The sequence below is a fragment of the Ceratotherium simum genome, chromosome 18 (assembly GCF_057802395.1).
Source record: "Ceratotherium simum simum isolate JZ-2026a chromosome 18, ASM5780239v1, whole genome shotgun sequence".
Lineage (NCBI taxonomy): Eukaryota > Metazoa > Chordata > Mammalia > Perissodactyla > Rhinocerotidae > Ceratotherium > Ceratotherium simum.
Window position 1 is genome coordinate 1,786,286 of NC_141917.1, and position 288,358 is coordinate 2,074,643.

Genomic DNA, 288,358 nt, shown 5'->3' on the forward strand with positions numbered 1-288,358 from the left:
GGTCAAGCAATTCTGAAGTCTCCCTCCCAGAAATGACAGAGAAAAACAGCTCCATATCAGGTTTTCTGGGGAAAGTGCTATTTTTAAGATCAGTGCTGGTGTGGACGAAGCTTCCCAGACAGTGTGGCCCATTTTCCAGAGAAAAGTCATGTCCAGAAAGGGAGGGAGGGGTGCAGGTAGGGACAGAACGGACCCCGCCCGAGAGACTCAGAGAAGATTGGTTTATTTTGAAATGGTTGTGGTCAGCTTTGCAGGACCCGGTCCCTGTCCCTCAGGCAGCCCTCTCGACTGGACAGCAGGGGGAACGTGCACCGGGCAGGGGAGGCCCAGGACAGCATTTGTCTTTGGTAAAAGATTCAGTCACATGAGATCTGCCTGGAGTGACCAGCTTGTGCATGTTCCTGGAGTTTGACGGGTCAACACCATTTTTGCGCCAGTTTTTCCAGGAAGATAAAGTAACAAAATTAATAAGTAACAAAATCTAAGTTTCTTTCCTTTTAGCTCAAGAGGAGAGAATGAGGGAAACACCGTGTGAGAGAACAGCTCTTCATCCATCTGGGGTGAATCTATAAACCGTGGTGTTTACTGATTTCCAGGACACAGTGCATTCTTTGAGACAAGAGCAGAGAGTCAGGCACAAACTTTTTTTATTTGTAGATGTGTTGTGCCTCTTTTTCTTCACTCAGGGCAACCTGAGATTGAAAATATTTCTCTGTGTCACTCTGTGGACGGTTTTCACTATGAAGGGACCATTTCCCCGCCCATCCTCTCTCCAGCTCTGGAGCTGCTTTCCATCCTTGGGAACTGCTGAATACTCCCTGTGGTTGGACCTGTGGTCTAGGATCTTCATGTAAGATTAATGGGGAAGCAAACTGGAATTAGTATCCGGGTGGGCTGCTCCACGGAGCCGGCTTTTAATGGGCCCTCCACCTGTTCTTTACAATTATGCTTCCATTAGTTTCTGGATCCAGAGATCCTAAGGAAGACCTTTCCGTCCCTTCTCCCTTTTCTCCCTCATGCCCCCCTCGCCCCTCCAAAGGCAGCCCAAGAAAATGGTCCCATTCGCTGCGCCTCTCATTGACATGCCTACAGGAAATGATTACACATCATTACATCGCTTCAAACACAATTTCTAGCCTTTGTAAATCCCATCCCACTAGCGTGAGGGGTAATGGGAATTGTCTCCTCCACTTACACTCGCCCTCCCACTCTCTTCTCAACAATGGACCATTTATGTTTTCTCTTTGCAGGAAATAAAAAAAAAAAAAATCCTGTGTGAGATACGTAAAAATCAACTTAGCAGGTAATACAAAATAGGAAGAAAAATAACTCTTTACTGTCTTTACATGTGCTGGTCACAGAAAACTATTGAAAAAAAAATCTGTCCTAAACTCTCCAACCCCAACCAAATATGTGCAATTTGGGGAAACTTTTATTTAGGGTTTCTAGAAAGCGTCTCCGTTTCTGGAAAGCCCAGGCAGCCCGTGATGGGGGCCAGGATCCCCACCCTGGTTCACCTTCCTGGTGCCCGCCCTCCGGAGCAGCCTCCATTTTCCCCGTCACTGCCACTTGCGCCTGTGTGACTCTATCAAATAACCATTTGTCTTGAAGTCTTGTCTGAAATAATTTGAACTGCCAAATCCTGAAATGAATAGGTTTTGTTAACACAAAAGGCTAAGGGACTGGTTGGAAATTTTAAAGAGCTCCCCGTCCCCAGGTCTTAACGGATCATATTGTTTGGCTCCCAGGCACTCTTTGTCAGCGTCCTTCTGCCTCAGTGGGCGCGGGATGATGGATGGTCTGGCTGCTGGAGGAGGAGAGAAAGGCTGGCTGGCCGGGTCTGGGAATTGGCTAAGTACTTCTGGGCGCTTCGACCTCGTCGTGTCTCTCAGCGAGCCGGCCGCTGTGATTTATAAACGGGGGTGGTGATGGATGATCTTTTAAGTGGACAGGGCGGGCCAAAGCCTCGCCAATCGGAGCACTCAGACGGGACTCCCACTTGTAGCGAAGAGTAACAGCCTCTGCCCGTAGGCAGCCGAGGCTGCTCCTGGGCAGCGCACAACGTCCGAGTCTGGGGTCCACCCATTTTGCACATGGGTCCCCTGGCCCAGGGTCCTAGTCAGTGTCCGTGGTGGATGAAAACGAAAGATGAGTGTGTGAGGGAGGGGGTGCCTTTCTTGCACAATCAGAGGGCAGCTGTGGATGGGGCCCCAGACGGAGGCCAGGCCCACTCCTTGTCAGGGGCCTCCGTCCTGCCGTGCTAGAGGTCTTGCCATGGCCGTGGCTCTGGGAAATTTGCCCAGGATTTGCCCTTGCTTTGCGACCCCTGTGGCCCCTCTGAGGACCCTGGTCTGCTGCTGAGGAGCATCCGGCTGAGTTCCACCCCGAGTCCCTTGCCCACCCCTCCTCATCCTCTTGGCTTCCTTCCTTCTGAGCTGGAGCTGAAACGGCAAATGTGGGCCCACTGAGACCCACTGGATGGTGGCAGGAACTGGACACACACCCTCTGGGCCGAGCACCAGCTCCATCCAGGCCCTCCTCCCCTGGGCTCTCTCTTGCTCTGGGGACAGAGAAAGTGTGGGCACATCCACAGGGAGAGGGTGAGGCCTGGCCTCCACAGGAAGCAGGGCACCAGTGTTGGGGACGCTCTGCCTGGCGGTTTCAGTATTTGTCAAGATAATGATTACAATTGGAGTCAGCCTTGCTGCCGACTAATAGATGGAGGGGGGCGCTGCTGCGGAGGGTGAGCAGCAAACAGATCAATAGCAGAAAACAAACTTCTGCTGAGAAAAGAGCTTCCGCGTCTCCCCAGAGGGAGATTCCAAAATCACTTCAATCTGTTCTGAACTCCAGGGAAAACTTCAGTGTGTCTAAAGGAGGAAGAGGGTAGAGAAATCTCAAAGGCAGACTTTCCACACCTCAGTTATAATGAACTGAGCCATTTGCTCTGGGACTTGTAATGTCTTTCTCAAATGCCTTTTGTGAGGAACGGAGGTGCAACTAAGGAATTATCCTGCAGCTCGGGTATCTGTGGATAATTAGCATCCCCTCCGGCTAAGCGTTACTGCGGCCATTGCCTTTTGCAAAATGTAAAAGCGAAACCCCGGCCACTTTGCGCAGGGAGAGGTTTGAAGGGCGGGTTAGAAACTTCATGCCAGGATTCAACACCAAAGAAAGATGCTGGTGGAGACCTTGGGAAAAATATCACTTATGCAAATGTGTTTCTGTCCCGAGGATAAGAACAGAACTGGTGAACAGGAGGAGCCGTCCCCACTTACCGTCTCGTCCTTTTTCCCGCAGAGATGAATTTTCGTTTTCTGTCACTGGGTTATGAAGGCAACAGAGAGACTATTAGTTCAGAAGCATGTTTAATTCGTGGTTCCAACAGCCTACGATTGTCTTACTCTCCTTCTCTTGGACTGAGAAGGGGGGTCCTCCTGGCTGGCTCTAGCAATGGGGGTGCTTCTCTCTTCCCAGTTAGGGCTTTGATTGAACGTGTCTCCTCTGTGTTGTCTTTGTTTTCCCCCAGATTTTTAATTTAAAGCAGGTATTAATTTTATAATGGAAAAACTGATTTAAATTGTCAGTGAACTTCTCGTTGTTATTTCAGAAAGAAGGAAGGGGTTGGAAGATGAAGACAACAGTGTGTTGGCGGCATTTGGGCTGCCCTCCAGAAGGATCCTTGGGTTCTGAAAGAATTTAGAGGGTCCCCTACTTCTAGAAACTGTGGAAAGAGATGAAGCTTGGGGTCAAAATTACATGTCAAGTTCTATCTTCACACATCCTCACCATGTAAATTTGAGCAAGTGGCCAGGTGTTTCTGGGATAACAATCGCGATAACTAACGTTTCTCTGGCTCTTGCATCCCCCAGCACTGTTCTGAGCCCTGATGCACATAATTCTTCTTTAACCCTCATGACAACCGCAAGAGAGAGGCACTGTTCTGATAGGAGAGGAAACAGAGGCACAGAGAGCGCTAGCAATGTGCCAGAGGTCGCACAGCTATCAAGAGGCAGAGACTGGCAACCTGACTCCGTACATGAGCTCATGTGGATCTGCCCCGAGGTTGTTGTAAGAATTGATTAAGACAAGTAAGTGACCTGCCAAACGCAGGCTCCTTTCCTCACAGCCAGTCGGGTAGCCCAAAGAGCCTCAGTTAAGTTAGACAGCAGGTGACCCAGCAGTCCGCTAAGTGACGGTAATTTGAGGTGAAAATACTTCTGTCATCAAAGCTTCATGACGTGCCACTTGGATTTACCCGTGAAGTTCCACTTCATTCCTCCATGAATCGTGGTCCTTCAAGCAAATGAACACTCCGTGGCTTCTCGTGAGCAAATGATCTAGACCTCATCGGTTCCTCTAACCCGGGGTGCTGTCACACTTTCTGAGGAGCGATAGGCTGAATATAATACACAGCCAGTTCATCCTGCTGGCTCAACTTGGCTTTCTAAAGGTAAGTTAAATGAAAATACAAAACCTAAACCAAAAACCAGAAAAAGAAAACAAAACCAAAAACACAAAAACCACCCTGGATTTACGATTGGCCCACAGGACAAATTTGAATTTTCCTCACCACGCATAAATCACTCACAGCTGAAACTGCTTCTTTCAGCCTCTTCGAAACCATCAAATTGTAGACTCATTTGCTGTACCTAATGGGAAAAAGAAAACCGAGTCCACGTTGGGAGAACAAAGGCTGTCTTTATAACAAAAGTGTTGTACAACATAAAATGGTGCGGGTAATTGACTTTCTGGGGGAGATTATTTTGGGAGAGAGCAACGTTTATTTAGACCCCACATCTGCAGCAGATACCCCGTGCTTACAGAAACTGCTGAAGCATCTTTGAGAAGTTTATTTTGCTACGGGTTGTTTCATCTCCAACCAGTGGTAGTATTGATTTCCCTCAGTGGATTAATTATCAGAGGCCGTTTCAGACTTCCTTGAGATGGACGGAAGGAAAAATGATGTTTTCATTTCAGTGAAGCCTGTTGGCAATTGTGCTTGTGTTTCTCTGCAGCCCTGGAGACGACGAGTCAGAGCCGTGCCAGAGAAGGACCGTGCATGGGATTATTCATCTTATCTGTGGTCTCGAAGTCTTGGCATGGTCTGCGGACTCTGTAAAATGGCTTCCCGTGGTTCTCAGCTACTATTTGTAGAAGGAGCATTCAGCCCTAGGGAGAAAGGAAGAGAAATTATGGAACTGCACAGACGTGGACGTCTGGGTTATTTATGGTGCAACCGATGTTCTGACAGCGGGGAGATTTAGATTGCTAACCGAGACAGAGGGCTCTTACATGGGTGACGGGGCTTTGTGCCATAGGAGCTTGTTTAAAAGCCACCTAAGAGCACCAGGACGGCGAAAAGTTCTTTGAGAGTCACTTTGATAGACTCTGAGACTCTAGACAATAAGGACGAACAGAAGTCTTCAACACCACGTCTGTCCTGCCCCTCTTTTGTATGAGCTCTGTGAGCTGCCCAGTAACAGCAGTAATGCTTTACACTGGGACATCAACATTGACTTTCCACTACATCAAGGTGTTTCTCGTCTCCTTTTATCCACAGAACACCTCTGAGTGGCAGATAAAGCAGAGTTAGGAATTTATGCCATGTTTCCACCACTAAAAATCTGATGGAACAGGAGTTGGGGGAGAAGGCTGAGTTTTCAGGCAAGTCACAGGATTTTTTTCTGGTGTTCCATGGGGCCTGAGACATTTTCCAGGACAGCCTCACCATAGAGAGAATTTAAATGGAACTTTCAGAGGTCTTTTTCCTTTATTATCATCTTTATTTTTTTCTTAGTATAAATGTAATAAAATGTAACTGTAGACATGTCATTATGTTGTCAAATAGAAATCAGACAAAAGATGGAAATAAAAAATAATGTGTGTGTGTGTATATCTTACCCCCTAGATGTAATCACTGTTAATAATGATATGTTGTCTCTATTTTTTTCAGATGTACAATAGCAAAAAAGTAGCACTTTTTACATTGCTTTGTAAACGTTTTCCATTAGGGAAAAATACATTGAACTTATCCCCTATGATTTTTTATAACATAATTTCTCAAGGCTGCAAAGTGTGCCTGTTTCATTGTTTATTTTTCCTTAAGTCTCTTCCCTGAGTTGATGCGTTTAGGGTGTTTCCTGTTTTCTATTCAAACATCTTGCAGTGAATATTTCTAGAGCTTGTTCATGGCCGTCTTAGGATGCACCCGCAAGGGGTTGTCTGTTAGAGGCCCAGACGGTCCCCTGGCCAGCATGGGGAGCCCTGCATCCTCGGCCAGCCCAGGTGGGGCAGTTCCCTCTGCACCGGCGGGCGGGAGAAGCATGTGCTCTGCTCTCTGTTCTGATGTAGTTTCCAGTCCGAGTGTCACGAGTGGTGTGGACGGGCACTTTTCCATTATTAATGCCCATTAGGATTTGTTTAAAATTTTTTTCACGAGCTGACTTTTATTATTTACTTGCCTGGTTTTGCTGAGTCTTCCCGCTGTGTTTCAGAGACAAGTAACAAGGGCACAGCCTTTCCTGCCATTTGTGATGAAAGTGCTTTCCACAGTTTCATCTTTGCCTTTTAAACTTGTTTACTGCTTTTTTCCATGTGCTGTCCCATTTCATTTGTATTTAGTCAAACCCATCAAATTGATTTTTCAACAGTTTCCTCATTTGGTGACACGCTTAGAAATTTCTCCTCCATTCTAGGTTCATGTAAATCTTCGCGTGTATTTTTCTAGTATTTTACACCCTCGTGGGGTTACATTTAAAACTTTAAATTATCTGGAAAGAACTCTGATAGATGATACGTGATGTGGGTCCAGGCCCTGACAGATCTCTCCGTGGGCGTGGGCTGGAGGGCTGTGGTCTCTGTGAGGGGCTTCACGTAGGACCTGGGGGTGTGGGGGTCGATTCTTGTGCTGGGAACTCGTTGGTTGAATTGTTGTGACTTTACAGCAGTTCACTGTCCCAAAGGCCACCTTCATTACGCTTCCCAAAGTTTCCACAGCTCAACCTTTCAGAATCCATTCACCAGATTATCCAACACCTTCTATGCTGCTTACAGTTCTTAATGATTTTATTTTAAAAAATATTTCTGATTATTACTTTGTTACTGTTAATGTTATTTTATCTATTTGTTAGTGAGCTATTAATTACTTTGGCTCACGTTCCTAAGTTAGTCTAGAAGGGGATCGCATTTGGCTAGAAGGGGACCACGTTCGGACGGACTCTGCTCTGGGCCTTCTCTTGCCTCATTGGCGGCTGCTCCGGGCATCGGTGGCACTTTCTCTGACTAAGTTTCCGAAATCCAGGAAATCAGGGGCACAGCACAGACCGTTGGGCGTGCCGCCCAGGAACCTGCATTTCAAACACGCCTCCAGGTGCTTTGCAGGCAGGTGTTTGACAGATGACCTCAGGATTCCCTGTGTTTGTTTCCATTTAGTGAGAGCTCGCGGTTCTTCCCCGGCTCTGCGGCTCTGTGGGCGGCAGCGCAGAGCCTCCCCTCACAGGGGGCCGCCCTCTCCTTCTTGCAGACTCCTGCCTACCGGGCCTTCTGCCAGGCAAAGGAGGAACGGCGGCATGGTGGTGAAAGTGAATAAAACAGTGAAGCAGATACTAGAAATATTCTTTTAAATTCCTTTAGGAAGAACAGTTTTGTCTGTTAATCAATTTTATTAATTATTTAAACCGATAATTACCACTTCCTTCCTTCCCGACTGTTTTCCTGGTAGGGTAAACCCGTCCTGGTGCTACCGTGACTCGAGGCATTTAAAAGGATCCCAAGAAACAGAAAACAAGACAACTCGAAATCACAGAGGTCGTGGAGGATAAATGGTGTGGGAATCTCTCCATCTTTCTTCTTTGATCCTCGGAAAGTGGATGAGCTGGGCAGAGAACAACAGGAATGCGGGATTCAGCGCTCTGACTTGTGACCAAGAGAGAGCTGGTCCTGCCCGAGCAAGTCGAAACGGCTCATAGGGTGATGGGGGCCTTTGAATGTACGTTGAGTATTGCAGATGGAATTCTGGATAAAAACTCGAGTCAAAACATCAATGGCCAAGTTATCATTCGTCACTTGCTGGGAAAATGCCTGATTTATCCCTAAATCAGTGCCCGTCCTTTTCCCTCATCACAATTACTATGATTTGTAAGGCATACATCATATGATTTATTTAAAAGTAAATTTATTTCAAATAACCGGATTTGAATATGAATGAAATACACACTCAAATGTTTAAGCGAATGATTTAAATGATCGCTGTGCAGAAAGCTTGTGAGGCTTTCTAGCTACATGTACAGGCTTTGGAAAACACAAATGTCTTTCAAGTAGCTTCAAGCACGTGGAAGGGAAGAACCCAGTTTTTTCCTTTGAACTCCAGAGTGTGAACTCAGTGACGTTGAGGCCTGGCCAAGAGGAACCGTCCTAGTTTCTGGGCCCTGAATTCCTGCTTCCCCTCTCTTCCGCCCGGTGGAGGGCAGCCTCACTGCTTGGACGCAAGCTTTTGGTGGTCACTGAGGCTGTCTTGGCATGGTCAGCCTCCAGCTCCAGCCAGCCCAGGTGACCGCTCATTGTCCCATGTCCAACAGTGACCTCCTGGTGGGCTTCCCGTCCTGGGGGAGATGGTGAATTCCCCGCAGCCAACCATACTATCTTGTGTCCTTGTCCTGTCCCACAGCCTCAGCCCTGGGGTCAGGCCGGGCCCTGGCACGGTGAGGTTCTGCATGCGTCCGTGGAGCTGCTAGGCCTCACCAAACGAACTGATGGCAGCAGGAAGCCACTCTGCCTCCCCTGCCCCAGCCCACCAGTGGCTCCTGAAATTGGCAGTTAATCCTCTATTCCTTAGGGTCCTGGAATACGTCCAGATTCCTAAATTCCATATTGAAATGCGAAGGCCAGTGGAGGGAGGACCCAAATGGCCCCCTGACTGCAACAGGTGGGGTAGTGGGCCCACCCAGGGCAGGAAGGAGTCAGGGTTCAGGCTGGCTGGATGTGGCCCGCTGCCGGAGTGTAGGGATAATTACACGGGTATTTCCCCACAGGAAATGTGCAAGTTTACAGGTCCCTTTATCTCCCTGCCTCACCCTTTCTATCTCGCTTGGCCACCGTGGGGTCCAGCCCCCTGGGAAGGCCTTTGGAAGAAGAGGAGGATGAAGGAGGCAGTCGGCTCCTGCTCACACTCCATCCAGGTGACTTGCCCTGGAGCTGTAGGCTCTGCTCAGGGGCCAGACCCCTGAGCCCCTCGACCAGCTGTCACTGCCTCGGCGGGCCCACTGGGGCCTCATGACTTGCCTCTGCCTTTTCTTTGAGCTTGGCTTTGTGCCAGCCCCAGTCCCACAGCCCCGGGGCCCTCTGGCCCTGCGGAAGCTCTGGGTACCTTTGTCCACTCTCTGCCTCGGGGCTCCTCCCTCAGCAGATGACCCCTGTGTCTGGGCCTGAATTGGCTGCCCCTGCTGCGTGCTGTGCTGGCATCTGGAACCCCCCTCACAGGATGAGTTATGTGTGTGCTGGCCCTCCCTCACCGTATCCTCAGCCCCGGTGCTGGCTGGAGCGGGGTGGATGCTGCCAGGTAGGGATGTTGCTTCTGGCTGTGTCCAGATGGTCCAGCTCATCTGCCTGGTCTGATGGCCAGGGCAGGTTTGTGATCAGGTCAGACAGGCAGAAGGAAGTTGGAATGTTCACCTTGAGGTTTCATTTTACAAGCTCAATCCCAACATATATGTTATATCTCCTGTGAGCTTTATAAAGACAGGAGGGGTGGATGGGATGCACAGGGCACAGAGCAAACCCGAGGGAGCAAATGCCCTCGTGCTCCTTCTTGACAGGACGCTGCATGGGGGGCTGTTGTTCAGGCATGGGTGCAGGGCTGCTCTTCCCAATTTTATTAATAGTCTTCTCCCACTTTATTTAAACAGTTTTAATAGTCACTTGTGAATTCCGTATTTTGTTGCAATTATAAGACACAAATCATCTGTTTATCGTGCTCATGTAAGCCCTAGTGGCGGTCTGCCCTGGCTTCTGGATGCCCTTTAATTGCTGTTTGCGAGGGCTAATGAGCCCGCTGAGGAACAGAGAGATGCAGGAGATAATTTACAGTCCAGCTTCCCGGAGCCTGTGTATCCCTTGTAAACCACCCTGCCCAGGACTCTAATCACAACAAATTTCTCATTTCCTTGAAGCCCACAGTTTCCTGGTGCCCGCCCGTGAAGACAGGGCCAGCCTCACAGGCTTGTCCACCTCGACTCTCTGGGCCACCCTGAACAGGAGGAAAAGCAAGGGCCCTTCTCAGCCCTCACTGTGCCATCCAGCACCTGGTAAGTTGTCCCTCCCGCCAAATAACATAAGAGTGTGTAGACGGGAACTCCAGTTCCCAGTCCACTCAGCTCTGCAGCCGTGGACACCAGAGCTACCATGAGCAGGGCCTCCTCTGCTTGAACTTCTCACTGGAAACGGAACAGGGGCCTCCACACAAGCTTTCTGTGAAAAACATGATGAAACGGACTTTACAAAACCATCTAGAAACGTGAGCGTATGGGATCCATTACTGCGGGGGGTCCAATGAGATTTCCGTACCTCCAGTCTTCATTCCATTCAAGTTAGTTTCTACTTACTAGTACTCCATCTGAAAACCAGCTAAGATACGACTGTTCCACAGTTATCCAGAAGAGGCCCTTTAATCTTTCCCTCAAACCAAATTGTCCATGCTGGCTACTTCAGGATATCAAGAGGAAATCATGACAGCATTTACACTCAAAGCTTCTGAGTGCTTACGTTTATTATTTATTTAACCCTCAAAATGTCTCTATAAGATGAGCAGAGTCATTGCCTCTTTTACATTTGGGAAGCAGGGCACAGAGAGGGTGGGTCAATTTCCCAAGATCACACAGCTGTAAGGGCAGGTCTGAGAGCGCACAGCTCCCTCTCTCTGTGGTGGCAATCCCCCTCTTGCATTTCAACCTTCTTTCTGGCCTGGCTTATGAACCATCATCAAGTGCTGGGGTTCCCCTCGCTGTCCAATGCCTGTGCTGTTTTCAAAGTCTCTTCCTTTCTTTAAACCCTGTGTGGGTTTCCTGGGACTGATGTATATAGTTACCACAAACCAGGTGACTCACAACCACAGACGTGTATCCTCTCATGGTCTGGAGACCAAACGTCCGGAATCAAGGTGTCAGAGGGCACACCACCTGCAGGGGCTCCCGGGGGGGATCCTTGCTGCCTCTCCCAGCTCCTGGGGCTCCAGTGTCCCTGGGCTGGTGGCTGCGTCACTCCCGGCTCTGCCTCCATCTCCATGTGCCTTCTTCTCCCTGTGTCTCTCCTCCTCTTACAAGGTCACTTGTCGTCTGATTTAGGGCCCACGTGGATAATCCAGGACGACCCCATCTCACAGTCCTCAACTTATTCTGCAAAGACCGTTCTCCAAACAATGTCGCGTTCACAGACTCCTGGAGTTAGGACATGGGCATCTTGAGGGACCATTTAGCCCACGACAAACCCAAACAGCCAGCGGGGGCCGCATATGCGTTCACTTACTCAATAAGCAGTTCTCGAGGGTCTGCCCAGTCCCCGCACACTGCTGTGCAGCAAACACACAGGCGGGGAGGGTGGACGTGACTCCAGCCTGGTGTCCACCAGCCCAGGCTCGGCACCTCATCTGAGAGCGTCAGTTAAGGAATCCTGAAGGAGGCGTTGGCTACCACCCTCTTAGCTGGCCTCGGAACCATAAATCTGCCTGGGCTCCAGCTCGGAGGGGCTCCTGAAAGCAGGACCTGACCCTGGGGACATGAGCCCCCCCATTTAGGCAGCACCCACGTGTGGGGTGCCAGGCGCCATAGACACTATGGAGGGGGCTGGAACCCAGAGAAGGACACCGAGGTCCCAGAGTTGGCAAGGTGGCCCATCAGTGGATCCACTGGGAGGGGACTGGGCTGGGGGGGGGGCAAGGTCATGGTGGCCGAGAGTCAAGGACATCAAGTGAGCACAGAGGGATGGCCAGAAGGGCCTAGAAGTCAAGACTGCAAATGTGGAACAGTCCAGCTGGCCCCACCCACGGCATGCATGAGCGGCCCCTCCTGCAGGGGGACATTGTCCCCCTGGTGTCCTGTTTGATGTCCCTTCCCTAGACCTCTACGTGGCAAATGCATCTTAGTATTTTGCTTCTTCTAGTAACAGCCGTTGAACACATCTAGTTTCTCCTTTTAACTCAGCTCAGGGGTAACCTCACTCACCTTCTGCCTTGCAAACAGGACTCGTTTTTGGTTGAGGCACCCTGTGCCCAGCCTGAGGCAATGCACCACAGCTGGACTAGCTCAGTCATGACAATCCAGCTCCCTCTCAGCAAGCAGTGGATAAGTGGCCTAGACTCTGAGACCCAAAGCAAATTTGTGCCAGGGGTGGGAAGAAAGTTTCTGGTTCTCTGACGAAGGGGACAGGTAAAGCTGGTGAAGTGGGGTGATGCCTGGAGCTGCAGCATCTGTCTTGTGACCATGAAACAACAAGCAGGAGACAAGAGTCAACACAGGAGAATGGTGGATTATTAAAAAAATGGGCGAGTCTATGTGTGACAGCTATCTGTGGGCTGCACGTTAAGTGAAAAAATAATTGCTTCTTATTTAAGCGACTGTTGGGATTTTGTGACTTGCAGATGGGTAGATTCTTAACCAATACAGGTAAATTTTGTGCCCAATTACATTTGCTTTTTAAGAAACGTTTTTGTTATATTTACTTCTGCTTTTTCTCTTTATTACTTGAATGCCGTGTTTATTAAAAAATTCTAATTTTCCATTTTATGCCTTCTCTGCTTTAATTAATGCATGTGATATCAATCCTTTTGGAAATACATGTAAATAATTTTGATATTTATGTTATAAATTTGTATATGTTTGTTATATTTTATAAATTCATTTATATATTATAAATAGATGAATTTATGTGTTATACGTTTAGAACAGAGTTAGAATGTGAAATGATAATGTTGAGCATCTTTCCCACAGTTGTTTGTGAAGATAGGGGAGCAGAGGGTCCAGAGGCCCCCCAGGCACAGGACAGGAAATGGGAGAGGGTTTGGTAAAGCAGGTAGCAGGGATCAGTCAGCGAGCTGGGGGGAGTCTACACTGAAGGGAGCTCTATGGATGGAGCCAACACTGGCTGGGTAAGTACCAAGTGCCGGGGTGAAGCCCGTGCAGTTTTACAGAACAGAAGTGATGGTTTTCTCCTGGGGACCAGGTGTGGGATGGTGCCAATCTGATACATCACAGACAGCATCCTCCTGTCTCTCAAATGATAACAGGAAGCCGGGACCTTTAGCGTAGGGAACCCAGAGACCCCTACCCCAGTGCCTTACAGATTCCCAGGGTGTCCAGGGGGCCCGGCTGGAGTCCCACAGGACACCCCACCTGCCTTCTCCTCTTCCTCGCTCTCAAACACCGGTCAAAGAGGCTGCTCACCTCCGTTCCACCTGCAGGCTGATGCTGACGGGTGCCCCGGTGCCACATCATGAGGATACACAAGAGGGTGACATCTGTGCTGAGAGCAGTGCCGGGTGCAGGCCGTGTGGGTGGAGAGTGACAAAGGCTGTGACCTGGCATCCTTCCGTGTGCCTTTCCAATGAACGGCGTGGCCTCCCTCTTCCCACGTTCATCCCCTGCTGTTCTCCTCTGTTCGTGGTTTGCACACGCTCCCAGAGTGTGGAGGGGGCAGTTCTGTGTGAGGCAAGCCCGCGCAGAGCCCGGAGGAGAAGTGGGAACAACTTTGACTTCAGGTATCCTCAAGTGTCACGGGTGGGCTCAGCTCCCACTTCAGCAGTCTGTGCTCTCTCAAAGGTGTGTGTCCTGGAAAGAGCAGGATGGTTACATCCCACTACACAAAGTGACAGCGGCTCACAGCACACCCAGTCTGGCTGCAGGGCAGAATGTTGAAGCAGCTGCTGAAACTCAGACGCTCCTCGTATCCCAGAGGAGACCCCCCTCTGACGGGACAGGGGAAAAGAGCAGCACAAACCAGCACAACAGAAAGCTCTGGGGCTGTGAGCTTCCTTGTTCAATGAGGGGTCCCCCCACGCAGCATCACTGGGGGAAATGAACCCTGGTCTCTCTCTGAGGATGTGCATCAAAGAAACTCCTCTTCAATGGAGAAAAGTTGGTTCCCTGGGCCACTGGGATTCTTTTCATTGTAATCTGTGCAAGAGAAGCTTGGCAGTGGAGAGAATGGAGACTTGAGACTTTTGATACTCAAGGCACTTATACATATAATTAAAATATTAAAGTAGACACTTGTGCTCTAAATTAATTAGTATTTACTGTAATTAGTGATATGGTTTAATTATTGATGAGTAATAATGTGAATTCTTAAAGTCAACACTTCTTCTGGCCAGAGCTCTGGAAAGGCTGGCGCAGGTCGTAAGGCAGGAGGTGAGGACCAGCCCCGGGATGCAGGCTCAGAGCTGGGCTCGCACCAGCCACCTGGGTGCACACCCAGTCATTAGCCGTGTGGCCTTGAGGGTATTCCTTATGAAAATGCAGGCTCCAACCCACTCTGAGGATGGGTAAATACCCAAGCTGGTTCCACTCATCACTCACTTTGTGAACAAAGACTATTTGATGAGTGCCTGAGAAACGACTAGATTCCCAATGGCCTGGAGGTGGTCTGGGGGTGGGTGTCAGGAAATGGACAGGCCTGCAGAGGGATGGAGAGAGAGGCCTCACACCCCTTCCTGTCACTTCCAGCCCCATTAGTAGTTCTGGGAGACTCCAGACTGGAAGCTATCGGCAGGCAAGGCGCCCCCCTGTCTCATCCGAGAAAGCCATGGCTCTGGCTCCCAGACCCTCTCCTTTCTCTGTGTGTGACCTGGGCAAGCCCCTGACCTCCTCCAGGGGAGGAGACTAGGGGACGGAATACAGCTGGTCAGGCTGCAAGGCTTCGGGGGGACAACGTTGCTCAAGCGCCAATCACAGCCTGGCGCCGGCTGGACACCCCCAAACATCCACTCCCTTCTCCTCTCAAGAGTCAGGAGAATTCAAGTGGAAAGAGTGCTCTTCCAGGCCTAAGGGCTCCTGTGTTCTATTTGAATTTCAGATTAATTGTTTTCATCTTTTAAAAAATATAATTGACACCCAATAGGCTGCACATTTGTATCTAAAATACAATTTCACAAGTTTTGGCATAGTATGTGTCTGTGAAGCTATCCCTGTAATCATGGTAGTGAATTTGTCCATCACCCCAAATTCCTTTTCTGATCCCTCCCTCTTCTCCCAACCCCCACTCTGGTTGTTGGGCAATCATTGAACTGCTTACTGTCACATTAGATTAGTTTGCATTTTTTAGATTTTATAAAAAGGGAAATGTATGGTTCCTACTCTTCATTGTCTGGTTTATGTTTTTTACTCATCATAATTCTTTTGAGATTCCTCCACGTTGTTCTATGTTTCTGTAGTTTGTAACTCTTTATTGCTGACTAACATTCCATTGCATGGGTATACCAGTGTTTATCTATTCACTGATGGATTTTTGGGTTATTTCTGTTATTTAGCTATTACAAATAAAACAGCTATGAATATTCATGTTCCCATCTTTGCATACTTATGTTTTCATTTCTCTTGGGTAAACACCTAGAAATAGAATACTTCAAGACACAGTAGGTTCAGTTAGAATTTTTTAGGAAAATTCCCAGTTGGCTTCTAAAGTGGCTGCACCTCTTCACGTTCCCGCCAGAGGTGTGTGAGGGTCCCGACTGTTCTGCATCCTTGTCAGCACGTCGTATGGTTGGACCATTCCAGCGGGAACTCATTGTGGTTTTGTCTGGAGTTTACCTAATGACTGATGATGTTGACTATCTTTTCTTGGATTGTTTGTTATCCATATTTCTAGTTTAGTGAAATGTCTATTCAGATATTGCCCCCACCTTTAGTTGGAGTTGTCTTCCTACTATTGGCCTATAGGAGTTGTTTACATGTTCTAGACATAAGTCCTTTGTCAGATATATGTTTTGCGAATGTTTTTCTCTCAATTTGTGGCTTGACTTTTAGATTTTTGTCAGTTTTGAAGAGGAAATGTTTTTAATTTTGGTAAATCCAATTTACTGATGTTTTCTGTTTTATGGTTTGTGCATTTTGTGAAGCATTTAAGAAATATTTGCCAAACCTAAATACTAAATTTTTTTCCTATGTTTTCTTCAAGAAGTTTAAATTTTTAGCTCTTTCATTTCAAGGTAATTTTGTATATGATGTGAGGTCAGGAGAGAGGTCCATGTTTTGCAGATGGTTGTCCAAGTGTTCCAGCACAATTGTTGAAAATATTATCCTTTTTCAAAAACCAATTGATCTCACCTGTGTGGGTCTATTTTAGGATCGTCTATCCTGTTCTTGTTACATATTTGTCTACTTTTATGCAAATATCACATTGTGTTTATTACTATAACTTTTTTATAAATCCTGACTCCATAGTGACGGTACTTCAACTTTGTTCTTCTCTTTGAATGTTGTTTTGGCTATTTAAGGTCTGTTGTATTTCCATTTAATTTCAGAATCAGGTTGTTAAATTCTATCCAAAAAAAAAAAAAAAAAGCCTAGTGGGATTTTGGTTGGGATTGCATGGAATGTATAGATCAATGTGGAGAAAAATTGTTATCTTATCAAAATTGGACCTCCTGATCTGTGAACACAGGTGTACTTCTCTATTTATTTCCGTGATCTTTGATCTCTGTAAGCAATGTTTTATACCTTTTACTTGGCTTATAGTCCTGCACATCTTTTGTAAAATTTATCTCTAAGTATTTAATATATTTTTAATATTCTTGTAAATAGAATATTAATAGAATATTCTTGTTTTCTTTTTTATTTCATTTCCAATTATTCATTGCTAGTATATAGAAACATGATGGATTCTTCTATATTGACCTTGTATCCTGCATCTGTGCTAAAATTGCTCATTAATTCTAGTAGCTTTTTGTAAGTTCCATGGGATTTTCACATAGATGATTGTGTTATTTAAAAAATAAAGGCAGTTTTCTTTCTTTTCAATTTTGAAGACTTTGCCCCTTTTCTCTTTATATATTTTCACGTGTTAGTTATTGTACTGGCTGGACTCTCCAGGACAATGTTGGGCAGAACTGTTGAGAGCAGACACCCTGGTCTCCTGCCTGATCTTAGGGGGTGGAGATGTTCGTCGTTCATCATTAAGTGTGATATTAGCTGTGTTTTTGTTCTTCTTGTTGTTTGTGTATAGACAGCCTTTATCATGTTGGGGAAGTTTCTTTCTATTATTAGTTTGCTGAGAGTTTTTATCAAGAATGGACATTGGATTTTGTCAAATACATTTTCTTTATCTGTTAGGATGATCATATGAATTTTCTTTTTTAATTTGTTAATATGGTGAATGCATTGATTAATTTTGTAATTTTAAAATAATCTTGCATCTTGTGTTAAACTCCATTTGGTTATAACATATTATCATTTTTGCATTTATTGGATTTGATTTGTTAAAATTTTGATAAGGATCTGTGCATCTATATTCACAAGAGATATTGGTTTGTAGTTTTCTTATAAGGTCTTTTTGTCTGGTTTTGGTATCAGTGTAATGCTGGCCATAATAACTTGGGAATTATTGCCTCTTCTTCAGTTTTCTGGAAGAGTTTGTGTAGAATTGATATTTATTCCTTAAATGTTTGGAAAACTTATGAGGGAATCCACTTCTAGTTTTCCACGTGCAGAGGTTTTCAACTACAATTTCAACCTTTGTATTAGATGCAGAGCTGTTCGGGTTATTTATTTCTTTTTGAGTAAGATCCCATAGTCTGTTCTTTTAATAAATTTAATTTTTAATTTAAGTTGCCAAGTTTAAGGGCATTGAATTATTTGTATTATTCCTTTATTTTCCTTTTAATATCTGTGGAATCTATAGTGATGTCTCATTCCTGATAGTGCTAATTTGTGTCTTCTCTTTTTTTCCTGATCAGTATAGCTAGAAGCTTATCAATTTTATTGATTTTCTCAAAAAAAAAAAAAAAACTTTTGGTTTCTTAATTTTCTTTGTGCGTTTTTCTGTTCTTATCTTTATCTTTTCTTTTTGTTCTTACTTTAGGTTTAATTTGCTGTTTTTGCTAGTTTCATAAGGTAGAAGCAGAGGTTATTAATTATAAGACATTTCTTCTTTTCTAATATAGGTATTTTAGCATTATAAATAATAAATATCCCTCTTAGCACTGCTTAAACTGCACCCCCACATATTTTGATATGATGTGTTATGGTTTTCATTCAGTTCAAATATATTTTTCTTAAATTTTCCTTTACATATATATTTTTGGAAACACTTACTTTAAGTGTTTTATTTAACTTACAGATATTTAGGGATTTTCTGGATATTTTTTCTGTTATTGATTTTTAATTTAATTTCATGTGTTTAGAAAACATAATTTGTATGATTTGAATTCTTTCAAATTTGCTAAGACTCATGTTAACCAGAATATGGTGTATCTTGGCAAGCATTGTGTGTGCCCTTGAGTGTAATGTGTATGTGCAGTGTCCTGTAAGTACTGCATAGGTCCAATAACTTCATCGAGAGCTTTGAGTCTTCTGTGTTCTGACTGATTGTCTCTTTACGTGCTCTGTAAGTTATTAATGGGAAGGTGTTTAAATTTCTGACCATAATTGTGTATTTTTTCAAAAACTACAGAAAACTCCTTTACATTTATCAGTTTGTGCTTCATGTTATCAGATGCATAAATTTTTAAGATTTTTCATGGTTTCTTGATTGATTGATCCCTTTATTATGATGAAATGATCTTCTTTATCCCTGGTCATATTCTTTGCTCTAAAATGTACTTTGTCTGACATTAATATAACCAGCCCAGCTTTCTTTGATTAGTGCTAACATTATATATATTTTCCATTCTTTATGTTTCAAGTGGGTTTTTGAGATGGGATATTTGGATTTTGCTTTTTTACTTTTACATCCCAATCTGCTTTTTAATAGGGATATTCAGACTATTTATATTTAATGTGATTATTGATGTGTTTGGGTTTAAACATCCTCTTGCTATCTATTTATTTTTTATTTCATTAGTTCTTTGTTCCCTTTTCTCTCTTTTCCTACCTTGTTTTGAATTGTATATTATGATTTCATTTTATCTCCTTTCTTTAGTGGTGGCTCTAGGGATTATAGTTTAAATATTTAACTTATCGCTGTCTACCTTTAAGTAATGTTATACCACTTCATGTATAGCGTAAGAACCCTGTAAAAGTATATTTACAATTCTCTTGGCCTTGTGCTATTCTTGTCATAAGTTATATTTCTACATTTGTTATAAACACTTCAATATACTGTTGTTATTTTTCTCCAGTCAATTATCTTTTAAGAGATTTTTTAAAGTGTCACTTATATTTGTCTTTCATGATGCTCTTTATACCTTTCTTTTGTTCATGATTTCCATCTGGAGCTATTATCTTTCTTAAAAGTCACCCTTTAATATTTGTTGTATGCAAGTCTACTGGCTATAAATTTTTTTTCTGATTATGTGTCCCTGAAACATACTTTATTTTGCCTTCATTTTCGAAAGTTATTTTTCCTGAGTATATTTTTTGTTTTGTTTTGTGTTTTCTCCCAGAACTTTAAAGATGTTACTTCACTATCTTTTGCTTTGAATTGTTTTCAAAGAGAAATCTGCTTATATTTGTTCCATGTTCACACTCTGTATCTTTTTTCTGGCTAATTTTAAGGTTATTTTCTTTATAGCAATTTGATAACAAAGCACTCTGCCTTAGTTTTCTTCATGTTTCTGTGCTAGAGGTTTGTTGAGCTTTGTAATCTGTGGGCTTATTGTTTTCATCAACTTTAGAAGTTTTCACGTTACTTTTTCAAATATTTTTTCTCTCCCTCTACCTTCAGGATCTCAAATTACACATGTATTACGGTGTTTGAAGTTATGAAGCATAAAGAAGTTACTGGCGCTCTCAGTCTTTTCCTCTACGTGTTTAACTTTGGATAGTTTTTCTTCCTATTTCTTCAAGCTCATTAATCTTTTCTTCTGCATTGTCTAAACTGCTATTTCATCCAGTGTATATTTCATCTCAGATATTTTATTTTTGATACCTAGAAGTTTTATTGAAGTCTATTTTTATATCTTCCATGTATTTTCTTAAACTTTTAATCCTCTCCTTCTTGAACTTATAGAATATAATTATATTAATGCTTTAATGTCTTTGTTTACTAATGATATTCATTGTTTCATTTCTGGGTCTGTTTCTGTTGATTGATTTGTCCCTCATTATTGTTCATGTTTTCCTGCTTCTTTGTATGCCTGGTAATTTTTTACTGGATGTTAGACTTTGTAAATCTCTTTGTAACTCTCTGTAAAGAGTTGACATGATCTCTTTCGATAGTAGTCATGCTGTAGGACAAGGGGGATGATAGTGTAGCTGATAGACGTGTCTAGAGAAGCCTTAAGCACTCATGACACCCCGCATCTCTGCAGGTTACCTATGAGCTGAAGTGACTCATGATGAAAATGAGGAAGATGATGTGTGTGCTGGTGGCTGAGAACACCTGAGGCACAACTGACTATATCAGTACTAACCTCTGTCTGTTATTTACTCTTTTTTGCTGTTTCAGTGGTATGGAGCTTGAGTGGTTAAAAGCAGATTCTGGGGTATCCTGGAGCACTTTTTCTAACACTTTAAATCTTAATATTCTCTTTAGTAAAATAAAAATAATAATGATCTCTACCTTATAGGGATTTCAGGAAGATTAAAGAAGATAATACATGCAAAGTCTTTAGAACTGTGCCTGGTAAACAGTAAGTATACATGTGGTAAGAACCCCTGTATACTGGGTTCACAATTACTGTCACCACTATCATCACTACCATCATCATCACCACCATTATCACCATCGTCATCATCATTATCATCATTATTACCAACATTACCACCAACATGTCATTACTTTCATTATCACTGTTATCATCATTTCATCAAAATCATCATCACTATTATCACCATCACCATAATAACCACATTTATCATTGCTGTCACCATCATCACCATCAATGTCATAATCTTTATTATTACCATGATCATCACCATCACCATCATCATCAACGTCACCATCATCACCACAACCATCACCATCACCATCTTTATCACTACCACCATCAGCATCACTGTCAGCATCATCATCACCATCACCAACATCAGCATTTACTTACTCCTGAAAAGCTCTTCTTCCTGCTCTGGATATTTTCAGCACCTTTATTACCTTCTACAGAGGAACAATTGAGTTACATGGGCTTCCATCCAGGAGAGAAAACTTCATAAGCTGGGTGCTAAGTGAATCCTTCCGTTATGAAGAGTGAACAAAAACCTTGATTTCACTCTAAGAAATGACTTCTTCCTACAGACAGTACTAGTTACACATAGCCCCCTACTGTTTCTAATTCCACCCTTAAATTCATAGCTAAAAGTGATTCCACCAGCACCAAAGTGGAATGAATTTCAATTTCAATCATTTTATTGGCATGACAAGGTATACGAGAATTGCCAACGTTAATACATCAATCCCAGTGTCTCAGAGGTGGTCGTGGAGCACGTGTCTCTATTTCTTATTACTGTCTTTCCAAGTCAGTGTCAGGCTCCAGCTACTTTAAGGTTGTTCTTGCCAAATTTTAGGCTTATTTCAATTTTATGTTTTTTCTTCTTACATGTACTTTGACAAGATTTCTTCACCAGTTTCAAAAATTGGGGAAGAATATTTTCTACATTTCTGCATCTTATAGGGAAGAGTAAAAGCCATTTTCTGTCCAATTTAGTGCTTTCTTATGACAATTATTGAGTTATGTTCCAATTACTTTTTCTGGTTAGTGAGAGCAATAGCACAGAAGATAATCTTAGATTATTATTTTAATTATTGCATCTGTCAGGCAAAAATTAGACTGTTTGGGTTTAGTCAGAACTGGTCTATCATTAAATACTTAGGAAACATAATTTATACAGTTTAGTAGATACATAAGAACTATTCCAACAAATTTTTCACCACCCTGTCTTGAGATAAAATTATTGGTGTTGAGATGTGACAGTGCAGCCAACAATCTAATAGTACTTTGAGAATTTTTTATCATAGTATCAGGAAGCATGGCATTATCAATTTTGTTCTTTTTAAGTTTCTGTAGTGGTACATTGTCACGGTTAAGGAGGGATTCAGTCAGCATATGTATATATATATACACATATATATATATAACATGTATATATATAATATTTTGTATACTAATAAAATATTGTCTTTAAATCCTGATTTTTCTTTCTCTTATTTTTAATCCAACATAGGAGTGGTATAAATTCAAGAAATGCTCTGTATTTATAAATACCCATTCGTCCCTCCTGCTAGACCCCCTCCATACTTTCTTTAGAGGAAATGAATGTCAGATATATAGAAATGATGTGTTACAGGACCAGATTAGAAGCTTATGTGTTAGTTTAGATATATCCTGACCCAATTCCGGTGTTCTTAGCCCTATGGTATATTATTTTTTCAGTAAATTGAGGCTTTTCCAGTATTATCTAAAAAAGTAGTAGTTATTTTTTTCTGAAAAATTGTGCCTCAAAATGTTCTGAGTCACAAACCTCCACTGCTCTTCTCCTATGACATCACTGCCCCCCGCCTGGTGAGATTTTGTTTTGGAGAATATATTTCTTCAACTGTTTCCTAAGACTCTGTGTTTAACATTTTGCAATTGTTTCCTGGTGGTAAGATGCTTTGAGCAGGGTCTTCGTTTCAAATAGGTTTGCTTTTCCAAAGCCTGGAGATGCCCTACTCACTGTGTGCAAAAGAAAATGGATAGTGAAGCACTTCAATTAATGTGAATGTTATGAAATTTTAGCCATGGTTGATGGGCTCTGGTTAAGAATCAATCACTGTCTCTTAATTCTCTGATGGATCTGAGAATCTGTGAAATGAAACACCACCAAAGGTACTCATACAGGAAGAGCCAATGGGACAGGAAGGCTTTTGATTTATTGGGAGTCAGATAAGATCGGTCTGCTACAGCATCCTGAGGCTTTATGAGCCCATGATATGTGTGTAATGAAGGTTATTTCTGCACTCATAACACTTCATATGCCCGTCTGCACTCAATAATCACCCTACACTCTGAGGCTTGGATTGATAAACTTATTAATTATAAAGACTCCTTCTGCGGATGGGGGATGAGATGTGTTTCAGTGGCAAGATGTATTATGGGAGGGAGGTGAATCCATGCAAGCCCCTGCAGGAAGTAACAAGGCCCTTGCCAATTGCCTCTTGGGTGCAATTTTCTGAAGATTGGAAACTGGAAGTTCCATCTGGGACTTTAATAACTTGTAAGTTCTAAATAAAGTCAAATTTACAGTAACACTGAAATCTTGGTATGTCTTAACCTTCACTCAGGAATGATTCTAGTCCTTTTCCAGTGTCCTCAATAATTTTGTGAGGTGTCAGAGGCATCTCTTGGCCCACGAACCGGCTCTCCTCTTGGTCCTTGTTGCCTCGATCTGCCTGGGGTGCATCCCTTCCACCTGGGCTCTGCCTTGCTGAGCTGGACCTCTGGTTGGTGCCAGTCACCTGTCTTCTGAGCCTGGTTGCTGCTGAGAAGACGATGCTCCATTCATCCATTTGGTGCCTGGTTTGGGGTCCTGCCCGGGCTTCTTGGCCCCAAAGAGTCACAGGGCTGGGAGCGCCTGTTGTTTCAGTTCTTAGCTTGCCCAGCCAGGGTGGCGAGGTGGGGATGGGTTCCCTCTCCAGCTGCTCCTTGACACCTGGACCCACTGCCTGTCTCATGCTCAAAGCCAGCCCTCTTCTCATTTCCATCTGAGAGCTCTGTCTTTGGAGTCTAGTCTACATGGTTTCAAAGGGTTGCAAACATTTCTGATTATATTACTTTTTATAAAGCTTGTGGTTGAAATAATCAAAACTTTTTCAATGAATTGCTGCTAATCTAGGTCACTACTTTCCTGGGATCCAGAAGTTGGCTTTGTAAACCTTGACTATGCCGTGCATTTATCCCCACTAAATGTCACCTAGTTGGTTTTCAGTATATTTTTGAGCACGTCCTCTACGAGTGGTTCACTCAGTGATGAGCATTTTGAACAGGAGGAGGCAGAGGTGTTCCACTGGAAATGGGTGTTCAGCCTACAATATGGACCAGACCTCATCCCCAGCCAGGTGTGCCTCCACCTAACCACACGTTGTCTTATCTTCAAGCCTGCACATTCTTTGATGAGCTCAGTGGAGGACCTGGAAACTTACTGGGACAGGAAACAAGAAAACAATACCTTGTTCTGACGGCTTGAAGGGCACTCATGACCGTTGTCACTGGTGCTTTCCTATATTGAACCTAACTCAGGCCACAAAAGTGTTGAATGAGCCTTTGAACCTGGACAGTGTCCTATGTGGCCGTTTGTAGCCAGACCTAGCTACCAACAATACGTGCATTTCTAAACACGTGGGTCTTAAAGAAAGAGACACATTGTTCCAGAGTACGCTGTGCTAGAATAGCTCACCTCTGCCTGGCGATTTAGGGTCATGTGATAATATCACAAACATCAGCTCCCTAGTCCCATAATAACATCTTAGGGATGTGTGGTGCACGGACAGCATTTTAGAAAGTGGACATCACAGTGTCCTAAGGCTCAGTGATGAGTGTTCAGCAGGCCTCCAGATCCAGGGGTCCCGATCCCAGGTTGGCACAGCCCAGCCCAGGTATGTTCCCAGCTCCACATTCTGCTGCTGCTGTGGCCGCCTCACTAAGCGTGTGTGGCTCGAACACAGCTTCTCCCTTCGTCAGTTGAAACATCCTCAGAAGCCCCAGGGAGTTGGTGGCCACCTCGCCACCATCAAGCTGCTGCCTGGGAAAAGCACGTCAGAGTTGAGTCCCTTACCTTATCTTCCGCGCTGCCTTGTTACTGCAAGGCTGTGTTAGCGCCGCACACCTCCCAGCTGCTTTGACTGCTCTGACGCCACCTTCTCACGGTGGGAGATGGGCAGAGCTTTCCCACGGTAACGGACAGGCCCTGTCGATTAGGGATGACTTTCAATTTCCCTGCTTATAATCCTGTGGCTACTAAACATCAATAATTCCTGCTCTCTCTCCTTGTCCCTGAAGATTGATGGCGCACGTCATCTCTCATACGAAGACATTTAAATGAAAATCACACTTCCGTCTGCATCCCATTTTCCCTGCTGAGCGGGGGAAGCAACTCTATTAAATCAAATTATATGTGACTTTTAAAACTTCCCTTTCCAGCATTCAATTGAAAATCTGAGTCTTATCATAACACATTGCCTTTTTATGAATAAATTGACTTTACTTGGACCCTGGGGGTTTCCAGCCTCCTTTCCACATTAGGAGAGAGAGAGACCTGCTACCCGCGAGGCACAGAACGTGTGGGGAGCTGGCAGGAGGGAGTGAGTGCTCCTGGCCCTGCCCTGGCTGAGTTTGAGGGGACCAATGCCTGATCCAGTGACCTGTGACCACAGCTCCTCAGACTCTGGCTTATGCCCGAGTTTGGCCATGGCGCGTCTGTCAAATGCAGAGACGAGTCAGTGCATCTTGGGGCCCAATGTTCCGGATCACTAGCAGCTCTGGGTGGTGGTGATGCTGCAGGTTAGGGGGCAGGTGAGCCCGAGAGTGGCTGACGGCAGGTTTTGTGGGAGCATCTCCTCATCAGAGGCCCTGTGGCTGCCAGCAAGGGCGCATGTGCAGCCTGGGGAGGGTTACCAGGATTGCCGGACCACCCTCCCAGAACCGAGAGGGCCACGTGACGTTAATCCCCACCCACCAAAGCCACCAAGTCTACTCCTTCTGGGAAGATTCTAGAAGATGTCTTTAGTGACTGTGTCTGCGACTTTGAGTGCAGATTATCCAAGTCAAGGCTGGTGGAGGCTCAGTGTCGTTGTCATCTTTCCCTCTACCTGAAAGTGTGGCTGCATCTGGAAAGGAACCAGCTTGTGTCACTATCTCCTTGGTGCCAGATGTGATCCGAGCCCATGAGGGGAGGAAGGCACGTCGTCCTCACTTCACAGATGAGGAATCAGGGAGTTCCAGAAGCCAGGGTTCCCAGAACCTTTTGACTCTGGTACTTGCTGTCTATCTGCCACGCCACAAGGGGCCACGTCCCACATGCAGGAGGGCAGGGAAGGAAGTCCACTCCTGGGCGTGCTGACAGATGCACTCCGGATGTCTGCCTGTCTGTCTTTCTGTCGGTTCGTCTGTCTGTCTATTTTTTTACAAACCATAATGATGAGCCAAAATATTTTATTTCAGGGTACTAAATTATTCCTTGACTGGAAATATCAAGTATCTTAAGAAAACCTGGAAAAAGTATATATTTATGTGTACTCTATCTAAATGTAGATGTAGGTGTAAATATATATATAGATGTAGATGTAGAAGTAGGTGATACAGACATTAGATATAGTTGTATCTATATCATGAGTTATAGATACAAATATTGATATTATAGATACAGAAATAGATGATGTAGATGTGGATATAAATTTACATATGGATGCAGATAATCATAGATATACAGATACAGATGTAGATACAGATGTAGATGGAGACATAGATTAGATATAGGTTAAATATAGATGCAGATGATATATATAGATACAGATTAGATATAGATGATATAGATTAGATATAGATATAGATGATAGATAGAGATATAGATACAGATACAGATATACAATTGTAGATGTAAATGTAGATATATAGATTAGATATATATGTAGATGCAGGTTTACAAATGTAGATATAGAGTAGATGTAGATGTGGATATATAGATTAGACATAGGTGTGGATATATAGATTAGACATAGGTGTAGCTATATAGATTAGACATAGATGTAGAATATAGATTAGACATAGGTGTAGATATATAGATTAGACATAGGTGTAGATATATAGATTAGATATAGGTGTAGATATATAGATTGGATATAGATCTGGAGATGTAGATTAGATATAGATTAGATGCAGATGCAGATAGCCGTGTTCCTTTGCTGGCCTTGACAAGAGGAAGGCTGACCTCGTTAAGGGCACTTGACCTTGGAGACTTGGTGAGCACAGATGCTTAGCATCAAAGCAGACCCTCTGATTAAAGACAGGCCTAATCCCAACATTAGAGGCTATTTCTAGTAATTCTCAGGAGGGAAGGAGAGAAACAGTGTCGGGGAACAGAATCTTGATCCAGCCAGCGATGGAGCAATGAGCCAACACGGGTGATTAGCGCAGTGAATGGGAGCTGTGGTGATTTTACATTTTCCTAGACCTGGGGTCTGGGCTCCACTGGGGATTGGCAGAGGCGGTGTGGTTATAGGAAGGTGTGGGGGAGCTGCGGGAAACACCAAGAGAGTGGGGCTCTCTGGAGGGTGCCCTGGGGGAGCCGGAGCCAGGAGGTGAAGGAAGTGTGGAGTGAACAGATGGGTTCTAGGAGGCCCAGGGCATTCGGGGCCAAGAGGACCCAAGGAAGTGAAGCTCCCTAGAGAGATGGAGATGGCCAGGGCAGCCCAGGGCCAGAGGAGCTGGCCGAGGGATGCCCAGGGTGCTGCAGCCCCAGCTGGGCAGGCTCTGGCAGGCTGGACACGGCCACACCACTCAGCCCCACTCCACAGGGGAGCTCCCAAGGCTCAGAGGAGCTGAAGAGCCAGCCCGGGTCACACGACAGCGAGCGGACCTGCGCCCCACACACCTGCAGGCCCCACGCGGCCAGGAGTTCTGCTAGGTTAAGGGTGAGCCACACCCCTGTCGGTGCACAGTGAGGGGCTCTGGAGAGACCCAGAACATCTCCTCGGAGGACGGAAATGCTGAACAAACTCAGACACCCCAGAGGAAATTAACAAAAGTTAGAAAATTACAGAATTCAGCAAGTTCAGACAATGACAGCAGTGACCAGAGATTCTGAAAGGAACTGGATCAAGAGAAAACCTCACATTGAACATATAAAATTCTACCGAGATTACAAATGACCTTTTTTAGGGAGAATTACGTCAAAAGAAAAATAAAAGATTGTTTCTACTAATGAATCTCAACTTCATCCTAAGGTAGCATTTTGAAAATGAGTGTGAACCATCAGGTCCTCATAAACAAGATGGAAAGATCTCTTGCTACGAAAGTCATGGATATAAAAAGTCTGAAATAAATGCTTTCTTTCCTTCATTTGGTAATTGCATGTGTAATAGATAAACGCCTGCTATGGGGCAGGAACTGTCCGAGGTTCCAGGAACTGCAGTGAGTGGCTCAGAGGAGAGCCTGCCCTGCTGGGTTTTTACTATAGTGAGGGGTGGATGAGCAGAAAGCAGTGCACCCACACACACACACTCACAGTCACAAGCACACACATGCACATACACACACACTCACACACATGACACACCACACACACGCACACTGTCAGGGGTGATTGATAGAATTAAAACCAAAGCAGGGTGAAGGGGTGGAGTGAGGGGAGGCCCTGAGAGAGGGGGTTGTCGGGAAGCTGGTCTGAGCAAGCGTCTCGGGAGGGAGGTGCCATGAGGGACCTCGCAGGGCTGTGCCATCTCCAGGGCTGAGGCGGGTCGTGTCTGTGCTCCGGGAGCAGCAGGAGGCCATGTGGATGCAGCCGGAGAGGCCAGGTGGAGGGAGCAGATGAGCATGGAGAAGTGGGCAGGGGTGGGCCGCGGTGGTCGGGGGGCCGTGTAGGGACTCTGGTAATATTCCCAAGGGGAGGGGCAGCTCTCGAGCCTTGTGAGCTGGGAGAACAGCTCCCAGGGGTGGAGTAGGAGGCTGCTGTAACCCCAGGGAGACACTGGTGGTGTGGACAAGGGTGTCCCTGAGGGCTGTAAGACCTGCTTAGATTCCAGATCCTTCCGGAGGTTAAAGCTGACAGGCTGGCAGTGGACTGGATACGGGAAGTGAGGAAAGAGCAGTGCAGGATTACTGTGAGGTTCGGTCCCAAACGACCAGGCCAGCCATGGTTCCACATTGAGTGAGAGGTAAGGAGCCTGTCTTTCTGGTTCGGACTCCATAAGTCTGAGAAATATACCAGCATCCAAGGGGAGGCGAGGACTGGGCAGCCAGGTAAGAGCTCAGAGGAGAGGACGGGGCTGAAATATGAACGTGAGTGCCCTCCCGGGGCCATGGGAAAGTGGACAAGGGCACAGATGGACGAGTCACAGAAGGAAAAACGCAAAGGATTGAGAGAGACTTTTTCAATGTTCCCTCTTGTTGGAAAACAAAACTAAACAGAAAAAAAGAGGCTTACATATTTGTTTACTAAATGATCCAGGATAAACAAAATACTCCGTGCTGGAAAGAACACTCGTCGAGTGTTCCCTGAGATGCTCACGGGGAGAAATATGTCAGGGTAGGTAAAGGGGTTCTCACATTTCAACTTTGCCCCTAGATTTTCCCTTCTAGTCCTCTCAGTTGGGGAAAAGACTGAGAAACTCAGGAAAACATTTAGATAAAAAATGTCTATTGAACTGATATTTATGCTAGTGAGAGACTGAAATAACTTACATGTTGAACAATAAAAGATTGTTTAAAGAACGGTCTAGCCATAAGATGAGCTATTATAAGTTGGAATGATGCTATTCCATAGTATTTCATGACATTAAGAACTCTCCACAATATTAGTTGAAATAACACACATTTTAAAAATCAAATACACACATTTTTTGGGCAGAGAAAAAAGACTGGAAGGAAATATATTAACACGTTAAGAGCAGTCATTTCCAGTGGAGAATTTCAGGCTATAATTTTCCCCTTTCTCCCTCATCATGCTACTTGTTGTTGTTTTTCTTCTTTGCCTTAGTTGTATTTGTTGTTCTATTTTTCCTCTAGTGATCTGGAAGCTATCGTTTTATTTCAGTTCTTCTAGTGATTGCCCTTTGATGAGTAACATAAATATTTAAACTCATGATTTTTTGTTCTGTCTAGAGTGGGAACATGTATCTCATCCTTGAACATGACAAACAAGACTCTCAGACCCTCTACCGTTCCTAATTTGGAAGCCTTTTCTTTTAGATGGCGCCCGTTTTTACTGTACTTCAGTCATTATTTAGACACAATTACATGTTTTGTTGATTCTGTTGCTCACCAATGTTTTAAGTTCTGTGTATTTCCCTTTTTGAATACAATTTTCCTTTTAGAGGATTACATCCTAAAATAATATTCCAGAAGTCGTGATTATCCTAAGACATCCATTACTGTGTGTCAGACCACGCTGTAGACACCTGGGGAATGTAGGAGAACACAGACGACGGCTGTGGGCTTAGGTCCTCCTGAGCCCCCAAGTCCTGGGCGTGACTGCTGGTTGTCAAGATACGGCATTTATCACAAATTCTTTTTTTTTCTTTTTTTGTTGCAACACTTAAGACATCCCTCCACTGTCTTCTTAAATTTAGTGGCACATTGGGGAGCATCATGCCAATCTCATTTCTGTTTCTTTGCAGAAAGTCAAATATTTGTGTTTTTCTTTTCATCTTTAGAAGCTTTTAGAATTTTTCATTTATTCTTGGAAATCTGAGATTTCACCAGGTTGTGCCAAAGTATGAGTCTTCTGACAGATCTTTAAACCTAAATATGTCTTCTCTTCTGGAACTCTGAGAAGTTTTCTCACATCCATTCTCTTTCTAGAACTCCACTCTACTAGTTTCCACCTCTGGGTTTGGTCTGCTCACCCACCAATCCAACTCTGACTGCACTATCAAGTTATTTAGCCTCACATTTTGTTATTTGTTTCTTTTTCTGTTTTTATTTTTGGCTTTAGGGTAGGCTGTTGTTTCATGGGATGTCTGTTGGGGAGAACACTTACCTTTAGGAAGTTGTCTATTCTATATATTTTTGGTTTACAGTTTTCTCTCTTCTGATTTCTTCTCTATTTCCATTCTGTGCTTCTTTTAATTCCATTAATTTCTCAACAGAATGGTACTTTATCTTGTTTTCCATTTATGTAGTGGAATATACAAACATACCTGCTGTTATGGACTGAATGTTTGCGCCCCCACCCCAAATTCATGGAAGCCTTGACCCTAATGTGATGGTATTTGAGGATAGAGCCTTTGGGAGGTGATTAGGTTTAGATGATGTTGTAAGGATGGGGCCCTCGTGATGGGATCCGTGTCCTTATAAAAAGGAAGGAAATCAGAGATCTCCCTCTCCACTGTGAGGACACACCAAGAAGGCGGCTGTCTAAAAACTAGGAAGGGGATCTCACTGAACACTGAATTTGCCCACACCTTCATCTTGGGCTTCCTGCCTTAGAACCATGGGAAAGAAATGCTCGTTGTTTAAACCCCGGCCTTGGTACTTTGTAATAGCAGCCCGAACTGACTAAGACACACGCAAACCACTTTGAGGGATCAAGGTTTTACACATATGTCTTTGATAAATTACGGAGCCTCACAGAGCTAATGACTTAGGAAATAGCCAATTGTGGGGATATAATAGAGAAGAAAATGGGCCTGGAAATCATGGCTGGCCCACATGATATTGATTAGTGTATAACTGATCAGATGATTTGGAAGAAGTTGCAATAAGCAAGAAGTCAGCTATATAAAAAGTGAGGGCGCAGCAAGAACCCAGGCTAGAAAGTGAATTTATCTTCTTGGTAGGATTACAAGAAAGACTTGTGTCAAATATGGTGGATCCTAATTTTTAAAGATATATAAGAAAGCTTCTCATGATATTCTTGAGGACCAGGAGCAGTTAAACGATTATGTAAGATGATATTGGATGTAGGTGATAGCAAACTGAGTGAATTGCCATATTCAGGGAATATCAGTTTTTAAAATGTTTTTAAAATTTTTATTTTAATTTTTTCCCCAGGTTTATTGAGACATGATTGACATATAACATTGTGTATGTTTGAGGGACCACTGAACCAAGTGCTGATGGAGTTGGGGGGACCTTTCTCGTGTCACACCCTGTGTCCCATGGAAGGTTTCTGAATTATCAAATGTCACAGCTGCTGGGGGAGGGGCAGAGGTGCTGGTGGAGAGAGTTAAAATTTGAGTTGGTAAACTCAATACTTTAAAATGAATGAGAAGAAACCAACAAAATCAATTCCAGTAACAGCAAATGTTTGTCTTACCATTAGATTTCAAAATAGGATTTCAGTTAAAAACTGGGTTAGAAGAAGTCAGTTCCAGTGAAGGCATTCTGTTGATCATGATCTGAACACAAGCCAATGTCATGATGTGGTAAAAACATCATCCAAGTCATCGTAATGGGGTGTAACATGGAGATCAGGAAAGGAGGACAAACACGTGTCCTTTGACTACTTGAAATAAACTTGTGATTAAATAAATTCATCCATGCATTTCTTTTTCCCTGAAGAAAATGAAGGTGGTAATTTCATTCTGTTGCACAGAGAAGGAAGTTATAACTTGGGGTCACAAATAAAAATCTGTTTCTTTGGCAGAGTTGTTAGAGAAGAGACCATTGAGTTCTTTTGTTGTCCTGTGAGGTAAGAACACGCCTGTTCCCGCTCACGCTCGGCACCGCTGATGAAGAACCGTCAGACACTTGCCCTTGGCGCTGGGCCCCACAACAGGACTGGGAGATCTCACTCCAGTGGAGGCTGTGCCCGACTTTGTATCCACCTGTTCTGATGGGCACAGCTGTAGAAGGACTTGCACCCTCCCCAAATCCCACACCCTGATTTCTGGATAATGTGTTTCCACATCCTGACAACTGTCTCACTGTTACTTCTCACATGTGCCTGCAGAATCTGGAGGAGAAAGCAAACATTTGGGGTCAAGCAGGCTAGAGTCCATGTCTCATTTTCATCACAGACTAGCTCAGTGGCTGGTGGACATCTCAGAGCCTCTCCAGGCTGCCCCACCTAAATCTGAGAAATGAGAAGAATACAGCCCACATCATAGGATTGAGGGCTGGAGAGCAAGTTAGCACAATATCCAGAACATGGAATTTGATTGTAAAAATTGATTTCTTTTCCTCATCTCTTGTACTGAGGCCACTGTCTTCCAGGAGTTTCTCCCCTGCTCCTTCAGGCGGACCATTGGGGATTAAGTGCTCTTGCTGTGTAGACAGGCCTGCAGCTCAGAGAACGGCCTTTCTTCTCTCTTCCGGGGTATCCCTTATGCAACATTTCACCCCATTCTTCTCTTGCCCTCAGCCCGTCCTTAGAATCCAGTCTACAGTCTGTGACACCCCCACATTCCCCTTTTATACTCTCTGCTGGGTTCCTTGCTGTAAACTGAATTTGTGATTTGAAATAATCAATGAGAATATCTTCACATTTATAATGAGCATGAGTTGGTTTAGTATATTTCTAAGGTGCTTCCCCAAAAATCTATTTGTGTTCATCATTTGCCAGATAATCCACCAGTAATGACCCCATTGTCATGTGATCAATTATGTCTTGTCGTTAGCATGAGAAGCATAATCATATGATGAGAACACTGATGCCATGTAATGCGTCCTACAGAAATGATCGCACGCAACTCTGACATGCTGCGTGGCAATCAGGAGGTGGTGAACATGCTCACACCACCTCACGGCTGGATGCCGAGATTGGCTTTGTTTTCTATTCATAGGTGTAGGCTCATGCACCTAATTTCACTGATCTATCTTTAGAATTTAGCTCACTTTCTTTCCCACACGTTTTACATTTCTGTTAATTGTGTACAGTTTTACTTCACTGTCTTGTTGTTCAGTCGGAGTCACATCCTTGGCTTTATTTTGCTGGTAGTAAAGTTAAGGGTCGAGCTGTGTTTGTGAACTCCTGAGTCAGAGAATGGTGGAGCCCAGGGGCTTGGTTGCTGATGAGTGGACCTGTTTCCCTGGAGAGAAAAGGCTGCCGCTTAAACGTCAGGGCAGGTTTCCAGGGTCGTTCATGCGATTTAGGTGAGCTTCGAAGGCCAAAGACAAGCCCCGAGACAAGAGAACATTAAAATGTCCTCGAGTCGCTTGTGGATCCACACGAAGTGTGTCTTCCTCTTTGGGGAATTAGCAGGACAAAGGCCAACAGCAGACTGCCGCCTGCTCACACTGTCATGTGTGTGCTCTGGCCGTGGGCTAGGACCCGCGAGCCCCGTAGGGTGCCCTGGACATGGTACACTGTCCCCGGTGGTCAGGGTGCAAAAGCTGAGGTTCTACTGAGTCTTCCTTTTGGGTTAAACGACGGAAAGGAGCGTGTTTCAGTTGTGCGATGTTATTCCTATGTCTGTCAGGGGTCTCGCACTTTCAAAATGTGAGAGACAGCACTTGCAACACCAACAAAACCGAAGGCCTAACACAGTTGTCATTTAAACATCGACACAAATGAGGTGTGGATACACTGCCTCTTCCACACTTAAAATCCCCAAGGCTGATAATCATAGGGCACCTAGCATTTTCTATTGAAAAACATGTCTTTCCACTTGCTCACCTAAATTGTTATTCTAATTAATTGTTAATTTGGATCATTTCAGGGCTAAAGCATCCGTTTGAGTTAAATCATACAGCCTCTTCCCTCTTAACCTGACGAAGTCCAGGCAGCGTTACTGTAGAGCGAGCATCTTTAGCTCCCACGGCTGAGCGCACGGAGGTCTGACGTCTCTGCCTGCCATCGCTCTATTCACTAGCAGCTTTCTTCTCTCTGTTTATAGAGGTCAAATGTTTTAGTTCAAAAACTGTGACTTCTGGTACAAAGCCATGCTGAACAATTTGGACCCAGGATTCCCGACCCTGCTGCTTCATGGGAGCCGAAGGCCCTTTTCAGCAGGGCTTCCACTGGCTGCTTCTCCGACATGCTTCACTAAACCTAACAGCTCCCTATTACCAGCTACAATTTAGCATCTGAGCCAGAAGCTGGGTGAGAAAGGGGGAGAAAAGAGTGTAAATTATACGGAGTAGCAGGGAACAAAGGTTTTATTTCTCCTGAGCACAACCCTTTGATAGGAAAACGGGGGAGACAAACGTGTCGCTAATTTAATTAAGTGGTATGAGATTTCAGGGTCTACAGATGCCATTTAGAATGGGATTAATCAAGAGCAGGTGACGAAAATGAATAGTCACACACAATGTTGGTGTTTTTAACAATCCGACACAGTCGAATGGAATCAAGTGCTGTTCAAAACAGGACACAGTTTTGCTTGCTAATCCGAATCTACCTACCCTCCCCTTCACAATGCTCCGCTTGTTCTCAGGAGGAGAGACCTTTTCCTACTTTCTTGCTGTAATAAAGGTACCCAAACTAAGAGGAAGAAGGCGCTGGTCCATCACTGGATGCTGTTTATTCTCCTTTCTCTGCACCTTCTCTCCAGGAAAGAAGAGATGCCATCGGGGAATCTCAAAGCATCTTTCGAGCGACATGTTACATATCACATATGTCACAACTCAGTTCCACGGCTGAAGACAGGATGAGTTCCCCAACTGGTTATCGAGCGCCCACTGTGTGCTCGGGCAGCATGTAAGGTGGCCCTTCACTCGAAGAGCTAGGGTAAGAACCGAGCACCCGCCCAGAGCCCGCCTAAGGGGACATGTGACAGGGCTGTGTACACGGTAGAGGATAATGCCCATCTTACAACTCGCACTGAATGGACCCCAGGGATTTGCAGCTTGTGCCCAGAGGACACCCAGCCCTGCACTGTCTCTGGGGCCAACGCCACCATATACCTCACGCAGTCAACTGAAGAAGACTCAGAATTTCCAATGCCTTCGGGAGATGTGGCTCGCTTAACTTCCAGATCAATCCGCTGATGTGCATTTGTGTTTGGCGTATGAATCACTCATACATGAGTGAACCCTTCTCCAATGCCTGACTGTACTCAAAACATATTTTACAGGCTCTTAATTAAGAGTTTCAGCAGCATTCTGAAAATTCTAGTTCCATCATTCATTCTTTTACTTCATGTACTTTAGAGATGGCGAAAAAGGCATATTTTAGTTTCATCTGCCATCCACATTTTCAGAAATTCCGAGTTGGTGGAGACTAAGCTAGTGAGTTCTGCTCGGCAGGTCGACTGTGCTGTGAGCGATGTGGGTGGGTGTCCGTATTTCTCAGGCCCGACTGTCAGCTGGGTCTGCACGCATGGCACCGCCCTCTGGGGATCCTTCCCTGCAGTTAAAAAACAAAACAAGACAACAAACACAATCCTTTCTAAACCCCCGAGATCTGTAATGGTCTAGAATGATTTTCCTGGGGAAATGTCTCAAACTATTGAATATTTATTAAAAATATTTTTGGACTATCTAGAGATCTCGGGTGAACACTTTACTTCTCTCCTTCAGCACCACACACACTTAGAAGTTGGTTATATTATCTCCTAAGTCTGAAGAATGAACGTGATATCCAAAACGTTATTTGTTATTATTACTCTCTCAGTGAGCTTTTCAAGGCAGTGGAAGAAGAACGCTTTAAAGAACAATCTTTCTGGCAAAAACCACCGGGGTCACAAAACTTGTTTCAGAGCAGATTTGAGTAGCTAAACCTTCAAGGGCCTGAGACCCCCTGAGCATCCCACACACATCCTACTCTTGGAGCAGACAGTGGTCGAAGAGGCAGTGATTCTAGTTTTATTATTTCCTTTTATGCTCATGAAGAAGTGACAGAGGCCACTTTTTCCTCTTTTAAATAAGATTCGTGCTCAATGGTGTCAGCTTATTGCAAGGGCACACAGGAATGGCTTTTCTCTTTTATTCCATGAGCACAAAATGCCTCACTGACCTGCCAGCCTGTGTGGGGGCGGCCATGCCGGCAAAGGGGCTCTGAACAGGGCTGGAGCAGGACGGCCAAGCACACTTGGGTAATGAAGACCAGAGCCGAGCAATCTCTATCCGGCCAGCCAAACAGCGGCCCGCTCCTTCGTGCAACCTTCCATGAGACAGCCCTGCTCCCTGCATGGGACACAATTCTGACTCGAAGCTGGTGCATCCCAGGCACCAGAGGGGAGCCCAAGTCTGACCTTGCTTTCTTTGCAAGAGGATTCAAAGAGCGGCAGAAAAGTAGCAGAACTTGAATTTTACCTGTGTGTCTCCACAGTGAAATGTATAAAGTCTTAGCAGAGGAGGCTGGGCACTAGTCCCGGGCTCGCGGTTCTAGGCTGGTCTTCCACCCCATAGATGTGTCTTTGTCAAGGAAATCTAGGAATTGTAACAAAGCTGGCTTTGCTGTTGAGAGTCACAGAAGCAGACAGAATGGAAGTGAAGCCCTGATGTTGACTTTGCCTTTGGACCAGCCAGCACCCTCAAGGACTTTCGAAGAAGACGTGATGCACGGCCCGTGACCTGCGGAGCTGCTGGGGCAGATATGAGCACTTGGGCACGCCGCTTCTTGGCTGCAGGAGAGAAGGAGAGGGAAAACTTTGGGGGAACCGACTGACTAGGCTGATATAGATTTCCTCGGCGCACCATGGCGAGCAGAAATGCACACCTGTTTCCTTGCCGACTCACTCGGCACTCCTGCACATTCCACGGGAGCTGGAAGCAGCCAGCAGCAGGACTCGCCATCTCCCTGAAAGATCGCTGGGCGCTCACTGCAGACGGAAGAGGAGGCGTCACGTCAGCCTCCTGTGGGATTCAGGCGTGCCAGGGAACAGCCCTGGGAACCTCTGTCCATCTGTTTCCTCCTGGTCCTCTTGGGCTCCCAGCTGTCTGTCTGCAGGACTCACCTGTCGAAAACGCACAGCTAAGCCAGAACACCGTGAGCCCTTGGAGGTCTGCTAAGTAAAGCTGGTTTTAGCCACGTGGCTCTTGGTTTCTGGAACGAATCTTTACTTTTTTGAGCTGCACTTGAAGTTCCTTCTCCTAACTGGGCCCCATATTCGTTTTTCGTGGGTGAGATTTCCTTCTCATTAATTCCAGGTCTGTTTTCTTCTGATTCTTTTCCGGTTGGCAACGCTGGGAAGCAGAGAAGACCCGCGTTCAGACACCTCCTCACATTTACCCCGCAGACCGAGGAGGAATCACTCTGCCTCGCAGACTCTGCCTCCCTCACTTGGGAGAGGACTTGCTCAGGGCTTATAGTGCAGGGAGCACGTCCAGCATCAGTGATGGCGCCCAGGAGCCCCTCCAGGACCAGGAGGCCCTGTGTCCCACAGTCTCCCCAATGCCCTCTCCCTGTCAAGAATTGCCAGAAAGCATTGGAATCTTTAGATAGAGAAGGATCTGGAATGAAAGTTTAAAATATTTTGTTATAAACAATGTCTAGACTTGAAACCTATCAGGACTTTTTACAGATTTTCTCCATAATTTAAGACTCATTCTTTGGTAGATTTTTTGTTCTTGTTTTTAACAGACTTCAAATCCTTTTATTTTTCTGACCTTATGTTTGAGCTTGCAATTATAAACAAGTCGGAAAATTTTGCTTTACTTTAAACCAACATTCGCTAGCCAGTTTGCTTAGAAATAAGCCGTTGTTTGATTTCAAAATAGCCAGTGTAGATGATCTCAGGTCGTGTGAGATGTGGGTCTGGAATAGCCGTTAGCGTTTCTTTCATCCACCATCAGGCGCTCAGCAGAGCCAGGTGCCTCCCCCTCCTTCTGATAAGACACCCCTGCTAGAAGAGCCTCAGCACTTGCACAGGTGGCTCTGCTTTCCGGCTGGCGAGTGGACCCGTAGCCACCACACCATCCCTCAGGAGAGCAGGCTGCTGGGACAGACCGCTCAGTTCTTGGGTCCGCACACCCTCAGGGCGCAGCTGGGGTGCAGCTGGGGTGCATGGTGAACATCCTTGCCGGACGGCTTCTTCCACCCGGGGTTACGCTGACCAGTCTGACCAGGGCAGGCGGGTGGGGGAGGGGGTCGTTAGTGTGTACTTAAGGAATTAAGCCTAATTTTAATACTAATCAGTAAGACCAACACCCCAAATAAATCAGCCTCCTGCTTTTGATTATATATTTTGAAGAAACCCAATCTCCATCAGCAGAATGCTTGAAATAGAAAATACATCAATATACGTTCCATGATTTCATTTTCAAATTCCTCAAACTTGAGAGGTCAATGAGATCTCTGTTTAGCAAACAGAGAGAAGAGGGATGAGAATCGACAGGCAAGCCACTTGATAAAGTAAGTGCAATATTCTAAAGTATACAACATAACCACATCAAAAATATTTTTCATAGCTAGAGAAGAATATAAACTTATGTACAATCTCTTTCAAAATTATTAAAAACTGAAGTCTTAATGTGTTTTACATTAAAGTTCATTGCAAGACCATATATTAAACATTTGAGTTCATCTGTAGTTTGGGATTATTGAAACATTCCCTTCCTTCCGTTTCATGGAAAATTGAGAGTTGGCTAAACCGCCCCTAAGAGGAAAGAAAGAGGAAGAAAAGGGAAGATGCAGTATGGTATTAGTAGTAGATAATAACAACAATAAACAAATACATAGGGACAGAGATTGGATTGGTGGTTACCAGAGGGGAAGGGGGGAGGGAGGAGGGTGAAAGGGATAATTCGGTACATGTGTGTGGTGATGGGTTGTAATTAGTATTTTGGTGGTGAACATGATGTAGTCCATGCAGAAATAGAAGTACAATGATGTACACCTGAAATTTTTACAATGTTATAAACCAATGTTACTGCAATAAACAAAAAATTAAAAAAAAAAAAAAAAGAAAGAAAGCCGATCGATGCAGACAGATTTATATACAAGGATGTTCATGCAATCACTGTTTATAATAAAGTAAGTTTGGAAACAAATGTTAAAAAAAAAAAAAAAAAAAAAGAAGTCCTCAAACCAAATCACAGGAGGGGTGAAAGGCCATTAGCACAGAAGGAAAATAATTATAAATGCGTCCAGACGGGGAGTCTGTAACAGCCACCCTGCAAAATATAAAGGGAGAAATATAGGTTCTTAGAAAAACACAGAGTGTTAATGCTGGAGGGTGAGAATGAATAGGAACTTTTTTTATTAAACTAATATACCATTTGATTAAAAAGTGAGCTATGTAAGCTTTAATAAGATGAGAATGATGAAGTCAGTAAAAATATTCTTGAATTAGCTGAGTTAGTATTCTTTTTTCAAAATTGTTCAACAGGAAAAAACTCTAAGAAAATGTCTGGGAGATGATGGAGCCCCACAGATGTCGTCGACGTGGCTATGGGAGCAGGCTGGAGGTGCCCCGGAAAACAGGCGCTCTCAGGTGAGCAGGTTCCAGGGCACACAGGCCACCAGGTCCAGAACTGGTCCCCTGGGTCTCAAGTATTCCCAGCGCTTTCTTAGGAACTCGATGTTAAAAATTACAAAGCCGGATGATGAAAACATGTTACCATATGCACTCTGTGACACAAAGATCACTGGACACTAGACACGGAACAAACGAGAAAGGGATAAATGGATTCCGAGCCAAGAATCAACAGACAAGCTCTCGATGCTAAATGTGTAACCAGATTGCAGTGTGGAATAAGACAACTAAAACAAAAAGACTGCAGGGAGCCAGAGTTTTAAAATCGTATTATCTGGACTCGGAGAAGAGATTTAGTCTGTTCTTAAGCCAAATGTGTTTGTGACATTTTTTTCTTTCGCACAAATGCAAATTACTGAGGAATGTATTGATTTATACCTTGCCTAGATCCAAATTGGGATTTGACCCAACGGACAGATGAGCAGGGTGTAAGACAAGACAAAACCACCAGCAAAGAGGGGACTGGAAGGCGGGTCAGGGCTGGGGCAGCACAGATCTGAGCTTCCTCTCCACCAACTCAAGGGCGGATGTGGTCTCTTGTGAGGGGCCCGGGAGACGGCTCTGCAGCGGGCACTGCAGTGGGCTGGTGGGACTGACCGTCTCCTCCACCACATCTGTGGTCTCTGTGGAGATGTTCCTAGCGCAGGCATTCAGGAACGGGCTCCCAGCCAGACGCCTGCAGGGAGCTGCGAACACAGGAGAGAAACAGGGAGAGTCTGCTCTCCTGGCGCAGGGCTGAGATGGAGAAGGAGCCCCAGGTGGGCAGACGCTCTCCTGTGGGGACATGTGCTCAGAAGAGAAGGAAGGAAGCAGGGCTGGTGGGAAGCAATGGAGAGGTAGGAACTCGGGGTTTGGAGAGCACCTCAAGGAGAGGGGAGGTGGACTGGTGGCTGTCTGGGGAGCACCCTTCAGATGTGAGGGGACATGGCTGCAAAGGGCCAGGGGGAGCGAAGGGGATGGGGGAGTGAGACTCTGGAAGATGTAGCTGGAGAGGCGAGGGCGGGTCTGGGGACATGGAGGGACCCAGGCTTCTGATACTGAGTGACCCTCGGCCACTGGAGCAAGGAGAGACGTGCCCTGATGCACAGGGAAGGGTGGAGGACAGGCTGTAAGGGCAGAGCAGGGAAGCCCAGAGGAGGCTTGCGCTTGAATCCAAATTCGAGAGGATGGTGCCTTTGATTGGGGCATTGGCAGCGGGGATTGTGAGAAATGGCTGAATTCTGGTCGCTGTTTGACATTCTGAGTGGAGGTCTCTAGTTTTAAATCACAACCCACGGAGAGTTACTCAACCGAAGCCTGCTTCAAGGCTCTGCACCGTGGGACTCCAGCGGGCTGAGGCGTGTGCAAACGCAGTTATAGGGCGACTGAGCCATCGTTGCCCCAGCCAGACAAGGACTTTGTCAGAAGGGCCTTCTCTACTTTTGGACACAAAGTGCCTCTGATAAAAAAAAAAAAAAAAAAAAAAGATGAAAACGAAAAGAATAACATAAATTACATTAAATATCAAGCTGCCTTCCAATATTGTGTCCCTTTGTTCCCAAATGGAAAGTGAGGCCCTCGTAGCTGGCCCCATCGCCCTCTCTGAGCTGAACCGGGGTGGGCAGCATCCCCACGAGGAAAGATCCCACAGTGTGTTTCTCTGGGACGGTGCAGGCCCTGGGTGTGTGGGGATCTGCCAAGCACTCCTCGAGAACTTCGCTCGTAACCCCAGAAGTTGGTAAATTTGGTCACTGCCACCATACTTTGTCCAGTGCGTGCACTGTGGTCCCACTAATCCACACGGCATCGCAGACACAACCACGGCAGCCACAGGCCGAGGTGACCTGGCCGCTGGAACACTCATGCGGATAAAATGGGACTTTAACAATGTCTCGGGGTGAATGCGTGTTGTCCTTTTTTTTAAGTGTGTCACATGATCTCGCTGTGTGACATCGCCCATCTCCCTCCCGGCTTTGTTGGCCTCCATGCATGAATAATTTTCCCAGTGCTTGTTTTTGGCGGAGCCGAGAAAGAACGCATCGTGGGCGCACTCCCTTGTTGCTGGCTATCAGCATTCTGTTGGCCTGAGCCGCTTACAACAGTGTAGAGACCCCGGTGGCATGTGTTATAATATATGAGGCATTGTCCCCCTGAAGAACGCACGAAAGAAAGAACATTGTTCTACCAGGGAGCAATTCATCGGGTTTTTCCCAGAGACTCTTGGGTCAAGTTTTTAGAGGCCTATTTGATTTTCAAATTCCTCTTCTCCCCTCTTTCCTCTCAGCCAGCATAGTGTCCAAACTTGTCTACATTCACTGCCCATGTTTTGTGCATGGTAGATGTCCTTTAAAAAGAGTATCTCAAATAAGTCTTTATTCTTGTTTTGTTGGCTCTTATTCTGTGTTTTCATGAACTCTGGCCCCAGCCATGGCAACTGCAAGAAAAATGTTAACAGTGATTGACAGGATTAGAGAAGCAGGTTCCCGATCCGCATTTCAAACACTTTGGGAACAATGGTGTTTGGTGTGATTGAATTAATGAGATACCGCAGGCTGTCAAAAGACCGCGCATGCTTTACATAAACCTGATTATCTTTGCATGGCAGAAATGGGAAAGAAATCGAGGAGGGAGCCTGGTTTGGCTTTCACTGCCGCCTCCAGAGGAGCCTGGAAGGCCGGCCTTGCTGGAGGAGGGGCCTCCGGCCTCCGGCCTCCTCCCGCCTGCCCACTCAGCATACATCAGCCATGCTCTTTAACAAGTCTATTCAGGATCCCGGCTCCCAAACAGCCCTCTCTCCACCAGGCACCTCGGCAGGGTGTTCTGTTCCCTGGGAGCCATTGTTTCCCTGGAACTAAGCACACATTTCAACACTCAGACCTGAGCTGGGGGGACCGCCCCATCGCAGCCTCCATAAGGGACAGCGGTCACGACCGTGACACGGACACACGATCCGGTGCAGCCAGTGCAGGCTCTAAACTCCCGATGAGGACAGCGGGGGCCGTCTCTCCCGTGGTTGGCAAGCGGACTTGGTTGCTGAAAGCTTTGGCTGACGTCTCACGACTCCAGTGGGAAAGGAGGGTGAGCAGCTGAAACTACCTCAGCCCCTCACGGAGAAAGGAGCTGCTGTCTGGGGGAAAACGGCGGTGGAGAGAAGGGTGCATTTATGCAAAGGCCCAGTGTGAATTCAGGTGTCCTTCAGAGGAGGGGGGTGCATCACGCTCCTGCACCCACAGTAACCAGCTGCTCGGCCACGGCGGGTCCGAAGAGCTCGACCCAGTGACTGTCTCGCGGTCTTGGAAACATCTCTGCACCTCCTCAGATGTACTTACATTTTATGGGGACAAAAGCACCATCACAGTAACAAATAAGTGAGATAACACCGACAAACAACCGGGTGCACCCTCCCTCGGCCCCCAGCCCCTGGTCTCCAAGCACATTTGCTTCTGGTGGCTGCCAGGGTGATTCAGAGTGGCAGAACCAAATCACAGGGAGCCACGGCGACGGCAAGGCCACTCCGGCCTCCCTCCAGCAGATCACACATGACACCGACCAGACCAGGGGCGCCTGAACGCAGAGCTGCTTCTCCAGAGCCAGGGTGAACTTCAGCCCCACCCACCCACCCACCCACCTGTCGGTGGCATTTCTGCCGCCTGATTCAGGAATTTAGGGCAGCTTCTGCATTCACGAAGCAATTTCAGACACCTTGGTGGCCGGTGCTGGCATTCTGCCCACGAGTTAAAGTCCACAGATTAAGCACGCACACACAGAAGTATAGCAGTAGGTAAGATTTGTGTGGCCTGATGGCCCCGTCCCTCCTGGGCGAGCTCTTTCTGCTGCTGGATGCACGGTCACCTCAAGGAGGGGCTTGGCCCCCAAAGCACAGCTTTGGAGAAACATATTCTCTGGATTGCACATCAGCCCATGTGTGTGAAACTCCGCACCCCGCTCCCATTCAAGTCTAAGAGCAGATTAGAGATGCCTGATGCCTCTGGGGCCACAGAGCAGGGAGCAGGGCAGCACGGCCCGCGGCTCCGCCAGCAGGTGTCTCTGTTTCACACCATTGGGCACCAGCCACCATCTTCCCCGCACTGGCTGCATGCTGGTCACCTAACCTGCTGGGTGGGACATGGAAGGAGGTGCATGCTGGCTCTTTCTTGCCCAGAAGTGAGGACGGGCAATGCTGGGGTGGCAGAATATTTCTGGAGGAACCCAACTGCCCCACTCGAAAACACTAGAAAGTCCTGAACATGACCCCAAATTAACCTGGAAATGCTTCCCCTCCTCCAGGGGACAGAGACTCCGGAATTCCCCCACTGTCTCCTATCAGGAAAACTGCAAAGTGACAGCAGCAAAGCTGGAAAAGCAAAAGAAATAGATATTCCTAGGATTTTATAGTCATGTTTTCATCCGCTTGGTAAAGTCACATTCAACATGTATCGGAAGTCACATTCAACAGCCGCACGTCAGCTGTCCGTGGCTTACTCTATTCGGTGGTCCTTTCACATTCAGTTTAAAGTTTGTTGTTGTTGGTGGTATTTTAAGGAAAAGAGGTTTCTTTTTTATTGTAAATCATAAAGTTTGACAGTAGAAATTAAAAACAAATTTGTATAGTATTTAAGTTCTACTTCAAAATGTCACGCTCATGCAGGATAAAATGCACATTTGAATTTGCTTTTTACATCTTTACTTTGTTTTAGTGAAAATGCTCAGAAAAATCATTTCGCTTAAGACCAGAGGACACTGCTGTTGGTTACCATGATAGATTTGTGAATTGGGAGCCTGGCAAACAGGTTTGATGAGTTCACTTTGTGATCTCTTTGTGTTAAAGTTATTTTAGACATTTTCAGGCATTTGAGCACTGAAGAAACATGTCTGGCTCAAAGCAGAGCCTCAAAAACTCAGTGTTGTTGTTGAAACAATGAAGTTTTTAAAATCAGAACAGAAAATGTCCTGGAAACAAGAACTTTGCTCCAGTTTTATCAAATGAGTCTCTGTGAGGGTTTTCATAAATTTCGCTAATGTTTGGAGAGTGATTTAAAGTAATCACATTCCAATAAAATAATATTCATTACTAATCAACTCCTTGTTTTAAGAAAGGGTTCGAGGCAGCTTATTTCTGCAGAATTTTATGGCTTCATTTTAGATCATGTGCAAACTGAGACACAAATAATGTCCAGTGGGCACACAGAAGGCTTTAGAGGGAAAGAAATCCGTATTTGGACGAGGATCTCCTGAGATCCCATTTGCATTGCTTGGTTCTCCACATTGGAATTCCAATGCTGTTTACATATGGTGGTTCTCACCCCTCACACCAGACTCCCTTGGGTGTGTTACATTTTAGTTAAAAAAAATACTTTTGATGATTTTAAAACCTTTTAAATGGATATTTTGAAGACTTTTACAGACAAGTATGAGCTCTCTTGTGAGTTGAAGTGAAGGAACTAAGTGCCCAATGCTTCATTTCTCCCTGAGGAAAGCCTTCCTTAGGGCTGCTGTCTGCCACCTGCCTGTCCAGAGCCCCCTCCCCGTCCTTGCTGCTCTGTGCCCACCAGGAGCCTGAAGAGGCTGCCTCCCATTGGGTTTGGCCAGTGAGGAGGCAGAAGACTGGAGGCTGGAGGAGAGAGAGGCCAGTGTCTGTCGCTCACTGCAGGCTTACCCTGGCTGGCTGTGGTCTACTCTAAGGACCAAGGCACCTGTCTCGTGGGCCAGCTGCTCTCTCGCTGCTCTGGTGATGACTCTCTCTCCTCAGGCCTAGGAGTAGAAATGGAGCTACTTCGGGACCCGCATCCTAGCGTGGCATGACCTATCCCTGGTGGCGTCCCACCCATGCTCAACCTCTCATACACTCTCCCCACCGCCCCCCGGAGAAGGCCTTCTGCCGTCTGCCAGGGCACCATCTGACACCTCCTTCCTCTGTGGTCCTACTCCACCCTCGCAGAGACCCCTGCAGCAGTGGTCCCACAGGGTGGGGAGTTGGGCTGCTCAGCGCAGTTTCACCTGCCAGTGAAGTGTCTGTGGTGATGTCACTGCATCACCCCGCCAGTGTCCCCAGCCATGCTGTCTTCGCCGACCAAGCCCCAGGGCTTCCCACCTTCCCTGGCCCTCCTCCCCACGGAGGTACTTGAGGTGGCCTAGTGCTCACGTGTATCTTCACTTACCCGTCAACACTCAGATGGCAGACACATCCCTAGTGGCTTCCCAGCCCCATCCCCAGGCTCAGCCTGGACTCTGCCACGGAGATCAGGGCCAAGAAGGGGAGCAGGTGGGGCTTGTGCACAGTTCAGCTCAGACAGCGGCTTGGGTGGGGAACAAGGTGCTGGTTCAGATGCTCCAGAAGGGAGCCCAGCGAGACAGAAGTGAGCTCAGGATCCAGAGCCAGGATGTGTGCCCGAGGGAGGGTCTCTTGAGAGGTGCTCCAGGGTGGGGAGACCATGACCGCTGGGCCAGGCTCGTGCCCTCTGACTGCCATGCTCTGACTTCGAGGTGGCCACCGGAGGGGCTCTCTGTGTCATGTGAAAACTCCCGAGTCTTGGAGAGAAGGGTCAGGAGGTCATATTTTGGAGTTGAATGTCCCCACTGGGAAACGTGAGGTCACCATACCATCCCTCTCCCCAGATAGAGACACCGGGGGGAGGGCGGGGCCCGGGGGCACCACACGTCACAGTGTCTCCTGCTGCTCCAACAGGTTCAAGGCTGTGGAGGTAAACACGCGCAGAGACCAGGTGAGTAGACGGTGGATGCCAGGAAAAGGCTGAGCTGTACGCTGGCTGAAGGTCAGTTCCTGTCCCCTGGTTGATGAAAATTCTGCTTCCAGACTGAGAGAGAGAGCAGGTAAAAAGATGGTCTATTGCAAAGTAAAAAACAGCAGCAGAAGCAGCAGGCCAGCCAATTCTGCCTTCTTTCTCAAGGGTTGGAGCGCGTGCCCATGCAGCAGCCCCACAGCTGGGGCTTTGTGGACACATCTAGGAGAGGAACCCAGGCAGGGCATCAGGACACTACATGGCCCTGTGTTATACACAGACCTTCAGGGAGGCCCAGGAGGGTGTTGTCACAGCAACACAGCAAGCAGAGGAAACGCAGTGCGTTTCCCTCCTAAAGTAAGTCAACCTATCACTTTCCACAGTCACGAGTGTTTTGTTTCTGGTTGTGACAAGGAATAGCTGCTGATTTAAAAGAACTGGTTATTGTAGACAGGCAAGATAAAGTGGAATTGCTTTAAATTGTTGGCTAACAAAATTTTTTGTATGATCTGCTCCAAACACAGATACTTTCAAAGATCACTTCTAGGATTTCCTTTTGTTTTAGACTTTCTCCAAGAAGTGTGTTCTCTTTAATAATCCAAACACTGCTCTGTGATTGTCATATTGAAATAGTCCAGGCCAGAAAAGGATGTGATAACCCAGAGGGACCTCAGTTATCAGCTGAACAGAACAAGGATAAATCTTCTTCATTGGCCACCTTCATTCTCCTTTTAAAACTTCATAGCTTTGGTTTTAGGTCTCTTCTTCCCCTTGGGGAATGGAGCTGGAAATGAATTCTTTTCAACCTGGTTTTTGGAAGAACATCCTTTGAGCCATAGATTCAGTGTTTTTGAGCCACTGGAAATCACTGAAACATAGAATTATCACTAGCAAAACTGGGGCTGGGGGATCTGCCGTCAGTCCATCACCAGGGTGAGATGCTCTCCTGGATGGCAAGGTTCATGGGGATCAACACACCAAGCTGACTGCTGCTGTGGTGTTCCAGGCTCCTTATTTCGGAGGAGCATAAATATTCTTTTTAACCCTCACTAACACCTGTGATCCAAACACCTGTAGGAAGAGATAAGACCACTAAGGTCATGCACTTTGCTAGGATGAGGAGACTCCACTGCATTGTGAATCCCCCATTACTCAGAGTGACAGGCCACTGGCCAAGGATGCAGAGGATGCAAGGCGCTACCTGCCACTGCGGCTCCTGGTCTTGTCCCAGTAGGAGCACGGAACGGGCAGATCGGGTTTTCCAAACAGGGTCTTTGAAGACATTGAGGTTTTGTGTCTGGTGGGATAAAAGTATCGACCTGCGACCTCATGGTCTCTGGACATTCTTAAATAAAGCCGATGTTCAATTTCAGAGTCTTTCTTACAATATCTAGAAGCCGCTGTTCTCAGTCTCGGTCTGTCTAATAAAACCAGAGCAACTCTGTGCATTGGTCGAGGGTGGGAAGTGGAGAACTGAGCAGGGAGGGGTTAAGCGGCTGTGTTGCCTGCAATTTCTCAATCAGCCTCGGGAAGCCTCAGGTCAACTTTGCTCATAAAACTCTGCACAAATATTTCTTTTTCTATCAGAGGAATTCTAATTCTGCACACAGACCAGGGCCACTCAGATTATTACACATTATTAAAAATTAATTTTAAAAATGGTCTGGTTCTTGAAATGTGCTGTAGAGATGTGTGTCCAAGTTTGAAATTACAGCAGGAAAAGAATGAAAAGGAAATCTGTACATGGTATGGGCAAAAGAAACCCTGGAAATGGTTCCTTTCGTTTTGACAGTTGCTAGCCTCTGTTTTTGGTTATGCTCTCTTCACCATAATGGCTGAGTTACTACAACTGACCTTAAAATGCAACAATGACACAAACTTCCACCCACCGCCCGTCCCTCTGCAGTTGTCTGGGTGTGCTACATTTGCCCCCGGACAAAGTCCGGGACAGACAGCACGATGCCCTCACCCTGGACTGGACGACAGTTTACAGAGCCCTGTGGACACATCGTGCATACTGTTTCTCCAGCTTCCACAGGCGCTTGTTTTACATTTTCCCCAGAGGACGGCTTTGCATCCCACTGATAAAGAGCATGGATACCAAGCCCCGAGACTCGGCAGTGAAGAAAACAGTAAACAGAGCCACTCGTTCTTTTATCTCCTCTGCACTAGTTAAGTACAGTGAATTCTACTGAATGTGTGCACACGTGTGTGCTTGTATGTGCATTTGATATTCTCATTACTGCTTATTTAAGGGAATAAGAGATCCGTTCCCCTTAAACTCAATAAGAAATAGCTTCTGGTTGCTACACCTAAACCATCCCTGGATGCAACATAGAATTTAAAATAATAATGGCTTCCATCATAGGGCAGCCTCTTCTCCTCAGATGCCCCACACACAGTATCACATGAATTCCTCTGGAACATCCTATGGTCCAGGGGAGGTTAATACATGGCCCAACATTCAGAACCAATGGGAGGCGGGTTCAGCTGTTTGATGCCCGAAGCCCAGCTCCAGCAAGCTGTGACACTCACTGCTCCTTCTTGAAGAGGAAGCTGACTTTTCTGAAGGAGAGCAGGAACCCTTCTCAGAGTGGCGCCTCCTCCAGGTTGGGTAACGTTGATGCATCAGTTCTGGCTGGGGGTGAGTGCAGACTGAGTAGGGCGTAGAGACCAGGGGAGGGGCAGCCAGCGTTCGCACAGAGCAGATCTCTCCTGCACACCTCATCCTGCTGCACAGACCCGGGCAACCGCCTCTCCAGGAGCTTTCCTTAGACAGTGATTCTCTGGCGTCTCTGTGAGCAGGCAAGGGAGGTAGGGAGGTTGAACCCGAGTGCGCAAACCAAAACACCATCTTGTTAACAGGGTTATCAAGCACAAATCATCATCCTCAAATTTCAGTTAGAAAAATGGGGACACAGACATTGATCATCACCCTCATCCCCTCGTCTACTGTACTAACTTTCAGGGAGACCAGCCTTCCCGGCCCACATAGCGGGGCCAACTCTGCATCAGGTGGCCAGTGCAGTGGACCAATGTATTTTCTCACTGCCCTAAGTTACCTCTGGGTTGCATTTTTTACCCTGATGTCCAGTTTCTTTCTGGCCTGGAGATTTTGGTCTGAAAAGACACATTATTTACCTCTATGGAGAGAGGATTGTGAGATGTCGAGGGGTGAGTGGGTTTGGCTGTCCTTCGGAGGATGGTGGATATGTCTGGCTCTAGAATTTCTGAAGAAAATTACATGTCCAACAATGTGTTTAAGGAAGGGGAAATGGGCAATATTTCCTGGAACCGTTGTTTCCTCAGGGGAACGGTCACCATCCTCCTTTGTCCATGACCTCTACGGCACTAAGTACTGGTAATTTTCCCAAGAACACATCCTCCCAACTAAAAATAAACAGCCAACTTAGAAGGTAAGAGCCAACTTTCTAGTCCTGGCAGACAACACCCTGGGATCCACCTGGCACCTGGGCAAGGTCTCCCCAGCAGATCCATGGTTGCTTGGTGTCAACAGCTGCATTTCCCACCCTGGGCCCTTCAAATAGGGTCTTTTTGCTGATATGCTGGGTATTAGTCTGCTTGTGCTGCCATAACAACCACTCACTGGGCAGCTTGAACAACAAGCTGGAGGCTGAACGTCCAAGATCACGGTGTGGGCGGGGCTGGTTTCCCCTGAGTCCTCCCTCCTTGGCTTGTAGACGCCGTCTTCTCCCTGTGTCCTCACACGGTCGTCCCTCTGTGCACGTCTGTGTCCTGATCTCCTCTTCCTGTAAAGACACCAGTCCTACGAGATTAGAGTCCACCCAATGACCTCATTCTACCTTAATCACGTATTTAAAGGCCCCATCTGCAAATACAGTCACCTTCTAGGATGCTGAAGGTTAAGACCTCAACACAACAATTTTTAAGGGACATAATTCAGCCAATAACACTCTGGATAACTCCTTTTACAGGGCAGCTCTTTCTTACAGAGAAAATTATACACACAAGCCAGGCCCTGGGCCCTGTAACTCTCAAAGACTCAGAGAACCCAGGGCATCTCCTTCCACGTCTCCTGATTCTCCAGTCTTCTTCTTTCAGTCTACCATGGTCCAAGCGAGAACAGGACATTGTAGTTGTATGTTAGTCTGAGGTTAACAATGGGAGATGGAAGGAAGGAAGGGAGGGAGGGAGGGAGGGAGAAAAGAAGGGAAGGGGTGAGGGAGGAGGGAGAATTACTGAATATCCTTTAGCTGCCTTCACCATTCTAGGGGTTTTATGTTTGGATCTTATCTCACCCCAATAACAACACTGTCACTTAGGCAGTACTTTTATCACTTTCTAGACTAGAAAGCTGAACTTCAGAGAGGGAAGTTGAGAGGGTTTGGAGACGCTGTGCATAGATCCTGGGCCCACGGATCCTGGGCCGTGTTGGACCCGTCTCTAGAAGAAGGGCAGCCTGCCCACCCTGCGCACCATGGTTGTCTGTGAAGTGGCCTGGCAAGGCCCCTGCACGTAGGAGGCCCTGCCAGCACAGGGGTGAGATAACTAATACCAGCCCCTCCCAGGGAAAGTGGCTGGGTCCTAAAAGTGATCTTTGTCAAGGGTCATGTGCTTATGAAGATCACTACTGAGGGTAATCCACGAAACGTGCACTTGGCTTGAACAGGGGAGCCACAGCCTTATATCTCCTCACCACTGTCTCATCGACGCTGCCTCCCGCGCTTCAGGAGGTGGTTACATGGAGAATCCCGTGGTCATGGCTGACTCTGTGGATTAGTTTTAATTGGACCTTATGTCTGGCCAGGGTCTGAGAGTGGTGTGTGTATGAACTCTGGTGAGAGGATGCAAGGACTTCGGATGGTACATGGGGCCTGTCCCAGCTTGTGTGCCCAGGCCAGGCCTTCACCCCCAGGATCACCACACTTTAGGAACCACCTAGAATCTGGAGCTCCCTAGGAACTCATAGGCAAGGCAGCTCTGGGGCTGGAAATTGCTCTTTTTGCATTTCTAGAATGGATGGTGCCTCACATGCTCCCCAAAGGCATGGCCTGCGTTTAGTACAACTCAGCTGCTGCTCATATACGGTGTGCTATGACATTTAATTTCGAAATAAGAACGTGACTTGGACACAGAACTGCATTAAACATTCTGTAGCCAAACTTGCTGTATATGCAGAATTCCACCAGGAGAACAGAAGCCGGTGTGCACTCCTAGAGGGAAGGAAACTGGAGACTGAGGCGACCTTCGGGAAGCTGAGAGCCGTGGTCAGCAAAGCCACTACTAGGCCTTCAGCCAGCATCACCCCAGTGGGCAGTGTCCCAGAGCCTTCCTGGGAGCCGCTGCCACCCTGCAGAACTCTGGGAAGCTCCCACCAACCATCCTCTGCAGGTGGGCTTCCCAGGCCTCACCTGCATGCAGGTGCCCTTCTTTCCTGCCCCGCTCCTCGTTGTCTTCTATGACTGAGAGACGGCCTTGGAGATGGAGTGGCTACGTGAGCAGACGTCAGAGAATCCTGTACAGGATGCAGTCTGGTCTGGAACAAGCCGGGAGACTTCAGAACAGCGTTAGGCATGTTGAAAGCATCTCTGTTCTGCGGATTGTGGGTCCTCTCCTTCTAGGGATGCGACCACTGGCTGTTGTCACCTTGAGGTGTCAAGAGACCCTCCCACAGTTTCCTGAGCAAGCCCCCACCAGCTCCCTTTAGGTGTCTTCTCCCACATGCAGTCCTGAAGTTCTGTTTTTCTACATAGAATAGGTGGGGGCTTAGAGTGGGCTGTGCTTCTGGGTGTTGGCATTTTGAACGTACCAACTAAAAAGGTTTAAGCTTATTAATATCTAAATCTATTTCCAGTGACAAGTTGGAACCGAGTTATCTTTGGCCACCTTGGGAATCCAGGGGCACCAGTGCCTGAAAGAGTGGGGGCACAGCTGCTCGTCCCTGCTGACTGCTCTCCCCGAGGGCTGGGGCTTGTAGTGCCCGAGGGTTCAGGTTGTGGATGGTGAGCGGGGCCACCGCCTTCAGCAAGCCGGCCCCTCAGCTCCGTCCTCCTTCCGAGGGTCCTACCCGGTGACGCCTGTGCTGTGCAGGCCCGTGGCAGCCCCAGACTCCTCCCGCTGTCCTGCTTCCCTGCGCTCTCCCGGAACACAGTCCAGGCCCTCGGCTCCTGCTGCGGAGGGACGTGCCAGGGCCTGGCAGGCAGCTTCAGGGTGAACTCTCTGCAGTCACTGGAAGAAAGCAAACAGTCCAATCGGGTGCTGGGTGTGAAATGAATTTTCAATGTGTCGCTCACAGACGCTCATTGATTGTGGTCAATAAATAAAAACAGTCCCGACCTTTATCGTCGCAGGGAGTGATTGTTATCCGTGGGCCGGGCTGCGTGCTGCTGAGCGCCTCGTATGTGGCCTGCACCGGCAGGCCCATTAGCTTCGGCGTGCTGCTCTCACGGGGGCGCTATTACTCAGGGAGGGCTGATCAATATTTCATCTGCACAGCATCTTGACTGAGGGTGTCTGGGTCCACTGAGGGCCTGCTGATAATGATGCCTTTATTCAAGCCAGCTTGTAGGAACAAGGAGATAAAGAAAGAGGAGAGAATTATAGCATATGCTCATGAAAGTATAGAAAAGGTTATAAGCAGAAAACAAGAGGAAAGCTACAGAACGGGGGAAAATCGTAAAAGAAATCGCAGCGGTTTCTGAAGTCGCACGGAAAAGGAGAGGGGATGTTTTCACAGATTTTTCTTAGCATGCTAAAAACCTCAGTAAGCTTTAATCAATCTTTTGAAATTCATTCTCTTGTAAACGATTTATTTTATGAAGCTTTGAGGTTTAACAGCCAAGTGTTTTTCTTGTATTCTGAATATTTTTTAGTATTCTCCCTATAAATAAGAAGTCCTCGCTCTCCTTCCCCTAAACTCACCCCCATTTATTTTCTGCTAGACAAAACTCGAGGATCTGACTTCTTGACTGTTCCAATTTCCTAATTCAAATGTCCTCTTTCCCAGTGATTTCCATATGCTTTCTCTGAGGCCCCACCTTCAGCAGGAGCTGCGGAATTGGATGCCCAGCGAGTTTAGCACACTGCAGGGTGTGGACCTGAAACATCTACATTCACATCGCTGAAAGCACATGTAGGGTGATCTCATCTTGCAACAGCTATTGGGCTCTTTTCAAATAGTGTGTTTTCCCGTATTCATAGCGGATACATGCTGGGCACTGTCCTGACCACCACAAGGGGGGCGTTATTAGGATCCGCATTTACAGATTAGAACAGACACTGAGGCTGGGTGGCTTGCCCTGAGTCAGGGCACTGGTTTGCATCCTGATAGTCTGACTCTGGAACCCAGAGTCTTATAAAATCAGCCATGATCTCTAAGATCAACCGCGAGTAATTCCTAAGTCCCTCTCTGTTCGTGCACTTGATCACTTTATGGGTCTGGGCCCTCCCTGTCTCCTGAGTGGCCAGGCTCCTGGAGCGACAGTCTCCACGGTGTACAGGTCATGGCTCAAATGTCTCCCCTTTTGGTTAAGAGCCTACTGGTTTGGTTTTGCTTGATCTTGCTTTGGATCGTGGTGTATTGTGGCTGACGACAACCTGCAGAAAAGCACAAGAAGACGCTGGATGCCTGCTGTCCCCTCCTGGTGCCTGAGTCAGGGCATCAGTCCAAGATCCCCCAGATCAGTGCGTCTAACAGACACACTGCAGCTTTCCAAGGTGATTCTGAAAAGATAATGTAACCACCTCCTCTCCATATCAGGGAATCCTGCGTTTCCGAGCCTGTCCTTCAGGCGGCACCTAACATGCGGAGACCCCGTCTATCTGAAGAGAAGGCTTGGGCACCAGGGGGTGTCCCCTCTGTGACCCCACCGAGCAGCCTGTGCCGACAGTGATCGGGAAGGGCATGTGGGGGCAGGAAGGAGAACAGAGAACGGAGCTTGAGCTCATGTGAAAACCAATAATAAAGAAAAACAGAGGACTATAATGTGGATATTAACCAATCTTGGAGTGAGCCAGAATGTCCCATGTGAGAAAGCAATGGGAGAACACACTTGGATATGACTACATTAAAATTTAAAATATCTACTCTCGTAAAACAATTCAATATTAAAAGGCTGATGTCACCAATACAGAAATATATCTTTTAGCAAATGTGGCAGATAAAAGCTAATACATTTAATATAAGGAGTTCTCTTGTATACATTTAAAAACTAACAAAAAGTAATAGAAAATATGAGCCAAAAAATCAATAAGCAATTGGAAAAACAAAAAGGCCAAAAAGATGTTTTATCTCAATAGCAACTACAGACACGGTAACTTAAATAGGATACTGCACCTCACCCCTCAAGCTGATGAAAGAGGGTCACACGGCCCAGTGGATCCTCACCAAGGCTGGAGGACGGATGCTCACACACATGCAGGTGGAATGAAATAGCACAGACGTTTCTGGAGAGAAGCCTAGAAATACGATCAAGAACCTGAAAAACATGAAAATAATTTTACACATTGACTCTGATTCTAGGACTGTCCCACAAAGAAATAAATAGACATGGGAAGAGACTTTATTATAATAGATACGGGTAGAAATTTATTTAGTGTAGTTTTTTTTTTTTTTTTTAAAGATTTTATTTATTCAGTTTTTTCCCCCCAAAGCCCCAGTAGATAGTTGTATGTCATAGGTTCACATCCTTCTAGTTGCTGTACGTGGGACTCGGCCTCGCGTTGGACGGAGAAGTGGTGCCTCGGGGCGCTCCCGGGATCCGAACCCGGGCCGCCAGCATCAGAGCGCGCGCACCCAACCGCCAAGCCACGGAGCCGGCCCTATTTAGTGTAGTTTTAATAGCAAAAAGTTAAAAATTTTTAATGTCTGACAGTCCAGTGACATTCTTTGATTACTTTAATTGTGGTCTCAAACTACAGCGTGACTTTCATAATCTTAAACACTATGCAACAACATGGGATGACAATAATAATTTGCGATTAGATTAAACGCATGCAGCATAATCTCTACCGTGCTTTAAATATACAAATGCAATGTGTAGAAAATATCTCAGAGGGGGGCAGAATAACTCGGCCAAGGGGAGCTGAGCTTCAGTCTTGATGGCATGGTTTCCCGATTGGGGTACTTGGCAAAGTTACTTCATCTCCAAATCTCACTTTCTGCATGTAAAATGGGGATCAAAAATAGTAACTGCCTTAGAGAATTATGGGGAGGATTAAAGAGCTGAGTGCATAGCCCAAAGTCAAATTCTACAGTGGTCCAGATGCAAATATCTTCAGCTTTGTGGGCGGTGCAGCTCTGTCACAACTGGTCAGCTGTGCCGATGTAGCTCGAAGCCGCCACAGGCAATCCGTAAACAAACGTGGTGACTGCATGCCAATAAAACTTACTTATGGACGCTAAAATTTGAATTTCAACTAATTTTCACATGTCATGAAATATTCTCATTTTGACTTTTTTCAATCATTTAAAAATGTAAAGAACATTCTTAGCGTGAGGCTGTACGAAAACAAACACAGGCCGAATTTGGCTCAGGCACTATGATTTGTTGATCCTGACTTAGGATATTGCCTGGAATTTATAGTAGTTACTAAAATTATTATTTCATTGCTATCTGAAGAAAGGAGGAAAAGATAATAAACCTTGATATCCTCTAATCATAGTTGGTTTCTATTTTCTTCATTTTTCTCTAGATTTTCCAATTTTTGCTCAATTAAATGTCATGTTATCATTTTATAATTTTAAAAAGGTAAACTTTAAAATTAATGTAAAAGAACATCAAAATGCTTGGAAGTAAAGCAGACAAAGAGAACAACTGGTTTCCATGGACCCAGTCCATCTCAGCTTTGACGACACTAAGAGGTCTTTGAATGTATGGGAAACAGCTCAGAGACTAAAAGCAAATACCACAGGAGATGCAGCAAAGGAGCCGTGTTTCCTTCAGTGGCTGGAGGAAAAATATTTATTCTGCTGGTGGACCTTGTCACAGGAGAGCAGGAGGGGCTGGGAGCCCTTGAACCACATTTGCGATCTCAATAAAGTGTTGACATTTGTAGTCACCAAGGAGAAGTATCCTTGCTGGAGGATATGTGTTCCCGTATCAGGGAAGAATCAGGTTTGAGACGGAACCTATTTTCTGTTTGCTTGTTTCTGATTTAAAAGTCTGAATGTCCTAGTTTGAGCTTTCTTCTAGACTGGACCTACAAATAACAGAATCCGTAGTTCAAATGAACGGATACACTTGGTACATGTGTGCAGAGGCTCCTGCAGCCCTCCTCTGACAGGAGGGTACCGATCGTTTTTGTAAGCGTAGTTCAGAGAATAATTAAATTAGCCCCCCATTTCTTTTCTAATTTACTAAAAGAAATAGTCAGACAGTTCTGGGGAGATGGTGGCTGTGGTCGTGGAATAGCTTTTGAATCCCTCAATCTATGCATAAGAACAGGCAGGGTAATTAGACAGAAAAATAAAAACTTATGAGCAACTTTTGCACTAAAACTAGGGGACAAGGCAGCCCCATGAACCCAAAGAACGTGTGAATGAGGGGAACCCACAATGGCCACGAGACCTGCTGGGGGTTAGCTTCCCTGTGGAGGAAAGCAGAGGAAGCAACAGAGTGTCTATGAACCTGGAAAGAGGAAACCTACGGGACCCCACAGGTGTTCCTGGAGAGCCCCGTGGGCCGCCTTCAGCACAGCAGAGAAATGCTGGGAGGGGTCTGTGAGTGGGGAAGGCCGAGGTTTGCTGCAGAATTGGTCAAGCCCAGCCCCTCCGGGCTTCCTTGCAAGACAGGGCTCCTTCTGAGGAGAAACTGGCTTGATGAGATCCAAAGCGCAGCAGGACAGAGACCATGGAGGTGAAGGTGGGGGGCTCAGAGAAAGGGGGGCAGGGCAGGGAGTCAGGAAGCAGCAGCCAGCTCTGTACACCAGAGAAAAACAGCAGCGGAGGGAATTCCACGAAGATGGGAAAACTACCCTGAGCCACGCCACCTCCTCCAGCTCGGGGAAACTGAATTCACGTAAGAGTGAGCAGTAAAAAATCACGAAGCCCAAATCCCAAATAAAGCCTTAATAAGAGAAGGAGGAGGGAAAAAGTAACATCCTACAACGCAGACGCAAGAGCGGGCAGAGGTAAGCTCCAACACACTCGTTCAAAATAAGACAAAAGACACCAGGAAATGATAGCACGCCGGAAAAAACCAACATAAATCAGCATTTGGAACACACAGAAATGAGCTGAAAGAACCCAGGACGTGATTAGGAGAGCAAAGAATCAGAAATGAACAATAAACTAAAAGGAATGTAAAGATGAATAGACAAAACAAATAGAACATAGAAGCAAGAAAAGTTTCACAAATTAAAAAAGAGAGATAAAAGGATTTGAAAGTGACGAATACTGACATTAAGCAAAGAAAATTCAACATATAAATAATAGGTGTCCCTGGACAGAAAAACCAAAGTGAGCAGGAACAGAGGAAATGCTAAAAACTACAATTCAAGAAAACTTTCCTGAAAGTGAAAGACAAGAACGTGAAACTACGCGTGAAAGAGCCCAGCATGGCCAACATCACAACATGGTTTAGAAAATTTCCTGGATTTAACAAAGAAAGAGGGAAATCTCCTTTTGGGGTCCAGGCAGAAATAACAAGTGTTACAGGGAGAGAAAATCAAATCGTCATCACAGGCGTGCGTGGTGCTGTCCAAAGCAGGGAGGCAGGCGTCCTCGCTGTCCATCGGCATGGTACCGCAGTACCGTAAGGACCAGCACTTACTACCACCTGTAGAGCCTTTGTCTCCACAAGCTGTGCAGTGATTTCTCAAAATGCCGGTGGCCCGAAGCCAGCTGGGTCTTCTGCCCAAGCAGAAGGGGTGTCTTTTTGCCCTCGCGTGCTCTGGGGGGGATGTCATATGGGGGCATCTCTGTGTCACGATGAGTATGGAAAGGTGAGTGAGAACAGCTGACTCGATTGTTTTCATCCTCGAAGCCCACTCCCAACACTGAACCGAGCATGGGCACACAGGAGTGGCCTTGCTATTGTAACCACTGATGGGATAGTTAGAAGTTACGGGGTGAAATCACAAGAGGAACTTAAAATCTCCATTGGCTCCTTCACCGCTCAGAGCACTTAGTTCTTCCCCGGCCTCTGCATGAAAAGGCAGGTCCATCCCTCCTTTTCTGCTCAACCTTAATCTATGAAAAACTCTACAGTCCTCTGAAGTCTGTAACAGAGTGGCTGTTCAGTAACTAAAAGGAAAATCCAGTAATCCAGTCCCACTAAGAACAAAAGCTTGGGCTACAAGGGAGGGCAAGAATTCCACCTCCCCATCCCCTCCTTCCTGCAGCCCAGGGAGCCCTGCAGGGAGGTCTCCCTATGGAGGGGTGGTTATGGGGCTCCCTGCCCTCAGCTCAACCTCCACCTGCAGCTGCTGCTTGTAGGGCAGGAGCCTAGTGCAGAGATGGGCAAAGGTCAGGAAATGTCCTCTCATTGGCCCTGACACAGCTGACTTGGTGCTCCCGGTGCCCGGCAGGGTTTGAACCCGACCTTTTCTCTGTTGGGCACTAGGCTTCTTGGGCCAAACCTCACTTCGCCTCACCTGCTGGTCCCTCGGCCCAAGAAGAGTCTACCTCCAGGGGTTGCTTCCTCCCTCCTTAGCCCTCAGAGTTCTGTTCTGCTATCAGTCTCTTCTGCTCACCCCTGTCGGGGCCCCGCTGGATGAGCCCCCCCGTGCCTCATGGTGTGTGCAGTCCACACAGATCCCTGGACACAGCCAGGCACACAGTCCCTGAGTAGCATCTGTCCCTGCTCCACCATGAGAACAGCTCTCTGACCATGTCTCGTGTTGGTTAAATTTATCAGACGGGTGAGCCACTGTGTGCACGTCCCTCTAACACTGAGAACTTGAGGCAATGTATCAGGTTCCAGGACTGCTCATCGGGGCCTGTAGGACAGGCAGGAGAGGCCCCCCCTTTGACTGGGAGTGGTGGCCCCCATCAGGAATCTCCAATCATCCTCCACACAAATCCTGCTGTCTCTCTCCAAACCCTGGGTTCCTCTCTATCTTCCTGTGGGCCAGCACTGTAAGCCTTCACCTGTTGTGTTGCTGTTTGTTTTAAAGTCCTTTTAACTTCCTCCAAGATCTGTCCGCACCCCCAGACCACTTCGAAATTCCCTATCATATCTGATGCCCTAGTTGAAACTGCTAATCCAAATGCTGTTCCACACATTTGGAATTACTCTCTCCTGTTCACAACCAGCACCTCCCCTCCTGCCTTTGGGCTGAGTTCATTCCCCAGCTCCTCGGCCCCAGTGCAGTCAGGGCCTGGCCAAGCAGCCCCAGCGCTCTGCTGACGGCCACGGTGTGGCCATGCCCAGTGGGCAGGAGTGCCCCCAGGGGAGGCAGGGGACCGTCCGCGGTACTTGAAACCTGGAATGCATCATGTTTTAACACCCTCATCTCTTTTGGACAAAAATATTTTCTCATAATCATCAATTGAAATGAATAATAATGACCAGTTTAGAAGTGCAGGGAGCGAAAACTTCCCTTGAAAGTTTTACGTAATCCTGTCAGAAATACACACATCAATAAATCACTCAATATATAGTATATAAAAAGGAAAAGTAACACATTAATATTTTTTAATCGCATTGGTATTTTTTTGGAAAAGGGAAAACACACTCACGTATTAGTCTGAATCATAGTCAATAATATTCCCGTTTCTGTGATTTAGGCTTAACTTCTGCAAGTCTTTCAATGAAGTCATCAAGACTGATCTTTTCAGCATATTAACAGTTACTATGTGTGGCCACATGTGTTAGTCCATCCTCACTTCTAGTGGATCAAAGAACACCTATTAATTTTAATTTTTAAAACTCTCTTTCATGTGAAGCAACATATATAAAATAGTGAAGAAAAGTCTAAAATATGAGGATAAGTTTGGCAGAATTTCATTTAAAAATCATTTCTAATGCATTCTAGAAATCGCAATGCTGACTAGGACTTTGTTTTTCAGGATTGACACTAGCAGTTTACAAATATCTCTATAGTAGAATAATTTCTGCTAAAATATCTTCATCCGAAAAGGCATAAATTTCTCTGAAATTGGATAAAATTGTGGGAAATATTTTTCTGCAAGAAGCAGACTGAATGAGAGCAAATGCCGGCAGTGTCTGGTCGGTCACCTCAGAACAAGGGATGGAGATGCAGTGATTCAAGCTCTCTGTCCTCGTCTTTCCACTTCCTGTGCTGTCATTGTCACTTGGATCCACTGATTTGACACATAGGCACGTGGCCCCCAGTGGGCTCCAGACACGAGATTTCCCCAAATTGAGCTGAGGGTTCCCAACCCCATGAACTGACCCTCAGAACCAACACCTGACCAGGAGGCCACATGTGCCAACAGTGTGGCTGGGATTTCTCAAGATGAACCTTCCTCCACGTGGAACACGATGCTTATGGATGGGTAATACAGACGTGTCCATGTGAGGCTCACGTGCACATGACTAAGACCCGATGGTAATCAAAGCAATTGTTGAGAACTCAGACCGACCTGAGACTATTTCAGGGAAGGTTGTTTTATCACTGGCACTGTTTAGATTTATGCATGGTGAAAACTGAAATCCTGACTTTTGGGTTGTTTTATGGCTGTTTTTAAGTTCTCTACAGACAAGCATCTTATTTCCTGGCCCCCCGTGGCAGATCCATCACACCACCCAGCCCACCCTTGGCGGAACTTTTAAAGTTCAGGTAAACTAACGACCATTGAGTGCTTACTGGGTGCCAGGCACAATGCTTACCCGCCACTCTTAGGGAAGGACCCAGGTTAGTGGGGTCAATGCACGTGCCACCTTAATTTTGGTGCCAAAAGTGGAAATACAAGAAGGGTCCCCTACTGACCATCTCCAGACTGGGCTCAGCAAAAGAACGTGCCACAAGAAAAATGTGGAGGAGGGCACACTGATAATTTCATATTCTAATAAATTAGCGAAATTCTGAGTTAAAAACATATGGTTAGAGAAATAAGCCCTGTGCTCTCGCTGACTAAGAAGAAACTGGTGATTCAGAGAAAGGTCATGTCTGTGCAGCTGGAGCCGGCAGTGGTCTCCCCAGGGGCTCGGATGCAGCCATTTGGGAAATGGAGTACATTTTCCACAGTCTTATGGGAAAGTCTGAAGCTCCTTGGCACAGGAAACTAGGTTCAAAGTCATATTGGATAGAGGAATGTTTATTTCATGGGCAGGAATGGGGTGTTTTGAAAAAAAGTTCATATCTGTTGTGGTGAAACATGTTTGTTATAAAATGAATCTGAAGAAACTCATTGAGGAAAACTTGGAAAATAGGGAAAAATGACTCAAAATATCACTAGTAAGCTGTCACTGCAAGGATAACCAATCTCACCATTTGGCGTTTTCTATCAATCTGTGTGTCTTCCCTCACACCAAGATCAAATGGTTCTGCAACCGCTTCTAAGCAATTAGGGATCAGATAATTAGTAGAACGCAATCTAGGAGCATGTCTTACAGATGGACACCTTAGAATATCAGAGGTCACATGAATATCGAATGAACATCAAACGCTCATTCCTTTTTTTAGTTGAATTAAAACAAATAAATCAGGGACTGGTTTATGCAGATATTGTTCGCCGAGTTGAGGGTCTCTAGAGTGAAAACCACAAGATAGGGAGCAAGGACAGAACCTACCGTGAAGCTAGTGGTGACCAATGTCCTTTCTGCACACTCACGGGGCCATGTGGGTCGTGCGGGCAGGGCTCAGAGGGTCTGTCATAGCCCAGGTGAGTGGCCAGTTTGCCAGTCAAGGTTTCCCCATCTTGCAACATCCAGGCCATGGACAGCACCTTCATGCTGGGTCACCTTCTTAGTATTTTAGACACGAAGGCGAGGGGCTCACGTGTCCTCATCATCCCTGTTCCAGAAACCCAGTAGAAATGAAAGATGCAGTTACAGCTCATCATGAGGTTTTCCCTGTGAGTTCATGATTTAAAACACATCTAGTTAACACCAGGGTTTGTAAAATGTTCTACGGCCCCCATAAGTCAAGTATAAATTAAAAGCAAAGCAAAACCTGGTTCATAAAGAATTCAAGGCAGCGAACTGACGCGGTTTTCTGTTTTTTCAGCCTAGGATTTGCATGTTGTTGTCCTCTTCTTAATCATTGATCAGCAGAACAAGTGTAACTAGGCCTTTAATGGATTCCTGTTGTGCACACAACAGAGCAGTGAGGAGAGGTATATTCAGGAAAACACTTGGACGACACAAAGCCTGGCCTGGCATTCTGTGAGAGGGAAAAGTCAAGGACCCCAGTGCCCAGGCACTGTCATTGCCCTCGAGTAGGATTCCCTAATTTAACCTTCATCTTCCCTCACCGTGCAGAAGAATCAGTTCCTGGTTTTGTCTAAAGCAGGTGAACAAAATGTCTGTGGTGGAATCATTTCAGACTGACAATAATTAAAAATGATGAAACCCGTTTCCAGCGTCTCCGTGTCCTTCTGCCCGCAGCCCTCAGCACACAGTGGTAGTGAGCAGCACACAGCGAGTCTCGCTAGAATGCCGCAGGTGGACCCCTCCCAGGCGGACTCCTCCCCAGTAGACGGGTCATCAGGGCCTCAGGAGCTGTGCAATCCTGAAAGGCACGTCCACATGTGCTGTCTCCCTCATGTGCTGCTCAGAGCCCGGGGAACAGCAACACTTGATGCAGGCTCTGATGGATGGTGAGAGGTCCACTAACTCAGTCTCATGGCTGTGCCCAGGCATTCCTCGTCCCGCACGTTTGAAGACTGGGGGAGGTAGGAAGGGGTGAATGAGCGAGAGCCCCTGGCTGCAAGGAGCTGGGTCTGTGTCATCAGGGGTTGTCATTGCAAACACTGCAGCAGACTCTGAATAATTTAAGAGAAAAGAAAGGAACTTGCTAGGTAGGTCTGAGCTAGCACTCAGGTTGATCCAGAGGCTGGAGAAGGACGTCAAGACTCAGACAAGATGAAGTCACAGGTTTCACCAGCATGAGGACCCATTTGCCGGTTGGGCCACCAGGACCCCCCCACTTGGTTCTTGACTCAGGTGGGCCGCAGCAATTAGTGCCCGAGGGTCCTGGTGCCCGAGCCTCACCTCCCCAAGATACAGACTGGGAGCCGAGCACCTGGCTGAACACCTGTGTCACCTGCCTACACCTGGGGGAGGCCACCCCCACACACTCTGGCTCCTGTAATGTGGACGAAGGTCCGCCTTTCCCTGCCCTGCGATCGCCCCACGTGGGAAGGGGTTTAGGCTGCCCCCTGCACCCTGAGTAGCAGTTGTATCTTCTTTATAAAGCCCACTGATGCCCGATTTATTTACCTTACAGAGAACAACATGCAGACTCTGGTTTCCCGCCCAGCGTGCAAGGATCTTGGAAGTCCTCCCCCAAATCCTCACAATAAGACAAAAGCTGAACAAACTGAAAATGAACAACTCTTCTTAGATGCATCAAAGCAGTGAGGTCACAGGGCAAACTGCTGCCCCCACATTGGAGAGACAGACAGGCAGGTACAGAGAACCACAACCTGCCAGAGCAGAACCCCACGTCGGGACCAGCGCCGGGGAGGAAACCTGAACTGTGCTGTGGACGTGCAGAGGCTCGTGTGGATGGGCGGAGAGGAAGAAACTCCGGGAAGACCCAGTCACAGGGGCCCCACAATCTGTGAGTGTTCCCCTCAGAAGCTCCACAGTCCTCACAGTGAAGGTCAGAGAAAAATCCCCCGAAGCTTCCAGAAGCCAGAGGCGAAAAGGAACAATTTTGAAATACACCAGAGCACGCTATCCTTAACCAGGTCTGCCCTCAGGGGAAACTAGTTAACCAGAGCCTAACTTACTGGGTTTTATCAGAGCCTAACTGAGCTGGGGGAGGGAAACACCCAACCCCAGCCCACTCTAGCCATCCTGTCCCTGCTGAGGGAAGACGAAACAAATCAAGGACAACTGAGAAGCAGCTGGTGAAGGCTGCAGCCCAGGCACAGACTGCTGGAAGCCTGAGAGCAATCGAGGGTCTGAGAACACCCCGCCCCGCCCCCCACATCGGCAGGGCTCCTGTGAATAACTGGGTACAACAGAAAGAGCTGCAAGTGCAGACTTTCTCTAAGGGAGCAAGATTCTTCACTTCTCACTGATGTGAACTTCAGAATATCCAACGTTGGGCTCTGTCTGTGCATTTGTTTTTTAGTGAACAGTATTATTCAGTAATTTAATCAGAAAACTATCACAAGTGTTTAAATGTTCCGGATTTTACATCTTTCTCCCATTGTTCCCTGGATTAGAGGAAATATAAGTTACTTCCATTTCTCTGGGGACAATTCTGAACTGGTACTATAAAAAATATTATTTACGCTCTACCATTATCCTAGGAAAGGCTCTGCCCATTGCCCGTAAACGGCTAAAAGAGGTAGAATTATTTGCCTCTTTGCCAGAAGGCAAAACATAGTAAAATATATCTGGTTATTGACAGATTATTTTAGCATTGCTTAAGTCGTAGGTACACACGCACAATGTAAGTGACTTAATGACTTGTCGTTTGGAATCAATTCGTGGAACGGAGGGAGCACTGACCTGAAGCCGTCCCTGCTTTGGCGCTGGCCTCCCTGTGGGGGACCTGCCAACTGTGCCTCACTCAGCCTCCCACTGCCTTTGTTTTGTGAGAGGCATTTGTGGCTGAAAAATACCAAACGGAGGCTGACTCCGCAATCCCCGGCCTAGAATCCACCTTACGGGAGCTCACAGTGCGTGGATCACAGCGGGCTGCAAGCTGCACTTCCACGAGCCATTTCACCTGCTGAAGTCAAGAAACGGACTGACCCAGCGAGCACAGGCTGTGGGGCTGTGCCTCTGGTGGTGGGCCCTCGGCCCGGCTCCTGGCCGCCCCTGCCATGCTCATGTGGCACCTGTGCTCCAGGAGCACTGTAGGGGCCTCGGGGTGTGTCTGGAGACTGAGGACTCAGCTTCCAACCAGGACGCAGGGGTGCCCCCGATTCTAATGCACTCTGTAACCTTCTCGTCGGACACTTTCAGCTCCCATACCTGGCTCTCTACTCGGGGTACTTATTATCTTTATAAATTTGCAGAGTGGCAGATTATCTTTTCAGACCTATGTAACTGGGCAGATTTTCTAGGGTGAGGGCCAAGTATTTTCAGTGATTCCTATGCTCATGAAAGTTTGAGCTTCTATCTCCCAAAACTGCCCTGACATCTATTGAGGACATCTTAACTTCAGGCACGTCCACGTGCCAGATGTGACCAGCCACGGGCTCCCTGCAGTGGAGGGAGGGGTCGCATTGGCAACAGCGTCCCCGCTGGTTTCCTTTGCTCCCACTCTTAGTAGCTTCCGCCTTGGGCTCCAGGACCTCAGAGCCCCGCCGTCTTCCATGGTCTCTGTCGCCGTCTCTCTCTCCTGAACACAGGTAAACTTTCTTGAATCTACTGAATGTGAAATCTCAACTATATCCTATTTTTTCTGCTTCCTTGATCTGTCAATTATTGATGGCGGTCGTTGAAGTTTCCAACTATAATAGTGGATTTTTCCATTTCTCCTTTCATTTCTTTCAGTTTTGCCTTCTATATTTTGGCATTCTGTTTTTAAAGTGATTATTGATCTAATTAGTTGATCAAACATGATCAGCCATGTTTGTAACTGTTTTCTCTTCGTTGCCAAAGTTTTTTATTTCTGCCTTCTCTGGTTTTAATTGAGGATTTTGTATGATTCTATATTATCTTCTCTCTTAGTGTATTAATTAAACTTCTTTAAAAAAATTTAGTGGTTTTCGTAAAGTTCACACTATACATTTTAAACTAACCAAAGTCCCCCTACAAACCCCACTATTCTACTTCACGTGTAGTGCAGGAACCTTATGGCAGAGAATTCCCATTCCTCCTTCCCATACCCCCTGTGATGTCACTGTCATTCATTCCACTTATCCATATACTACAATCACCCAATACATTGTACCTTTATTTACTCCTTCTGTGACTCTCTTCTTTTACATAGATCCAAGTTTCTGATTTATATCATATTCCTTCTCCCTGAAGAATTTCTTTTATCACTTGATAAATTGTCTCATTTTTTGTTTGTCTGGAAAAGTGTTTATTTTTCCTTCACTTCTGAAGGTTAATTTCACTGGTTATAGAATTCTAGGTTGGTGGGTTTTTTCTTTTAACAATTTAAACATTCATCCACTTATATTTCACTCTTGATTTCATGATTTCTGAGGAGATGTGTGCTGTGATGCTTGCTCTTCTATAAGTGAGGTGCTTTTTCTTCCCCCTCAGGCTTCTGTCAAGATTTTCCTTGTCTTTGGTTTTCTACAGTTTGGATAATATGCATATGTGTAGTTGATGTCATTGTACTTATTCTCCTTCACGTTCTCTGAGCATCTCGGATCTGTGGTTTGGTGTCTGTCATTAACATAGGAAAATTTGTGGTTATTATTACTTCAAGTATTTTTTCCGTTCTGTTCTTTCTTCTTCTGGCACTCCAATGATATATATTATACCTTTAGAAAATTTCCCTCAGTTCTTGGATATTTTGGTTTTTGTTTTTACCATTATTTTTTCTCTTCGAATTTCAGTTTGGGAAGTTTCTATTGACCTGTCTTCAAGCTCACTGGTTCTTTCCTCAAATGTGTCAGTGTACTGATGAGCAACCAAGGGCAGTCTTCATTTCTGTGACAGTATTTTTTACTTGTAACATTTCTTTTTGAGTTTCTTTAGAATCTCCATCACTCTGCTTGCATTGTCCATTTGTTCTTGCATCCGAGCTCTTAAGTCATCATGAGTTGTTAGTTAACTTCCCTGTCTGATGATCCCATCATTCACGTCACATCTGAGTGGAGTCTGACACTTGCTTTGTCTTTTCAGACTGTTTTTTGCCTTTTATCATGCCTTGTAGTTTTTTTGTTTAAAGGCAGACCCATTGTATCAGATCTTGGGGAAAGAGGCCTCCATAGTGAGTGTTTTTGTCAATATGGTAGGAGTTGGTACTATTTGAAGTTTTCTCTAGCCGTGGGTACCGAGGACTTCACATTCTTCTCTTGTCCCTGTTTTTGTCCCCTCTTGACATTGGGCTTCCATGAGCTCCTTCTCAGAGAGAGTCTGTCTGTGGCTCCTTTAGCCGTAACCCACGGTGGTTGTGCTGGAACCGTGCTGGTGTGGGGTTGGACGTGAGGGAGAGAAGGGTCTTCCAGTGGGCTGGGGTCCCTCAGCTGTGATGCTTACAAGTGTTTCCTCTCATGTAGCTTCTTTTTCTCCTGTTGGTAGAGAAAGACCACTCGAGGGAGTGGGAGTGACAAGGGTACCCTCCCCTTGGCCTGGGACCAGGCTCTGGGGAAATGCTTTCCCTTTGTTACGTAGAAATCTCTGGGTATATGTCACAATGGCTGCTCTCCTCCTCTGCCTCCTCCCAGAGCCATGAGGCGATCTTTCTCAGGTCTTCACTCAGAGATCTTGGTGGAGTTCCTGAAAATACAGCCAACAAATGTGTGGGGGGCTGCTAAGACCACAGCCCCGAGGAGGTTCTCCCCCTCACATAGTTTATACTGAGCTCCCAGCAAGTCACCAAAATCGCCATGTCCTTGTTCCTACCAGTTTATGGCATCAGCAGCTTCTGCTCCAGGTAAGCAGATCCTGGATATATCTCTCTGATTTCTCCACCCCTCCAGATTTCAGGGTGGTGGTTTGCCCTGCAAACTCAGTTCTCTGACAGCTCCAAGGAAAGCCCTTGATTGTCAGGTTGTCCAGCATTTTCTTGCCATAAAGACAGGAGTGAAAACTGCCATGCTCCTTACGTGTCAGAGTAAATTTGGAATCTCCTCCACCCAGGGATTTTGGTTGTTTTCTGTGGGACAGTTGTACTATTTATCCATTACAAAAAGCAGAAACTTCTAGCCACACCACCTAATAAATATTAATACTAGGATATAGAATAAATATATTCCTTAGCCAAGAAAGGAAGAAATTCCATCTGCTGTGCATCACCATTCTTAAAAATATCTCTGGTTACTGTTCAGTGTTCAACTGTGAGACCCATCTGTTGAGGGGAACGTGCCTTCTGAGGGATGAATCTCAACATCGGTGTCTAACTCAGTGCCCGGATCCTGTACCAAGCGTGTACGGGAACTTCCCTCGTGCTTCCTTGAAGTCTCCATGCCTACAATGCCTAGTGAAAGTCCTCATACCCAGCCTCTGCTTCCTCACCACCTGTACTTCTTTACCATTACTCTGGGGGAGGGAAGCTTGATGAGGTTGTGGAGTTCACTGGAGGAGGAATGAATAGAAGTGTTTATTCAACAGAAATGGAAGGAAGGTTGTCAAATACTGATTTTCTTGGACATGGACCAATGTAGCTAATGAACACAATAGCGTCTTGTATTTGTGTATTATTTGTGCATTTAATGAGCATTTCTACTTGCTTTATGTCATTTGATTCTAAAACAACCTAACAAAACTGGAGGTTCTAACGTGACAGTGACCATGTGTTTTGCTCACTGATGTACACGCAGTCCTGCCACGATGTCTAGCACCCAGAGAGTAATTAACAGATATTAGTTTAAAGACAATCTGTTTAATAAATGAGGAAACTGAGCTACCTTAGGTGAACTCTTCATGAACACAGGTATGCACAGCTCCCTCTGCTCAGAGTGGGGATGTTCCTTCAGGAGCAACTGAGGCAACATGTACACCCTGAAAGGGGTGAGGAACCCCACTAATTACAGTCACTTTATAGCCCTTCCCAATGACTAGTGAAAATAAATATGGAGGCACACGGGGGATTGGGGGCATTTCTTGGCAAATAGGAACGCTTGCAACTATCCTGTCCTACCTGAGTGGAGTCTCATCACTTGTTTGAGAACAAGCTGCTTCCGGGGGTCTTGGTGGCCCTGAGCATGTGGGCAGGTGTGCTGTTCTGTGGGTGAGCCAAGGCTCCTTCTTGAACCACCTTCTATAATAGTGCACAGGAAAAATTGGTGACAAGTTCCCAGAGGAAGGTATCTTTGGAGCTAACACCATTTAGCTGTACTGTTGGCTGTAGATTCAGCTGGTGTGACTGTCATCACTGGCCCCAAGAGAGGAAAACTCTGGGAGACTCACAGTGACGGAGGGAAGCCAGTTGTGGGGTGCACTGGTTCAAAGAGAAGCAATCCCCCAGCCAAAGTGTTAACCTACCGTTAGCCGAGCCAAGATGGCGACGGTGGAAGGTGGTGAAACCCCCAAGCTGGTAGAAAGGCCACCATGACTCAAAGTCAGCCAGAACAGCAACCCTGACATGCAAAGTCGTCCTGAGAGGCTCCTGTGCCCATTCTGGTGTCCCATCACAAAGAGTCCCCACTGTGGCCTTGACTCTGCCCAGATCTTTGTGGAGTATTCGGGACAGATAATCTAAACAGGACTCCCATTTCACCAGAATGTGCCCATAAAGAACAAATTTTGGGAGTTCTGAAAGGAAACAGCATGGGACAATTCTAGCTATGCTAATGTGCACAATTCTCAGGGCCCAAAGACCTTAGAATTTCTTTTCTTGTTTTTTATTTATTTTTTTAACTTTTTATTTATTGCAGTAACATTGGTTTATAACATTGTATAAATTTCAGGTTTACATCATTATACTTCTATTTCTGCATAGATTACATCATGTTCACCACCCAAATACTAATTACAACCCATCACCACACACATGTGCCAAATTATCCCTTTCGCCCTCCTCTCTCCCCCCTTCCTCTCTTGTAACCACCAATCCAATCTCTGTCTCTATGTGTTTGTTTATTGTTGTTATTATATACTACTTAATGAAGGAAATCATATGGTATTTGACCTTCTCCCTCTGACTTATTTCACTTTGCCTAATACCCTTAATGTCCATCCATGTTGTCACAAATGGCTGGATTTCATCCTTTCTTATGACTGAGTAGCATTCCATTGTGTATATATACCACATCTTCTTTATCCATTCGTCCCTTGATGGGCACTGAGGCTGCTTCCAAGTCTTGGTTATTGTGAATAACGCTGCAAAGAACACAGGGGTGCATGTATCTTTACGCATTGGTGTTTTCAAGTTCTTTGGATAAATACCCATCAGTGGAATAGCTGGATCATATGGTAGTTCTATCCTTGATTCTTTGAGGAATCTCCATACTGTTTTCCATAGTGGCTGCACCAGTTTGCACTCCCACCAGCAGTGTATGAGAGTTCCCTTCTCTCCACATCCTCTCCAACACATGTTGTTTCCTGTCTTGTTAATTATAGCCATTCTGACGGGCGTGAGGTGATATCTCATTGTAGTTTTGATTTGCATTTCCCTGATAGTTAATGATTTTGAATATCTTTTCATGTGTCAGTTGGCCATCTGTATATCTTCTTTGGGGAAATGTCTGTTCAGGTCTTTTGCCCATTTTTTAATTGGGTTGTTAGTTTTTTTGTTGTTGAGATGCATGAGTTCTTTATATATTTTGTAGATTAGCCCCTTATCAGATGTATGGTTTGCAAATATCTTCTCCCAATTGTTAGGTTGTCTTTTCGTTTTGTTGATGGTTTCCTTTGCTGTGCAGAAGCATTTTAGTTTGATGTAGTCCCATTTGTTTATTTTTTCTATTGTTTCTCTTGCCCGGTCAGACATGGTCCTTGAAAGTATGTTGAAAAGACCTGTGTCTAAGAGCATACTGCCTATGTTTTCTTCTAGAAGTTTCATAGTTTCAGGTCCTACATTCAAGTCTTTAATTCATTTTGAGTTAATTTTTGTGTATGGTGTAAGGTAAGGGTCTACTTTCATTTTTTTTGCATATGGCTATCCAGTTTTCCCAACACCATTTGTTGAAGAGACTTTCTTTTCCCCATTGTATGTTTTTGGCTCCTTTGTCAAAGATTAGCTATACATAGATGTGTGGGTTTATTTCTGGGCTTTCGATTCTATTCCATTGATCTGTGTGTCTGTTTGTGTGCCAGTACCATGCTGTTTTGGTTACTATAGCTTTGTAGAATATCTTGAAATCAGGGAGTGTGATACCTCCAACTTTGTTCTTTTTTCTCAGGATTCCTTTAGCTATTTGGGGTCTTTTGTTGTTCCATATAAATTTTAGGATTCTTTGTTCTATTTCTGTGAAAAATGTTGTTGGAACTTTGATAGGGATTGCATTGAATCTATAGATTGCTTTAGGAAGTATGGACATCTTAACTATGTTAATTCTTCCAATCCAAGAGCACGGAATATCTTTCCATTTCTTTGTGTCTTCTTCAATTTCTTTCAGCAATGTTTTATAGTTTTCGGTATACAGATCTTTCACCTCTTTGGTTAAGTTTATTCCTAGGTATTTTATTCTTTTTGTTGCAATTGTAAATGGGATGGTATTCTTAATTTCTCTTTCTGCTACTTCGTTGTTAGTATATAGAAATGCAACTGATTTTTGTATGTCGATTTTGTATCCTGCAACTTTACCGTATTCGTTTATTACTTCTAAAAGTTTTCTGGTGGATTCTTTAGGGTTTTCTATATATAAAATCACGTCATCTGCAAATAGTGACAGCTTCACTTCTTCCTTTCCAATTTGGATCCCTTTTATTTCTTTTTCTTGCCTGATTGCTCTGGCTAGGACTTCCAGTACTATGTTAAATAGGAGTGGTCACAGTGGGCATCCTTGTCTGGTTCCTGTTCTTAGAGGGATAGCTTTCAGTCTTTCACCATTGAGGATGATATTAGCTGTGGGTTTGTCATATATGGCCTTTATTATGTTGAGGTACTTTCCTTCTATCCCCATTTTATTCAGAGTTTTTATCATAAATGGATGCTGTATCTTGTCAAATGCTTTCTCTGCATCTATTGAGATAATCATGTGATTTTTATTCTTCATTTTATTAATGTGGTGTATTACGTTGATTGATTTGCAAATGTTGAACCATCCCTGCATACCTGGAATAAATCCCACTCGATCATGGTGTATAATCTTTTTAACGTATCGTTGTATGCGATTTGCTAGTATTTTGTTGAGGATTTTTGCATCTATGTTCATCAGTGATATTGGCCCGTAATTTTCTTTTCTTGTGTTGTCCTTGTCTGGTTTTGGTATCAGGGTAATGTCGGCTTAGTAGAATGAGTTAGGGAGCTTCCCCGCCCTCCTCAATTTTTTGGAAGAGTTTGAGAAGGATAGGTATTAAGTCTTCTTTGAATGTTTGGTAGAATTCACCAGGGAAGCCGTCTGGTCCTGGACTTTTATTTTTGGGGAGGTTTGTGATTACTGTTTTGATCTCCTTACTGGTGATTGGTCTATTCAAATTCTCTACTTCTTCTTGATCCAGTTTTGGAAGGTTGTATGATTCTAAGAATTTATCCATTTCTTCCAGATTGTTGAATTGGTGGGCATATAGCTTTTCATAGTATTCTCTTATAATCTTTTGTATTTCTGAGGTGTCTGTTGTAATTTCTCCTCTTTCCTTTCTGATTTTACTTATTTGTGCCTTCTCTCTTTTTTTCTTGATGAGTCTAGCTAAAGGTTTGTCAATTTTGTTTATCTTTTCAAAGAACCAGCTCTTGGTTTTATTAATATTTTCTATTCATTTTTAGTCTCTATTTCATTTATTTCTGCTCTGATTTTTATTATTTGCCTTCTTCTACTGATTTTGGGCTTTGTTTGTTCTTCTTTTTCCAGTTCCTTTAGGTCCATTGTTAGATTGTTTATTTGAGATTTTTCTTGTTTGTTGAGATAGGCCTGTATTGCTATAAACTTCCCTCTTAGAACTGCTTTTGCTCTAGCCCATAAATTCTGGCATGTCATATTTTCATTTTCATTTGTCTCCAGGTATTTTTTGATTTCTTCTTTGATTTCTTCATTTACTCAGTCGTTGTTCAGTAGCATTTTGTTTAATCTCCACGTATTTGTGGCTTTTCTGATTTTCTTCCTGTAGTTGATTTCCAGTTTCATACAATTGTGGTCAGAAAAGATGCTTGGTATTATTTCAATCTTCTTAAATTTATGGAGACTCGTTTTGCGGCCTAATATGTGATCAATCCTGGAGGATGTTCCATGTGCATTTGAAAAGAACGTGTATTCTTCGGTTTTTGGATGGAATGCTCTGTATATATCTACCAGGTCCATCTGTTCTAGTGTGTCATTTAAGGCCAATGTTTCCTTATTGATCTTCTGTTTGGATGATCTATCCGTTGGTGTAAGTGGAGTGTTAAAGTCCCCTACTATTATTGTGTTACTGTCTATTTCTGTTTTTATGTCTGTTAATAATTGCTTTATATATTTAGGTGCACCTACATTGGGTGTATAGATATTTACAAGTGTTATATCCTCTTGTTGGATTGTTCCCTTGATCATTATGTAATGCCCTTCTTTGTCTATTTTTACAGTTTTTGTTTTAAAGTCTATTTTGTCTGATATGAGTATTGCTACCCCAGCTTTCTTTTCATTGCCATTTTCGTGGAGTATCTTTTTCCATCCCTTCACTTTCAGTTTGTGAGTGTCTTTAGGTCTGAAGTGTGTCTCTTGTATGCAGCATATATATGGGTCTTGTTTTTTTATCCAATCAGCCACCCTAGGCCTTTTAATTGGAGCATATAGTCCATTGACGTTTAAAGCAGCTATTGATAAGTATGTACTTACTACCATTTTTTAACTTTCTTCCTCAGTGTTTTCGTAATCTTTCTCTGGTCCTTTCTCCGTCTATACAGAATTGATGGTCTCTTTAGTTTGACCTCTGTCTGAAAGCTCTACTCTGTAACTCCCCTCCTGCCTCATTTTATGTTTTTGATATCATATCTAACCTCTTTTTTGTGCATTTGTATCCATTACCCTCTTATCATGGAAATAGATTTTTCCTATTTGTGGTCTTCTCTTTTCCCCTTAAATCAGTCCCTTTAACATTTCTTGTAGCACCGGTTTGTTGGTGACAAACTCCTTTAATTTTTGCTTGTCTAGGAAATTTTTGATCTCTCCTTCCATTTTGAATGATAATCTTCTGGGTAGAGTATTCTTGGCTGTAAGTTTTTTCCTTTTAGCACTTTAAATATATCATGCCACTCTCTTCTAGCCTGTAAGGTTTCTGCTGAGAAGTCAGCTGATAGCCTTATGTGGTTTCCTTTGTATGTAACTTGTCTTTCTCTGGCAGCTTTTAGGATTCTCTCTTTATCTTTAAGTCTAGACATTTTGATTATGATATGTCTTGGTGTGGGCCTCTTTGGGTTTATCTTGTTTGGGGCTCTCTGTGCTTCCTGTACCTGGATGTCTGCTTCCTTCCTTTGGTTAGGGAAGTTTTCACCTATTATTTCTTGAAATCGATTATCTGCCCCTTTGTCTCGCTCTTCTCCTTCCGGGACACCTATAACACAGATGTTAGTGCACTTGATGTTGTCCCAGAGGTCCCTTAGACTGTCCTCACTCTTTTTAATTCTTTTCTCTTTTACATGTTCAGCTTGGGTAATTTATTCTAGTCTTTCATCCAGCTCACAGATCTGTTCTTCTGTATCCTCTACTCTGCTTTTGAATCCCTCTAGCGAATTTTTCATTTCCAGTATCATATTCTTCATTTCTGATTGGTTCTTTTTTATATCTTCCATTTCTTTGTTGACATTCTCACTGAGTTGATCTATTCTTCTCCCCAGATCAGTGAGCGTCCTTAACACTCTTAGTTTGAACTCTCTGTCGGGTAGGTTGCTCATTTTTGTTTCACTTAGTTCCTTTTCTGGAGTTTTGTCCTGTTCCCTTACTTGGAATGTATTCCTTTGCCTCCTCATTTTGCCTCTTTCCCTGTGCTTGTGTCTATGTATTAGGTAGGTCAGCTACGTCTCCTGCTCTTGGATAGGTGACCTTATGTAAGTGATGGCTTAGGAGGCCTGCAGTGTGCTTCCCTCAGTTCTCAATGTTCCAGGGGTGACCCTTATGTGGGCTACGTGTGTCCTTCTGTTGTGGCCTGTTTGCTCTCTCTGTAGGCGCCCAGGTAGGCCGAGTTATGCTCCTGGTCAGCTGTTGTAATGTCCAGCTGTTTGTAGTCATTGTGGGCCCTTCAGTCTCTTTATCAGGTCTGGGGAACCCCAGCACAGTTGGCTGCAAGTTCTAATACCACATTTGTGTTGCAGTATTTCTTTTAAGTGAGTAGGCCCCCAGCATGGCAGGTTGTTAGGCTCAGGGGCTTACAATTGCTATAAGCCTCCAGCCTTTAGGTCTCTTGTCAGCTCTCTGAGGATTGCAGCTGGGTGGGGCTGGCCTCAGGCACAAGAGCACCCAATTGTTTCAGACTTTGGAAGGTGGGGCAAACCCCCTATGTGGGTCTTTGAGAAACACAAGTCTTCTGCAGCTGACAAGCCCTGCCACCCACAGGTCCACACACACAGTCAACATAGTCCTGCCCCGTGTGCACGCCCCGACCTCCTGAAGTGGACCCAGTCTCTCCATGGTGGGAGCCCCACACACTCCACCACTTCTCCACATTCTCCACCCACTCCTTGTGCACACCCTGCCCCACTTAAGTGGTCTCAGTTGCCAGGCTGCAGAGAATCCAGTCACCAATCTATGCAGGCCCACAAGTTGCCTGAGGGCTTGTTGTTGGGTGGGGCCAATCTCTAGGGTGGGCTGCCCGCCCAGCTGAGCAGGATTAAATTGGCACTCTAGTGGGTGGGGCAGACGTGGGCTAGCAGGCCCCAGGGAGAACTTCAATGGCATCTGTGTCAGCACGCCCACACCAGGCCACAACAATGGCTGCCGGCAATGTCCCAGTCCCTGGAGAGGTCTCACCTCTCACCGAGATGCACTCAGGGCCTATCAGGTGAGTCTCTTTTCACCAAAGCACTATGCACCTTTCTTTCTAGTGATTTTAGGATGCTTTCTGAAATGGGTGAGTTTGCGCACAGGCCCTTTAAGAGCTGGTTTTAATTTCTTTGTGAACCAGGTTTTCTGGGGGTACTCCCCAATGTTTTAGTAGCAGGCAAAGTCAGATATTATGCCACTGGTCTCGATTGTGCTGGGTCCACAAAATGCCTACAGTGGGGGTGCTCCCCGGCTCATGGCCTGGCGCCTCCAGGGAGGGCTGTGGACCTGTGGGCTGCTCCCGGGCGGCCCTGAAGCTGGCAGCTTCTGAAGGCAGCGTTTTTCCTCTCCAGAAGGGAGTTTCTGCCTCTTCCACGTCAATTAGGATTGTCCTTTGTTGCAGGAGTTCCTCTTATCCAGTTTTCAGTTCTGTCTCAGGGGTAATTTTTCCACGAGTAGTTGTAATTTGGCTGTGTCTGCAGGAGGAGGTGAGTTCAGAGCCTGCCTATGCCGCCATCTTGACTTTAAATGCCCTTAGAATTTCAACCCCAACATCAGTTCCTTGGGTTTCTTTTCAAAATAAGATCTCTTTTCACACACAGAGATTCACATTTTTAGGGAGTAACTGGTTTCAGCCTGCATGGTGGCTGCAAGAGGCTTCAAGGTGGAAACTGAAGCAGCCAAACTTGAGATATCATTGAAAACATCCCTGGGCACCGTTTTCTAACGACACGTCTGAAAGAGAATCACAGGGTGTCAACATCTGCCTGCAGATTCAAAGAAAACAGGACTGATTTTCCTTTAAATATTTAACAAACACATCATGATATTCTTGGACATAATCGAAGAGTCCCAAGTATACAATCAAGTTACCAAGATTTCATGTTATCCGAATTAATATTCTGAAAATAAAGTCTCCTTGTTAAAAAAAATGACAATAAGCAATCGACAACAAAACCAAAACCACCACATGCTCTTGACTTTCTGGTGAATGGTGTTTGAAACTGATCATCACGAAAACCTTGTACGCCCAGAGCAACACCCACTACCTAGTGAAACTTGAACTGGGGAGAAACAGAGAATATGAAGGTGACATCCAGATGCAGAGCTTTTATCGAGTTAGCCACTGCTGGGAACACGTTGGGAGGGAGCCAACTCAGAACTCAAGTGCGCCAACTCCCTGTGCAGCCCGGATCCCTGGATGGGTTGGCAGCTGGATCAAATGTCTCTGTGTACATGGGTCTGTTGTTGGCAGTTTCCCTCCCAACCTCCCTCCTCTCCTCCAGCCACAGTGATGTCTGCTCAGCCTTACACTTTTCTCTCTAAGGATGACATTTTGTGAATTCAGCTTCTGGGGGATCTTCCATGATGGGCAAGGGAGACATGTCCTGTGCCCGAGGATGGCTCCTCCTGGGGTGTCTGGGATGGAGGAGACCAGAGGCCCAGAGCTGGTAAAAGTCACCGCACATTTTCCTCTGGCTGGAGAAACGAAGTTTAAACGTCTGTGCCTTGCTTTCTTTTCATCTTGAAATTACTGTTGATGAGCTCACAGGAAATAAACCTCAGCAACGTGTGCAATAATTAGTAAAAAATAAATGTGTACTTAAGTATTAATGAAATGAATATTTAGCAGGTTATTTGGGATCTTTGTTATATCCTCAAGTCTTTAAAAATTAATGAGAGGTTTATTAAAACTTTAAACTATGACTCAGTAAAAGGGTTTTACAATGTACCTTTCTTCCTAAATTCAGAAGATAAGGGATTTGTGTTCTAAAGAGGCACAGGCCAATCAACAGAACAGAATGGACGTCCTGGACAGAGGCTGGGGCAGAATGACAACATCTAGCAGAATCTATTATCAGGCCAGGGTTTAGCCAGTGGTAGCGGAAAGCTCTCCAGCTCCTGTAAGCAAAGGATTCAGGACAGGGAATTAGGGCCCCAGAAGATCTAGGATGGGCCAGAGGACCCAGCTCTGACCTTGTCTTCAGAAACGAATCCAATCCCAGGTCCACACGGCAGAACCCGCCCCAGGGGAGCTGCCGTAAAGCAGGCTCTCAAGGAGACCCCCACAGCCTCCCTGCAGAGGGCCCCCGGGAGCCGCTGCCTCTGCCAGCACCTAGAAAAGGAGAAATCAGCTGCCAATGGGACGGAGGCTCGCGATGACCAGGCCTGAGGGTCTGCACCAAGGAGCCAACAGACCCCCCCACCCCCACCCCCCGCCGCAGCCTCACCGCCTCCACGTCTGAGTCAGCCCCGTCCAGGTCCTGCTCGGACGCGGCTGGTTGCCGAGTCCGGGAGAGGTCGCGGTGGAGGTCCGGACGCTGCGGCGCCGCCGTCCCCCCGAGGCTCCTGGAACAGCACCCCCAGTGCGTGACGCAGGACGGGCGCGAGAGGCGGGGAGCTCCCCAGCCGCGCTGAGCCGAGCAGCGGCCTTGAACCCCTCGCTGCTGCCACGCTCAGTTCACGGCCCGGCCCATGGCGCCTCGGGGGGCCGCGGCGGCGTCTTTCCATTCCGGGGGGAGAGGCAGCAGCCGCACCTCGGAGCCCGGCCTCGTCTGAGCCCGGCGCCGAGGGGCCACAGGTGAGCCCCTTCACCTGTCTGTGACTCCCCACCTGCTGATGAGCCGCAACAACGCCCGCCGTCCGCCGTCCCGTGAGAAGTGCGGCGCTCGCATGTGCCAGTCGCTCAAGCCCTGGGAGGCCAGGGGGACCACGGCGGGCCCTCCGCCCCGAGGAAGACCTCCCTGCAAGTCCCCGCTCTCCTTAGGACGGTCCGCAGGCCCCTCTGAAAACCCAAGACGCCCGGGCACACGGGACACGCGGTTCCTCATGCATTCGAACTGCTTCTCCCCGTCATCGTGAACAAGCCCCCAGATGCCTCCACGTTGACAGAAACACGCGCACACACACACACCCTCGTGCAGTTCACTTATACAAAAGCAGATTGTGCTCTGACGTGTGTGCATTTTTCTTTTCTTTTCTTTTTCTTCTTTTTTTTTTTGGCACAAAGGGTTTCCATCCATTTAAAAGCCAATAAACTGGGGGGGGGGGGGGCGGGGGGGGTCAGAAAGGGCACATTGTGTCTCCCTGAGCACAATAGCTGTATTTGAGGAAAGCCCTCTGTAGCATTTCTGTAGTTTGAAATGGTGTTAATCTGGTGTTAAATTATGGTGTTAAGTGGGTTTTAGGAGCTAAACAAATACTATTTTTTTATTTGAAAGGAAAATTATAGAGGCAACGTGTCAGTAACGTTGGTATAAAGACCTTCAGACGGGACTTTTGGTAAGACTTCTAGAAACATAAGGAGACCCCCGTTTTACTGGTTTTCTGTGTAAAAAAAAATAAGAAAGAAAGAACTGAAATAGGATGAAAAGTGGCATTCACGTCCGTAACCTTCAGCGTCCCCACTCACCTGGAGAGCCCCTCTACCCATAATGCACTAAGTGGATGATTAAAAAGAAATGGAGGCTTAACTGAGGGTGAGCGTGGGGTCCCCAGAGCCTGGCGGAGCATTGAACCGTGCGTCTACAGCTGTCTCCACACAAGCCCGACATTCTTTATTTATTTGTTATGAAATATTTATGGGTGTTATGAAAGGTTTAAAATAATGTGTCTGTGGCTCTCTCCCCTCTGTCTTCTGCCTCTGCCAGCACACTGTTTTCCAATGCATAAATAATTCCGGGCTCGGACAGTGGGGCCGCACATTTGGAGGGTGTAACTGCTGTATCACATTTTTTCTGCCTGAGAGAAAATATCATTCTTAGTAATTTTCTACACTTATACAATCGGCGTTGACAGTAAATAATTGATGTATGAATTTAGGACTAAACTCCAACACAATATGACTTTATGTCAAGGGTTACTCCCAGCAGATTTTGAGCTAAATCATCTTGCAAAATGGGTTCTTTCAGTGGGAGAAAAAAAGCTTTTTGAAATTATTTTAATGGAAAGCTGGGACCTTCGTGCAGCTCCTCTTTTGATGAGGTCTTGCTTTGCATGGCTGGTAATAAAACCCAGCAATCTACCCATTACGAGATTGGGAATGTTTCATTTGTGATCACAAATGGATTTTGTTTTTTTAAGACTGACACAAGCTGTTTTTCTTTGGTTCATCCTTTTTTCTTTTCTTTTTTTGTGTGCCTGTGTGTGATTGCGTTTGTGTGTGGTAGGCTGCCCTCTACTTTTCATCCTAGTATCTTCCGTAGAAAGTACAATTATGATTTAAATTACAAGCTGGAGGTATTTGCAACTTAAAGATATATAACTAGCAGAGAGGCTTCAGATAAAGGACCCACATTCCCTCCCATCCTGCAATTAAAATCCTTTCATCATGAAAAGAACCTGGTTACTCCAGACCAGGAGGGGACTAGAAGATGCAGGAGAGAGAAGCTTTCAGGAGATTGTTAGAAGAGAAACGCTTTATATCTTTAGAGCCTCAATTGAAGGCCAGATAAGAAGATCAAAGAAAACAAATGAGGTGACAGACCCAGAGTGAGATTCCCTGTTTATCTCACTGTACTCTGGAGGTGACAAGGTTTGGGGCCATTGAAAACCTTTTTTTAAGTCATTTCACTTTTGCTGAAACTAAGATACAAAGACTAGAGTTTAAAGCAAGGCCCTCCCACCTTTGAATAAATCTTATCTTGATAGTTATTTTCTCTAATATTTACAATTGCATAAAATTTTGTTTATTTTTAGACCCATTGTTTCCCTTACAAATATTTAGATTTGTCGTGTACTGAATTTAATTAACTTTATAGTATAAAGTGAGAGAGATGATAAAATTCAAAACCTCCTGAAGAAAGTCCTATAACCCAGGGGAGACCTGCCTTCAGTCGGAGGGGAAATGCCCATTTCCCGTGAGCCCCTCCTCCCGGCCTCCTCCTCTCGCGCCCACCTTTTCTCCCTGTGACGTGACGCTGGCTTTGAGGAAATACATGGCTCTGATTTCATTCCATAGGTGGCACTCATGTCTCTACGCACAAAGTTCTGAAGAAATTCCAGGCCAAAAATTGGTTTGTAAAAAGTCTTTGCTCTCAGAGAAGCTTATTGATTTATGGAAAACATAATACAGGTTTCTTTAAGAATAAATTTTAGATAAGCTTCCTTAACTAGGTTTATTTAATTTACACCTTTATTTATACGTGGGAGGTGAGTCATTTCAAGAGTGCTAACAAATGGGATTCATGTAACAGACACTAGGGACCAGACTCTTCAGTCCAAGGGTGCATGCACATGCCTGTCCAGAGCACGCATGTGTGCTCTGTGCACACGCATATTCTGTTTTCAGTGTTCACACCAGAGACAGCAGGAGTTCTGGGAAAAGCTCTTCTTAAAGTCGCCTGGCTAGACCCAGCTGGGGAAGGGCTCCTGGCTGCAGGGCTGGCCCACAGGCACAGTGACACAGGTGACATCTCAGTCTCAGACCTGGGACATTACCTGGAGAGGTCGCAGGTTCTTCCCTAACAGTTGAGCTCAGGAACATGGCCCCAAGAAAGCCCTGGACGAGGCAGAATTGTGGGGCATCGGCCCCATATTCCTGCCGGGACTTATGCCCGGGCTGGAGCGGCTGCCCCAGAGGTCCAGCTGCCCACTGAGGCTCTCGTCACAGGCAAGAAGAAGAAGGTCCAGATCCCAGTCATAGTGCCACACTGCTCCCTGACATGGAGACAAGGGGCTGGGAGGGAGGGAAGGCAGGAGTGGGAAGACAGGACAGGAGGGGAGGGCCCAAAGCCCACTCCTCTTTGAGCCCCACTGGGGCAGCCAGGGTGCCAGGCGAAGGCACTGCGCCCTCAGAGGCCAAGCATCCGCCTTCGAGGCCCCTGCTAGCAAGGTTTGCATTTCACTGAGAAATTGTTCCTGAATCTTGCTCTCCGATGCCACCTGTGAGGCACTCCAGATGCCGAGGCTGAGGTCTCCACACTCTCCTTGCTCTCTAGGGTGGCAGACACCACGCTGTGGAAGGAATGAAGGGCGCCAGTGTTTGGGCCAGACCTGTGGTGGGCCCAGCATGCTGTGACGGAGCCATGTCTAACACTCATGGGTCACACTGTGTGGTGGGGTGACGCTCCAGAGCTCGGCAGGAAAGTGACCTGCCAAGAGTCCAGCCAGCCAGTGGCAGGTGTGGCCAAGACTCCTGGGTTGTCTGAGTCCCGAGGCTGCGTGCTCACCACTGGCCACAAGCTGGACACATTAGCTTGGCCCGAACAGGAGGGACTGGAGTGGACAGCGGCCACCTCACCGGGTCTTATGTCTGGGCAGAAAGCAACAGCCTCATTTTAAGCATGACAGACTCACACCCTCCCTTAGATACCCTAGGCTCCATCGCCCCCATCATGTCTCCATCCTGGCTGCACCCTGAGAATAGCGAGTCCTGCCCCCTGACATAGGCCACCTGAATCTGCAAACCCCACGAGGGCTCGGTCCCTGACTGGTCTTTGCTTCCAACTTTCCTGGATACCCTGTGCTTTCTGGAACAACGGCCTTAACAGAATGGAAGCCTCACTGGCATGGTTTTCAGGCAAGGTTGGGGTGCAGGGCAGGTATTCAGGTGAGCAAGTCTGTGTGTTCTCCACCCCCTGAGCCCCTGCCTGACTACCAGCCACCCGGGGCTCTGCATCCTGCTGGGAGCCCTCGACACTCCTCCCAGACCAGGGCCCCAGGAGCTGGGCTTGGTCCTCAGCTGTTTCCTTCCCAGCACACCTGGGACATAGATAAGAGCCACTAGACAAAGTGGTGATGCTGGTGGTGTGGAGGGGTGTGTGTGTGTTTATGTGTTTGTGCATGCATGTACACACGTATGTATATATATACGTGTATATGTGAGTGTGTGTGTCGTGTGCACGTGTATATAATTGCTTGTGTAGTGTGTGTATGTAAATGCATGTGTGTGTGCATGTATCTGTATGTGAGTGCGTATATGTATGTATACGTGTATGTACATGTGTGTGTATGTGAGTGTGCATTTGGGTGTGTGGTGTGCAGGACTACAAGCTCGGGGGGAGGATGCTGCAGGGCACAGGGGACACACCGAGGGGAGTGAGTGGCTTCTGGGCTACACTCTGCTTTGCTGCACATCCTCCTGAGTGTTTTGGAGCTCTGGACCCTCTCGACTGGCACCCACAGGGACAGTGGGGATGGGCCCAGGTCTCAGCGATGCTCAGGGTTCCCATCACCGTGGTGAAGGCAGTCAGGAGGGCTGTTTGCTCAGGTTGTCACTGACACAGTGTCTCTTTCTCGTTTTTCTCCGCAGTGGTTGGTGTAGAAGTGGTGTAACGGGGCACACCGACGCTGTCACACCCAGGTGTCTGTTCTGTTCACAGGATGCTGGCTTGGAGTTGGTCAGGCTTGGGGCCAGGGCCAGCAGTGACACCTACCAGCCCACAGTCTCGGGCAAATCAGTCTCCCTGAGCCTTCGACCGGCTGTGAGCTCCCCAGGATGCCTAGGTGCGCCCCCCCGCCCCCGGCTGACCCTGTGGACAACACTAGGTCTACACCTGCTCCTGGTCCAGCATCGGCACAGACCTCACCCACTTGGAGGGCCTCCCTGACCAGGCTCTCTCCTTCCAAGCCCCATCCCTCTCTATCTCCTTGCTTTTTTGATAGAAACGGTGGTTATCTGAAGTAAGTATGCATTTACTTGTCTGATTTCTCCTCGAATATCCACTCACCCAGTAGAGCCCCTGCTCATCCGGGGGCATCACAGCTGCCTTTGCTCTCTGCTGTACGTCCACATCGTCAACCTGCATCCTACCACAGCCAGGGCGCAATTTACCGTCTGTGGGAATAAATCAGCAAAGGAATGAATACACGCCTGGAGGAAGTGGCTCCCTGTGCAGCGGACTCCGAGGACTTACTGCCTCTATCTGAGGACTGCCCTCACCTTCCAGCTTGCTGGCTACAGACGTTTCATAGTCTTTCTCCTTAAAGCCCTGTGGTCTATTAAAATGCACATATCCCCAGAAAATTACATCTTACGCAGGGTGGATGAATGTATGTCACTACATTTGGGCTAGTGGGGTCAGGAAGGGTGGGTGTCACCACTTACACAGAACAGGCAAGGGTTGCCCAGAGAGAGGAAGCCAACGGCAGGCTGAGGAGCGGGTGCCTATGGAGAGGCGGTGTGCAGGTTAGAGTCAGCATTGCCTGCGGGAGAGGGTCATATTTCCTCGACTTCTCCCAGCATTGAAATGTACTGAGAACAGGAGGCCTCCCCTCCAGTGGTCCGCAGAGCGCACGGCACAGTCACTGCCCACCTCCAACACTCACCTCCCAGAAGGGCGGTGGGGCAGGGGGCGCCCTATGGAACTGTACACACGGTGCCATCTGTGATCTACATCCGGGGGTCAGGGGTCCACCAGCAACATGTGGGCCACACTGTGAGAACCAGGATAGCCCGACAGCTCAGGGACAGATGGGGAGCCACCTGGCTGGTAGGGTTGGACTATCTCCCCCTCCAGGAGTGCCCTTCTCCCCCTCCAGGAGTGCCCTGCGGGAACTCAGACACATGTTCCAAGATCTTCCCAAGCCTGCGCCTTGGCATTGACCCCTGTCCTCAACTTCTCCAACAAGAAGAGAGAGTGAGCAGGGGTCTGATTCTTGAATTCCAGACTCACAACTGGTTTGAAGAAAGACCTTCCTCAAGGTCTCAGCAGGGAAATTTGGGAGAACATTTACTTCTTATCCTGGACTCTCTGCACCTTTGCTCCCTGAGGCTTGAGAGGTCAGGGGTTCCGTGAAATTTGTACTCCTTGGGATGTTTCTGGAGGCCATGTGATGCTCGCTCCTATCACATCACCGTGCTCCTGTTTCCACTCAGAAGCACATGGAGACGAGTTCGACAGGAGACCTGGAGCCGAGTGAACCACTGCTTTTCTTAAACAGGGGGAGGGCATTCTATGGGGCAGTGGGGAGCCTGTTTAGTATTTGCAGCAGACTGGGAGCATCCTGTGTGAATGTCGCAGTATATGGCAGATAGTGAACAGCTGCTCTGCAGAAGTCTCGACAAAGGAATCACGGAGCAGCAAGGCCTCAGAAGTCACTGAATGCCTCCCAACAAATTTCTTAAAAGTTTGATTGCTGCTGGACAGATGGAAGACTTTTAAATATAGCATTAAAGGGTTACATCTGAGGGAAAAATAATTAGCAGCATATAACACCAAGTTTTCAAACAGTAAATATACTCTTGCTTCCACAAGCTCGTACGTTGGTGACACTCTGCAGAAAGTAAGTAAACAGCCTCTGAGTGACCCTGCCCAGCTCCGGGCTGGAGCAGTCTCCTGGCAGATACCAGCTGGGGTTCTCATGGGTTGCACTCAGCCTAATTAACAAACGCAGGACCCGCCACATGATGGCCCGGCGCGCGCTCAGAAGGAGGCCACTTGGGACGACTGCGGAGCTGTGCCACAGCAAAGCTGCTATTTTTAATTCTTTGGAGAACCAATTCAAACAGAAAATGTAATTAAAAATTTGTAAATAGAACACCCGAAAGCGCTCCCTCTGGCGCCCGTATGCATATCTTTGATATTTGCTTAACAAATTATCAAGTAGCCGTTTCATAGGTAAAACATCTGAACTCCTACACCTTCACAGCTTTGCAGCCTGGGAAGCTGTCAATCATTTCCCTCCCTGAGCAGCACCCTTTGCTCAGGTTTTAATCTTTTTTTGCCCAGGTCTTGATCTTGATAATTTATGGGATGAGCCGGAATCTCCTGGAAAAGCAGTCCTTGTTCAAGTGTCCTGCTTTCTTGGCCTTGAGGCCTGGGGCCCTCCTGAAAGCACACTTTGTTGAGCTCCATGCTCTCAGGCTGATTTCCGGGGAGCAGCAGGGTCCCCCATGGGCAGTGGTTATAAAGCTTGCAGAGTTTATCACCGACAGAAGAGATAAGGTCAGATTAGGGTTCTGGTGGTCAGGGGCTAAAGGGATGAGGACCTCCCAGGCTATGTGGTGGCCTGAACTTTGGGTTTTGTAGAACTCTGTTTGTGGTGGTCATTTGTAGCTAGAAGGTGAGAGAAGAGCACCGGGGCCACCAATGGCCATTTCGAGCTCATCCTTCTGAAAGAGATTGTCACCATTCAGGGCCATACAAGCAGGTTCTCGCACATTGGTCTCTCACACACAGTGAGCAGGAAAACGTCAGTGGAGGAGACGTGGGAACAGCTTGAGTGTGTATGAGTGTGCGTGTGTGTTTGTGCATGTGCATGAGTGTGTGAGTACATGAGCGTGCATGAGTGTGCATGAGTGCGTGAGTGTCTGTGGCTGTGCCAGCGAGAGAGAATTTACTAACAGAAGCACAGTCTTGATCCTGACAGCTTTTCTGGAGCTGAGAGGACGTTGCAATGGGGACTCAGATGAGCGGCACGGATCTGTGACCTGCTCTCCGAGCCCCTGCTGGGGAGTGAGGCCTGGTTTTCCTGGTGCACTTGGCCAGGAGCTCCATCTGTTCTTGCTCAAAGCCATGGGGGTTGCTAAAGAGCCAAGCCCCAGGTGGGCCTGAGGATGAGACTGGACCCTCCAGCTCCTCAGGTGAACATCAGATCAGCTATGAGTGTTAAATTAAGTGGAAGCAATGGTTAAAAAAAGAATAAAATAAAACCAAAAACAAAACCACACTCTTCTCAGGCACTCCAGGCGCACAGTAGGTGCTCAGCAAATGCTTCCTTCCCCCTTCGCTGCGGGCTGGATTTTCCCCTTGTTTCTTTGCAGAGCACAGAGCAGCCCTGGGCTGGCCGGGAAACCTCCAGCACCTGGAAATCTGGAAGGTTCCCACAAAGGTGATGACAGTGAAGCTCCCTCAGGAGGGAGCGTGCTGGCGGGCAGGGTGTCTAAATGAGGTCTCCTTAGTACCAGCCTGACCCCAGTCAGAGGGACGAGCCAGAAGGCAGCTCAGGTCAGGGAAGAGCTGCAGGTGGTTCTACAGAGGCCAGCCGTGGTTCATGAGGAGACAGGCATTGTCTCCAGCTCCTCATTGCCCACATTTAGATCAGACCTTTTACAACCACGTTTTAGAGGAACATGTATGGATAAAATAGAAAAACATTCAGTATATTCTCAGTTGGATTTTTTCCTAACACTCATTTCTAAATGAACACAATCTACTCCAGAACTCTTTAATGTAATAAAAACATAGCTCAGGGTCAGTATGAAATTAATGATACAAATTCAAAGTATTAATGCCCAGTGGGATGAAACAACTTCAATGAAGAAATAATCAAACTCTGTAACGAGACCCGAATGGAAAGACACAGACGCATACGAACAATTCCAGCAGCAATCTGTTATGAAGGAAATTATGAAAACATGTATAAAATATTTATTTTTAATAAGATGGATGTCCTATTTCTTAAAACTAAAATAAGATTAGACTCAACTTATTATCAAAGCATAGCAATGATTGCAAATGCCACCTCTCCGTGTGGATGGAAAAGCTAATTTTATTATCTTAATTTGTACAGCTATGTTTCTTGTCTAGTTTGTTCTTTTCAAAGTTAAATAAGTAGCAATAAGAAAGCTTTAGGGTTTCATTTATATGAAGTGAAATCTATAGTATCAAACATCCAACTAGGAAATCTGACAGATCCAAGAATTGTGGGGCCAGAACAATTTTCTACGTCACAAGGCTCTTGAAGGGACGCCTCTAAGAGCAGTGGAAGCTTAAGAAGTGGGAGTGTGCAAGAACACCTATTGCGACGTGAAATGCATGAATCGCCATGTCACTTGCAGATGACACACTTCAAGAAATGGAAACTGACCATCTCGTGACCCTGGATGTGATTCGTTTGAAGGAGAATGAACACCAGTGTCACGGTTTGCAGAGCCCTGTCCTCAGGTCTGGTGTCAGGGACACAGCAGGCATATGGAAGGTGGCCCAGGCTGGTGAGTCACAGAGGCTGTCTTCAGGTCACTGGCGTTCATGGCTGTGAAGGGACACTCAGCTTCTCGGGGTCCTGGCCCAGGGAGTGGAAAAGGGCTGGGTCAGGCCAGAGACTCCTGGTCCCCATGGAAGCTCTCTGTGAACAACAGCCCCACGATGGAAGTGGACCAGTAGACCCAGGCAGAAGCTACAGCAGTGATCCAAGATGTGCCGAAGGGCATATTTAAAGTCCTTTACTGCAGAACAGTCTGTGATAATGAAATCTCTGAAAGAACGTAAATAGCTGACGTTAGAGGAGAGTTGAATATAACGTGTTCAGAAAGTCAGAGAGCAAGAAGCCAGGAAAGGTGTATTTTTGAGGATATTCAAATAAATGGCAAAAGTGGTAATTATATGCTGCTAAGTAAAAAAGGCAAAATAAACACAATAGATTCAATGTCTTGATTTGCTATAGAAATAGATTTATATAGAAAATATATGAATACAAGAGTACGTGTGTTTTATATTCACATAAATAGAAATGTGAAAACACACACACTCACACCTCAAAATGCTTGGTAGGAAAAGTCAATATAAACAGTTCACCTATGATTTGATTTTTATGTTTCTCTTTTTATCTTTTTCCTCAATGAATTTAGATTCATTCCATAATTTGAAAAATTATTTATCTGAATACATATGATGACAATGTTAAATGATGATGCAGATATGACAGCAAGATGGAGGGGGCCACCTTAGCACACTCAGGGCTCCACTGGTATTTTCACTTTTTAAAAATTCACAAATTTGATGGATAATAGTTGTTTCTTGATTGTTTATTTTTATTAACTCAATTCCGTATGAATCTGTGGTCGCTGTTCTCTTGAATAGATACTTCTCTGAGCTCTCTCTGCCCACACTGTGACTCTCTTCTCATGAGGTCTTAGTAATTTTTATCACTGATTTATAGGAGATTCTTTATCATATTTGCTGCAATACTTTTTCAGTGTGTCTACCACTTAGTTTTATTTTTTATATGTGCAAATATGTTAATTATTTATATAGTCAAATGTATCAATGAGCATTTATTTGCACATTTCTTCAAAAATTTGCATGTTTGAAAAGTCTTTTTGATCCAGAGATTGGTGACTCCATTTTTTCTAGTGCTTCATGTTTTTGCATTTTTTTTACATTTACCTTTAAACTGTCTTGTTATCATAATTACTAATGCCCCAGTTATTTGCAATAGCTGATGATCATGTATTAAATGCTACTATTCATATCCTGATGGGTGTATCTGTTTTCTTCATTTGTATATGTTGACATCAAAGCCGAACTTTAATAATAACTATAAGCTTAAAATATGTTTTACAGTCTTTTAGATTGAATAGTCCTTCTTTACAAAGAAAGAAGCAAAAGAGAGGAGAGAGGTAGGAAAGAGAAAAAAAAGAGAGAGGGAGGAAGAGAGGGAAAGCTATTAGTGGTTACTTTGTTATTTCAGATACATTTTTAGAAACATCGTGTCACATTTACTTCCAGAATGTTTCCCAGGCTAATTCCTTAAATTAAAACTGCGTATTTTCAATTTCTCCTTTGAACCAAACTCTTCTATATCCCTCAATTTATGAAAACAATTTCCTTCACGGGGGTCCTGCTTATTTCTTGATTTTATTTTTTGTTTGATAAATTGAACTACCTTTTTCCCATCATATATTCTAGATGATCATTGCAGTTTGACATAAAAGCCGTTGATCTGGTAAAATTACACACATATGTCTCCACCCAATGTTCAGCTACTTCATTTACTCCATTATTTTTAGTTGATTCTTTGATGTACTCAAACAAACAAACAAAAGTCAGAAGATCAGCAAATGATGATCATTTTATTTCCTGCTTTTCTGTCACTTTAGCTCTTTTTTCTGATTGCCATCGCTTCATGGTACTGCATCAGTCGTGATGTATTTAGTTAGCTCTTAAAGAATATAAGACACCACACGGAGTACTTCACGTGGTTTGTCTGATCTAATCCTCAGATTCTCCCAAAAGAAAGAAACAGACAAAACCCCACCACAATCACAGGGCTGATTGGTGGCAGAGGCGGAAGACAACTCCCACCTGGGGGAGTCAACACCTGGAGGTCACCTGGGTGCAGGAGGAGCAGGAGAGGGTGGGGGAGGGCCTGCCCTTCCTTGTATTTTAGCGGAGACAGTTGAGAGTTTTGCTGTTGATGATGTTGATTGTTGGGTTGAGACAAATATCTCTCATTGGGGATTAAATACAAGCTCTTTAATAGTGTTTTTTAAATTAATGACTAACTTTTAAATTAAATTATTATTATTTTACTAATTAAATATTACTAATTAATAATATTAATATATTACGATTATTGTAAATAATTAATATAGGAGGATGTTAATGAGTTTGCCATTTGAACATCTATTTATGTGACTATATGTTCTCCTGATACTTAACCTGTTAATGTGATAGAATATATTAATATACTGTTAAATTAAGCCACCTTCCTTGTTTTGATAAATCAATTTTGATTTGGTAGATTTGTTGAATCTGATTCATTAGTATTTCATGCAGTGATGTGTTGTTAAATATCTAGCTCTCTGAAAAATTATATGCATACATATACACATCAGTTTTTAAGTAAAGTTTACTGATATAAAGGATATGCAGCACATAATAAACAAATCTTAATAACATATGCAGCACTCAATTGTAAATGCCATGCGAGAATTGTTTCTGGGAAGGTTTTACTGGATTTGCTAAACTCCAGATTCTGTATCAAAACCATGGGTGCGAGACCGTCAGCTTCAGCATGGATGAAGTGAATGTTGGCTGGTATGCGTGGAACATCACTGATTTGTCCACGAGGTGAGCAACTTCTTTGCTGAATCAAATAGTTGTTTCCAAACGGTGGAAAAATCTTTCCTCAATTTCTTTTGCTATTCACAAAAAAATGGCTAAAGACGTGACAAACTGTAAATTTAATACACATTTTAAACTTTTTCTCCAATGATTTTCTAAGTCTAGACAGTCAACAAAACAAAACAATAAACCAAGACCCAATTTCTAGCATTTGCCAATTTCTGTGCTGCAAATACTCCCACGATGGCAGCCGATTTTAAGCTGCCAGCATGACTTCAGGGAGTGGGGAGCCAAGAAGAGATGTGCACTGGACCCCGTTATGCAGCCCTCCACCACAGGGGAACAAGAGGAGAGCACACGTCACAGTCAGGCAGTCAGGAAGGGGGAGAGTTTCAGTACTTCCTTGTCAAACATTATTTATTTAATTTTAAATTTACATAATTTAATCTTTAATAATGGCCATTTTTAACAACTGGCATGCGAAATTCCTGACACTCTCACGGCTGGATGGTATATAAAGTCACACATGAGCTCTCATGGCTGGATGGTATATAAAGTCACACACAAGCCGAGCTGTTTCTCTCACTCTTGCTCTCTCCCGTGTCAGGTTTTCATACCTAGACTTTTGTGATTTTCATGAATTGAATTGAATTGAGTATCTTTTCTGTGTGGTTTTTTTTTTTCAGATTTCTTGTAATTTATATGGTATTGGAATAAAATGCTTCTTCAAATTTTGATAGAGTTAGCCAATAGATCCACTTAGCCCCAAAAATGGTAAGGAAAAAACTCTTTGATAGATTTTTTTAGTTTCCTTCATCATTACTGATCACCTCAAGTTTCCTTCATCTTGAATTAATTGTGGCTTTTTTTATTTGCCAGAATATTATAAATTTTACTGATGTATTCAAATTCTTAATTAAAACACCCTTTCCTTATAATCTTTCACAGCATCCTGTAGGCTCTCCGACTTACCACCCCACCACACTTGACTCAGCTCTCGCCGCCTCCTCGTCCCCTGAACCAAGAATGTGCCTCCTCCTGAGAGCCACCTTCTCCCCAGGGCCCTTGCTGGCACAGCTAGCAGTGGTACAGAACTCGGTTTTATTTTAAACGCACAATGCTATGAGTTCTTCAGGAAAACATTTCTCTGGAGTTAACTGGACTCACCATCTGATTGGCTGTTCAGGTTCTCTAAGCAAAAAGAAAAGTCAAGAGACTAGCTCAGCTCCTGGGATCCACATCTGGTTGGTCTTCAGAGTGCATTCATTAATTCAGCATGTTAACCAACCTCCTTGTGTGTGCTGGAGCCATGTGGTGTTGCGTGGCCTGCCTGTGAGGGCCTTACGGCTGAGTGGGGGAGACAGTTGAGGAAATCTCCACACACCGATGGAAGCCGCCTGAGGGATGGCTGCAGACTGTGGGTGCTCCTTGAGGGCTGGGGGAAGGGAGTGTGTGAGCAGATGAGGGGCCTCAAGGAGGGGCTTGTCTCAACAGGTGGGGACCAAGGAAGGTTTCCTGAGGAAGGCGGTGAAGCTGGACCTGGGTAAAGAAGAGACCCGGGAGCTTTCCAGGAAGAAGGGACGGCAGGTGAGTGCAGGACCTTTGAGAGGCCAGGCAGACACGTGGAGAGTGGGCCGGGTGGGGGGAGGACTTTAGGGGACAGAGCCCTTCTCCGGAGCCCAACCCAACGTGGTTTCAAGATCATTCATTTATTATAGAAATTTTGGTGTCTTCAATGGTGCATTCAAAACCTGACTTTCAACAGAAATATTTGAATCCCTTTAATTCTTTGATACATATGTAGTGGGTTCTTCTAAACTGAGAGGTAACTATTAGTCACTTCAGACCAGTCAAACTGACTCTTCTTTGAAATGCTTCACTGCAGGAAGGTGCCAGGCGTCAGGGACTCTGTCCAGCAGCTCCCGATCGGCCATTTCACGTTACAGCCGCATCAACCTGCAGGTGGCTTCTGAGACCCATGCAGGTCGAGGCCTCCATAATTTTGCACATGTTGCTCCTTCCACCTCGCACGTCCTCTTCGATCCATCCCTGTCTGACAAACACCTGTTCCTCCTGGCCCCTCTCCCCCGCGGGGAAGGGCTTTCTGCTCCTGCATGCTCTGCCCTCCCGTTGCAAGCTGCATTCCACCTTTATCCCGGTCACTTACCTGCCGGGCCCCTGCACAGCCAGCCTCCCGGGAATGCTGGGACATATCTATGTGCGGGGCTCGGCACACAGCTCAGGAAACGTCTGTCTGTGATATTGAGAACGATGAGAACAACGTCTAGTTAATCAAACTAAAGGAAAAAAAATAGATAGCTTAAAAGCGTTTGCAAATTTCTTGGGCAATGAAATTAAATTATTCATACTCCTCTCTAACCTTTTCTAAATCCACTGATGATAGTTCTATTGCATCCCTGAGAGCATGAGTGGACTCTTAATATATATATTTTTAATCTAGAATCATTTATGTTATGCCAATTAACTTATTACTGAGAGAAGAGGGTAAAATTGTAGTTAAATTATGTATGGCCAGGGTGTGGCAAGGAGAAAGTCACATGAAGACGCTAGGATCTTAGTTTTTTTGTCTGTGAAACAGAATATTTTATCTTAATTTTGTGAACCAAGCACCACTTAAGAAAAGGGTGATGTTTATGAGAAACAGGAGAAAATCTCGAAAGTCTGAGCCTGGGAGGATGCAGCTGCCAGGAGCAGACTGCTTTCCCACCCCCAAGTGCACGATTCTCTCTGGGAAGCTTTCTCTGAAAATTTCAGCCCGTGTTTTTCCAAAAGGAGGCCGGCGTGCCTCTGACCCAGCAGTGGGGGTCTGGGCTCGTCCGCGGTTGTCCCCGTGTTGACCGTCAGTAGGAAGGGAGGGCATGTGCGCCCGGTGGCGTAACTGGCTTGTGGCTGTCATCGCTGACCCCCGTGGACAGACCTGTGTCCACAGAAGAGTGCTCAGGGCAAAGGATCCTGGGAGAAGCTGGAGATTAGTCTACACTGCTGGGCAAAGAGAAGTACAATCTGAAGCAATTATTTGAGTAATTCAAGGTTACTGGGTTTTATTCTAAGAGAATAGAGTTTATTCTGCATGAATTATGTGCACAATCATTTTCAATAAACATTTACCATTATTTATTACATAACTATATTGATATGTGTTAATCACTTTCTATAGTGAGTTTTTCTTAGGAAATAAAGATAGTGAGCAGACATTACAAGATGGTCGTTCCCGACTTTGCTGTGCAGAGCCCTGGGACGACATGGAGTGTCCCCAGAGGCCATTAGGGGTGCAGGGAGCGGGGAGAGCATCCTCTGTCAGCCAACAGGTGTGTCTGTCTTCTGACTGGGCAGGCGCAGCTTCCTCACTATAAGGTCTTTCTGTCAGTACAGGTCTTCCTGAAGGGGATGAGGGTGTGGTCAGAGTCAGCCCCGCTTCTTCCAGGCTCTGAGCCAGCCTCAAGCCCTTGGCCAGGAGGGGCTGGGGCTGCTGAGACAAAAGCTGAGAGATGGGGCATTTTACAGGGATTAACACCCCCAGGCCAGGCTCTGAACGTGTGTGCAGGCCCGGCTGGGGAAGCTCTGTACCTTGACCATCCAGGTGCCACAATGCATTTTCACCCCATAAAGGCTCTGAGCAGTCCTAAGAAAGTCTTCCAATAAAACCGATTAACTCAGAGTTTCCGAATGTATTGAACCACGTGACCCCTTTCTTCCCTAAAACACATGTGAAGACCCGCCCAGTTCAAACCAATGCTCCTCTCGGCTTGCATGCATAATAACAGCTGCACTCCCGGGCTCCGGGGCCTGTCTTGATGAGCAAATCCACGTGGAAATCGCTGAGTGCTTGGTTTTGCTTGATTAGAAAGCCCTTGTTCTTATGAATAGGTGTCATTTCAATGGAATTAGAACCACCAGCAATTCCTATGCTAGAGTCTAAAAGCTGCTCTCCCCGTGCCTCCTGCTCTCTCTACTGTCTCAGCCCCCCGAGAATCCAGCGTTTGGTGACCCAAACTTGTAAATAAATATTAGGCAAAAAGGGGGAAAGAAGCTGCCTTCCAGGAGAAGCTGTCCTGGGGGACAGACTGGAGAGGTGAGGGGCCAGAAGGACTTCCTGGTCCAAGGAGGGAGCAGGGATTTATATGCCTGCTGCCGGAGCTGGGCTGACAGCTAAGGCTGTGGTTTCCTGGAGTCGAGTTCATATTCCCGCCCCAGCCTGTGACCGCCAACGGGCCTGAGCCCTCCAGCCTCCCCTCGGCCCCACCTTGACAACACCTTCCTCATCTGTCTCTTCTTCCTCTGCCTTCTTTCTTTTCTTTTTTGGAAATAATATTTTGAACACCTTTTCCCTTAACCGAGGAAGCTGGAGATAGCTGTGTCCGTCTGGCCCCCATGCAGGGCTCCTGTTGGAGCCTCGGCTGCTCAGATAAGGACCAGAGGCCACGCTGGCTGCGCCTGGCTGCCAATCTGTAACGTTCCTGGCCATGATTAATCTGATAAATAATAAATATATCAATCTAGTCTTTTAGACAAGGACAAATTCTTACCAGCAGGGAGGCAGGAGGCCTCTTTTACAGCTGCCTACAGTGCTAGGATTAATTATTTAATGCTTAATTCTTCGGGAAATGAGAAAGTTTTGATTAATACTGTCCAGTGTCGTTTCTTGCTTGTTTGATATGTGTCAGATAATTTTTCCTTGGCAGTCACTCTGAAGAAGCCAGAGGCGACTGTCACGGGGATCAGACGCTGAATTTCTGGAGATTAATTGAAGTGAAAATTCAGAGAAAAACACCATAAGTGCCCGCCTGAGATAACCTTTCTCCGGCTAAATTTAGCTCCATCCAGGGGTGTCGGCCTCCCCATGTCCTGATGTAAAACACTTATTTTCAGTGCTGTGAAAAACCATGTTTGGTTTCCAGTTGATTTTTTCTAAAGCTCCCTCCAAGGTCTGCAGGACTGAAATGCCTGGTTGACGGGAGTTTCTTCGAGAATCCTATCTCCCGTAAACAGGAATGGTGGATCTCTAGCGTCGATGTCTATGATTCGAGCCCAGCGCTTCCAGTGAATTCGGGCTCAAACCCTCTCTGCAGGGTGTTTGAACTCAGTCCGAAGTTTGTTCTTCTTGATCTGAAATTTACTGTAATGAGTAACTTCCCGATCTTTTCATCTACTCTACACATTCATATTTCCAAGAGCGCTGATTCAAAGACACGACAATCAACCTTATTTCATGATACCCTGATTGACTTCAGTTCTAAACATGCCCATTTCCACCTAGTCTGAAATCGTCTCTTTACCGTTTCTTTTCTATCTTAATTTAGCTGCTATTAGATAAGATGACTCTCGCTCAGATGGGAGGGAAGAAGCACGTGAAATTTAAAGACATGTGTCCAGGATTCATTACAAGGACCAGTTTCCTGCAGGCTCTGACACTCATGTGCCTGCAAACTGGCCTGGGTAAGTCCACAAGGCAAGTTTTCCTCATTCTTTAAGTAAAAGCTTTCTTAAGACTCCTCCCTCTCTGATTCCCGAGGGTGAGAACGTTCTAGAACTTGAAGCACTCTGAACACTTCTTTGGGGTGCCTAGGTCTCACGCAAGCATCCCTCTGTTTCCTCCTGGGTCTTCAGCCACTGCTTTACCAGTGACTCGTAGCTGAGAGCTCCCAGAGACACGTCTGCCTGCTTCACCCCCACAGCCGTGTGACAGAGCACAGGCTTGAGATGCAATAATGACCCAAAACAGAGTGATCGCGCCGACACTGAGCTCTCTTCAGATGTTTACAGTGTTCTTTTTGAACAGTGGGAGGTAGATGAAATGGCTGTGTTTACCAGGCAAACTATACGTGCAAATCTGATCAAATTCACCCGTCAGCTTAGTTCTCCCGTCAGCAAATTCTGAAAAGTGAGAGCTGTACAATTTAACCAGCTTGTGTCAAACCCAGACTTGGAGTTTGAGCTCAAGCTTGAAAACTGGAATCTGGCGTCAGAGAGAAGCAGGTGGGGTGTGCGGTGGAGTTCAGAGGCCTTTGAATCCGCGCTGCTGGAAGTGAGGAAACAGTTTACAGTGAACCACATACAAAGTACGGAAAAACCACACACATAGAGCATTCCATTATTTTGTGTCTTTCTAATCTCCTGGGGACCTTAGAAGCCCACTATTGCACAGTAGTTCATTCTTAACAGGAGGAAGAGTTTCTAAGTTATCTTAGGTCTTTAAACTATTGCCCACCCGACGTGTATACCTGCGTGAACATTAGTACATTGACCAGAAAGGAAGGATCCCCAGGCTGACCAAGAAGGAACCCAAACGTCTCTCTCATGTCTCCCCGCAGCAAATATCTGCCATCTGACCTCACGTGCTCTCCCAGTTGGCAAGTATTTCCATTCACATCGTTTTCTTTCTGCTCAGTGCTGGGTAAGAGCCATCCATTTCACAGAGGAAGAGCTTTGACTCTGGAAGATCAGGTCAATTTCCCAAATTCAGGAAGTGGGGCTTCAACCCGGGCCTTCGGCTCCAATCCCACACATTTTCCGTTCCTTAGGAAAGCAAGGAGGAGCAGGAACCTGCGGGAACTGCTCTTCTGGACTCTAAGAGCTGGCAACAGATGCTTTCTTTCTTTGTTAACTTCATAAGCACGTGGGAATTTGATCAAAATGTGGACCTTCCCCCCAGAAGAAATGCTCACACCTGCGACTTGCTTCTACAATGTGCACTTAAACTGAGCAGAAGAAGAGGGAGCCCCTGAGCCTGTGCACCAGTGGATGGAACAAACCACCCACTGCTGAGGCTGCCCCTGCACACATCTTCTCTGGCCCCACTCTTGTGTCCGGGGCAGAGGACATGGGGGTGGCCCGTCTCCGTAACATTGTGTTGACTGTTCCTGCCCCATTCTTCCAGGGCCCCCCTACACTCAGCCCTTCTCCAGGTTTTCGCAGATCACCCAAGCCAGACTACTGTGGTGACCACAAGGAGTGGGAGCAGTGCAGACCTGGGGTCACCTGTGCCCGGATCCCGGCTGGGCCATGTGGGCCAAGCCACCCTGGCACCTCCTAGGGATGGTGGAGGTGAGATGACTCCCAGCTCCTGGGGCGGGCAGCATCCCCCTTTCCCTCACCCTCCGTGGGAGTCCACCCCATCAGCGTGGAGGCCCTGCCCTGCTGAGTCTCTGCAGCCACGTTACAGACAGCAGTGCCCAGTGGGCAGGGAGGGACTCCCTGTGTAGTCTGTGAGACCCCACCCACTGATCACCGGGGGTTTATTGAAATGAATCAAGCCTGCACACACTCGTCTGGAGTGGGGATGAAGTGTGCAGAGAGACCTCTTAGACACAGAAGATTCAGGAAGCCTGCTGCTATCACAGTATCTCCTGTATTTCAAACACAGTCATCAGCATCACCATCTTCATATGCATTTACCTCATGGCACAGTCCTCTGTCTCTGGGACATGGGCGAGCCTCATCCCCTCCAGTCTGAGTGCCTCTGGCCCCAGGACACGACCTGGGGGACAGAGTCCCAGCCTGCGGAAGACGCCCTGCCCAGCCCTGCAGCCCCTCTGAAGGGGAATTTGTTTAGGGAATTTGTATGTTCTGCTGCTTTCTTCTTGAACCTATTTGCATTTTAAATAATTAAAACATTAAAACTGAAAAATTTATAAATGAGAGCTGCTAAGAGAATCCTGCCTGGCAGACGATAGAAAAGAAATTATTACCCTGCTAGGTGTGCCTTAATGTCCTATCTGTCACTCTCCCCGAGGGGCATCACTGCCATGGCTGGGACCCGGGCAGCCCTCGGTGCACACACGCAACACAACAGCACACACACCCAGATACAACGGCACGTACACCCAGATACAACAGCACACACACAGCACAATAGCACACCCATACACCATATGCACAGATACAAGACAACAGCACATACACACAACATAATAGCATACACACACAACAGCACACAGACACAAGACAACAGTGCACACAAAGATACACAACACAACAGCACATGTCCACACACAACAGAATAGCATACACACACAACCCAACAGCATAAGACACACACACAACACAACAGTGCGCAGACACACACACACACATCACCAAGGACACACAATCACAATAACAAACACACACATAAACGACAGACACTCACACCAACACATCAAAGCAGGCACACACATCACCCAAAATAGTCAGCCACACATCACAACAGAGACACACATGTGTCACAGCAGTAAACACACACATCACCAAAGACACACGCGCGCGCGCGCGCAGACTGTTTCCCTCCTCACACGCGCTCGCCCGCACCCTCTCTCCACTCCGCCACTCCAGGACTCTGCTTGGGGAGGACTGATCTCTTTATGTGAGGAACCCACACAGCACCTCCTCAGGTCTCCATCACATGGGCCCCTCCCCCTGGTTACTTCTCCACTGAAAGTTCACTTGGAGGAAGGGGGGGAGGCAGGGTGGCAGGAGCCCGCGGGGGTGACAGCCGCTTGGTCCAGCGAGGCTTTGCCTGGTTGTAACAAGCGTGGGGACATCAGGAGCCACAAAAGCCGGGCTGGCCGCGTCATCAATCATGGCGCTGACAGTTGCCTTCAGTTTGTTTGTTCCACTCTGCATAATAAGTGATCGGATCAGGTTTAATTAGATATTGGGTAATCAATCATTGCCAACAAGGCAACTCAGCTTGGGATCTAGATGCTGCAAGGGGAAAGGGAAAAAAATAAACCCAGCAAATCTCATCTCGTGTGCATAAATCCCCCAGCACAGGAGCACACACCGTGGCGGGCGACTGCGGAGAGGTGCAGAGATGTCTGCCAGACGTGCGCCGGAGAAGAAGTCACATCTGGGCCGCCCGCCCCAGACAGCGCTTGGTGACATTTTACTTTGCTGCATAATTACTTTTCAATATAATATAATATGCAGACCTGAGGGACGACGGAAAAGCAATTAAATTATACACCAGCCCTTCCTCCTGCCGCCGTCCCGAGAAGTGACCAGAAGCTGTTGTTCAACACAGAACCACTTAGGATTGAGGTCTGACACCAGACGTGTGATAGGGCCTTTTCGAGGCCCACTGTTTAGTGCGGGAGCCTCAGAAGATCCCAGTTTGATGTTCTGTTGTCAACTCCAAGGCTCTCAGATTATGGCTGCCTGCTCCAGTATCAGCAGCCAGAGTTTCCCCACAGCTCAATAGATCTATGGAGATCACTGACCTGAACTGTGGGTGACTTGTTTATTTATTTTGAAAACTACATTGAACCTCAGGGATAGAAATAACAGGGAGCATCATTGCATTCATTATTTGGATGTCAAAGGTTATGTCAATTCTCATATGAATCTAATTAGACACAAAGGCGATTGCATCTATTATGAACTTGGAGACTCCGAGTGTTCATTGAGGGTCATTAGGCAGACCCCTGTGGACCTCGCTGAGCACTGCTCCAGTTCACCCCTAGTAACTTCTTTGTGTTATAAAATGGAAATATCCATCCTGATTATAATTCTGATTCCTGCTACACAAGAGGAATATATGTCTCCAGCTCCTGGGAGAGCAGGAGAGACCCCTTGACATCCTTTGAGAAATGAAGTGAGGAAGCATCCCCCTCTTTTCTCCTGTCCTCTTCACATTATAGACAATATTCTCCACTCATTGTAAGGCACCCATCCACTCACCTGGAAAGAGGACAGATGTGGGCGTGTCACAGGTAAGCCAACAATTCTGTGATTTGGTGGAAGTTCCTGAGTGGATGAGTACATGGATGGATGATGGATGGATGGTAGGTGGTGGATAGGTGAATGGATGGTAGATAGGTGGGGGGATAGATGTTGGATGGGTGGATGGATAGTGGATGGTTGCATGAATAGATGGATGGGTGGATGGGCAGATAGCTGGATGAGTGAATGGATGGATGGGTACATGGGTGAATGAGTAGGTGGGTGGGTGGATGGATGGATGAATAGATGGGGAGATGGATGGATGGCGGATGGATGGATGAATAGATGGATAGATGGTGAGTGAGTGAGCGGATGGATGAATGAATGGGTTGGTAGATGAATGAATAGATGAGTGGAGGGGTAGGTGGGTGGGTGGGTGGATGGATGAGTGGGTGGGTGTATGGGCAGTTGGGTGGGTGTGTGGGTGGGTAGATGAATGGGTGGATGGGTGGATGGATGGATGGGTGGGTGGATGAATGACCAATTGAAGTATAATTTTAGAATAATATCTGTTTTTCATATTTCAGATTCTAACCATTGTATGGAAAAAAGAAGATTGGATATACTTTATTGGGCAGTAAAACATAAAGCAAGTAGCAGTAAGTAACACCTGATGTATACACTGCAGACTCTAAAAATATGAGATCCCAGAGCCCAGATCAGGGTAGGTCAGCCTGATCACCAGTTTTGGGGTTTATGGTGTGTGCTCTCCCTTGTGAACACCTCTCCCCACCTCCCACTCCCTGGCAGGCAGTGTGATGCCTCTGCTCCCCTCCCTTCCTCTTAGGACCAAGAAGAGTCCCCAGGCCCTTGCAATGTATCCCGTTTCTCTGTGAGGTGCCCTGGGCTCTTGTCTCTGAGCAGGTATGCCTTCCACTGTGGTGGAAAGAAGGTGAATTGTAAATTAAGGGGTTTGCGAATGTGTTTTGCATGATGTGGTGAGGGTAGACCCTCCCTCTATGTGCAGAGCAGGGGTGTACTGGGATGTGGGGTACATGAGGCTTGGCTGCCCTTCCTGAAGGGGTGCTGGGGTAAGCCGGGTCAAGGGCCAGCAGACCCTGATGGGACTCATCTTCTAACCTGGAGATGTGAGTTCAGGGCTGGCTGGGCAACAAGGGCAGTGAGGGTAAGGGCAGGAGGATGCAGAATGGCCGGCTGACCCTCCGTGGGTGATGTGGGGAGCAGGCAGGGCCCGTTGGACAGGGCAGGTGGTCGTGTGGACCAGTGAGCGTCAGGCAGCCAGGGGCAGGCGCTGTGGTGGTGCAGTCTTTCCTGCGTGTGGAGAGCACGCTGTCTGCAATTGCCCTGCCCCGGCCCCTGTGCGTGTCCCTCTGACGCATTTGAGCACTAAAATGAAATCAGTAGCCCTGACAGTCTCTGCACACTTGTCCCCAGCCCCCAATTTACTTGTCTTTTGTGTTCCTTCTTGGCCACGTGGCTGAAGGATTTTTCCGTCAGTCTTCAAAGCTCCTTCCTGTTAATCCTGGATTAGCTCCGTGGCCCCTGTCTGTTTCCAAGCGCTCAGGTGCCTTTCCTCTCCTGTGCAGCGATGACAAAGGAAGAGTGGGCTGAGGATGCTCTGCAGTTTTACAGGGAATTACACAACCCCAGTGCATGTGCCCGGCTTGTACAATCCTTGACACATTCTGCCTTCTGCTCCTTTTGTTTCGTGTGTGTATTTAACAGGAAGAGACAGGCTGGAAATAAAGCGTGTCTGGAGGGAGGGAGGAACCGGCAGCTTTCGCTCCCACCTTGACTTTGTAGAGGGAGGGAGGGTTTCAAGGTCCCTCCTGAAGCTGGCCCCTCCTCTGCGCTTACCTCATATATTCCACATTCCACTCTGTTCCCAGGACGTGACCTGGTATGATGAGATAATGTTCCATTTGTTAAGGGAAAGAGCCCTAAATTGGGGTTAGCACAGAGATTAAATGGAGATTGAGAAGGTCAGCAGTTTAGGATGAAAGTTGCTCTGGGATGCCAGGACAGAGACTAAAGCTGCGCTCCTACCGCTGTTCCAACCCCTCCTCCGTGGAGTGAAGGAGCAGAGATTTCAAGTCCAAGGGTTCTGGGCACCCACACCTGATTCTCTGTGCATCTGCAGGTGGTGTCAGAAGATCACTGCTTAGTGACCTATTCTAGAGGCTGGCCTGGTCCCACCAGGTGGAGAGGCTGAGACTGTGACAGACTTTCCCCTTGGCAGAGCCAAGGGCTGGAGGGCTTGATGGGCAGGGAAGCTCCTGCTCTAAGACAGAGCTGTCCACAGCTTCTGTTTCAGTCCAAGGCAGACTCTGAGGATCTGAGACGGATCCCAGGAGAGGAGAGCAGATTGAGGAGCGTCCAGACGGCATGGGACCCCAGCCCTCAGGAAGCCCACCCCAGGTTTTCCCTTGAGCAGCAAGGGAGGCTGGCGCTCAGGACACAGGTCTCCCCACGGAGAGATGGGGCAGCTAGTACAGGCAAAGCCTACACAGGAGCAGAAGCATGGGGACCTGGGCTCAGAGCATGGCCAGATCAGTACAGAGGCAGCAGAAGGGCTAGTATGGGGCTCTGGGATGCAGGGGTCCCAGGCGCCCAGAGAGCTGGTGTGTAACACTGAGCCTGTAGGAGTCAGTGCCTGGTGAGCCTAGCCCATTGAGCCTGGGCCAAGGAGCGATGGAACTACACGTCACTGTACAGTCCTGAAAGACAGAGTGCAGCTCTGGCCCCTAGGCACTCCTTTGGCAGATGTCTCAGTGACCACGGTGGGGCCCTCTTTCTTGCTCTGCACCTGGCCCCCTCAGGGCGCTGACGAGTCATGGGCCCCACCACCTGCGGGAGAGGAGGCAGATCCATCAGGGCCTGGTGGGAGATGGCAGTACCTGGAGGATGGGTCAGGAACGTGGGACTGGAGGTGCCCTGACCCAGTGGGGATGGGGTTTTCCAAGCAAAAGGAAACATCTGCAGAGATGGGAGCTGAAGTTTCCTGTGCCCAGTGGAGGCAGCAGAGGCTGCAAAATCCAGTGTTATCTTCAGAGAGGCCTCGACTAGAGGAAGAAAGAAATGGTGGTCCCCAGACCAGCTGTGTGAAGAGCTGGTATGGGATCCCCTCCGCACACCCCCACCTGCCTGCAGTATTAGGTGGGTTCAGGGGTCAGATAACAGTGATGACATTATGCACTAATAATTACAAAGGGATTGATGATGCCATGTTGGAACTCACCAAGAACAAAAATCAATAGGGATAACTAGCTTTTTGAGCATGCAAGGGAATTTTTTGCAGGGATGGTTATGTCATTGCGTTAGGAGATAACAGTACTGGAAAGTACCCCTGACATTTACTGCTGCCTCTGTAGCCTCTGTGTCTTGTGTCTCCCCTCTGCTCCTCACCTGAGTGACTGCGGAGGAGAGAGTCAGAAGCATGGGGATGAGCTTCATTCCTTCATAGATCATCCAGGAAGGAAGGACTGATGGGGCCTTGGGGCTCCTAGGCACCCCCTTAGAGAGTTAACTGCATGTCGACATAGAAGCTTCAAGCTCTGCAACAGTCAGAGCCAGAGAAGGTGATTATTTACCAGTCCTCGATTTTGCCTTCACTTGAGTATTTTCAAAATGGCCCCAGGATCCAGGCTCATGGGCCACTCAAGGTGGTTAGGATGGAGGAGCCAGCATTCTTCCAGCCCTTGGAATCTGGAATCTATGCTCAATGAAGCCTCTGGCCCCCACAAGCAGGAGGAATCTGATGCAGGGCCTGGCTCTTTGGTGGGCCTGCGCGTCTGTGGGAATTTCATGCCATTGGGAGCATCACTTTCCTGCACCATCGACCAGCAAACCTCTAGGTCTTGGCAGCAGAATGGACATGTCATTGTAGAATGGATTAGGGAAGAAACAAGCATCCAAAGCACCAAATTTGTCCAATGAGGCAGTTTTACTTTATTATCTTGAAACAGTTTTAACCTAGGCTCAAAAAATTATGAAAACAAATTAAACTGGAGATGTGCATTATTGTAAAAATGTGTGTCTCTTTCCATCTCAGAGCTGACAGAAGGGATTGAATGGTATCATCGGGGCAAGGTGGGCAGGTGCTTCAGCGTCTGGGGTCTCTGATCCAGGGCTGGTTTGGGAATGTGAACCTCTTCAGCCCAAATGGTGTTCTTATCCACATGCAGCCCTTCATCCTCCGACAGATGCGGGTCATAGGGATTCACGTACTGGAAACAACTGGAAGGGAAGCCCAGCCTGCACTGTCTTTATCTGAAGACCTTGATTACGTTTATTATTCCTTCAAACACACAACTTGGTGAAATAAATGCCACTAAATAGTCATATACATATATATATATAATTTATGTGAACGTACGTTATATATTGTGTTGGTTAATTTACGTGTCAACTCGACTAGGCTAAGGGAAACCTAGACAGCTGGTAAAACCTTATTTCTGGGTGTGTCTGAAAGGGTGTGTCTGGAAGAAATTAGCGTTTGGATCACCAGACTGAGTAAAGACGATCACCCTCCCCAGTGTGGGTTGGCACCATCCAGTCCAATGAAGATCTAAATAGAACGAAAAGATGGAGGCAGGGAGAATTCGCTCTCTCTGCCTGAGTTGAGACATCCATCTTCTCCTGCCTGCTGACATGAGATTCTCAGGCCTACTGAGAACTGGGACTTACACCAGCTGCCCTCTGGTTCTCAGGCCTTTGGACTCAGAGTGAACCAGACCACCGGCTTTGCTGTGTCCCCAGCTTGCAGACAGCAAATTGTGGGGCTTCAGCCTCCAGAATCACGTGAGCCAATTCCCATAATAAATCTCCTCATATGTACATGTCCTATTGGTTCTGTGTTTCTGGTGAACCCTAACTAATACATATATGCATGTGTGTGTGCGTATGTGTGTATTATATACACGTGTGTGTGTAGTCACCTGCAGAGCTTAATATGTAAATTAATCTATGATCACTCTTTTATTTTAAATTTAAAAATTTAAAAAATTAAACTTTGTAGTTTGAGTTAATTGTAGATCGTGTGTAGTTTTAAGAACTAATGGAGATCCTATACACCTGTCACGGAGTCTCCCCAGTGATAATGCCCTGCTTACTGAAAATAGCATCACCAGGGGATCAACAATGGCTCAGTTCACAGATCTCAGATCTAGTTTCATTTGCACTAGTGTGTATGTGAGTGTGTGTGTGTGAGCACACGTGTGTATTTAGTTCTATGCGGCTCTATCACATGTGTAGACTCCTGTCTATCTGGTGATGTAACCAGCAGCACAGTCACTATACAAAACTGTAGCATCACAGGACCCAGAGAGCCAGCTTCCTCACAGCCACGCCACACCCCCCTTCCCAACCCCAGCAGCCACTAATCTCTTCTCCATCTTTGTTTTTTTCATTCTAAGCATGTTCATAAATGGAGTCATGCAGTATGTGTTGCAATTGACTCTTTTCCCTGGTCATGGTTATCTTGAGGTCCGTCCTCCTTGCTGCCATCATTGAGTTTGCTCCACTCCGTGGCTAAGTGGTCTCCCACGGTTTGAAGGTACCACACACGTTAACAACTCACTTGTTAAAGAACATTTGAGTTGTTTCCTGATTTTACCTTTATAAATCAAGATGCTGTGAACATCCGTGCACAGGCTTTCGTGTGAACCTAAGTTTTCATTTCTCCTCGATAAATGCCCGATAGTGCAAACGCTGGGCTGTGGGATCAGTCAGTGTGTGTTCCTTCTGACAGGAGCCTGACACTCTTCCCCAGAGCGGCCGAGCCGTCTCACATCCCCTCCGTCAAGTTCTCCAGACCCTCCTCAGCATTTGGTGTCATGATTTTTGATTTGAAGAACCATATTTAACATTAAAAATTACCTGGAAAAGTGAAAATTATACATATCTATAAATTTGGACCTCTGTCGGGTTTTTTTTTTTTTTTTTGTGGAAGATTAGCCCTGAGCTAACATCTGTTGCCAATCTTCCTCTTTTTGCTGAGGAAGATTGGCCCTGGGCTAATATCTGTGCCCACCTTCCGCTACTTTATACGGGACACTGCCACAGCACGGCTTGATGAGTGGTGTGTAGGTCTGCTCCCGGGATCTGACCTGTGAACCCTGGACCACCGAAGCGGAGCACGTGAACTTAACCACTTTGCCACCGGTTCAGCCCCATGGACCTCTATTTTTAAAATGAGGTTCCTAAGGAAATGAAACTTCTATTTATATTGTGTGATTATGTGCAGTTATGTGAAGTTTATTTCCACACCCCAAACAACAAGTCATCCTCATCAGTGAGGCATGAATCAAAGTTAGGCTTCTTTTTTTTTTCCTTTTTTCTCCCCAAAGCCCCAGTAGATAGTTGTATGTCATAGTTGCACATCCTTCTAGTTGCTGTATGTGGGACGAGGTCTCAGCATGGCCGGAGAAGTAATGCGTCAGTGTACGCCTGGGATCCGAACCCGGGCCGCCAGTATCGGAGCGCACTCGCTTAACCGCTAAGCTTAAGCGCACTCGCTTAACCGCCCCCCCCCCCCGTTTTTTTAGGCTTCTTGAAGAAGGAAGACTATACACTGAATTGTTCACTTTCCATTGACTTTCTTGGTGTAGGATGAAAAAAGAAAATTACCTTCCAGAGAGGAAACCCCGTTGCAGACTTTGGGGCCCTCTGCTTGAGTGAATACCCAGTCCATCCACATGTTTCCTCGGGGGGCTCCTTATCTGCCTTCACTGCATCTGGGGCTGAGGGACGGCTCCCCTGGGAGGGGTGGGAAGTACCTCTGAGGCCCTGCCATCCCCAGGGGTGCCTGTGTGTATTTGTTCACATCTGGAGGACACTGAAAATGTAGGAATTTAAACCACTTGATAGAAAAATTAGTCATAAGGCAGAGAGCAAGCTTCCTTCCTACCTGGCCTTGCCAGGTGGAGTGTGGCCCTGGGGTTTAGAGAGGTGTACACCCTGAACCCCCTGAAGTTTCTAAACAGTGTTTTAATAGCCCCGAAGAAGGTTTCTCTTCTGGGCTCATTGTTGGCTTCGTGACAGGTACCCACGTGTCTGGGATGGCTGTGGGTCAGCGCCACAGAGGAAAGGTGACTTGAAAGGCCCTTTACTGTCCCCATTCGAGAATGGGTCATGGATTTATGAATTGCGAGTCCAATTGGATGGATCTACAAATGGGTCTACAAACACAGATGTGACAGTGGATCTATAACACAAATCTACAAATTGGGAATCTTGCTTCTAAAACACAGCACCCCCCAACCCCCCTCCGCCTTTTCCAGTTACAATCAGAGAGAAGGTGAGAGAGCCGAGCTCCACCATCCTGAGCAGAACAGGGGGCTGGGAGGCAAGTGGGGCGGGATCCAGCCTTGCCTCCACTGGACCTCAGCCGTCATCGCCATCGGGGAGCAGCCCTGGAGGCTTGGATCAGCTGCCAGCCAATGTTTGATCAGGGATAAAATATGCCGAGGTGACAACAGCTTGCTCTCCCAGCTTTTCAGGGACAGTCATTAAAAATGAAGCACAGTGGGGCCCAGAAGGCCCCGCGTTCTCTCCAGATACAAGAGAGACAAGTTAGCAACATGTCATGAGCCATATCCATTCGTGTTTACTCTTCAAACTTGCTGAGTCGCTTCCCGGCCAAGCCAAGGACGTTTTGCCAAAGACAATCAAGTGGCCTTTGAGAGCATCTGTGGCCGGGCCGGGGGCTTAGGGGAGGGTTCAAGACCTCTCCCTGCTCTTCAAGGGGAAGGGTCTACACTGTTGTGAGCTGTCTGCTCTGAGCACCCTCAGAAGGGAAATTGTAGCCTTGCATCGTGTGTTGGTGACTTCAGTTTAGCGTTAGGATTTTTTTCTTTTAACAATATATTGATGTGAACAGCTTGGGCATGCCAAACACACTCTCTACACGACAGTCAGCTGTCACAACGAGGCGCATCTGTCTGGTGGAGGGCACTCAGGTAGACTCCGCTCAGGAGCCCCTGCCAGCCAGGCTGTTCCCAGGGAAGGGCCGCTCCACTTGACGATCTCACAAATGTTGATTAAGGGGCATTTCTGGCAGCTTCAAGGAACAGCAGCTGTGGGCCCGCAGCGTCGGTAATTGGTTCTTCAAGGAGGCTGTGAGAGGGCTTTCGTGGGATGCCGACCTGGAGGGATTTCCACTGTAGAACCAGCCGTGAAACGCCGGGCGAGGGCCAGCAGCCAGGCAGCAGCGCCCTGTGCTTGCTTCTAGGCCCGCCCTGTCTGCCTCTTACTTTTTCTTATCCTCCTACCAGAAAGGGGGAAACCACTGTGTCTCGTATTTTGATTCGTTCCTCAGCTAGTTTTTCCAAGTAGCAAGATTGGTTTGCCAGACCTTCCAGTGCAGCCTTAGACAGCTGCCCACTGCAGTCCGAGGCTTGGCTGTGGGAGCACCACCGTGACGGGGAGATGCAGCGTCCCCAGCGCGCCTTGCCAGGAACGTTAGCCTCCAGATTTGGGGCTCCTGGGCTGAAGACGAGCTGGGACAAGGGGTGCCCAGACTCCAATGGTGCCTCTCTGTCCCGGCGCCCCCTCTGAGCTGGCGGCGCTCAGCTTGCCACCGGGCTCCTTCTCTGTCTGCGGGTGCCTTGGCCACTGTCTCACCAGGGAGAGCTCACCCTCACTGGCGCTTGACTTCACTAAATGAGGCAGCAGGTCAAGCTGTACTTTCCCTCTTGATCACTGGCTCATTGCAGCCTGGGGCTGGGCCGCTGGGGGTGCTGGTGCTCAGCAGGAAAAGACTTTTCAGTCCGGACAGACTCCGGGGCATCCACAGTGGACGAGAGGTCCCCCAGGAGAAAGCCTCCTAACCCTGGGAACTGGGACTCCATTCTTCGCAGTTTGTTCTCTTCTCCTGGCCAACCCCGGAGGGTAAAACGATGGTGTTGGGTTTTCCATACAGAGAAGTGAGGCCGTGGGAACCCATCATGGACATTTTAGAATCGCTCATTTATTGCATCTGCTTTTTAAAAAAATCTTTCTGGAACTGGTCGAAGGATGGGGCAGGGTAGGGAGGGATGTGGATTAAGGGGCCTTTGAATGAGATTTCCAGAAAGCAGCAGGGACAAGGATGGTCCCACAGCAGAACCGGCAGGGGTAGGGGGAGGTCCTTTCATTGTTTTACCTTGAACGACACTAAGAAACAAATCCCAGAGCCTGAAAATAGGTCCACAGAATATCTTTATCTGTATTAATTTTAGCTATTTTAATTATTGATTTATAAGTTGTTGACACCTCTGGTGAACAAACTTGTTAACGGAGGGCACCTTTCGGTTGATTCTCGTGGATGCCTCCCTCTCGGTTTTGGTTTTCATTGACTGAGGCTGTGCTCAGATAAAGGCTCCAGTCAGAGCACTCCATCATCTCCTACCCGCGTGGTCTTCACCCACTAACACACAAACACGCTTCTTCCAAAATGTAGTGAGGGAACGGACGCTCACACAGTCTGTTCTTCTGACTGACTTCTGGGAGAAATGGCAGGAATCATCGTTTATGGGTTTCCTGCAGAGGAACAAATACAGGTTTACTTTTCTCTCAAGTTGCTGCACTTTAAATGCCAACAAATACATCTTCTGATGCTTTCGAGGTGTTTTTACATAAAAATACTAGAGTGTGTGTTTTACACTTAGAGTAGACCTGTCTACCACCGGTATTAATTATTGTGGGTGTGCTGTTTATGTGCTGTGCTTGGATATACCACATCTTTCAAAACTAGATACTTAGAATATTCAGGTGAGGGTTCAATAAACAAAACAAATTACAAACGATTCTTTAGGATAAAAGCATTTTTAAAACACTTTACTAACTTGGATGCCATATAAATTTACCATTTATGTAGTAATATTTAAAGGCTCGCCTCTCCTGTACTACCTTTTCCAGGCCGCGATAACTAAATCCATTTTCAATCAGCATCTCACCTTGTAGGTGCCACAATCCAAGGTTGCCCTGGTGCCCATCCCTGGCCAGCTGACACTCCGGGAATATTATTCTACAGTCCACAGCATGCACTCTATGAAACGATAAAGCATAACTTAGGCAGATTACAAGACCAGAGTGTTTCTCAAACTTACTGAATGTATGACAATGACAAGATAAAACTGTGAAGATAAAACCCAGGAAAGTAGGTTGTGCTATCAGCAAAGACTCTCCTACTGCAAATTCAAGGGACGGGAGTGGTAGAACCTCTGTTTACTACATCCGAGGTGCATGTACGTGGATTAGTACAGCCAGAGCCAGTGGATAGGGTGTGACCTGAATGTGGAAGTCTTCCTGACTCTCTCCACTCACCCAGCTCCTTGTGTCACCCCGAATTGTGTGGGGCATGTGTTGCAGGGCCAGCTGTGGAGAGCTCCCCATCCAGGGTCCTGTCCCCAAAGGCCCACCACCTTCTCCCTATGTCAGAATCGAAGACTGATCTGCATTGGTTAGTGGCAAACTGGGGAGAGTCAGAGCTTCCTGAGCCATTTCCTCAAAGTGCTGCATTTCATTTGTTACAGAGAAGCTATTCTGAGGCTTGTTAAAAACAGAAAGGAAGACTTTATTCAAGACTATTGCAATAGGAGAGAGATTAAATTCAACTCTGAATAAAACAGGGACCAGCGGAGAATTATAGCCAGGACAGAAGGATGGAAAATTGCTGAGAGGAACTTGATTAGAAGTCAAGGGTGGCGGAAGAGGAGCCTGATTGGATATCAAGGATGAGGAGACACCTGATAAACCGGTTTAGCAAGATTCTTTGCTAAAACTGGGCTTGGCAGGCCTAGTGAAGAGGGCTCAAGGAGCAGACTAAAGTTTGGTCAAGGGGGGTCCCTGTCTCATTGTGTACATCAGAGATGTTGCATTTTAAGGTTTATCGTCTCATAATTATCAATAATGCCCCCTTTTGCTCTTAAAGGTCGTGAATTCTACAATTGCCAGACCACAGGTGGGGTTTCCCATGCTGAGAGCCATCGGGAAGCATCATTTTGGATCAGGAGGCCTCCGATTTTGCCATCCATCAATATCCACTCACCCAACAGGACACTCTTCAGCTTGTTGAACCACACATGGGTTAACACAGCCATCAAAGTGTCTATTTGCATTTGATTAACTAGCACGTCAGACACTGGAAATTTAGGTGGAAATTTTGTAAAGGAAAAGAAATCTAAACTTTTGTCAGAACAGAGCTGAGAATAAGCCTAGGGAGGTGAATGGGGAATGACCTGTAAACACAGACATACACATTTTTGTCTCGGTGTAACTATATGCAATCATACACTAATACGCAAGCTTTGGGGTTTATGAAGTATTGTCAGCACGTCCCCGTTTCTTTGTCCACATGGAGAGGGCTTGTTCCTTCTCTTGCACTTGTGGTTTTACACATGTAGAATCATATCATCTATTCTTTATTTCCCAAAAACACTTCCCAGCCATCCCTCCAAGTCTTGGACACAGCTTCCCTTTGTTCTTTTAAATGGCTGCCTAGGACTTCTGTGTTGATAAGCAGGAGGGCGCTCACTCTGCTGCTCTCCTGTTGCCACTGCAAACAGTCTGCCACGTACATCTTTGCAGATTCTGATGCTTCTGAGACCAAGAGATAGATTCTCAAGAGTAAGATTACTGGGTCGAAGAGAGTATGTTTTCTTAATTGTAATAGATGTTGCCAGATGTTCCTTTCCAAAAAGGCTTTAAAACTTCACATTTTCCAACAACAGTGCATCCTGGTCATTCCTCAAAATAACTCTGTGTGGCAGAAGTGATTTTTATGGATGAGAAACCAGTGTAAAAGAGGGTAGCGAACTTCCCCGAGGTGGCAGGCTTTGTGTGGAAAGTCCACATTTGAAGCTGTTTACTTACAAAATAGTGCACCTTTGTCCCGAGTGTCTCCAGAACTTTCCCCTCTCTCCTCTCCCCTTCTCCTTCTCTCTTCTCTCTCTTTTCCACCCCTCTCTCCTCTCCTCTCCCTCCCTCCCTCCCTCTCTCTCTGTCTCTTAGACCTTTTCCATCTCCTCTCCTTACCTCCTTCCCAGCAGTGGAAGAGCCTCTAGGATTTGATACTGGAGACGCCCTTGTGTGTGGGAAAACTCCTGCCCAACAGGGCGCCCCTTCATTATCGTCTCTCGTTTCCATCCAGGGTGTACCTCTCTCCCTTTCGCTCCATCCTCTGCTCCTGTCCTGCCGTCATCCCCTTCTTTACCCTAACTGGTCATAAAATGGATTGAAGAGTTCGTTATTAGATAAACTGTGTAGTGACTAAACTTCCTTCGTAAAGATGGTGAATAGTGTTCATTCCATCTTGAAAAATAAGTAAACCAATAGATTAAAATTTTAACTAAGTCATTTCTAATAGTGTGTGGACTTTGTTGACCTTCTCATCTACAAGAGGTCTGCCATAGATGGCCTGCCATAGATGGCGACCTCCCCAAACACCTTCACATGCAGGCCCTAGTGTTCAAAGTGGGGGTCACGGGACGAGACTTGCCTTCTTCTTTATTTCATCTGAAGCCCTTCAGATGCATAAAGCAGGTGATGGTGGAGTCAGACTCGTTGGTGTGTTCGGTTCACTCTTTTTAGAAGGCTCCATAGCAGATTTGAGTCACAACACAGTAAATCCAAGCCAGAATTAACAAGCGCCATTACCTCCCCCAAATCTGGACATGACCCACACAGCTGCCGGGGTCCAGTCCCAGACGCACCTGAGCAGCAGTGAAGAGCTCTGCTGGAGCCTCTTGGGGTTCAGAACAAAGAGGGACTCAGTGCCTCTGCTCCTCGTTTTTAATTTAAGACGTGTAGGTGAAGTCCCACATCACCACATTCAAATCCCTTCTAAAAATGGACCTCCATAATTATATGTTAAATATGATTCAAATCTGCAGGGAACCATGACTCAATAAGCATGAAAAAATTAATGAAAAGCTTAATTATTATAATAATACCATTAAAATCTAATAAAGAAAGAAAAAAAGTTGATTTCATTTTATTTTAGCTTAGGCATCTAATATCTTTTTTTCCCCCTTTAGCATAACTATAATTAATTTAGACTTGGATTTTTCAGAAAGGCTAAATTATATGCTATAGTACTTAAAAATATTCAGAGACAAGGCAATAGGGGTATAAAATAGAGCATATGAAACGACATAGGATGATGGCAGGACCATCCTATAGAACCCATTTTAAGAGCTACCATTTTCAGTAGGTCCAATCTTTTTACAGATTTAATTATTTATGAGTCTTCCAGCTGCTCTGATTCCTGCCTTAGCCCCCAGAGCCACAAAGCATATAGGTATTTTAAGGCTGAGGTTGTCAATTCAATTAAAAATAACGTAGGAGAACTTAGGTGCTCTATGTAGGAAAAAGTCTGTCCACTCTTGGCCTCCCACACAAACACAAGGAGGCTCATAGCCTGAAGCTCCAAGGCCAAGATTCTCACTTTAATTCTCAAATGAAAGGAATATATTTCTTGTTCATCAAATGTTTTTGGTGAAAACTAAACGGAAGCCTCTGCACCCAGCAGACATGGTTGACCTGGACGTGCGGAGCACAGCGGTCAGAAGGTAGGAACGTCAATCGTTGCCCCACAGGGGTAACTTCTTTGGAGACAGTAGTTTTTTTTCATGATAATTCCCTTCTAACATTAACTTGTTTTGAAGAGTGTGTCTGCTTACCTCCTACATCCACCTCTCTTTAAACATTCAATGAGGTCTTTGAGGTTCATTTAGTCACAAACATTTATTGAACACATTCTAGATGGGGGAATCCCCTGTTAGCCAGTGGGAAGTCAAATTTAAACAACCATTGGAAGGGTTAAAAGGTGATTCATGTAGCAGTTTAGATGCCATGCGAATTGCTATTTGTTCCTACTTACTGGTAGGGGTTTATCAGATTTACTTTATTTTTGTTTTTAGTTAGAACAATAACCAATCCCTAACCAGTCAATACTAGGTCTTAATTCTTTTTGGTGAAACTTTCTCCACAGCCAGTTTTAATCCAATCTTTAAGCCCATGGGTCAAGCCATTCTGCAAGGAGAACTCCATCCTGCACCCCGTTGCCACCAAATGGCAAAATTCAGTGTGAAGCCCTGAGGCAGAGATGCACACACTGGGCCATGTCCAGCTGCTCTGGGGCTGACCGGCCTACCTGGCTTGCCTGGGTCTGTGCAGGTTTTAAAACTGAAAGCCTGGCCTGCCGGGAACCCACAGTACCAGGCCCCAGGACGGTGGATTGCCCTCCCAGAGGTGGGGCCCGGAGTGTGGCCCTGCTGATTCAGGAACTGCAGTCACCACTGGGCTCTTCGGGGATGCCGTGTATGCCTGTGTGATGGCAGGAGGCGAGGACTGGACCTCTCTGGCCAAGGTAGTCTCAGGGAAGTGTCAATAAGTCAGGTCTGGAGTGAAACTGAGAGGCATTTTTTATAAGACCCTCCATCAGCAGAAAGATTATGGCTCACTGAAGGCTCAGATGATGGCTAGCACTTTTTAGCAATAAAGTATTTTTTTTTTCCTTCAGTGACGAAGATTCGCTCTGAGCTAACATCCATTGCCAACCTTCCTCTTTTATTGCTTGAGGAAGATTGTCCCTGAGCTAACATCCGTGCCAATCCTCCTCCACCCTGCATGTAGGTTGCCGCCACAGCACGGCCTCTGAGGAGTGGTGTAGGTCCATGCCTGGAATCTGAACCAGAGACCCAGGCCACCGCAGTGAAGGGTGCCGGACTTAACCACTACGCCGCGGGGCTTGCTCCATCAGTATTTTTTAATTAAGGTCTTACGTTGTTTTTTTTAGACTTAATGCTATTACCCACATCATAGACTACAGTATAATGTAGACGTAACATTTATATGAACTGGGAAACCAAAAAATTCGTGTGACTCACTTTATTATGATACTTGCTTTATGGGGTGGTCTAGGACCAAACTCCTAATATCTCCAAGGTATGCTATGCCTGCATTTTGTTTGTTTTATTTTTCCTGAATATACTTACACACACACACATTGCGTTTTATACATAAATGGATAATTTTACCTAACATTGTAGCATAAGTGCTTTTACTAAACATTTTCCATGTTATTAAAAAAATTTCCTATTTCCAAGGTTCACCTTTTTCCTGAATGGCTAAACCCAATTTATTTCACCATTTTCCTGCAGGACATTCAGATCCAGGCCTCCTCCAGCCCCCTTTTCCCTGCCCAGTCAGCCCCAGCCCAGGCCTCCCCGTGAGGTGGGGATCCCCAGGACCATCCCCTTGGGAAGCTCGAGGAGGCCCTGGGGGTTACCTCCCAGGTGGGATGGGGCCTCCCTGCCAGCTGGGCTGACAGTGACAGTTCCCAGCTCAACAGCACCAATCAGCCTGTTTTGTCTTCTCACACTACTCTTAATTTTACTTCTTAGACTTTAATGAGAAATAAACATTTATTTAAAATAAAGGAAACATCTTCCACAAAATCAGAATGTGTGTGTGCATTATACTTGACACTGGCAAGCACAACTTAATCTTGAAATGTGAAATCAGACTTTGTGGCGTGGATGACTCTCACAGGCATGGTGAGCATCCTCTGATCAAATGCACCCCTGTTCTCTAACTCCTCATTCACCCTCTTTTCTTACTCACTCCTTAGAAAACTTGCAAATAATTCCCAGATCTTAAAAGCAAACAAGGAGATTGTCACATCACAGCTTCCGCCCATGCACAGGGTACAAAGACAGCAGCTGAGAGGAAGGCTTGGGGAAGCTCTAGGATTCAGTCTTCACCTGGAAAAAGTGACCCCACCAAGCTCTGCTCGGGCATTGAGTCCCTCCTCACCTCCTGCTGTTCACTCACCAAGCGACGTACAGCCGGGCTTTGGTAAATGAGGGGCGTTTGTCAGCTGTGGAAGAGTGCGGGGGTGCATTCGCCAGCTCCATAACAGAATACTGCAGAGCTGGGGCTCAAATAACAGACATTCATTTCCCACGGTTCTCGTGGCGGGAAGTCCAGGACCCAGATTCCAGCTATGGGTTCTTGGTGAGGGCTCTCTTCCTGGCCTGCAGACGCCGCCTCCTGGCTGAGTCCTCCATGGCCGTTCCTCTGTGCCTGTCCTAGGAGGGAGGGAGCTCTCTGCTGTTTCCACTGATGAGGACACTAATCCCATGGGGTCAGGGCCCCATCCTTACAACCTCATTGACCTTCGTTACTTCCTTAGTGGCCCCATCATCAAATACAGCCACACTGGAGGTTTCAACATATGAATTTGAGAGGGACAGGAATGTTCAATCCTAACAATAGGTCTTAGTTAGTTGGTATTTTGGGCTTCAAAAGATACACTTACTCTGAAGTAAAATAAAAGTCAAGGAAATTCTCAAAAAGAAGATTTCTGGGGAGTCCTTCTATAGTTTTTGTGACTTTCTGTTGCTAGCTTTTGGTCAAGAAGGTTCTGGAAGCACCCTTTCCCCTGGGATCATGACTTTATATCTCTAGCTTTTCTCGGACTATCCACCCATTTAAAGAGAGGAATACACCCTAGACAGAAGAAACACCTCTGTACTGTGCAGAAGTCTGGGAAAAAGTCGTGGGTGCCATGAGGATCGACCACAGCCTCATCACTCTGCTTATCAAGGGCAAGGTGTCTTCTGAGGTTGTCCCCCAACTCAGAGGAAACGAAGTGATCTCTACTCAACCTCCACCTAAAGCAGCAAGAGATGCGGGCATGCAATAGGCATCAGTCAACCATCAGAGGAATGAGCCAGGTCCCCACGGTGGAGCATCAGAACCCAGCTGAGGACATTTCTACACGGGGCTCTGGGCTGCACTGCGTCATGCTTTCCTGTGGCGCTGGGGAGGGAGCAGATGGCACGATGTCACAGCAACACAGGGGCCCTTTGGTCCATCCACGTCGGGTAGTCTTCTCCCTCGGGAAGCTGAAGCCAGAAAATTGAACCAAGGGATTCAATAAAACTACCCCTGGTTTGCTGATGGGGCCACCACTCCTTGTAAAAGAAAAGGTGCCAACAACAGGCTCCGTGCAGGCCCTGGGCCACTCTGCAGAGGCGGCTCGGGAAACGGTTTCTAAGTCTGCTGGTCAGGCGCCCACCACCTTCTCAACCTCCACAAGGGAACACTTGACACGGGGAGAAGCAATTTAGGGGAAAAACTTGCCTAATTCACCCAACTGAGTGGCAGCCCCTTCAGAGCTGGCAGCCACCATCGGCAGATCCCAATCTTTGGCCCAATAAGTGGCACCTAAAAAGCCTGTGGGACTCCTTTTCCAGCAATGTCACAAAGCCATAGTAAGACCACCCAGAGCCACCACTCCCCTGTCATGTGGGTGCCGTCCCCCTCGGGAGCAAGGGCCGTAGGCCTGGGGAGACTGGAACATTCTGCTGTTTCATGCTTACCAGGCAAAGCAGTGCCCTGTCTTCAGGCAGTTGTGAAAGGGAGTTATGCCCTGCTCGTTGGAGTGCCCAGCCTGTAGAGATTCCTAAATTCTCAGAGTGAGATGGTTTTGTCAGGACCCGTGAGGTGTTAAAACTCCAGGTGTATTTTTAATAGCTAGCTGGATTCTGACTGGTTCCCGCAGTCAACAGAGTAGCATGTACCAGTTTTAACAACAACCAGGGCCAAGAATTTGGGGGACAAATTAGACATGTTACACTGGCCAAACGTCACAAGAAGCTACAAAACGCTACAACGTTTGTCTTACGATGAGCCCCAGTCCACAGGAAATGAGATGTGCGGGTACGCTTGGCCAGTGGGTGTCATTTTCATCACTCCCCTTTCCAAATGAGCCACTTCTCCAGCATCAATGGGGGGAAATGATCTATGGAAATTACAGGAAATCTGTATTCTTTGCACATTACTGAATCAGGCTTGAAAGACAGGTGAACCAAAGAAATGTTTCCAGCCTCTGAGGGAGCCTGTTGTCCATCACCAGCATGAGAAGGCGCTGCTCTGCAGAGGACCCCACGGTTCCTAATAGGAGGCTTCTGAATGCCATCCTCCTCACTCCCAATCCAGCATGTGGGTCAGAGACCACCAGCGTCAGAATCCTGGGGACTGTCTTGAAATGCAGATTCCTGGGCCCACCCCAGAGCTCCTGAATCAGAGTTTTTTTGGAGGACATCTATTTCTAATGAACCATGAAGATGAGACTGACATCCTTTACATTTTGAGAGTTACTAATGCACACCATGAGGGCTGGCTACTTCGGCTTTCCCATCTCATTGGAATGGCCGGGAATGTACTTTGTTTGAGAGAGAGTGAGAAGAAACCAAAAAAGCTTTACCAAAACTGAATCTCTCATCACAAGACTTGGAATTTATAATTTTTCCTCTAGGATCTTTTTTTTTTTGGTGAGGAAGATTGGCCCTGAGCTAACATCTGTGCCCATCTTCCTCCATGTTTTGTACGTAGGACACCACCACAGCATGGCTTGACAAGTGGTGCATAGGTCTGCACCTAGGATCTGAACCCACAAACCCCAGGCCGCCAAAGCAGAGTGCGTGAACTCGATTACTATGCCACCCGGCTGGCCCCAAAGACCTTTTCGATTAAGGGACTTCTGTACCTTGGTGGTTATTTGAGTGCACTGTAAATAGTGCCCTAACTTTTCCAACAATTGTCCCCATCTGAGGCCCATGGGAATTGAAACTGAGATGTCACTTGGCCTCGGTACAATGCTGACCATTCTTTGTTGGCTGAGGATTAAAATGTACCCATGCTGAATATCGAGGCAGAAAGCCATCTCTGTGGGACTACCTTCAGCTGCATCGCAGTGAGGCTGGAGTCCATCTTCGTGTAAGTCACTGATGAGGGTATTGGAAGGAACAAAAATGACATCATGGTGGAATGGTGGCAGCCGCAGTTCTGCAAACTCTCCATATTCTGTTCTCTCGTGGGGTGGATCTCTCCAATTACGTCTTAAGCACACCAACGTTCCTCCATTTGGCTCACAATGGTCTCATGAGAGACATGGAGCAATATTTTGCTGAAGTCTACAAGCACCATTTCCGTAGAAACACCTTGCACTGCTCCAAGACTCAAGCTAACCAACAGCAGTGAGGTGTGTTGGACCCAACTGGCTCCCAGCAAAAGCATGTTCTCTTTGGGACATCCCCTTGCCTGTAGATGGAGCACCTGGAGCTGACCAGTTCACTTGACTCTAGAATGGCCCCAAGGTGCTGCCAAGACTCATTGTCTTCTTGAAATTGGGGACAACATTGTGCTCACCTCCAGCTGCCTGCGTGTATGTGTGTTTGTGTGTCTCCACAAGCCTCACCAAGCAGAGCTCAATTATTCATCGAGGACTCACTGGTGGAGCACAGCTAAGTTTCCAACACTGTGTGGGGGATAAAGACATGAACGCCACCTTATGCAAGCAACAAACAAAAAGCGTGACCCTTACGCTCAAGCGCCTCATGATCTAGGTGAGGTGGAGGGAGGTGGGAGGTGTGGTGACTCCCAGCACTCTTCAGAACCCAGTACCATTGAGAGAGTTCCAGAGAAGGATCTTGTGGGTGCCTACACCAACACACTGGGATAGTCATCATGGTCACCCTTTATAGTGATAAGAGTGTGTCCAGGGAGGCCATGTGCCCACAGCCTTGAGCACTTAGAATTTATTTCCAGACATCACCAAAGGCAAGTAAGCAAACCTTTGTGGGGAGCCTGTCCTGCTGTTTACAGGGTGTTGGGGAACTTGAGTACAGAGTGAGGGTTTGGCTTGGAGGAGCCAAAGCTATGTTACTGGGATGCATGGGAAGTGAGGAGAAAGGAGTTTAGGATCCCTGCAGATTCTTTCAGTGCCTCAACATGTGAGCAATATTCCTGGGCAGAGGAATGAACCAGTTTATTATAGCAACGGATGCCCCTAAATCCCTTCTGAAGAATGAGGAAGCCCCATAGGAGTGGGGCTCCTTCTCCCCCTCCCTCCTCACTTCTGTTTTCTTCAGGCACCTGCACCTGCCTGCCTCCTCCTTCCTCTGACTCTATATCTAAACAAAGGAAGAACAGGCCTTGTGCTTTTCTGTCACACTCTGCATCTCTCAAGTCATTCTGCCATTGAGACCCCCCAAGTAGGATTTTGCAAGTCTTATGTGCTCATTCTTGGTTTTTTCCTCATTTGCTTTCATTCTTTTTGTTTTGCTTTGGGGTCTTCCCAGGTGAATGAACAATCATTCAAGAATACATCAGGGCCAGCCCCGTGGCATAGTGGTTAAGTTTGGCAAGCTTCACTTTGGCGGCCCAGGTTCACAAGTTCAGATCCCGGGCACGGACATACACAACTCGTCAAGCCGTGCTGTGGCAGCAACCCACAGACAAAATAGAGAAATATTGGCACAGATGTTAGCTCAGAGGGAATCATTCTCAAAAAAAAAGAATATATCAATATAAAAGTTAGTCGAGGCAAGCGTGGGAACTGCCTAACTTTATGTTGCTCACAGCAGTTTTGACTTTAAAAGATAAAAAGAAGCTTATTTTTATTTTATATTCTAATTAGAGTAAACACGATATATTTTCTATATGCATATGCCATATGTATTGTCCCCACAGTCCCTGAGGCTCTGATAACTCTCTTTAGTCATTTTCTCTCTTTTACTCACAGTAGGTAATTTCTATCATTCTATCTTCAAGTTTACTGATTCTGTTCCTCAAGTTAACTCATTGATTTTTTTTTCCATTAAAGTTATTGTATTCTTAGTTCTAAGATTTCCATTTGGTTCTTCTTTATATCCTCTATAGTTTTCCTGGGACTTTCCATTTTCTTCCTTTATTTCAATTGTGATCATATTGCTCAGTGAAGCACTGTTATCACGGCTGCTTTAAACTCTTGCCAGGTAATTCCAACAGCTTCGTCATCTTGGCACTGGCGTTTGCTGATTGCCTTGGTTTCTCATTCAGTTGGAGATCTTCCTGGTATGTGGTATGACGAGTGATTTTAACCGAAACCTCCATATTTTCATGTTATATTATGAGACTCTGGATCTTATTTATACCTTCTGATTTAGTGGGCTTTCTCTGGTGCCAGTCCAGCAGTGGAAGGTGGAAGAACTAGAAGTCTAGGTTCTTCACTGATGTCCCATGACACCTAAGGGGAGAGGTCCTCATCACTGCTGGGAGGGATGGGTGTCTGGCTTCTCACGTGGCCTCCAGTGACATCGCAAGTTGGGTGACTGCATTACCACTGGGCAGTGTGCGAGTCCTGACCCTCTACCAGGCCTCCTCTGACAGCGCCCAGCAGAGAGGGGAGGCATCTCATGTCAGTTGTCTGAGGTGGGAGTGCAGCCTCCCCATGTGGTCTTCACTGACTCTGGGTCACCTGATGGCCATGAGAGTCCAGTCTCTCTGACACCACCTGGCAAGGGTGTTTGATGTCTCATTACATCCTTGAGAGGGTGGCAGTCCAGGCTCCCCTCTAGGCCCTTGGTGGTATGGGTTGGGCGTGATCACAGTTTTTACCTGGCATTTGGCCAGAGTAATCTGTCATCTAAAGTTGTCTGTCTTGCTAGGCTGCTCCTTTCCTGGTCCTTTGGCTCAAGAAAGCAGACTTCTGTTCAACTTTTTTCTGCCCCTATTGGCATTTCTGGGTTGCTGGCTTCTTCAGCTCCAATTCTGGGATATATAAGGCAAAAAGAAACTCAGTTAAGTCAACAACGTGTCATACCTCGGGTTTTGAGGTTCCTAGCCAGTCCCTCCTCTTTCCACATTTCAGGGTCTTTATGATTTGTTTCCTATATAATGTCCAGAGTTTTTAGTTGCATTCAGTGATAGGACTAGGGAAAAGCACATGGACTTCATCTTCCCAGCAGCAGAAGTTCTGTAACCATTTATTTTTCTGCAAAAAGTTTCTTTTATGATTCTTGGGGATATCAACATCTTAAGAATCAGTTTTATACTGCCTATTTGAAAGGACATTGATTGACTATGCCCCTTTCATGACACAACATCCCAATCCAGTACAAAAATGTTCCTTATTTTTAATATCCCAAATCTCTTAAAGGCAGATAATGTTAGATAGTGATTTTTCATCCTTTGTCGAAAATTCCTATAATACCAAAAATACCATTTAATATCAAAATGAAATGCATACTATTTTCTCTCTTTTGTATTTTAAATAATTCTTCTTCTTCTCTTTCTTCTTCTTCTTTTCCTCCTTCTCCTTCTTCTTTTTCTTCCTTCCCCCTCTTCCTCCTTCTTCCTTTTATATCCTATCCAACTAGTGGATACTAACTAAGGTCGTTCGACAGGGAGTGGGACAACTCTTCATGAATCACCTTTCAGAATCTGGTGTGGGTTCTGGTGCTGGACTTGGTCCTTCCTCATTGCCACAGAGTTGTGCGGGGAGAAGACAGTGTGTGGAGGCATTTTCCTGCTCACCACGCCTCATTTAGAGAACACTGCATCTAACTAAGCCAGCAGCCCTGAACACAGCTCGGATTATGACCTTCCAGACCTCCTGTGAATTCCAGAAACCAGGGTAGGTGGTCAGCCTGGCATGGAGCGATTGGGAACATGATCATCAGGAAGTGGCAAATCTGCATGTGCACAGTTGTCAGGAGACCTCTAAGTGCTTTAATCAGGACCTGAAATAGTACCTTGTGTCTCTTTGTTCATTACCCATCTTCATCTATGCAAGTTCTGTGAAATCTGGAGGTTCCTTTGCCACAGTTATGGCTTTATCCACAGCACCTGGAACCAGGTAAGTGCTCCCTAAATATTCGTTGCAAAAATGAATAAATAAATTTTTTACCCTCAAGGCCAAGGCATTCTGGAACAATGTGTTTCTTTTTAGAAAGATATTCTTGAATGTGAAGAGCTCTTATGGACTTGAGAATCTGCTTATCTTGATGAAAACACCTTATCCTAAGTGACACTTTCAATCACTAGTGATCTCAGGACAGGATCTCGCAAACTTGCACGGACAGGTCTGAGATATAAAATGAAAAACTGTAGGTCATCAGCCCAAATCTGAAGCACCAAGTTCAAAAGATTTTCATTATGAATTCCAATTACACCCAAAAATATACTCTCAAGAGGAGGGAATAATCTAGATCACATGAAAATTGCAAATTTACTTCAACAGCTGAGACCTATGTGTTTCTTAGCATCGTTCATGTGCTCATCATGTTGAAGATGTGGGTGTGTGCTGGATTCCTCCCTCTTCAGCACAAAGACATTGGCCAGAACCAGGACCAAGTGGCTCGGGAATGCAGTATTTGCCCCAAAGAATTTGAAGAGCTGAGGTAAGGGCCATAGGTGAACTAGACTTGAAGATCTTAGGTATGGAATAGACCCTGATATTTTAAAAATAATTAAATGTAAAAATAAATTTCCCAGTCCAAGAATTATTTGATGTTGGACAAAGGTTACCAACAGAGAATGTGAAATTTCTGAAATTTTAAAATTAAATAAATAAATGGTCCCAAATCTAGAAATTACTTTATGTATAGGTGATCCGCTGGATTTTCTCTTAAAAAAGGTTCCTGCTTCCAAATCATACGGGACTCCACAATTCCTGAAGCCACCGATGGTGGAGCATTTGCAGGGACCATGGAGTTGGCTGGGCTGTGTCCTCCCCTCCTCTCCTCTTGGCTAGGGTGAGTGTTCAGTAATTTGCAAAATAAATAGCACACCATTTCTGAGCACTCAATTCTGTGCTGACAAATATACAAATGTGGAGAGCATTAGGGAGGCATCCAGCATTTTCAATAATACATGCTCCCCATCACTTAATTATTTTGAAAACATCTGTTGAAGAAAAAGATGCTCCAGAGGGGAATTAAGAAGTCAAATGGATCAGTCACTGTATTAGCCACATTTCACTCTCAAAGGGGAGACAGAAACCTGAAGGGGTGCAGTATGCAGGGCACTGAGGTACTCGAGAGATGGGACAGTCTCTTTATACTCTGAGACCGAATGGGACCTGGCATTGGCTGCTGCGTGCCGGATCCATGGGCCTCAGTAGAATGATATAAAGTTGTGGACTGAAAGAGACCAGCGCTATGTGCTAATGTGTATGGCCACGGCTCACCTTCCCTGTGGTTCGTGCTCTTTAACAACAGAGGATATCTCATAGAAGGGGCAAGCAATGCCCCTCGATGCTCTACAGGACGTGTGCGTGTAGGCGACTAATCTGAGAGGACTTCAGGTGCAAAAGGGAGGTGACTTAGGAAAATAGATGTTACGTTCTCCTGCAGTTATGCAGAGCTGTGCAATAGGCCCTTCTGTGGTTCGGGCAGCCCCAGTGCTCACGAGCAGCAGCTAAACATCAGGCACATGAGGACACGGATAATTTCCTCCTGTGAAAAATTAGGGTCTTTGTAAACTATGCTAAGTGTAAAGATAAAAACTACAGTGTTTTGTTCTTACTGGTAAGACAAAAGATCACACAAGCAGAAGAATTGTTACTTAATTAAAAAATAAAGATTTTTCATAAAATTAGGGTTGTTTCGTAAAAAAGTAAGTTCCTTTGATTGTGGAGTACTTCACATTTTACAGGGTGCTTCTACATACATTATCTCATCTATGGCTCAACACCACCCTGGGAAGCAGAAATATCATGTATCATGGGATATTTGGATGGTAGGACAAAAGGATGCCTTGTGCCAATGTTAATATATCAGCGATTTACGTACCAATGCCAGGCGTCTTCATCCAACCTCCATAAGTGAAGACAGGCAGTCCAGACACAAATGCATTCAGTTCTTTTTCATAATTTGTTTATCAATTATCCAGATAGTTTTCTCTTGCATTCATCTTTTGAATTCATCATTAGCCAGGAAAAATAAAGAGGAAATCTTCAGCTCACTCCTCTCCAAGCCCCTGCTATAGGTCGGACTATGGCCCGAGTCCAGGTTGTTGAGCTGGTTTGTGGGATGGAGGACGAGGATGGAGCCAGCCTCACTCCTCACTGTCTCATCTCTGGACTTCCTCTTGTCTCTCCCTGGTTCACTGACAATCCTACCTGTCTAATCCTCCACTGAGAAGGTTCTTTTTATATTCATTTCAGCCTGGCCTTTCTGGAGGGATAAATAAATAGACAAACGAGAGAGAGAGAGGCAGTGGAGAGAGAATGAGCAAATTAAACGCCAAGCTGTGCAGGAAGAACCTTGAGAAATATTGACTATTTCCTTGTGACAGTTGGGGACTTAAAGTATAGTACTATTTCTTTGCCTTTTCACCAAGGCAAATACCCCCCAACCCACCCCGAGTACACACAAGTGGGACTGCCAGCTTTGCCCTCCATCACCTACTCCTGATTTTTTCCCCATGGAATTTATACCTAAGTTGTACCAAGCAGAGGCAAGTTGCTATAATTTTTTTTCCTTAAAGCTTCAGAAGTTTCGCACTTTCCTTTGGTAACTTATTCAAATATCAAATATCTGCTTGTACTGGAAACTTTCTTTTTTATGTTCAATTTTTGTGTGTGTGTGTGAGGAAGATCGGCCCTGAGCTAACATCTGCCAATCCTCCTCTTTTTGCTGAGGAAGACTGGCCCTGGGCTAACATCCATGCCCATCTTCCTCCACTTTATATGGGACGCCTCCACAGCATGGCTTGCCAAGCGGTGCGTCAGTGCGCGCCCGGGATCCGAACCGGTGAACCCCAGGCCGCCACAGCAGAGCACGTGCAGTTAACTGCTTGCGCCACGGGGACAGCCCCTTTTATGTTTAATTTAAATGTTTCATGCTGTGGCTTGTTTTTGGTTTATTAAGATTCAATGAAAGAAATATAAGTTTTAGAATTATTTGGGAGCAATGAAACATTTTTTAAAAAGCCCATAATTACATTTAATAGTATCTTATTTTAAAAACTACTATTTAATTTTGATCTTCATGGTATCTGCTACAATAACACATTTGCTCACGTTAGAAAATTGGTATTCCAGAAAATATTCATTGCTATATTATAAACCTCATTCACATCGATGACTATTTAAAAATTGGGCCAATAAATAAGCCACAGTTAAAGTAATGAAAATATTTAAAATGTGGTTTTAGAAAGAATATAGTTTTCTATTTTCTGTGTCCTTAAAATTTCAGGCTGGGGAACCAACAACTGGCAAAATATTACTTCTGCATTTCAGCACGTTCACGACACTGAGTCCTAAACCAGGTCTTGGAGTAGAAGGTCTAGTGTCTGCTGAGAGCCACCACCGTTGTCCCTCTGCACCCCCATCCTTCCAGGCTCACAAAGTGCACCGTTCATGAGAAGGGCACGCGGTCCTCTCTGCCGTGACAGATAGGTTATGCCAGAGCCTCAGTCAGCACACAGATCATCTTTCTTTCTTCCTGTTCACATCTTGATGTTTCCTATGAAATCATCTTGTCTGAAGATGTCTTAAGTGAGCAGAATTATTTGGGGAAAAAAGAGGGAGGAAGACATCAGTTAAGCCAATAGAAATTTGAAAATACGAGGCTATGAGCCACTCTCAAACATCAGGGTTGATTTCCTCACATTTTAACCAAAAAGGGGAAAAAAGTGTGTATGTGTATATATATATAATATATTATATTTACTTATAAACAAAATAGAATTACATTAAAATGCTTATAAGGTGCATAAGGGATATCATGGGTGCCACATATCACCTATGAATTAATATTTAATACGGTGAGAGTAAAAGTGATATTCCACATATGTATAAAAATGAGCATAAAACACACATTTAAGGATTAGGGTATGTTTCATATATTTGAAAATTAATTTGCTATTTTTATAAATCAAACTCAATAAGAATTTTAAGTAACTTCCTAGTTCTTAGTCACAACAAAGTAAGAACATATTTTTCATTTTACAATCCACATTCAAAATGTCAGGGGTGGGTCTGAACCGCGTGAAGCGTGTAAGCCGGGTCTGTGCCTCGTGGTGTAACCAGGAGCAGCCACTCCTCAGGGGTACCTGTCAGAGACCTGCCTTTTGTCCGAGCTGGTGACAGCGCAGCGCATGGAGCAGTTACTGTCTACTGGGGGAGCCAGAGACTACGGAAGGAATTATGCAAACTCCATAATTGCAGTTATGATGGCTTCAGGACAGCGGAGAGCGGGATGCTGTGAGGCCGGCAGCACGCACACAAGGATCTTGAAATGGAGACCCGAGTGGGACTTAGGGGACTCAGATGTCAAGAAAATGAGAATAAAGGGACAAATACATGAGAAAAATCAGAGAAAGAAGGTGAAAAGCTTCATATAAGAAATTGAGACATAAAGATCTTCACTGAAGTGGCCTAAAGACAGACCAATGTGTGGTGAATGTTAGAAGGAAGTCGTGAGCACTTCTTGACCTCACCCCCTGGACATATCGTCAGACAAGTGCTCGGTCCTGAGAGTTCCATTAGAGACGTGTGTGTTGTGTGTGTGTGGTTGTTGATTGGGGCAGTCCCAATGAAATCAGGGAGGGAAGACTGACGTGGAACTCAGAAACGAAGCCGGAGGAGAGAACACACCCACAGTGGATCACAACCGGCTTTCTACATCTGCCTGGAGTCTCTATGTGTAGACAGAGTTTATTGTGTCAGAACACAACGGAAAAAAGGCACAGTATATTTTTAAACACACATTTCTTTAGTATTCTTAATGTAAATCAATATGTTTCCAGTTCATCACATTTCTTTGACAGACACAATTTTGTCCCCTCTTTCTTGGAGCTCTCATAAAATGAGGAATAAAATAGGTATGAACTTATGAGACAGAATGAACCAAAAGGAGGACAAAGCCTTACCAGGTAAGTCAAGAGGATTTTAGAAGTTGAAGGAAGATGGACACTTGGGGCTAACCTAGCAGAATGGAGGGAGTGACACCAGAGCCTTGGGAAGGGAAACCACTGGCACTGCCATCCAGGAAGAAATCAGAGCCTCCAGGAAGATCTGAATTTGGGAATGGTGGGTTAGGGTGGAGAAAGGGAGGGGTCTTTGCACGTTATACAGAGCAGACAATGCACAGATCCCATCCTACTCCCCACACAGATAAGCAACTGCTCTCTGCCCCAAACACAGAGGCTGGCAGGATGGGGAGGCCCACTAGCTGGAGGGGTCACCAAGAGAAGCTGTATTCCCTGGGACACCTGCATGGATGAGGATGCAGTGAGGTGTGTTTCCAAAAACGAGAGTCATGTGGGACACATCTCAGCACCTTCCTCTCCAGGTTCCAAGCTGCTGAAGGAGGTTGGAGCATCCTTCTCTGGGGAAGGACCAGCCCGAGCAGAGGACTCTGAGGTATTTTATGGTTTTCAGATTGGGATTCTTTCAGTTGGAACACTAACTCACACACACACATTCATTCAATCATTTCAAAGTACTCTCTACATTTCAAATGTGAAAGTAAACTACAAAATTGTTTTCAAACATTCAAAGTCTCAACTAGGTCAGCCCCACTTTTCTCCTGCAGAAGCTACTGGGTGTTGTGCTTCCACCAAGAGGGTGAGATGGGGATCCAGAACATAACATCTAACGAGGAGAAGGTAGGAGTGTGCCCAGTGTGCTGGGTGATGAAGAAGAGTTCCTTGAGAGAGCTGCGGAGCAGGCCTTGGGGACAACTCCTTCAGGCAGAGCATCAGGACAGAGACCCTTCCTCATGGAACAGGACTGTAGATGGCCCGGTGTGTTTCACTGAACCAAGAGGGATTTTCTAGCTCCCACTGAAAGTTTAGGTAAAGACGAGTGATACATAAAAGGAAATTATGACAGTAGGAAAACAAAACAAAAACAAAAGTCTGTACAAAGAAAGGAAGCCATAGTCAACTTTGTGTGATGTTGTGAATGTGTGGGCGCTGGCTTGGGGGAAAAGCGCACCGAGTCCTCATCTCCCAGAGTAAAGTCGGCACAGTTTCTAAACCTAAACAATCAGAAAGCAGCAGTATAAATGTGTTACTTAAAAATATAAAGTTAAATGCTGGGAGAAATACCTAAGAGAATCGAGAGTTGATTCTTTTCCCCAGTGAAGCAGGAGTTGGGGGTCGGAGTGGAGGTGGGTTGGGCTGGGGGTTGTTGTTTGTAAAGCTCTCTCTGCAGACCTTTGAAATTGTGTGCATGCATTAATCTGATTTTAAGTCAGCAGCAGATGGGCCCTGGTGGGGGCGGCTGGTGGCCGGGTGCTGGTCCTCCAGGTTCCATCTTCACACCAGCACACTGGAGCCACAGCATGGTCCTGAGCATGGCAGGCAGCCCTGGTATCTTCTTTCTAATTGTGTTGACGAAGCTGCTCTCATGATGAATTAATGACTGATGTCTTCCAACTGCCCAGACTCCTGGGTGGATGGGAAACATTGTCCATCATTTATCTAATGATCCCCCAGTGCTTTGTCAGCAAGATACAGCAGAGAAGTAAATTAAATTTGTTGCCAATAAGATCAGAGAGAGGGGAAAGAACTCTAATGGATGGAGGGAGTGGTTTTCAGGTTAGGAGGTTCGGAGGAATGCAAAAGCTCCCTGGGCAACAGGGAAACTACAGAGCTGCCCTCCTAGTCACCTTGGTCTGACAACCGGCTGCCAAGAGCCCAGTGCCATCCGCTTGCTCTGTGAGATAAACCACTGGAGCCACCGTGGCTCTGCTTCTTCCGCACGCTTCATCCCCATCGGCTGTGCTGTGGGCTTACTCAGAGCCATTGTCTACGACATTTGAGCATGTAAGCACGATAATCTAACTTGCCAAATGTTATTTAAAAGATAAAGCAGAATTTGAATAAAGAACTAGTCTTTGTTCTTATGAAGTCTAAGTTCAATGTGATTAATAAAAGTTGCTTAAGAAAGTTCTTGGTCCTCTTTAAAGAAAGCAAAACAGGAGAGTGTCGGTGACCTCTGGGTCTGGCGTGCAGGAAAGATAGGAGGAGCTGAAATCTGTAACCACTGAGGAGCCTCCCCAGGCCGGTTGCTGAAACCGGTGTCCAGACACCCCAGGTTGAAGTGCAGCTGGGGAACAGAGGGCAAACGTGCAATGCGGGCACTTGATTCTGAGGGTTTTCTCTGTTTATCTGCAGAGAGAAGCAATTGAGTCAGCTGGCCCTCCCTATCTTTATTCATCAATGAAACACTCATTTTCACAAAAACTCCTTCTGAAAGGAAACTAGTCATTTTGTTGCAATGAAAAAAGCGTTCCTAAGCTGAAAAGTCTTCTCTCCAGGGGCTGAACAGTTTAAAAAATGGATTATAAGCAAGAGCACACGTGTCTTCCCAGAAAACATTCTTCACTTATCTGACTTCTAATAGTGCTCTCCTAAATTACCACCTGGAATACAAGAGGAGGAAAATAAGAATAAAAAAGATGGCATAATTAGAGGTGTGAAACCCCATTATAATGGGGTTAATGTAAAGGTTATTCAGTCCTTATTTGATAATTTAATGAGAATCAATCGGTATGAATTTTAATTGGATCAAAATTGAGGTCTATAAGGAATAAACTGAGGAGAATATTCCAAAGATCCTCCGTTGCAAAATATTTTTGTCTGGATTGAAATTCTATGATATTTCATATATTCATAGATATGAAATTCAATGATATTGTGTACTGTATTAACACTGATGGTCTTAATTGTTTCTCATGCTATATATCAGCCAATGACTTCAGTGCTTCGCACTCATCTCACCAATTCTTATAACAGTCCTGTAGGTGGCCACTATTAGCATCCCAAATTAGCAGATGAGGAATCCGGGGATGGAGCCCATGAGTAACACGACCAGATGATAAATGTTGTAAGTGGTGGAGTTAGGATTCAGATATGAGAACCGTCCTTCTTATCCTCCAAGTTTGACTTTATTTGGGGGCATGAGATAAAGAGAGGGCTTTTTGTACTTATGCACATGTGATCTTGGTCCCATGGTCTGGGGAAGAGTGTTTGGAGAGGATAAGATTCCATGGAAGTCAAGGAGAATAGGCTCTCAGGAAAGCAAGTGGGCAGAGACGTCAGAAAGAATGGGACTAGGGGAGCTGTGCTGTGGGATTTGGTAGAGAAAGACAAGTTTCCGTGGAAGCTTGGGTGATTTTGAGAAGAGTGGTAAAGGCCAAAGTTTTATTGCAAATAGTGGCAAAAAGACTGAGTAATGAGAAAATGAAGACAGAAACTCTGAAACCCTCTTCAAGAAGTTTGGCATTCAATGACAAGAAAGACAATTATGATAGCTAATGGCGAACGGGGACAGAAGCAGTGTTCCAGATTTGTGGGTGGTCCTTTGGTTTATCTTTCTCTATGCATGCTTTATACATCTCTTTCAGTTTGCCTGGGACCTAAGCCCCCAACTTAAGGCTGAAGTCCTTTTTGGTTTCTTGTAGCTATAATTTTAGGGGAACAAAAGGCAAATTTTATATGAATTTCTCTCGGGCAGGCACAACATACATATTTGAATGATTTTTCTTGAGATATGTGTTATGGTTGTTGTACAAAAACATTTTGCCTAGTCAAGATGCTTTCTCAAAAATCCTTTAAAAACATCTATAGGGACCTGCCCGGTGGTGTAGCAGTTAAGTGTGCATGCTCCCCTGCAGTGGCCCAGGGTTTGGATCCCGGGTGCGCACTGATGCACTGCTTGTCAAGCCATGCTGTGGTGGTGTCCCATATAAAGTGGAGGAAGATGGGCTTGAATGTTAGCCCAGAGCCAGTCTTCCTCAGCAAAAAGAGGGGGATTGGTGACAGATGTTAGCTCAGGGCTGATCTTCCTCACACACACACAAAAAAGCTATAAATTTCAAATATAATTTTTATACAATAAAAATTTTATACAATATAATTTTTATACAAATTTTAAATGTACTATGAAACTATTCTTCTTACCTCATCTCCCTCCTTCTCCCTAGTGTTCTCTCCTATAAGCTGGGGAAGTGTATGCAATCTATATGTAGAGAAAATATAGAAGTGTATTTTAGAAGTATATTCATTCATTCATTCATTATCTATCTATCTATCTAGCTACCTATCTATTATCTATTATCATCATCATCTGATATCTATCTCTCTACCTATCTCTCTCTATCTCTATATATTTCTTTCTATCTATCTATCTATCTATCTATCTATCTATCTATCTATCATCTACCTACCTACCTACTTACCAACTGAGTCCTTGGTCAGCCTGTCTAACAGGAGTTGGGACCCAAGACGGGGTGCTTCCCAGAAGTCTCAGAGAACTGGCGGTGGCCCGAGATGCTGCCAAAGCAGAGAGGAGGAGGAGAAATGCCCTTGCTTCTCCTTTTTTCCCCTCTCATGTTTCCTGTGATTGTCTCCCATCTGCCGAAGCTGCTGGGAAGCTGGGGAGGGTGCCGGGAGTCTAGAAATGAGGAAATGCTGGAAATGCCTGCAATTTCCAGCAGGGCAGAGAAGGGGGCAGGCAAATGGCAGGCTCGTCTTTGTCAGCCCATTTCCTCGACTCATCCCAGAGCAGACTAATGAGGTGGGTTTTCATCCTCCTCCAAAGTTCTTGGGCGGAGTGTCCATGTACCTTGTCCTCTTGGGATTACTCTCTCCTGTCACCCACTCATGCTATTTGCCTCTCTTCCTACACCACCTGTAGGCAGATGTGACCCAGATTATGACTTATGCTTTTCCATTTGCACTTGAAGTCTTGCTGACTTATCTTAAAAACCTAACATCCCTATCGCCTTGTGACTCATTTCAGTTCATGGAAGAAAGGCTTCCTGTGGTTAAGCTCTCCCACTGACAGTCATAGCACATCAGCCTACATCTTGTCACCTTCTGTGTTTTCTACGTAATTCCACGTATCACATATCTGAAGAACCTGGGCTTCCGCATCCTTGGATTATGACCCCCAGATCATGACCTTGAATAGAACGTTCAGCACACATAAACACTTATAAGCACTACTTTAAATATAATATTTGTGGTTATCAAAAAGAATCATAGAAATGGCTGAAACATGTTGAAGTATCACCTACAATAGTCATTATTTGCTTTATCTCTTCAGAGAACTCTTCAAGGGTCTGCCTTAGAGAGTCAGAGAATTCAGCTTAGCTGGTGGTGAACACTTATTTAGTGAAGGAGCTGGATATAATAGCGAAGGCTCTAATGAGCGGCCTTCCCACACATAGTACTCACATCATTTATTTGTTTTAAGTTGGTAGTTTGAACATTCTATTTGAAGTCATGATCTAGGAGTTAAAACCTAAAGGTGTTCAGATATGTGAGCGCTGAGTGGGCAGCCACAGAACTCGGCAGGCGTTTCCCAGTCGCTCACCTCACAGGGCCCCCCACACCCCAAGTGGCTGCCCTGGTTGGCACCATGTCAACTTGGCTATCCAGGAGCTCTCTCCCAGAACGTCATTTCCGGTATTGTTTTGATTCAGAGTGAGCCACAGGAGGGATTTGAGTGAGACCTGGGTGGTGAAGGCAGAGCAGCAGCCCTCACTCTCCAGTCGTTCCGGCTGGACGTGGGGACAGAGGGACACAGAGGTGTGGGCAGGTCTCGGCTGCCCTCACTCTCCAGTCGTTCTGGCTGGACGCGGGGACAGAGGGACACAGAGGTGTGGGCAGGTCTCGGCTGCCCTCACTCTCCAGTCGTTCTGGCTGGACGCGGGGACAGAGGGACACAGAGGTGTGGGCAGGTCTCGGCTGCCCTCACTCTCCAGTCGTTCCGGCTGGACGCAGGGACAGAGGGACACAGAGGTGTGGGCAGGTCTCGGCTGCCCTCACTGTCTAGTCGTTCCGGCTGGACGCAGGGACAGAGGGACACAGAGGTGTGGGCAGGTCTCGGCTGCCCTCACTCTCCAGTCTTTCTGGCTGGACGCAGGGACAGAGGGACACAGAGGTGTGGGCAGGTCTCGGCTGCCCTCACTCTCCAGTCTTTCTGGCTGGACGCAGGGACAGAGGGACACAGAGGTGTGGGCAGGTCTCGGCTGTCCTCACTCTCCTCCACTCATTGTCCGGCTCTTCTTCACAACTTCTGAGTCTGTTGACCAATAGTGGTCCAGGTATCACCAGATGCTTGGGGAGGACCACAGAGGCAGAACTGCCCTGGGACTCCTTCAAAGGCCTCCCTCCACAGCCTCATCTTGGTGGCTGGACCGCCCTGGCTTCTTGGCTGGACTGATTAGTGACTCCTCTGACCCTCCTACTTCTCTCTTGGACCTTCACTTCTCCAACTATCTCCATGGTTGGGTAAGATTGAAGTCTTCCAATAACCCCCTTCCTATAACTCATGGTGGCTCCTCTGAGTGAGAACAAGATTTGTCTCTAGTCCCAGGGTCTCTGTGACACATGCAGGTCCCAGGACATGGATACCAGAGGGCAGTCTGCAGCCAGGGGAGAGCCAGGAGGACCAGCTGTCACTGCGGTGTTGCTCCCTCAGCAGCACCATCATCCTTTGCTCTCCCCGAATTCCTGGCACCACCCCTGTGGAGAAACATGGGCTCTGGTCCCTGCTAACACTCTTAGGTTCAGGGACACTCAGCGATGGGAGAGATGTCCCTCATCCTTCTTCCTCCCACAGTGTCTGCAGGAAGTGGTCATCCCGTCTGTGCCTCCTCCTGGCTGCTCCATCTAACCAAGCCGACTCCTCTGATTCTGCCTTGCCTGGCGGGGTGATCGCTCCTATTCCTCCATCTGTTCTTGCTCCAGGGTTCGCGCATCAAGCCTTACAGGTGAGGGTGGGTGTGTCTGCTAATGTCCACGTGTCTAAGTTCATGGACAACAGGAGGTGGGGGAGGTAGACTTTTTTTGTAAATAGTCAGATTTTGTGGGTCACGTGGTCTCTGTAAAAACTCTCACTCACCTCTGTTGTTTTAGTGCAAAAGCAGCTGCAGACGATACGTGAACAGACAGCATGGCCGTGTTCCAACAAAGCTTTCCTGACAAAATCAGGTGGCTGGCCCATGGGACGTATTTCATAGACCTCTGATTTAGAAGGAGGACAGTGAGGGTGGGCCACCATGGAGAAGAGAGTTAAGTGGTGCTTACCTCCGTATGGACAACCTGAATCTTAGCACCACATCCCATTTTTTGACATTTGAGGCCAAATTTCTCCTACTGCTCTGGAAATGGAACATTAAATATTTAATCAAGAGAAGAAGGAGGTATCTGTCAAAGAACTATTTTTATACAGAGTGTTAAAAAATTATTTTCTCATATTTCCTATGATCTACCTTCTTCATAGCCTCTGTGAATATATCCTTGTTGGAGGGGGCTCTGACCAGCTCTCAGGCTCGACCCCTTTGTGATGTCACAATCTTGTCATGGGAAGCGGGGGGGGGGGGTCTTGGCTCTATGGAAAGGGATCAGTGGTCTGTTCATCTCACTGCAAAACATAAAATGATGGAGAAGTGTCACCTTCTTGATTAGACTCTTCCAATCTCCAGTCTACCAATTCTGATGCTTCTATTTGACTGGACCACGAGTGGGCCATCTGGGAAGAGGCCGTCATGATGGGCGTCAGGAGCGTCTCCTTACAGCAGGTGTAAGGGACAGGCACACATATGCCCCGTCTGCGGTATGACACAGCCCTCTCACATGAAGATGAGTAACACGCGTGTCTACACGGACATGCACCTGTCCGTTCATATGTGCAGTGAGGAGATGTGGTCTAAGAATAACCAGCGTATGTCACTGATCTTAGAAAATCTGGGAATATCACCTTCTAATATTCTGCTGAACTGAATTTGTGTCCACGTTCCCAGAGACTTTCCGGGAGGCTCCAGGCTATTAAATGACACGTGTGTAATTCTGGGTATGTGAACACCATGTGGTGATAGTTGAAATGTGGCCCCTGCTCTCTGCATCCAGGCACTGGAACCAAACACGACACTATCTGACGTGCTTTTTAGATGCCGTTTGCTGGAGGGAGGTGTCACAGTTGCTGATGACATTCCCACCCCAGAAGAAGGAGAGGAGACCCTGATATCCTGAAACGGGCTGGGTCAGGGAGCCTGGGGTGCCCATGGGGACATCCTGTGTCATATGATCTGTCATATCACACTGACTCTTAGACCATGTCTGGCTTTTCTTTCTTGGTGCCTGTCCCTCTTAGGATTGCTTCTTTCCTGGGGTCACCCTACCCTGGTGATATTGTTTAGCATGAGCTGAGCCGACCTTCTCCTTGGGGGACCCTCGTACCAGGGGGGGTCAGCTTAGGCCAGAACTGCTCTCTGCCACCTGTGTGACAAGGGCCCCAAGTCCTTGGCTTGGCCTTCCATTGCCTCCTTCATCAGCTCATGGTGAGACCCAAGGGCTGAGGCTAGGGAGTGAGGGTGGCTGGACCTCTTCTAGGCTGAGGCCTGGGGTTGGGGGTTCAGGGCTCCCGCATGGCTCATACAGCTCACCACAGCCATGGGTGGGGTACCACAGAAGCATTTGGAGCCAAAGGCTGATGGTGAAAGGAACACATGTGTTTGACAATTCCCTTGCAGCTGTGGGTGCCCTCCGGGCACCAAAGAGGTGGGTTTGACCACGGCAGATTGGGGTTCCGGGGTCTCAGGATCTTGACCTGATGTCTTTTAGCTCACCATGAATCTCAGAACTAAGTAGCTGATGCATCAATAGGCTTTGTTTATCTGTTTAAAATATTAGTAACCTTTGCCCTCAATCAGAGACTAGACCTTATAAGAATGAGACAGAGTCACTCCCTAGACGCTATGCTCTGTTTCTGCAACTTGGGAATGTGGAGAAGGTCCACCTGTGCAGACGTGTCAGTGTGTTAGATACAGTGGACTGCCCAGTGGTCAGCACGCAGAAGGCCGTCCACAGCAGCTCAGTGAATAGGTGGCTGGGGCAAAACGGCCATGAGGCTTAGAAAAAATACACCGGCAACTTACAGAACTCAATCATTTTGCCTTTATTCATTTAAAATATTCTTGCACACGTTTTAACAGTATATAAGTAAACCCAAAAGTTGCCAGAAGGAAAAGATATTTTAATATGAAAATGTTGATGATTTCAGCTCTAAATTTTAAAATCTAACTCCTATCTACAGAATATTTGACCATTTTAAATAACACAAGCTTGCCAAAATTAAAATGACACTTGTTGCAAGTCACCGCCATTCACAATCTTCATATGTCTGTTTCTGAAAGTGCTCCGTGAATGATGACAAGGACGGGGGAGATGTCTTAGGGAGTGGATCGCTCTCCTCACTGGCCCCCAGGGTGTTCCATGCCTTCTTCTTGCCTGTGTCACGCTGTCTGTGTGTCTGGTCCTTGCAGAAATGGTCCACATCGTCCATCTCCTTTACCAGGGTCCAGCATGGGTTCTGGCACGTGTGTAGAGGTTGAATACATGTTTATTGAATGAATGAATGAATGAATGAATGAATCCGGCCACTAGGGAATTTTCATCCAGTTGGGAGATGAGCTGTCTACTCCAAGAACTGCTCTACCAAATAGAAGGCACTGAGTGCTAGGGGAGTGGTATAGGAGAAATGCTATGGGGAGAGTCATAGTCACCAAGAGAGTCAAGGGATGCTCTGTGGGACAGATGTCCATGGGGCTGAAGGGGGAAGAGTGGGTAGTACTGAGATGTGGAGAGAGTGGGAAGAGCTTTCCACCGAGCAGCAAGTGCTGAGACAGAGGGCAGAACACTTGGCAAGTTCCAGGCAAAGGAAGTTAATAAACGTGTGTGTGTGCATATGTGTGTGTTTCTGGGTGTATGTGCACATACGCAAGTGTGTGTGTGTGTGTGTGTGTCTTTGTGCATGTGCAGGCATGTGTGTGTGCACATATGCACATGGGTGTGCGTATGTTGGTGTTGGTCTTGGGAGAGAGACAAAGTGACAGCGATAGAAAGAAGAAGCACATCTCACACTGGTAACAGGACCCCAAAAGTAGCCCTCACACGTTTAGTCACTTCATTAGAATTGAATGAATAGATGCTAGAAGAGTCCACCGTTTCAGAAATAAAATCTAGAACACTATGCTTGCCACCTTCTCCTTTCACAAACTCTCCAATTTTCCAAGAGAATTACAACCATGTTCAGCACGAGCATGAGAAGGAAAGTGTGCAGACGGGAGGAGGTGAGGGTGAGTGAGGAGGGGGGAGAGTGAGCACCCTGAGATGGACCCCGTCTGGACACCCTGCACTCAACTGGGAAATGTGGATCCGAGTCCTCCACACAAGGCATCACCCCCATCCTGTCCTCCATCGGCTGTGGACGCCACGTCATTCCAAGAGCCAGGGACACCACACTCCCTTTATTAGAAAGATGATTATGCATGTCTTGGCTAAAACCCAAGCGGGCTGTCCAGAGACGGCTCTTTAATTAGAGCATGATCTTCAATTCCACTTGAGGAGGAGCCGCTGACACGTCCCCGAGATGCCATCACCTGGGGTCATTATGGAAACAGAAATGCCTGAGATTTTGTCTTATTGCAAAATTCAGAAAGTGTAACTCTAACTTTCTGCAGAAATAAAAACATATCTTCAGTTATTAATGAGTTTATCCAGCCATAACTTTAGGCTTTAAATAAAAGAATTGTTTTGGCACCTGTATTCAGGTCCCTAAGCAGTGGGTCTACCTAACGCCTGCCCTCGTCATCGCTTCATCCAGCATTCAGCACCCTCACACTTTGTGCAAAAGCATGGGCACGCACACTTTTATATACACCCACCCACATACACACACACTTTCCTGCACCCACACCCATATGCGTGCACTTCTTTTTTGTGTGCACATTCTGCTTCTCTTCATGGTTTTTTTGAAGATAATTCATCCCACTTCCATTTTGCATGACTGTGACGGTGTGATATCAATGGGGTGTGTTCCTGAGTCTGTCCCTCCCTGCCAGATGGAAGCCCAACCACAGCAAGGGCCCTGCCTTGTCCAACCCCAACCTTGTGTCTCCAACCCCAAAAACCATCACCTCATCCCTGGAAGCTGCTTAGAACATGTGATCTCACTCAAATGGTGTTCTTTGGTCTAATAGAAGGTGTTAATGCCCCAACTCTCCTAGACAGCGCCTCTGTGTAGATGGCACTCAAGGACAGCGTGCCACAGCGTTGACTGAGCAAGCCAGAAATAGCCACATTCCTCGTCCCACTCACGGGCGTTAGAACATTTTGCAGTTTCAGAACTGACTGGGAGTTTAGAAGGGTGTACGAAGCACTTAAATTCTCCATTTTTAATGTAATATTTTCTACCGCCTTGAAAAAAAAGGAAATGCAAACAGAATCTTCAGCAAAGCAGTGTCACTTTTATAAAAGCCACACCCCCCTCCCTTTCGCCTGTCTTATTTCTGGAAGCCACGGTGTTCAATAATTCAGGAGGAGCAAGAATCAGCATATCTTACAGCATAGCTGATGTGCCAGCAAACAGGCTGCAGACTGTTTCATTTCAATTAGCCCCTTTGTTGCCAACAAAAGCCAGACAAACATCCTGTGAGAGGACTGGGCCCACAGCTCCCCGCACGGGGTGTCTTTCTTTCCTGCTCCTTGTGGGGTGCGCCCCGGCACTGCCCTTCACTCCCCTTTCCTCCTCGGCCTTATCTACTATCGTTCTTGCCGTATCATCTTACCTGGGATCAAGTGACGTCCTCCAGCCCAGAAGTAAGGGCTCCACTGTTTCCAGCCTCTTCTGATCTCCGGGGCTAATTGGCTCAGGTGTAGACCAAGCCAGCAGGGCTGCAACTTTGAAGTGACTGTGCTGTGCAGAGTGCCCGGAACATCCCAGTCTGTGTGTCAAATACCAGCCGGCCAGGCCTGCTGCTCAGGCCCACTAATAAAGAACACGAGGAATCGCGTTGTATCACGAGGCTCAAGACCACGCTGGTACTTTATTGTAAGGTCGTCATTAATTTTGCAGGCTGGACCTGGACTGCAATCTGACCCGATCTTAATAAGGGGGCGCGTCTGTGTCAGAGTGTGCAAGTGGCATGGGGGGACGCCAGCTGTTCCTTCTTTACGTAGGGAGCCACCCCGCGCTTTGATCAATAATGCTGTTTCACTTGAAAGGGGGCTCGTTTTGTAAAGGTGCGGGGAAGGACCCCCGCCCTGTGCCTGCGGTCTGCTTGTCCAGCATCCACAATTACGGAAAGGTCAGCCTGCAGCTCAGGGGACACTTGCTGCTTTGCTGGACGCCACTTTTCCTTGGCCTCTTAAAAGGGGGCGCCCACCACAGGGCCCATGCCTTGCTCTGTGTTTTGGTTATCAATGACTGCTTTCAAAAGGAACAAAAGCAAGAAAATGCAGCTGACTCTTTGATTTTGCCCAGATTCTCTTCACTTTTAATATCCAAACCCACTGCATGAAATAATATAAAGAATAACGTCCTAGATGGGTTGTAATTAGTATTTTGGTGGTGAACATGATGTAGTCCATGCAGAAATAGAAGTACAATGATGTACACCTGAAATTTTTGCAATGTTATAAACCAATGTTACTGCAATAAAAAAAAAAAAAAAAAAAAAAGAATAACGTCCTTTCTACTAGCTCCTGGCTGCTGGAAGATTCCACAGACTCTCGCTCATGTTCTGGAACCTTGTGATGACTGATCCCATTTGTCTGCCTTTCAGGCTCCTATCTGTGTGCACAGGATGCGCAGAGCTCCCTGCTCTCAGCTCCAGCGTAAACACGCAGCTCCTTCCAGAACCACTTGCTGATCAAACATTTTGAGAAACTAAACATACGTTAACGTAACCATGAGCTATGTTACAGAGCAGGATGCTCACTTCAATGTTAGTTAAACGATAAAACATGGGACTTCCATGACCTTCTGCACCAGAGGCTGCAGAACCCAGGCCCCTGAATATAAATGTACTCAGGACATTGGGAGGCTATACCAGTCTGCTCTGGTTACCGTAACGAAGCACTGTAGACGGGGCAGCCTAAACAACGGAAGTGTATTCTCCCACAGTCCTGGAGGCTATAAGTCCGAGATCAAAGTGTGGGTACGATTGGTTCCTCCTGAGGCCTCTCTCCTGGCTGTGTAGACGGCTGTTGTCTCCGCGTCCTCACATGGTTGTCTGTCTTTGTGCATCTGTGTCCTCATCTCCTCTTCCCGTAAAGACACCAGTCCTATTGATCAGGGCCTCCCTCATGGCCTCACTTTACCTTAATTACCACTTTAAATACTGTATCCTGGAATACAGTCATGTTCTGAGGTCCTGGAGGTTAGGGCTTCAATGTGCAACTACTGGGGGACACAACTCAGCCCACCACAGTGGGAAAGTTAAGAAGCACTCACCTGGGTACAAAACGGTAAGCTCTGATGTCACGTCGGCACCAGCCCCTAACAGGGGCACGGCTTGCACAATGAGAAAACCTTGAGGCCTAGCCCATGGGGTGGGTGTCCAGAAGCTGGAGACTGCCCAGGTGTGGGAAGGCCCATGTGCCCCTGAACCCCTGAGAAGTAGGGGTTTCTGCTCCCCAAGAAGAGAGGCGATTCCGAGTCACAGGTGGCCTCTCTCCTCCAGTCCACCCCCGTGGACTCCTGCCTGACTCCTGGGTGGAAAGCCTATTAAAAATAAAAGGTGACACATTTCCCTGCAATCTATGGGCACATTGGAAGGTCAAGTTTTCAACTGCTTTGGTGCCAGCAGATTCTGCAGCAGCAGGGGGAGGGGAAGGGGGGGGCGCGTCCTAAGCCTGGACCACCGCATCCTTGGCGTGAGGCACACACTGCCATGGGCAACACTGCCTTTGCAGGGCTCTGTTTGGAGCTGCTGATTTTGGCGCCAGCAGCAGAAACGGATCCCCGGGGGGTGGAGAGAAAAACCAGGCAGTCTCTCAAAAAGTCGTCCTGAGGTACACATGTGAGACATGGCCGCAAGTCCTCAGAGATAGTTAGGAGGAGTTTTCTGGGGACAGAACGATAGCACTTGTCTGCTGCATAGCCTTGTCCACCCCCCAATTCTGGCAGGACATAGGATGTGGGGTTACGAATCCTGCACACCTCATCATTGGGGCCAAGTCTAAACTCATTTCACTCTTCAGTCCTGGTTGCGAGATGGGGAATCCTGGTTATTAGTCCTTTTTTCCTTCACAATCCTGTTCCCCAGAAGCAGCTGCCCGCCATGCAGTCTCAAGTAAACACACACCTTGTCTGGAGAATCTGCCTTCCGACTTCATCCTGCGATGGAGTTTGACAGACGGGGTGAGGGAAGCTGGTGGTGAGGTAGCAGCGAGCAATTACGATGCAGAAATTAGAAACCACCTCTGGAGACATAGACTTAAAACAAAATAAGGTGCAGTGCCAGGGAAGATCTCTATGCAGCAGACACAGCAAACTCTCAGTGAGCGATCTTCTAATTACCACACATAAAGAAGTAGCAGAGAAAGGAAAAAATGGAAACCAATGAAACTTATCTTACTTGGTAGAACACCTGTTCCACTTTAATATTAGTAGAAATAGTGCATATTGCAGTCATTATGGGAAATTCTTATGTCAGATATCCTAATTCAGAAATCTGCTGAATCTCATCAAAAAGTAGTGGCTGTATGGAAAACGAAATAAACACACACACATTTAATGAACAGCTGTGATTCCAACATGAATGTTAGTAGATTTTATTTACATTAACAAGTAAGGCAAAAGTGAAGAAATGAAGACATATGTCGGAACTTCACTTGCTCATCAGTGCAATGACGAGAGCGACTCCTTTGCTGAATCTGGTGATGGTTTTGGAGCACTGGAAGAAGGTTGCCTCAGTTTTCCCTGCTATTCACAACATCACGGCTATGGAAACACCCATTTAAGTTTGATCTACATTATTAACATTTCTTTATCACTTTTGTAACTCTCAATGATCAAAAAAACAATAAATCCACCCCCTATTTGTAGTATTTGCCAATTTTGGTGGGGTAAATACTCCCACATGGCAAATTTCAAGCTATCATGAGACACCATTGAGTATAGAATTAGATGCACAGTACACACTGTTATACATACGGTATTTCCACTATATGGATAAGAGACATAAATAACTTCAAAGGCATAGATAATAGTAAAATACAATAAGATAATTCGGAAATGGTGAGTTGTGAGTGCTTATTATCAATATTTAGAATATAATTTACTTAGCTGCACATTGATATCATTTAATCTCTAATAATGGCTGTTTTAACAACCAGTTTACCAAGTTTCTGAAAATTTGACCTTGGTGTGACCCCAGTTCTTCCTCTCGCCCCACAGCGCCTGGTGCGTCCCTTCCTTGCACTCAGCCCGCTGTACTTGATGATCGTTTTGGTCCATGGGAGCAGGACCAGGTCTGTGGCTCCCAGTCCCAAGCACCTAGCAAAGCTCTGACACACAGTAGGTCTGCAGAGAAGGTGAATGGATGGGCATCCGCCAGGGTTACACCCTCAGGTGACAACACCTGTAACAGTTTGGGGAGCAGCAGCGATCAGTTTGCAGGTAGAAAAGTCACCCAAGAAAAGACAAGGCTGCCTGGGCCAGCCGGTGGTCCAGGAGAAGGGGCCGGGGTTCTCAGAGGCAGAGACCCTGGGCGCGCAGTGGGGATGCTCAGCCAGCCACACCACCCTGTGGCCCTTACTGGAAACTGCTGTTCATTGCTTGTTCCCAGAAGAGAAGCATTTCCTAGAATTTGGTACAAGTTAAAGAAATTATTGTATCTCTAAACATGGGATTTTGAGAGTTCCAGAAATCACTGTCTGCATTATAAGAGAAATAATAATAATAATAATAGCAGAACACAGCTTGCTTAAGATGAAGATGAATGAAGATCAAATGGGGGTCTTTGTATTCCTAACATGGAATCAATGCATTTTTCACTCTAAAATGACCGATTCTTAACTCTGTGAGGATAGAGCAGGTGATGCAATTATGTAACAGAAAACTCTAGGAAAATATATTCCAGTAAAATGGCTCACCATGTGCACGGTCAGAGGAGGGATCGGATTTTCAGGATCCGCCAGCATTCTTAAACATTAGGGTTCTGTTCATCAGGAGAACAGCACTCAGTGGGCCATTGCTCTGTTTTCTCCGGTGCAGGGTCTCAAACTTCTGCTCCTCAGGATCGCCCACAGGGCTTGTTAACACAGAGTACTGGGCGGCAGGCTGTCTTCAGAGTCTATAAGCCTCAGGTGGGGCCCAGGATTTGCATCTCCCTCGAGTTCCAGGTGCGGCTGATGCTGCTGGGGCAGGGACCTCACTTAGAGAGGCTGCCATGCTGCCTAGAGCACACTGTCAAGATTCAACGCTGGTTCCTTTGCTATGATTTCCACACATAAAATCAAGATCTTTACCAGTATACTATAGATATGATACTATAAATGCTTCATACTTAAAGCCAAAGACTTTAGTTTTCAAAATTTACAGACACCTACGATAGGTGTCAACTTTCGTAACCCCACATAAGATACAATTTATGCTGCAGAAAGCATACTTCCTGCTTGATTATTTCTGAGAGTGAAATGTTGCATTTGTGCTGGGGAAATATTTTTAAAATCCACACCACAAGATAAAACTGTTCAAGTGGTCATAGGTATAGCTTAATTTTATAATTTTCATCTGCAGCCCTTATTAAAAGTTATACAGATTGTGTTACAGATAAAATAAATGATTATTCACTTGGATATTAAGAAAAATTATTTCTCATCCTTCCTTAAGTGACACATTTTAAGCACAGTTGAGGTTTTTATGACAACCATGACCCATGCATTTCCCCCAACTTGCCTCAATTCCTCTTACTGGGTTATTTGAATACAGAACTCATCTCAATTCTCAAAGCCGCATCCTGAGCCTGCAGACTTTCCAGAGGTGCTCTGAAAACTCACACCTTGTGCACTCTCGACATTTCAAGGGAAACTGTGGACCATGGTCTCCACAAAATGGTTTAACTGTCTGGCCCTTGGTTTTTAATTATTACTGAGGGAGGAAGCCTAGGGAACGAGGGAGGAACTACCGTAGCCTTCCAACCTTACCCGCAGCTCGGCTAATTAGAGAGCCACAGGTAAAGGAGTGCCTGGCACAGTAGGGGCAGTTTAGGAGAATGCATGCAGATGAAAGAATAAAATAAAATAAAAAGCATCAGTAGCTCACGTACATTATCATCGAGTCTGGATCCATCAGGTGGTGCAGGATTTAAACAAAGACGTGAGTTTACACGGGTTTATTTAAATGAAAGAAAATGTGTTTCACATTGAAAACGCATCTAAAAAGGTGGCGGCACCTACGAAGTTTTTTCAGATAACTGCTCAAGTTAGGCAGTATCCTACTGTTCTGAGTTTTCTGCATCTCTTATGTCCATCATCTCCTTAGTCCCGAGTGTGTGTCAGGAGCGCTGGGAACCTGCCACAGATCCCCGGGGAGCAGTCAGGGTGGCCTTGTCATGATTTGCATGCTGGCTCCACAAATCCATCAGAATGAGTGTGAAGCATGGGTTTCTCCAAGTTCAGCTAAGTTTGAAAGAAAGATGCTGAGTGAGTCACACGGTGGCAGAGTTCTGCTCCATCGTGAGCGGAGGCAGAGGCTGACTCAGGTCAGCGGGTGAGAATGTCCAGCTCTCCTTCCTTACCCTCCCACCTGCCGTCTAGGCGAAAACAGAGAGAAACTGAAGCGCAGAGCAAATAATAATAGTGGCTACAAGCATGTAAAATGGCACTTACTATTGCTACAGCAATCCCGGCCGCTTCACAGGTGGGAAACTGAGGCAGAGAAGTCAAGGTGTGTGGTGCGTGTTCACGGTCAGAGAGTTGAATCACGAGTGTATTAGAGAGCCTGTCAGTCACCTCCCTGGCCGAAAATGGAAACCGTTTGAGGACATGGCTCCACAAAAACACCCACTCCTGAGAACAACACGGCCTATTTCTCCAAAGAACAGAAGTCACAGCACCTATGGGAATCTGTTTGTGTCATTGACTCATTTGTTTGTTTGTGTTTAAATATGAGCATTCTCTTGATATGCTGCAAGTGAAGTGAAGGCAAGGACCACTGTATTCATCACTGCAACAAGAAGTTCACCAAGAGTTTGTTAAACACACAGAGGAAGGAAGCTGCGGAGACACCTGTAGACAAAGCCCACAACACGGGTGCTGGACAGAAAGAGCACTTCACTCGGTCAGGGTGCCAGACAATCTTCCTGGGCTTCTGTGCAACAGAAGAGCTCCTTGCACCGCGTCCGCAGGGGTCCATTTCTCTACAGACCACTAGGCCGTCATTATAATGCCACACACCCCTCACCTGGCCCAGCTACTCCTGAGGACACCGTTCTAATGAGTCTCGCTGTGCAATTCTGCAAGGATTATTTTTTAAGAAGCTTAGAGTTCATTACAGACGTTATCCCGCAAATTCTCCAAGCAGCAAAAGAAGTATTTTAATATATTTATTCCTTTTTGCCAAGTCCCAGCCACAGAGAAGAGCTTTGTCTGAGAAGAGAGGTCATTCTTTGCAGACTGGTGCACGATTATGTCTCCGGTTAATTCAATCCAAATGACCAATATGGGTGATCCAGGCCTGAAAGGTGATTTTTCTAGGTATTATGTTTTTTGGTCTGAATTTTCAAGAGTTGTTCACACTCCCCTTTGCATTTTTTTAATTGTACAGATAGCACATTGGTAATTCCTGATTTAATGCCCTGCTGTGTCGTTTGTGAGCAGTCTAAATATCAGCATTCTTTCTATTGACTTAATACGGTAATGTTTTGCTGAAAACACGCTTCCAGGATGCCTTCTTCTGGGTTTTGTTGTTTTGTCCCTGGTTCCTCGTCTTCCTTTTCTCCTCAGGCCATCTTTTCTAGCATTTCACCATCAGCACTGCTCCTCCTTCCATCAAGCTGGTCTTTTGGTCCTAGTTGTCACTTCCCTCTGAGTCAGTCACTAAGAGTGAGACCTTTACTCAGTAAGAACCACAGTCAACAGACAGGTCCAAGGGTGCAACTCCAACTCCACTCTCACAATCAGTATGATGTCACAACTACTGTTAACAGATAACTCCATACAAGCACAGTGTGTGCAGAGGACTGTTCTAAGTTCCTTACGTGGACTAAGTCATTTAACCCCACAACCATCCAGTGAAATAAGTACTCTTATTATCCCCACTTTCTCAAGGAAACAGGTACAGAGTGACTAAGTAAATTCCCCAAGGAAATACCCAAAAGCTGAAGAACAAGAGTTAAAACCAAAATGAACCTAGGCTGACTTAAGGATCTTTGCTGATTCCTGGAATCAGAAGACATGGGTTTTATTATCTCCAGTTTTCCTGAATGGCCAAGGTCTGGTGTGAGCAATGGAGAGAAGTAAACTAGGTTTCCACATCTACCTGAGACTGTGAAAGACTATACTGTCAGTGGAAGGCTGGAGACCTCCGAGATGGTGTTTGGCTGCATGTAACAAGAATCAAGCCATGGCACCTGAAATAAATAAAGGCTTGCTTGTCTCTTGTAACACTGTGTCTAGGGGTCATCAGTCCACAGCCTGTAAGGTGTCTAGAATATTCCATGAGAGACCTGAGCATCACCTCTCTCTCCATGTGCTCACAAGATGACATACCAATAAGTCTGTCTTTTTTGGTCAAGGTAATGGTAGTTTCCCAGGAATTTCCATTAGGTAGAATCCCACTTATGTCTCATTGGCCAGAAGTTTGTCCCAGCAACCATCCCTAACTGCAAATGAGCCTGAAAATGTCATTCTTTAGTTAGATGTAAGAATATGCCTAGGATAAAATAGTTTAAGTAGGGAAGAAGAGAAAATAAATGTTAGATAAGCAAATAGTAGTATCAGCCTCAGGGGGTGAGGAAAAAAATGACATCTGCTTGTTTTCAAGTGGAGTCATAGCTGTAGGAGGAAAAATAATGTAAACTAAAAACACATATCCACATTTTGCCCTCATATAGAGTGGTGTTTGAAGTTTGAACTGTCTGTAATGTACAAGAAATCCAAGCAAACTGAATTAAAGAAATACTAGCTTGACATCAGTGCTAGGTAAATGATAGAAGCAAATGAAAATCTGTCTGGAAGAAAGTAGCTGCTACCCAAGCCCTTCAGAATTCCCTACATTGAGATAACTAATGTAAGTTTACAGTTTAAAAATATATGGAACACAGCCACAAAGAATCAACGTAAACCGGCAGGGAAAGAAGTAGTAAAGGACTTCAGATGTTTGAATATTCATGTACATAATATAAAATAGGTGTGTTTAAAACCTTTAAAGAAATGTTTTTTGCAAGGAAGAGCAAGAGACTATAGAAAATATCATATTTGAAAGAGTACCAAAAAGAACTACAGAACTAAAATAAAAAAACAAACTATCATTGAAGTGGGAAAAAAAAAAAACCTCAATGAATGCTTGCAGAATTAGATACATCTGAAGAATAACTAGATAACTGGAAGATAGTTCTGAAGAAATTATTTAGAATGCAGCCAAGAGAGAAAGTGATGGAAAACATAAATGAAAACATAAAAGAAGATATGAAATTTAACTAAGCAGACTTACTATGTTTAATTAGACTTCCAGGAGATGAAAAGACAGAAAAATAGGAGAGAGCAATATTTGAAAAACGACAGAGCATTTTCCAGGGTTGATAAAATATATACTCTCAGATTTAGGTTCACAACAACTCCCAAATGGGATAAATAAAAAATAATTCCAACCCTAGACATGTTCTAGTAAAACTGCACAATCTTGAAGACAAATATAAGGTTTTTAAAAACGGCCAAAGTCAAAAGATGGTTTACCTAACATGCTGTCAATGCAGAATTGTGTATGCAGCTAAGCCTCATTCATGAACGAAGCCCTCATTCAAGAATAAAGTCATTGTAAAATGAGTGACACTGAATGGAACATCAGAGATGCAAAATCTGATGCACAAATAAGATGAGATCATTAGAAAAAATAACAGTCATAGGCCAATCTCACTATTGCACACACAAATACCAAACACATATCAACAAACTGAATCGAACAAAAAATAATTTAAAAAGTAATAATAATACATTTTGAACAAGTGGAGCTTACCCCAGGAGTGTAAGATGGTTTAACATTAGGAAATATAATAAAGAAATTTCCATATTAATGAATTAAATGAGAAAAAACATATATCCATGACAATAGATGCAGAAAAAAACATTTTACACAACTCACAGTCAATTCACGATTTCTTCAAAAAAATCTTATAACTTAGGAACAGAAGGAAAAGTTCTTAACTTTTTATACAATTTTATACAATTCACCATCAATTCATGATTTCTTTAAAAAAAATCTTTTAATTTAACAACAGAAGGAAAAGTTCTTAACCCAAATGAGTATCTACTAGAAAGCCTACAGCAAATATCATAGGTAGAGGTGAGTCTTTAAAAGCATCCCTTTAAATTAGGAACAAGTCAAAGATATTTGTTAGTAAAATTTTTATTTCAATATTTTACTGAAAGTCCTGGCCATTGCAATAACACAGGAAAAAAAAAGTATTAAGTTGTAATAGAAGAGGCTGCAATGTTCTTGTTTCAGGCAATAACATTTTCTATACAGAAAATTCAGGGAAATCTATAAGCTATTAGATCAATAAGAGAAATTACTGCATTTTCTACAAATAAATTCAGTACACAAAAATCAATATATCAGCAAAAAATCAAAGATATAAGTTAAAAAATACACCAGTCACAATAATGTATAAAGGATTACATATATAATTTTTTTGAGAAAATAATATAGTTTTATTACAGGTAAATTTATTTACTAAAAACAGTCTAAATAAGTAGAAGGATATATTTATAGATTGGGATACTTGATATCTTAAATTGTGTTCCAAATTGATCTATAGATTTAATGCAATGCCAATAAAAAACCTTAGTGGGTTTCTCAAGGAGATTGACAATTGACCAAAAATTGTTGAAGGAAAAAAAAATAAATGGGATTTCTCTATTAACTATCAAAACTTATTACAAAACCATGGTGTCGTGACTTGAATTGTGTTCTCTAAAAAGATATATTCAAGTCCTAACCTCTAACACCTGTGAATGTGAACTTTTCTTGAAATAGGGTCTTTACAGATGTGATTAGTTAAGATGAAATCATATTGGAATAGGGTGGGCACTAAACCCAATATGACTGGTGACTTTATAAGAAGAGGGGAAGAGACACAGAGACAGACACACTAAGAGAGGAGAACGTCGTGTGAAGATGGGGGCAGAGGTTGGAAAGCTGCTTCTACAAGTCAAGGAGAGCCAAGGATTGCCAGCAACCATCAGAACTGGAAGAGACAAGGAAGGATTATTCCCTAGAGACTTCAGAGACAGTGTGGCCTTGCCAACACCTTGATTTAGGACTTCTGGCTTCCAGTCTGTGAGAGAATTAATTTCTGTTGTTTTAAGCCACCCAGTTTGTGGTTCTGTGTTATGGCAGCCCTAGTGAACTCACACACATGATAATAAAGATGGTGTAATATCTGTTCAGTAATAGACGATAGAACAGGAAAGACAGATCAGAAACACACCCACGCCCACATGGAAGTTTGGCAGTCAGAAGAGGTGGTACTCAAAATCAGGAGGAAGGGCAGACTACTTAATATCGGTGCCAGGAAGTTGATTGTCCATATACAAAAAGGGGTCTGGGGTTACCCAACTTGCTTGATGTACAATTAAATAACTAAATACGGCATGAATAATTTTGCGACTTTTGTAGGAAAATATTTTTGTGGACTTACAGTAAGGAAATATTTCCAAAATAAGACTTTAAGAAATAAAAGCATGAATCATGAAGGAAAGGATTGACATATCCAACTATGTCAATTGAATAGAAATGAAGAATGAGGATGGGGGTGGGTGAACGGAGACAAGAGTGCCCGATGCATTACTCTCTCTAGTTCACTAGCTAATCATCAATGTTCAGGGAGAACCCACATTTCCAAATCTCTGCTTCTGCAGCTTTTCCACTTTTTCAGAAACATTGGTTATTGGGTAGACACCTACACAAACCATTATGCTGGCTAATACAAAAGAAAAATTCATCCTAACCAATTAATGTTTCAGTTGTTCTTCCCCGTAGTTACAAATAATAGTGTAATTCTTATCTAATATTTCACATCTATGCATTAAATATTTGGGGTGCGTGTGCTACATATGCTTTATTTTAAATCTCTGTGTGAGTCTAGTCTGTGTGATGTTTAATTTTACGTGTCAGCTGGGTCACGGATGCCCAGATATTTGATTAAATATTATTCTGTGTGTGTCTCTGAGGGTGTTTCTGATGAGAATAGCATTTGAATCAGTAGAATGAGTAAAGCAGATCAACCTCCCCAATGTGGGTGGGCATCTTCCAATCCATTGAAGGCCTGGATAGAGCAAGAAGAATCAGTAAGGGAGAATTCGCTTTCTTTCCGCTCGTCTTTGAGCTGCGACATCAGGCTTCTCCTGTATCTGGAGTTGGACTCAGACTAGAGCTTACACCATCAGCTCTCCTGCTTCTCAGACCTTCAGACTCAGACTGGAGCTACACAAATGGCTCTCCTGGGTCTCCACCTTGCCTCGATAGTGGTGTGAGCCAATTCCTTATAATAAATCCATCATCTATCAATCTGTCTATCAGTCTATCAATCTATCTATCAATCTATCTGTCTATCTATCTGTCTATCTATCTATCTATCTATCTATCTATCTATCTATCTATCTATCATCTATCTCTCTATCTCTCTATCTATCTATTTGTCTATCTATCTGTCTATCTATCTATCTATCTATCTGTCTATCAATATATCTATCTGTCTGTCTATCAATCTATCTATCTGTCTATCTATCTATCTATCTATCTATCTATCTATCTATCTATCTATCTATCCTATTGGTTCTGTTTCTCTGGAAAACTCTGACTAATAAACTCCAAGATGCCATCAACACTTTGAACTAACATTCAGGAAGAGGATTGGAAGGTGGACCTTGGATGTAGATTCAACTGCCATCATTGAGCTGTACGACCCTGGGGCAAATGACTCATTTCTTCTGGAGCCCATATCAAGTAAACACAAACACACACACACACACACACACCCCTCTCTGTCTGTCTATGCCCTCTATCCTTGGAGATGTAGTCATTGGTATTTAGTTTAGAAATTCATTTATAGACTTTGCATCATCTTTCCAGCTCTGAATTTTGACATAAATGGGAAGAGAGGACGATAAAATCACCAGACCCTGCGCATCTCTGGTGTGAACGGTTTCTGTGCCAACTCCCTCTGTAACCCATCCTGACAAGTGAAAAGAGGGAATATTTGAGTGAATTCCTCAAAGCTCACTTGGATGATTTCTGTAATAAGGCTAAATGCTAAGCAAGGGTGGTAATGCTGCCCCCAATGCAAGGTTGTGGCAGCATCTTTTAAGAAGCTCAGAATATTTATTTAAATGTTCAAATTTACTTTGGAGTCAATCTTCACTTTTAAGATCACTGGCCAGAAATCTCCACCAGAAATAATCCTGCCCTGAGTGGTTTGCTCCCTACTGCTAGTACAGCTGCTAATTATTTTCTTTTCCATTATTTTGGGAAGACAGCAGGGTAGTTTGGGGATTAAAATCAGCATATGCTCTTAAAGCAAAGTGGAGAGAAAAGAGAAGCAGACTTTTGTCCAGACTCAACAGTCGGTTCTCATCTTTACTGTGAGGCCACTTAGTCCTTGTGACACTCAGACAGCTGATGCCTCCTATTCCTCCAGCACCTTCGTTCTAAAAAACAAACAAAAAAACCCCACAAAAATAAACCTCCAAAATAAGCCCACAAAGAGACAAAGACCTTCTTGGTGTTGGCAGGTCTCTGGCCAGCTCATTCTTTGAATGGCCCAGCGTGGCGGGTGAGGTTGAAGCAGGAAATTCCGAGCTGAGACTCTTTGTGGCCACCCTATGCAGTGGCCTAAGGTGCTGCATTGGAAGGTGACCCGAGAGCCCAACCATTCACTAGGGTTAAGATGGCAATGTGACCCAGACATCCCTGTTTCCCTGCAGCTGCGGAGTCCCTGGGTTACCAATCTGCCCTAGCGTGAATCAGCTTGCCTTCTGCTCCAACCCGTTTGAAACCATGACATTCTCTCCAGGCCCTTTCCCCACTGGAACCTCTGTGGAAGCCCCAAGACAAGGCCCTGCTTCTGCATCTTGAGTCATTGTGCGAGGTGTCCTGGCCTGACCAGGATGTCTTCCCGTAAACCTCGCTTGGACTGAATTGAACTCTACCACCGTCTGCGCATTGTGACTCTCTCAACTGTGTCCATTTATCCTTCTCCAGCCCAGATCTGACCAGCTGTGGTGAGCGTGCTGGGGAGCCTCAGACCTGCAGCATGACCTTCTCCCACGGGAATTGTCAGCCTCTGCCTCTAGCCCCTTTGCACACGGTCTCACTCTGCCCCTGGCCTCTGTGAATTCTCCATCTTGGGCTCTGATTCAGCTGCGATCCTTTGGTTCAAATGCTACCTTATACTTCAATCTCATCTAAGCTGATGGCATTTTACCCCTCTGAGCTCGGTTTTCTTATCAACAGGAGGGAAGATAATAACTTCAAATGAAAAGTTCTTAGGAGAATGAGACACAATTAAAAGTGAAACACTCAATACTTGCATATTTCCCTCCCATCTCCTCCTGCCTGGACTTTTTCATGGTATCTGAATTGATCTGGCTTCTGCTAACCTCACCACCTCCAATCCATTTTACATGAACTGCCTAGGATCTCCCTAAAGCACAGCTCTGAGGATGAAATTGTCCTCCTATAAAAATCTTGATCGTCCCCCATTTTCCACCAAGGTGGGAGAGCAAACTCCTCACCCCCCTGCTGAAGCTCTCCATAGTGGATCTCCTAGACTCTTCTCTCCTTGCCCCAGCCCCCAGCAGAGCTGAGATCCTTGGAGCTGCGTGAACTTTGCCTCTGCCTGCATCTCTTGTCGGGAACTTCTCGAATCTGGATTGTGAAGGAGCTTCCTCCACCCTGATTTGCCAACACACCTCCCATCCTTCAAGGTTGAGCTCAGTGTGGTCTCTCTGTGGGGAAAGCCCGCCACTCTGTGTATTTAACTGGCTGCAGCTTTCAAACTACCTCTTGTGCTATTCGGCAGTATGCTTTATCTTTCCATCCTGCCTAGATTATAAACACTCAAGGTTAATGTCTCCAGTTTATTCATCTTTATAATCACACAGTGTCTAGCCCATTAGAAACTCAATAAATATCTGCTAAATGTGGTTCAAACTGGCTGCTTGACAAAGGCGAACATCTCTCTTCTGTGGCAATGACAACTAGATGATCATTTAGCCCAATTTATTAGTCACTGACGCAGGTCACTGGTTAATCAATACGAGAATGGGACTTGCTATGGGATATTGGGATAAGAGAAATGACCGAAGTTCACAAATTCCTGGCTCCGTTCACATACAGACACAATATTATTTAAGATGGTGGCTCAGAAAATGGATATCTGATTTTCAGAGCACTTCGGAAGGAGAACATTGAGGAAACTGGCTGAGAAGCTTAACTCACTTGCTGAAGAGCTGAGCTAAATTATATTCCTCTCATGATTCCTCATCCACGTTCCATAATTGTACATTCAAAGCAAATGCATTATTTAAACAATAATATACTCTCTATTAGTTCCTTGCTTTGGGTTAATGGTTGGCTAAAGCAATTATAGGACCCCAGGGAGGGACTTGCAGAAGAGGGACCAAGAAGCACGGCAGATAATACTCGCCTCTTCTTTATTGCAGTAATTAAAGATTTTTATATAGTGTACTGAGGGATTGTAAGAGTGTTAAGGACACTGTAATGACCAACAATTTTCTCTTATGTTAATGCAGAAAAGAGAACAAGGTGGGACAAGGCTGAACCACAGGATACCTAACTCCTAGGTCACATTTTTCTTTAACACTCCTTAAAGGTACTTGCAAACAGTGCTGTGATCATTAAAAAGCCATGATATTAAAAACACGTAAGAATTAGCTTCAAGGTAGGTGCAAAATATTAGAAATATTTGAGTGGCTTATAATCCGCTCCTGTGGATGTGTGAAAGATTATGACAGAATATGCTTGGAAAGTTACCTAAAATGTCAGCCAGAATGCACAATTAGAGCAGGCTTTAGTCACAATGGTATAAGGTGGTTTTTAATAAGAAAAATAATTCACTTAGGCCACGAAGATAGCACAGATGAATTGTGTTTCTAGGGAGGATCTTTCAGAGTGATTGTCCCAGTCCTTGGGCACAGTCTCGCTTCTCCATCCCCCCACAGACCTTGAGCCCTGATCCTCTCACTGGACCACAGTTCTTGCCTCCTTCTTCATCTCATCTGCATTTTCTCCTCATCCCCATCCATGCTTCCAGAAGTTCCCTTTGTAAATACACCTGTTTGCCTTGTTTCACTCCTTTTTTGTATCCATCAATGGTCTTTCATCACCCATCCAGACCATCTCATGTACTGGAATTTCCTCCAAGCTCTTCACAGGCCGATCCCAACTCAGTTGACCCAACGCTCACCCAAGACTACATATTACAGATCGACCATTGGCGTGGACCCCTGGTTTGAGCATAGAGGCCAGAATATCTATTGAAAAACCAACTGAAAATAAATCAAAAGATGTAGAGAGGCCACATCTACAAATACGTTTATATATCTTCTTTCTGATTGTCTGCTTGTGATACATTTCATGTGATTCTCCTCTCTTCCTCTCTTTGATGTACCACAAAACCTTTGTGTCCATCCTGCTCCCTCTCTGTGTCAACTTCTTTGTCCCCCCAAGAAGAAGTGCCTCTACCCAATTTCAAGCTGGACACTTCTTCTCTGCAACCTTCTCTGTAGATTCTACTTCCATTTTTGTAGAATATTTTTACCTCTAACCAAGGTTACTGGCTTCTCATTTGTGCCTGATTCTCAACAAGTGACCACAGTAGTAACAATATGCTATGTACAAATTAAATCTCATTTTGTAATTGCAAAAATGATGCCCACCATTCAACAGTGCTTCTATATTCTCAATTATTTGCTAAGAATTATACATATATTATGTGATTTCATCTCCTCAAAGATTTAACAAAAGAAGTTCAATTATTTTCATTTACACTTAGGAGGCTGTTGCTTATCCAAGGTTGCATGAAAGTAAGAACTGGACCTGGGACTTGAATATGAGTCTGGCTGTCCCACACGTGCTAGAGCCTCAGTGCTGCATTGTCTGTCTTCCTTGAAGTTTCTCAGTTTCTAGGAGCCACACTGATGGATGAGTCTTACCAGGATGGTTGTACGTCCTCATCTGTGTAGGAGACCTCAAGTTTGCACTTGTCTAGTAATCATTATCTAAATTGTTTTCTTTCACTCTCAAAAGTGTCCTGGTTTTTATGATAAATTAAAGGTTACCTGAGACATTCTCAATATGCCTGTTCTCCAGTTTTCCACCAAGAGTTGTTCTGTATGTGCTCACCAAGTGTGTCAGTAGCAGAGCCGGTGAGAACCCAGGTCTCCTACCACACAACAGTCTTCCCAGTAGTGTATCTCTTGAGTCTTAAATAGAGAAGTTGATATTTAATGGAGCTTAAATCCATCCTAGCATCCCCAAGTCTTTGAAATTCTAGCACGGACATTGTTTCATTAATAAGTTGTGGCAGACACACCCTCTGGTGACCCGCCATGAATCATGCTCTTGTGTCATCTTCTCCCTTGAGTATGGGTAAAACCCTCTACTTGCTATAACCAAATGGATATGACAAAGATGACAGGATGTCACTCCCATGATGAGGTTACATTACATGAGACTCCCTCTTAGCAGGCTGGAGCAAGAGAGAGTCCCTGTGGCTTTGAAGATGTATGCTGCCGTGCTCTGAGAGGACCGTACAACAAGGACTTATGTGGCCTCTTGGAGCTGAGAGGGTTCCCAGCTGACAGCTAGCAAGAAAACAAACTTCAGTCCTACCATTGCAAGGAGATGCATCTGCTAACAATTTGACTGAGCTTGGAAGGCCATCCTTCTCCAGTTGAGTCTCTGAGGAGCCTACATCCTTGGTCAACATCTGGACTGCAGCTTGATGAGGTCCTGAATTAGAGAATTCAGCTAAGCCATGCTCATACTTATGACCTACAGAAATTGTGAGATGATAAATGGGCGCTGTTTTCAGCCATTGAGTTTGCAGTAACTGTTACACAGCATAGAAAACTAATATGGATGCCATCACTGAAGAAGCAAACTGAGGAAGTTAGGGAAAGTGATCTAGAGTCCAGCTTCTAGGTTTAAATCTTGGCTCCACCACTTACTAGCTGTGTGAACTTGGGCAAATTGTTATATGCTTTGAGCTCAATGAGCTGATCTGTCAGGCATGGGTAATAGTGCTTCCTGCCTTTATTATTCTGTGAGCAATAAATGTATTTAAAACAGGTGCACACATGTAGTAAACACTAAATAAATGTTAGCTTCTGATGCCTACATGGACAAGAGATACATCATAATAAACATTTTGAATTGTTGATTTGGAAAAATGTACATGCTTGAACTCTCATAGATTACTTGATTTGACCTTGTTCTTCTCAATGAGATTTAGTGCTAAGTACTGTGCAAACATCATTAAAAATATACTTCTCTGCCTTCTAGTTTACCATTTAAAAGAGAGAACATTGAAGTAAATACACAGATGAAAACATAAAACAAATGTGTAAAATTTGTGCAAATATAAAACATAATTAAAGATAATATTTTTAGTGTGTGTGTTGAGTTGTGTTTTTTTAACGCAGAAGATGAAGAGTGGATTGTAATGTTTGCTCAGGGAAGACTTGATGGTTTCTGACTATTAAAGGCTGAGTGGGGAAGGTGGTCCCAGCGGTGAGAGAGACAGCCCATGAGATGGCATTGGAGAGCTCAGTGCTCCTTGGGAGATGGAGGTTGGTTCAAATCCTGAACAAGAGTTAGTGGCTGGCTTTCTACCATTAGAACTTGGAGTTAGCAGTGTTTCTTGCTAACTCCAAGTTTGGAAATTATTCTGCAATGTCTAGTTCTGGGAAAAAACACTAGTTTTTTTGAAAAGGAAGTATTAAAATAAGATGCCAATAATATAGAAAGAGACTAAGTGATGCACAGTCTTTCCTTCCTCCTTCCTTCCTTCCTTCCTTCCTTCCTTCCTTTTTTCCTTCCTTTTCTTTTGTATTTCTTTCTTAATGTTTTTTGTTTTCTCCATCCTTTCTGAAAAGTAAATACCACAAGGTCAGGAAAACACTGCCAATGTGCCTTGGTGCATGTATTTTCCCTCCAGGCAGCCGTGGGCCATCTGGTTTCTTATACCTCTCTTCAGGAGCAGACCCATCACTCCCCATCACCCCAATGAGGAGACAGATCCTCACCGTGGAATAGGGTCTCATGCAATGCATGAAAACTTCATGGCCTTCTTGTCCAGTCTGACACAGGTGTGCAGCCCCTAGAAGCTCTAAAGCACCAATAGTCCCAGATAGACTGAGGGGAGGAGTGACATCTTATGTTCCTTTTCCTGGACATGGTCTTGTGATCACTATCTCCAGCTTGCTAATGACTACCTCCCAGCCCTGCATTCCCTCTTTTCTTGATCTTCGATGGGAGTACTCTCGTGGTTTTCCTTCTATCTCCCCAGCTGCTTTTTCTCAGCTCCTCTCCAGCTTGTTGTTTTCTTTCTCTGTCCTGCCCTTAACCTGGGGCATATTTTAAGCATCTTCTGGAGGCTCTTTCCTATTCCTCCTCCTACGGGCCTGACTGATCACATCAACCCTCGTAAGTCATCATATCTTCACTGACCACTCCCCAGTCTCTAATACATGCTCAACTCATTCTCATCTCCATTTGCTGCCCCATGGACACCTCCCACAGTCATGTCTCAAATTGGCCCATCTTCCCCCACTCTCCAGTCCCTAAACTTGACCATTCTGCAATCACATTCAGGAGATGGAGAAGCCATCAGATACCTAGGACAGGGCTCCCAATTCATGCCCAACTCAACATCTACCCCGTGTATTTCTAACTCCTCAATACCTCCATGCCCAGCCTCTTTTCCCTTGGCTTCTGTCTCATGCACACAACCACGACCTCCCACTGGGATTGTTATGAGGACTTTCTCCTCACAGCAGTCAGAATGATTGCTTTAAATGGCCAGTCTGATGATGCCGTTCCCACATCAAGGCCACCTTTGTCCTTAGGATGAAATTTAAACTCTGATTTAGGAGCCAGTGCACCAAGGGACCCTGACTACCTCCACCCACTTCAAGCCACCCTGACATCTTTGGATGACCCTGACTGTCTGTGACCCTCACTAACGTCCACCCACGTGACTCATAATTGGCCACTTTCAACTAATTCTTCTGGTCTCATACAAGACATCACTTCCTCCAGGAAGCCCTCTCTAAACTCTCCCCTGATCCTTGGCCTCGCTGACCTGAGCTGCTGCTACTTGCCTCTCCAAATTATCTCCATCCCAGCAATCACTTCTCTGGACGGTCATTTCCTGTTTACCCTCTGTATTAGTCAGAGTTCTCCAGAGAAATGGATCAATAGAATATATATGAGGTATATACGCATAGGAGGGCATCTGCTTTACTCAGTCTACCAATTTAAATGTTAATCTCCACACACACACACACACACACACACAAAGCCAAAATTAGATCTCTACATCATGCCAAATATAACAATAAATTCCAGATGAGAATAATAATATATATTTACAAAATATATAAAGGTATAGAAAACAACTTTAAAAAGTAGAAGAAAATATAAATAACGTTTGTATGATATTGGGGTAGGGAAGAATTTATTAACAAGAAATGGAAAGAATTGAGGGGCTTGCCCCGTGGCGTAGTGGTTAAGTTCCATGCGTTGCACTTCAGCAGCCCGGGTTCACAGATTCAGATCCTACACCACTCGTCAAGCACACTGTGGCAGTGACCCACATATAAAAAAGCAGAGGAAGAGTGACACTGACATTAGTTCAGGGCTAATCTTCCTCAAGAAAAAATGAGGAAGATTGGCAACAGATGTTAGCTCAGGGCTAATCTTCCTCAGCAAAAAAAGAAAAAAAATGAAGGAAAAAAAGAAATAGAAAGAACAAACCATAAGGGAAAAGACAAAGTCATCTAAGTTAAAATTTAAAAGTCTGTATGACAAAGACACTGAGGGAAAAAAACCCCAGACTATCCACAGAGTAGGATATGGGACATTAGTATATTTGTAATATTTTCTTAATTTAAAAAAAACTTAAAAAATACAAGCATAGATTGATTTGAATAAAATGTGGTAAATGGTAACATCTACAATACATGAGGTCCATTATGTGATTTTTTTGTATCTTAAAAATAAATAAATAAATAAAAATGTTAATCTCATCCATAAACAGTCTCCCAGACACACCCAGAATAATATTTGGCCAAATATCTGAGTGCTCTGTGGCCCGGTCAGGTTGACACATAAAATTAACCATCACATCTTCTGTGTTCACTTCCTTACCCCAAAAATACCGTAACTTTCATTAGGTCAGAGTCCCTCTGTCCTGTTCACCTTTGTAGTCTTAGCAAAAAGTACCTTGCTGGCACAAATATTAATTGAACGAATAAATTGTTTTAAATAGTTTGTGATTAATTTCAATGGTTGAACATTTTATCTTTTAAATTTAGATGGTTTTTAATTGCTTCTCCATGTCTTCAAATGCATATTAATAAAAACAATTCTGTTTAATATTCCCTTTAAGCAAATTGTTGCACTAGTTACTATAGAAAGGTAAAAATGCATATAAGATTGGCACCCTGCAAAACACTCCACACACTACTGTGGGAAAACAAAGGTAGACACAAGAGACATTCAATCAGAAAAGAGTTACAAACAAGAGCAGTGTGCAGAGTGTCAGAGCGCTCACAAAGCTGTGTCTGCTCAACGGCCAAACCAAAACAGACAATGACCGCCACCTTCATGATCTCTGCAGCCCCACAGGAAGAGAAAAGATGTGGTCTGGATTTTGGTACCCAGCTCCCTGTTTTTGGGTGAAGAGAAGAGAGATATGATGGCTGGGAAGAATCATGTGTTTTCCTTTTCTTCTTCTTCTTCCATTTTCTGTTTGTTTTGTTGTCGATGTTCTTGAATAAGTTACATCCTTAACCTGTTGCTCTGGGACGGAGTTCATTCTTATCTGTTAAGGTCTTATACTTCTCTTGCTCACTCGTGCTCGTCGCATTTGGCTCATGTTCTTGTGGGGACTAAGCTGCCCAGGCCAGGGCTCCCTGCAGATCTAGGGGCTCTCTGCGCCTGCGTCATCTTCAACCGCTCACTCACTCCTGGGCTCAGATCCTGGGCCAGATGAAGCTCTCAAAATTTGTAGACACTTGCAATAGAACACATTCCCGAGATGGAAGAATCCTAATTGCTTACAGAATTTTTCTCCTTATTCTCTAAGCCCTTGAAAGATCACAGCAAAATATGCTGGCATTTTTCTTTTTATTAAACCAAATGCATCTGGAGACTAGATGGATTTAATGTGCACACTGCATCTCTAGAATTTGAGAATGGCGTGTGACTAACAGTCGGCTTGCACCACTGCACCTGGGTTGTGATGACCATCCTGGGGAGATGCAGAGCGGTGGACTCACTGGCGTTCCCAAACACGCGTGATGTGGAGAAAAACACAAAAGCACGTCAGAGAATTCCTCGGGGCCATGGCCCTAACCTCGAATCTGATGAGGAACTCCAGAACATACCAACGTGGGGTCTCACTCCTGAACAACAAGGCCAGCCTTCGGGTGAGGACTGGCGGTGGTGTTTTCAGAAGTTTCCCGAGTGTTCTATTGTGCAACAAGTGTGAAGAACTATGTTTAAGGTTCATGTCAAACGGCCTTTAGTCAAATTCTCACAGTTCCAGTTGCACAGCTCTGCCCCTTAAAAATCTGATTTTTGTCCCTCAGCTACGTATGACTGTAAGACATATATAGAAGAAAGCTTAAAAAAGGAAAACTACTTCAAGCTGAAACTGTGTCATTTTTGAAAAAGAAGAGCAACCACATATGGATACAAATCATACATGTGATGGGTGATATGTGATAGTCTTCTATGGATTTGTCATTGGAGAAACCAAATAAATGGTGAGGGCTTATTTTATGCTGTAATTAAGTGGTATTTTTTTTACAGATAAAGACTTATTACATAAATTGCTTTTGGGAAAATTAGTCTAAGTAAGTATGTTTCAAAAACAGTATAAATAAAATATAATGGTTTATTTCTCAAAACTTTTAATATCAACATGTTTCAGGTCATTGAAAATTGTTTTAATGTACATATATTATTCAAAACATAACAGCAATTTAGGTTTATGAAATAAGCAATATTTTCACCAAGATCAAGATGTTTATATAAAACTAGCACCACCCAATGATTGAGAAAAGAAAGCCCAACAGTATTCATGATAGTTGATATTTACTGCCAAGTTTCTATATGTGGGCCACGGCGCCAAGAGTGTTACAGGTTTCAACTAGTCGAATCCTCCTCCAGCCCGTGTGGTACAGTCTGGTCAGACAAGGCTGGAAGAACCCTGGCAGCCGGCTTCAAGGCTGGTTCTCTAAAGCTGTGCAACTCAAAATACGGTCCAGGACCAGCAACATCAGCATTACCTGAAAGCCAGTTAGAAATGCTGGGCTTCAGGCTCCACCCCACCCACACCCACCAAATCCGCATCTGCATGCCAACAAGCCCCCTGTGACCCATCTACACATCAAGGTTTCTGTGTACCTGCTTGCTCCAAAACATTTCAGGGCTTATTTTCAATTTTATAATAAAATTATGTAAATGCACGAAATGCTTTTACAATTAAAAATAATCATGCGTTAGTTTAGTGCTTTGGAGTTTAAGCAATGCTTTTGAGTGTATTATTTTCTTTACCATCATGTAGTTTGAGACATTTGAGGAAATTGAGGCAGATTCTTGTGCCAGAATAAGGGGCACACATAGAACTCCAGCGAGAAGTCTTGAATATGGTGCAGGATTCATTCACAGAAGCAGATCCTGTTTGTGAAATATTGTTGTTCCCAAAATGTGTACAAACAGTAGTGATCGAGTTAAGCCTAAGTAAGTGCCACTCATGAGAAGTCCTAGGATGAGTTGTCACCTTGTTGGTTACCACCGTGAGAATGCATTCAAGTCCTTCAGTGCTGGGGGCTGTCAGCCACACAAGCACATTGTGAATGGAGCCACTGGGTGCACCAACATAAAGAGAGCTGCTTCTGTCCGAATGGCTAATTATTCAGGAACTTTCTGTAATTTGGCATTTAGTACCTAGTGAAAGCCTTAATCTTTGCACATTTTCCTTATGAACTTCGAATGCCAGGCTATTCTCAAAACAGATATTTCCAGATAAGTTCTGTTTCTCATCGTCTCCCTCCCAATCCACATCCACCACGATGCGTCCACGCCATGCCCTCGTGGTTTTCCGGGGTAAGCCATTACCTTGTCGATTGTATGCCTTGACATCTGTGCAATTTGCTGACCACCGTAGGTTAATCACAGTTCTCAATTACTTCTGCTGCTTGAACAAGATTACTTGGCATTTAGAAGATATTTTTTTTCCCCATTTCTACTTTATTCCATCCAGGCCTCAGGTTATTCTTAATTGCGTCCTTTGAACGTCTGAGGGACTTAACGTTCTATACGACGGCCTCCAAGTTGTACTTGCAATTGTCCATTGAATCCGTTCAGTCCGCCACGGGGCCGGTACCTCCATCCCTTCAAGGGGAAACTGACAGACAGGCTCCAGGGGGAACTGAGCAAGTGCACCTCCCTCCCAGCATGATGCAAAGGGACAAGACCAAGGGATGATGGATAAATAGAATAAGGATCACCAGGTCAGGTTCCTAGTCCTAACTCTGAGCACTTGCTCCTGAGAGAGAAAAGAAAACAGGTTTACAGCCGTCTAGCTCATCTGGCAATAGAAACAGCCACTGTTGTCTTCTTGGCTGACTTCAGTCAGCAGGAATGAGGACCACACTTGTCCCTTCTCATGATCCTGGTTGCCGTTCAACCGATGCGGGTTACAGGAGTCTGATGGGATCATCAGAACTGCCTGGCCTCCTGTTACGAGCACAGGTGCGTGCACACACAGGTGTGCATATACACACGTGCACACACATGCATGCATGTGTACACAGGCTGTTCCCCCCACCCCCCGCAATCTGCCCAAGCTTGGTGGCCTCAGAAATAGACCACCCTTATCCCCTGCAACACTGCACGTTTTCACAAGCTTCACATTCAACTCTCCATTTCTTCCCCGCCAAGCAGAGCAGCCAGAGGAGCGGGCTGTTAATGAGCTGGCAGCTCAGAATGTCATTAGGGGGCCCAGAGGACAGTGGTTCGGGACTGCTCAGGTGCTCAGAACAGACCGCTGTCCCCTGCGCCCGGCGAAGGCTGGGCAGGGCGGCTTTTCTTTCACTGATTTCACCCCAAAGTGGTATTAAAAGCACGCGCTTAATGATAATGAATTGAATTGTTCGTATCTAAAGTGGACCGACTGGCAGAATTCCGGAAACCGAGAGATCCCTGATGCTGGCTAAGAAAACAAAAGTAATTGGATTACACAAAGAAAATAAGATAAACATTCATTAAAATTATAGTAACAGGCTGTGATTTACGAGCCAGCGGCGGAGTGCGCAGCACGGGTCCCCCGGCCCCGCACGGCCCCTGCCGGGCGGAAGCTCTGTTTGCTCATCTTTCCTGAGGACTTTCCACGGACATCTCCGTGCAGAGGAAAGATATTCAGTTTCCCTAAAATTTCTTTTTTCTGCCTTTATCTTTTATTATCAGTTTTCAAAAATGGTTTCATGAGGTTAGAACCTTCCAAATGGAAAACTTACGTTTTTTATCATTATTATTCGGAATCTCTATTTTTGGACATTTTAAAGGAGAGCTGACAGTTTCTCCAGGCAAAGGCAGATCTGGCGCCCCATCCTCTCTTCACTCGGTTGTCAGGGTGTTCTCGAGAGGGACTTAATTTTTATTACAACTCCCACAAACCAAGAGCATCCAAAGCTTATTTAAGGTGACACATTGGGTAGGTCTCTGAATGGGAATGAGAGCCCAGTGGGTCCTGAGCCTCACCCACCTCTGTGAAGACCTCTGTCGGCTAGTGTGACCTCTGGGACCCTGTCTGCCTTCTTCAACTTCACCAAAACAAGCACATGGGTTGTGAAATTACATAGCACGTGGGCATCTGGTGAAATGGCACCTCACTGCGGGGTCAGCAGCTGGCTCCTCTCAGGACAGGCAGGGACAGTGGCCCAGGCTCAGGGGGGTCAGGACGGGGATCCTCATCACAGAGACGGGGGAATACCACTCCTCGGGTCATCAGAGATGCAAATATCAGGCACGACCCCATCCTCGCTGGTTTGAGCCCACCCCTGGGCTGGCAGGCGGACGCTGGATTGGTGGAGGCCTTACAGGTCCTCTGTGGGGAGAACGGGCTCTGGCTGCCCCCATCCTGTGCTGCCCTATGGTTTGTGGTCTCAGCCCCCTGGAATCCCCACTATGTAGTTAACACAAAACAGAGCAGTGAGCTGTAGAGAACAAAAATGGGGCCCAGGCTGGACCAGCCTGAGGGAGCCCTTGCTGGCCCTCTCTCCAGTCCCATGAGCTTCAGCAAGACTGTTAGCAGCTGCCAGGTTTAGAGCCTCGGTTTTCTTTTCTGTGAAATGGTCCTAATAGTATGGACCTCCGGGAGTATTAGGAGCGTCAATGAAGTAAGAACATGAGGCGTCCGGTGAATTGTAGAGCCCTGTGAAGGGTGCTGCGTTTCCCTGCACTGACCACGGTGGGGGTGCTGGAAGCAGAGTGGAGCTACCCCCTGCTGCGAGGGGTCCAGTGGTGCCGGGAACACAAGGTTGCCTGCTCAGCGGTGGTGTTCAAACAGCTCTTTCCATCAGGGAAGAGTTCAACTTGCACCCCATGGCTAACAACCCAAAGCAAAGAGGAAAGTTCTTTCTGGGCTAGAATTGTCCACCATCCCACCTAGCAGATTCCCCTCCCAGAGCTCCTGCCCACAGAGACACATGCGGTCCTACTGTCTTACCGAGATGGTCTCCCACCTGGACCCCAAGATGACGGCTTCCACTCTCTCATTGTTTCATAGGAACACAGGACTATACTCGCACCACGTCTGACTGTCAACCCAACAATCAGCAGGTGGGGGCTGGGCATGGAGCCCGGACCCCTGGGGACACCTCCCTGCAGTGCACTGGTCCCCCAGGAGGATGACGGGAGCCCATGGCCCTGAGGGGATAAGCTGAGTCCCTGGGGCAGCTGGGCCCAGACGGTGCAGGCAGGAATCCCTGCTACCATCATTTTACAGTTGGAGTTTCTGTATTTTTTAATTCCAAAACACATCGTATGCTTTGCTTTCTCCCGGAAGTGGTGTCCACTTCATGGCCCTGCTACCTTAGGGGATTTGGAGAGAGGCCGGAGCTGGGGCAATGGGAAGTTCCACACCTGACCATTTATTTTATTTTATTTCCTGCTTTTGGTAAGAGGAGAGATTTTCGGTTTCTGAGCACAGGGAGGACGCACTGTCCGGGACTCCAGCAGTCGTTGAACTTCTTTTGGCTGATTCAGCCCGGCCAGCATCTTGGAGGTGTTGCCCCATCCTTCTCTCAGGCTGCCCCGGTGAAGCAGAGACGGGCCAGCTTCCTTCTAGTCTTTAGGACCTCAGGCACGGCATCTCCTCCAACGAACGTGTTTCTAGATAAAACCCTCGCTAATCTCTGCAGAGCTGCCCCAGCGCTTGGCACAGACTCCCTCTGCTGGGTTTGTCCCCGTGAATTTATGTGTCATTGGTGTCACAGTGAGCCAAAGGCAGCATCCACTGGGAACGCATTCCTCAAGACACAGCCATGGACCCTACTGCCCAGGTCACTAAATGGAAATTTCATATTCACCATCCCTTTTTTTTTAGTGCATATTAAATGCTTAGCATTGCTTTTAAGAACACAGAAGATGAAGTAAGCACCAGAACAACACTGGTGGGAGAATTTCTTCGGAGGGGATGTGCCCCGCAAGAGTATGGAGGTGCATGAACTGTCCCAGATGGTGAGAACAACGTCTCCTCGTGACGGCGACAGGCAAGTTAACAAACCACAAACAGCGTTTCATTCTCGTCTGTGTGGTTCTCTGAGCAAGGGATGTTGCTCATGTTTTAAGTTGTGTCTCAGGTCTTTGCCCGTGGCCCCAGACACTGCTTCTGCAAGGTAGGGTTGCGTGGTTGTCTTGAGGGCAGTGTGCCCCTCTGACTCCTCTCTGAGGACACTGATTGTAATGTGAGAGAATATTCCAAAATGCGTGAACAAATATAAACAGAACAATTTGGGCTGTTTCATGGTATTCTAAAGAAGACCACAGTGCCTACCCCACCTGCATTATTTTTGCAGTAAATTACATGGAACACTGGAGTTCAAAACTTCAATGATCATCTGTCCAAACCACAACTTGTTTATGCATAATTTGCTTCCATTATGTTCAATCTTACGTGGCGATTCATGAATCAACCGCCGAGCTTCATTTTTCACCGCCTGCCTGCCTGCCCTCCCAAGGTCGGACCACGCCAGGTGCTTGCTCCAGGCATGGAGGGGCAGCCCCCTGAACCCACAGATGGCCGGGCGACCCTTCTTTCTCTCTGAACTGTGGGGCTGTGCTGGTGGTCAGTACGAGACATCCTCTGCGCTGGGGGAGGACCGTGACAGAATTCCCGGGGTGGAAACCCTGTGGGATGCGTGACTATTCTTCTACAGAGAAGTGGCAGATCCTAGGAATGAAAACCAGGCAGATGTCACCAGGTTAGAAACCGCACCAGGCCTTGGGGTTGGTCATGTCCTTGAGGAGCAGAGGGTGGTGCCCAGAACTAGAGGCCGCGGGCAGGAAACATCTTCCATCTTCAGGGACTCCTCTTTGTCACTCACTGTGCCCCAGGTTCTCTGCTGCTTCATCGCATGCTCAATGCTGTTCAATCCCCGAGGGACCCTTCAGATCAGGTATTTATCATCACTCGTGTTCAGACAAGGAAACATCACCTTTGGGACAATGCATTTGATGGCACTTCAATTTCACCACTCTCCATCAAGAAAATAAGATAAAGCAGCACTTTCCTAAAAATCTCTCTGTTAAAAGGAAAACAGTCTACAACTCCTTAAACAAACGGTCTGCCTTCAGGCTGATTTGTCGTTGATGATGCATTCCTATTGGTGGTGGTGTCCTACCTCTGGGGCCCGCTGGGCCCTGCAGCACCTTCTGGGGGCCCCGCCCATGTGGACCCTGAGACCCCTGTGTGAGGAGCTCAGGCAGACCCCTTGAATAGGGAGAGACACCTGTCTTAGTCTGCTCAGGCTTCCATAACACACCATACCACAGATAGGGCAGCTCAAACAACAGAAATTTGTGTTCTCACAGTTCTGGAGGCTGGAAGTCTGAGATTAAGGAGCTATAAAGGTTGGTTTCTGGTGAGATCTCTCTTCCAGGCTTGTAGACAGCTGTCTTCTCTCTGTGTGCTCACGTGGCCCCTTCCCTGTGCGGACAAAGAGAGAGAGAGCTCTGGTGTCTCTTCCTCTTCTTACAAGGAGTCCTGTCCTATCACGTTAGGACCCCACCTTTATCACCTTATTTAATCTTAGTTACCTCCTTAATGGCCTATATCCATATACAGTCACATTGGGGGTTTTGGCTTCCACATACGAATTTTGGGGGGACACAATTCAGTCCATAGAAACCCCATAGGGTAAGACCCCAGCCTTCCAGCCTCCCAAGCTTCCCAGTGGAGGCTCCAGACGTATGAATGAGACCCTCTGAGACAACCCAGCTCCAGAAAACCCAGCTGGCTGTGGCTGATCCCCAGACTCTGGAGCAGGAATAAAATTGTTGCTGTTTCAAACCTCTGTTTCAGGCTTGTATGTTATGTAGCAAGTAGCTAAAAGATACAGGAAGTGGTAGCAGATTTCTGAATGTAGCAGCAGCTGCTGGTCATTTCCAGGAGTAGCACTTTCCACGGCCTGTCTTTGACTAGTGTGGGCCTGGTGGGGGAAGCACACAGAAAGCACTTCTTTCTTCAGGCCCAAGTGAGAGCAGTGAGGTGGGCAGGGACGGGAAGATTCTCCAGCCATTCCTTGAACCTCATTCTCTGGCAGGAGGCCTTGGCCTGCATTCTGGAAGTTGGCTGCTCACTGAGCCCTGGGGGCACCATGCTCTGCAGCTCACATTGGTTCACTCGTGTTCTGCCACAAACCAGGCTGGTCACACCTGGGACCCAAGAGCCTTCTTGGTCTGTGGTCTTCTCAGAGATTCTGGAAGCAGGGTGGCATTTGGGGAGCACTTACCGCTTTGTGCACGATGAAGCAGGTCCCTTGCCATCAAAAGGCCCTTCATTTCTCAGTTTTAGTCTCCCTCCCCTCCTAGTGGTAGCTTTGCTGTGGGGCCCTGAGCTCAATTCATTCCAGCTGTGTCTACTCGTCTACCATGTCAGTGGGGGCCAGGATTTCAGATGCATGTAAAGATGGGCCAGGAGAGCAGATCTGCCATTATCATGTGGTGAGATCTTCCGCCTCCCTGGGGTCTGACTTTATTCCATCTTGAAATGAGCCCCATGTATATAACTGAAGAACTGACAATAATCAATAGCTAGTTTCAACCCAGAACCTGTCAAGTCTGTTTATCACATCCTCACAAATTCAGTGAAGTTATCCCAATACATGAGTCTTCTCTCCTCCTCTCTCATCTTTCCATGAGCTGTGGATGGTTCCAGAAGGTCCAGGCACTTATGTCTAAAACTGGTATGGACTTACTGGTCCTATGGAGGTATTTTCTCCTTGTCCTCTGGCTATGGAAGTGCAAGCAATGAGCTCCACATTGGCCCAGTAATGGACGTTCCCCCATGTTATCGCACGTGAGTGGGGTGTGGTGCACCATTTCCATCCTATGAAGTGAGAGATGCCGGGAGCCCCTTATCTGCTAATGGGGTCTTGGAGTCCAGATCTGGCTCCCTCCACAGCCCAGGCTGTCACTCACAACACTGCTACTGGCCTATTAAAAATATAGCTGGTAGTGTTTTTGTATTTTAAAACAATTTATTACTTTATAGACCAGCCTTCACATTCTGTTAGTATCCCACAGGGCTCAGCTCATAGAACAGGCTTTCCCTGAAAGCATTTGCTGATACCAACTAGCCTTAATACTAGAATCTAAAATGTGGGTACTACTCTAGGGTGGTTTGTTGAGTAATAAATTACACCTAGAACAATAATGCATGGCTTTAAAGGCTAAAAGATGACCAACAATAATTTCACCAATACATTAACGTGTTACCATGTGACCTTCCTAACGGGATACCAAAATTGAATGTGGTTGTTCTGAGTTTGGGATCTATAATTATAGATCCTTTGCATCTTCTCATGATTTCTCCTAAGAGGCAAGGAGAGAGGGTATAAAACAGGGAATCTGCACCAGACAGACCCTGGCAGATGTGGTGGCCCACATGCTGTGTGGTGTTGGGCAAATCGGTTGACTTCTCTTAGCCTTGCTGTTCTCCACTGACAAACAGGGGAGAGGAGACCGGCCCCCCAGGTTTCCGTGAACATTATCACTAATAGCTGACATACTCACTGCTATTTTTAACACAGAGTTGGTGCTCAATGATAAGCTGTCACCAGATTCTTGATAATGGCAGACCCGCATGAGGAGAGGCTGACAAGGATCTCGGGCTTAGCCTAATGCTCCACTCAACGCAGGAGCCTCCTGCAGTGCCCCTGACAGATGGTGGCTCCAGGAGTCCTCGCAGCAGCAGCTCGGGAGGTGGGGTCTCCTGCATGAGCAGCTGTGTGGAGGGAGCCACTCCGCAGACGCTGCGGTGGATGGATGCCGACCGCTCAGCAGCCAGGTGTCTCAGCCTCGTTTGAAGGTCACCTGCTCTCCGCCCTGCCGCTCTTCCAGGTGTTGCTGGGGCGGCAACATGTGGCTGCAAAGCACACGTGGATCCTGGTCATCCATTGTTCTGCAGGCTGCCCATGGGGCCCGGAGCGAGAGGACATTTGCAGAGGGGGAGCCCGCGGCAAAGTGAGCGGATCCTGGGCAAGCACTGCCGGCCCCAAACTGACCCATCAGCACAGGACGGGTCGGATCAATTCCCCTCTTCGGAGCAGCGTGCGGTTACCTGCACCTCCCCACACCCGTGGGCCCAGGCTGCAGGCTGGGATCCTGCATGGGTGCCCAGAGAGGCAGGCAGGCCGGTAGACCCACGCTGCAGCATCTGCCAGCTCACAGTGGGGCGCGCACGCCTCCATTATTTTCCTCTCCTGTCTGTTCGGTCACGTGTGTGTGAAACCCGGCTGCAGCAGGGCTGCCCGGGGCCGGGGCTGCTGACTCACAAAGTCGGGAGGAAAGCGCACAAAGCCTGGCAGGTCCACAGAGCCAGTCACCACCCTCCTCCGTCTGTCTGTCTGCTTCCCGCAGCCGACCTTGTCACCTGCTGCGACGTCCTGTATCCGTTGTAACATCTGTCTCGCCTGTTCATTCATGACGAAGTCAATTTGGCTGATACAGTCACTACTCCAACCTCCTCACAGCCATCCCTTTGCTTGCATGTGAGCATTTTGTTGGGGGAGATTATTTTAAAAAACGAGACGCTTAGTCTACCCTGTTGGATGTGATACTCTCTCAGTCCTCAATTGCTTATCACGTCCTCGTCTCTCGGCATCTCGCATTTTCTGGGTCTCTCTCCTCTTAAGTCTAAGGGTCGATCTGATTTTAACCAGAATAAGCCACAGCGAGCGCACAGCAGTCCCCTCTCTCTTTGGACTGGGTGTGGGAGGAAGGACTCAGAGTCAGGCCCTCAGGAGCAGGAGCAGAGAGTGACCGATTCCTGTCCTTCTCACATTTCTGACCTTGATAACTGGAGACCCTGAGACGAGGATAAACAACCTCTGGGATCTGTGAGGGGCTCTCACATGGGACAGATGTGCGGGTAATTCTTTTGTCAGGGCTGGGATTTGCAGACTTAAAGCTTTTCCAGACAAGAACAGCCACTTCACGATTAACCCAACTTTTGCTTCTTGACTTCAGTGAGTGAAATAATAGCACAGAGGAAAACTTTCTTTTGGAAAAGAAAGTCTTCCAAAAAATAAACTATAAAATAAAAGCCCCTACTGAGTCCACTTCTAACTCTTCCCATAAGCCACGGGTTTTACGTCGACAGCCACTACGTTGGGCCTTTGCATCTTCTAAGACCACTAAGGAAGCAGGAAGAGAGGCCAACATGGGAAGCTGCCAGCACTTGAGAGAACACCCAGGACCATGACCAGCCAGGACCTCAGTGCTTTCTTCCCCACCCCACACCGAGGTTAATGAATCTTGTCTGTGCAGCAAACAGTGAGCTTCATTCTCTGCCTCCTCCAAATCCCACTAGATCCTCAGAGATGTTTCTTTCAGGCCTCAGGAACTCCCTGCACAAAACATGAGCCTGGGGACGATGGCCATGTAGTTTCCGACCACACGAGTCACTGCCTGGTGGAGAAGGGTTCAGAGTACTCTGGCTTTAGATTCTGAGACTGAGAAGAAGGCAGAAAGGGGTCCAGGTCCAGCCTCCTCCGTCCCACCACATTCAGTGGCTGGAGGGAAAAGTTCCCCAGCACAGTGTCATCTATGGGACTCTGTAATGCGTGGTAAGTTTTCAATATCTGTGCTTATCTGTTTTATCCTGACAGCAAACTTGAGGTTTCTGGATCAAAAGAAGACTGATTATTTTCTTATAGGACACGTGTGATGTCAATTTCCTATGCCCCAAACCCTGGGAAGACACAGTGAGAGCAGAAGTCACCTGCAGGAGAGGAACCCCCAGTTATAAATCTCAGAGCTTATGTAAGAACTTCTGGGCAGCTTCCCCCTCAGCAGAGAGAGGGAAATAACCTTTTGCTCTCTAGGGTAAACAGGACCTCTCTAGGAAGTCAAAGGGGGTCCCTAAGTGTGGCAGTATGCGAGAATGTCCCAGGGGAGATGAACCTGTAGATCTCTCTGGGGTGTTTCACTGTCTTTAACTCCCAAGGCTGTTTGCTGTCCCTCATTGTGTAACCCAGCACTCAAAGAAGTTTTGTTAGGAGCTCCAGCTGTTAGAAACATGAAAATAGTCATGTTTTTCCCCAACAGTGTGTCAGTGTTGCAAAGAGTGCATGTTTGCCTCATGAAGACGGGGCGCAGCTGAATGTTTCCCTACTTGCGTCTAGAAAAAGATGGGGTCTGGCCAAGATCTGAGGAGTCAGCCCTCCTCAGGCACACCTCGGGTCTCCACTACCAGTTGCCCACCCACCTGTCACAGACCCCGAGTCCCCCTTCTCATGGAGGGGAGCCTTTTTTGCCTTGGTGCAGTGTGTGACCACTTTACTGATTTACTGTCATTCACTCCTAACTGTGGCTTTGGGTCAAAAAGTCTCAAAGATGAATCTAAAAACCACGGTCAGTTCCTCCCTAAGGTATCTGAGCCTTGCCTTTGGGCCTTCAGTGAAGTGCACCTTTTGTGGCAAGTGAAGAAGGAGGGTAACACACTGCAGCACCTTAGAGCACCACGCAGGCTGGATGATGAATTGTCTTCATGGAGGTTCCTAAATGTCTCCCATTGTCTGAGCACACTCAGCTGAGCTTCGTAACCAGGCACTCTGCCCCTTTATTTCACAGGTAATGGGAGACAGCCTAGAGAGAGGCTAGTGCTTGACCACGAATGCCCGGTTACTCAGGACAGTGAAGGCAGCTCCCCTCGTCCTTCATGGGACATTCAGTTAGAAAAGACAGGATTCTCAGAACTTAGAGTCACTGGCCAAGACTTACGGTAAATATATTTGTCTTGGAACTGTTTTATAAAGCAGATTCCCAAGATGGAATTTACCATTGTTTGATCAATTTCACCTCATTTACATAGACTACATTGTGATTTTCTAGATAATGGTGTGTTTGAAGAGGAGCCTGGGTGCTGAGGAATAACCCGAAGCAAAGGAAACTTTCTGGAAATTGAAATGTTTTGCCTGTGGGTTTTCTAACATTACACAACAGTTCAGGGGTGTTTCAGTTAGACTCCTAGAGTATTGTGTTATTCTTCTAAACGTGTACTGACATCAGCATTTTGTGGGAGGTAAGAATTCGCCAGTTGGTGAGCCAATAAACCCACCTGTGCTACATCTCACTCTAGTTGTGGTGGAGGGATTCTGGGAAGTAGCAGGTGGACATAAGTTGGACTTTAGAGCCAGGGACGTTTATTCAGCCACACTCTGCTGCTCACCAGTGACCTGAGTTGTATCAAGTTGTAGTGTCTTTCCATCTACATAAAGCAAACTGCTTACTTGGGAGATGATGTGTGTGCAGAGGCTTTTCAACCTTTGAGCATAGGTGAATCTTGTAATTTAAGAAGGGTATCCTCCACCATTTTCTTGACTTTTTATGAGGAGACATTTAACTACACGGCTCTTCCTTTCCTCAGACTTCTGGATAGAAAGGTGTTCTGCCCCATCCAGTGGGCCGTGTGCTCAGTGCCGTTAGAGCAGAAGCGTGTGAAGACAAATCCGCTGGAGCAGGAGCTGTGATTGCACCAGCCTGGACCTCCTGCTGACCGTGCTCCAACCACAGAGCAGCCAGCCCCTCTTTGGACCCTTCACGGTTCCCGTGGAGCTCCTCCTGAGGGCTCTCCCAGCAGCCCCCAGGATGGCTCCTGGAAGGCCCTGGAGCTGCCCTGAGAGCCTGCTCCCTCCCTGAGCGGATCCCTATTAACTTGTCACTGTTGGTCCCTGGTGGCCAGGCCGACCAGGTAGGGGACATGGACAGCCACAGCCACATGGCTTTTCACTCACATTTGTTGTTTTAAAATGCAAAAATGAACAAGAAAAAAAGAAAATGTAATTCTGCATTGCGTGAACTAATCAGAGAGCAAGTTTTAAAGAAATAGTAACCTACCTGTTTTGTTTCTCTCAGCCACCCAGAGTCTTTCCAGCACCAGCTGTGGGCATCCTGGCTCGGCTGCCTCTGCTCAGTCTCCCCTGGGGAGCCTTTGGCCTTGGGACATCTCATGTCCTGCAAGAGCTCTACCAGAGAGCAGCAGCCACCACCACCACCAACAACAACAACAACAAACAGCAACAAACAATAACAATCACCAACCAAGAGTGGCGGGGGGCCGTGGTGCAGCCCAGGGCCAGCAGGCAGGAATGATTGCTCGGACGGTAAGAAGAGATGTATCTGCAGCACTGACATGTATACCTGTGGGTTGGTGCCTCGGTCTACCAGCGGTGGCCACAGCAGAAACAGCCGGGACTGCAGTGAACGTCATCAGCAGATCATGCGCCCAGCCGTGCCGAGAATTGCCGTGTGTGCCACACTCCATACCCCACGGTGGTGTCACCTGGACAAGTCATCTTTCCTCTCTAGGCTTTGGTTTGTTTCTACCTGTGAGACTAAATGATGTAACCTCTGTGGAAACACACCTGAGCTTGCCAATAGCTCTGCAAATACGAAGATTAAGTGGCCACGAGTAGTAAGGTTCATGACGGAGCGTAAGCAGCGAATCGTGTCTAGTGAGCTGCAATTACTAACTTAATGGGGAGGAAATTTTAAAACAGATTAAGCATTGAAGTGGTAAGGCAGAAATTGGCACTTTTCATTCATTACTAAAAAGCCAGGCAGAATTCCAAAACTTGGCTACCAGAAAACTTCCACTCCTCTGATGAGACCTACAGGAGAAATCCAGAAATTTCGCATTCTCGCTCCAGACTGTGGCTCACCACGCATGGCTATGTTTCTCCAGAAAGCTCTTATCCTGGGTGAATTTGATCCAAAACTCTTCTCTGCACACAGCCCCGTCCATCACTCATGTTTGGTTCTGTCCACAGATGCTTAATTGGGTACCTGCTCCCTGCCAGGCACCCTGGCCAGGAAAACAGAGAAGACAGTCGCCCTGCTCGAGGGCCTTCAGGGGTGAGACTGAGGTTTGCCAAAGGCCCACTCTCGTGACGTGGCCCTTGATGGCGCCCAGCTCTTCTCTCACAGTGGCACACTGTGACCCTCACCAACCAGAATCCACACAAAACCCCCCAGGCTTTGTTTTGTCTCACACTCCACCTTCTCACGTGACCTGCAATTGGACACACGTATCACAAATCCACACTTGGAAGTGCACACGGACTTTCAACACTCCCCATGTGGCCTTGTCTCCCTACTCCCTCCTAATCCTTGGCTGTGCTGTGTCATAAACTTCTGGATGTTCATTCCTGCTTCAAAAGCAAAGGCTGGTTTACAGCCATCCTCAGTGATTTCCCACACTCCTGCTGAGGTCACGGAGAACCGAGGCCAATGACACGTGTCCCAGCAGGTCCTTCTTTGTCAGCGTTGCTCCGCGGCCTTCTCTTGGTCCTCCGGACTCCATTGTCTCACACCGACTCTCCCATAGACTCCGCTTCCTCACCTGTGGATGTCAACTCCTTGAGGCTTTCCCTTGGGACACCGAGTTAATTCTGACATTCCTGCCCTGGGCAAGGCAAGACGGTCTCTTCCTGTCCCTTCATGCTCGTTCTGTTGAAATGCAGCTGCCATATTGGTTCGTTCTTCCCTTTCCTTCGTGACTTATGTTTCTGTTTTATACCCATTTACCTCCCTTTATACTCCAATGAAAATACCTCTTAACTTTCATGTCACTTTCTAAAACTTTCTATTTTCCCTCAGTGAGCTGAACGCCCTGAAGCAAGGCATAATCACACATTATAACAGATGTGTATGCACGTTCGTGTACCTGTTGCATGCTATGTATGTGATATGTTATAGTGCTGATCAGAAACTCATACTCTGTACACTGGTTGCATGTAAGCCGTCCTCATTGGAGCACACTGAAGCGTTATTAGCAAAATTAACATTTCTAAGTCAGCACTTTAAAATAACAGTATAACCAGCTTTTAGCAGAACCATGAAGTCATTCCCAGAACCCATCTCTTAAATCTTTCCCCCCAACTCAAGGCCCGGGACCCCAGGCCTTCCCTTCTCTGGTGAATGTCTGTAATAGGCAATGATCTGACAGCAACGTGATTTTAAGAACCTCTCAAACCTTCACCACATTTCTATGGCAGAGCTGCCCCATGCCAGGCCTGCACCCAGCTCTAAGAGACTAGACTAGGAAATTCCTGTCCTGATGGCTTTTGCCACTCATGCTGGCAAACTCAGCGGGAAAAGGAATGCACGTGGACTTGCACGCGGGTCCCAGACCTTGGAGGTTTACCCGGGACACACGGGTGGTTTTAAACCAAAAGTGTCTGAGTGTGCACAAGGTGTGGTTCCCGTGCTTGTGAGCAGCTCTTCATGTGAGCACTGTAAGGTAAGTCATGCACACCAATAAAGATTCTTTTACACAGATCTCAATTCAGCGTCAGGGTATGTATGGATAGTTAGAAATGTGTTTTCAGAATCTGGGGAAGACAGAAATCTGCCACCCAGATCAAACCGCTTTTTCTGGGAACAGTGTTTGCAGCAAGTGCCGAGGCTGCCCCTTTAGGGGACTGGGAGAATTCACAGTCTCTACGTCCTGTATATTTGAGAGGTGGCTAATTATAAAATCTGCCAGATTTGATTGTTTAAACAGCGGTTAGATTTTTGTCTTGTATTATCTTAAACTTGTGGCTGGATTGTGCTGTATCTGGGTGCCTTAGTTATCAGGTAACACTCACAGCAATTCATAGTGACCTAAGGCCCTGAATATGAATCCAATGTGATTAGAATCACCACCCTCCGACATATTATATTAACATGTAGGACTTCCTATTGCACCAAGTTCCTTCAGACCAGGGATCTCATCTTACTTTATTTTGCACCCCCGGAAATACTAAGCACAGCTCCTGGCACACAGGTGGGAAAATAATGTATTGAATGGTATGCAAAATATTCAGCCTTGATAGGAATTGATGAATTATTAACTTTTAAAACAAATTCTTATAAGCACAAATAGAGCACTAGTATTCTTCTAATTATTAGAATTAATAAGACATCAGATTATTAAGTATGGTATGAAAATATTTTGAATGTCAACAATATATATCTGTAAATATCAACATATGTACGTATGTATGTATATGAATATACATGCTCATTTGTTAACAGGGAGCTAATCTAGAATATTGGCTCAAATTCCACTTGCAAAAAACCTGTTTTTATGGTCTCTCTGTGTGTTCTGCATCTTATTTCTGGAAGTAGCTAGAATGTGGGAGCAGATTTAATGATAGTAATGACGATTAGCGTTGGCGTCACTCGTGTGGACACAGTACGCCTATTGCACACGGTGTCGATGCACAGTGTATTTTTTAGACAGAGTCCGATGGGATGGGAAGGGGAGCTGCATGTTCTGCTTCTCTGGCTGTTTTTGATTTGCAGTCTGCTGAATCAGAGCATGCAAACTGGTTTGTGAAACTTAAGAAGCCGCTTGAGATTTTGCCTAGTGCATGGCGGGCTGAACCGCATGCTTACGGCTCAGATCAGTTTGCTGGTGTCCTTTTTCCCAGTTTGGTCCTCTCCTGCGTGCCTGCGTGTTTTGGCGGCCCCCTGAATTGCGCAGAGCCCCAACTATGTGTCAGCAGAGACGTTCTCTCTGCAGCAGGATCTCTGCCCACAGAAGTTGCCGTGTGCTGGAAACTTCCTGAGGCCGCTGGTTCCCACCCACGGGGGGCTCAGTTTTCAGACGCAAAAGTGATGGTCGACATCAGCAGCCGACTGTTGGCTCAGGGAGACCAATGGAGACAGGCACGCTCCCCCTCTGGAGTCTCGTGTGACAACAAGATGTAGCTTGCTTTGAATGTTTTGCTTCTTGGTTTTATTTCCTGTCATTGCAAATATTTGCAGATTGGTGACATGGGCATATTGATGAAGGAAACAAGCCTGAGAACCTGGACTTCTGGCTGTGGTGAGAGGTTGCAGGGACCGTAAGCAGGACGCAGAACAGTGTTCTCACACAGCCCATCCTGGGAGTGCACTGGTCATTACTATTCAAGCCCGGGCCATTTCCACTGCAGCTTGGAGAGTAGAAAACACACAGGGCTCCACGTCCCACCAGACGGTCCCGGCTGCACGGCACACCGTTTACTGGGTCACACGGAAAACCTCCGTTACTAGGATAACATGTCAGAATTAGTCACTTAAGGACGTAAACAGCCCCAGAACCAGAACCGAGCAGGCATCTGCCATCTGTTCTGAGCATCGGTCTGTGTTCTCACGGTGGGCGCTGATTTCTGCTCCCTCACCAGATGAGAGCCAGAGCCGCCCTGGCATCAGCTGACTGTCCCCAAGTAGCACAAGTCTGGGATGTCAACAGCTTGCTCCGCCTGCCACGGGGCCCAGGGCGTGGGGCTCGGCGGGAGGGGTGGCGGCGGCAGCAGCTGGCATGGCCCGGGACCTGCTTCCATCACTACCTCTCCCTCTCTCTCTTTTACTGCAGATGTGAGAAGCTAACTGTCTTGCCTTTATTGGCAGAAGCACCCTGGTGTGCAGCGATGTGTGTGCGTGTGTGTGTGTCTGTATGTGCCTGTGTCCCTCTCCCCTCTGTGGCACCCTCCCCCACTGCATTCCCACACAAAGCCCCACACCTGACCCTGGGGGCGCCTGCCTAAACCAGGTAGGGAATGTTTTTGAGGGACAGTAAAATAATCCTGTCTTCACTTAACTGTGCTGCTGTTGGAGAAAATTTTCCTTTCAATTTATCTGAGCTCCTTATTTTACCTTCATACGTTGTGTGGAATTACCGCCAAAATCTGGAAGGGGAAGCTGGAATCCCTGCCACCCACAGCCACCAATAGAGTCAGAGGAAACTCTCCAAAGAGTCAATCCAATCTCCATGACTAGTTAATGTGATTGAGTCAGTAAATGAAGAAATTGGGCCATTGACTCCATGGAGAGTACTCCTCTGTGTGTCATAATTTGGTATTCAGCCTCCAGCGATTTTCCTAAACTGGTTTTGATTCTAGAATTCAGCACCCTAGTGGGTTATGAGAGTTGGGGGGATTACATACCCAGAAATAACGCGAGGCCTCTCCGGATTTCTCCAGAGTTAAGCCATTAGCATTTCAGTGATCTCCAGGATAAACTTATCACCAGTGTGAACATCTTTTCTGGATTCAGGGTCACAAACTTTATGCATTCGACTCATCTCCCAGTGGATCCGGCCTCCCAGACCTGCTCCTCTTCCACTTCTCTCTGACAGAATACGGTCACTCCGATTCTTTCCATGGCTCTGGACAAACTGTGGGGTCGCCCTTGCCTCCTCTCTCTTACAGTTGTTGAATCCAGCACAACTCTAGTCACATCTACCTGGAAAATACACCGGGGCCAACCCTTCTCCCCACCTGCCCTGCTGGGCCCCTGGCCTGGCCCCTCCCCTGCCACCTGCTGTACCCTCACCGTAGCCTCAGGGGGCTCCCCCTGCTTCCCCTCTGAGGTCACTCTCAATCCAGCAGAAAAACTCATGCGCATAAAGCACAAGAGGAATCAAAGTACAACACCCTCCGGACCCCACACTCCCTCTGCTTGAGACTTTCCCAAGGTCCCCAATCCACCAGGAATGGAGGCCTGGGTCCTCACAGTCACCTTCTAGCCCTGTCTGAGTGCCCTGTCACACCCCGAACCCTTCCCTCTGCAGCTCACCTGTTCTCTCTGCTGGAGCCACAGCGGCCTCTCACCCCCTCCCGGGACGGGCCAGGCACACTCCACCTCAGAGCCTTTGCACTTTCTGTTCCCTCCACCAGAAAGCTCTGTGCCGGGTTATCTTCATGACCATTTCTCCACTTCCTGCAGACCTGTCCTCTCATGTCATCGTGCATTATCCTTCCCTTGATGTCTCTGTCTCTACCCACTGCCCCTGTCTCCTGCTCTATCTCTCTCTAAGGTTTAGCTGGGTCTTCTGCTGCCCTCTCCATTAGAATGTGACTTATGTAGGGACAGAGGTCTTTATGGTTCACTGTGTAGACCTAGTACACAGGTGGGCTGCATAAGGGAGACCCTGCTCAAATTATAGAGCTGACACCTGGCTGACATGTGAGTCCCTCCGGCCGACGTCAGCCTCTCCATTGAAAAGAGGTTCCTCAGCCAATAACCTCAGAGCTGGTATGTGGCCACGGGGACTGCATTTACACAGGTCATTTACCTGTGAGATGGGGTGTCAGGGCCAAGGTAAGAAACTCAGGTCTTTCTAGGTTGCATTGATTAGGTTGACCATATCAATTGGAAAGTTCAACTACAAACCAGAGCAGAGCAGTTAGCAAAGCATGCATTTCTTTTCCTTAGTAAATGTCTCATGGAAGCATTTTTTATAATAAGGTTTTACTAGATACTGCTGTAGTAGGTGGGAATTTAATTATAGTTTGTGTAATTTAATTGCATTATGTAGAGTTCTGAGCATTCACTGTTGGGACAAGCACATGATTTTCCACTTGTGGATTTTCTCCACCTATTAATTGTTTATTTATAATTATTCTTGCATTTGTATTGTGCACTGCATTCTTTTATTATTGTTTTTAATTTTATAAACACCACTTCCTTTAATCTTCCCAAGCACCGTGTTGCTTATTAAAGCAGATGTGAGGCCTGAGGATACAGATGAGACATTGAAATGCTTAGAGAGGACACAGGCCTCTGCGCTCGGCAGTGCAGTCGGATTAGTGCTGTCCCGGACCCCGCACGGAGCAAAGACGCAAGGCCAGGTGGAGGTGCTGGATGGGCACTGGGGTCCTCAGACTAGGCTCCCCAGAGACCAGGGTGAGGTGTGGCTCTGGGCTCAGACAGAGGTGGCCGGGTCCCTCTCAGAATATCATTTTAGCAAAAGCTGCTGTAGAAGGTTGGACCAGCGGAGATACAATCCCAGGAGACCCCAGGGGCGCTGAGATGCAGGGCAGTGGGCTTCTCTGAGGGTCTCTGGGCAGTCACGGGCGCAGTCACTTCCCTAGAAGACAGCTCCTTGCAGTGTAGCCTCCTGTGATGGAACTGGCATCGGCCTCTCATTCTATCAAGTCCAGTGGGCCCTGGCCCCTGCTCTCAGGGGTCCAGTGTCAGAGCAAGAGAGACACGGAAACCCAGGTGCTTCTGAGGGGGCAGTGGATTCTGGGGTGCAGAGCCAGTATACCCCGTCCCCACTACAGAGTTGGGTGCCTGATGGAGGATGCACTTTTACCCAGTGTTTACAGCATCAAGTCCTTGATACAGGAGTGGGAGGGGCATTTGTGGTGGGGCAGGAAGTGGGCAGGACCCCTGGGCCTGGGCAGGGGAGACCACCACCGGGAAGGGACACCACTGTGGTGATGCTTCTGGAAGGACAGAGTGGAGGGCCTCACAGGGGAGGGGCCCACATTGAAGCACACAGGGCTGTGAACGCAAGTGCTCCTGCACTATAGAACCCTGCCCGCGTGTTGTGCGCAGAGCAGCGTGGAGCTACTCACAGCAGCAAAGGAAAGACCACTGTGGTCCTCCCGCACTTCGGCTCTGGCCTACCCGCATTCTGCTCTCTTCCAAAATAGTGGAGTGAAAAGAACTGTCACACCTTCAAAGAGTGGCACACTAGGGGCAGCATTTTATGGTTTGGATTTTTCCAAAAATTATTCTTGAAAAACCTAATATTAGTTTACCACAAGATTACGTGTTTGTGTGTGACATCAAATAGGGCCCCAAAATTCACGGAAGAGGAGGGGTTGCGGGTTTAGCAGCTCTGCACTGGGTCTCAGGGTCCCAGGTGACTCCCTCCCAGCCGGTCCGGGGCTGCCTCTTTAGCCAGCCCTGCTGCAGGGAGGGACCCCACCTTCTCAAATGAGTGACTTCTGCGAGCCCTCATTTGGCTTTAAATTGTGTTTGTCGTAGATATTTTCCACTGAGTTCCTTGTCCTTTCACACTCCCAGACACCAGACTCTCACTTCCCCATGTCCCCAGTGTCATTGTGTCACAGCTTGGAAAATCAGCATCCAGGGTTTACCTGCTCAGTCTCTCTCTGTCTCACCCTCTCTGGCTCTCAATGTCTCTCGTGTACACACACGCGCACGCGCGCGCGCGCGTGACAAAGGCACGCATAACTTTTGGAGAAGGGTGACTATTGCCTTGTTTTTTTCCTGCTTACTCTTTTTGAACTTTTCACAATCTCAGAACTAACTCTAAACTTCTCAATAGGGTCAACACTTCTCATAAATTAGGAGTTTCTTTTCTCACTCTCTCCCTCCCTTTCTTCCTTCTTTCTGTTATTTCTGAGACCTCATTGGAGGTTTACTCCCCGCCCCCTGCTCCAGTCCAGACAAGCTGCCCTCGGGCTGGTGGGCGCTGTCAGTGAGTGGGCTCTTCCTGCTCCTACTGGGCTTCCTGCCCCTCTCCTGGATCTAACTCCCGATTCTTAGAGCTGACACCTTGCTTTTTCTGGTTATTCTCACATTTGGTGGAGGGAATCTTCAGCACCTCCCTGGAAGAGAGTGCTTGGGAGGTGAGGGTTTCAGAACTATTATGTCTAAAGATGCCTTCGCCCCTCCCATCGTTGATGGGCTGGCAGGTGGAAGGAATTTCTGCCTCTCCTCTAGTTTCCGGCATTGCCTGATCTTTGGTACACACCTACTTTTCTCTTTCTGGAAATTTTAAGATCTTTTCTATCTCAGATTATCTGAAATTTCAGGATGATGTGGTAGATATAGATACATGCATGCATATAAGCATCTATCTATCTATTGATCCATCTGTTAGTATCTCTGCAGGTTTTATTGAAGACTCAGGAGGCCCTTTCAATGTGGAAACACATCTGCCTTGAATGTTCACTTCTTTCTTCCATTTCTGCTCTCTCTTTTCTCTCTTCAGCCTCCATGGACTTCCCTTCCGTGAGAAGATGGACCACCCACACTGACCCTCCACTTTCCTGTTTCCTCTTCTACTTACTGTCTTTTTTTTTTTTTCCTACTGAGGAAGACTCCCCCTGAGCTAACATCTGTACCAGTCTTCCTCTGTTTCCTTTCTGGGACGCCACCACAGCATGGCCGCTGATGAGTGGTGTAGGTCCACACCTGGGAACTGAACCTGGGCTGCTGCAGCAGAGCACGCAGAATTTAACAACTAGGCCACAGGGCCGGCCCCTACTTTCTGTCTTTTTGTTTTACTTTCTTAGAAATTTTCTCAGCTCTATCCTACAAATCTCCTTTAATTCTGTTTAAGCTTTATATTTCCAATATCTAGGATTTTTTTAAATTCTCTTAATTTTGTTATAGCATTTGTTCCTGATTCATTGATGGAAAACTCCACGCTTGTTGCAGAGCAAATTAAAGTTAGATTTCTCCACGTTCCTACTTCCTGTATTTGATTTGGATTCTGTCTTTCTGGTTAAAAGCTTTCTTTAAAAAGCCAGCTAATATGGTACCCACTAACCGAATGTGACTCTTTACATTTAAATTAATAAAAGTTAAATAAAATTTAAGTTTCATTCCTCAGCCACACTAGTCATATTTCAAGCACTCAATGTTCAAGTGTGATTAGAGGCTCCCAAATTAGACAGCACAGACAAGGAACATTTCCATCATCACAGAAAGTTCTATTGGGCAGCTTTCCTCCACTACTTGCTGATCCGTGGCTGCCCACCATGTTTAAGACGTAGACTCTAAATTGCTGAGTTGACCTGTGTACTCGGGCAGAGACCAGCTAGTGCTGGGTCACATGGGGCTGAGACATGACCATTGGTCTGGGTGTCAGTATCTGCAGGGCCTTTCTCTTGAGCTGGTCGCTTTCCTCAGAGGTGAATTGTCTTAGTCCATTTTGTCAAGCCACTAAAACCAACACCATAGACTAGATTTGGGGGTTATAGAGAGCAGAAATTTATCTCTCATAGTTCTGAGGCTGGAAGTCCGAGATCAGGGTGCCAGCATGGTCAGGTTCTGATGGGGATTCTCTTTGGATTGTGTGTCTTTTGAAGACCTGCTTTCTGGTTCACAGATGGTACCTTCTCACTGTGTCCTCACATGGCAGAAAGGACAAGAGAGCTCTCTGGGGTCTCTTTTATAAGGGCACTAAGCCCATCAGGAGGGCTCCCCCATCACAACCTAAGCACCTCTCAAAGGCCCCCCCTCCTAACACCATCACCGTGGGCATCAAATTTCTACATATGAATTTTGGGAAGACACAAACATTCAGATCACAGCATGAGTTCTTCAACATTCCGTCCAGGAGGGAGGCAGGAACATCTTTCATGGACATGTAGAAGGGGATGGCTGTCTGACACGGGGCAAGAGATGGAAGCTTTGATATTAAACTGGTTGGGGCTTGTAAAGACTCCCTAGGAGGGGCCTGAAAAGCTGAGGAATCAACGCAAGTAGTGATTCGAGAGGGAGGAAGGAGAATTGGGAAAAAAATAAAGTAAACTGTTGTCTACGTGCACTGAAGCCCAGCTTAGGCCGTGTCTTGATGGCCTCCTAGTGAACTCTCACCCTTGGTTCACCTGGTGACCCCCAGAGCCCTGCTTGCAGCCTTTTCTGAAGCGCTCCCTCTGCTGGCTGGGGGTTCAGGCTCCGTCTATGACATCTGCTCCAACTGACACAAAATCTGTCCCTCCAATGCCAGGTCCCGCCTGGGGTCCTGTGGTGCCAGGAGGCTCTCTGTCTATCTCCACTCCCTTCTTCAAGCAGTTCCCCCTTGTGAGAGCATCCCTCTGCTCTGCTCACTTGGCTGCCCCGAGCATCAGCTGTCCATCCACCCAGACGCTGCAGCATCTTTCGTCTGCTCTAATCTGCTCTCTCACACTCATCTTCCTTTTCCTTTTACACCTTCCTAATCTCTAACTGACATCTTGGAGTTTCAGGGTGTAGTTGAGATAAACACGTGCAATCATCCTACTCCGGTTGTCCAGAATCTCCTAGTACTTTTTTCAATTTAAAAAAAAAAATTTGAAAAGAAAAAGGAAAAGCAATGCATATCTGTATTGGCCTGGAGAGTTACCCATAATGTTGAGTTAAATAAATAAAGCAGCTTATAGTTTATAAGTGACAAGTGTTCACGATCTCAGTGAAGGTTTCTAACCAAGAGAAGGGAAGTATAATTACTCAAGGGGTTAGGAAAAAAGTCTAGGGGGCAGTGTCCAGGCTGGACTGAAGAAAAGTGGTAACAGTGGAGGAAGATCAGTAACTGACCAGTGTCAAGGGTGAGGTGAAAACAATGTGTACCCCAGTAATGCAAAGTGACTGGTGAAGAGCAAGCACTGGCCTGAAGGCAGATGCCAAGTTGTAGACTTAATGGGTCCTAAACAAAGTACATAGAGATGGTTCCTGTGAACATAAATGATCCTCCAGTGAAAGGAGGTTACAGTCTCCCACGCACTGCAGAAGTCTCCTGCAGCCTCCGGCCCCCAGATGAACATGCTCACTTAGTATTTTCTGTGTGGCAGTCCTGCTGCAAAAGCAGCTTCAAGATTCCTGTAACCTTTCTGGAGGAACTGAATATTGCCAATGCTCTGTGGTGGATGGATTAATAGGAGAAATAAACTACATGCACTGAGTCTGTCCAAAAAATCGATGTGCCCTGTGATGGTTTATGCAGGAAAACAAAATTGAGAGTTTCTCAGAGTAATGAAAATTTTGAAAAGTTTAAGTAAAACTGTCAGCGTATTAAGTTAGGATCCCAGTGAAGCAATGATCTATCTCCCTAGACCCAAATGAGATGTATTATGACACTTTTCCCTTTTGGAAGTTTTGTTTCTATTTTGTCTTTATTAGCACAAAGCTCTTATTTCAATTATAAAATTAAATAATGGGTCATTTATAGCACAATCACTAGGGAGCAGCTCACTCCCCTCCTCTGCAGGAAAATCGGGCACCTTCTGCCAAGACAGGACCTGGCTCAGAGAGCATCCTTCAGTCTGACAGGGTAAATCTCTTCATGTTCATCTGCGTCTGGTCATTTGTTTTGTGGTTAGTTGATGCTGCACATTTACTTTTTCTAAAACTTATGGGATATTCAAAAAACCACATGTACTTTATTAGGTTTGCCCTTTGAAAAAGACAAATTCATTTCGATGAAGCCAGAATTGAACCACTCATTGCAGGCAATGTGCCAGGATGGGACCTCAACATCTCTTCCTGGATTTGTCCATTCCTAAGGCATGCTGCTGAACCAGAGGGACAAGTCCACACCACCGGCTAAGCTTTTCTTCACTCTTGGAAAGTGTCCAGTTTACAAGCTCCAGCTGGACGTCTAACCCCAGATGGCCCTGAGCAGGCTAAGGGAAGCTCGTATGCTCAGTGGTAGAGCCCGGGCACTCCCTGAACCACAGTGACAACTGGGCTCCCAGCGGTGGTTCCACAAATGTCTTTGTCCTCTGTGGATTAAGAAGGACTGAGTTAATGATTTGTCATTAGAAATTATCCTGTGAGCAAAGCTCTTGAAACAAATATGCCTGAGTCTGCAGCTGTGCATCCACGTCGTGCACCAGAGAAGAGAGCTAGAAACTTCTTCCCACGAGAGCACGTGGTCACATCATGTTCTTATAAAATACTTTCTCTTCAGAGAGTGATGCTTCACCAATGTAATCCTCCATTAGTCTATCGAATTACCTGCTTTAAACTGTTAACAACCCACACCTAAGAAACCACATTTTAGCATCTTAATACATCTGTCTCACTGAATCAAATAACTCTGTGACCATGAGTAGCCACCTCATCTCTCTACGCCTCAATCTTTTATCTGTAAAATGAGGATGGATACTGGCATCTACTTCATAGGATTTTTATGAGAATTAAATGAGATAATACAGGTAAGAGCATATGTTAATTTTACTGTGTACACAGGTCCAGAGTTGACATGCAACACATGGAAACTGTCATTTATGAGTCAAAATGTCTCAAATAAACCAAATTCATATGTTCATCAACTGTCTCCTGTTTCCAAGTCATGGTGTCACGTGCCCTAGGACATCGCAGATAAGTAGAACATAATCCATGCCTTCAACCCCCTGTCCAGTTGGGTGGGCTTGGTGCTCTCAAATGCAACATTAGACAGCAATACAGTGTCTGGATATATCTAAAGACAAAGATGGGGTGATTTCACAAGGTTAAACACGTTACATCTGTGCTGTGTGCTCTGCGTGAATAATCGTTAAGTCTGTAAAGTTTGGCCTCCTCTGCATCTCACGACTTCAGTTCCAATGGATGAGAAACGCATTCTGTTCTGTTTCATTTCAAGTTAATATTTTAATTTACTTTTATGGCCTGTGATATTAATAAATACCTTGATAATGTTATTTTAAAATAAGAATATTATAAGCTCAGGGAGAGAGGAGAATAGTCAAAATCCAAAATCATGAGTTATTCATACCATTACTTTAGCAAACCATAATGAAGAAAAATTCCAAATGTTTCTTTAATAGATTTAGAATGATAGCCAACATCTATAAGCGATGTAGGTAACAAAGCATCGAGAACGTGTAAAGTACTCTTCTTTTTCACGTAATCTTCTCCTCTAGTGATTGGGTTTCTTTCTGTGTGTTGGGCAGTGACTGTCAGGCTGGAAGCCTGTGATGCCATCAGTGGCTCCTTCAGTGAATAATTATATAGATCCTGGACCCATGCTAGGTTCCCTGAGTATCATCTTCCGCCTGTCCGGGATTCTGCAGCTGTGTGGATGAGTTACCCATCCAAAACACACAATGTTATGGAATGATAGAGCAATTGGAGTCTTCTCGAACCTGCATGGATGTCAAGGCTCTACCACCATGGACCACATCGTGAGTAGCCAAGGCCTGGATAACACTGAAGGTCCTGGACTCCCAGCTGCTCTTTCCCCAGTGCTTATTGTTGGCAGCTTATTTAATGAGGGACATGAAACTCAGTGTCTGTATTCAGGTGCCAACAAAGACACAATCTTCATCCTGTTGTAGCTCAGCTTCATCTTTTTGTGGCGCCTTATCGCTCTGGCATGGTAGAAACTTGTCTCCACGGCTCTGCCGTCGTCTTCCCCTGGGCTCTGTCTGGATTATGAGGATGTTTCCCAGCACTGAAGGTAGTGCCATCAGACCACACAAGGGTCTGCCTGGGGTCTTTCCCCAGGGGTCTTTCCAGTCTGCTGGCCGCATGGAGAGATCTCTCTCCTCTGGGCTACACAAGCCTGTGCATGCTTCTGAAGTGTATTAGGAGTCAAGGTCTCGTGACACTGCTCAGGTCCCTTCTGACAGATCCCCCTTGCAACCATGAACTGGGAGTGGGCAGGAAATATGCTTAATATCTCCAAAATGTCATCCCACCACCTTTGTTTATCCTTTAGGATGTCAAACTGAATGGAGCCCAGTCTTGTGTAGGAGTTGAGGGAGCGGGTGTCCATGGCTCAGCTCTAATGAGGACACAGGAAACACTCCTGCACCACACCCTGGAGACTAAGTGACACGTAACCACCTCCGTGTGGGGCAGGCCACCTGCTCCATTGAGTCAGGGCACATGCCCTTATCCACGAACACCCTCATCCACTGACCACTCATGAGTCTAGCAGGGCCAAGGAACACGTGTGATCACAGATGCGTACCTACTGCCTAGCATTTGACCTGTTAAATGCGATACATCTTTCCCGTTTGTGGCCAGTGAATGTAGTTGTAATGCATTCATATCATTAGAGCAAAGAGTTTGCTCTGTGAAACCGTCATTACTTCAACAGTAATCAAATTACTTGTGAGAATGGTGGCTGCTGAGGGTGAGGAGGATAAGGATGAAGTGTGAGCTTTCGGGGTAAAGGTTTACACTTAGGTGCTTCTGGTGCAGCTCTGATGAGGCTGTTGAACAGCATTGGAGATGGTCGCTCCTTGGTTTGCCAGAACCTACAGATGGCAGGGTCCAGAGTGAACAGAAGCAATGCTGACCTGTCACGTAGGAGCAGCTGTTTCTCACGCTCTAAAACAGAAAATGGTAAGTGAGGAATCTTGTTGTAAAATTCTACTGTGTGAAGCTGCATGTCTTCAGACTGACTTAAGACAAAATGCCCACATTGTTGTATTCCAGAGAAGAAAGGCGGATGAGCTGGAGCAGGCCCTCTTCATTTTGGGGTGTACAATCACAGTCTGTGGGACGGTGCCTTACCCTGAATGTCCATGGCGTCATGTGAGCACAAAGGCACCCAATTCAGAAGCTCAGGGGATCTTTGACCTCCAAAACGCAGTCAGAGCAAACCTGCTTCCCTCTGCTTCTGTCACTGTGCTTGTCTGTCTGCAGGGACCTCATCAACGTGGGGGGCCTGGCCAGAGTTGAGGTGCCTGGGCTGCCCCCCTAGGCCAGTGGCGTTGAGCGTGTAGGTGAGGCCTGACAAGGGTACAGAATGTCCTTGACTGGACCCCTGCTTCCCTCCCCCTTGTCCTTCAGGCCTCTGTGTGCCCACCATGTGCAGGAATGCCCCCGCTCCACCAAGGACCCGCTCAGAGATGAATCCCTTACCACCCCCTCACAGATCTCAGTCAGCTTGGATTCAGTTTTTTCAGTGTTGCAAATGAAATCATCAAATTATTTGAGACTCTTACTATAATGGCTCTGACTTGTGTCAGCCTCACAAATTCTTCACAAAATGAAAAAAAATCCAAGCTCCTAGGGTTTTGTGCTCAATACACCCAACAGCTAATATCCACAAGGGTTCTTGGGTTTTAAGATGCTTTAACAAATGGGAAAGTGATGTCTGTTCTTCTACTTCATCTTATCCTGTGAGGTGGGGAACATCCTGCAAGGGAGGGAGCCTCCTGCAAGGGCAGAGGGGAGCATCCTGTGAGGTGGGGAGCATCCTGTGAGGTGGGGAAGGACAGGTGTTTCATACCCCATTTGACAGATGAGAAGCGTCTTACACTCAAGGCAGATGCTTCACATCTGAGAAAAGTTTCAAAGACTGGGAAGCTTAGGTGCCTCTCCACAGTGCCAGAAAATGAGGCGGTTTGGCTCAAGGCCTCACTGCTGGCTCTAACACATCATGGGTGTGGCATCATGAGGGAAATGTAGCTTTTGTCCAGTGGGTGTATAGGTGTGCCCTACGTCGGCGCTCACACTGAGGGGATGCGTGTAAGCTTACGTAATGCATGAAGGCCAGGTCTACTAGGTCCCAACGTTCCTGGTGTGGCTTTGCCCCAGGGGTCAGCTCTAAGCAGGTGCTGGAGCCACTGGAGAACAGCCTGTCAGCCAGGGAGGAGGGAGGAGGAGGAAGAGAGGAGGGGGAGGGAGGAGGAGAGGAGGGGGAGGGAGGAGGAGGATCCTGTTTCCTCCTGGGCTTCCTGAGACACTGACTAGTGGGAATTCCTGGCAGCCACCGTCAGCTGCCATCCTGACGCCCACCTGTGCTGCGGTGCCGGGTGCCGCATCTGGGAGTGAGGCCTGCTGGCCTGCTCAGGCCATTTTTAGTGTGGTGGGACCCTAATCTGGATTATCTAAATTTCATTTGTTTTTAATCTGTAAAGTGGAATTATTTCTACTTGCCAGGTTTAGCGCACAGGGTTAGGGTGAGGGGTAACTCGATGTACAAGCACTTTAAAAAGGGGAAGCATTATGCAAACAGAGGGGTGATGGGGCTGCTCAATTACACATCCACAGCTTCACCGCGCTACAGAGGGATCTGCAATCCCAAAGAATTGTTCCGATAACAAAACACAGACTTGCACGCAGCGGAAAAACCTAACACGTGTCCGTGTGTGATGTCCTATTTCTGCACAGAAAGAAAAGGACAGATGTGGTAGCAAAGGATTAGCTACTCGAATAATTATGTTAAATAAGAGACAAATGGGCTCCGACTCCATCTCCAGTTCTGGATTCTCACATGAAGTCTCAGAGGGGGTCCTGCTTACGCGTAATTGTGCCTTACAGCTACACATGGGAAGGCTGTATTTGATCAACCTGCCTGAGGATTTGAAAGGTAACTCTTTCTCACTCCAACCGCTTTTCCAAACATAACATCCTCAGGGGCAACCATCTTTCCAGAGGAAGATGCTAAAGGAAAAGAAGAGATAGGCAGAGAATAAACTAAATCCTCCTCTCCTCTGCATAGGCCCCATGTTGACTTCTTTTCAGTGCTTTTGGACAATCTCTCTCTTTCTCTCTCTCTCTCTCCCTCTTCCTCTCTCTTCACACACATCTTTTTCACTCTTTGTATATATCCATCTGTAGGATCTGTAAATCAGATATGTTGGTCTTCAAATATTTGAGTGCTTGCCAAGAAATAAAAATGTTTTACAGAGCAAGTCAACATTTTTGTGGGAGGTGCACGCTGCTCAAAACCACATTGGAGCCAGGGACCCCTCACCTGAAGTGGGGACACACTGCCTGGGGCTCAGGTTAAACACCGCATTCCCAGCCCTCAGCTTCTTCACAAAGACCTTCCTGGGGGCCTTGGTTGTGCTTGTCAATCAGCTTTGGCCATTGGCCAACCCAAGAGCAAGCCGGCTTAAGCCAGTTAACAACGTGGCCGATTTGCTTGGCTCTCAGAAGATGGTGTTTGGCTGCAGAGCGAGGCTATTTTTGAGAATGAATGTTTTAGTAAGAATGAGTCCCTGATGCCACAGGCATCTCGTCCAAGCCCAGGACAGGATCTTGCCTGTCTTCCTTCTCTGTCCACTCTTTGGGAAGAACCGACCAGTCTCCAGGCTGTAAGCACCATCTATGTACCCGCTCACAATCTCACTCTCTCTTCTTCTTCCGCTGGGGAATCTGAAATCAAACATCGCCCAAACTCTCGATTTCCTCTCATCCAGTCTTCCCATCCCGTCCACTTCCAGAACTTCAGTCTCCCCCTTCATTTGAGCTCGGTACCTTCAGGCACCTGTCAGCACCCTTGTCATCCTCGGTGGATGCCCACTTCATCCACTTCCCTTATCTCCACCCCCACCACCCCAGGCTGCATCATCATCCCCTGTGCTGCCATAGTGTTGGGGTCACCTGAGCCATCCACCTGTTTGGGCCCTGTGTCCCCCCCATACTGCAGCCAAACGACTGTGAACCAGGCTCTGGCCCCTCCTGGCATCAAAACGCTTGGTCCGGTTTCTTGTCATGTTCTTGACCTCCTCTTCCCGCTCAACTCCAGCTGTGTGGGTCTGCTCTGCATCCCAAACTGCTGCCCCCAACGCCTTCCGAAAGCGCTCCACCCAGATCTGGCTTGGCTGGCTTCTTCTTGTCACTCAGGTTCAGTTCAAATAGCATCTCCTTGGAAAGATCTCCCCTCGCTGCCCAAGTTAACGTAGCCAGGATGCAATCTAACTCTGCCCTCTCCACTTGCTGGCATGGTGTCCTTCAGATCAAAGCCTCCTGGCCAGTGTGTGAGCTCTGTGAGACTATGGAGCAACCCCTCTTATTCCCTGCCTAACCTCCAGGCCTGGGACGGTGCCGGCCCAGAGAACAGCCTCCAGCACGAGTTTTGTTTGAATGGACAATTGACTGGATTCAAACCATGTAAGTAAATGTGACATGGAGCTTTTGTTGAGTTTCTTTTAAATCTCCTGTCAGAACTGAGGCAGTAACAGTCAATAAGGGATTCCGTATCCATCCCTGCGTCTGATGATTTCACCCACAGGCTCCTGTGGGCAGCATCACTTTCATGTGTACAGAAGGTGTTCAGATCTAAAACAAACTGTGTGGCTCTCTCTGAAACTAACCATCATTCCTTGGTATTAGAAAATCTCCAGGCAGGATTTAGTTGAATTGAAGAAGTCTTCCTAAAACCTGAGCTGATTTCTTCGTGGTATTTTCATCAATCGATATCATTTGATCCCATGTCACATGGACGTCACTGTACTAAACTCTGCAAATGAAAGAGTCAAGGTCTCTTTTCCCAATCCAAATGGAGAGAAGGTATTTTAGACATATAAAATTACATTAAAGGAGACAGGGTCCTATATACCTTAACAGATTTGCTCAAAGTTGCAAAGAATGAAGTGATAATACCATATAGTTAGAATGTGGAGTGACGGGAACTCTCATACATTGCTTGAGGGAAAGCAAAATGGTGCAGTCACATTGGAAAACAGTTTGGTAGTTTCTTATACAGTTAAATATGCCTTTATCCTATAACACAGCAATCCCACTCCTTCATTTCCCACCTGAAATGAAGGCACAGGTCCCGTATGCAAATGTTTATACAAGTGCATTAGCTTTCTATAGCTACTGTGACAAATGGCCACAGACTTAGTGACTTAACAACACAGATTCATTACCTGGCAGTTCCAGAGATCAGAAATCCAATGTGGATCTCACTGGGTTAAAATCCAGGTGTCTTGATTTTAGAACTACAGGACTGCATTCCTTTCTGGAGGCTCTAGGGAAGAATCTGTTTCCTTGCTTTTTCTGTCTTCTTGAAGCCACCTATGTTCTTCGGTTTGTGGCACCTAACTCCGTCTTTAGGGCCATTGATGTTGGTCTTTCTGTGCCTCTCTTCCTTAGTCATATCTTCCTCTGGCTTTTTTCTTCGCCTTCTTCCTTCCACTTATAAAAATCCCTGTGATTACATTGGGCCTGCTGGCTGATACAGGATCATCTCCCCATCTCAAGATCAGCTCATTAGCAACCTTATTCCATCTGCAAACTTAATCCCCTTCATCATTTAACCTAAATACTCACAAATTTCAGGAAGTAAGACATGGGGTTGGAGCAGATGTTATTCTACCCGTCAAAAGAAGTTTTATTGATAATCACGAAAAACTAAAAATGATTCAAATTCCCATTAATTGGTTTTATATGTTGCTGTCTTCTAGAACCTTTACTCCTTTGCCTTTTATCCTTAGGTTCTTGATCCACTTGGAATTCATTTTTATGTACTATGTGAGGTAGACATCAGATTTATTTATTTATTTATATTTAACCATATGAATATACAATTTACACAAAACTACTTAGAGTAGGTCATCTTTTTGCCACTGTACTCCAGTTGCATATTTCATAACAAATAAAATCTATTTCTCCTTATAGTTCTATCACTTTTTTCTTCAAATATCTTAGTTTTTTATTTCTAAATGCATACTAATACAAGATTTCCATTGCTTTCTTTTAAACTTTTTATCATTGCATCATAGCCTTCTTTTACATCTAGCAACAAATCTTTCTTTAACGTCTGTTATTAGGATAGCTGCAATAGAGTTTATTTCAGTATTTCCTTATTTTTCTTTTATGTTCAAATAAACTAAATATAAAAATAAGTTTTGAATTTATATGCATTCAGCTTGAGAGCCTAACCAGCCCAAGTCAACCAAATCTCCCCATGTGCATATCAGTAGTCAGGGAGTTTAGAAACAATAAGATTGACCTTCCCAGAACACAATGCTTACAAACTCAAGCAAGCAGGAGACCGTGGGGGTTCTCAGAGAGCAAGTGTGTGCTTGGGAGAACACAAGGACCGGCAAAACATAGGTCCTACCCTCAAGAATTGTCAAATGGCTTTTAAAATGATTAAAACACAGGACCAATGTGTTTTGTGACATTTCAGATAGCAAAAATTTTACTTCTTGTTTTGAGCTGAGGAGCTAGGACCATGAAATCCCCTAAAAATCTGAGATAAATTTAAAGACTGTGCAAGACCTCCACAGGCCAAGCCAAAGGAGCTGAAGGAGGGTTTTCTGTGTAGAGGGGACAGTAGCAGTGGAATCAAGCTTTGAGAGCGATAGTTGAGGGTCCTGATATGAGGATGTAATTAGTGCTGGGATCTGGTGGAGGTCAACGAAACAAAAGCAGATGGAGACAGATGGTAGAGGGACTCCAGGTGTTCAAGAAGCTTCATGTAGTGCAGATGTGTATTTACATGTTAACTGTGAGTTGTATATGTTTCCATTTATTTATCGATACCTCCTCTTATTCCAACAATGACTTAAGAAGATGAACATAGATACATGCAGACTTCTGTTTTCAGCACCAACAAATAAAGAGCATGGAAGTTGTCACCCTCATCCTTACAACAAGAAAAAGCTGAGCAAACTGAAAGTCAATGACTTTTTCTGGATCCACAAGAAAACAAAGTTTGCAAGGAAAAAATTGTGACTCTGGGATCTGGAGAGATAGGCACATGTAGAGAATCCAGCTGAGATCTGCTTATGTGAAGCAGAAGCCACAGGAGCCATAAACCAGTGGGAACACATGAATAGGAATTTTGATGAATTTCTGGATGCTGACCGCGAGATATTCCTAAGGGCTATGCTCTTAGGGAAGCCTCACGTTTTCATGGATTTTACCTCAATAACCCCACTAGGTACTCACAGGAAGATATGATAAATATTCCTCAGGGCTCTGGCAGGGACAGAGAAAGAATAACCATTGTGATATATGCCCAGAGCATTCTCCACAACTAAGGCCTATTCTCCAGGGGAAAATACCCTCCCAGAGCTTTATCAGATGCTGGGGAAGGGCATGCTCCCACTCTAGCCTCTTCTAGTCTCCCTGTCTTATTTAAAGAGGGAAAAGGGCATGCCACTGGACAAACACTTGTAACGGTAACAGGCCAGAAACATAGGCCTGCTAAAAGACTGAAATTTAATGATAAAATTTAGAACCTTCCCCTACCCCACACCTGATACCAGGGCTCCCAAATAACAACAGTGGATTGCAGCAGACAGAGCTGCAAGGCACAGGGTCAATTTAAGGAGAAGTACTTAGGGAAGCCCAAAATCAAGAGACGAGACAAAAATAAGCACACCAGGAGAATTTGAAGTATCTGGCACCTATAGCTACAGAAAATATGAAACACAGCTCACTCCTACTCATATTAACATAAAACATTACAATACATTCCTTTTATCTCAGTTCCTAATAACCAATACATCATGCCCAGCATTCAAGAAATTGCAAGAAATGTCAAGGAAAGAATAACACAGTCTGAAGAAACAAAATAAGAATCAGAATTTAAAATAACTATGGTTATTATGTCAATGACCCTAAAGGAAAAGTTATACAACATACAAGTATAGGTAAGTAATGTAAGCAGAGAGATGGAAAGTCTAAGAAAACCTTTAAACATTTAAAAGAAATGCTAGAAATTTAAAAAATGAGCCTACTTTGATGGGCCCATGAGTAGGCTTGACACATCCAAGGAAAGATTTAGTAAACCTCAAGATACGTCAATAGAATCTTCTGAATTTGAAATACAAAGAGAGGAAAAGAAGAAAAACAAAACAGAACATTCAGGAACTGTGACACAATTTGAAAAAGGTAACATATGTATAACTGGAATATCAGAAGAAGAAGAAGAAAGAGAGAATGTATTGAAAGAAATATTTGAAGTAATAATGGCTGAGAATTTCCAAAATTAATGATAGACACCAAATCACAGATCCAGGAATCTCAGAGAACAGCAAGCAGGATCAAAAAACAAACAAACTCCAAACTCTACACCTAGACATATCTTAACAAACTGTAGAAAACTAAAGATTTGGAGAAAACTTTTCAAGAAGACAGTAGAACAAAACTGCTTACCTAAAGAAGAACAAGGATGAGAATTACATCAGACTTCTTGTCAGAAATCATGCAAGTAAGAAGAGAGTGGAGGAAGATATTTAAAGTAATGAAGCAACAACATCAAAAAAACCCACCAACCTAGAATTGTATATCCAGCAAATTCATATTTAAAAGGGAAAGAGAAATAAAAACAATCTAAAACAAACAAACACTATGGAAATTTATTGCCAGTAGACCTGAACTGCAAGAAATGTTAGAGTTGTTCAGGGAGAAGGAAAATAATATTGGTCAGAAACTAAGATCCTCGTAAAGAAAGTAAGTGCATCAGAGAAGGAGCAAAAATATTTTATTTTTCTTATTCTTAATTGATCTAAAAGCTAACTGTTTAAAGTCATATTAGTAACAATGCATTGAATGATTAAAGTGTACAGATAAGTAAAATGAATGAGAGTAATCATAAAGGATGGGAATGGGAAATCGAGAATACACTGCTATATGGTACCGGCACTACATGTGAAGTGAGATAGCATTATTTCAAGGTAGACTTAGATTAGTAAAAATGCCCTTGAGCAAAATCTAGGACAACTAGTGAATATTTACAAAATAATTGATATGCTAAGAGAGGAGATAAAATATAGTCATATAGTGCTCAATTAAAAGCCAGAAAAAGCATAAAGAGAGAGTGCGAAGAAACAAAGAACAAATAGAAAACAGTTACAAAATATAGTTCATATTAATACCAATTTAAAAGTGAATAGTGTAAACATAACAGGTAAAAGAAAGAGATTGTCAGAGTAAATGAGAAAAGAAGACCCAACTATATGTTGACTACAAGAAATCTACTTTAAATATAAAGACTCAGATATATTGAAATTAAAGGGATAGATTAAGATATATCATGCTAACATTAATCAAAAGAAAGCTGGAGTAGCTATATTAATTTCAGACAAAACAGACTACAGAACAAGAAAATAATCAGGGACAAAGGGGGCATTATACAGTGATAAGGGGTCACATCTCCAAAATAACAAACAACTCTTGACATGTGTACACCAAACAACAGAGCCTCAAAATGCATGAGGCAATCACTGACAGAACTTCAAAGAGAAATAGACAAATCCACTATTACAGTTGAAATCTTCATCACCCCAATTTCAGTGATTGACAGATGAAGGAGACAAAAAGTTAGCAAAGATATAGTTGAACTGAAGAGCATTATCAACCAACTTGATCTACTTGACAGTACTCCATTTATAGGATGCTCCATCAAGATACACATTCTTCCCCAGCTTACATGGGACATTCACCAAGAGACGAGACCCAACACCCATTCCTGATAAAAACTCAACAAATAGAAATAGAGAGAAATTTTATCAAATTGATAAAGAACATCTACATAAAACATACAGCTAACACTGTACTTAGAAGTGAGAAACTGAAGGCTTTCTCCCAAATATCAGGGACAATTCAAGGGTGTCCTGTGTTGCTCTTGTTCAACGTAGCACTAGAAGTTCTAGCGAGTGCAGTAAGACAAGAAAAAGAAATAAAACACAGACAAATTGGAAAGGAAGGAACAAAATTGTCTTTGGTCACAGATGACATGAATATCTATGTAGAAAACATCAAAGAATTACAGAAAACAATCCTGGAAGTGATAAGCAAGCATAGCACAGCTGTAGAATATAAAGTTAATGAGATTAATATACAAAAGTCAACTGATTTCCTACATGCCAACAATGAACAACTGGAATTTTAAACACACACACATATACATCATATATATAAATAATACAACAATTCACCCATAAAACTAAAATGCTTTGGTATAAATCTAACAAAACATGTACACCATCTAGATGCAGAAAACAACAAAATTCTGATGAAAGAAATCAAAGAATTCTAAATCAGAGAGACATTCATGTTCATGGATTGGAAGACTCAATACTGTTAACAGGCTGATTCTTTCCAACTTGATTTATAGATTCAACACAATCTCAGCCAAAATATCAGAAACCTACTTTGTAGATATTTACAAACTGATTCTAAAGTTTATATGGAAAAGTAATAGAACTGGAATAGCCAACACAGTACTGAGGAAGAACAATGAAGTTGGAGGACTCCCACTACCTAATTTCAAGGGTTACTATAAAGCTACAGTAATCAAGACCTCACGAGAGAATAGACACATACATCAATGGAACAGAACAGAGAGCCCAGATACAGACCCACACAAATATATTCAACTTATCCTTGAGCAAGGAGCAAAGAAAATTCAGTGGAAAGTGGATAGTCTTTTCAAAAAAATGATACTGCAACAATTGGGCACCCTTTCCAAAAAAAAAAAAAAAGAAAAAAAAGGTGAAACAAGACATGCCTTACACCTTTCACAAAAATTAACTCAAAGTGGATAATAGACCTTCTATAAAATTTCTAGAAGAATGCATAGGAGAACATCTTGATGACCTTGGGTTTGGTGATGACTAACATAATGTGGTATCTTGTATGGGATCCTGGAAAAATAGGTAAAAACTAAGGAAATCTGAATAAAGTGTGGACTTAGCAGCAAAGCCAAGTTGAGTTTCAAGGCCAGAAGCAGAGTCTGAGACAGAAGACGCTGCACCACTGCCTTTGAAGACGGAGAATGAAGCCCTAAGCCAAGAAGAGCAGACGACTTCAAGGAGCTAGAACAGACAGGAAACAGATTGTCCCCTGAAGCTGCTAGAAGGAGGCAGCCCTGTGACATCTTGATTCTAGACTTCTAACTGCCAAACACGTAAGAGAATAAATTTGTTTTATGCCACGAAATTGTTTAATTTGTGACAGCAGCGGTAGGAAGCTCATGCATCAGGAAGGACAACCTGTCCTAGTTCCACACTGGAACATAGGTGGTGAGTGGTAAGGAGAGTTGCTGTCGAGCCTTCTCCCTGGCCGTTATTAGCTGTCAGGGCCAGTTGTCAATTCAGGCCACTCCGGGCTCAAGCGACACAAACCTCGTACGTGTCTATTGGGAAAACCTTACCTTTCTCTTCCCATTGTTGTGAGTTTGGGAGGATTACCTCTATTTCATTTAGAAAGGGCATCCATCACATTAATTGGGCACATGAAAAAATAGAGAGGTCTGAAGGTTCTGCTGTTGTTCTGCACCAGATGCACTTACTTGCTGCTCCCATAGCTCCTCTCCACAGCCTTGGATCTCCAGAGCATCAAGGTGCTCGTCCCCACAAGCCAGGTGCAGGGGTTATAAAGGCATTGCTCAGAGTCTAACCCGTGACGCATTTCTGTCCTTGGCCAAGAAGCATCTGTAAAACCAGGAAAGCTGCGTTGGGCATGGTGGGCTTCCTGAGAGCATCACTGCAGGCTGGTAGAAAGGGCTGGACCCAAAGCTGCCTCTCTCACAGAAGAGTGGACCAGGCTGTGGGCTGAGGAGCCCATGGACCATCAGACAGCAACTGAGTTCTGCTTTAGCTGGAACAGCCAGAGATTTAGTGTGGCTTTTAAAAAATTGGACTACAGAGCCAGCCCTGATAGCCTAGTGGTTAAAGTTCGGCGCGCTCTGCTTTGGAGGTCTGAGTTCATTTACCAGTCGCTGAACCACACCACCCGTCTGTCAGTAGCCATGCTGTGGCAATGGCCCACATAGAAGAACCAGAATGACTTACAACTAGGATATACAGCCATGCACTGGGGCTTTGGTAAGAAGAGGGAAAAAAAGGAAGAAAGATTGGCAACAGATATTAGCTCAGGGCAAATCCTTCTCTGCAGAAAAAAAAAAAAATGGGACCTTAGGGTCCAGCCGCCTGGCTGGTGACCACACTGTGGTATATAATATATGATACAGGATATATATAATATAAAATAGAATATATTGTATTTTACATAATATACAATACATAATATGTATTATATGATATATAATATATATCATAATGTATTACATAATATACACTACATAATAGATTACATCGAATGTAATGCCGTAAATATGTATATAATTTCAGGAATTTTTAATCCAATTCTTGTTGCCTCATTTTAGTCTGGAGATCTTCCTTTTATTTTGGTTGTGAATCATGAATAACTACTGGTTATGGCCATTCTTTTCAAAATCTGCTTATATAAAATCACTATAGAGTTTAAAATCACGTAACGTATACGTGCAAATTTTACAGGCCATATTTATGTTTATTGGAGAAAACTTTGCACTGAGCCAGTTTCTTCAAATTGGTGTGCACTTGCTGTTGAAACCGCGCTGTGGGACGCTGCCCTGCACGACGCTGCCCTGCGCTGACAGTACACGGCTCCTGTAATTTCATCCCCTCTCGCTCTCTGATCAGATATGTGGGCATTGACAGCAAATTTGAACACATGTTTCTCCTGTAGATGTTGACAGAGTGCTGTTATTTCCTGTATAGGAACAGTCCAATTTCCTGCTCACCATTTCAGTTTCTCGAGCTGGGACTGCAGGATAAAATCTCCTGGCCACCCTGAGTGTGGTTTAAACCCTGAAGATGTCTGATGAAGGAAGTGATTGAATCCATTCTTTCCACCCCAAACTTAATGTCGAAATGATTACTCATCTCTCTGTTCATAAAGCTTATATTGCATGCTGGGGTTGGAAATACAGAAATCTAATTAAAATGTCCTACTGTTGTTAACACTCTAGTGCCAAGCAAGATTGTTTTACAAAGTAGAGATGCTCTGAGCCTGTCTTTGTCCATTAACTGATGTGTGGTGTTTGATGGTTTTTGGTATTCTGGAAGAAGCCTAGGAGCGAGAAGGTCTCACAACTGTGGAGAGAAAATCTTTAAGAGTCTGAGTCTGTTTGGCCTCCAATGGTTCCATCTTCTCTCTGCAGCCCGGTGTCCAGACAGTGATGAGACAAGAGGCTTCTACATTGTGGCCAATCAGAACCTTATAAACTGTAGCATCTTCCTGAGGAATGGTCATTTCCAGTAAACTGTCAGGTGAAGCCCTAAACATTCCTTGAACTGCACTTGAAATGTATTTTCAGTGACTTAAGAAGAAGACTGCCCAGTCCTGCCACTAACCACGTGTCGCACCTGCACGCAGAGACCTCAAGGTCTTAGAAGACAAATCCCCTGGACACTCCTCCTTGGGTGTCTCCTGCAGAAAAGAACAAGGACCACAGATTTTCAATTTTTAACGTATAGACTTCTGCTCATATTTGTGCAAAGCAAATTCTTTTGTGTGACTCATGTTCCTAAGAAAATAAAAACCATGTATACCTGTTAGTATCTGAGAGTTCACAACTAGCTCTCAATAATCTAGTAGGGGTCTGATACTGGAGTTGTTAAAACAATCTGAACTTTACTAGAACCCTGCAAAACAGATATCATTTCCATTTTCTAGGTAACAACATAGAGAACCCACTAACTAAAACCTGCTTTGGGAGCGGAGGTGTTAGCACGGATGCATAAGAGATAGTGTTTTAGGACCGTGTCGGAACGTATTGTTTCAGACCTCCACTGTGGTGACTAAGCCCCTGGGGACATTTCCAGTCACCAAAGTCACTTCACACACCAACAATGACTGAATGAGGACAGAGGTCACACACAGGACACCAGGGGACTCAAGGGTGAGGGTTTCTTAGGAAGGGAGGAGAGAGAGAGTTGGTTCATGGAGGACAGCCTCTCAAGGTCAGCCCAAAGGCTGCCTCCAGACCTCCTAGGCCAACGGGGTGGGCAGCATTTGGATGACCAAAATCCTTGTTTTCTTCAAAATTCCAAAGTGAATTTTTCATTTTAAAATCTCAGCAGAATATAAAGGCAGCAGAAAGCAGGCTGTAGTTATTGATGTGACTTGTACAAGCAAAATTTGCAAACACTGCTCACTGTGAATATTAGGGCCCCATGTTGCCTCTGATCTAAACTGTGAGAGAAAGTCAGACAGACTTACAGCGTCTTATAAGCCCTCTGTGGATGGAAGCCCAGCAGCTTACCCACGCAGCTCCCTCTGTTTTCGGGCTGGTCCTTGCTCCCATGCTCATGCTCAGTAGAGCCTAGCTCCTTGGGGCCAGCCCTCCCGGAGAAACACAGACGTCAGTGTCGTCACTCCAGGGCGAAGAGAGCTCCAGGTGCACCAAGGCCCCTGTTGGGCTGCTGCCGGGAGTCACTGAGTGTGAGCAGGCACAGGTCACCCACTGCAGAGGGTCCAACAGCTGCAGGTCTGTGGAGGGTCAGTCCTTAGACCCCCAGGACATCGTCACCTCGGGCTATAAACCTACAGACCCCAATGTTCACCCCTTTCCCCTCCCTGCCTTGGGTTCTGCCCAGTGGCTTTTCAGAAGGCCCCAGAAGCCAACTTCACGACTGCAGCGGGATGCCCACAGCCCAGCCCTCAGATGGGCAGGATGGCGGGAACCGTTCTCCTGTTCCTCAAGCACTAAGCCTGCTCCTGAAGGCCGCATTCGCAAAGGAAAATGTGCAAACATGGAGAAGAGGCAGGGGAACCATACAGAGGTTGTTAAATCTCTGCAAAAGGCAGTTGTTGGATACATTCCCAACTTTGTTCCTGGTAGAAGTATTTTCATTTTTCTAGATTTGCAGGATTCTCCCTCCCTTTTTATTTTATTCTGTTTTCAAGTCACTACTCACTTCATAGTGTAACTCTGGTCATTATAAGGATCGACAACTCTGGACAAGACTAACAATTCCACCCATCTGGGAGTGATGCTTAATCCTCAGATGCCTGGAGCAGATGGGAAGCTGGGAATCCAGGCCTGCGGGCCATCCAGATGTCTCTGGTGACAGCGACGGGCAAATGCAGAGGTTGTCTCATTGATCGGTGTCCCCGTGAACCGGGGTGGGTCTCATCCAGTGAAGCGTGGTTCTGGGTGAGCTGGACACGTCCACAAACACAGCTTCATGAGGACACGAGGACCCGGAACTGAAAACAAGCAGCTTCAGGGAAACTGCTTTCAGCAGCCGCGGAGGGTGGATTGTTTTCAGTCACTAAGAGACTAGTGACAACCTTCTTCATTTTTTCCAAATTAATGGCTCATATATTCTGAGATTTCCTGGGCACATAAAATTTCAAAGCCTTTTTGAAGTTCAGAATAGCTTTGCTATTATTTTCTTGCTCTGTGATAATAAGTGGTTATAAATAAATGGATATTCTACTAGCAAAAATGTAGAAGTAAGCATAAATTCAGACTAAAGGGTAGTCACTTAGAGTAAATGTGTTTTCCTTAATGGAAACACACTTGATCTTCCTTGTTTCCTCACTAGGGAGATGTGGTCTGGCCCTGGCCCTGGTTCAAGGGGGAGTTTTTAAGGCTCTCCCACAATAACTGGTGAGTGTGCACGCAGAGTGTGCAAGCAGGGAGCTGGAGCATTAAGGAGAGAGCACTCTTCCACTTGGGATGGCCTCCCCTCACGGTCTCCTTGGCAGTGGTGGGTGAGGGTACAGTCCGGGCAGCAGGACTGTTTCGGTCTTGAGCACACCAGGACCCCATATGCCCTCAGGATGTTTAGGAGGACCTGAAGGCTGCCGTGGGGGTCTTGCCTCTCCGGGCCTTCGCCATTCTCACTGACTAGGGAGCCCTTTCAAATGTGCATCCTCACTCCACCTTCACACAGCACAGAGAATTCCTGCGAGTTCTCAGCCATCTTAGTGAACAGCCCACAGCAATTTTAGCAGGGATGCAGCTCAGGGCCCAGTCTACGTCAACACGGACAATGTAGATCTGGAGACCTTTCTTCCAGCTCTGCCTCCCCTCCTATTGCCTGCTCCTTCCCACTTCTTTCTTTTTTTGAAGCATTAATTTTTTTTAAATGTGTCAAAAAGCATATTAAACATGTTGCAATGACATCCATCATTAATTTCTAGATTCTCCTCAATACCCTTCTAATAATGGGGAAATACTGCATTTTCTCCAGGGCATGATATCTTAAATGGCCTTTTTTCCTATTTTCTTTTATGGCTTTTACAACCGAATCCCATCTTCAGCTCTGCATTTAAGCAGGAAGTCACACGGGGCTTCAGAGAGTATTGCTTACTGTTATGTAGAAACAAGACCTTCGGCTCCGCTGGAATTGCTGGGGCTATGAGCGCTGACCAGAGACTTTGCTTTGGGTGTGGTTACTTGATTCTAATGCAGGGAACCTACTAACAGAGGTAAAATCCATGGCTTCAGTGGCTACCAGACCCCACAAAGCTCTGATAATATGACAATGTGTTTTACAGCGGATTTATGGGAAAAACACGTTCCCAAATCAGAAACAGTGACTGTTTGTATCTGACTTGGTTTTAACTCATTTTTTAGAGTTATCCAAAAGTAGTTGTAAAGTGGTGCCAGTACTGATATTTGCCGTGTCCCCGGTTCTTACACCAGAGATTAACATCTTAAGCATCACACAGGGAGCCTTTCATTCCACACTCCCTCCCTGACGCCTTCGCCTCCAAACACCACTCCCAGGGCTGCAGGTAATGGTGCTGCCCTTGACCCAACACCACGCACTTTGGCTGCAGGCTGGGTCTCTGTGTGTCGGAGCCGGGGTCATGGTTGTGTTTGGTGCTCCACACACTCCTCAGTCCTAAGCCACAGAACAGCACGTGGCCCCGAGAACGTTGTAAACCTTACGTTTCAACCATCTGCCCCTGTGTCAGTGCAGCCAGCCCTTTGTTGTCGCTCAGTGACGTGAGGACTTAGCTGACTGAGTTTACTGCAATTGAATTCTTTACCAGACTCTGCTCTAAACCTCCCCTGGATTCTCAGACCAGGTGGCCGGCAGCACTGGACTGACCCCAGGCCCTGCCATTGGACTGACCCACCACTTTCCCTAATGCTAGGACTCAGCACCCATGAATTAGTGGTGGGCTGTGAGTGCAGCGTGTTGCTATAAGTGACCTTTTGTGGGCTCCAGTGTCCACTGCCCAATGGAAAAGCTCTTCCTGAATCGCCACTGCAGACAAGCTCATCAGGATCCATGGAGGGCTGCCCTTTTCCTAGCATCTTGCTGTCGGGCAGACATGAATGAAAGTGTCTTTTCCTTAAAGTCCTGAGCCCCGTCTACTGATGCAGCTTTCTGTGATCTAAGAGTGGTAGGTGTGTATCAACAGCAGGATTCTGCAGGGAGGTGTCCGAGGGCTGGCCTGCACTTGTTCTCTTCACCACATCTCATCCCCACACCCCGAAATGTGGCTCCACCCTTCTCGGAGGAACTCAGGCCCTCTATAGGCAGAACTTTAATGATCCTCTACCAAGGCTGCCATACAATCAACAATGGGATTAATCTCTCCACCTTTCTCTCTGCCTCAGTTTCCTCCGTTTTCAGTGTGAGTGTCCCATATCTGCAGAGAGAATGAGGGGAGAACGGACTCATGTGTCTTGAGGCATCCCCTAAGTGTCTGATAGGTGAAGATGTGGTGGAGGTCATTCCTTGCTTGTCATCAATGTATCTACAGCATTTTCACTAAATTTAGAGGATTTGGAGGTCAACAGGCAGACAAGAAAAACAGCTTTATTAATTTAGTTTATTTATTTCAACAATTATGGTGTCTATGCTGTGGTATGGATGAGCACACACCAGCCTAGGCAATCTGGTCTCTGAAAGCAAAGCCAGCTTCCCACCCATTATCTCCTTGGCCCTAAGTTACTGAATCCACACTCCGGAAGTCAGTTAGAATGATGCCCGTGTTAATGAGGGTCACCCTCCCACGTCTCACCTGCCTCCCTGCCCTGCCCTGACCCTCCCAGGACACCAGCATCCCCTGGCCTCGTGCCTGCTCCTTGGGCAGGTCAAGGAAGGCTGAGTCCTGGCTGAGGCTGTGTGAACCTCCACTGACCCTTGGTGGAGCCTGTGATTGGCACTCACTGGTAAGTGTAGAAAACAAAACAAAGCAAAACTCCCAAGTTAATTATTTGAAAATAATCTGATACTTTAGTAAACCTAAGACTCTTCCAAGTTCTTGGTCTGGTTTGGTGTTCAGAGACCCTTTCCAAGAAGTTCCAAGTTCTGTCTCCTGTGCTAGGAGCAGAGATCCATTTTCCATCAGACTCAGAACCAACACTGGGTGGTTTAGGAGGGGGCTTGTGGTGAGAGCTCATCAAGACACATTCTATTGGATGAGGGCTGGCTCACCAGGTCTGTATCCAGGGCAGTTGAAAGAGTGATGTATGCGTATGATGAATTAAGTTGTGCCGGCATAACCTAATGTTAGCCCTAGTGAGATAATAGCTCTTGTGTTCCCATAGGCTCATCCAGGCAACACAGTCATGTGGTGCAGATGCTGGATCTTCCTTGCCCTGGGGGAGAGTTGGGATACTTGTGATTTGGAAGCCAAGGCTCAGGGAGATAAGCCATCTTGAAGTTGTGGTGTCTTGTGAGCAGAGGCACAGCCCTAAAGAAAGGGTTAGGTCTATGGTTCTGGAGGATGGAGAGGATGGGTTCTCTCCTATGGCAGAGACCTGCTCCCTGGTCCCCACAGCACCCCTGAGGAAACAGGGAGGTGCATTCATGATGGAGAACTAAACCCTAAGTGCCCCAGCTTTGGAAATGTCGGTGGCAGTCCTGGTGGCTTAGTCATGCACGGGGGAGAGTAAGTAGTGGGCAACAGAGACTTGGCTTGGAGTGGGATGTCAGGACTCAGTGCAGCTGAAGACCAGATGCAATTCTTGACAGAGTTTTTGAACTATGAAGACCCCCATCAGCAAAGGCTCACGAGTCATGCAAAGGAGAGAAGAAGTCTCAGTACACGGCTGGGCCTGATTTTCTCCCACCGAGAGTTGGGCTTATTTGATTGAGAAAAATAAAGCAAAGTGAGGATTCTTGCACTTGCGTGTCATGGGACAGATGGGAGGCTGAGGAGAAAGAACTGAGTAAAGTCTAGACAGGCTGAGCAGAAGTTGCAGGAGCCATGGCCAGCAGACTCTTCCAGGGTTGCTGGGTGTCCAGGCCATTCTTGCCTTGTTCCCAGTCTTAGGGAGAAAGCTCTCAGTCTTTCACCATTAAGTGTGATATTAGTTGTAGACTTTTTGTACATGCCATTAAGAAGTTATGTCATAGGTTAAGGAATTTATAAGGTTAAGAAATTTGCTGAGAGTCTTTAACGTGAATAGATGTTGAGTTTTGTCAAATGATTTCTTTCTGCATTCATTGAAATTATCTTTTTAAATCTGCTAATATGGTGAATTACATGCATTGCTTTTTGAATGTTGACCCAGCCTTGCATTCCTGAGATAAACCCTCTTGGTTATGTTTTATTATCTTCTTTATATTTTGCTGGATTGAATTTGCTGGAACTTTCTTTGAGGATTCTTGTATCTGTGTTCATGAGTAATATTGGTTTACAGTCTTCTTATAATGTCTTTCTCTGGTTTTGTTATCAGGGCGATACTGACCACATAAAATGAGTTGGAAAGTAATCCCTCTTTTCAATTTTCAAGAAGAGGTTGTGTACTACGAGTAATTATTCTTCCTCAAATGTTTGGTGTAATATAGGTCTGGAGGCCTCTGTGGGAAGGTTTTTAACTAGAAGATCAATTCTATAACAGAAAATTATTATTCAAATTATCTGTTTCTTCTTAAGTGAGCTTTTGTAGTATGCGTCTTTCGAGGAATATATCTATTTCACTTATCTAAATTGTCTAAATTTATGGGCACGCTATTTGTCATATTTCCTTATTATATTTTTAATTTTGGTAGAATCTGAAGTAATTTCACCTCTTTCATTTCTGTTCTGATTATTTGTGTTTTTTCTTTTTTTCTTGGTCAGTCTGGCCAGAAGTTTACCAATTTCATTGATCTTTTTGTAGAACCATTTCACTTCTATTACTTTTATGCTTTCAATTCCATCACTTTCTGATCTTCTTGTTATTTTCTTCCTTCAGCTTCATTTGGTTTTAATCTACTCTTTGCTTTTTATTTTATTATGAGAGTAGCTTAGATCATGGATTTGAAAGCTTCATTCTTTTCTAATATAAGCATTCTAATGCTATAAACTTTCTTTTAAGAAAGTGGATAACTGCAACATACATGATTTTTTAATTTCATTCAATTAAAAATATTTTTCCAATCTGTCTTGTGATTTTCTTTAACCCATGAGTTATTTAGAAGTCTTTTTTTTTTTTTTTACCAAATATTTAGAGGATTTTCCTAATAACTTTATGCTATTTGTTTCTAATTTAATTTCTTTATGACCTGAGACATACTCTATATGATTTGAGGGTTTTTTTTATATTTGTTAAAATTTGTTGTATGGCCAGGAATTGTATATCTTGGTGAATGCTTCATAAACACTTGAATAGAATATGCATCCCGCTGTTGTTAGGTGAGATGTTCTGCAAATGTCGATTAGGTCAAGTTTGTTGGTCATGTTATTCAGCTCATCTGTGTCTTTCCTGATTTTTTCTCTTATTTTAAGTAGTAGTTCTGTCTATTTGCTGAGAGAGGAGTGTTGAGGTCTCCAGTGATAATTGTGGATTTGTCTCATTTTTCTTGCAATTCTCTCAGTTCATAATTTTGGATTTGTCTATTTCTTCTCTCAATTCTATCAGGTTTTACTTTATGTATTTTGAATCTCTGTTGTTAGATGCAGTCACGTTTAGAATTGTTATGTCTTCTCGGTGAGTTGACCTTTTTATTATTATGTAATGTCTCTTTTTATCCTTGGTAATATTCCATGTTCCAAGTCTACATTGCCTGGTATTAATATAGCCTCTCAAGATTTCTTTTGTTTAGCATTTACATTGAATTTTTAAAAAACATTTAACTTTAAAACTATATGTGTTTTTGTTATTAAAGTAGATTTCTTGAAACAGCAAATAGTTGTCTTTTTTAAATTAAATCCAATTTAATAATCTCTGCCTTTTAGACCTTTTACATTTAATGTAATTATTGAAATAGTTGCATATTCGGCTATCATTTTATTATTATTTGTTTATTTGTTCCCTCTGTTTTTGGTTTTTCTGTTTCCCCTTTCTTGCTTTCTTCTGGATTATTTGAATATAGATAAATAGAGAGATAGATACAGATATAGATATCTTAGTATCTATAGCTATAGCTATATTAGTATCTGTATCTATCTGTCTAACTATTCTATCTGAATGTGCTAGATTTTTTGCCATATTTCTTGTAACATTTTTTTCATTGGTAGAATTTAAGTACTACTTTTATAGAATTTATTACACTGTATTATTTAGTTACTCTGTCTAGACCACTGGACAAATTGAAAGGTAATAGTTTTTTTTTTTTTTTTTATCACTTACCACATAAAGAGCTTTCTAAACATGGTCTTTGAATAAGTGAACAAACTTAAGACATTCAATAAAATACCTATAATATTAACCAATTATTTCATTCTATCAATAGTACCATCCTTTTTCCAATTTCCTAAACAAATAGACTTAAAGTCAACCTTCCTTAATAGAAACACCCTGTTATCTCATTACTAAAGTTGAGTGGTGAGTTTTTCTTCCCTCTTTAGCATTGCTCTGACCATCCTACTGAGCCCTCAGCCCCTGGGCTCCTGGCTGTCTCCAGCCTTGGCCTCCCTCATCCTCCCCTTCAAACTCAGCATCCTCAAACAAGTCGCACCACTGCCTCACACCGAGTAGGCCCTCAACACATATTTAGTGAATGAATGAAACTAGAGTTAATTATTTTCCCATCAGAATGGATTTTTGTTTTGTTTTATTTTGTTTCCTTTTTTGAGTCCATGAGAAAAAAAGAATGAAAGCCAATATCCACAGCCAAAATATAGTGGGATATTTTATCAGGTAGCATTGAAATAGGGAAATAATACTGTATCTGTCTAGTAATAATCCCCAGGTAAATTCCCCCTTCAATTCATCTCTACTTCCCTGACTTGAGACATCCTTCAGAACCCAATTCAAGCTCAAACTCCATGAAGAATATTCCTTGATTATAATAATTTATAGTTTGAAATAAAATACTAACAAAAAGATAAATATTTACATGACATCTTACAGTTGTCAAAACATTTTTACACACATTATTTTGTTTAGCCCTCAAAATAGTAGAACACAACTACTATCCCCATTTTAAGGTGAGGCAGTTGAGACTCAGAGCAGTTAAAAGCTGGGCCTGAGGTCAAGCACGTGAGTGCAGCCACACCAGAGCTGTGGTTATGTTCTAGATTTCTAAGGCTGAGCACAGCCCCTGCTGACATGTGACCTGCCTGAACTCCATTTGCAGACATGTTCACTAACATTTAATTTGATGTTTTTTTCTGAACTATGTTTTGATAGCAAAGATTATGACTTAACTTTGTATTTCTCTTTCCCATTGTTTCTAGTTTTGAGCACATTCATGGATTTTTAAGCAATTGGTACATATTCGAGACTGAAACCCAGCAAGTGTCTCTTCTCTTATTAGCAAGTTTTTGGCTCATGTTTGTACAGATATCCCAGGCATGCACCTACTCAGAGAGGTCCTGGAGTGGTGGGAAGTTGAATGCCAGGAGACCTTGGTTTTGTTCCTGCTGCATCACTAAAGCCATCCTCCTTTCTCCGTGCTGGAGGGACGCATTAAGATGATCAAGTCCCACCTGCCTATGTTACGGGAGAGGAGGCTGAGCCCCGTGGAGGGGAAGTGACTTTTCACGTTTATGTCCCTGAGTACGGCAGAGCTGGCACAGTTTCTTGACACCAGAGTCATTTTCTCTTTGGTTCCCATGTTGCTTTTTCTGGCAGGATGAGGATGTCTCTAAACTGATTTGAAAGCCTAGACAAAGCAGATCTAGCCCTGCACCTCGGCATCAAGTATTTGAGAGTATTTTGATTTCAAACAAGGTATCTTATAAATCCATTTAAAATGTTTTTTAGTGTTAGCTGACTATTAGTATTTTCAAGAGATGTAGAAATGTATTTTCTTAGAATGTTTTATTATCATTATAATATATATTTGCCATTTAATTTTTAAAAGTTGGGTTTTTAATCCAAATTTGAGAAGCAACACATTTGCAGATGAAGGACCCACCTTGGGCCAGATGGTTATGTTAAGTGAGGGCTTTACCAGAAAAATGCATTCATTACTCACATTTGCCTTGTGGTGTAGACCTCACTGCCCCATTTAAAAGATGAGACCATGAGGGCTCAGTGGGATTAACCACCTGCAGGGGACGTGCCTCATGGGTATGGCCACACTAGCTACACACGTGGACCCCAGAGCCCACACTCCTGGGCTCTGTGCTGTCCAGGCCTCTGGAACTAATCCACACCGTGTGCACCTGGGCTTGCAAGGTGGCAGCGTTTCTCTGTTCTGTAAATGAGGACTCCCCTTCCCACCCTTCAGGAGGCGAGCTCAGGCACTGTCACACAGCGTCATTTTGCAGATGGAACCCAGGGTGCAGTGCCCCCAATGGCATTTTGTCTCCTTAGCTTTGCTAAATCTTTTAATTAAAGCATGTTAACAAAGCCAAAGAAAAATAAATGGCACTGCTTGCAAGGAAATTAAATTGAGGAGCTAAGCCCATTTATAATTATTGTATTTCAATTAGGCTGTAACAGGCTGGGAGAAAAGAAAGATAAAAAGAAGCGACACTGACGTGGAAGTTTCATAAACATTTGCAAAGTCCTGTTGGAAAGAGAGCAGTGTAAATAATGCTTTAAAATTGTCCGTGTCCCTGGGCAGTGCCCTTTATGCTAATTGCTACAGGAAATAATTCATCTGCAGTGTTCTTACCAAAACTCATCCTAGGATGCTAACAAGCTCCTTTTCCCTCTTCAACGAATGCGTGGAATTCCTTTGAAGACAGATGTTACATCAATGTGTGATAGCATTTTAATTTATTATTTTAAAATTAAAATACAATTCAACTTTTGAAAGAGCTAGAATTAAATTTAAATCTTCTCTCTATATTTTAATGCTCAAATATCTAATTTTCACTGGAACAGGGGAAATATAAATCATTAGTAAGCATTTAATCCATATTTACCTCACTGTTTAAAAAATACTTGTGTACATATCTAATCTTTCTACTCTGAAAAATAAAAAGAAAACATTAAAAGAACTTACTGTTCTTTTCCTCCTAAGTAACCCCTGGCCTGTCTCCCCCAGTGCAGGGGCAGGGAAGAGGGGATGTGGATTTGCATCTGGGCAGGCGCCCTCTGTAGGGTCTGTATCTCAGGATGGGGCCTCCCCAGTGACTCCTGTCCCCTGGGGGGCTGCCAGTCAGGACTCAGGACCCGCTCCTGGGTGAGCAGCCTCGCTCTGCACTCAGTGTGGACTCACCTTCGGTAGACACTCCTCCTCCACGCCTTAGTTCTGTATCTGCAGTATCGCAGGAGTCACAACACACCGTCTCATAGTTCGTGCAGATCAAAGAGGAGCCCATCTTGGGCAGAGCCGAGGCTCACCAAGAACTGAAGACTTGACCGTCATGGTTATATTCCACCAGCGTCTTGGTTTGTGTTTGTCTTCTCTAGACTAACAGACAGGAAGCCGATCTCGCCATGTACATTCTCGCCAGCAAGGGAGGGAGCCGACTATCCGCACCCTGTTCCCGGCTGGTAAGGATGTGGGAGAGACGTGAAGAGTGAGCCCCCGGAAAGCATTTCTTAACAACTGGACGGAGCGATTTTATATTGGTTGAATCTAATATGAGATAAACGTGAGCATTGGGATGACTTTAAAATGTCCTTCTCTAAAAATTAATTTTTATTCTATTTTATAGAAGTGTTTCGGTTGGAAATTAAACCCACACGCACGCACTCCAGCCTCATCACAGCCTGAGAAACACTAGTGTGGGGTACTGTGCTCCGATCTAATTAGAATCCAGAGGTCATCCCGCAGTAAACGGACGAGGAGGGTGACGAGCATGGCGACCTGTGCAGGCTAGCCCTCGGGGTCTCGGATGTGATGGACGGGTGACAACTTGAGGTTCCTAGCAGCCAAATGGGATTATCCCCCAGCACCTAAGCCTTCTGACCTGCAACACGGCCTGACCCTCCCCTCCAGAAACCTCCCTGGCTTCTGCCAAGGAACCGGCACTTTGAAGAGGGGCCTCAGCGTGGGTACCAAGGGCGGAGAGTGTGGGCTTGAAGCGAGACCTCTAAACACATCACCTGGGGCACATAATAGGCTGTGGCCCCTCAGAGCCTGGCCGTGTCCGAGGGAACCTGGACGCAGGCTGTGCCCCCTCCCCATCGCTGGGGTAAGCAGGGAGCCTTCACAGCTATTTATAGTCTGTCATTTTGACAGCAGGTGATCTGCCGCTGCCTGGCTTTAAATAATGAATATGTAAATAATTGGATCCCTATACCTAAAATTAGGTGGTAATAAGATTCCTCTGTCACCCAGGGAACTGGACCAAAAGAAAAAAAAGGAAAGGAAAAAGGAAAGAGCAGAAACAAAAACAAAATCCATGTTCACACTGGAGGCCGCTCAGGCGTCCCAGACCGGCACACCCGTCTCTCCAGCCTGGAAGGGTGGGAACCTGTGTTCCTGGTGGCCCTGGGCGCCCCTCCCACCTTGTTGATGGCTGGGTGCTGGCACACAGCAAGGGGGGCTGTGTGGCCTCTCTCCCCAAAACATTGGAGATTTGGGGTGTGGGGCTGTGGGTAACCACTGATTGAAAGCGGTCACTTTATTCACTAAGGGTGACAGCCTTGTTCTTACCTACCCAGGACCTGGAATAAGGGAGGCTGAGGTGCTACCCAGGTGGGGGACACGTGACCTGTTAGCTAAATTCTGCCTCTTTGCCCCCAAAGAGAGTGCGTGTCTCCTCCTCCTTTCCCCTTGCCTCTTGCCATCAACTGGCTGACAGGGCTCAGACATTTTCTAATGCCATTCGTTGTGTGTCTTACTGTCTTTTGGAATATAAGCTATGCATTTTCATATGAAATATAAAGGCTTTAATCTAACTTGCATAACAATTTCCCTTTTAGTCTACAGGTGGTACTCAGTTTGCTGAATTAAACCTTTGTCGGAAAAAAAAAGTATCTGCCTATGTGCTTTTGTGTGCATGTGTGTGTGTTTGGGTGTGTGTGTGTGCGTGCCTGCCCGTGTGCAGGGTGTACACTCTGTCTATGTGATTCAAGGCTATCTCCCTTCTTGAGGGGGTGTGTGACATTCAGGGTGAGCCTGCACTTACCCGGGCACTTTGTCACCAACAGGCGCAGTGGGGAAAGGGTCGAGTGAGAAGGGAACGCAGCAGCCCGCCCCGTTGGTCAGGCCCGGCCACGTGCTGGGAGGAGGGACAGAGGCAGGTGCTCCATGGCTCCCCGTGGCCAAGAGCCTGGGCCCGGCCCTGCCTCCGCGCTTTGTTGCAGCCTCACAGCAGCTCCCCGATTGCTTTAGCCCGAAGCGGTTGACATTTACCCCAGCCAGATAATCGAGGAGTAACATTTGCCTTACAGTTTAACACGACCTCTGCCTCCACAGCTCCTTTTAGATTAGCTTCTAAAAAAAGAAAGAAAGAGAGAGAGAAAAATCGGGGCTGCCAGCATAGGGAGGCAGGAGGTGGGGGACAGGGAGCCGAGCTTATTATTGCAGGGCCCTGGGAGTCGCAGGGAGCTGCTCTGCCCTTTCCACGGCGGGCAGCAACTATTAAGGGAAGGTATTAAAAGCAGGGAGGCCGAGGCGCCAGAACGCAGGTCGGGCGGGCAGCAAAGGTTAATGGATTGACTATTACCTGTGCAGGAGGCAGGGCAGGCCCATGATGGGAGGACTCGGGCCAGTGTTCTTTCTTTACTGGAAACTAAGAGGGGGATCATGCAGTCTGATGTTGGAGGCGAGTGGGCCTGCTGGCTTTCAAGGGAACCATATCCATCTTTAAAACCCGCATTATGTAGGCTCAGACGACTGGGTTGGGAAGAAAAAACAGTTCTGTTCCCCCTTACAGACTCTTCCAAACATCTCATTTACACAACAGACCAACCGGTGGTCAGTGACTCCCCAGGTATAATCAATGGCAGGGAGGGATCGGGCTGTAAAAGTAAAACGCTAACCATAGATTGAAAAATACTTTGAATGACAAACAGAAAGAAGTGGATTTTAAAAAAAGTTGACAATTGCTCTAATAGTGCCAGAAGCAAGCGGTTACTTCCCCCTCAAGGACGATCTCCCTAAAAGATCCCATTAGTTGAGTAGCTAAGAACCATATTCTCCCGCAGAAACAGCAGGACGCGCTGTCTGGCGTGTGCCTGATGCGACAGTCAACAGTGTATCCTGGTGTGAGGCAGTTTCTGGAAATCCAGGACACGTGCTCACTTGTTGAGAAGGAAACCCCTAGCATTTATCACCTGGATGAGCAGCTGATTCCAGGGACACCCATGTCTAAAAAAGAAACCTGTGCTCAGGCTAGGGTGGTGGGGTTGACACGCCTGAACCGTGGGCGGTGAGGGCGGCATTCTTGGGTCTTTTTTGTGGAATGAGAATTCAGGCAGGTAATATGTGCCGTGTGGAAACAAAACATCTTTTTGCCATTTCAAGCAAAATGCTTATTTTTATTCTGGTGATGTTGAGTTATAGCGCCAACCTTGGAATTTCTTTCCTGTCATGTGCTTAAATTTGCAGACCTGAAAATTTGAAGGATAATCAAATAAACACAGATCATATTCGCTGACCCTTTTATTCGAAATAAAGCTATACTCTTCAGTAAAATAAATATCGATGAAAGTGGAAAAGCCACTCAAGTTGGTAAGTCTGCACAGTTATGACCAGTGACGATGTCAGCCAGCAGAAAGTTACTTCCAAACCCTACATGCTCTGAAGGATGTGTGCGCCCTTTCTCGATTATTGTTACTGCTGTTTATTTCTTCTGCATGGTCTTTGGATCTGTTTCCATATATTAAAGTTACACGAGTGTCATTAGGGTGAAGTGATAGTCATACCCATGCTCATGCATACTTGCAGGGTGCTAGATGGACATTGTTCTGAGTGCTTAACACATATTAATTCATTTTAAAATGCATATCAATATTTCTAAAGAATTAAAATCCAAGGATTTGAACTAATCCAAAGAGATAAAATCCTCCGTCATAACTAGGTTGATCTAGGAAAAGAAGGAGAAAAACAGTGGGATGGGGAGAAACTGGAGTTGGTGCCTTTCAGAGGTAAGTTGATTTTTGGTCATCCCTTCTTTAAGATGTGTAGATTCATCAGAAAGTCACACTTTGGTGAGGCTTGAAAATTGTATCATGGTTCGAGCGCTACAAATTGCAAAGAACATCCCGCTCCTAAGCCTTTCTGACGTTGCTAACTCTTTGGTTGTGGCTGCTGTGTGCCCTACGAGAGTAGATTTGGCCAAGGCTTCTCCCACCACGGTGACGTGTCATAAAGGCAGCCGTGGGGAACCCGAGAGTCCTGCCTGATCTCTGCAGCACAAAGCCGTTGCTGAGGGAGTAAGGGTCGGCGGTCAGCTGCGTTCTCAACCTGCCCAATATCTTTGAAAGGATGACCTGCTGACACGGGGAGGTTGGCCTCACTATTTAATTAAGAGAGAAAGGGTTTCGGCAGAGAGTAGGCGTGGAGCTCCTTTGTAATTTTCGCTGACCAATCCAATTATGTGGGTAATTGCAAGTAGATTCCGCAAAGCACAGACAGTCAGGCACAAAATAAATCAAGACCCAACAACGTGGGCTGCTGTTCCGAAAATATGTCAGAGGGGGAAATTAAAAACAACAACAACAGAGTTTCGATGATAAAAATGTCGTGAGAGTTGTTGCACATTACCCATTCCTACTGCCTGTCTTCGTGTTAGATTTGCATTTGCAGACATGGACCCAGGCACAAGCTGACTTCCGCTCATGTCCTGGTGGCAGGGGAGGCTGTAGACGCCTCTCTTTAAACTGGTTGGAAATGCATTTGAATCCGTCCCACACCGGGCTGACGACAATAACAAGAATTTTCCTCCCTGAGAAGGTGAATATGAAAATAGTTTGTTTAGTTTTTGGTTCGACAACCCACAGGCCTGTATCTTTCTGGATACATTTATTTCAAGGTACTTAGAAACTGACTTTTATGAGATTATTTAGGCAGTGATTATTTTTGTTGAGAAATGTGTCCTTTATCCCTCTCATTCATCCTCTGCTAAGATATTTCTGTTTGTCAGAACGCCACCGTTTCTGATAAATGACTGAAGACGGACTGCTACACTTTATTAAAAAGTAATAACAATTTTTGTATGCACCCTTCACATTGTAGGGGGGGCACCATGAATCAAAGGACACTGCCTGTCTGGGCCTGATAAATGCACCGTTTACCAGCTGAGGAGTTATTTAGGACTGGCTATTAATTTAAATCACATTTATCTTCCCGGGACGGGGGAGGTGGCTGTGACAGGACTGCGAATGACCAATGGTGCGGCTAAGTGCACATTATTTATTACCACCGCCTCCACAGGGCTGCACAATATGTTAAAAAAAAAAAAGAAAGAAAACAGTGCCAATTACCGCAGTTAATCTCGTCAGGGCAATAACAAATTTCTTCTGAACACAAGGCAATTTTTATGCTCGCACCTTTTCTTCTCTAGACACAGACTTGCTTATAATTCTCCATCATTAAACTCAATTTTCTCATTCTTTTCTGAGTGCTCATGGGAAATTCTTACTTCTCTCTGCTTTACCTTTGTTTGGAAAGTAGCATATTTTTTATGCATTTTCCGAAGGAAAGTGTGTTCTTTTGAGCCTTTATGAATATCATTTGATGATGTGGTGAGGTGATATAGATTGCCACTCAGATTGGCCATATTTTAAAGATTTTATTTATTTATTTTTTCCCCCAAAGCCCCAGTAGATAGTTGTGTGTCATAGCTGCACATCCTTCTAGTTGCTGTATGTGGGACGCGGCCTCAGCATGGCCGGAGAAGCAGCGTGCCGGTGGGAGCCCGGGATCCGAACTCGGGTCGCCAGCAGCGGAGCGCGCTCACTTAACCACCAAGCCACGGGGCCGGCCCTCAGATTGGCCATATTTTACTAGTAAATGTTTCTTCATTAATAGTAATGCCTCTTGCATAGCTTTTCAAGTCACCGAGTTCTTGATATGCAAAATAACAGTTGGGACTAACCAATCGTTAACATTTTTTTGGCCAATTAACTTCAATTTGACTTATCTACCATGGAAGATTAAAATATTTCTAATAAAATGCATCTTAGGCACAAATTAAATCCAAAGAGGAACAATTCAACTTGCTGTTGGAATCCAAAGGCACGATGTGTGGAGTGAATATCTACTACTTGGAAGTGACTGTCCCTGTTGTCTGGGTCATAGGGGCACACTTCAGTGTACATGCCCCCAGCTCTGCGGCACGAGCACTCCAGTGGGCTTCCCCCGACCACGCGCTCACACCGCCTGGCTGTGCAACCCTATCTTGCTTTACAACTTTGATATACTCTCACTAACTGGTGTTAAACAGAATCAAAATTCAAATAGTCAAAACATGTATGTGTGTATGGGACCCTGCATGTACATGTTTTTACACAGATTTATGTGTAAGTAGAATGAAAATTATAAAATAATGAATGCATTTAATTTTCTGGTTGTTTCCATCAAAGTCACTATACTTGAGCAATTTCCAGAGGAAAAGGCATATGCAGGGCCAGCTAAACCTGAGACTGAAGGAATATGACCCCTAACCCAGCGTGGCCAGGACAAGCCCGCTGTGTTTGCTTTTCTGATCGCTGGTTTGACAGGCGGAGGGTGGCTGGTCAGGTGCTGGTTCCTGGGAGCTCCTCAAACAAAGCAGTTTGGAAGGACTCTAACCTGGCCCGGCCCTCGGGGTCAGGAATTGAGTCCAGTGCGACCTTCCTCAGAGAGCTCTGGGAGTCCCCACAGCTCGGGGATCACTGATTAAAACATGTGAGTACACAGGCTCCCAGGCTCAGGGTAAACCCTCCTCGGAGGAAGTGTCTGCATCTCTGGAATGTGGAGTTCGACAGAAAAAAACCTGTGCATGGGTATATGTATTTGCATATACACACACACACATGCACACACACACACTCGTAAATATGTGTATATATATATATGTACATACATATACATTTATACATTCATATATATATTTATACACTTTATTTATTTATACATACATATATACATTGTACATACACTTATTTATGCATTGTATATTTACACACATATATGTATTTGTGTATTTATACATATATGTGCACATAGTTATGTATATAAACATATAAATATATATATTTAAATAAATATCATTAATTAGATAGATTAAATAAGTAAATAAATTTTTAAAAGAGCCCATCTTGTTTTTTTTTTAAATAAGGGGTTTGGTCCAGGGTCTGCTCAAAGCCAGATTTTCTGACCCACCCTTTCCAGTTGTGTGAGAAGTATTTTTGCAGGGACCGGCATGCTGCCACCCTTCTCTCTCATTTGGCATCATGCACATCGAGGCATTTCCTAGTTTCAGATCACTCCTCATGAGCCCGATGTGAATGTCCCTCTCCCTTTGGAGTTTTCCCTCTTTTTGCTGTCACTCACCCTCCACCAGATATTTACGTCTCTGCCCTTTTCACAAACCCTTATCTTTTTCAGGCTGGTCTTCTCTGCCCATTTGAGTTTCTCTCTCGAGTCCAGCCGCAGCGCTGGCCCTGAGGCCCAAGGCAGGTGACAGCATCAGCACTGTCACCTCTTCTGTTTACGGGATTGGACGGAGCCGGGCCTCGGCCACTCTACACACGGACAGCTGTGCTAAGTGGGAGTCATGGATTTAAAAATCCACTTTTGGGTGCCGGCCCAGTGACATAGCAGTTGACTTCGCACGTTCCGCTTTAGCGGCCCGGGGTTCGAGGGTTTGGATCCTGGGCATGGACCTACTCACCACTCATCAAACCACGCTGAGGCAGCGTCCCACATAGAAGAGCCACAGCTCTACAACTGTAGTACAAAACTATGTGCTGGGGCTTTGGGGAGAAAAAAGAACAAGAGGAGGATTGGCAACAGATGTTAGCGCAGGGCCAGTCTTACTCAAAAAAAAAAAAAACAACACACTTTTTCTTAAAAAAAAAACACTTTTGGTGAGATATAACCAGCCAGTGTTGCAGAAAAATGTACTGATCTCTGTGAGGAGTTAAGTTGTCTCCAAGTACCGCTGCGAGGAAGCCATCGGTTCTTTCCACTCCATACAGTAGCACATGGAGACCCAGGATGTGAGACAGGAGTCCACGTCCAAACTCCAGGGCCTGTAGGTCTGCAGGCTTGCAAACTTCCCCAACCTCTCTGAGCCTCGTTTTCCTCTTTCATAAAGTAGAGTAATGATCACAACAGCCCAATCCTGGGGACTCAGTGAGACACTGTATATGAAGCCACTTAGTAAGTGCTCCAGTGCTGTCATGTTATTATTACTGCTGTTGTTTCTGTGATTTCAGAGCCCACGCTTAACTCATTCTATGGAAGAGAACACAACTTGTATTGGATGGTGATAATGTTGGTTGACCATCCCCTACCTAAATCAGCTAGAGAGGTTAAGTCACGCTGCAGCAACAAAGCAGCCTGGAACCTGAGGGGCTTCCAGCATCAAAGTTCCTTTGGCAGGCGAGCAGGGGCACCCCTCAGCACAGCCACTCTGAGGTCCAGAATGGAGGAGCAGGCAAATGTTGCCCGTGCTAACCTCAAGAGAAAAAGAGAACTCTGGAGGGTCTCAACCAGACCCCTAAGTGTGCCAGCCTAAAAGTCCTGTATTAATTCTCCTCAGGGGAGCGGTAGGCCAGGTCTGTCTCCTCTAGATGAGGAGACTCAGAGCATATGTTTCCCACCATTGCTGAGACGGAGAGGATCCTTATGCAGAAAGAGAAGTGAGGGGTTCCGGGATCTCACTGCTCAGGCAGGATAAAAGGTACACGCACTCTGCAGAGGAGTCAGTTGTTGGGGTGACCCTTGGTTTCTCAGGAAGTTGGGCCTTTTCTGGTTTGTCCTGTAGAGAGCCAGCCCTTCTACTCAGGGGTCCTGGCAGAGGCAACGGCAACCTTACCAGCCCATACCTGTTCCATGGCCTCGGCTGCCCGGAAGGTCTGCAGGCCCCCTCCTCCTGTCTGCATGGATCTGCTGGTGGGAGGTCCTCACTCTTGTTGGAAGATGCCGGGTAAGCGTGCCCACCATTCGAATCACTTCAAATGTTAGTGCTTCAGAGGACTTCTGATGAAAACAAAACAGAAGCAAAGAACAAGAAAGACATAGTTTGGGCTTGGAATGGTCTGGGGCCCGGAGAGATTGTCCCAGATCCCCTTCCCAAGACACACACAGTGAATTTGAAATACTGCATCAGATTCATAGAGAACTTTAGTTCATTTGCTTTCCCTCTTGAGGGCTGGCCACTCACAAACCTTCTGCCCTTCCATCCTTCCAGAGCCCATGCTCCTTGACCCTACACCTCCTGGGTATCCAAGCTTCTCCTTCCCACAGTGGTCTTAATGGAACTTCAAATCCTTCTCTGCTATGGACACCTGGAACAGCCTTCTCCAGCTTTGGTTGTGGTCTCTCTCTCTGACAACTGGACACCCATCCTCTGAGCATATGCCCTTGGCCTTCCTCTCTAACCCCAGAACCTGGGGTGGAATCCATACTGCTCATACTGGCCCATACCCAGGGAAGGTATCCAGGTGGGCTGATCATGTAATACCAAGGTGACCATATGAAGCTGTCACATGTAGCTCTATGGTCCATTTCTTTCCTATCCCACTGCAGTTGACTCTCTAGCTTGGCTGTATTACAGGCTAACATAGCTTATCTGCTTGTGTGACAAATGTCCACAGAGACATGTTCAAGTCTTACCCAAGGATATGGACATTATCTTTAGAGTCAACAGCACCTTATGTGAAACATCATTCGTGATAGCAAATCAATCCTCATCTTTTGAGTCTATGAGTGCATTGCAGAAATATAAAATAAAATCATATAGAGCTATGTTTGATAAATGAGGTTGGGGAGCAAGATGAGCTCACCGATCATTCCCAGTGGTTCCTTCTTATGCTGCCTACCCCAAGACATTGGCCAGGCCCCATAACATGCACTGTTTCATTTAGTGGGTCATTATCCATCCGCTCCAACCAGAAACTTCAAAGTCATTCTTGACTAGATACTTTAATAGAATCGTGTTCTGTTGATTCAATTTCAGAAGAGTCTCTCAAATAGTGTCCTCATTTCTATTCCCACCATCAATGTGTGAGTTCCTGCCCTTTTTCATTCTCACGTGGAAAACTGCAATAGCTCACAACCGGTCTCCAGGTTTCTGCTATCTCCCCTACTTAGTCTAAATTTATCTATTATTCTAAAACATTCTCACCATTCAAAACTCTTTAAAGTTCTTTTATTTCAGAGTCTGAGATCCTTCATAAGATATTCAAGTCATCTCAATCTAATTTTAAGTTAATTTTCCAATTATTTATTTTCTGTTCCACTCTCTCTTTCCTCTTCTGGGAACAGTTCATGTTTTTCTCTCTTATTTATATTGGATGATCTTTATTGATCTACTTTCAAATTCAATAAATCTTTCATCTGTTATCTCCATTTGCGATTAAGCCTGTCCAGTGATTGTTTTTTATTTAAGATTTTTCAGTCCTAAAATTTCCATTTTTTAAAATATGTATATATTCAATCTTGCTGATAAAATGTCCCATCTTTGCATTCATTACAACCACGTTTTCCTTTATCTTACTGAGCGTACTGATAATAGTCACTTTGGAGTCCTTGTCTGATAAACCCAACATCTGAGTCATCTTGGGGTTAGCATCTGTTGTTTGCCTTTTCCCTTGAGACTGGATCATATTTTCCTGGAAATTTTTATGTCGAGTAATGTGGATTGTATCCTAAAACATTGCTCAATATCCAGAGGTCCAGATAGTTGTTTTCACATTTTATCAAGAGTGTATAGTTGTTACTTGCTGGAGGATTTATTTGCTAAGAGTTCAGTCCTCCATGACGGAAGCAGAGCTCCCTCTAACATAATTTTCAGCCACATCTACCAATACTTTCCAAAACCTGCCTCAATATTACAGGCAAACCAGTCTCCTTACTACTTCATAGAGTTGCCTGGCTCTTTCACTCAACACTACAGGCCTTGACATGGTCATTCAAAACCAGCTAAGTGAAATACCCAGGCGTTTTAGAGAAATAAATAGATTGTCCTGGAGTAAGTAAAAATAACTTTACCATAAGGTTACTTGACCATAAGATATCTTACTATAATACCACCATGTGATTTTCTTTGTTAAATTTGCTATTTTTATTTTAAAACAGAGTTTTCTCTTAGTCAAAAATATTTTATTATTCTAGTGGAAACTTGGGGGCTTTTAATACACAAATTAAGATTTTTCCTGCCAAATTTTTAAACCAATATGAACATTTTCAATTTGTCAAAACATCCACCTGGGGGCCAGCCTGGTGGCTCAAGCGGTTAAGTGCATGCACTCCGCAGCAGCGGCCGGGGGTTCGCCAGTTCGGATCCTGGGGGCACACAGACCCACTGCTTGTTAAGCCGTGCTGTGGCAGCGTCCCATACAAAATAGAGGAAGATGGGTACGGACGTTAGCCCAGGGCCAATCTTCCTCAGCAAAAAAGAGGAAGATTGGCATTGGATGTTAGCTCAGGGCTCGTCTTCCTCACAAACAAACAAACAGAAAAAATATTCACCTCATTCAATAGTTTTCTATGATGTAAAGGGCCTGAATGTTCAGGAAAGAAATATTAATGTTTGTAAGTCATTTTAGGGAAATTCATGTAAAATGTTGTTACAAAATGTATACAATTCTTTGTAGACCCTCTTACAAAATCAGAAAAGAAAGAAAAAGAAAGGCTAGCTGATGCCTCGAATCTACAAAAACATGTGACAGTCAGCCACACAGCAATAATGTGCACGAGTTTAAGGAAAATGGTATAAGTATATAACATATAGACTTCTAAATATCCTCATTTTAGACAAATTAAAAATCAGAAATCATTTATGCATTATCTATTACACATCCATGATTTTCCTGAGCTCTGTGGGGGAAATACAAGGGAACACTTCTGCTTCAAGGAGCTTAGAATCTAAAAAGTAGTTTAACCTGTAAAATGTCACAGAAATTAACTCCTCTTCCATCTCATAGCTCATTATCCTGGTTTTCTGACTGTGGCGGCTAAGGAGACTTGGCAGGTCAGCCAGCTATAGAAAGTGGCTAACACTCTTCCAATAATCTTCGTTTTCTGCTTCACTTTTCATATTTGAGAAACACTTGTTACTCTCTACATTCTTTATCTTTGCTTCCTCGCAGGATCAGATCTAGCTGTATTTTTCTTCAGACTTACTTCTGATATCTAATCAGCTAAGCCACTGAAATCCAGGCATTCATCTGAAGTTATTTCAGTCATCTAAGGTCATAATAAAAGTCAGTGGCACAGTGTGATAAATGAAAATTTAACATGGGTAATAAATGCATAGAAAAAATATGTTATTACACAGATATCATATTTTCAATAGAAATAAAGCATTATTTTCCCTCAAAAAGTACTTAACATTTTAATTAGTTTTGTATTTAGTTTTGTGTGACTTTGAATGAAATATTATGCTGAAATAATAGAAATAATTTATGTCCCACTTCAGTATAATAATCTTCCCCTTTCTGTTACATACATAATGATGTGAATCTATAAGGTGGGGAGAGGGCATCATGTAATGTTAAAATGAAGAAAAAGTCTTAAGTTGTTGGCATTCTAATAATGTAATCCAAATGTTGAAAGTACTTTGAAAATTTCATTTGCTTTAAAGAAGCTTCTAATGAAACGTGAAATCAAAAGATTAGCTTTACATGGACATTAAGTTTCCTCTCTATATTTCTTTACATTCCACATTTTTCAGTTATTTTCCAACAATACAAAAGGTATTGCTTTAAAATAGAGAGTCCTGTGTGCCCCTATCTTCATATAACGTGATGTGGGGAAAGAAAACTTCCCTCCATTTCAATCTATATTAATAACCTACAATATTTATACTTCCCGTCTGCAACTCCAACTCTGCCTTTGAATTTGACAGCCTTGAGCCCTTTGTGAGAATGCAGAGGAAGAAAGGTAGGTGAAGAGGGCATTGTGGTACATCAGAGAGAAGTTAGGGTAGGCAACCAATGTGGCAGGAAGGGAGCCCATGTTTAAACAGCACCCAGAAAGAAGAGACCACAGACCAGAAGATTACATGTCAAGGGGGGACGTCCTGCTGTCTAACAGGCCAAACATGGAGTTTGAGGTTGCAGAACGTGTGCAGACCAGTTGGGACCTCTTTAGCATTGTAAAGAAAAGGAGAGAGTTCAGTTAGGTTTCTCTAGCAACCAGCATCAAACCCTGGGAAGAGCAAAGGTTTCAGAGGCAGCAAGACCTGCCAACAAGTGCTCCCACTTCTGAGCTGGGTGACCTTGAACAAGCTGCTTCACCCTGCTGATCTGTGTTCTCAAGCAGGGGCACAGAGTTATATTTTTCTTACTTTGAGAGTAAAGAATGCAGATAACTCCTGTAGTGGCCAGCGTATGGTCGGAATTCAATGAATTGAAGTTATTTTTACCACCATTATCATCATCTTCATCATTGCCATCATCATCACCAGCATCACCATTGTCACCATCACTATCAACATCATTATTACTATCATCGCCATCACCAACATCATCATCATCACCATCACCATCATCATCATCTCCATCATCACTATCATCACCATTACCGTCAACACCATCATGCTCCTGTTAAGTGCCTCAGGTAGAGAAAAACCAGAACTCTAAGAACTAAAAGAGTTGTAAGGGTCACATAATTCAGCCCCTAGGAATTGATGGTCATGGCCTAGAAGGAGGCTGGGCTCAGGGGAGGCTTGAGAGACATGCCTTTGGATCTCCATGCCCAGGTATCAAGGTGTCCTCTGTGAGTGGCAGGGTCTCTTCTGGGTGCTTTGATAGGAAAGTGGGCATACTCCAGAACTGCTCCCTGTAGACGACCCTCTCTAGGCCACTTGCCTTCGCAGCTCCTTTTATGGAGATGCTCATCTACGCCTACCTCCCCTGCCCAGCACAAGGTCCTGTGTTCCGACCTCAATGACCCAGGGAGGGGCAGAGCGGGAAGCTAGCCTGCGTGTCCTTGTTGTTGTGTCCTCTCTTCTTCCTCAGAGCCTCTAGGACTTCAGAGATTGGGCTGGAATGTTATGAGGCAGTGAATGCAGCAGCTATTCTGGAGATAAGCACCTAGAAAACCCAAAATGAGAAACATAGACTATCTAGTCAACACGAGAACTCTACCAGGTCTCGCACGGCTGCTTTAACTTTTTCTATACATTCGCCAGCTCAAAGTTAAAAATAAATACCAAATTATAATTTTTTTAAAAAAACTGACTACTTACGATCCTCATGCATTATCATAATTTATTCATTTTGCATTTTCTCATATCCTTTGATTAAATGTTTGGTCAAGTTTGTGAAGTTAACCAGTTTCATAGAGTCATGACTGTAGGCTGGAAATGACTGCAGTGACAAAAACAAAAAGGCTGATTATGGTCACACACACGTGGTACTTTCCCGGTGCATGTTCCAACCCAACGTCAGTTCACCACTTCTTTAGCCTTTGAAATACTCATTAGAGTGAACTCATCATTAATTTTCAGGAATTTCTTTCAAGTAACTTTTAATTTTGTGAACTCCAAAGCAGATGAGACTGTCTTTTATTTTCAGAGGAGTGTACTTTCTACGGGCTTTTTAGTTTTAAATTAAAATGGTTTCCATTTTTTGGTAATTCCTAACTTATTTGCATGTGGCAGAAGAAATAAAAATACTGAAAACCAATCTCCTGACTATGAAGTACTGCTTCATGCCAAAACATGGCTGAACCTTGAGAGTATTATGCTAAGAAAAAAAGCCAGACACAAAAAGATGAATGTGGTATGATTTCACTTGTATGACTTATCTAGAATAGGCAAATTCATAGAGACAGAAGTAGAATAGAGATTTCAGGGCTGGTGGAGAGAGGATGGGGAGTTAAGGGGTACAAAGGTTTTGTTTGGGATGATGAAAAATTTCTGGAAATAGATAGTGATGATGGTTACAAAACATTTTGAATGTGTTTAATGCCACTGAATTGTACATTTAAAAATGGTTAAAATGATCAGTTCTATGTTATGTACATTTTACCACAATAAAAAAAATTAAAAATCAACCCCCTGCAAATCAGACAAATGTACCAAAAGTAAAAAAACGATAGTATGGTTCAGGAGCAACACTTTGAGGCTCCATTTTCCACACAGAGCCGTGGAACTCTCTGAGGAGGTCATCTGGACGAGCGCAGGACCTCTGCCCGGCCCCCTACAGCCACTGCCTCCTCAGAGGTTCTTCATTATTTATTAGTGAAGCAATCTGGTGGGCGACGTGCTATCCGCAGCGGAATCTAGTACTGAAAGGTCACCTCGGCAAACGCCCGGGAATAAGGGTGTTAAAGCAAATACAGACACACCTTTTTAACTTTGGCTGAATTGATTAGATAACAACTGCTGGGTGTCACAGGTCAGGAGGCATGAGACAGCAGGTCAAGGGAGAGAGAGGAGTCCGGGGCTCAGGGCCGCGGGGCGGAGCCTGGGGAGCCCCGCCCCTCCGTGGCCTTGCCCTTGTCTTCACAAATGAAGAAATGCCCTCACCCCACGCAGTGGCTTTGAACAGGGCAGTTCACAGGACTAAGGGCACCCTGGAGTCAGTGCAGGTTAGGAATTACGCTCTATTTGAGTCAGGTACACAGAGTTTCTCCAACATTACAAAGGCGAGAAGTAACCCACATGCCCAGCCATCCTGCCCGAGACTGGAGGAGCCAATACCCTGCCCATCAGTCTCTAGGCCCCAGAGCGTCACTGTGGCAGAAACCAAGGACTGTGCAGACCTCAGCGCTTCAGAACGCACCCTGGAGTCAGCGCCCACTAGCGCCTTTTCTCCTGTACAGGGACAACTCGCACGGAGAGTACGGCGTGCCTGCAGGACGGGTGGTCCCGCTCGGGCCTTGGCAGCCTACCAAGGCCGTGAAGTGGAGCCCTGGGACCCCTGCTGCCAAAGTGATGTTCTTTGGCTCCACAGATGACGGACTGTAACCAGTACATAAACTATGAACACTTCAACCAAAAATTCAGAGGAAATGTGTGGAAATTCACAAACAGACCAATATATGATTATTTAAATATGAAAATATATTCAGCCTCACAAATAATCAAGTATGTGCATATGCAAGAAGTAATGGAATACCACGTTTGCCAATTAAAATTGACAATTATTACAAAACTGTGAACACCCAGGAGTCCCTACCAAGACCCTCTCCTCCGGTCAGCAGTGCACATCTCAGAGCAGCTGTGCAAAGCTTTGTTGTGCAGTCGGAACAGAGGCAGCTCCCAGGGAACCGCATGTGGGCCTCGCTCCCCTCACAGTTGGGTTTGGGAGTGTGCTGGCTGAGGACAACCAGCCCAGAACTGCTCGACTCCCTCTTCACGACCAGCGGTTTTCCAGACAGCAACAGGCTCGGTGCCATGGGAGTTCCTTGACGCGCACGAAGCCAGAGCAGCAGGGTGGGGGATGAAAGATAGAAGACACGGAGGATGCACAGGGCTGACACGGAGACCATCACAGCCGGCAGCTTGGGAAGCAGCCCTTGCTCTGGCCGTGGGCAGTTAGCAGCATGCAGCAACACTCCCACTTCTTTCTCTCATTCAAGAGAACATTCTAGAATGCACCTCAGGGAGTGTAATATTATTACCTTGCCAACCTTCAATCTGCTCTAGCTTACAGAAGAAAACCACCCTTACCAGTGGATCAGCAGGTGTTTAGAACACATGGCACCACACTTCCTAACAGACCATCTGGAGCACCCTGCAATTGCGTGGGGTCCGGCTGTCTTGGGCTGGCCGAGCTTGTCTCCTCTGGTCCTTTTCCCTGAGTGCGGTCACAATGGAGCTGATGAATTTGGGCATTAGTACCTCATTTCTACCAGAAATAACACAAGGCAACTTTTGGAAAACCCAGATAACTTTCCCTGAGATCAAGGAACTAAATTTAGAACAAGATGTCGTGCCTGAATGTGAACAGAGGACAAGCTTAAGGAACAACGTGTGCATTTTTGTTTGTATGTTGGAGTAGGAACAGTGTCTAACTTGATTCAGATTTTGTGCAGTCTCTGTGAGCCTGGCTGCCTTCGATCTTCTAAAAGTTTATGAGTCTAGAAGTAACAAAGGGCGAGGAAAAAGGCTTTTGTCCCCTTTCTATTAAGATTCATTTATGAAATATATAAGATTAGAAATAAACCCCACAGGTCATGATTTGAACCCAAACCCTAAACACACGCAGAGGTCTTTCAAGAGAAGTAGTGTTTCACCCGTGTTCTTTCCTACGGGAGAAAAGGACCCCCATGCGAACCGTCAGCCATGGAGAGGTAGGTTAGATCACAGGCCCTGATGTCCACTGGAGGCCATCTGTTTGAGGCTGCTAACTTACCGGTTGGCCCCCCTTCCCAGGGTTGATGAGACGGGAACCCTGCAGCGCTGGCTGCAGCGGGGACAGACAACCATCCCATCTCCTGCTGCCAGGGCACCCTCACTGCGTTTCCTCCTGTCCCTGTGCCTCTCCCACCCAGCAAGCCCATGCCTGAGCTTTCCCAGAACGTGTTCCAGGAGGAATGCCACCAGGCTGCTCCTGTGGACTTCACCCTTCACAGTCCTCCTTTCCGTGCTGAGATGCAGAACAATTCATCAAATTAGTCATAATGAACCTTGGAGCTTGTGGATGCAGACGTGTTCAGGAATGCAGGCTTAAAAATAACAGCCTAGGAATGTTCTCTCTGTACCTGCGTTAAAATGAATACATTCATTTTAGAATTTTAAAGATGTAAGTTATCTACGTACTTGACCCTTAGTTTGGCATCAGAAAGATCTCTCTGTGTCGAGAGAGCAAAGTGCTCTGGGAAGGGGGCCCTGTGTCAGGAGGAGCCACCCTAACCAAGATGAATGACCCCGTCTCTCTCCCAACAGGCTGGGCCGGCTATCGGCCAGTCCTGTACACCTATCGGGGACCAAGAGATGGAGGGGAGAGAGCAGGATCATGAGTGAGAGAGCACCGCTGTTCTGTCTTTTTTCTCTTTGGCCTTGTCAGTGAGTGTCATCACAAATCAGTATTTATTTATCAAGTTCTGAGTCTGCGGCTCTCATCTCATGCCCCCGTGTCTCCATCCTTTCAGCTGCAGAAAGATGGAGTCAGCCACATCGTGTAGCTAGACGTTGACATTCTGAATCAACGCACAGGCAGTTAAAGAGCAAATCAGTGAATTGTATGCTTTTCTGTGCCATTTAATGGGATACATTCATGCATTAAAATTATAAAAATAGCACTGTTTATTCCGTAAAATTTGAAAAATTAAAGTATGTATAATAAAATATAAATTACCTATAACTGACCTCCAGAAGACTACTTCAGAGCAAGATAAATGTATATATAATTTTTAAATATATATCATATATATTATCTATATATCATATATAATTATTTTATTATATATTTTATATTTTATACAATATATATTATACCATATATATACATATATATTATACCATATATATTATATGTGATACATAGTTATATATAATGTAGATAATATATATTGTATAAAATATTTAAAAATATATATACATGTCTTGCTTATAGGATTATAGGTAATTTGTATTTTATTACACAAACTTTTCTATAATTTTTCAAATTTTATAGAATATATTTATTATATAATTATGTATAATAAATATTTATAACAATTATATAAACAAAAAAGTTATATACTACATATAAATAGTCATTATATATTGATTATATATTAATTTGTTGCATAATATACATATAATAAGTCTCTATATAAATTGGTATCATCTTTCTTATAAAAGCTGGAATTCTAGAAAGACACCATAAAAAGCACTGTGCTACACTCTCAGGGGCCATAAAATGTTTTTACTTCTTGCTTCCAGGAAGCTTCTAATCTAGTTGTAAGGCAGTAAGTACTTGACAAAACTGTAACAATAAAATGCTTTAACGAGAGTTCATGATAATAGGAAATCAACCCACAAGTCAATGGACAATTTATCAGCAATGACAATATATCGGCAGTGGTATAATCAATCTGGAGGAAGACAGAGAAAGGGATAAATGCCACCTCTAATTGAGCATCTACACCAAGGGCAGGGATGTAAATGCTTTGTATGAATCATTCCATTTCATCTCATAACAACCCTAGAATATCGTCTCATCAACTCTCTTTTACAGACCTTGAAGCAGAGCCTGTGAGAATGTGGAATTTGCTGCCCTTGTCCCAGCTGGGGAAGGACAACCAGGGCCGGTGGAGAGCTGGAGGTGGCACAGCCTGCTCAGGTAAAGGGGAGAGAGAAGGCGTGCCAAGCAGGCTAAATGGACGGAATGAAAACAAAAAGGTGGACACGTGTGGAGATTTTAGGAAAGTGTGAATGAACGCTTGGGGTTGGTAAGAATGATTCCAGCAGAGGAATATTGCAAAAGGGAATGAATCCCTCAAATGGTCCACGGTACTACAGCAGTCAGTCCTGAGGTTCCGTCTCCACAGGCAGGGGATAGTAACATGCACATCATCAACTATAAGAATTCAATGAGATAACATATGCAAGTGTCCACACTTATCGGCTTTCAATGAATGTTCCCTGTTATTCCTATGGGATGTGAATGTCAGCCCACCATTTGGCAGAACCAAGTGTGTGACTTGGTGGATTCACGCCAGCCTGGTGTGAAGGGAACACCCAGTGATGTCCTCGGGCCCTGTCTTGGGTTCTTATTTGTCAAACAGATGAATCAATATCTTTGATGAGGCAACTGTCACTATCTCAAGCAGACACTCAGATGACAGACTGCAAAAGGCTGGTTATTGTGAGGTAACAAAGAGAAGGTCTAAGCAGTTGGCAATAGGCTGGGTGATGGATTGAGTCTGGTTTCAAAATTAATGATATAGATATAAATAATCACAAAGTCCCACACACAAAGTGTGTCGGAAAATTCACACACACACACAAAAACGCACACATACAGAAACACATGCTTGCATACACAGACACACATACACATGCACACACAGACACTCTGAACTAGAAACAGAAGGGGTCAGAGGTAACACGAATGTATTTTATCATGTTTCCTGTGTAAGTCTAGGGACCATTGAAATGGAGAAGAAGACATAACAAAGTTTGACCACTGAGATAATTCAACGGATATCTTGATTGTGTAAGGTATTTCTTTGTGTAAAATCCTTATTATACATTTAAAACAGAACAAAGATATAATCTCTTGTTTCTTGAAAATCACACTCTGTTGTTAGAAGTGAGGTCACAATTTCATAACCCAGAATGCTATTCCTATTAGAAGAAATAGGAATTTTGGTCATAGGGAAGACACACGGGTGGGGAAGTACATTTGTTGTTGACATGTTGAGTTTAAGCCGAGACATTCGAATAGAAATGTTCAAGAGATATTGCAAATAAAGGCTGGAAATCAGGAGAGAGGTTGAGATTGGAGATGTGGAAGAATAATCATTTCAAGGTATTATCTGAAGGTGGGATAATCATTCAAATAGTTCAGAAATATAGTAAAAGCAGAGGTAAATTTGGGAATCACATAACAGGCGACAGCGATATTGAAGTGAACTTGGAGGAGAGGAAAGTGCAGTGACAGAAACTGTCAACCTAGGATTAAGAGACCAAACGCGTGTGTCAGTCTGGAAGTGAGGGGAAGAGAGTTGTTCCAGGCTAAGGCATCTCGGTATCCACGGCTACAGGAAGCACGAGGACACAGAGACTGAGGACAGCACACAGGATTCCGAGCTGTCGATGACCCTCAGGAGCAGAGAAACAAGGATAATTGAGAGAGGGGCAGCCGGGTAACAGAAAATCAAGGAGAAGTTGATGGAGAATTGGTGTATTAGACCATTCCATAGAGAAGCTCATTTGTGAAAGAAAAGAGAAGCCTAGAAAGCATCAACAAAGGAAGGAGGGTGATGTGGGACTTTTTAAGATGGAGAAGGGGTCACAGATGGAATTGAGTGTTGTGAAAGACCTTCGCATCTAGCATCCCATGGAGGGCCCTGCAAGGATATCCTCACAGGCAAGGGAGTGTGTCCATATGCCATCACGGACGAGGGAGGCGAGGGGCGGGAGGAGGCATGAGGGTCCAGGAAGATGTATGAGAATCACATGAGAAATGGAAAGAGCCCGATACGTGGAGGACAAAAATGACCTCAATTTTCGTAATAGAATTGAAGGACGTGCATTGAAGGAAAAGAGCATAGAGGGCAACTGGACTGCAGTGGCGAAGCTTTGGAGAGCTTTTGTGGGGAATGTGCTAGAGAATGAAGAAGACATCAACAAAAAGCATTTGCAACCTAGGAGAGCACAACTTCATCAGTAAATGTTAGTAACACATTATAGAGTACACATCAGAAATCTTCCGTGGATTTCTCCAGCAACACCCTTGGCCCTGGAGGACGAAACAGAAAATATGAGCAGCAGGGTAACACAGATCTGGGTATCAGCAGAGTGGACAGGGAACCACAGAGGACACCAGAGTTCAAGGTCAAGGTTCTGTTGGAGGGGCCAATCACAAAGCTAATTTCCCAGTTTGTCATACAACCAGATGGAGCCAAAAGGAGCTGATGGACAGGATGTGGTGCTGGCACAGGTGTAGACAAGCAAGCTCACAGAGCAAAATAGAGAGCCAGAAGCTGACCCTTGTGTGTGCATATATAAACTTCTTAAAAAACATATGCAACTCTTTGGAGAAAGAATTATTTACTAAATGATGTGAGGGCAATTGGTTATTTCAAATGAGGAGGGAAAATCCAGCAGAACTGCAAAGGAATGGGATTAAAAAAACTTCCATTAGTTCAATACTTACTTCTAATCCAGTATTTATTATATGTAATCTAGTTTGATCTGAACAACTGCTCTATGAAGAAAGCAGCGTCAACTCCACATTACATGGTGAGAAAATTAAACCTTCAGAGGGCTAAGAGAGTGAGTACTCTGTTGAGCCAGAGGAAGGCATGGATTCGAAGTCTGGGTGGGTGCCTTTCAAAGCCTGTGCTCTTGTGATGATTGGTTGGAGTTTCGGTTGCCCAAAGGGGACATGGCACATTCGAGAAAATATCATTGCTTCCCAGTTTTGGTTCAGTAACAGAAAGGAGATCTGGGAGCGAGGCTGGCAAAGGGTAAAGCTTGCCCAGCTGTGTTAAATGCACAGAGCACAGCACTGGAGCTGGATGGGTCTGAATCCAATTGAATCACGTGGACCCTCAAGGAAGGAAGATATGAACTCCATCTAACTTCTCTAATAATCAAAATTACTTCCCAACAACAGCTTACCCAATACAACTCAATAAAACAAAATTGAACCCCTTAGTAAAACAGTCCAGAAGATATTCTGAGCTACAGGAGTATTGGTTTCATGTAACTCAGGCTTTACTGGAAGTCATTAATCTTATGTTTTTTAAAGTGTAAAGTATTTAGGATTTCATGTGAACCCAGAGCTCCACCATCTATATAAGACTGGTATAATTGACACCGGGGGTGTCACCCAGATGTCCCTTGAGGGATGGAGAACTAATTTCCACAGCTGCTGGGAATGAGACAGACAGACAGCCCTCAGCCGTCAGTCTGCTACAGGGATCACTCCAGAAGCAGAGCACTGCTCCACCCCAATCACGCCTCCTTCCAGGGTCACCCGCCCCCAGCCCCAAGCTGAGAAAAGTAAGAGCCATCTCATCGCAGAGCTGGCCAAAGAGCTCAGGCAAAGGTTCATGGAGACGGCCCAGCCTCCTCTTTGTCCAACTCTGCCTTCTCCTCCAACTTCTGCAGGTGTCACCCCAACAGCAGCCCCTGATGAACAGCCTGAGGCCTAACCTCTGTCCCTACCTGCAACCAGTAGGAACCGAGAGGTCCATGCTCTCTGTTCTAAATGTCTCGTGGTGCCTGTTTCGCTACTCATCTCCCATCGCAAAAATACTCTCAGAAGTGGAATACATATTATGAGGTGGATGAAAGGACAAATACCATCGTACTTTGGTTGCTGATGACCAGCAGATAGATGGAGGATCTAAATGAATTTGTTCACCTCTAAGCACTCATTGCCACTTCCACAAGGAACACACCGGGTACTTTCCAAGTTGATTTATTTAATCCCGTTTACACCTGCTTCTATTTTCTTACCTATTTCTGCATGTTTTTCGTCTTTGAAAGACCTTTGAAAATTAGTAAAATAAGCAAACAAGATAAAGCCCTGGTGGGGACTTCAGGACTATTTCCCTCCTGTGATGGCCTCTCTTTTCTGGATGGAGCAGGATATGCCACCGCTGTCTGCTGCTGTCACACTTTTCCCAGATGATTATCTGCTGGCGCAAGTGATCATGAAATGTCCAGAGAAAGATCCAGTGAACACATTATACTCAGCACACGTCATCTCAAATCCTGTAATTTGCTCATTTTATCCATCTTTTTAAAAGAAAGAGAAAAATTCCTGAAGCAGTGGCAGTGCCGTGGGGGTCCCACTCCTGTCTTAGTTCCTAGGTCTTCCCCAGAGGCAACCCCCAGTGTGCTGGCAGTGTCATTATGGGGGTTGTTTTAACTTTTACTCTCTCTGTATTCACCCGTAAACAATATGGAGTATGACTTTACACATTGTTACATTTTGTGTGTATATATACAGTACTTTATGTATATATAGTGTATATATCCTGCCTTGTACTGCAAACTCCTTTCTGCTACCTGTTTTGGCGTTGTTCCAGGTTAAATTTTGAAATGTCGATGCTTTAGACTTTTTCTGTGAAGGGCCAGATAATAGCTGTTTTAAGCTTTGTGGGCAACTACTCGGCTGTGTCCTTGTCATGTGAAAGTAGCCATTGACAACACAGAAACCAATGGATTTGGCTGTGTTCCAATCAAACTTATTTACAAAAACAGGCAGCCGGCCAGATTTGCTTTGTGGGCACTAGTTTGCAGATCTCTGCCTTAGACGAAGTCCATTGTTTAAACTCCTGTGAAGTATTCCATTACATGCATATCACATAATTTATTTATGCACTCTCCTTTTGCTAGGTATTTATATTGTTTCTAATTTTTTCTCCATCTCAAACAACATTGAAAAAAACATTGCTAGGATACACACCTAGAAACCAACTCATGCATGGGGATATCTGCAGCTTCATCATATTTACCTGCAAAATTATTGTAGCAATGACACTCCCACCAGCAGTGTATGAGATGTCCTGATTTCCTACTCCCTCAACAATCTTTCTAGATCAGATTGTAAACATTTTTTCCAAACTGATAAGTATGATCTGATATCTTAATTATCACTTCCCTGAATCTTTCCAATATGCTCTTCTACAAATTGTATATTTTGTCCTTTTGCTTTCTTTTCTATTTTTTGTGTGTTTTCCTTCATCTATTCTTGTGAGATTATATATATTGAAAGACTTCTCTGTAATTCACAAAACCAGTCTTTCCTCTCTTATCTAATTGCAATAGGTTCCTGACGTCTCATGACTTTGTTTATGGTGCTTTTTGTTGGCCAGTCTTTAATTTTAATGGAATGAAAAGTTTCTTTTCTCTTTACTGCTTCACTTTCTTCCTGCTTTTGTATTTTTTTAAAGAAATCAGTTCTTACCCCTCAAATCATAAAGGTAACTACCTACATCATCTTCAAAGTGCTTTAAGATATTGGTTCTCACATTGAGGCTTTATGGTATGGTTTCATGTGTGGTATAAGGTAGGAATCTAATTTCACTATAGTTTTCCATGTGAATAATTAATTTTTTAAACATAATGTATCAACACCTCCATCTTCACTCTACATATTGCTCCTCAACTTCTGTTTTTTATGTAATGTGTCCATATATCTATTGGATATTTTTGGAGTTTAGTCTCCCACAAACGGACACTGTTGAGATCTGAATTGCAATTGCATTAAATTCACAGGGTGATTTGGGGAGAATGATATCTTTTCAATAATGAGTCTTGCTCTCCATGAAGTGTATTTTCCATGTGATCAGACTTCCTTTATGTACTGTGTGGTGCAGTAAAGATGGTCAGAGCATTTTGACCCCTCCTCCCACTGAGAAACGGACTCCAATTCCTTTCCTTGTGGTTCTGAGCTGCTTTAGTGACTTGCTTGACCAACAGAATGCGTTGCAAGTGAAGCGACCAGCTTGTCCCGGATTGCCTGGGACTCTCCCAGTTTTAGTACTGAAACCAGCATCCCAGGAAATCTCTAGGTCCTGAGTATGTCAAAATGGTTGATCATCTGAGGGCTTCCAAGACTAGCTCATAAGATTCTTGGTGATAACACACCTTTGGCAGTAAGTTATTGCAGCCAATCTATGCTGCAGACGTTTATAATCCTCATGACAATGAAATATTTCCATTCCCTAAGCTCGCCATTGGGGACCACAGACCCAGACACTTTCAGCGCATGCCAGACGATGCACAGGCCTTGACACAGTCTCTGTCATGGAATTTGGGAGAGTGATTTATATAAATTGAATCATGATCCTAACTATGGTGTTGCTGTTTAAAGAAACTCAAGGTGTTGATAAAACAAAGGAAATCTTACTCCTTAACAGTTTTATAAATTTAACTTACAGCAGACTTTCTTAAAATGGTCTATCCCTTTAGAATTTTGGATACACTAAGAAGCAGGATAAATTTCATTGCCAATACATAGATTGGCTATATAAACAATCAATCAGGCAGTAACACCAAATTAGCATTGTTAAATTTTATTGTTCCTTATAAGTTAAAATATAATAAACATAGGAACACAATAAGGAACTAGAAATAAAGAAGTTAAGGAGATACATTATTCTAAATGGGAAATAAATTACACTGGATGATAAGGATTATGAGGTCTGGGGCTCCGCCTATCATCATCACAGCTGCATCCTGGGACCTTGACATGTGATCAGTACTCAATAATTCCTTGTTGAATAGTTTTAATAACTGGTACTCATTTCTAATAAATGTATTATCACTTGATTAATTCAACTTTCTAGGAAACAGAATACACTCAAACCACTTTTGAATATTCTCTTTAAGGATTCACGTCAGGAACCATCACATAGTTTAATCTACCCACTATAGAGATCATTCTGTCAATGAGTTCATGGGATGCAGTCCAACAGAGACTGACTAGCATGGAATTCTCTTTATAATAAACCTACTACAGCAGGTTTCCGCTATTTTCTGGTGTGCTCATGGTATTCGTAAGACGAAAGAAACCCTAGAGTGGAAGGCAGGGTAGAAGGAGGAGACAGTTCCTGGGGACACTCCTAGATGGCAGGGACACCCCACCCATGAGAGTCCTTGAGACAGATCTTCCCCAGAATCAAAAAAGTGCTTTTCCACAAATAGACACTCTCTCACTCACAAGAGGAAAACGAGGCCAATTTGCCATCTCAATATTGGATTGACAAGAAATCCAATAATATGTATTAAAAAAACCCTCTGTCTTCTTTTTACTTAATTAGAAATTCAGGTAGAAGTAAAACAAACATGCCATGTCCAAATGAAATACTGAGCTGTGGCCCCGCTGGTTGCTTCCTGGTGTGTCTCGGGGCTGCACCACGTCACTGAGGGATCCGTCCAGTCGACTCCCTCTCCCACGTCCTGAGGTTGGGACACGAGGGTGTGCATGTCTTCACAGAGGCTGAAGTCGTGTCAATCACCTTGCACCTCGGTGGGTGGATATGAGACACCCACCCAAACCCGAGGACTCCTCCAGAGATGATGTACCTGCTTGTTTTGACACAGTTTTGAACCAGAGCAATGAAACCAGGGAAGTTTGTGACTGAATGAAAAAAACTACACACATACCCCACACACACATCACAGGCACGCACACACCACACACATACACGTACACACACATGCACACCACACACGTAGATACACACTCACATACATACTGTCATATTCTGGACACTCCACCACGAACTGAATGCATCAACAATGAGGTCTCTTGGATACTCAAGCAGCAGTATTTTCTCAGCACCATTCTCCAAATATCCTTTCTTTTGGCAAATGCTTGAAACAATCGGCTTAAAACATCTTAAAATTTTGTTGATAAGGTCCTCTACTCTATCCATGAAAAGACATATGATCACTGTATAAATTTCTGCACGATGTATGCTGTATTTTGGCCTTCTTTCATGGCTTCTTGAACTCGAGCAACCACATTGCAGGTCTCTTGCGTTGGCTGCTCAATTCCTTCATCAATACTGAGCCCATCCAAGAAAACCTGCTGGGTCTCCACTCCCAAAATTATGGGACCGGAAAGAAGGGTTGCAGATATAATGGGACTCCTGCTTCTCCCTTGGGCCTGAGGAGAACTAGGGCACAGGAAGCCCTCCAGAGGCTGACATGAGGATGTCATGGTGCACAGGGGTCAATACCCCCTCCCTCACCATCTTCCTTTTATCTGAAAAGCTCCCAGACCAGTGCTCCCTTCCACAGTGCATGGGTCAAGTTGCCCAGTTGTGGCCTCCAGGGCGGTTCCCAGAAGCAGAGGCTCCTCTCAGTAGCTCCCACAGTCCCACGGAGCTCTCTATCCTGGTGTCGCCGTGCTCCCAATTGCTTGGGTGGGAGCAGGAGAAGGTCCAGCCCGCCCGGCAGGTGGTGACGCGAGGACCAGAGTAGAGACTTCCTGGCCCTCCCACAGCATCCTGGTCTCCTCTCCCGGAGTTTGAAGTGATTATCTGCCTCCTTCGGATATCATTCTCCAGCTCAGAGCAGAAAAATGAGGAGTTTGTTTACAGTATTGATGAAAAAGTTGTTCTATAGAATAAATTAAAAGCTGATCATAATATTGTTGTGATGTTTGCATTCTGCAATTTAAGAAAGCAACAAAAAATTGTGTGTCAAATAAGTAAATACCTGGAGAGCTACAAAGGTGCAAAGTGCGATGGCTCTGTGACCTGAAGGGACTGAGCCTAGCCGCTCTTGGGTGTCCAGTCTAGTTTTCATTAGACCCAGATACAGAAGACACAACTCCACCAAGGAGTCCTTGGCATGTTTGGAAGAATTCTTGAAGAACCTGAAAGATGGACAAGAAAGTCTCGAATTGTGATGAAACCATGATTCTGGCTTTTATGTCTTCACAGTAAACAGAGAATGGTAGCATAATTCAAGAACAGACAGATATTGCAATGGCTCCCAACGATCCTCCTGAGAAGGCATGAGCAGAAAAACGTGCTTGCTCTGGAGGGGAATTGGCCCTCTCTGGCCCCACTTCTGTCTGAGCTCCCCCTGACCAGGCTGATAGCAAACACAGAAAGTGTTCCCCACCTGGTGTCCCCCACATCATCACGAGGCAACACGCAGGTGTCTTGAGCTGGCTTGGCCCAGTTTTGAGGGAAAGCCTGACAGGGACCTTGCTGTGCTCCAGTAGAATCTGAGTCGCTGCATTTCAACCCCCATGAGTGAAACACTGGGAGTCCCCGGAGCAGGAACCGTCCCATCAGGAAGCTGTGCTGCCCCGTCTGATGGCACTATCACCTGCTCCTCACTGCCAAGACCTTGCCACATGGAAGGAGACAGACACCGCACGTCAGCGAGGGTCCGTGCGCACCTAGACCCAAGGGCTGGGCCAGAGGAGGGCCCAAGCTTCCCTCAGCAGATTTAAGGCCAACAGCACTTCTGGAAGGGTTAAGGTGGGCCCAGACCTTTAAAGGGTGCAGTGAGGCACCAAGGAGGCATAAAGCAAAGTCCTCGCCCTTTGATAGTTCATGTAGGATGAGAAAGGAGTGCATAGCAGGGTGGAGTGGGGAGCAGTGCACCTGTACTTGTCTGGAGACTCCTGGAGAGAGGAGTAGTCTTGTGCAGATGCATGTGCCACCGCGTCTGGACGCTCAGAGTGAAAGTGTGGATGCCCTGAATTGGGAACTTGACCTGGGCGTGAGGTGCAAGGACATCAGGCACCAGAGCACCTAAAGAAACGGGGTTTGTCACAAGCAGGTAGTGAGAAAGGTACTGAGGTACAGAGAGGGCAGAATAAATGTTCCCTCACATGATGCAGGGCTCGTGAAAGCACTTGGAGGAGGAGGAGACAACTGTGGTCAGGGCTCTGCAGGGCTGTTCCGTTGGGAAGAGGCAAATCAGGACAACCCTGGGTTGTGCCCATGTGGCCCATGGAACGCCCTGTGGGCCCTGCAGCTCAGGGCGTGCACTCTGAGAGGAAGTCTCATTGTCACTGCACAGGCCACGTTCCGTGGATCTGCCCAGTCTGATATCAGTGTGCCTTTGTCCCGGAGTTCATACTCCTGAGAACCCACAGTGACATGGAAAACCCTGAGCGGTGAATGAAATCTGCTTACCCCCAGTTACAATATTAAAGATCCCAACCTGTATGTACTCAAAAAAAATCCTACTCAAAAAAATAAAAAATAAAACGAAATACAAATCACAGTTTTGCTTTGATGGACTCGAATTAGTGAACATTTTCACGAGAAGTGAATTTCTTCTCAAATTTCAACTTTGTAAAGTTTCTGGTTAGGGGTCAGTCCTCTCTCTAGAATAGAGGCTCAACGTAATGTGTTTGGCCGAGTAGGAACGCATAATTGTCACCCCGAGCGAGTCTGGGGACACCCAACACGTTGGGGAGCCTCAGGGTCTGTAGGTGACAGGTGACATCCCATCTCATGTTCTTAAATTGGATCTTCAGTCCTCAGCATGTTTCAGCACAGCACAGCCTAATTCTGCCAGCTCCTCTGCCCCTGGCAGGGCTCTGTCTTCCCAGAATTTGCAATCAGAGAATAGTGTCTGAGACAAGAGGATTTGGGAGAAAATAGCATTTAAGCGTTCATTGTAAATATGGTGAATGGTACCGCAGATCGGTATGCATAATTTGGGGACATTTCATCTTCCTTTAAATCTTCAAAGCACCATCTCTTTGAAATGTGTGAGTATAACTTGGGGGTTTGGATCCCACAGCCAATTCAGATCCATTAGCACTCTCTTCTCCCTCAAATGCACCTGGAAATGATAAAAAAAATCCAGCTGCCTATTTTGAGTAATGTTGGCAAAGTTTTCCAAGACTTTTACAGTTCAGCTCCAGTACAGCCTCACAGAGGGATGTGTTTTCAATGCCGAGAGCACGGAACAAGGTGTCAAATTGCTGCTCATGCAGCCAGACCCGTTGCCCTGGCGTTTCAGGTACCACAATTGAAAAGCAGAGTTGGCCAGTAGTTGCTCTCACTGCTGCTGTGAAACACATCAACCAAACATTACAGAAACAAAGGGGACTCCCACGGCCTCCCAGAAATCCTTCTGAGCACTTAAAAATACAAGTCGAGGAGGACATGTGGCAATCTTCTTGCATCTTGAGCTAGTAGAAATCTTTTCATTTATAGACTTGAGATACTTTCATAAATGCAGAGTCGAGTGTTTGTCTTATGAAACGTGGAGCAATGCCTCTTTGGAGAAACAGATATCTAAGCAGCGAAGGACTAGATGCAACTTCCTGCAGGGACGCAGTGATGTGGCCTGGAAATGGGGCTGGAAGAACCCTGGAGCTGGAGGCTTTCTGCGGTGCGTGTGTGCATGTGTGTGCACACGTGCATGTGCGTGTGGTGTGTGTGCTTGTGAATGCGTGCCTGTGCATGCACTTGCGTATTGGGTCAGGAGGGTTGGCATAGAACTACCCCGCAGGGTATCTATAGGCACCACATCACAAGGGATCCTCTTATAGGACGTGAGCCTGGAACAGGTTAGGAGAAGAAGGTGCTGCCTTCATTTCGATGGACAAAGATGCACTTCCTTTCTTTCCATGACCCGTTCGGCCTGGCTGTGATGATCAGACAGCCAGTGTCCAGCCCTGATCCTGCTGACTCAAGTGTCCAGCCCTGACCCTGCTGACTTGGGGCCTTTTTGTGCCAGCGGGGAGGGTTGGGTGATCCTCCGACACTAGAAGCAAGAGAAGGGGTTCCTGTGAAGAGCCCACATCTACTTTGCCTGCTTTACCCAGTATATTCCAAATCAAGACTCAAGCGCATAATGTAATCAATCCTCAGCCACTCTTAAGGATCGGAATGAAATTATGGTCTTTATAATTAGGCCAAATCTGAGGCTCAAAAGGGTGGTTGATCCAGCCAGCCCTCTCCTGGAGACTTGGAGTAACTACCCAATCATGTCTCCCCCCTGATGGCAGGGTTCAGATTGGCTACGTCCCTGGTACAGTTGGCATACTCTGTGCCAGGAAACAGAATTGATTTGCATCAGTTGATTAGCGCAGGGAGAAAAGATCTCAGGATGCCCAGAACACATCACTCCTGCCGGAAGCTCCAGGGAGGCCCTCTCAGAGCTTGTCCATCCATTCTAGTGGCTTGAAAACACGTGAGAATGGGCAAAATCAGGGAGCACACTGCACCTCATGACCCGTGAGTCTGAGAGCCTGACTTTGCTGGTCAGCTCTGATAGGAGGATGCATGTCAACCTATGGACTGCAGCAGATTAACTTTTAATATGGCCAACATGGTGGAGCATAACCTGCTAAGATGGTCAGCACGGGCATTTGGGGGACGCCTGTGAAGGTAAATCTTTGAAGGGGTGTGTGAGGAGAGGAGTACAGGAAGGCACTAAGTTAGTTAGGTATGACGAGGCCAACTTGGACCGGATTTATGAAGACACAACTTTTCTTTACACCTCTCTTTGATCATTGACTTAAACCGGTGTTCTTGGAGGAAAGACACACACACAGAAAAGTGTCCCACACACAGCACCCATAATTAAAGCCGCGTTTCAATGGAGGTGTCTCCCAGCCCTGTGTCAAGCTTTGTCGCACTGTGGACAGAGCAGGAGCTGCGTTGTAAAGAAAAGTTAGACATTTGTCAGCGGAGAGCAGGTGAGGCTTTATTGAATACCTGCATTACTCATGCATGGAGAGAGCCCGTGCTAAGCACTGAAGATACAATCATCTTTTAATCCTTGTACATGTTTTATTACCACTAGCCTCATTAAACAAAAGGGGCAGGTGGACTTTCTCCAAGGCAGGAGCTCACGTGGTTCTGGGGAAAACGGTGACCCAGGGTCATCAGGGTGCTAGTGATCCCGGCTGGAGGGTCATCTGGGTGCAGGGAGACAGCTAGTGTTACTGCCTGGAGGACAGAGAGGAGGTAAGGATTCAGGCCCCAGAGGGGCTGGGGTCAGGGGCAGGCCATGGCAGCAGACAGCTCCAGCCGACCGCCACTCAGCCCCCGGCATGAGGGCCCCACTCCTCCCCGAGTCCTGCTTGGGCATGTGAAAGAAGTCCCAGCCTCAGGGAGATTTAGAGGGAGGGGCTTCCTTCCCGAGCCGCATGGAGCAGGGAGGAGGGACAGCTCATCCCCTCTGGACACTGCTCTTCCTCACTCACTGCCTGCAGGAGGGACAGCTTGGGGTAAGGGCGTCCAGAGGGGTCTTCCTTGTTCCATGTCGTCAATACATGGGTCAGGGTCCGGCCTGTCTTCCATGGCAGTCCATGGCCCTTCTCTCCCTGACGTCTCTAGCGGGGTCGCACTGAGGGTCGCCCCTGACCCTCTGGAGAGGCTCCCCCAAACATAGATCTTGGGGGACGCTTGGAGAAGACCATTATCCATGGGTCCAAATAATGCTGTGATGCAGCTTCCTCACAAGTGAAGCTGATTTTTGTCTCCACTGGACTGAGTCCTGTAGAACCAGGCTGGAGAGGGGCTGTAAGTTGCTTGCTTTGGGCAGGACGTTTAAGGGACACCAACAGTCTCAGTCATCAAGATAAATAATATTTAATGCCATTTTTTTGGAAACTAAAATTAATGCAAGCAAAAGTCTGTGTTCACAAAGGACCATGTTTTTAAATAAAGGCAGAATCTGCAACAGTCCTGAGCTGAGCCACACCGGAGCCTGAGGCCAGGGGAGAAATCAGCGATGCGGATCCTGTATGAATGTAAACTCCTTATGTTGTGCCCACCATAGACTTTTTGCATGAATTTTGATATTCTTAAATATTGCATTACAACATTACTTATCTTGATGACTAAATTTTTGGGCACCCCTTTAAACGTTGCACCTAGATGTTATGGGTTGAATTGTGTCCCCCCAAATTCGTATGTTGAACTCCTAACCCTAGCTCCTCAGACTGTGACCTTATTTGGAGATAGGGTAGTTGCAGATGTAATTAGTTAAGATGAGGTCATACTGGAGTATGACCCTAATCCAATATGACTGATGTCCTCATAAAAAGGGGAAGTTTGGACACAGACAGTGCAGGAAGAAAGCCATGTGAAGGTGAAGGCAGAGATTGGGGTGACGCGTCTACAAGACAAGGAAGGCTAGTGATGGCCAGCAAACCTCCAGAAGCTAGAAGAGGCCTGCACCAGATTCTCACTCTCGGGCCTCAGAAGGAATCAGCTCTGCAACTCTTTGATTTGGGACTTCTTGCGTCTAGAACCGTGAGGAAATGCTTCTGTTGTTTCAAGATGCCCTGTCTGGGCTTCTTTGTCACAGCGGCCCCAGCACACTTATTCAGGAAGCGTGTGCCTCCCTCTCCTCACCCTAGTCCTAGCCCTGATCTTCTGTCTGTTTTCTGGTGGCTCCAGGCTCCAGAAGGAGAGGGGGTGTATATGTTGGGCCCTGAAAACCTTGACAATGGCCTTCAGGGTGGAGGGCAAGGATGCTGGGGTAACGGCCTCAGTGGGCATCCCAGATCTGTACACTCTAGTGGGGACCTTGGGCCAGTTTCTGACATTCCACGTGCCCCTGGTATGAAAAAACAAAAAGATTTTCAACCCCAGCTCCTAAGCAAAATGTGCTAGCACTGTGCCTCATCCTTTCTCACCCACGGCCGAGGGCCCTGAGCCTCCATCTCTTTCCCAGGAGATTGACTCCTGCCTGCCTGCCTTGTGGGTCCGGAGGTCCAGATGTGGTTGAACTTTTCCAAAAGTGGCTCCTGGATGCGTCTCTAGCCCAGGGTAGACTGAGCGCATCCTTCCCGGGGTGCCTTCTAGACCCTGCCTCAAGTCCTCTGGTTGCCCTTGGGCCCTGTGGTGCTGGCCCCCTGACTGCCTTCCAGGTCCCCCACGTTCCTCCATTGCTCAAGAGACGCCCTGCCCTCAGGGTTCCCATGGGGACCTCAAGACCCCTTCCCTGACCTCTCCTATGTCCTTCCGGCCTTCTAGGAAGAGCACATAAACCCTGCTTACTGAGGCCTCCACTGACTCCTCTCTACACAAAATGAGCCCCAGCAGCCTCCAAATTATATATCAAGTTTGGATTTCTATATCGAGTTCTCCAGACTGCTTGATGGGCTGGTTGTTTTGGATGCACCACTCCCCCACCCCCCACTCAGAGGTTGCTAAATGTCCTTTTCTATCTTATTATGATTTATTTTTTGGCATTGTGGTTAGAATGGGGGGGGGGACTTTGTTCAGAGTGTCATGAGTGTAGTGGGATCCAGAATTATTACAGCCATTACTAGCTTCCAGAACAAGACAGGCCAGGCTCCCCCCCACACCAGTCTTCAGTCTCCCAGCACCCGGCTTAACGATGGTCAGATTTGTCTGGTATGACTGGTGTCGTCCCTGGCAAATGCTTACGTGCTATTCTGTTGCACTGACGGGATATACTACCTTCTCCATGTATGAATAAAATGAGTTTTCTATGTTTTATGCCCAATTGTTACCGAGTTCACTCTCTCCTTTTCACACGCTCACTGTCTCTTGCCCTGAGCATCACCTGTCTTGAGCTCTTTGCTTTGCGTAAGGGCTTCTTTGCCTCGATATCCGGTTGACAGCACATTAATTTCAAACATAAACCTTGCAGCTTTCCTTGTTAACCTGATCCCCGTTATAGGATCGGTGGGACTCTCTAACCAGGACAGAAGGGGTGGACATGACCTCTGGTGATTGCTTCCTGAAGGAGGCTGCGAAAGTCTGGGATGCAATTCCATTCCACTCTCATCCTTTGATTTTTTTTTTTTTAAGAACAAGATCAAATGTTTTATACCAGTATCAAGTTTTCATAACCATATAGAATAAATATTTTAACGTCTGTAATTCAACAGGGGGCAGGGTGGTGTGTCGGCACGCCCGGGTCAGGAGGTGAGAGGGCGAGCACCGGCCTGCGCAGGGCCTGGCTGCGCGTATACATGCAGCTGACCCTCGTGCACGGGGACGGTCTGCCCATCCTTACCACGTTAGCGAAGTCAGTGGTCTTTGCCTGAAGTTAACCTCCTCTTCCCCGCCCGCCACCATCCCACCCCGCACCAGCCCAGCCTGGTCGCATGTTGTGCATTATCTTTTGTTCGTTTCCCTGGACTGCCTACAGTAGCAATATAGCTAATGCTCAACAAACCTATTATTGATTAAATCCATGCCTTACAATATTTGGAAGTAAGGAACTTCGGGGCAGGAAGGAGCACTGAGATTATTTAACTGCTTTTACACAGACGCACAGCTAGACTATTCTAGAAATCTAGAGATGCAGCTGAACTTTTCCCAGTTCCCTACAGCCTACCTTGAAAATGGGGTACATGGCCACCAGTCCTTCTTGGTCTTTTCTGGAAGTGAGAGAGGACAGCTGATGACAACTGTCTCTTCTCTTCGATTAAATAATTCAGGTTTTTTAAGGCTTTTTGTCAACATTCTTATTTTGTTTTTCTATCGCTTAATCATCCAACATTGCTTTGGAGAATTTGTGTGGTATTTTCCATGTCCTCCTGGAGTACAAAAGTCCTATGTGCAACATAGGTTCTGTGTTCATGTCTTTAACATGTGCCTTTTCTCAGAGTGTCCACATCTTCTCTGGGATGGGACAAGATGCCCCCTTGTGGGGTGGATCCTTCTCCCTGAGCAGGTTGTGTCACTGGAGTGGGTCCCCTTCACTTCCTGGTTGTGCTGGGTTATGGGCCTACTTGGAAGTCATAAAATCAATTGCTGTAAAACAACTGCCTTGATTTTAAAACTCGGTCCTCGATCTATGGAAACGCAGGACAGCTGAAGGATAATTATTTCCACCAAGGTCTCTTGTGGCGTCATGTGCTCCTACAGCAGGGTCACATTGCAAAGCAACCTCTTGTCACGCGGAACTCCTAAAAGTATGGGTGATTTAACCAGATCCACTTACAATAACAGTCTGTCAAGAAACGCACTTTAAATGTATTCAAAGTTATCTTTGAGTAAGATGTGCTTGCTTAAATACTGTAATTCCCATAATACCCTCACAAAAGCTCTATTCATAGTCCTCACAATATCGTAATGTTTGCGCTTACCCAGAAAGTCAACACCGCTGCCACAGCCTGCCTAAGAGCCTCAGGCACCCTCGTCCAGTCAGAACCAGTGACAATTATGGCTTCTCTGCAAAAGCAGAGTCGCATTCTACACACACCGCTGCTAGGACTCGGTTATGAACAAGCTCCAAGCAAAACTTCACACACAAGGCTGTGAGAGCTGCATCGAATCAGCTGGAACGTGTGTTGTGAGTCCCTGGCAAGAATCCCCTAAAAGGAATGGGCACAAGATCAACGCCACTCTGAATGGGTAGCTGTTTAAAAAGCTCACTGGTACCAAGTTGACTGCCTAGAGATACGTGTCGTATTTTTAAAGATTCAAGGAAAATGGGGAGGGTCAGGTGCCCATCGATGCGTTCTCTTTAGACAGGGTAGAAGCCCACGCACATCCCGGGTGTGAATCCATCCGTCAGTTCTCGAAGAGCCCGGAGCATTCCTGGCTGGACACACACACACTCGTGATGAGGGGTCGTGTTTGGGGTGGTTTTCAGTCACTCCAGCAGCAGTTCCTCCTCCATCGTGTGGAAACTCGGTAGCAAACCCTCTCTGTCACGGGCCTGGCTTCCAGACCCCACCTCTTCCTTCTGGGCTAACGCCTGCCATGCTGGATCCACAACTGTCCTCTCCCTCGCTCCCCTCATTTGGTATTCCGAGAGCAGAGAGAGTGATTAACCACCAGCGCCTCCTCTGAGCTCCCATTTTCAAACCCAGCAGGTCAGCAAAGCTGTTTCCATGGGGCTGAGATAGGAGACGCTGGTCCCAGGTGGAGCGCCCCAGGTCCCGGGGGGCAAGCCTTGGGCACACTCTGGATTCTGGCTGCAGTTTGCATCCATTGATCTCTGTCCATTTCAAGCTCATTCCTTGTTTGCAGGAGGTGTGTCTCACTCTCTCTGCTCTTTATAAATGCTCACATCTTCTAGGAGAAGCCAAACTTCTCAAGTGCAAGCCCCTGTCTTGTCCGTAGACTGATATCCAACACTGGCTACTATGTTTGCATTTGAATGAAGCATATGCAATGGGACCAGCCTTCAGATAAGTTTTGAACTTGAAGCTTCTTTTTCTTTTTTCCTTGGAGAAGAAATTTAGTAGATGTGAAATACCTGTAAACGTATAAATTCTTATTGAAAAGTCCTCAGTCTTTAGTGCATCTGCAGGAACCGTCAGGTCGGACCCTGGCTTCCTTGGTGACCTCACCAGATCCCGAGGTTCCCACCCACAGACGGGGCCACAGCTTCTTGACCATCGGGATACACATGATGGCCTGGGCACCCCCGCCTCCCTTACCGCTGTGGGCCCAAAGAGCACTTTTCTGCCCAGCCCTTGTTCCCTTGTCCCTCAGTGGAGAAATACAATCCAGACCCTGGTCCTGATTCGATATTGTGAGGATCTGAACACAGACAAGAACTTTCGTGACAGAAATATAAATAAGCTTCTCTATTGTGATTTTGTAAATCTGCCAGCCCCAGCAGCGACATTAACTAACCGTTGGCCAAAATGCACACGTTGTGCCCCTCATCAGGGTGCGTGTGCTGCTTCGACTGCATTCTGCTTACAGGTGTTCCTGCCCTGAATACGTCTTGTTTACAGGACAGACCATGGAGAATGTGTGTCACTACTGGGCCATCCAGGGCTGAAATCCTTGCATTCTATTTCAGTCCAAGGGCCCAGAACTCTCTAGAAATGGTTTAGAATAAATATTTCCACATTACCAAAAGTCAAAACAGTTTGGAAATTTAGGCAAAACTGCTTTAGCTTCAGGAGACACAGGCACTATCCACATTGGTGAACTCACTTAATATCGTGAAAAAAAAACAGAACAATCGACACATCTCAAGGTGGCAATGACAACATTGTTTAACTTATTATTTTTTTATTATTATTCCGCTCAAGTGAAGAGTACTCACAGATCCTAATATTAGATACTCCTTCTCCCCCAAATTCTCAGTAAACAGCAAGGAATACAATTATTGTCTTACATGCTCCCACTGGACCACGAGCTTCTCAAAACACAGAAGAAGCAAGGATTGGGAAGGGCGGTTGTGGCGGGACGCGGGGCTGAGAGAGGACGTGTCTCTCTGCGTCTGAGAGCACCGCACTCCCCCCAGAGAAGAGAAAATGAATGAAGAAAAGAAACACAGTAGCAGACCAGCAGTGATGGCACAAAGGACGGAGGGAGGTCCCACCACGAGATTTTACATTAGCCTATGGAATAATAAGAAAGCTTCTAAGGGGATCTCAATGACCATCCTACACTCAGATGCCTTCACTCTTGGCAAGTGTTACTCTGTCCTTCCTCTGCCAACCTCAGACCCGTTGACCCACCCAGCTTTCCAGGCTGTGGCCAAGCCCATCACTGAAGGCCCATCGACAGTAGAAGGGACAAGAGGATGGGGAGAGTAACGACGTGGCCGCTAAGACAAATGTGACCTCCTACAGGCAAGTGGTGCTCTCTTATGAGGGTTCTGGCCGGCGCACCAGTACCAGGAGGAGGTAGGTGTGGGTGGGGAGGGTTCTGGTCCTTCAGAGCTCACTCGGTGCAGTGGCCCCTGGGCCTGAGCCCTGGCGGGACCCCCCCTCCCCGAGTTTGGGTTCCACAGGAAAACTCCACGGACGCAGCACTGTGGGGAAAAAAATGACTCCTCCCTCCCTCCCAAACCCCAGTGATCAAACTGAAACCCGATGATGCTCCGTGAAGAGCTGGCTGTTAAAACAAGGCCACACCACTTCAAAGAGTTTGCACTTTGAGTTTAAGTTGAAAAGGTTTCGATGCCCCTTTAAATTTCCTTCTGAATCATCCCGAGTGAACCTTTTCCTCTTTTTCCACAGGAGGGCATGCTGTTCTGGGGTCATTGTAATTTCTCCTTCTGATTCCGCCCCTACACTAAGACGATGCTGTGATATTTAGGATGAAAAGAGAGAGCTGCCCGAGAAGAGGAGCTCTCCCTGAACACTCGAGGTTACGATGTGGGGGGGAGTTGAGCTTCTCATTTCTCCCGAAAGGGTCTTCCAATCCCTGCTTTCAAGGCAGATTGTCGTGCATCCTTTAAGGTGATTTTACAGTAACACCTGAAGCAAAATTACACGCAAGGATTCCTTTCATCTCAGAGAAAGTCTCCCTGTCAGGACTCAACTTTGTTCTGTCTCTGCTGTCATTAATTTCCCCCTTGAACGTGCGCGCGCGCTCTCTCTGACAAAATAATGATTTTATTTGAGCCACTGATGATTATCTGGCTGTATCAGACTTGAAAACTGTAATTTGAAAAAGGTGAGTCCTCTGCTTGCGCAAAGGCCAAGGCTGCCTTTTTCTTTTTCAAAGACAGATATTAGAGGGCTTCTTTCAAATTTAAGCTGGCTTGCTTTGTCCAGGGATTTGAAATCCTGTCGAATATTAAAGGCCCATTTTTATCTTTAAAATATACTTTTAGAATCTGTTCTCTGTGGGCCTGTTTTAGTCCCTGGATGATTCTAAGTGACATTAAACAGCAAGTGAATTAGATGCAGCATGAATCACTAAATGGACACGTATGTCTTAGAAATAGTTGATTCAGGTGGGTGCAGCGAGCTGAGCCGCTGCTGGAAGAGTGGGCAGCCGGTGTCCCAGGCTCGGCTGCCGCCCTTTGTGACCCTGAGGGGGTCACTTAACCCCACTTACCCCGGTTCCTGCACCAGGAAAATGACCCCCACAGGGCACTGCTCGGGACTTAACCAGAACACTGCCACTTTAGGTCTGTGAATTGCTCTGTAGTTGGTAAACGATGAAGAGGAGGTGGCGAGAGCCAGACCCGGCAAATGAAAAGTTGAAGCGGAGAGAGCTGGGACTCCCCACACGGTGTGTGGACATGAAATAGGAAAAAATAAATCTTTAAAATACAGTATGAGTAATAATAACGCTGCGTTATTACTTTTTCTTGATTATTGTCAAGAGTGTTGGCAGTTGTCCCGGAAGGGCTGTCCTGGCCTCCTGCCGTGAGCCGCTCTGCCTTGCCTGTCCTCCTGGCCGCCCCTTTCTGCCCCGTGCTCCGGGGTCCTCGGCAGGGGCATTGCTAATGTTTCTGGCCGACATACGAATGCTTTTCCTCTCCTGCCCAGTTTGGCCATCTCCCACCTCAGACATTGCTGGTAATTGTGGTGGGTGAAACACCCCGCCGGGATGGAGATGCTGTAGGAATCCCAAGGCTCTGTGGTCCGGAGGAAGACGGTGATTTCCTGGTCTTTCCCACGGAAGCCTCATGAGGAGTGCACCAGGCCAGGCCCCACAAGGCTGCCCGAGGAGACTGGGGCAAGAAGCAGGCACACGCCTGCGGGCTGCCAGGTCGAGGGCAGGGCCTGCTGCTGTTGTCCGGGGAGGCCCTCTCCCACCCCCTCCTGCCCCCTCCACAAGGCCCCTCAGTTCATCTTCTCTGCTCCTCAGCCCCGTCTCACAGCAGGGCGCCAGCCAGCCTGTTCCAACGCCTGGCTTTTCTGTATTTCTGCTGAGATCTCTTGCCCACAGTTTCCTGCCTCCACTGCCCACAGATCACAGTGACCTGGGAATCCCCAGAGGGGCCGAGCCCTCCTTGGCCAGCAGGGGCTGGTGGGCCCTCCCCAGGCGTGCCAGCTCCAGACCCTCCGGCTGTGGCAGGCACAGCTCCAGGACAGCCGCGGGGTGAAGAACATTACGTCACTGTGGGCCTGTGTGTCACCAAAGGACAGTGACAGGAGCAGGGCCACGGTGGGGCCACGGACTCTGTGACACCCGTCGGGGGCCTGGAGCCCAGGGCTGGAAGGAAGACAAGAGTCAGTGCATCGAGGAGGGATGAAGGCACCAGGGCTCAACCAGGGGACATTTGGCACTGTCGGGAGACATTTTGGTTGTCACTGCTGGTGAGCGCTACCGGCACGTGGTAGGTAGAGGCCTGGGATGCCGCTAAACGTCCTGCAATGCCTGGGACAGCCGCACCCCAAGAACGGCCTTGCTGACACGTCTGCAGTGTCGGGCTAGCTGGTGGAGCAGCTCTGGACCATGCCAAGAGCCGGGTTTTACTTTTCCCTGGTTCATGGGGCCCTGGAAAAATCCTCCAACTTCCAGAAGCCTCCATTTCCTCACTATAAATAGAGACAGTGATCACAGTGCCCACCTGGTAAAGCCATTGCTATGATCAACTGTGGTAAAGTATGTAAAACCCCAGCCCACACTGAGTGCGGTAAACATCAGATGTGATCTCCATCAATTCCGTGTAACTGTAACAAATGCACACAAGGAAAATTCCAAGCCTGATGAACCGGTTGTCTAGCAACTACAAAAAAAAGTACTTTTGAAGGATCTTTTCAGTTCTGTCTAGAATGTAGTATACACGTAACTACAACGTGCAAATAAATACACCAAATGAAAAATAAAGAAACATTTCCGAAGGGCCTTCTCCAGCCGGCGATGGTGCACGTCACCTGTCGGTGGGTATGTGGTTGGTGTGTTTTCACATGACATTTTTCCTTCTTTGAAAAATTTGGCTTTGAGATAAACTGTAGTAACCGTGAGCTCAGTCCTGTGGGGGCATTTTGTCAAGTGGAACCTGTGTTATTCCCAGGACTATACATGGTCTGGCTGGGACTCTGAGGCCAAAGGTGAGGAGACCGGGAGAATAAGCCCCCAAACCGGACTGTGCTCACATTTGCAGTTACTCTAGGCAAAGTCATACCCAGTAAACACAAGCACATTTGCGGAGGATGCCAGCCCTATCAGATTCACATTCTCCTTCTATTATACAGTGCAATATGCTGTTGAAATTTTAAGTGAAATGCTTCTTTCTTTAATGATCACAGCTTCGTCTTATGTGATGTAACTTTGCCCAAGGGAACACCACCCACATCAACATATTTTTGCAACATTACTTTTACCCTGGTGGTAACTCAGTTAATTAGAAAGATTAGAATCTCGTGGAATTGCCTGCTTTGCTAGCATCAACTTGTCATAGCCATCTGATATGAAATAATATCCACAGAATCTTTAAATAAAATCACAGTAAGAATAAGCACTGTGTGCATTTATAGGTGGAAACAGCTTTGTTACATTAAAGAATACTTAACATAGGCAGTGTCAAACATCATAAGAGCCCCCAATATATCCCTTCCTGACCCTCCAGATCATGCTGTACTTTTTCTTGACCTTGGACCTTAGACTGCCCCCCAGTGCAGAGATCTTGGAGAGTTCAGCCTCATGTAATAACTAACATACTCTCAGACAATCTGTCTTTTAAATTTCTCACACATACTTGAAATCTTTAACCTAAAGCTCCCAGTAAAATGCCGCTCCCATAAGGACATGTTAATAGAGATCTTTTCTCAAACAGCTTCAGAATGTGGGAGGAATGTCTTTGAACATTTTCAAAGAGATGCTCTATTTTTCATGTAGAGATGAATTTGCAGTTGCCCAATAAAGAAAGAAACAGACATCTATCAAACCTTTCACAGCGTAGATTTTTATCTGTGGATCATGGCTCCCCGTGGCCCCTGAAACTATTTAAGTCCCTGGAAGTTGCTCTTGGATGAAATCACCTCATCAGGATTTTCCTCCAGGAGAAAAATCATGCCTTTCCCATTCACCTGCTTTATCCAAACCCTCTCTTTGTGCAAATCCAACAGCCAATGGCCAGTTCCATTTCACTATGCTCTGTGGAAAATAATCTCAAAAAATCTTTAAAAACATTGAACCAACAAATGGCAATCCAAATTAACTCATGGACCCCTGATCTCTCCTCACCAATAGCAGGTGAACAAGAGTATGGAGTTTGTCCCTGGTTACAGCAATTTTCTCGTTATAACTGTCCTGAAGGGCAAAGCCTTGAACATGATGTTTCTAGAAGGGCTATGTCGCAGTATATCATCCACAATGGAGATTCTTCAAGAGTTATGCCCACAGTTTAGGCTATTTTCTTATAAAGGGCCCAGGCAAAGCATTATTTGCATTTCTTCTGGATTTATCTCTGGTTCTCTTTCCTCTTAGGTTTCACTCCAGTCACTATTCATTTGCAAAGTTCTCAAAGAAAATCCTATCTAATAGGATGTGAAATTTCTCGTAGTATGAACATTTAAATGGTAGAATTAAAAAAAATCAACCGCATAAAGATCCCAAACTTATAAGAGAAAAATATAAATATCTATATGTACATAAGAAAGTCTGGAGGAAAAAACTACCTAATATGTTTAAAATAGGTCTAAGAAGTAAGATTATAGGTTATCTTTTCTTTTTTAAAAATATGTATATTTTTTACTATTTTCCAAATTGCTCTTCTCATAATCAAAACATTTAAAATCATATATTTGTGTAAAATTAATTGCCAGGAAAAATGTTCCTGATATATTGGGAACTGAAAAAGAAGATTTCATGCCCTCTCACCACTTTTCATAATAAGGAAACTGGAAACGTCTGATAACTGTGGGCTGGTCACAGGGCAGGTGCATACAACAGAACACTGCACAGACATCTAGAGAGGCTCTGAAGAAGACTCATGACCTGGAAAAGCACGCATAATGCTTTTGGGAGAAAAAAGAAGCTACAAAATGCTAATCTGCCATCATGCCGTGCCTGACATTATCTGTCTCTTCTTTAAATAAATGACTAACTCTGAGTTTCTAGATTTGTTTTGGTACCCGATTTGGGGACTATAAAAACTCCAAGGGAAGCTTCGGATGTGAATAGAATTCCTAGGTGATGGAGGGAACAATACCTGTGTGAAGGAGAAAGAGGTGAAAACACTTCATTTTAGTGAAAGACTGAATTGAGGAATTTCTAACTTCCTAGGGAGAAAATCAGCCTGGTGTGACCTATAAGTTAAGAATGAAGGACAGATTGACCAGGGCTTTGTGAAGATATCACAATATACAACACGCCTTAAATATGTTCACAGTCTGTGAAGGTCCCTGTTGGCCATGAACTTGCCCAGGCGATGGCTGCAGACTCGGCTGAGGGAACATTCGGCCCTGGATGAACATTTGGGTATCCACATTTTTCCACAGACTCGCATCAGAGGAGCTGTGCAGGGGAAACCACATATTTCTCACTCCAATTAAAGAATTAATTGTGTTCTCTAAATATAACATGGTAATCGTAGACATAATGGTTGTTTCCTGGTGGTATAGTGTACTTAATGTGCTAGCAGATAAAAAAATCCCTGTATTAAAAGGAATTATTGTATTTGTCATAAATTCCTTTGAGAATAATTTTGCTTTCAACTCCAGGCGGGAGGGAGTCTTTGATATGAGACATGAAGGATTACACAAAGGTGGAAGGACAGGGCCGCACCTGACAGGTGTGCTCCTGGTCCCAGGCCAGGTAACTTACTAAGACTAACCTGGGGCACATTTACATTTGAAAACCAAGCCTGACATCCAGAGAAATCAAAGTGCCTGACACAGCTGAAGGCTTTATATTTGGAAATGAAGTTAAAATGCAGGACCTGGGTTCCAGGGACTAACTCCAGTGAGTTCAGTTGGGCTGAGCCCAGCTCAGTTATGGAGAAGAGGCCCCAGAACTGCCTTCCTTCGTTTGGGCTCTGGTGTTCCGTGAACACACTGGAAGCCATGACACCTCTTGTTTTCCTACACAGCTCTGCTGTCACGGGGCGGGAGACGGCCTCCTCACCACGGAAAACACTCTGCATATTCACGGTCTGGACATTGTCTGCTTCAAAATATCCACAGAGGGACTCAACAAACAGAGAAAAACAAATATTTATTAGGAAGGGGGAGAAATAGAGAGAGGGAGGGAGAGAGGGAGGGAGACAAAGAGTAGAGAGAGGGAGGGAGACAGGAAGAGAGAGAGAGATCTTTATTTATTGAACAGTATGTGTAAAATGAAAATAAAAATTGTAGAAAATAAAAACTACAGGGGATGTAGAAAAGATGTAAAAATACTTGTCTGGTTTTCTGCAGAGCCGAAGTTCTCGTGTATACCCGGGCTTGGAATGAGACAGCTTCCACAGCCCTCTACACAGTGACTAGATTTCTCTTCTTCCCATGTTGTTGTTATTAATATTACTATCACCTGATTATAAGGGAGGGAGCACTGGCCCATGCATGTTGTGCAGACACAGGCAGCTGCACAGTGGTGAAGAGGACACCTCCCCTTCAGGGAGATCCACCCCTCCCTTCTCTCCTCTCCCTTTGAGCGGTCGCCTGGGAGGGGCTCCTGTGGTCCCGGGACCTGGGGCCCCGGCACGTCTCTCCTGCTTCAGGAGCACAGGCCACCTGAGGTCCTCATCGCTCTGTCATTTACGTGGAATCCCCCCACAGAGTGACAGCTTCCGTTTTCTCTGACTCCAGAGACAACTGTTGTGTTTTTGTTTTTAATTCTGTTCTTTTGCAGAAATAATTCATTTTGTTGTGGAAACCTCTGGCTGAAATGAAGGTTGGAGCTCTTTTGTAGAACACGTCATTTCATTTGTCGGGAAATATTTTTTTTCTGGTTGCCATAGACTGAATGATTGTGTCTCCCCCAAATTCATATGCTAAAATCCTAACCCCCAGTGTGATGGTGTTAGGAGGTGGGGCCTTTGGGAGGTGCTTAGGCTGTGAGTGGGGAGTCCCATGATGGGATTAGTGTCCTTATAAAGGAGGCTGTGGAGAGCTCCCTACCCCTCCACCCCGTGAGGACACAGCCAGAAGATGCTGTCTATGAACCAGGAGGGGAAGTGAAGTGGGTCCTCACCAGACACAGGATCTCCCAGCACCTTAATCTTGGACTTGCAGCCTCCAGCACTGGGAGAAATGTGTCTGTTGTGTAAGCCCCCAGTCTGTGGTGCTCTGTCATAGCAGCCCAAACCGACTAAGACACTGGTCACTAGAGCCCTCGTCCTATTAACACACATAGGTTTTGCAGGATTTCAATCCAGTATCCGCAAGGCCGGCTCCTGACAGAGGGTCCTGGGACACCCTGATGGTGAGAAAGGGGAAGTTTCTCAGTACCTCCTCATGGGTTACCTGTTGGCCTCGGTGCCAGGCCCTGCTGACTCGGATTGGGAAGCACACAGCTGGTATTATTAGAGTCACTAAAAAATACGGATTGAATGAGCAAATTCCTGCCCTTTCCAGCTCTTGTCAGTCTACAGCTGAAAGACTCAGAAAAGAAATGAAGCGGGATCTGGGCCATCAGCTCAAAGCCCGAGCGACAGGCCCCTGCCACGTCCCTCAGCCTCGGGGACACAGAGGATGGTTTGCTCCCCGTGACCAGCTCTCCAGGGATGAGCCAGATGGGCAGATGGGGCTGCATTCTCCCGGGACAACAAACTGCTCCTGTAAGAGATGGAAAAGGAGCTCCTTTTCCACCCTCAGTCTCTCAGGGCCCTGACTCAGCCAGGCATTGGGTGCACAAACCACCATCGTATCAGTGGAAGACCCCTCTCTACAGCTGAGACTGATTCTGTCTCCTTCTGGAAGACCACACTTGGCTCCCTATGTGACACAGTGGTTTGGGTTTCAGGAATTTGTGCCACCTAACCTTTCAGCGGTTGGAAGATCCAGCCTGCCTCTTCATACCATCGAGATGTATAGCCCCTAATTTGTCAATCATTTGTAACCTTAAGTTGAAAGGTGGTGCTTTCTGAATAAATCATGCGGCTGGAGCTGAGGTGATGCCTTCACAGAGACGTGGGGGTCTGTGCTGTGTAACACAGACCTCCCCACAAACCCGCCTGGAATGTGTGTGACGTGCTGGGGGCCTGCTGTCCCGCAAGAGGGATGTCGTGGTTCTAACAGGGCAAAGGATCTCGTATCCCACTATTATAACGAAGCCAACTGTTGTGGTTTGTCTGGTTAAACATCTCCTTTAACTCTCATTACACAGCAAAGTAACATGCTTCTCATTTCCAACTTGTGATTAAACTCACATTCGTTCTTGATTGAGGTTTGGAATCTTTTATTTCGGGAAAAAAAATAGACTTCAGAAGGGAGCAGTCTAGTGCTGTGATACTCAGTGAGACCATTAAATTTAATCCTTCCTTCACACTCACTCCAGGGGTGATTTCAATTAAATTTGTTCAAAATTTATCAGTTTCCCGCATGTTGGCATAAATGATTCAGGACCACTTATATATTCACTGAGTAGGATGTATTGAAGGGGACACATTATTGTTATAACTTTTCACAGTTTCTTCATAAATTCACCTAATAGCAGTTTCTATTATTTAAAGCCCTCGTCCTCCACATTAAATGGTCTAGTTGTTCTTGCAGCAATGGAATCGAATTACCTATGCAAATTTTTGGAGCACTCCTGAGTTACAAAAGCTGCCCTTTTCCCTAGCATGCTGTCCTGCCATGGTGTCTTGCAGGGTGTAAAATACGGCATTTATTCTCCTAAGGAAGCAGCAGGAATACGAGTCTCCAGACACTGAGAGCACTGGGGGGACAATGAGGGAGTGTGTTTGAGGGGAATTTCAAGGTCTGGTTCAGACAGCAGAAATTAAAGAAATTTATTGACAGGGTCATAGGACACTGTAACAGGCTGACTTGATGTAACACTGAGAAAATATATCTGGGCTGAGAGGATGAACAATTCCGAGGGCATAATGCACTTGAGATAACACTAGATATGTGGGTGGGCACTTAGGCTGCCATAAAACTATACACTTCTCTGTCTAAAACAATTCACTGGGCACTTTTATGCCCCTGAGAATTTATCTGCAGAAATCCACTGGGCAAAGGTGTGTTAATGTGAAATCTCTCTTTGTCCATTAGCTACATAGGAAGTATTTTTATTTGTTTTTTCCCCTTGAAGAACTATATTAGTGATAAAACTTTGGGCATTTTAGATTTTCTCTACTTAACTAAAGGATAACATTGATATGAAAATGAGTGTCTCGCTCCCATAATAGACAAAAAGTACCTCATTATCTATATTCCTCTTTAACAAGAGACTGGATATCACAAGGATATCACATGAATTGACCCCAAGTTAATAATTAGGAATTTTAATAGATATGAGATGGTTTTAACTGGATCTTTCCCTTTTAGAACATGACCTTTTATGAATTCTTCATATTGAAGGATATACTTGAAGAGTGTACCTCTTTGCCCACATGGAAAAAAAAATGAGAAAGTTGGTTGTTAAAACCTATAGATAGGCTTTTTAAGTTTTATCCTTCATTTGGTAGACAGAGGTAGAATTATTCCATCTTTATTCCATCTAATCTATTGCTATAGAGTAACTTTCTGAAAACCAAGTCTGGCAAAATCTTGTGTTTTCCTGAATTTGAGATCCAACCACTCAACATCTCCACTATGAGGTCTATCAAGGCATCTTAAGACAGAAGTGCCTTACTGAATTTCATCTCATCTCTTGTTTCCTCTGGGATGAGAATTCTATCCCACATTCCATCTGACTGCCAATTTCTGAGGGAAAATGCATCTCAATTCCTGCTCTGTTTTCCGCTCTCTGAGTCAAGGGTCCTGTGGTGACTTTCCAAGATACACAGCTGAAGGAATCTCTGAGAACTTTCTCCTGGAGATTAGACTTTCCCACTCCTGAGCTCATGTTGCCTTTGGAAATGTGAATGTTAGGAACCTCAATCCCACCAGTGTACGGTCCAAAAATGCTGGGGGATTGCCACAGCCTGGAGGTCGTGGTGTGGGCAGGTATCTCACCAGTCATTGAAGTCCTCCTCTGCTGCAACTTTTCAAGGAGGAATTATTGAAATTGGAATTTTAGCTGGGAGTCCTTTAGTACATTGCAGAACTCTCCCATGTATTACAGAAATTTTATAATCTGTGGCCTTTGCCAACAAAATGCCAGTAGTGGTCCCAGTCATTGGGACAACAAAAATGCTCCTACACACTTCTAATATCTAGTAGAGGAGAGAACCACCAAAAATAAACAAATGCAAAATACATCTTAAAAAGAGCCCAAAAAAGGTCACACTAACTTCAAAACTACAAAACTATGTAAGATTGATAGCTGACTTCTCAATGGAAGGGAGAATATAATACATGACATATTTCAAATGTTGAAGAAAAACAGCTGCCAACATAGAATTCTATACTATGTGACATAGCCTTCAAAAGTCAAGGCAGGAAAGAGAATGCCAATGAAAATAGCAGAGTAAGCACCTCTGAACATTGTCTCACCCATAAAGTCAAGAACGTGGCAAAATTTGCCAGAATCAACTTTTTCAAAATTAACCAAAGGTTTATGGCAATCCAAGGAGTGTTTAGTCAAGAAAAACAGCTGAATCTGATTAGGAACAGTGTGTGGTGTGGCATTTTAATTTGCCGTATCCCGATATCCTCCTCATCAGTTCTCTGGTAGCCTTGAAAGCCAAGATCCCACAATCATGGTGAAAACCAGCAGCCTGGCAGCCCCTGGAGCAGGAAACAGGGGGTTGGAGATCCTTCAAAGCTCCCTTCCCAAGAATCGGCATGATTTGATCTGTCTGGTAGTGCTCTGGAAGACTCGCTCAAGAGACTGTCTTTATTATCTCATTTGGAGCTTACCCAGAAGAACAGCCTTTTTCCCAGCGGTGAATGTTGTTAACAATTAGAGGCAATTGTTGAACATTGAGGTTGCTTGAGTCAGTGGATAACATTTGGGGCAACTTCGAGCTAACCAAAAACTTCAAAGGAAAAGCTAGAGAACGAGATGTCCGTGGAGGCTTGAGAAACTCCAAGATATTCCTTGGAATCTGGTGCATGTCCAGGGCTGTTCATATGCTTGAGAAAGAGTTGAGAATGCCCTAAGCTCTCACCCTTAGGTATCCTTGAGACTCGGCACAAGCAGGAAGTGAAGGATAAGGCAGAGTTGTAACCTGTCTGGCTGTGTGTTGAAGGTGTTCCCCACCATGTGCACAGAGTCCATCACCAAAAACTGGTAGACTTATGGGTTCCAGGCATCTAAGAAAATCTCTGGTCAGTCATTAGCTGTTAGTTAATGACTAACAGCTAATGACTAAACTAACTAAAGAGAGACTTCAGTGGCTACACATAACAAAAAATACAGATTTATAGAATTAGTTAAGAAAGTGAATAAATAAATAAATCAAAATAACAGCAAAGAGCAGGAACATAAAATCCTGAAAGTGGGAAACATTCTGATTTCCAAAGTTGACACATTATGATTTGAAATGTCCAGTTTTTACCAAGAACAACAAATATGAGAAATTAAAGAAACAAGAAAGGATGGCCCAAACACAGGGGAAAAAAGAGCAGTAAATAGAAACTGTCTTTGAAGATCCAGATGTTAGATGTAACAAAGCATTTAAATCATCTATTTTAAGTATATTCAAAGAACCAAGGGAAACCGTGTCTAAACAACTAAAGAAAAATATGAGAATCAAATAATAAATTTCACCCAAGAGAGAATATTTAAAAAGATATAAATTATGGGCTGGCCCCGTGGCTTAACGGTTAAGCGCACGCGCTCCACTACTGGTGGACCGGGTTCGGATCCTGGGCGCTCACTGATGCACCGCTTCTCCGGCCATGCTGAGGCTGCGTCCCACATACAGCAACTAGAAGGATGTGCAACTATGACATACATCTATCTACTGGGGCAGGAGGAAAAAGGAGGAGGATTGGCAATAGATGTTAGCTCAGAGCCGGTCTTCCTCAGCAAAAAGAGGATTGGCATGATGTTAGCTCAGGGCTGATCTTCCTCACACACACACACACAAAAAAGATATAAATTACAAAAAAAAGAACCAAATACAAATTCTGGAGCTTAAAAGTACAATGACTGAAGTGAGAATTTTACTAAAGTGGCTCAACAGCAGATTTGAGCAGGATTCCATGAATTTTAAGAAAGGTCAACTGAAATTATCCAGAAGAACAGAAGGAAAAAAAAAAAAAGAAGACAAATGAACAGAAACCTGTGGGACACCATCAAGTGTGTGAACATATGCATAATGGGCATCACAGAAAGAGGAGAGCAGAAGGAATATCTGAAGAAGTAAAGGCCAAAAATTATGCATGTACAAAGTTTCTCAATCAGATTAATAGCTGGTTTCTTATCAGAAGACGTGGACGCCAAAAAGCAGCAGGATGTCTATTCAAAGTCTGTCAACCAACCATCCTATCCTGGAAAACTATCCTTTAAAAATGAAAGAGAAATTAAGACATTCCCTAATAAACAAGAACTGAAAAAATGTGTTACTAGCAGATCTGATCTACAAGAAATATTAAAGGGAGACTTTGGGACTGAAATGAAGGGATATGAGATAGTAACGTAAAACCTATGAGGGAAGTAAAAGAACAAAAAGTGCTGATAAAGTTAGTTTCATATATTATATATATGCATCTAAGTATATGTATTTGTAACTCCTCTTTTCTTCTATCTTATTTAAATGAAAACCTTCTAAAGCAACAATATAAGTCTGTGTCTGTAGACATTCAGTGTATATAGACACACTTGTTACACAGAAACAGCACAAATGAGGGCAGTAGGAATAAAAACATATAGAAGCAAAGTTTTTGCATACTATGGTAGTTACCTTTATATTAATACAAACTAAATTGTTATAAATTAAGATATTAATTGTAATTCCTAAGTGAACCACAAAAAAAAAAAAAAAAACCTCTCCAAAAATATTGTAAAAGAAAATGCAAGGGAATTAAAATGGTACAATGGAAAATATCTATTTAACACAGTAAGAGAGAAATAAAAGAATAAAAAGACTTAAGAAGTATAGGAAAAAATATCAAAATGACTTACATAAATCCTGCCTTTTAGTTGTTAAATTAAATGTAAAATGATTAGTCTGTCTAATTAAAATGCAGAGATTGGGATAACGAGTTAAAGAGAAAAAATGCACAAATTTATGCTTCCTACAAGAGACACATATTGATTCAAAGAAAAATAGGTTAAAAGTAAAAGGATGGAAAAGTAAGTATTATGCAAATAATAACCAAAAGAGAGCTGGAGTACCTATAATAGTATCAGACAAAATATACTTTTAGGCAAAAAATTTTGCTAGAGACAAGCAAGGATATTTTATGATGATAAAAGGATCAATCCAAAAAGAAAAGAAAAGAATTATAAACACTCATGCACCTAACAATAGAGCCCCAAAATACACAAAGCAAAAACCAACAAAACTGGAAAAGAAATAAGACACTCAAACAATAAGAGTGGAGACTTCAACACTTCATTTCACACACAGGATAGAATGACTGGACAGAAGAGCAACGAGGAAATAGAGAATTTGAACAAAACTGTAAGCCCACTAACCTAACATAATCTATAGAACACTGTACCCAACTATAGCAGAATATGCATTCTTTGCTAATGCATGCGAAACATTTCCAGGATAGGTCATATGTGAGGCCTTGAAAAAAACCTCAGTACATTTAAAAATATTGAACATATATGAAGCATGTTCTCTGATGAAAATAGAATAAAACTAGAAATCAATGTCAGAAGTAATTTGGGAAATTCACAAATATGTGGAAATCACAAATATGTGGAAATCAAGCAACACACTTCTAAATAGTAAGTCAAAAATAAATTACAAGAGAAATTAGAAAATACTTTGAGATAAATGAAATGAAAAACACAGTATAGAAAATATTGTACCATACAAATAAAACAGTTCATAGAGGGAAATTGATAGCTGCAATGCCTGCGTTGAGGAAGAAGAAAAATCAGATAATAACCTAACCTGAATGAACTAGAGAGAAGAAGAGTGAACCAAACCCAAAGCAAGCAGAAGGAAGGAAATAATAAAGATTTAAGCATAAATAAATAAATAAGTTTAAAAATGCAAAAATCAATAAATCCAAAAGTTGGTTCTTTGGAAAAAAATCAACAAAAATCATAAACTGTTAGTTAGAATGATCAAGAAAACAAAGAGAAGACTAAAATTACTAAAAATGGAATGAAAGAGGAGATGTAAGGACTGGCCTTACAGAAATAGCAGCTTTAATAGAATACAATAAAAATTTGTATGCCAACAAATTAGATAAGCTTGATGAAATGGAAAAATTCCTAGAAAGGCACAGAGTACTGAAACTGACTCTAAAATAAATAAAAAATCTGAATAAGCCTATAATAAATAAAAAGGTTGAATAAGTAATCAAAATTTTTTCACAAAGAAACACTCAGGAAAAGATGACCTCAATGGTGAGTTCTACTAAACATTTAAAGAATTAATACCAATCCCTCACAAACATTTCCAAAAAATAGAGTATCAGGTAGCACTTCTCAACTCATTCTATGATACCAGTATTACCCTGATACAAAAACCAGGCAAAAACATCACAAGAAAAGAAAAATACAAACCAATGAATATAGATGCAAAAATCTCCAAAAAAATATTAGCAAACTTAATCCAGCAATATACAAAAGAGGATTACACACCATGACCAAGTGAAATTTCTCCTAGGAATGCAAAAGTTGTTCCATATATGAAAATCAGTCAATGCAATACATCATATTAATAGAATAAAGGATAAAAACCACATGATAATCTCAATAGGTACAGAAAATTATTTGGCTACATTCAACACTTTTTCATGATAAAAACCTCAACAAGGAACAGGAGGGGACTTTCTCAATCAGGTAAAGGGAATTTACAAAAATCCCACGGCTAACATACTACAAATGGTGAAAGATTGAAAGATGTCCCGCTAAGATCAGGAAAAGGCAAAGGCATTTGATGTCATCACTTCTAAGAAAAATTGTACTGGAGCCTCTAGCCAGGACCATTAGACAAGAAGAAGAAATAACGAACATCCAGCTTGGAAGATAAAAATATATTTATCTGTAGATGACATGTTCTTATAAATAGAAAATCTTAAGGAATTCACACACACACGTGTGCACACTCACACATATATAAACATAGATGCAAAAGAAAAAAATATTGAAGCTAATAAATGAGTTCAGCAAAGTTTCAGGATACAAGATCAATTTAGAAACACCAATTGTATTTCTATTTTTTTCCTTTTCTTCTTCTTCTTTTTTTTTTTGTGAGGAAGATTAGCCCTGAACCAACATCTGTTGTCAATCTTCCTCTTTTTGCTGAGGAAGACTGGCCCTGGGCTAACATCCTTGCCCATCTTCCTCCGCTTTATAGGAGATGCCGCCACAGCATGGCTTGACAAGTGGTGCAGCAGTGCGCGCCCAGAATCCGAACCCCGGGCTGCCACAGGAGAGTGTGTGCAATTAACTGCTATGCCACCGGGCCGGCCCCACCAATTGGTTTTCTTTACTCTAAGAATGAACAATCTGAAAATAAAATTAACAAGACAATCCATTTAGAGTAATATACAATATGTTTAGGAATAAATTTAAAAGGAAATATAAGACAAAGACTGAAACCACAAAATATTATTGAAGGAAGTTAAATAAAACTTAAATTAATGTAAACACATCTGCGCCTGGATTAGAAGACTTAATGTTGTCAAGATGACTATACTCCCCAAATTCATCTATAGATTCAACACAATCCCAGTCAAATTCTCAGCTGGATTTTTGTGTGTGTGGGCAGAAACTGAAAAGATGATCCTAAAGTTCATTTGAAAATTCCATGGATCCAAAATAGCCAAAACAATCTTGAAAAAGAAGAATCAAGTTAGAAGACCCACACTTTTCAAATTCAAGTTTACTATAAATCTATTGTAATCAGTACTGTGTGAAAATGGCATAAAGATAGACATAAAGATTAGTGGAATATAATTGAGAGTCTAGGACAAAACTCATACATTTATGATCAATTGATTTTTGACAAAAGAATCAAGGTCATTCAATGGGGAAAATAGTCTTTTCAACTAATAGTGCTGGGACAACAGGATATCCACATGCAAAATAATGAAATTTGACCCCATCTCACACCATATACAAAAATTTACTCAAAATAGACCAAAGATTTAAATGTAAGCAGTAAATCTATAAAATTCTTAGAAGAAAACATAGGTGTAAATCTTTCTGAGCTTAGATTAGGCAAGGATTTCTTAGACATAACACCAAAAGCATAAGCAAGAAAAAAAAATAATAATAAATACATTAGACTTCATCAAATTAAAAAAGAAAACGAAACATTTGTGCTTCAAAGGACAATATCAAAGAAATGAAAAGATAACGCACAGAATAAGAGAAAATATTTGCAAATCATTTATCTGTTAAGGGATTTGTATCTAGAGTATAAAAGGCAAGAATCAGTAGAGATGTGGATTTGAACAACACAATTAATAAGCATGTCCCAATTAACATACTCAGAACATTGGAGCTAATTACTACACAATATGAATTCTTTTGAGGGCCCATAGAACATTTATAAAAATTGACCATATGTTGGGCCGTAAAACAAGATTCAACAAATTTCAGAGGGCTGATGTCATTCATAGTAATACTCTGACTGCAGTGGAAGCAAGCCAGAAATCAAAAACAAGAGAGAGAAAGTAGAAAATATCCATATATTTCAAAATTAAGCAACGCATGTCTAAACTAATATGCCAAGGAATAAATCACAATGCCAACTAGAAAATATTTTGAGCTAAATAAAAATTAAAATGTTATATAAAAACTTGGTGATGCATCTAAAGTTTTGTCTAGAGAAAAGTTATAGCATTAAATGTATTTTTCATAATTTATTCTTTGAGAAGTTAGGTAAAAAGTAAGGAATAATAAAAATATGAGCTAAAAATAATAAAGTGGAGACTAAAAATATAATAGAGATAATTATTAAAAAACAAAAAGATGGTTTGAATAAACTAATGAAACTAATAAAGATTTGGCAAAAGAGACCTCTCAGGTTGGAGTGAGCAGGGTACAAGAGAGATGGAGAAGGCACAAAACCAACATCTGTAATGAAAAATGGGACATCACTACAGACACAATATGTAGTAAAAAGAAAAGAGGGAATTGTGAATAATTCGTGGCGATGAATTTGAAAATTTAAATGAAATGTTTAAGTTGCTAGAAAAATACAGTTTTCTAAAACTGACACAAGAAGAACTTTGGAATAGCCCTGATTTACTACAAAATTAAATACATAATTAAAAATCCTTCCAACAAAGGAGTCTCTAGACACAGTTAGCTTTGCCTTTGAATCCATTCACATATTAAAAATAATAAAATGCCATAACTGCGTTTAGTTTATTTCAAGAATAGCAGGGTGAATTTATCATGCGAAAGTCAATCAATGCATTTCACTACTTCAACAAAGTAAAGATGAAAGGTTGTATAATATCTCGCTAAGTGTGGATACAGCATGTAAAAAATTCAACATCTGTTTGGTGTAAATACTAAAAATTCTTGAAAATAAGGTATAGAAGGGAATTTTCTTAAACTCACAAGTGATATTAAAAAAAGATAATAGCTACAGCTAACAACATACATATTGATAAAATACTCTGACACGAAAATTGAGAATAAATACATGATCTGTGTGTGTGTGTGTGTGTGTGTGTGTGTGTGTGTAGTCTCATATATATATTTAATGGAATAAAAGGTAAAAGGATTGGAAAAGAAGAAATAAAACTATGATTGTTTTCAGATGGCATAATCATGAATATCTATAATCATAAAAAATCTGATAAAATACTGTTATCCAAAATATACCAAGAACTTTCAAAATTCAACAATAAGAAGAAAACAGCTCAATTAAAAAATAGACCAAAGACCTTAACAGATACTTCCCCAAAGAAGTTATATAGATGGCAAATAAGCATATGAGAAGATGCTCCACCTCATATGTCATCAGGGAAATGCAAATTAAAACAATGAGATCCCACTATGTATCTATGAGAATGGCCAAAATCCAGAATACTGACAAGAAAAATGTTGGAGATGATGTGGGTCAACAGGAACTCTCACTCATTGCTGGTTGGAACGCAAAATGGTACAGCCACTTGGAAGACAGTTTGGTGACTTCATACAAAACTAAATATACCATTACCGTACAATACAGCAATCATGCTCCCTAATATTTACCCAAAATAATTGAAAGTTTATGTTCACACAAAATTCTGCACATGGATGCTTATAGCAGCATTACTCATAATTGCCAAAACTTGGAAGCAACCAAAATGTTCTTTGGTAAGTGAATGGGTAAGTAAACTGTGGGACACCCAGACAACAGAACAGTATTCAGCGCTAAAAAGAAATGAGATATCAAGCCATGAAAAGACATGGAGGAACCTTAAATGTATATTTCTAAGTGAAAGAAGCCAATCTGAAAATGCTACAAACTGAAAGATTCCAGCCATATGACATTCTGGAAAAGGCAAAACCAGGTAGATAGTAAAAGGATTAGTGGTTGCCAGGGAAGGAAACAGGAAGGGATGAATATGCAGAGCATAGAGGATTTTTAGGGCAGTGAAAATACTCTGTATGACACGATAATGGTGGATACATGTCGCTAGACATTTGTCAAACTTGTAGAATGTATAACACCAAGAGTCAACCATAATATAAACTACAGACTTTGAGTGATTATGATGTGTCACTGTAGGTTCATCATTAGTGACAAATGTCCCACTGTGGTGAGGATGTTCATAATGGGAGAGGCTATGAACATGTGGGGGTACGGGGGTATCTAGGAAATCTGTACCTTCCTCTCCATCTTACTGTGAACCTAAAACTGCTCTAAAAAATAAAGTCTATTAAACCAAAAAGTGGGTGGGACAGATGGAGGGGCATAAGCCAGACTGCCTACTTACAATGGGATAATTGGTATAATTATCAGAAACATAAAAATTAATAAGATATTTTCCTTCTGTTTCAGCCCAGCACCAATAGCATGTAGGGCAGACACTCCGCCCTCTGAAGCATCACCACATGAAGTGAAGTCTGGCCTGAGAGGTGAGCTTGTAATCTGGACGCCAATCACTTATTCCACCCTGCTTTTATCAAGAAATGTCACTGTGTTTGAAATGTTGAGGAAAAGTGGGTTTTAACCTGAATGGCGTGGATAATTGCTGAAGGTGTTGATTTTGTGTGTGTGTCTACTCACAATCGATGTAATATTTCCTTCAACAGAGTCTGGGCCTGAGAATATTTCTGTACCACATTTAAAGAAAAGGCATATTTGGAGAAAACTTCTTGTAAAAATATAACGAGATTGCAGTGAGTGTGCAGAAAGCTGTGCATCTCCAAGTGTGTCAAGGATCTTCCATGTAGATTCAGCTGAAGCTTCTTAAAAAATTCAAAATCTTGGATCCCAGGGGATCTGGAGGCAGGACCTGGGAATATGCATTTTAGGAAGCATCTGAGTAATTTTACAGAATGCTTGTTTAAGAAGGACCTCACCTGGAATTTGTTTGTAAGTATTACTGCTTCCTTGTGGTCCTCCATTTCCTCTAGGCTGACATGAGGAAACCGTGGCCACCACCTCTGCTCTGCTGTTAGCTGGTTTGAGATCCTGCACACTTTTTATCACATACGTCCCAGCCAGGCCTCACCACTAAGTGTCCTCAAGTCCCCTGAGCAGTGCTGCTCTGTGACTTCCATGGCCTCCAGGCACTTTTGCCTCCATGGGTCTGTTCCTCCCTGAAAAATATAAAAATAAAAATAAAAATGATATCTTGCAGCTGCATTGGTGTAAAGACAAATATATCAATATTACATATTAAAATGTTTTCTCTGACCTGAAAGTTCATTTTTTGCCTCTGATTTTAAAAGAAATTAAACATTTCCACGTGTCACCCAAGGCACTGTGCCTGTTATGCTCAATGCGGTGGTCGGAGCTGCCCCAAGTGTTGCTGGTTTTCTTTTATCTTTTTCTTTCCATTATTCTTGTTACCAAGCCAAGTGGGCTCACCTCCTGGTGAGTTAGATAAGACTCTACACCAGGGGAAGTTGTCTCACAAAGTACAGTGTATTTGCAGCAAATAGAAGGCCATGAGGAATCATTTCCAAAGTCATGGTGTCCCCAAACAAGGGGAAGCAGGAACTTTTATTTCATTTGGGGAATGAATATTCCAAAGGGAGAGGTGGGTATTTGCTTGCACAGGCTCAGTTGGAGAATTTGCTTCCGCATAATGAGGCCTAAGTTCCTCTTGGGGACATCTTTGTGCACCAACACACCACTTGTCAAGCCATGCTGTGGTGGCGTCCCATATAAAGTAGAGGAATATGGGCACAGATGTTAGCCCAGGGCCAGTGTTCCTCAGCAAAAAGAGGAGGATTGGCATCGGATGTTAGCTCAGGGCTGAACTTCCTCACAAAATAAATAAATAAATAAATAAATAAGGCAAAGGTCATGGGCGTAGCTCTTGTGGTGAGGCTCTGTCAGTTTCAGGATGGCTGAAACAGGATGGCTGGTGGTTACATCTCCTTAACATATAAAAGGAAAAGAAACAACTTGGTGAAACAGTTAATTGCTTCCAAACCCACCTTTGAGTTTCTTGAGGTGCCTAGTCGGTGACATTCTTACTTGGGTAAAGGGGTAATGTTGAGGGTCCAGAAATGCAATAAAAGTTGGAAAAGCTCTGTAAATAAAAGTTGGTTCTGAAATGCCTCATCACCCTCTCCCGCGGCACCCCGCACCGGGATATATTCAGGAAAGCATGCCCTGGCTCTGCAGCTGGAAGGGCACAGGAAACGGTGAGTGGCAGGGTCAGCCGGGGAACAAGCGGGCCCAGCCTCTGATCTCCCAGGAGACCCAGCGGAGCAGCTCGGAACAACTCCTGAGCAGCAGGACCGGCTCCATAGAAACCGAATAATTTGATTCCACACCCTTGACGCTTCTTTTTCCAGTTTCTGCGTAGTCACTATTCCCTGGGGCATCTCATACTTTTATGGACCACTTCATTAGAAAAGTCTTGCTTATAGAGAGACTGCTACAGAACAAAACGGTCTGGGCCAGGCCCGTGGCTTAGCGGTTAAGTGTGCGCGCTCCGCTGCTGGTGGCCCGGGTTTGGATCCCGGGCGCGCACATATGCACCGCTTCTCCAGCCATGCTGGGGCCGAGTCCCATATACAGCAACTAGAAGGATGTGCAACTATGACATACAACTATCTACTGGGGCTTTGGGGGGAAAAGAAAATAAATAAATAAAATTATATATATAAAAATAAAAGAACCAAACGGTCTCACTGCCTGGTGAGTTAAATAAGACTCTACACCAGTGGAAGTTGTCTCACAAAGTACAGTGTATTTGCAGCAAATAGGAGGCTGTGAGGGATCATTTCCAAAGTCATGGCATCCCCCAGCAAAGGGAAGCAGGACATTTATTTCAGATGGGGAATGAATATTCAAAAGGGAGAGGCGGGTATTCCCTTGCGCAGGCTCAGTTGGAAAACATGCTTCCACACACACTGCAGGTTATGGTAATGAGGCCTCAGCTCCTCCTGGAGAGATCTTTGCATTAACAATAAGGGAGAGGTCATGGACATAGCTCTTGCGGGAGGCTGGGTCAGTTTCAGGGTGGTTGGTGTTGCATCTCTTTAACTTAACAAAAGGGAAAAACAACAGTTAAATGCTTCCAAACCCACCCTTGAGTTCTTGGGGCACCTAGTTGGTGACAAGACCATATTTGCTTTCCCGTAGCATCCATTTATTGGCCCAAGCTCTCAAATCTGGAACTACTCGGGTGCATTTATTTCTTTTCTTCTGTAATAAAACTGTTCAAATGTATAAATAGACTAAACATATCATGTTGCTTATTTTTAAGACAGGCTGGGTTTGAGGACAGTAAATTGAGTTATTGTGGCCATGTATGTTCTGTTTTAAAGAATTCTAGCCTTTTCAAGTGATATTTTGCTTAGTTCTAAGTGACTGTAAGGTGGCATAGCCCTTCCTTAAACTCTGTTTTTCTTTCGCATTCCTTTACCTCCATCTCGTTGGGTTTAGACGGAACATCCAGAACGTTTCCAGGCAACTTGCTCTGAGAACAATCAAGTGACACAGCAGCCAAACCATTACTTATCAACTTGTCATTAAAGTTTCATAGCTGGGCTATTAATTATTGAGGAATCAATGTTGAGATCCAGCTGCTGCCCCAGTTCCTTTCACAAGAGCAGAGGCAGACCCCTCGTAGCCCGAGTTTCGGAGCATGAAGCTGCTCCATCGCCTCTCACAACTTCAGCTTCTGAAGCAGTAAAGGAAAACAAAACTAAATTACTCATGTTGCAAAACAAAGGCGACACGAGCATCAATTCCCAGGATAGAATGTTAGTAAGAAATCAGGAAAATGTCTACCAATCAGCTTTAACTTTACCAACTGTCAGGGGAAACCTTTCTTTTAAACTCTTTGGTGATTCCATTCTAAAGAGAAAGTTCTGAATGAGAGCCTGGCTTGCTCATTCACAGGAGATGCTTGAGTTGGCAGACAACAATGTTGAATGTCCACGGTAATTGTCGATTCCCTCCCCTGCCCCAAAATGAAATAAATGTTTTGCTTTCCCAAATGTGAATATTTTCTTCTTAAATCATTGATACTGTTCTTCATTTCTCACTGAATTGTGCTCAGAAAAGAATTTCCCAATGTTGTAGGTAATAAAGCACAAGAAAAAGATTACAGCTTTGTTTTGGCTCTGAGGGTTGTTCCTCAATGAAATTTAATTCCCTCTATTTAGCAATTACTCGTTATTCAATGAAGATAAAGTGTGAGATCATTACAAGGAAATTAAGAATGAGGTATTACTTGATCTTCCAGGTAGTGGATGAGGTCTCGGTCTCCTCAGAGGCCTGGAGGAGTGGCTACAACATGTTTTCATGTTGAGAGTTTGAGCTTCTGGGCCCTTGGGAGTCGAAGGGCCTGGAGCCTTGCATGACTCACGATAAGGCTGTCATAAAGAAAGCAAAAAGCATCAACACGTGCTGTCTTTTTGTGTGCTAAGTGCCCGATCCAGCTATTGCGAATTGGCATGTGATGGTTATAAGAATGCAGGAAAGCCTACTGCATGACTTAAAATAGAATGAAACTTGATTTTTAAATAATTGGATTAAGGAACAAAAGCTTCAAACGTAAGTGCACTTTATTATTTTTCATTATAAATTAAAATATATTAGTATTTAAAATCTTCACTCAAGTTGGAAAAAAATAGCAAAACTGCTTCATGAAACTAGTTGGTTTTGTTCAACTAAAAGCAAAAAAATTTAAAATGTTAACTTCGTTGTGAATTGTTTGCATGAATCTATAAGATAACCACACCACAGGGGAAATCTGTCTTCAGCCCATCTTCCTCGTGATAAAAATCCTCTTTCTATCTAATCAATCATGAGCTGGTTATTGGCTGGATAAGGGTTAGGGACAGTTGGCTAGTTATCAAGCAGGTAGTTATTAGGATGGGAGAGATCGTCAACTGTGAGGTCCCCACCTGATCTGTGAGACAGAGGCCAAGGAGTCTGTGAAGTGGACACTCGTGTGTTCAGTCACCCACTCCCAAAACCACCCAACTAAGTTGAAAACGGAGGTGTTTCCATGAAGTGTGGCTTATGCTGCTGGTTGCTCTGGGAGCATGTGGGGGGAGTAGAGAACTTGGGGCACTGGCTTCTGGGGTGGGGGGAGAGATGCTTCAACCGAAAGGACGAATCAAAAGTGGACGTATAAGAAATGGATGCCAAGATAGGCATGCAAATCAGCCCCCAGGATGGCTGTTGACCATGACAGCAAAATGGCAAACGGCATCCTGGTCTCCTGTGGCCAGAGCAGAGGCGGGATGCAGGCTAGAGGGAAGAGGCTGCCTGGAACATGGCCGCTGAGCACAGAGAGGGGCAGGGCATGTGAGATTTAGAGCCATCCTTGCCAAGACAGAGCCTCATCTTCTTCATCAGGGTCTTGTTGCATGTGGGCACCATGTTCCTGCACTGTTACCAAGCTTGGCCAGCACCTGGCACATGCTGGGCACACAGTAAACAGCTGTTGAACAAGCCAGCAGCTCCCAGACGGTTGGGCGTGGGCCTTTGGAGAAAGATGCACGTCCTCCAGGATGGTGTGAGTGGGTTAATGTCTTCCTTGGAAAACAAGGAAACAGCAATGGAACAGTGAGAGCTCCAGACAGAGAGGTTATCTCTTGGAGAAAGAGCCCTCACCTCAAAGCCTCAACTGACGGAGCGGTGGTAAGGAGGCTCTGCCAACCATATGGAAACCGAAGGTGGTGACTATGAATGGCCAGATCTCGGGGATGACGTGGTGTTGGACCTCACTGAAGGCAGGTAAGAAGAGTCTAGGTAAGGAGGCAAGGCCCAGACTAATCTCTGGGATCAGGGCAGAGATTAGGAAAGCAACAGAGGGGTGGCTGGTGGGAGGGAACCCAGACAGAGGGTCCTCCTGTGCAGAGCGTGGCAGCCTCCATGGTCGAGCTGCAGGCACATGACATACAGTTGAGAGAGCAGGTCTCTACCCTGTGACTCAGTGGCGCAGTGCCAGTGCAAAGTAAATGCTCAATAAACGTGGAGATAATCTTGTCTCACGCAGGCAGGTGTGCAGACGGGAGAGGCCTGATGCCCAGACAGGGTCCAGAGCACACGCTCATGTCAGGAGGACCACGTGGTGGAGAATATCCATGGAACCTGACCTTGGGTGTCCAAGACAACCCCATCTGCTCAGGGCATTTCTGGGGGAGATCTGGGTCCAGAGGAGCAGGTGCACCCCAAGATCGTCAGCTCAGCTGCCACAGGAGCAGGTGGGCAGGGGGAGCAGCCGAAAGCAGAAGTCCTGCTGCTGAGCCAACCCAGCCGAGGAGGACTTTCAGCGCATTTGCGCCACGCTGGTGCACTGCACTCGGGTGGTGGAAGATGAGAGGGGACGGGGTCTGGCTGTTGTCCCTACCCTCCGGGCATGAGTGATGGGGTTGTCAGGGAGTCCGTGTGTATTTCACGTGTGTTCCACATGTAAATGACAACAGTCATTAGGTGAACTACCTGAGAGCTCAACCCTTCCAAGCACTTAGTCCCCCAGAATCCAGTTTAACGATTCAATCACGTGTCACATCTGCAGGTCTTTCTGGCCTGAAACATTCTCCCCTCTTAGCCACACCAGCAGAGCTGACCTTCTGTTGACAGTGGATGTGTGTAGGTGCATGGCTGTGTGTGCATGTGGGTGTGTGAGCGCCTTGTGGGTGTGCACATGTGTGTACATGTTTTAATATGTGTGACTGTCCTACACAATCGTGAGTGTGAATATTTGCAAATGAGTGTGTATACACATGTCTATGTGAATGTGGGCACTTGTGTGCATGTGTGTTTATGTGCAAGTGTGTGTGCAAACATGTGTGCATGCACATCTGTGTGTGAGTGTGCATTGGTGGGTGCACACACACGTGGGTGTAGGGTGTGCACAACTGTGTGTGGGCGGGTGCCTGTTTGTGTGCATGCATGTGTATGCATGAGTTCATCCATGGATATGTGCACATGACATGTGTATCTGTACATGTATGTGTGAGAGGCTGCATCTGTGCATGTTTGTGTGTGCACTTGCATGTGAATCTCATAGGTGAATGTCCAAGTGTGTATGTACATGTGAATGCAAGTGTGTGTTTGTGCACAAGTCCCTGCATGAAAGCATGTATGTGTGTGAGAGTGCCTGTATGTGCATACATGTATGTGCATAGATATCATATGCAAGTGTGTGAGTGTGTGTGTTCATGTGCACTGTGTGCATGCATGTGGATGTGCATGTGTGTGCAGGTGTATAAATTCATGTGCCCAGGAATCTTTGTGTGTCAATATGTTGTGCAAATATGTGTTGTATATGTTTGTCTGCATGCTTGTGTGCATGTGTGGCAGTATGTCAAATGTGCATTCACATGTATGTATGTGCCTACGTGCATGAGTGTGTGAGGGCTACTGTCAGCATGTGCACATGTGTATGTATATGTGTATGTGTGTGAGTGCCTTGTGAGGCTATGCACATGTGTGAGTAATTGTGTTATTTTATGTTCGTATGTGCATGTGTGTTCATATGTTCTTGCTTGTGTGTGCATGAATTGTGTGCATTTTAAACATGTGTGCCTTTGTACCTATGTGTCAGCGTCTGCTTGGTGTGTGCACATACTGAGTGGGAGGCTGTGCATATGTATGTGTGAGTGTGGGTGCACACGTGTCTGTGTGCACATGTGTGCATGCAAGTGCCTGTGTGAATGTGTGCAATAATGCATGTGTGTATGTCCACTAGTGCATACAAGTGTGTACCTGTGCTCACATGCGCTCTGGGAGAGGCAATTCTGCATGAAACAAATGAGGACGCTTGTTCTCAAGTTGGTGGCTGAGTCTGCACCTGGGTCTACCATATGCCAGCCCTGAGCCTCGCATGAGCTCCTGAGCCCCTCTGAGCCTCAGTTTCCTCCTCTGTAAACTGGGGATGCTTATAACCGAAACTTCCTCTTCAGGGTCCTGTGAGAAGTAAATGAGTTAACTTGTATAACATGATTAGGGAAGTGCCCGGCACAGAGGCTGTGCTACAGATGTTTATTGTTACTCTTAATATTATAATTTTGACAATGTGGTTGGGTTTTCTGAAGTAACCTGGGGCAGTCCCTGTTTGTGCCTGTTGTCTTGGTACAAGTAATAGTAACTGGTTCCCTTCAATGTGGATCATAAATCATATGTTTTCACTATTTAGGTAGAAAGAGTTTGAAAACATTATTTTATTATAAATTTTCATGCCTGTTTATTGAATTTGAGAAAGACTAAACATTTGCCTCTTTTGCTCTGCCCGGTACCTACATCTGCCTTTCCCGGCAGCCATCAAATGCATTGCATTATTAAAATCCGAATGATACGTGACATAATTATGATGAAGTTTGGAGCATCCAGTGGAATATGTATCACTCAGAGATGTGTACAGTTAAAATTAAAATTCCACCCTCACCTGATCATGGTTCGTTAGGTGAAATTAGTAATGAAAAATAGAAGATGAACAGCGATGTAATTCTTTCTAAAGAACAAATCTCCAATAACGTTCCTATTTAATTATTTAAAAAATTATTTAAATGCCATTTGAAAAATTACCATATAATTTAAAAATTCTATATGTATGAATGAATTCACACAAGTTTCCCAAGACGCGTGTGCCATTCAGAAAAATGAACAATTAAGCTTCTTCCAAAGCGTTTGTTTTTGAGAAACATCTAGTCTAAAATGCCATTATAATTAGAATTTAATAATTTTATTATCATCGTTAGCTGTCACAAAGGGTTGTTTTCTGATATCATTGTTATTGTTGACCCATCCCACTGAACTTGAAGCTCATCTATGATGAGAGGCTCATTGTTTCTCTGATGTGATACTTAATCAAATGCAGACACCTGCAAGGTAGTAATTTCAGCTTCCAACCACTGTCAGGTCAGGGTCTGGTAATTCTGTGACGCTGAAGGTTTGAAAGCCGGGCTGCACTCCTCAGACAAGTGCCGGCTTCCCCTGCCGGGTGTGGGAGTGTGTTTGTGTGTGTGCGTCTGAAGACTCCAGTGGCAAAGTTTTCCATCAGAAAAACACAATTTATTAAACATATGTTAAAATTAAATAGCCATTGTGAAGGTTAGCTGTTTGTTAACTTAAAAAAATTTCTGCACAAGAGAGCGCCACACAAAATCACTACTTGGGTGCAAGAGGTCTCGGATTTTAGATTCAGCGCTTCTACCAACTTGTTTCCCAGCTCCCGTTTCCAAATTTGCTTTAAAAAAGTATTTTTAGACTAAGTATTTTCTAAGTGCTTCCCAGTCCTATAAATAAGTGATGATAAAATTATAATTAAATTGCAGTTTTTACAGTTAATAGCAGTGTCTGAAATTCAAATGTGTTTGAAATGCTAGTGCATTATCATTCGTGGACAGCTGCGAACAGTTCCACTGAGGACGGGAATGAAAACAGCACAGAAATGCGTATAAATACAAATATAAGCAAGTTTCTAAGAAGTCTTCATTTTGATCATCCTTCTATCCCAGGGTTAGTCACCTGTAATTGGTCTTGAGCCAACAGATGGACTCAAACACACCAGGGCCCTCAGGTGCTGATGGTCCATGAGACCCTGCTCTGTAAATGCTTTGGTCCATGATGGTTCATTTGAACACTCTAAGGCTTCTCTACCACTATACCATTCACAAGTAATGACTGAAAAGAACCTAGAGAGAGATAAGAAGATGCAATGCTCATTTATTTGTCAAGTTAAATTACGTTCCTCTTACCTACAGAAAATAATCAGTGTGCTATAGAAAGATTGTTTTAATTGGCTAAATCATTATTTAAATAATTCTAATTTACAAATGGTTATTCTTGGTGTATGTTTATTATCCAAAATATTGTTTCCAGAAATGCGTGAAGATTTATTGCCCATCTACAGTGCTCCGGGTCCTCTGCGTACACTCTCTCGTTCAGTCCTCCCAGCGGCCACACGGCGCAGGCCATGTTCTTGTCCTAATTTTACAAATGAAGCAACAGAGGATCCGAAAGAGGTTTTTAAAAGGATGTATTGTTTGACTTTGCATGATATTTTAAGTGTTTTTTCATTTTATTTGTTTATTGACTTCTAGTGTTTGTTTTTATGAATTGCTGAATATCTTTGTTCATTTTTATATTAAGTTGTTATGTTGTTATAAATATTTGTGTTATTTTAATAACTATTTTTACACAAAGAAAATTTTAATGGAATATGGACACATATGTTAGTTTTATGTTAATCTTTTACTTTGTGATTTCTGCCTTTGGTGTTAGGCTTAGGAGAACCTTTCTTTCAGGAGATTATGAACATAAATGTGTTACCTCTTTCTATCTTCTGGGGCTCCACTGTCGAATACAGCGTAATACGGAGTGCTTAGAATGCGGCTAGTCCAAAGTGAGATGTGCTTTATGTACAAAATACACGGTGGGCTGTGAGGTCTTAGTATAAAAAAAAAGTTAAAATAATTAAGAATAATTTTTATATTAAGTACATGTTGAAATGACATAATTTTGGATATAGTGGAATAAAAAATCTGTTAAAATTTATTTTATCTATTTCCTTTTACTTTTTTAAATGTGGCTACTAGAAAATTTAAAATTGCATATGCAGTTCACATTGTATTTCTATTGTATAGCACTCTCCTGGTGTATTTTATTTTGCATTTATAATTTTATAAATATAGTATATTGTATGTATATTTATACATACACATAATATATGAATAATTATACGTATGCCATCAGAAATTTGTTTTCGTGTTATTTAATTTTTTATTTTAAATGGTGACACAATAGCACAAAACCACTTTTTTGAATAATGGGTCCTTTCGGCTGACCTGCAATAGATTATATTCTTACTCAGAGTTGGATCTGTGTTTGGGCTTCCCGGAGTACCTCATGGATCCACTCACAGTGTTTTCACTATTGTGCCTTTGTAAGATGCTTTACTCTTGGCATTTTAAAGTGACAATTTCCTGTGTATTTATGCTTGCAGATAAACTTTAGAAGAATTCTGTAATATTCTAAGCAAATTTACAAAAAAAATTTATGTTGGGCTAGCACTTAAATTGTAGGTTAACTTACAAATTTGACAAATTTATAATATCGAAAGTTCCATTTGTAAGCTTATTTGTATCTTTCACTTACTCAAAGCCTCTTTTTATGTGCTTTAGTAAAGTTGTATTATTTTCTTTACATATATCTCTGTATTTTTTTCCTATGAACACATACATACACACATCTCTACAAATTATATTGCTTCTTCTATATAGTTTGTATATCTGCTGATATATAGACCGGCAAATAAATTTCATCTGTATTCTTCCTAACAAGTCACCTGTCTTATTAGTTTCAATAGTGTTTCAGTTAAGTCTTTCAAATTTTCAGGTAGATATTTTTATCTTCTATAAATACCAACAATGTTGTCTCCTTCTATTATTTGTAAATGCATATTTTCCTTCCTTATTTCATTGGTTTGAACTGACAGGAAAAAATAAATTATAGCATCGTTTCTGGTTCTTAAAGTCAATAGAAATTTCTTTTGTTTTAACACTAAATCTGACCTTAGCTGTTGTTTGAGACGGAGAACTTTTTAAAATATATTAATAAATTATCATTTCTATTTGTTGTAATTAATATCTATTTTTAAACATGTTCTTATCATCTAATTATTTGGTTTTGCACACTGACTTGTCGATGTGAGGACTTGATTTAATAGTTTTCCTAACATTAAACATCACTGGATTCCTAAAATGGAGTCAGTTTAGTCCTGACGTATCACACATCTAACATTCTCTCAGTAATGCAGTGTTCACATCAGCACTGCAGACAGTAGTTACCGTCCATCAATTTTGAATTGACAAAAGTAATAGGAAACATTTAAAACTTCAATATGAAACCAGGTTTACATGTGGTGACCTATTAGACAATCTCCATTAGAGTTTCACAAAATCAGGACAGTGGGCAGAGCGAGATTTAAATGCTTCCGCCCTTCCTCACCCCACCCAGGGCCCCGGGGCCTCAGGGCCTGAGTGTGGTCCCAAAGAAGTTCTTTTTTTTTTAAATAAGGTCACATTGGTTTAGAACATTATATAAATTTCAAGTGTACATCATTATATTTTGATTTCTGTGTAGACTACATCATGTTCACCACCCAAAGACTAATTACCATCCATCACTGTACACACATGTGTTCTTTTACCCCTTTCGCCCTCCTCCCTCCCCCTCTTCCCCTCTGGTAACCACCAATCTAATCTCTGTATCTATGTGTGTGTTTGCTGCTGTTGTTTTTATCTTCCGTGTGAGTGAAATCACACAGTATTTGACTTTCTCTATCTGACTTATTTCACTCAGCATCATACCCTCAAGGTCCACCCATGTTGTTGCAATTGGCAAGATTAGTCATTTTTATGGCTGAGTAGTATTCCATTGTGTATATATACCACATTTTCTTTTTTTTCTGATTTACTTTTTTTAAATTATTTTATTGAGGTCATAATGGCTTATAACATTTTGTAAATTTCAGGTGTACAATATTATATTTCAGTTTCTGTATAGACTGCATTGTGTTCACCACCAATAGTCTAGTTTTTATCCATCACCATACATATGTGCCCCTTTACCCCTTTCTCTCATTCCCCATCCTCTTCTCCTCTGGTAACCACTAATCTGCTCTTCTTATCTTTGTGTTTGTTTATCTTCCACATATCAGTGGAATCATATATATGCCACATCTTCTTTATCCATTCATTAATTGATGGCCACTTAGATTGTTTCCAAAGAAGTTTTTGGTGCCTGATCTTTAACTTTTCTTTCTTCATAATATTCCATGCTTATTTTCCCCCCCTTTCCTTCTCAAAATGACTTCATTTTTAAATTGTAAGATTTATTTTCCATCCTTTGTCTCTGCTTTCCAAGGGAAAGGTATTGCAACATACTGAAAACAATTTTTTACTGCATTACTCTTAAATTTAATTTTTTCTTAAAGCCTCAGAATATTAAAAAAAGAAAGAAAAGTGGTACTTGAGTCATATAAATTAATTGGATATGTTCAAGTTTATACTAACATTTAGCAAAAGTCAATCAATGAGAAAACTGAGATGTTTTGATGAATACAAAATTTTAATTATGGTTATTAATTATACTCATGTTTGTCACATCCCTCACTTTTACAGTAATTCCTCAGCTTGTACAATACCAGGAATCCTCTGACTTACAAAACAAGCGGCAGCAGCTGGTGGCAACTTTTCTAATTGCTTGACTTGCAAAGTCAAGTTGTGCTTCAGTCGAACCAACACGGAAGCTTAACGGGGAAAGATATTGCAGTTTTGAAGTTAAAGCCCAGAGGATGCCTCAAAGGACCGAACTCCTTCCCGTGTTTCCTGAGTGTGTGACGCACACGGGTCCACGGGTCTGACAGGCACTCCCACCGTCCGTTTGAACCTTCGTTTCTCCACGTAAAGTATTTACCAAATGCAGCTGAAATAGTGCCCAACATCACTTCAGTATCTCAGGTACCTCAGTGTGGACCTTGGTCAGGCATCTACTCAGAGTTTGAAAACAACTAGAATTTGCGTTTGTTTCTTAAAATTTCCATTTCTTCCCTGGCCTGAGTGTATGGTCTGTACGTAGGTCTGTATGCCCTACTACGTGGGATGTGTTTTTGCACAACCACCAGGTGACGTAAGAACTGCATGTGCTTTTACGTCAGCAGACACACACAGGCTCTGATTATAAATGACGAGCATAGAGCCCCAGCATTCCTGATCTGTAGCCACGTCTAAACTGATGCACAGAGCAGAGCTATCCATCACACGTCAGGGCCCCCGGTGGTTCCACCTTGTTTATGATGCCTTGGTTTGGGCATCATTTTAAACTAAGAGTTTAAAAGACACTCTCCTTGTGGTGAAATCAAGATGAAAAGCTTGTGGAACCAGAGAACTCTGGTTTTTCTCAGAACTGCAGAGCAAGACAGTGATTGATGAAAATGAGCTAACGTATTCCCTCTCCTGGGATATTTGAATATTAGTTGAATTACTCTCCAATATGCAATTCCGGGCACTCTGGACAAGTAATACAAGATCATGAGGCAGGCTGGCCTTCTGTCCTTCCCCAGTTGTGTTTCAACAGAACAATTTCATCTGTCACAATACATTTATGTCACGGTTGGAATTACACCAGTTTTGTTTGTATTTAATTTAAAATCTGTTTTAGTTTTATAGTTGTGTGGCTGAAATAAGCATGAGACACTTATACCCATCTTCCAATTTGTACATATTTAAGAAATGTCATAATAAAAGTCAAATTAAGTGAACATTGGGAGTCTGCAAGAAGTTTGAAGGGGTTTAAGAATTACTCAGATTAAGTTGCAATTTCAAGTGTTATTATTTTTAACCATGAAACAAACAAAGGAAAAATTGGAGACATATAATTATTGAAACTAACCAAATTATATTAGTCAGGTCAAATATTCCAACCTAATAAAACCTATACACATTGTCTGCCCTCTTAGGGACAGTGAGCAGCAAGGCTGATGCCTCACCCTGTGCCGTGGAGTAAATGGCTGTAGCCAAGGACGGAAAAACATCCACTTGTTCAGGTCGCCAAGGCTGCTTCATCAGTAAATCGGAGGCCAGTGGCCAGATGAGAGCCTCCCACAGAAGAGCCACCACATGGCCAAGGGCTTAGTTGGACCTGGCCATGCAGAAATCCGACATCTCCATCCTGCATCCTCATCCTTGCTGCCCTCACCGGACACAGCCCTCTTGCACTGCCTCAATTCTGTCCCCTGTTTCTGAGAGACCCGACCACTGCCACCTCAGAGGGCATGCTATTCCAACTCCCAGACCTGGCTGGAGTCGAGGAAATCCCAGGCACCACTCCCCGAGGCTATCTGCCTCCCGTTTTCCTCACCACTTCAGTTCTGGATGCAATGTCACACTTTAATAGAGCATGGTGATTAAATGATCGCTTCCACAGAGGGGCTGCCTGGGTCAAACTCAGCACAATCACTTGCTAACTGTGAACCTGCCCATAACTCCTTTTTTCATCAATAAAACGGCATACGAGTAGTTCACCCCTGGGGTCTGCATGCCCGCACTTGGGCACTAGGGCTTCTTCTCTCCTCCCTGCAGGGAGAGTGGAGGACGGGAAAAGAGTCATGGTCATGTGACTTCTCTGGCCAATATAGTGTGAGCAACAGTGACTTGAGTCACTTCCAGGGACAAATATTCAATTGCTGGTGCTCTATTTTCCAAATGGCTCTACCCCTTCCCTTGATTCTGTGGGAGGATATGTGCACCAAAAGGAGCCCAAAGACTAAGAAGCCTAGAATGCTGGGCTAACGCATGGAGGGAGCTGCCCTGGGGAGCCCTGCAGATCCACAAAGACATCGCATCAACAGCAGATAAACCTCAGCTGTATACACTTGTGAGGATTGGGGGTCGTTTGTTACTGCAGCAAAGCCTGGCCAATCCTGACTGATACGTCACCAGGGGATGGGATTTTGTGAGGATCGAAAGAGGTAACATACATAAAGCTGCATGGCAGTGCCTCACGCATGGTTAGTGCTGCGTGGATGCTGGCCCCAAACTGTCTTGTTTCAAGACATAAACTCTCCCTTGTCGGATGTCAAATTCCTAGGCTTGCTATCATGTTTATTTTTGCATTCCAATTACCTGGTAGAGTGTCTGGTATGTAATAGGTGGTTGGTATATGCGTGTTGAGCAAAATTAGGAAACCAACCACGTGGGTTTCCCTGATCTGATTGTATAACGTGAATTTGAACTATGTATGGAAAAAGTTAAACCCTATGTGAATCATGATGCTAGAGAAACAATTATTTCTGCATAAATTCCTAATAAAAATCAAATATTCTCTCCATCAAATGTTCTGGTGCACCAACGCTTCTCAACTTATATTAATAGAAGCAATGTGGCCAAGCTGTATATAATTAAGATGGAAACAAGCTGGCTTCAGGAGGTCACTGGCACCCCTGATTTGCACTCGGGCAAATAATCATGAGTGAAAGACCTCCCCTTCAGATCAGTGGGACTGGACTCTGATAAGAAATCTGTGTGGGTTCCACATCATCCCTCAGGTGGGCTTCATAGCACAAATGGGTTAATAGCTGCTCATTTTGTGTGCATCCTTTTCATCTATTCTGAGCTTCAGCTTGGTACCAGATAGATTCTGGAAGACTAACGAGGTGCATGTCACCAGCCGACACTGTGTGGCACCTGAGCTTGCCTGGAATGCTGGAATATTGGCTTCCGTGATGCCACTTTCAGCCAATCAGAGAGGACAGGGAGCAGGAGGAGGCATTTCATAGACGCAGGTGTGTGAGTGCTCAGATGGTGGAGTCCCGCCGCTCATCGTCCTCACCTCCAGGTAGGAGGATTTTTGTGGAGCTCCGACTGTGCTTAGTGTGTTTGCTATGAATATGGGAAATGGAGCTAACAGCAAGCAATATTCCCGCTCCTTGCAAAGAACAGCCACGACTACTTAGAGATGAAAACCGATGAAGGAAAAAGGAGGCTATAAAGTCAAATTTTGCAAATTAGCTTCTGGTTTTATATTGACAATATTCAAATAAATGAATTATAAGACATTTATAAAAGCTTTAGAAATGACTCTATTTTCAAAGTCT